The 288,358-nt window shown below is 36.3% G+C and overlaps 9 protein-coding genes and 1 long non-coding RNA gene across 17 annotated transcripts; 6 read left to right on the forward strand and 4 right to left on the reverse strand.

Moving 5' to 3' along the window:
- Positions 1 to 1,715: 1,715 nt before the first annotated feature.
- LOC112051151 (beta-1,3-glucosyltransferase) lies at positions 1,716 to 36,626 on the reverse strand. 5 transcript variants are annotated; one of them, XM_024089676.2, is made up of 11 exons: positions 36,451 to 36,626; positions 34,921 to 34,965; positions 9,624 to 9,733; positions 8,986 to 9,177; positions 8,187 to 8,335; positions 7,756 to 7,951; positions 7,128 to 7,263; positions 6,638 to 6,791; positions 6,123 to 6,232; positions 4,694 to 4,863; positions 1,716 to 3,628 (listed from the first exon to the last, which is right to left on the reverse strand). In XM_024089676.2, exons 1-11 carry the CDS (start codon positions 36,461 to 36,463, stop codon positions 3,473 to 3,475), a joined length of 1,431 nt encoding a protein of 476 aa, XP_023945444.2. In that variant the 5' UTR covers positions 36,464 to 36,626; the 3' UTR covers positions 1,716 to 3,472. The 5 variants fall into 5 exon arrangements, with proteins under 5 accessions (XP_023945444.2, XP_023945428.2, XP_023945436.2 ...); XM_024089660.2 differs by having other exon boundaries at positions 34,921 to 34,968; positions 36,451 to 36,625; XM_024089668.2 differs by lacking the exon at positions 36,451 to 36,626 and adding an exon at positions 35,535 to 35,606 and having other exon boundaries at positions 34,921 to 34,968.
- Positions 21,337 to 23,907, forward strand: LOC112044915 (cuticle protein 16.5-like). Its single transcript, XM_024080921.2, has one exon. It carries the CDS (start codon positions 22,086 to 22,088, stop codon positions 22,809 to 22,811), a length of 726 nt encoding a protein of 241 aa, XP_023936689.2. The 5' UTR covers positions 21,337 to 22,085; the 3' UTR covers positions 22,812 to 23,907.
- A 663-nt stretch (positions 36,627 to 37,289) lies between the features above and the next one.
- On the forward strand, positions 37,290 to 56,172 carry LOC112051142 (peroxisomal acyl-coenzyme A oxidase 3). Its single transcript, XM_052881596.1, has 14 exons — positions 37,290 to 37,890; positions 39,033 to 39,170; positions 39,992 to 40,163; positions 40,662 to 40,805; positions 46,162 to 46,333; positions 47,201 to 47,340; positions 48,053 to 48,195; positions 48,743 to 48,845; positions 50,175 to 50,315; positions 51,000 to 51,236; positions 51,725 to 51,879; positions 52,450 to 52,581; positions 54,140 to 54,292; positions 55,028 to 56,172. Exons 1-14 carry the CDS (start codon positions 37,735 to 37,737, stop codon positions 55,136 to 55,138), a joined length of 2,097 nt encoding a protein of 698 aa, XP_052737556.1. The 5' UTR covers positions 37,290 to 37,734; the 3' UTR covers positions 55,139 to 56,172.
- A 1,126-nt stretch (positions 56,173 to 57,298) lies between these two features.
- Positions 57,299 to 60,765, forward strand: LOC112050872 (glutamate receptor ionotropic, kainate glr-3; the record flags this gene model as incomplete). Its single annotated transcript, XM_052881708.1, has 6 exons — positions 57,299 to 57,538; positions 58,004 to 58,152; positions 58,312 to 58,693; positions 58,885 to 59,171; positions 59,516 to 59,646; positions 59,860 to 60,765. Coding segments are annotated over 6 exons (2,067 nt in total), but the record flags the coding sequence as incomplete, so codon positions are not given.
- On the reverse strand, positions 60,735 to 62,744 carry LOC112051175 (aurora kinase C-like). Its single transcript, XM_024089705.2, has one exon. It carries the CDS (start codon positions 62,437 to 62,439, stop codon positions 61,366 to 61,368), a length of 1,074 nt encoding a protein of 357 aa, XP_023945473.1. The 5' UTR covers positions 62,440 to 62,744; the 3' UTR covers positions 60,735 to 61,365.
- Positions 62,745 to 71,823: 9,079 nt separating this feature from the next.
- On the reverse strand, positions 71,824 to 73,881 carry LOC128198109 (uncharacterized). Its single transcript, XR_008250859.1, has 2 exons — positions 73,211 to 73,881; positions 71,824 to 71,966 (listed from the first exon to the last, which is right to left on the reverse strand). It is a non-coding gene; the product is annotated as an uncharacterized LOC128198109 (long non-coding RNA).
- Positions 73,882 to 75,082: 1,201 nt separating this feature from the next.
- Positions 75,083 to 78,322, forward strand: LOC112051391 (RWD domain-containing protein 4). Of its 2 annotated transcripts, none has more exons than XM_024090008.2 (5): positions 75,083 to 75,230; positions 75,458 to 75,592; positions 75,726 to 75,829; positions 76,859 to 77,039; positions 77,997 to 78,322. In XM_024090008.2, the coding sequence occupies exons 2-5, from the start codon at positions 75,485 to 75,487 to the stop codon at positions 78,156 to 78,158; spliced, it is 555 nt and encodes a 184-aa protein (XP_023945776.2). In that variant the 5' UTR covers positions 75,083 to 75,230; positions 75,458 to 75,484; the 3' UTR covers positions 78,159 to 78,322. The 2 variants fall into 2 exon arrangements, with proteins under 2 accessions (XP_023945776.2, XP_052737500.1); XM_052881540.1 differs by having other exon boundaries at positions 75,466 to 75,592.
- Positions 78,323 to 78,480: 158 nt separating this feature from the next.
- On the forward strand, positions 78,481 to 82,715 carry LOC112051379 (cytochrome b5 domain-containing protein 1). The gene is made up of 4 exons (XM_024089995.2): positions 78,481 to 80,354; positions 81,264 to 81,519; positions 81,950 to 82,195; positions 82,523 to 82,715. Exons 1-4 carry the CDS (start codon positions 80,109 to 80,111, stop codon positions 82,606 to 82,608), a joined length of 834 nt encoding a protein of 277 aa, XP_023945763.2. The 5' UTR covers positions 78,481 to 80,108; the 3' UTR covers positions 82,609 to 82,715.
- Positions 82,716 to 85,165: 2,450 nt separating this feature from the next.
- On the forward strand, positions 85,166 to 201,144 carry LOC112051077 (TNF receptor-associated factor 4). 3 transcript variants are annotated; one of them, XM_024089564.2, is made up of 9 exons: positions 85,166 to 85,313; positions 87,787 to 87,835; positions 121,503 to 121,554; positions 195,075 to 195,179; positions 196,079 to 196,240; positions 197,108 to 197,257; positions 198,035 to 198,199; positions 199,415 to 199,675; positions 200,510 to 201,144. In XM_024089564.2, exons 2-9 carry the CDS (start codon positions 87,801 to 87,803, stop codon positions 200,861 to 200,863), a joined length of 1,284 nt encoding a protein of 427 aa, XP_023945332.1. In that variant the 5' UTR covers positions 85,166 to 85,313; positions 87,787 to 87,800; the 3' UTR covers positions 200,864 to 201,144. The 3 variants fall into 3 exon arrangements, with proteins under 3 accessions (XP_023945332.1, XP_023945339.1, XP_023945324.1); XM_024089571.2 differs by lacking the exons at positions 85,166 to 85,313; positions 87,787 to 87,835 and adding an exon at positions 111,879 to 112,422; XM_024089556.2 differs by lacking the exons at positions 85,166 to 85,313; positions 87,787 to 87,835; positions 121,503 to 121,554 and adding an exon at positions 168,795 to 169,087.
- Positions 201,145 to 205,345: 4,201 nt separating this feature from the next.
- LOC112051109 (probable DNA replication complex GINS protein PSF2) lies at positions 205,346 to 208,137 on the reverse strand. Its single transcript, XM_024089600.2, has 3 exons — positions 207,797 to 208,137; positions 206,539 to 206,809; positions 205,346 to 205,879 (listed from the first exon to the last, which is right to left on the reverse strand). Exons 1-3 carry the CDS (start codon positions 208,039 to 208,041, stop codon positions 205,805 to 205,807), a joined length of 591 nt encoding a protein of 196 aa, XP_023945368.2. The 5' UTR covers positions 208,042 to 208,137; the 3' UTR covers positions 205,346 to 205,804.
- Between the last annotated feature and the right edge of the window lie 80,221 nt (positions 208,138 to 288,358).

Raw genomic sequence — 288,358 nt, forward strand, 5'->3', positions numbered from 1 at the left:
ATTAGATAGGCATATTAGGGGTTTTTGAAACTTGACCAGCTACATAATTATACAAGTAGTAGCAGTAGTTTCTTATAGACTCAAGAGTTTTAAAAGCAATTTTGCTAGCAAAATCTTTTAAGCAATAAAAAACAATTTAAAAAAGGTACCTAACAATTTAAAAACAACAGTATATTACCCATAGTAATTTTCCCTCACTTTCGATGTGCTTTTTGAAGTGTGATGGTATGAGTAGGTGAAAGGTTTTTAGGGTTTTATTTATAGTCTCCTATACATGTAAAGTGAAGCTGGTTCTTTGTTTACGTGTCCCATAATGTATCATTCATAATCACTGTATAGGACTTCAAAAATATTTTGGATGTGCGAACACCATTATTAAATTTAGAAATTCATTTGTGCATTATTAAGGTCAAATCTATGTTTGTTAGTAACAAAACCCACCATTCTATGGGTTCTGTCACTAACAATTATGGTCATGGCTCAACAATCAACTCACACTTGGCCGGATTTTTTAGATTTTTTAAGTTATTTGTCTGCAATTAGAAATGGATCGAAGAAAGCCTTACAGTCCAATAATAAATGGATCGTAGACTGTGTACGCCCTTACAGTCGACACCTCATCAAAGGAGAGTTGACAATGTGGTTGCCAGTCACGGCGTCGATTCAATGGGTCCATTAGCGAAGACATTAGATCCACCCGCGCGTAATTATTAATGATCCCTGTAACCTAGGAAGGTAGTAGGTAGGTACTATCTTTAACACAGAAGGAATTTAACGTTGGATGATTTATACTTCGTACTAATATTATAAAGGCAAAATTTTCTATGGATGGCTGTATGTACCACTTTCACGTCGAAACTAAACTGTTTTGGCTGAAATATAAAATGGAGATACATATTATTGCTATACTATCTGATAGTCTTGACAAGTTGTTAGTATGCACCCCCGTGCTTTGGAGAGCACGTACAGCCGTCGAACTCGGTCGTTATCATGAACATCTGATAGTCTTGACAAGTTGTTGGTATTCACCCCGTTGCTTTGGAGAGCACGTAAAGCCGTCGACCTCGGTCATTATCATGAACATCTGATAGTCTTGACAAGTTGTTAGTATGCACCCCCGTGCTTTTGAGAGCACGTAAAGCCATCGATCGAACTCGATCATTATCATGAACATCTGATAGTATTGACAAGTTGTTAGTATGCACCCCCGTGCTTTGGAGAGCATGTAAAGCCGTCGACCTTGGTCATTATCATGAACATCTGATAATCTTAACAAGTTGTTAGTATGCACTCCCGTGCTTTGGAGAGCACGTAAAGCCGTCGACCTCGGTCATTGTAAGTAACATTTTATAGACTTGTCAAGTTGTTTGTATGCACCCCGTTCTTTGAAGAGCACGTAAAGCCGTTGAACTCGGTCATTATCATGAACATCTGATAGTCTTGACAAGTTGTTAGTATGCACCCCCGTGCTTTGGAGAGCACGTACAGCCGTCGACCTCGGTCATTATCATGAACATCTGATAGTCTTGACAAGTAGTTAGTATGCACCCCCGTGCTTTGGAGAGCACGTAAAACCGTTGACCTCGGTCATTATCATGAATATCTGATAATATCATCGTTACAAAGTCTAACATTATCACCAAGCCCTAAGCTTGTAATGTCACAGTATAATCTGGATGATGGAAACTTCAGGAGTACAATGATAAAACAAAAAATACGAAAATAGTAAACTTTATTTCAATTAACACATTAATTGATATGTATATTATTTACATTCAGCGTTATACAGTGATAGTATAGTTTGTCTACTTTCGGAAGACGATTTTCCTTTACATCTAGCAGAAGATCCGTATTAGAAACGACCTTCACTCATCTGTTAATTGGATAAGTGTATATAAAATTTTAGTAGGTTAAAAAATATATTGCAAGCAAATTGCCTAAAAATTTTTTGGCTTAACTATTACTAACCATTCTCTTTGAGGCAGACCACTTGTAACATATTTTTTAACATCCTAATTTAGATATCAAACACTTTTCATCCATTAAACAGATGGGTGAAGATTTAATACAGATCTTAGACTAGTAGAAAGCATTTAACAGCTGCTTTGGTGTGCAAAAGTAAAAAACCACGACCTTTCGATGGTTTACTTTAAGTCTGCTTTGGTGGTTGGTACTGGCTGTAGCTAGTTACCCTACCAGCAAAGAGGTATCGCTGGCAACCCGCATGCTGCCACGTCCAGCGCTAGGCGTCCGGGTCCTGGCGACCCCCAGGCGGCCCTATTCGCACTCTTTGTCTGTCCTTGATCATAAAGTTGGTGTTGGGGGTGAATGGTGGTTACATCACCCGGGGTTTACTCAGGTCCCCGAGGAGGCTGTTTTTGAAGCCAGCTGGGTTTCGGAGAACCAAAAGATGTTGAACGGTTCTCCGATGTGCCTTATTCGCCTGGGTCGAGGGTGTCGTAAGAGCAACATTCTACAGTGCGGAAACCGTCTTCCAAGTATAGAAAAAATATACCGAAGCCAACATTAACATTGTTAACTACCGTTTTTTACTTAAAATTAACAATTTTTTTAAGTTCTCGTATATATACAACAACACAAATATACCTACAATACAATACAATAGAATTTAAAGAGAGACAAAGCTTAACAAAATTCATGATATTAAAACTTTTGATAGATACATTATTCTTTTAGAATTCTTAAAATAAAGTAAATGCATTTATTTATTGTTCCTATAAAATAAACATACAAAATGGACGAATATGTCTTGGTTAACAACTACCAAATTAACAATATTCAAAGACTTACACAGGGCCGTCTTGGTAAATGTGCAACCTCCTAGTGTGGATAGGTGGGGAAAGGGGTAAGGGGTAGTACCCCATCCTTAAGTGCGAAAAAACACTTTAAAGGATCTTCGTGGTCTTCGTATTATCATAGCTTCAGACATGGGCAAAGGCATATATTAAGTAAAAATACATATCTGACAATTATTGTAATATCTTCAAAAACGAAATGACAGGCCCGAAACGTGATTGTCCGATATTGGGAGAGCTGCCCAATAAAATTAATAATATGGGTATTACCCAAAAAACTAAATAACACACCGGCACACTGCCCAGTCCACAATTCATCCTTTTATTTGTCTTTGTATAAAGAAACAAAAAACACTGCTCTGGCAGCGCCATAGTAGATGATAAATTAACGAATGAAGCAAATGGAAGAAATGGAAGAAATTGACATATTTTGACGACCCCGAAGTGGGATAAGCTAAAGGAGATGAGTATGGATGTTATCAGTACCATCCTCATAACCAATTTCCCTTACTTCGTGCTGACTATCCTTAAGTTATTACCAAAGTCTTTTAGCATGTAATCGCGTTTAGACTTCGTGGTGACTATCCTGAACTGAATCAAGGTCGAAGGTCAACAATCTCGTATCGCTTCGTGCTGAAAGTCCAGTACTTGTGAGACTAGAGTTCGTCCCTGTGGTTGCGGCGGCGCACGGCGCGGTCGTCGTGCTGGAACCACGCGGCGTACACGCGCAGCGGCTCGGGCGACGAGTGCCGGTGGAACGACACAGGCCGGTCGCGCGCCAGCGTCTCGCGCGCGTAGTCCTGCGGCCGCGCCTGACAAACGCTTGCTTATATAGCTTGGCAAGTTCGTTGGTGACACTCCCATGATATGCGGGCGAGGGGGAGGGGGACTGCGCGAGTATGATGTCGCGCGCACGGGTCATTGCTACCTGGCCTCCTGGCCCTGGCGGACCATCGGGAGTGTTACGAACGAATTTGCCAAGCTATAGATAACTGCATTGTGGACTGTAGTAACTGTGTGTTGTGTGTAATATGCAACGAGACCTCAGCTGCGTTGTACAGCGGTATGACGTCAGTGGATCGAGATTTTCGGGCGATTAAGCCCATTTCGGACTACTTTGGTATTTTAGTCAAGTACGAACGATTTTTGGACGGTAGCGGATAGTCTAGTATGCCACTCGACTAAAATGCTAAAGTAGTCCGAACTAGGCTTTAGACACGAGTCTCAATAGCTCAACGGTATGTGCGATCGAACCCATCACCGAGGGTTGGTTGTTCGATCCCCGCCCCATTGGTCTATTGTCGTACCCACTCCTAATAGTCTTACCCTACTAGTTTATGTTATTGCATATGGCAAATATTAGTGAATGAAGAATCCGCATGTCGTCTTACATCCGCGTCCTTGTACATGGCGGCGTGAACTCAATTACCTTTACGGTTGTAGATTTGTCCAAGTATATGATAAATCAGAATATTGTTAACATCCCAAGGTGATTGTAAAGAACCGGATAATTATTGGAATGTTCAATAATATGTTTCAGTTTTCGACAATGCTTGTACACAGATGTCATTATCATCACTATTAACCTATATTCAGCTTAGCTCGAGTCTCCTCTCACAATGAGAGGGATTAGGCCAATAGTCCACAATGTTGACCCAATACGGATTGACAGACTTCACAAACGCAGAGAATTAAGAAAATTCTTAAGTATGCAGGTTTCCTAACGATGTTTTCCTTCATCGTTTGATATGTAATTTCTTAAAATGCACACAACTGAAAAGTTAAAACCTAGACCCTCCGGAATCGGAAGGCAGAGGTCACATCCACTGGGCTACCACGGCTCACAACACACGTTACACAGATGTAACCTGACATACCTGGTGGAACAGCGGCGAGTGCGTGAGCGAGATGTTGAGGCGGTGCATGGCGCACGCGCCCAGCGCCATGTCGTCGGGTGCGGAGGGCGCGCCGCACGCGCAGGCCCGCAGCGCGCGCGCCGCGCCCACGCTCAGCGCCGTGCCGCCGCCGCCCGTGATGTAGTCGTAGCCTGACAACAACACACGATTATATCCCTAATAACGATCCATATTAGGGATACGAAAGAGAGATAGAGTACGCCACACGAAAATAAGACAAAGAACAAAACAAATAGATTTCTTACTTCACTTCATGAAACTGAAATAGAAATGGACAGGCCATGTCGTTAGAACGAAGGACGCTCGGTAGACGAAGCGTGTCGTCCTATGGAAGGGCCCTAGGGGTAAAAGGAAAAGAGGCAGGCCTTACAGAAGATGGGTCGACGACATCAAAGATATTGTAGGAGACGAGTGGCAATCAAAAGCAAACCATAGGGAAAAATGGAAGAATCTGGAGGAGGCCTTTACCCTACAGAGGGGTTCTCATTTTAAAAAAATAAGGAAATATATATATAATATATAGAGAAAAAGAAAGGAAAACAAATAGATACACATAACAAAAAAAATGTACTAAGTATAAAAGTGTTACCTACTTTGTAAAAAGTATTAGAATAATTATCTTATGTAAATGGGAAATAATAAAAGGCTATTTTATTTTCATTTTTTTTTATTTTATTTTATTTTATTTATATCCCTAATAAAGATGACTATTGAACTAATGCTGGTTTCAGTCCCGCTGACTACTCGCGCGGGTAGCTCACATCAAATCGATTCTCGTTTGCGCGATGACCTTCCCGAAACGCGCCGGACGTCCGTAAGCGTAAAACGATAAAAGGGACCTAGGCTAAACCGTGACGCTTAGTGACTCGCTAACGGTATCGCGACTATGAAACTTGCCCAATACAAATCACATATCTGAGTTCTCGAATGCATGGTACAGGGGTCACAAAATAGACGACAGAGGGAAGCCAGCGAGATTGAGGTACGGACGCGAGCATTCTTCATTTATTCACTGACAGGCACGCGTATTGCTGCTCGAATCTGTCTTACCACGCAACCTACAGGGTTCGCATGGTCGAGGAGGAGTTTTTATAAAAACTTAATTTATATGACATATGATATAAATTAAATTTGGAAATTATATAAGACGCACTACGTTCACGCATCAATCAGTACCTGAGGGTTAAGAGTTCATAATATATGTATGATCCAAGTGAAAACCAGTAGACGTTCAGAAATCTTTTACTCAACAAATTGAGAAAATGGAAAAAATAAAAATGCACTTACTTACAAAGCACTTTGTCTATCTATTAAAATTGTTAACTACGAACTAGAGAAAACGGTTAAAACCATATGGTAGCAAAGTAACAATTTTATGTCGATCATTTACCTTTAGCAGCAGTTTCCCTTTTGCCGTATCCGTAGCCGTACCTCTCGCCGAGCACTGTGACGTCATCACCGCCGCGGTAGCAACTCAACAGCTCGCAAAGCCTCTGGACACTAAAAACAATAAGTGACGTGAATCCAACTGGACAAATTACTCAACAATAAGACAGAATTGTTTTGATAACGCATTGCGTTGAAGCTCACTTGTCGTAGCATTCTTAGATACATACACCTACCACAACATAGTCGATAAACAGTGCCGGATTTAGGAAATTTCATGCCGTGAACAGTTTTCCCCTATTGGCCCCAGCCCCCCTTCAGTTAACTTACAAAGAGTAAATAAAAAAATACGCCCGGATTTTTAAATTGCTTAACCTGTCCTCGTTTTTTTCTGTGATATCTGGTGCCTTCTTAGACGGGATGACCTAAGCAATTGCTTAAATAGCTTAAAAGCTAATAAATCCAGGACTAGCAATAAAGTAATTTATATAACAGCACTAGAAGATTGCTGATTCATACCCAAATATGGTGTCGTCATCCGCCAAAAATATCCACTTGATATGCGGCATCTCCTCAACCCTTTTCACCACCTCCTTCAGTATGGTCATGGTCTTCAGGCAGTGCCCTGTCTTCGTGTTGGGCACTCCGACGGCTTTGGCTGGGAGCTCGGGATCTAATTTGCAATAACATTTTCCTGTGTTAAAAGTTCTGGAAGATATTTTATAGATACTATCGCGTTGTGCGATTAAATGTTGCGTGGTGCCATCATAATTAATGGATGGTGGTAATGGTGATTCAAGTGAAAACAGTATAGATATAACGTAGGATAAAACAATCTTGGGAATGACAAAATCAAATATTTACGAGTATAAAGCGCTCAGTAGTCGCTGTTAAAGACCTCAACGTTGTATTTCACAATGGCACAGAATAAAACATTTCTCCGTTTATAAATTTAAACTACCTTGATATCTATTTATTAGATATAAGTTACTAAAGTTTTGAAACTTACCGTCTATATCGCTGAAGAACTGCAGATGTGTGACATGCCTGCCCCAGGTCTTCTTGACGGCCCGCGCTCTGGTGGCGTGGAAGCCGCTCCAAGTTTTGACCGCGAAGTATATCGTGTCTTCAGGAATGGGACTGCCCTATCAGATGCAAGGGATTCATACAATTTGCCAAATTGGCTGTAGAACATGCAGTTGAAAGGAAAGAAAGCACAGAAAGTAATTCGAAAGAATTCAACTCCCACGTTTTTTTGCTGTATTACTGTTATGCCGTAATTTAATAAGAAAAAACTTGCTCTTGGTAACAACTTCACCTGATGATAAATGCAGTAATGGACCAAGATAAACCGGAATTTCTTAGAAAATGCCTATCTATTTGTTCTTGTATGAACGATACCCGAATTATGAAAAATCAGGAAACACAGACCTCGGAAGGTCTTTATAATAGTATTAACATTTTCGCTTAGTTGGAAAGGAAAGAGCGTTAATCAAATAATATAAAATACGGCATCAAAAAATAACATTCATCATTTCATACAATTTCCGAAAATTATCGTGGAGTGTGGATCACAATTTTTTGCACAGGTTATGCATGCAATTAGAGGCATTCATTATAGAATCAGATTAACTCACACATATGTCAAACTGGCGCGGATACGTCGCACAGTTGTCCCCGGACACTACGCAGAAGCTCAGGTCCGGCGTCAAGAGCGGTCCGTGTCCGGGGCTGTCTTTCGGACCGTATACGAGCTGCGCCAATTCAAACGCAGGATCTATTGAGAAGTCCGCTTCTAACATGCGTTCGTCGTTTTCTATTTGGTGTAAAAGCCTGCAAATTAAACTTCATATAAATCAAAATAACCCTTGCTTTAGTTTTTCAATAGCAATTTATTTTTAAGCTGATAGTTATAATAGAAAAAATAGGTTCTGTGAATTGAAATTCTGAATAAAAATTACGTCATCTTTACAAGAAAGTTTAGTGACGATCAATCAATGTTTGATGCCCCACCAGACCTTAAGTAGAAAACTATCGCTCAGAAAATTATTTATATATTATAATTTACCTATCCATCAGTTCGATCCTCATGGCGAAGCCGTTAGCGAAGTGCGGGTACACAAATCCCCCGTCCTCTTCTAAATCTTCGTAAAAGGTGAAATGGTGTATGATTGTAGGCTCATCGTCACTGAGTGGATAACCTACCCACATGGTTTCCTGAAAGTGTTTGAATTTTGTAACATAATTTCTAAAAATAATACAACAGCATATAGCCGATGTTTTTGGAAAATAATTACACCCGGCAATTAGGTCCAATTGAACAAAATATTTTCCACCACAGAACAGACAACGCTTCAACAGTAGATACTGTTTAAGCGACAAAAAAGTAGATTTTTAGTTTCACCTGTATGTATGTATTTAATGTACAGAAGAAAAGATATTCTAAATTCTAATGTTTCATAAGTCATAACTCCGTCATTTAATAAAAAAGAAAACATTTTTATTTTTAATTTAAACACAACTTTTAGATGGTTTCCATAGAATTTTCATTAAAATCGGTTCAATAGTGCGATTACCTAAATCAATATAAGTGAAAATATCAAGCCAAATATGCCGTATTTTAATTACACAGCCTTAAGTTTTAATTTAGTTGACCTATGCACAGTAACACATTTTCAGATGTAAGCGGCGTACGGACGAGTAACCATAGCAACACCTTGAAGATTACAATCGCATACGAAATTTTCAATTATTTGTACTAGGAGCACACGACTAACACTTTGGTTTATTGTGTACCTGCGTAGACGACCGCCATTTTGGTTCAATTTACTTTGCGGGGTCTATACTTCTATGCAATAGTGTCATACCTCCTGTTTGTCAGCTGCAGACAAAGCTTCGAAGAGCTTATCACAGCGGACCGCCGTGTGGGGCTCCATGAAGAACATCCACCGCACATCGCTGCCTTTGTACTGCGTCACCAGCGGTCTCAGAAGTGGGATTATAGTCCACGCGCCAGCCACGGGGAACTCCTCGTGAGTAATGTGGACTGTAGGTGCTTGCTATTAATATAAATATAGTTAAGACATTGAATTTAATCATAATATATATCTAAGTTAAATTAATAAATGAAAAATATGTTCCTATTGCAAATAAACTTGTGTTGTAAACCTAAATGTAAATTATTTTTATGTGTACTAGTGAATCAATAAATATTATTATTAATAATAATAATAATAATAATTTGTTTATTCATGAGAAAGTACAGAAGGTTTATTATTATTATTATTATAAACTTGATGCTATCTTACGGAGTTGTGTTTATGGATTAAGAAGAAGAATGAAAAAGAAAAAAGGCGAAGTAGATGTATTATTTATTGTATTTTTTTAAGATTATTATTTTGATCTTGAAAATTCATTACAATTCCATCTATTCTATCTTTAGTTACATCTATCATCTATTTCTATTTTAATAATACCTAAGTAGATTAAAGGACGTATTATGTACCTTATCTATTTGTGACACTTGATTTTGTATGTCTTGCTTGAGACGCCTCGCTACACTGGCGTGGTATGGCTCTGGTTGACTTACTATTACGAATACCACATTTTTAGAACCTGCAACAATTAACAGTCTCATAAAATACTTAACTTAGTTCTTTCTTTATTTAAACAACTCATCAAATCACTGTTTATAGACAAACCTAAAAAAACCAGTGATTAAAGACAAGTTGTTTTTATAAAAACACATTGATAAAATCGACAATAGATTAGGGCTTCTTTTACAAAAAATATGTATTGATTGCTATTATTAGTCAAGGAGAATGACAACAGCCAGAAATACGGAAAATGTATAAGAATGATGGTAAAAATGTAAATTGTTAATTCACGATAGTTACAAAAACAGATTTACGATTTATATGTAAATTCAGAAAGTTACAAAAACTTGTAATTCAAATTTCACAATTTATCCATTGTTACAGCACCTTAATAGGTAATTGTCTTTCATCAGCTACGCGTAAATTCAGATTCACGGCACCATAAACTTATTACGAGTACATTACCGAAGTCTGCCTGGATGTGCTTACCAATATCGAATGACAGCAGCCTTAACATCAAATTATGATATATGGCCCCCGCGTCGCACGGCCGGGACAATCCATCACGGATCGTCAGATTTCACGCGTCATGCAGATTAATCCCATACATTAATTTAGAATCAATGGGGTAGGTGCTCGCACAGACAATATAAATGTGCCTCACGCATGCGAGCCTATTGTAAAGTGAGACAGGAGATACACTAACTGTGATGTATTTGAATAGTTTGCGGAAGTTTATTATGAACAAAATTCTCTTACTTAAAACAAATTAAACGTTGGTACTGTGAGGATAAAATACAATATTTGTGACCCACTCAAATGTGCTGGTAAAACAAACAATATTTATGTCTGTTTTTATAAAAAAAGAATAGTTAATGAAACAAATAGGTATATAATATTTCAATTAACTTGAAAACATAGAACGATTTAAAGAAAACGAGAGAATGAAATGAGACCATTCACAAACTACGCTAACAGTTATTTTTAATTAATTTCACAAATTATTCAGAAAGCTCATAATATTCTCATGATTATCTTTCATTTACATATTTATAAATGAATTTCTTAGCATCATGCTGGAACTTTATCATGCTTTAACTACATACACAGTCACACAATGTATGATATTGTTTTTAACAACATGCACATTACATGTGTAATTTGTCGTCCAAATCCCAAAGGAATGAGATAAAGTATTTATGTTTACCTGCCAAATTCGGGATCGACAAGATAATCATCAAATTATGATAAATAGCGGCACACGTCGTGCCAGGGGGCCATCAATCATTTTCAGCTTTGGCGCGTCATGCAGATTAACTGTATAAAGTTGCACATAGTTTAAGTTATAATCAAGCTTAAAAGCTTAATATTAGATATATTTGACTTTGCAATGGTAATCTAAATATTTGTAAAAGTATAAATGCGAACGGTCACTTATCATGAAATCTCGAAAACCGTCCGACGTACAAAGATGAAATTTGGCAGGGAGGTAGTTTATAGTCAGTAGACGTCATAGAGCTGATTTGGTGAGAAGGCCGGATTAAGGAGGTTTAAGGGCAGACAAAGTTGCAGGTGTCCGCTACTGGTTTTTTATATTTTGGCTGTTTGAATTTATATAATGGCGTATACTTTATCGACCTCTACAATTCTATTGGCTAATAGTTTAAAAGATTCCTCCTTAGTTCTCAATAAGCTAGAGATTTCTAAAAAAAATTGGAATTGGTTTATGAGTCACGAAAATAAACCATTATCCAAATTTCATCTAGCTCGTATCAGGAACTCTACGTCTGGGCGTTTATATGTCAGTCACGCAGTCATTTATCTAAATACAGATATACAACATACTATAGTAAAGAAATAGATCAATAAATAATAATCGAAAATAAATAAAAATTCTATCAGCCACCAAGCAGGTATCCGCCGATAATGCGTCTGAGAACTCGCTGAATAATTCAATAGTTAATAACCTCGCATCGGGTTCGGTGCAATCTGAACTTGGCCAAAAGATTTATGGCGAGCAAACTTTACGTGTGAAACTTTATCGGCGTGTCAATAAAATTTCGCCACTATACAAGCGAAAAGTAAAGTCGTTTTGAAAATTTTGCATGTTTACGATTCGAATTCTAAAGATTTTCGTTAAAAGATGAACTTTATGGCTTGCTAAATTGAGCTGTTTAAATTATATAATTTGGAATAACAATAAAAAACTTTTAATTTATTTTACCCAGTTTAGTAATTAGATAATTTTTGGACAGATTATGGTCATAAATTTTATCTCCATCAATATATAGACATGATTGTGAATAATTCAATAATTCAATACTTTCGCCGCAATAATTTTTAATTATTGCTTTCAAGGCATAACTACTTAAGTATGATCCTATGTATCATTGAGAAAATATGAGGTATCTGGTAACATACAACGTATTGTAAGCCGACAACGTATTGTAGCAACTATTACAGGATACAAGTTTCTGACAAGCAAGATATACATATTTAATGCATCACTTAATAGGTCAGCCGAAAGTACCCCAACGACTCAAGCGCCACCGCTAATTGACTACCTCGACCTCGCATTACCCCGTTTATCAAATTATGAGGGTAGATTGCTTATCACAAATCCGTTAAGCGAAAAGATACGGCACCCTAACGTAATGAAGTATTACTGTCACATTATCGCTTGTCGAATTAGGCAGTTCGACACCTTATCTCGTTTCCATTATTTCATTCAAAGTAACACCCTGAAAATACTGCGATCACATTTTAATGTGTCGCTCTACAGCCCTCCAAAACAGTTTAGCATACTTACAGTACAGAAAATTTCTCAAAATGTGTTACAAAGTTTACGTCGTTGAAGTAGAAATTTTTATGGGGACAACTCGCGACCTTAATAGGAAATAGTAGAAAAAATTAAGGGAATTTTATTTTATCAAGGGAAAATTTTCGGCGATTTTTCAAATGGCTATATCTTTAAAATGGTCGTATTGGAGTAGAATAAAAAGCAATTTAAAGCTTTAAGTTTCTATAGTTTTAGAATCTTGAAAAAGAAAATTCCCAAGTAACACGAACAATAATCCTAATAAAAAGAAATCGATTTATTTTTCGATCTTATTTTTGGTGTACGGACTTTAGATTGGTTGTTTATTAAGCTTCAATTTAATTTTTCTTTGGTCTCGACACGATAATGTAGATGTAAAAAAAAATTCTTTTAACTAAATCCGCCATAATACCTATAGTCCTTTCGTCTCTACTCCTATGAAGAAAGGAAGAACATGCTAATTCCTGAACTGTACACTCGCTACACTGTGCGTCAGGTGATCTTCTGCATTATTCATGGAGCCAAGCACTGGGCGCATCGAGTACGCGAATTTATTTGGCTTGGCTTTCGCTCTCAAGTCGGAGATAGGACACTCGCAGATAAAGAGATTGAACGTAATGCTCCGAAATGGCTCTGAGTAATAGAGTGCCTTTAAGTTTTATTGGTGTTCGATTTTGGATTTGTTTTGCGAATGATGCGAAAATGTTTTACAAATATAAAGTTACCAGCCACTTTTTGTTTGAATTGAATGATGTGATTATAATTAACATATTAATTTAATAACATGAATTTTTACTTAACCTTAGATAGCCTTATTAGCTACCTGACCTTCCAAAAAGTGTTCCTGACATTATTAGAATTATTAATTTCTATAATAACAATTTTATTTGTTACAAGTTCCTCGATTGCGGGTGGTATAAACATTAATTATTTATGTTATTGTGGAGGGGGGTATCAATGTTGGTAGAAATACGAGGGTATTTGACAGTTGTTGGTGAGGCAGCGTAGACACTGTCACGCTGCCAGTCGCGTTAGTGATTTTGTGCAATAACGTTTTGTGTTGTAATTATTGTTTTTGTGTTATAAAAATTGTTTAGTGTGGGCATAAAGGACATGTCGGGCAGGGAATGTGAGTGTTGATGAATTCTAAAGAGATCTCTTAACCTACTCCCAAGGTCACAAGTCCTGGGACCTGCTCGAGGAGTTTCCTCTACCACAAAATGGTACAATCACTGTCGCTGCTACCCGTCACGTTACACAATACCTACTTCCACATGTATCCTTACACTCATCTATATTTTCTACTGCACTCTTTTTACACACACTCAAATCAAACTTTCTTTTAAAGGTTGTTAAAGATTTTATTTTGAGGTCTTCCTCTATTTTTTAGACACTCGTTAACCTCATAATGAACCTCATTGTAACGCAAGAGAATTAAAGTATGAACAAACAAAAAAGTTGAGACGCCGAATTAACTGCATTTATATTCCTACTTTTAAACTTGATGCAAATTCGAAAACAATTCGCTTAAACTTCATAAAGTGTACCCCTTTAGGTACCTCCATCAGGCAAAGCAAATATTTAAATGGGACGGGATGGCGTCCCATTCTTTTATCAGATTTAAGTCCCCGAGTCTCTGGCCCCCTCGCTGAATGCACTCGGTCATGCGGACCGACCTCTCATTCCTGAATGCACAGATACAATCGGTGAAAAACTGGAAAAATATGCATAAAAGTATCTTCTGTTGTTCGGTTTAGAAAAACTGTCGGAATAGGTAAATATTAACTGAAATTGCTTTTTTAAAAAAATATTTTCACAGAGGTTGGCATGAGCTTGTTTGTGCCGGTGCTATCCCCACCTAGTGGAATAACGCTTAGTCGAAGAAGAGCTTTAAAACTGAAATGTATTTATTTTAATAATACATTAAAAAGAAACTGACTTATCGCTGCACTCGGCTGCACTTTTCTGCAGGTTTATTAACTACTAGCGGACGCCCGCTACTTCGTCCGCGTGAAAGTCGTTGTAAACTTTCAACTACCCCTACCCTACCACTACACTACCCCTACCCTACCCTACCCCTGCCCTACCCTACCCCTGCCCTACCCTACCCCTACCCTACACTACCCCTACCCTACCCTACCCTACCTACTACTCATTAAGGCTGCACTTCTTTATTTATTCCCCCCCCCCCGCGGGTCGCGTCGAGCGCGGCAACCGTTACACAAAAATAATCCATATAGCATGAATTAGTATGCACGCGCGATGGCTTAGCGTATTTCTTGTATAACTTTGGTGTTTCTTTACCGATTTTTATGATTCTTTTTTTATTGAATAGTTAATAATGTTATCTTTTTTTAGTTAGGGATGAGTGATGAGTGTTATAAACATAAGAGTAGACAAATTTAATTAGAAAGCTCCGAACTGCTAAGCTATTGGGAGTTACACGTGCTATTGTGAGTCAACCATAAAAGATAGACATATATATGCTGTTGTGTTTTTATACATAATTTTAAGGAGAACATTTCCGTCATACATGATTTCTATGTAGCTTTAACCATTAAGGCTGTACACGCGACGGAAACTTAAAAAATTGAGTAACTTCTCCCGTTTTCTCAACATTTCTCTTCACTGCTCTGCTCCTATTGATCGTAGCGTAATGAAAAGTATACTATAACCTGCCCAGGAGTATGTAAAATAATTGTACCAAGTTTCGTTAAAATCCGTCCAGTAGTTTTTGTTTCTATAAAGAACATACAGACAGACAGACAGACAGACAGACAGACAGACAGACAGACAGACAGACAGACAGACAAAAATTTTACTGATTGCATTTTTGGCATCAGTATCGATCACTAATCACCCCCTGATAGTTATTTTGGAAATATATTTCATGTACAGAATTGACCTCTCTACAGATTTATTATAAGTATAGATCTTTGACGTATGCTAGTTGAAATATACGAAATTGAGATTTCATGTAAGAATGTCATCCGGTGCTTATTGGTGGATATTACACAGTAAGTAAATGACATTTTGACAATTGATTTGATGTTTATTTTTATAGGTAATACGGACTATAATAGTGAATGTAAATGCCAGCTGAATGTAACTATTTGTTTATTATTGTTGAATACTGAATTAAATAAACGCAAAATACTAACGTGAATCAAGAGCGTATGTCACAGTTGATGTTTAGCACTTGGGCTACTATTGATCCCGATATTCCCGAACAAGATCGGTATCTACGCGGGTGAAACCACGGGGCACAGCTAGTACATAAGAAATAAGTTAAGGGTGTTTAGTGGGACTTTGATGCCAACTTTGGGTCCGCCAGTCATAAAATTAAACTAAGAAATTGAAGAAAACTAGATTCAAATTTAGGCTTTTATCACGAGGAAAGTATTTTAAATTCCTATTCTGATCCTTAAAAAACGTCTGACAACTCTCTCCGGGCAGTAGGTATTACACTAAGAAGTTTTTAAGCCGTGCTCGCATCCTGCATAATTTAGCGTGTGTACGCAAGTACTCAGCAAACTTGCTAAGTAGTTGAGATATTGTCTTCTACCTGCTACCTGCATGATGTCGTGAGTAAACACACTCAACGTCCCATTATAGCTGACTAGCTGATACCCGCGACTTTGTCCGCGTAATATTAAGTTTACCATAAATCGTGTTCATTCCAAATTTCAACCAAATCCATTCAGTAGTTTTAACGTGAAACAGTAACAAATGTCCATAACAAACAGCATAACCATCAGCTTTTTACAAATCTCGCGGAAATCATTTTTTTTTTTTTGCGGGATAAAATAATCTATCAGAATTTCCAATTTTAAGGAATTCGGTTCAGTAATAGGGGCATGAACGTGTAACAAACATCCCAAACATCCATACAAACTTTCGCGTTTATAATATTAGTAGGAAGTAGGATTAGATATTTTGTGCACTAATCCTATCCTTCGATCACTTTGGCCAAGTCGAGCAAAGTCTGACTTGGCCAAAAGTGAAAGTGAGTGAGTGATTCTAAATAGGTCAGAAAACCAAACATATGATGTTTGGATATCGTTGTGGTGGTGGTAAGTGGTGTGGATTTTCATCCTTCTCCTACCAAGTTAGCCCGCTTCCATCTTAAATTGCATCTTCACTTACCGTCAGGTGAGATTGTCAAGGGCTAACTTGTAAAAAATCATAAAAAATATATAATAAGTGAGAAAACTATTTATAACATATTTCGTAAGGTTAGGTTCAATGTGTTAGAACGAGAACACATATCTTATAGCGAGATTGGATTTATTAATGACAAAAAATCTTGGAGGTATTTTGATCGGTTTTCATATTCACACAAAATTATGTTATCACAATAAAATGTTGAGTTTATTGCCCGTTCTTCTCAGCAGAACCTGTCTTGCGAGCCAATGATAGAGTATCTAAAAATAGTCATACCTACTTGATGTTTCAAAAGTGCTTGTAAACATCAAGTGAATGAATTTTGATTTGATTTAATACATCCCATGTTTGGCTACGGGTCCCTAAAAATGGCGTCATCAAATATTCCATCGCGCCAGTAAAATCAATTTGACTCAATTTAGCTGAAACTCTTTCAGCTGAATCGGGGATGAAGTGCAAATAGCATTCTGAGGCATTAATAATTCGATGCCACGTAGCGAATGGCTTCCACCTTATCCCCGTGGGGTTTATGCTATTACACTAGGAAAAACTTTGATCTCGCAATGCTTGATACTATTTGTTCAAATAAAACGATGAACTGTCGGTTAACTCGACGAGGACTTCTCTATTAGTATTCCTAATTATTATAAAGAGGAAAGATTTGCTTGTCTGTTTATTTGATTGAATAAGCTCTAAAATTACTAAACCGATTTGAAAACTTCTTACACTGTCGAGAAGCTACATTATCCCCGAGTGTTAAATGCTATATTTTATCCCCGTATTCCTACGGGAACCGGACTTGCACCTACACCCTCCGAATATCCAGGCTCATATCCACTGGCTAAGTATATACAATATGCACAATTACATTTACATTGCAAACAATGCAATATATCCATAATCGAATGCAAACAAAAATTGTCTCCGCAGAACGTAGACTCCGACTATTCCTACTTCTGGTCGGAATACACATCAATAATTCCAGATGGCCGATGCAGCGACAGAGGACTGTGGAGTGCATTTCATACAGAATTTGTAAGACGCGATTCGACAATTTGCGACTCAATTCTGAACACTGCCACGGGACGTATAATAGCAAGGTGCACAAATATAGTTTTCCTTACAAAAAATATATTATAGAGCTTCAGAGCTTTAATACATCAACTATTATAAGTGGAGTTCACCCGACAGGTCTCGAGTTCGATCCCCGCCTGTTAGACTATTGTCGTAACCTATCATCTCTTTGCAAATTAATTTGTGACCAAACTATCATAGTAGAGTCAAATATTATTAACAAACCCACTCTAACCCTCATTGGAACAGCATGTTGGATCTAAGCTCTAAACATCCCTCTTTTATTTATTGTATAACTATTTTTTTATTTTTGGCTGGTGGGAGACTTCGGCCGCGTGGCTAGTTACCACCCTACCGGCAAAAAAAAAACTGCTTATTAAGCGGGCAATAAACTCAACAGTAAAGAAAAAACATTTGGTTAGTAACAACTTTTGATGGTCAATAACGAGCTTATTAAAAATTGTTGCTAACCAGCTGTTTTTTTTACTGTTGCTTAATTAGTAGTTATACAGTTTAACAGCCACAAGGTCCTACAAATTGCGTGGTACGTTATCTCGTTCAGAAGCTTAGAAACTTTCATTTCCGGGTAACTCAGTTAGCTACCAGAATCAAGAATTTTCGTAAATAAAAAAGTTGGTCGTCTCATCGAGATGAAGTTACGTACGAAAAATTAACTTGTTACTAATCAGTTGTACATTCTACGGATCCCTGACTATAATGGTAAAATGGATAACAGATACATAACTTGAATTTCAATAAACATCCCATGAGACGTATACTTTTTATTTACCATTCATTCGTACACATAAACTTCCACTACAGTATAACCTGCTTCTATTCAATATTCAATAACAGTAGTTAACACCATACAAGTATTTTATCAAGAATACAAAGTAATAAAGTAGTTTCAGTTTGACAAAGTAGACTCGCTAAATTACTTACTGTATGGGAGGCTTTACAACTTTTCCCTTCCTGCAAAGTTCTCACATTAAGTCCTGTGACATCGCACCTGCATGTTCCGATATTCTTTTATAACTAACTTAAGCTGTTGCAAAGATCACAAAGTTCAACCGTCCAGTATCTACTTTGCTGCTTAAGGTAGCGCTAGCCAAGAATTTCCCAAGGCTCCTTAGTATATTGAAAATTCTAGTTACATTTTTGTTAAGGCTGCGCTAATCTACAGTCTAATCACTCGGTCAGATAAGGACCTATTCTACATCAATGCACTAGCCCCTACTCCAAATTGGCATACGAATAAACAAAATAATGTTTAAATGACGAATTATTAGCTAATTTTCGTTACATTCCGATAATAATTAATACATTGTAATGGACACAGTTTTGTGAAGTTCTCAAATGTTTATAAAAATTCCTTTTTTTTTTAAGATTTTTATTTAAAGTCAAACTTTTTTTTTCTAGATATGACCAATATTCCATCACTCTCCAACTAGTCGGGAAAGACTGTGTTAGGAGTGGGTACGACAATAGACCAACGGGGCGGGGACCGAACCACCACCCCTCCGTGATGAGTCCGACCGCTCTAACGAGCTATTGAGGCTTTACTTTAGTATAATATTGTATTGCTTTTTAGTATTAATATATTGACTATTGTGAACATTCTCAAATGTTCACAAAAAGTGTACGTTCCTTTAATTTGCTTATAATATTTTAAACTAGGGCTCTACCAAACGCTTTAATGAAAAAAGGTTCTTAACGAGTACTAAGGTCTACCAAACGCTTTAACGAAAAAAGGTTCTTAACGAGTACTAAGATCTACCAAACGCTTTAACGAAAAAAGGTTCTTAACGAGTACTAAGGTCTACCAAAACGCTTTAACGAAAAAAGGTTCTTAACGAGTACTAAGGGTAGGCAGTAAATGTGATTTAGTATATATTACCTATAGTTATTTACAGCCTAATAGTCCAATTTTATTTATTTCAAAGTAATTCTGTGTATGCGCTGAATATTGTTGTGCTGGCTATGAAAATTATTATAACACCAGAGCTCTTCTGGGAAAAATATTTTTAAAGATAATAAACTCATTTAATAGTTGATTTTATAAAGGCTCAATAAAGTCCCTTTTGACGGGCCCAAGTGGACACTTACAATTTCACCAGGGACTCTTCAACTTGTAATTCAAGTTAACGACAAATTGGTTATTTAACGGAATTGTTCTCTACGAATCGTTTCGTTTCTTTGTGGTGTTTACCAAAGATGACGTAAAATATAGAACGAATCGTATCGAAATATCGATCCAATAAAAATATAAAGGCGTTTGAATATTAGCCTTTAACCGACCGTTATTTATGAGTTCTAAAAATATAGTAGGGTTTTTTTATTTTTTTTTTTTATTTTTTTCTCGAATTTTTAGATTGTGATTTAATATTATTCTAACCATTGAAAATCTGTAATTGGCTATAACATATAGGAAATTGTATACTTAATTTTAGTTTTGGTAACGCTGTTGATTTTTCTTCATCTATATCTATACTAATCTATACTTCTATACTAATATTATAAAAAGGTAAAGTTTGTAAGTTTGTCACATTTTTTAAATGGGGTAATCTTCGGATCTACTGGTCCAATTTCAAAAATTCTTTCACCAGTAGAATACTACATTATCGGGGAGTGCTATAGGCTATATTTTATATTAGTATGATATATATTCGCCGAGTTAACACAGTTTTTGTCATACAGGTCGGACCGAAAATCCTCTTAAGCAGACTTATTCGCATGCGCTGCCTTAACCATTGTGTAAAATTGAAATTAATGTATGGAGGCTTTATGTATCTTTAAAAGTTCTACAAAAAAGTCCGCGACACCATATATCTATCTCCTATATATTAGCAGATATAGTACCTTTTGTGTTTTAAAAATTATAAATTTTATATACTTAGGTTTGCGTCATTATTTATGCTACTTAACTTAAATCCTTATCAAAATAAATTATTTAATAATCACAAGGATATTATGGAGATAAGATTTGCCCTTTATAGTATGTTAATTAGCTAAATAGTTTCGGAGATAATACAAAATTTCTAAAAGACGCAGAAATTCCGCTACATGACGCCCCGCGCTTTCAATTACGTAGTTCCCGTTCCTGTGTGAATATGGGAATCAAACATAGCCTATGACACTCGCAAATAACGTAGCTTTCTATTGGTAAAACAATCTTTCAAATCGGTCCAGTAGATCCACAGATTATAATTTTAGCATAGAAGTCTCTATTTTCCTTTGTCATCGCACCACGCTCATAGGGCTGGACCGATTTTGCTAAGGGTAGGGGTAAGGTAGGGATGGTAAAGGGTAGGGTAGGGTAGGCTACAGGTAGGGTAGGGGTTGTGTAAGGGTAGGGTAGGGGTAAAGGTAGGGTAGAGGTAGGGTGGGCAGGGTGGGCAGGGTAGAGGAGTGTACGCCTAGGTTAGGGGTAGGGTAGGGGTAGGGTCTACCCCTATCCTAGGGGTAGGGAAAGGGAAGATTACGGGTAGGGTAGGGGTAGGATACAGTTAGGGTACGGGTAGGGTAGGAGTAGGGTAGAGGTATGTGTGCCTTTTTTTTGACCGGGCATCACGCTGAAACTACAAAATGAATTCAAATGATACTTAAGACGATTTGAGACCATAATACGTAGAAGGATAATAGGATACTTTTTGTCGCGAAAACAAAATCAGAAATGGGTGAAGTAGGGGTAGAAAGTTTGTACGGAAAGTTCTTAATTTTTCTAGGTACATTTGTAAATGTAAAATGATAAGTGGACTATTTATTAGGTATAAGTTATAAAACTTGCAAAATAGAATGTGAAATAGGGGTTGAAAGTTGACATCGATTTTTACGCGGACGAAGTCGCGGGCGTCCGCTAGTATAAGTATAAAAACAAAACATTATTAAAAATTTATAAAAAAATTTATTATTATTATTATTATTATTAATGTTAAGCGATTAATTTAAAATTCAAACAAACATTTCAATCTTAATCATTTTAATAAATTTGGATGTTTGTTTTAATTAACACGTGGGTATAAAATTAGTGATGTGACCTTAAACACTGTCCATAACAATCACACATTGTTATTGCACTCTAATTATAGCGCCCTAAGGTTGATTATACTTGTGGTATTCGAATTATTTGGACTTCGGAGGTACACGCGCTACCCTTGTGGATGTTATTCCGAGTATGATGTTTGATAACGGTCCGATTGCATCACAGAATATAGAAAAATCTACGCTTGGATTGCATAGTACACCGCCCTAAGGCGAAATTTAGTCGGCGCTATAACAAGTTCAAATCATATAAAAGATAGAACCAGCAAGGGACATGCATCAGTTACTTTTGGAACTAACAACAACACAGACCACAATGTTCAAGCTGGTGGTGTTGTCTGCTGCGCTCGCTGTAGCGTCCGCTAGCCCCAGCGGTCTCCTGGGACTGGGAGGCTTGATCTCCCCATGGAACGCCGCCATCGCCGCGCCGCTGGCTGCTCCGATAGCTTCGCCGCTAGCGCTGTCTCTCGTTGCGCCCCTTGCAGCTCTGGCCCCCATTGGCGCGCCCAACTACAGAGGCCCGCTGTCTCTGGCTCCCGGCCAGCCCGCCAACATCTTGGGCGCTGACGGCAGGCCCCTGGACACGCTCAGCGTAAACCTGGACCGTGCGGCTCACCTCACCGCGAAGGCTATTGAAGGCAGCGGTCACTTGCTCAAGAAGAGGTCCATCGGCGCTCCCTTGGCGTTGGCTGCTCCATTAGCCGCCTCTCCTCTGATCGCGTCTCCGTTAGCCGCCTCTCCTTTGATCGCGTCTCCGTTGGCCGCTGCCCGTTTGGCCGCGTCTCCTTTGGCCGCCGCTAACTTGGCTGCAGCCCAGTTGGCCGGTGCTGGTGTGATTGCTGCTCCTGGTCTCGCTCTATCTGCTCCTGGTCTCGCTCTATCTGCCCCTGGACTAGCTCTATCTGCCCCAGGACTTGCTCTGCCTGCTCCTGGACTTGCTCTTTCTGCTCCCCTCGGTATCGCTTCACCTTTGGGTTTGGGTCAAGTGTTGCTGAAATGAAATCTAAGAAATATGTGATAACCTAATTAAAATGACTTACCAATATTTTTTGTTTCACTATCTTCGAATCCCAAATTAATTCTCCGACTGTAGCTCCTTCGTATAACTTTCATCTGTCTACGTCAAACAGTCTAGGTTTCGTGATGAAGAAGATTACGTTATAATTATTATACTTCGTTAATTAAGGGTCTGGACCCTTAAACCTGATTTTGAAACCATTCCAAGGACACCACAGTTCAAACTTAATAGTTGCCTACCTTATTTTAACTTTTATCAAATAACACAGGGTCTGTGTTTATGTGTTTATTAATAACTTTGTGTAACATTAGTGGATATACACTAAAACCTTATATTGTTAGTAATTCTTAAGTCACTGGATTTCATATTCACTATTAATTTATTGTTAAATTATGTTGAAACTATTATTAGGATGAAATCCTATTAATATTTTATTTATTATTATAAACGCGAAAGTTTGTATGGATGTTTGTTACTCTTAAAAGCCGCTGTTACTGAAGCGATTTGGCTGAAATTTGGAATTGAAATAGATTTTACTCTACATTAACACATTGGCTTTTCATTTCGGAAATGATACATGATTACCGCGGGATTTGTGAAAAACTGAATTCCAGGCGTCCGCTAGTAATAAATAAATTAAATTAACACAGATCCATAAAATTTAGCTAGGACAGCCAGTTCTTGAACTTCAGAACATTGTAATACCTTTTTGTGTGACTAATAAACGATTTATTATAAAAAACAAACCGACATTTTACTTTTTTCCGATTCTTTATTTTTAATTGTATATGTATATTTTATTATTTTTTTTTGTTTTCTGTGTATTTTCGTGTGTGTGTGCAATAAAATAATTTTCTTTCTCTAGGTAACACGCATTGGATCAATGAAGTAAGAGGGTCTGAGTCTAAAGCTCAACATTCCTATCCTATTAAAAGAAGACTTGCACTGTTAAATATAATAAGTGCATACATACAGCGCTTAAAAGCAACTAACTACATATAATAATTTAAAGAACGTAGACAATGTTTTAATTTTTTTTCCCAATTTTCCAAGCTTAACCAACGTGGAAAGTTCCTGCCACAGTAGACAGTAGAGCCAGTTCAGTTTTCTTTATGAGAGTGAGCCCGGTAGAGTTTCAAAGCCTCCCGTATCGTGCATAAATTAAAGTGTACTTTGTCAACTTAGCGCTAACTTGGACATTCATGCGAGTACCCCATTGTACCAGGACGTGAGGACTTGCAACGTTTCGCTAAGTTTTTGAACTAAAAGTATATGAGAGAGGAACTTTGCATTCGCATGGCTTAATTTAACAATTGAATCCGTTAGTTTTAGGATTTTTATTTTCATTTATTTATTTTAAACTAGCAGACGCCTCGAGTTTTTATCTGCGTAGTTCCCGTTTTCGTAAGAATACAGAGATAGAATATAGCCTATGACACTCACAAATAATGTGACTTTCTAGTGATAAAATAATTTTCAAAATCGATCCTGAGATCCCTGAGATTTTTCATCTAATTACGTTCTTAATTGATTTTGAATTATAATCTCATTTATAAACATCTAGACAATCTTAGTTTATTATGTATTAATTAGTTAATATTGACCTTATTTACCCGAATGTGTCATAATTTTTTTTTTCTTTACAAGTTAGCCATTGACTACAATCTCACCTAATGGTAAGTGATGATGTAATCTTAGATGGAAGCGGGCTAACTTGTTAGGAGGAGGATGAAAATCCACACTAATTTCGGGTTCTACACGACATCGTACCGGAACGCTAAATCGCTTGGCGGTACGTATTTGTCGGTAGGGTGGTAAAGCCTCCCACCAGCCGAATTTGATATGTATATTTCATATCATCATCATCATCATATCAGCCGATGGACGTCCACTGCAGGACATAGGCCTTTTGTAGGGACTTCCAAACATCACGATACTGAGCCGCCTGCATCCAGCGAATCCCTGCGATTCGCTTGATGTCGTCAGTCCACCTGGTGGGGGGTCGGCCAACACTGCGCTTACTAGTGCGGGGTCGCCATTCCAGCACTTTGGGACCCCAACGTCCATCGGCTCTTCGAACTATGTGCCCCGCCCATTGCCACTTCAGCTTCGCAACTCGTTGAGCTATGTCGGTGACTTTGGTTCTTCTGCGGATCTCCTCATTTCTGATTCGATCACGCAGAGATACTCCTAACATAGCTCGTTCCATCGCCCGCTGTGTGACTCTAAGCCTTCTTATGAGGCCCATAGTTAGCGACCAAGTCTCGGAACCATAGGTCATCACTGGCAACACGCACTGTTCGAAGACTTTTGTCTTCATGCACTGAGGAATTTCGGACGAAAAGATGTCGCGAAGCTTCCCGAATGCAGCCCAGCCGAGTTGGATTCGACGGTTCACCTCTTTCTCGAAATTGGACCTACCTAACTGGATCATATGTCCTAGGTATATGTATTCGTCTACAATTTCGAGTGCAGCGTTCTCAACTATAACTGGGTGGAGCGATACATGAGCATTACACATTATTTTTGTTTTGCCCATGTTCATTTTCAGGCCCACCTGTTGAGAAACGCTGCTGAGGTCATTGAGCATGGTACTAAGGTCATCCAGAGTCTGTGCCATGATGACTACATCATCCGCGAACCGCAGTTGAGTGATGTACTCGCCATTGATGTTGATGCCAAGTCCGCTCCAGTCCAGAAGCTTAAAGACGTCTTCCAGTGCGGCGGTAAATAGCTTCGGAGAGATCACATCTCCCTGACGCACTCCTCGCTGCAACTGGATTGGCCTCGTAGTCTGATCCTGAATACGGACTGACATAGTGGCGTTTTCGTACAAGCACTTCAACGCTTGGATATACCTGTAATCAATTCGGCATCTCTGCAATGACCTTAGCACAGCCCAGGTTTCCACCGAATCGAAGGCTTTCTCATAGTCCACAAACGCTAAGCAAAGTGGCTGGTTATACTCGTGAGTCTTCTGTATAACCTGCCGCAGCGTATGGATGTGGTCTATGGTACTAAAGCCTTTTCGGAAACCGGCTTGTTCGGGAGGCTGGAAGTCGTCAAACCTATTAGCGAGACGATTCGTAATGACTCTCGAGAACAATTTGTAAACATGGCTTAGCAGCGAGATGGGTCTGTAATTCTTCAGCAAGGTGTTGTCACCTTTTTTGAAGAACAGAACCACCACGCTCCTATGCCACGCCTCAGGCGTCGTGCCCTCGTGAATGACGGAATTGAACAATCGCTGAAGGACTTTAAGTATCGGTTTTCCACCCGCTTTCAGGAGTTCTGCTGTGATTCCGTCCTCACCTGGCGCCTTATTGTTCTTCAGGTGTTTGAGAGCCACACTAATCTCGTATAGGCTGACGTCCGGGATATCTTCGGTATAGTGTCGGGTCAACTTGGCTCTGGGGTCTTTAGCCAAATTGGCAACAGGCTGCTGAGTAGTCGTGTATAGCTGTCCATAGAACTTCTCGACCTCACTTAATAATCGGGCTTGGAAGAAATTAGATTACCGTGTTCGGTCTTCAAACGCGTCAGCTGCCTCTGTCCAATAGACAGATCTCTGGCGAAAACTTTCGAGCCTCGATTATTTTCAATCGCATTTTTAATACGCTCGGTATTGAAATTTCGCAAGTCGCTGGTTTGCGACTTAGAGATCTGTCTACTGATTTGTCGGTATTTTGACGCATCTGCTGAAGACTGTAATCTCATTTCTTGCCTCTCTTCCATGAGTTTAAGTGTTTGGTCCGAGAACTTTTTGGTTCTTTTCGCACGGTGGGTCTTATAGAACTTAGACCCAACGGAATGGACAGTTTCCACGAACCTGTTGTTCAGATCGTCCACAGTTTCGCAATTTGCTAGGCAATCAAAGCGGTTCTGCAGTTCTAGTTGAAAGGACTCGGGGTTTTGAATATGGGCACGAGTAGGTCGGAGCGTAGACTTCACCAGTCGATACCGTTCCAGCTGAATGTTGATATTCAACGTGCCTCTAACCATTCGGTGATCGCTACCGGTTTTCACCCTATGGATCACAGAAACATCGTTGAATATTTGCCGTCTGGTAGACAAGATAAAGTCGATCTCGTTTTTCGTGGAACCATCGGGGCTCATCCAGGTCCATTTCCTGTGTGGTGGCTTCTTGAAGAAGGAGTTCATCATAAAGAGGCCCTCCTTCTCCATGAAGTCAGCCAACATTTGGCCCCTATCGTTCCGTTGCCCATATCCAAATCGTCCCACTTTCAACTCTGAACCGCTACGTTCGCCCAGCTTTGCGTTAAAATCCCCCATCACAACATTGTAATAAGAGTTTGAGGCATGTATGGCTTTAGAAATATCCTCATACAATACCTCTACCTCCTCGTCGGGATGTGTCGAGGTCGGTGCGTAAACCTGTATAACCTTCAACGAATACCGTTTGGTAATTCGGAGGACCAGGAACGCTACCCTGCTCGACACACTCTCGACTTTTACAACATTGTTCACGAGGGACTTGTGAACGATAAATCCGACACCACCCTGGGACTGTTGGTCGCCCTCCCGGTAGTAGAGCATGTTGCCGGATTCAAGGATTATCGAGCCCTCCCCCTCTCTTCGGACTTCAGACAATCCTATGATATCCCAGTGCAACTTGCTCATAACTTCTTCCAGCTCGATGACCTTTTCGTCGGACCTCAAAGTGCGTGCGTTGTATGTTGCCAGGTCTAGTCGTCGGGGTTGGCAGCGGAATCTCTGCCGGAGATTCTTAACACCCCTTGCCCCGCCGTTACCATAACCGCTGCCAGAGCCAGGAATAGCGGGGCTGCCGGGGACTAGGGGCTGTGTTTTGTTTTTGCCGTCCATACAAAGTTTTGCCCAGTACTGACCACGCTGGGCATGCGGGTTGGTCAGCGCAGTGCTAGATTACTCGCGCCGGTGTCGCTGCTGCCCGACACCGGCCTGAGGCATTTCGTAATCTAGCCTGTGGGAATGGATATACCGCCATTCGTCGGTCGCCAGAGCCTCGTCGGTCCATCTGCAGGGTGCACCACGAGCAGGTGAGGTTGGCAGTTGGGGAGACTGACTGGTACTAGCCTCCCCCTTACACCCCATATATTTCATATATACATATTAAATTCGGCTATTTAATAGGTTTGAATATACATATCAATTTAATATGTATATTCAAACCTAGTCATCATCCCCATTTCTGAAAGCAGTCTAACAAAATGATCCTATAGGTACAGAATACAGGTTCCATTTCCAAAATAGAAAGAACTAACCTCCGACATCACTCCACCGTTCGTACCGTACTTACGTCCCAACATATTCCCGTAACTTTAAATTTGGTATCGAATGCATTCCCCGGGGACCCAGTCTATCTGCGACATCGAATTATTGATGCATGCCCCGCACTGGAGTAGGTTTGAAATTTTGTATGCAAAGGAAATACAGGTGGATTTTTAGAAGTTCATCTTTACATTCGCTACAATAATAACTGTTGATTTTCTCTTGTAATCTCTATAACTTGAAATATCTTTCAAGTTGAAATATTTATGTATTTATGTTTATTGATTGTAGGTACGAAGGTTGTTTGAAAAAGAAGTCCTGGTCTCGATTTCCAGATGTAGTCAATTTAGGATTTAATATTTTCAAATATTTAAGGTTTTCGTGCGATTACATTTATAATAATATCTACCAACTTGTTGCAAATTATCTATCGAAAAATAATACTTAATATAATATCCACAGTTCTTGACCACGACCAGACAAAGATACAGATACCCAAGCTATAAAAATCCACATCAGACAGACTTTAATGATAAAAATTAAAATAATTAATAACAACAAATATCAGGCACTAGCTAACGCCGCGCAGTTTCACCCGCGTGGTTCCCGTTCCCGTGTAGGAATACGGGGATAATATATTCCCTTCAAAAATTCCTCGATAAATGGACTATCTAACACTGAAAGAATTTTACAAATCGGACCAGTAGTTCCTGAGATTAGCGTGTTCAAGCAAACTCTTCAGCTTTATAATATTAGTATAGACAACGTAATTTCCTAGACACGGGGTGTATTGCAATGAACTACCAATTGTTGGAGAAAAAGGAAAAATCGACTCAGAAACCAAAATATCGTCATCAGTAGCCTGAAAGATAAGGCTACAGAACCCAATTCCGTAGCCTCTAAAGCTGTCTAATGGACTATCAATAGCCACTAACCCGGTGTACTATTGAAATAGGAACAGGAATGCAAATACAAATGGGACGCAATCGATTTCTGTTCCAGCATCATCGGATGCAGCGACCCGCGACAGCGCGTCCCGGTGGATTCGAACAGAATCCGTCCATTTGCCGCGCGCGGGAATTATTGATGCTCCCTATCTCCGCATCATGCAGGCCACTTCGCACCTTATCCCCGATATAGACGGAAGAAAGTTTCGGAGGAAATTGTAACGCTACATACATGTAGCGTTGTAGCGATGTCGGCTTGTAGCCAACGACGTAGGGAATTATTGATGCTCCCTAACCCCGCATCATGCAGGCCACTTCGCACCTTATCCCCGATATAGTCGGAAGAAAGTTCCGGAGGAAATTGTAACGCTACATACATGTAGCGTTGTAGCGATGTGGGCTTGTAGCCAACGACGTAGGGAATTACTGATGCTCCCTATCCCCGCATGATGCAGGCCACTTCGCACCTTCCCCCGATATAGTCGGAGGAAAGTTTCGGAGGAAAGTTTCGGAGGAAAGTTTCGGAGGAAATTGTAACGCTACATCGATGTAGCGTTGTAGCGATGTGGGCTTGTAGCCAACGACGTATGTACTATACAGGTTGCTGGGGAGTATTTCCCATAATCTCAAGGTGTTGACACACGCCTTTATCTATCCTTGCATATTAAAACTTTAAAAGACATGTCCCAAAATGGGCCTTTAGTATTTATAATTTTTAAACAGGTCGACAGTATTTTTTACGGATAGAAGATACAAATTGCTGTTGGGGAAAATAATTTTCAGAATTTTCGGAACCCGCATTAATTAGATAAATATTTTTTTTTGTTTCACTCCCTTGTTTACAAATTAAACATAGACAATACAGTAAGAGTTCAAAACAGCCAATTAAAACACTGGAATTGAATTCATATCCGGTGTAAGATGTCAATGTCATGTAATATTGTCAAATGTCAATAAGACACAAGCTAAAAAGGAACATTACATCGTAGACAGAGAAGCATTAAACAAAAAAAACTTTTATGAAAATATAATCTAGCCTATAGCCTTCCTCGATAAATGGGTTATCTACCACTGAAAGTATTTTCCAAATCGGACCAGTAGTTCCTGAGATTAGCGCGTTCAATCAAACAAGCAAACAAACTCTTCCGCTTTATAATATTAGTATAGAATTATGTACTTAATATTTATAAATATATTCAACTTCCGTGTTCCACTCTCAAAACATGACCCTAAATCCCTAAATCTGTCAGCGGTCCGCCCCGAGAACAAAAGGGAAAGTCAAATAAATGTACACAGCACTCCACCCCGTAAATAATGTAACAGATCAGACGAATGACAAACAAACATTAACCCTCATTGTAGGTTTATCGTTTCCAAAATCTTTCAGATGTTCTATAAGGGCAGGTGTTAGGTACTTTGATTTTTTTTTTTTTTCTGTCTGAGTAGGTGCCGATAGCTCCCTGCGGAACCACTACGGCGTCACCGGGGGAGTCACGGTCACTACTTTGAGGAGTTCTTCGTTAACAGTGAATAATTGGTTTATTTTGCCAGTCTTCATGAAATATCAACAAATGCAAGCGACAACATCGAATGTGGGTTGATAATAACAACCTTGTCGGAAACCTTTCAGGGGTCATATTTGGCATAAAAGCTTGAAGATGGGTTGGAAAACGTCTCATCAGTATGGTTCGTCTCATTCATAGTTTTGTCCGACTCACCATAAATAATCACATACACTAAAGTGTTGTTCAGATAGCATGGGCACGGTGACAGCCGCCTGTACGACGTTCGTACTAATATCGTGAATCGCGGCAAAAATTTCAAGAGTGAAACGAACTGTCACCCGTACCATCGTACATGAAACGAACTGTAAGTTTGAACAGTATGGTCATAAATGAATATTTTAGCTGGTGGGAGGCTTCGGCCGTAGTTACCACCCAACCGACAAAGACGTACTGCCAAGCGTTCCGATATGATATCGTGTAGAAACCGAAAGGGGTGTGGATTTACATCCTCCTCCGCTTCCATCTTAGATTGTATCATCACTTATCATCAGGTGAGATTGTAGTCAAGGGCTAACTTGTAAAGAATAAAAAAAGGCTCAAGGATTATAAAAGAAAAAACATACTCTTGAAAGTACACGTTAACTCAACAAATGTTTTGTTAACCATTCCATCAATAGCGCAAACAAAATTCCAAATTCAAAACGCTAGCAACTAAGTAAAGAGTATAAAAACTTTTGAAAGCAACGTTTTTACAGGGTTCCGAGGGTTAAATGGATTGGTCCACTTACTTGATTAGTTTTGAGTTTAACGCCCACGATTTGGATTGATTCACACAAACCAACGGCGCTGACGAATAGCAGTAAAGGGATGATTGTGCGACATTAATTAATTAGTCATATTAATAACTAGCGGACGCCCGCGACTTCGATCGCGTGAAATTCTGTTTTTCACAAATCCCGCGGGATCAGCTATCAGTTCACAAATCGGTTCAACCGTTCCAGAGATATAGCCCGGACAAACAGAAAGATAGACAGACCAAAATTTTATAAAATATATATATATATGTTTATATATAATAAAACATACCTAATCAAGGATTAGGTATGTTTTATTATAGTCAATAGCTTTAAGCACTTATTGTGCATAGCTTTAAGCACAGTTATTTTGAATATATTGTATATATCTAGCTCATGTTATATGGATTTACAAGACGGAGGTCCTGGTTTCGATTCCCGGCTAGGCCGGTTAAGATTTTCTTAAATAGTCCAGGTCTGGCTTGAGAGGCTTCGGCCGTAGCTAGCTACCACCCTACCGGGAAAGACGTAGCGCCAAGCGATTTAGCGGTCTGGTACGATGTCGTGCAGAAACCGAAATGGGTGTGGTTTTACATCCTCCTCCTAACAAGTTAGCCCACTTCCATCTTAGATTGTGACGATGTGTACGATGTGTACACAGAGCATCATCACTTATCATCAGGTGAGATTGTAGTCAAGGGCTAACTTGTAAAGAATAAAAAAAAAGGCTCAAGGATTATAAAAGAAAAAACATACTCTTGAAAGTACACGTTAACTCAACAAATGTTTTGTTAACAATTTCATCAATAGCGCAAACAAAATTCCAAATTCAAAACGCTAGCAACTAAGTAAAGAGTATAAAAACTTTTGAAAGCAACGTTTTTACAGGGTTCCGAGGGTAAATGGATTGGTCCACTTACTTGATTAGTTTTGAGTTTAACGCCCACGATTTGGATTGATTCACATAAACTAACAGCGCTGACAAATAGCAGTAAAGGGATGATTGTGCAACATCAATTAATTAGTGATATTAATAACTATAGGACGCCCGCGACTTCGAACGCGTGAAATTCTGTTTTTCACAAATCTCCCGGGATAATAAGTAGCCTATATGTTGCTCCATAACCTCCTTTATCTTCCTGTGAAAGTCCCATAAAAATTGGTTCAGCCGTTTTAGAGATTAGCCCGGACAAACAGGCAGACCAAATTTTTAAAAAGCTCGATTATGTTTTATTATCGTATCCATATAAGCACTTATTGTGTAAATACAGTTATTTTGAAATCACAGAGATATACTTTAATTTTATTTATATGTACTAATTAGCTGCAATAGCTATATTATATATCTAGATAATTTTATGTGGATTTACAAGACGGAGGTCCTGGTTTCGATCTGGGCCTATTAAGGTTTTCTTAACTGGTCCAAGACTGGCTCGTGCGAGGCTTCGGCCTTAGCTACCACCACCCTACAACCCTACCGGTAAAGACGTACCGCCAAGCGATTTAGTGTTCCGGTATGATGTCGTGCAGAAACCGATTTTCCTCCTACGCCTAACAAGTTAGCCCGCTTCCATTTTAGATTGCATCACTTATCATGAGGCGAGATTGCAGTCATGAGCTTGTAAAGAATAAAAAAAAACTCCAGTTGAAAACAAAAAACCCATTCAATATAAAATTGTTGCCTGTCTATCTGTTCATGTATCTCCGACAGGTAGTAATCTTCACAGACAATATGAATGAAATCCACAGCACGTATTCGCAGCTCTAGGACGTTCGCACAAAGACAAAATCTATAAACAATTAGCACCATTCAAATTGGATCGTGTGTGAGATCTGAATACTAATCAAGATATCGATAATTCGATACACGAAGCGTGTTCCGTACTACGTTCTGTGAGCGATTTATCTGGTATCGCATGATATAGCTCCCTTCATAGCGAGATCATCTATATTCTATACATTATCATCATTAAAGCCACAGTCAAAATACATTTATTTTATTTAGGCTTACTACATAATCCGTTTTGAAACGTCATGTTATTAGATAATGGTAATAATAAAAGTATAGAAAACTTAAAATTTAAGTTACGAGGATTACAAACGCGCCTTGGTCCGAGAAAGAAGATATTAAAAAACATCATTCATCATTTATCATTATTAGCACATATTTGGCTCACTGCTGAGCTCGAATCTCCTCTCAGAATGAGAGAGGTTAGGCCACCACGCTGGCCCAATGCGGATTGGCAGACTTCAGAATTAAAAAAGTTGTCAGGTATGCAGGTTTCCTCACGATGTTTTTCTTTCACCTTTTGAGACACGTGAATCGGAGGCAGAGGTATCCACTGAGCTATCACGGCTCTCTATTAAATAACACATGCTTTTAATTTACTCGAAAAGAACCTTAATAGACGATAGGAAATCCGCGGTGAAAGCTATATAATAATATAGCTTCGCATTAGTTGTATGTTGCGTGAATGCGAATCAGTATTCCATGTGTAATCCCTTCAAAGGGCATTATAATACGTTATATTAGCAGTGCCGTGTTAATTTGAGTTTACGATCATTGAAATATATTACCGAATGTTATTATGATGAGCTTATAAAACAGAGAGGTGCAGGTTCGATATCTAGCTATTTTATGATATTTTATATTATTTTATGAATTGAATATTAAATGTAACACTAATGTAAACTACAAAATAATATAACTGCTTTTATTACACAATTTGAATAAAAGCAGTTACATTAATAAATAGAACTAAAATGGGGCAAAATAAATTTAATTTAATCTACTTATTTATAATTTGTTTGTACACCACAATAACGAACAAAAGAAATGTTGTTATCAATACCGCAATTTTTTCAAAAACTTCATTAATCAGACATGAAAGACGTTTTCGTTGTTTAAATGAATATTTTTCAGGAGAGGTTTTAAACTTTAAGGCTGTCTGTTTTAAATTTAAAAAATGTAGTAAGCAGGTTTATTTGGTTTTCAATTTACATTCGAATATACATAAAAACACAGTTTTATTATAAATTAAATGAAAATAATACATGCTAGGGTTAAGTAAGTTAAGTAAAGAGTCATGGAAAAAAAATATAGAAACATAGAAGGAGTCAATGATTAAAAAATAAAAAACCCGACTGCCTAACCTGGTCGCACCTAGTTATCCGCCTCGCGTATTTTGTATAGCGATTATTAGATAACGTTTTTCTTATTGTAGGTTTTTTTAATATGGTCGAGATATACCATTTTGAAATTCTCTGGATAAGCCCTTGAATTTGGTGGGTATCAAATTATAATAATATATAATAATTATATATATCAATATTCGAAAAAAACAATATTCACCTCGAGTCTATACATCTACGTCTCACAATCGTCGTGTAGGATTTTTTATAATTTCGCCTATGTAAGTACACTTGGGTTATTAAAATAAAGACTATTACAATACATACATACTTACATACATACAAGATACGCGCGAAAAACTTCCCTTCTTGCAGCCGGGTAAAAAGTTTAAAGAAGCATCGTTATATTAATTAATGAAGCATAAATATTGACTAAACTCACCTAAACTGACTGCTGTTTGAACACAAGCAATTAACATCAAGACAGCTACTGTAACAAAAAATAAAAATAATGAAGTTGCACTTTCTATTGATGCAGTTACTTAACTGCAGAAAGTATTGCGTAATTAACTAAATGTGTAATGAGACTTCAGAAAAAAATAATATTTAAAATATTTTTTCAAATAACAAGATTCAGAAAATGTAAAAATATTTACTTTTGTTAAAAAAGTTATATTTTTTTGTTATTTACAAGTCTCTTTGACTTCAATATTTATTATATTCAAACTTAAAAAAAACCAGGTCCAGTAAACCTATATAAATAATTTTAAAATTTATATTTTATTTAAATTCGTTGTTTAAAAGAATATGCCAGGAAATATTTTACATATTACTAAACTTTACGAATTATTAATTTAGTGTAACAATTTGAATATCTTTTTAAATAATTTTGTATTTAAATTTTTTTTTTCTCACAAAATATAGAATTTCAAGTTACTGGTAATTGCATATAAAAATAGTTACTAAACTCTATACACTATTTAAAATAATTTTACCTATAAATAATTGAAAAGAAATGAATTAAAAACAAATTGCGTAAAAAAGAACAAATAATACCTCGCGCGATCATTTTGGCGGGAAATTCCGCAACGAGCGTGCGTCTCCCCCTACGTTCGGAGGAAAACTGCCGCGGAAATCGGAAGACCTTCCCTTAGACGCATGAATATTTACTTAGTACAGTTGAACTTTGAATATTAAATCTTCTGAACTTTATGCATGATACCTTTATAAATTCAGTTAGTATAAAAAATTGCCTTTTGCTCTAACATCCATTTCATCTCTTACCAAATTTCATCAATCAAAAGTTTTGCCATGAAAAAGAAAAACAGCGATACTTTTGCGGTTCTAATATGAGTAAGGATAAATTGTGACATTTATTTTAAACTAGCGGACGCCCGCGACTTCGTCTGCGTGAAACCCTACTACTACGCCTACCCCTACCCTATCCTACCCCTACCATACCCCTACCCTACCCCTATATTTTATACCCTAACCTGTTTTTGTCTGGAAGTGTCATGGTTTAATGAAATATTAAAATAATTGTGTTTGACAGTGAAAATTATTAATTTCTTGATGACAAGCTGAATAAGGAAGTTTGTAAATACAAGTAGCATTTATAATTTAGATAAGATATCTTACAGGTTGTAAAATTGATTGTCTGAAATATTAGGTATGTGTATTTCTTTCTTTGCTAGTCTACCTTCAATAACTAACGGCGAAAAAATTCCCGGTTATCGTATATATAGGGTATAAATATAGGATATTTTCGAGGTTATATTGATAAAACTTCAAGTTATGATTATATCTACTCGTGCGAAAATAAATTACTTATATTTTGATCTAACTAATGAATAAAATAGTCATACTTTAACTACACAAATACAATTAAAATTAGAAAGTAATCATCTGTAAACCATTCTAGCTTTATCGAACTCCAAAAACTTAATAGAAATATAAAGAAATTACCACTTACCGGCAGTTTTCATATTTACTCAACAACTTTAGAACATGTTGTAATAAAATTAACTATGAACAAATTTAAGGAAATCATACAGCGAAAGTTTGTTTGTTTTGTTTTCATTCTATGATTTATTTTGTTTTGAAAACTTTTTTGACATTCCGAAAACAAGTTCTCAACTTGTCAAGTTAATTTTTTTTCTATATTCTTTCCCGTAGGGAAAAGGCAAAGGTATTACCTTGTCAAGTTAAAATAATCTTCTTTAATCTATGAGTAAAAAGTGTATTCGTAGTTGTCAGCTTTGACCTTCGACCATTAAAAACAGGACCTGCCTCTCTAACTATTACCCCTCTGGCAAAGATCAAAAATCAATGATCTAACGCGCTTATAAAAACTAATTCGATTACTTGATTGATTTTTGCTGTTCCGTCAAAAGAATCGATTCTTTTTAGAAATTGTTTTTATTACAAATTTGATAAAATTAAGGTAGAAATAAAACGTTACTCAATTTTTTACTGAACTACAAGATTTGGCCGTTTTTTATGCCATTTAACTTCACAAACCGGCATTTTTAGGGAGCTTTTTACACGTCAAAAACAATTACAACAATGAAACATTGATTCTATAGCAACTGTTTTTATAAACGCTTTAGATCATGGATTTTTGATCTTTGCCAGAGGGGTAACGGTTAGCGAGGCAGTTCCTGTTTTTAATGGTCGAAGACCGCCAGCGTTGATGGAAAAATTCATTAGTCTGTGTCTGTCATTATCACTGATTGTCATTTGTCTGTTTCGGCGTGCGTCACTTACTGTCAGCATGACACTGACAGTAATTGCGAACTTCATTCGATTCGTTTCGATTAATGTTGCGTACTTCAATTCAATTAATTAGGAAATTAATTAATGCTTATTTGTTTAGTTTAACGGCGCGCGTTTACGTAACGTAAACGTAGACGTACTACGTTTGCTGTTTGTCGTATTCTTGCAACCAAATTGCGTTTGCATTTACGATGTATTAAGGGTTACGCGCTTTAATTTGAATTTTCTGTTAACATTAAGAATTATTGTAATCAAATAATCGATAAATAAAATAAGATTTCAGTGACATGCTAATAAATATGATACAAATATTTTAATCATTGCGATATCTCGTATAGCAGGTCCAAAGGTGTTTATGTACGTAATAAATTGCCACTAATCGAGATAATTGACAACTATTATCATAAATTCATAAGATAAATGATAAGGTAAACAACCAGTGCGATATTTTACATTTTTTTAACTTAATAATCTTATTACGATGGAGACTTCTAAGAAGATGGTTTCTGAAGAGGAATTAAAGAAATATTTTCCGGATCTACCATCTGGCCCTCTGGATGGATATAGAAAAAAAAGCTCGTTTAGTTGGCGCCGTATGAAGCTTGCTTGTGACAACTCGACTACTTTAAAATTAAAAGTAAGTTCTGTTTTCAAGTTACTGTAGCCCCTTAGTCGCGAATTACAATATACAAAGAAGCTGATTTAGTATCAGTACAAATTAATATAAATAAGCAATGAAAAAGTGGTCTTACATGCAAAGAGAAAGTTGGTTTGTTAGTTTAGTAAGACTGCTTTTCAATCTTAAAAGTTGATTTTAGTATCATTCAAAAAGTTTATGGAGAAGATAATATGATGTAAAAATAAGGATCTGGTTAAATAATTGGCTCAATATAAGCATGTTTCTTAAAGAAAAATACATTTTTTATCATTCTTCTAGGGCAAAATGTTCACTTGCTTACCGAAGCGGCAAAGTAACATTTGAAATTATTGATATAAAAATATCGTAAAACTCAGGTTATATTTGATTATTGAATTAAAAGTGTTGTAAAACGATGTAGCAAACTTTTTTTGATAAAGTAATGATTTCATTATTATAGTAGAATTATCAAGATTTATTATGATATAAGTAAATTGCAGGGTTTGGTCAGGCCTGGGTCGGGGATGGGCATTCCCTTTTAAACTATTGTTTTAACTTTTAAGTTAATGATAATGATAGGATCAACTTAACATGCTCTCATAGGCATATATAGAAGGACGGCCGTGCGTACCATATTTGAGATGAACATCTTAGCATTCCATGGATTCACTGTGCAGGTGCCAGGTCCATCACATGGTAGAGAGAAAAACACCAAGCAAAGTCCAAGACTTGTGACTACTGGATGTAGGTTTAAGCAATTCCTTGACGATTGATCAACACTCCCCTTCTCTGCTCGCGTTGTTCTCCCTCCCTATCCAAATTTGGTAAGATCCTATTAGAGCAGCTTTGGATACTCGTTCTAATATAGAACTAGCTGCACTTCTAGAGGCCAAGGTCTTTAAGCAAGTTATGGAGAGATTTTGCTGGTAATCCTCGCACACCTACTTCTATGGCATACAGACTAACTACATAGCCATTTTTAGTTAGTTCAAGTTCAATTAAATATAAATGAAAATAAAACGAGATTTGTAGTAGATATAATTTAATCTTGTTTTTGTTGGTAAATTTTACAGTTTGTGTGTTCAAGAACAATTCAACATTAATTGTGGAAGTATATTTGTTTGAACTATGAATATTTTCAGCACGATATCTGGACCTTTATGGAGACACATCCATTGTTCCAACACTCTGATGTATCAATACCTTTGGACGAAGAAAGGCACATAGCTGTGAAAAGAATGTACGCTGTTCACAATGAAAATTTCACACCATTTGAAAAGGTACTACAGTTACTTAAAAGGTAGTACATTTCAGGTTGGTACCTGCACCATCCTACGCAAAATGAACAGTTTGTTTTACTCTTAAATGTTTGCCAAGATTCACGATAATAGTATGTATGTATCATACAGGCGATTGTCATTATACCCATGCTATCTGAAAAACACTTTATTTGCTGTTTTTGCATAAATTAGTTATAAGTATATACTTAATAGTAATTATATAATGAGTACTAAAATTATTAAAGTTACTTAATTTTTTTTTTTATTAAAATAATAATTAAATATGAGTAGGTTACAAATATACTTAGCCACAACGATTTTTTGTGTTCACCTGAATCTAACATTCAGATCAGTTGCTCAACTACAAACTGATGTTTTGATAGCAGAGGATGTTTTAAATTGAATAATTATCACTCTACTAACGGACCCATCACGGAATTCAGTTTTTCACAAATCCCGCGGGAACCATGGATTTTTCCGGGATGAAAAGTAGCGTGTTACTCCAGAGTAAAATCTATTTCCATTCCAAATTTCAGCCAAATCGCTTCAATAGCCGCAGCGTAAAAGAGGAACAAACATACTTACACACAACCTTTCGCCTTTATAATATTAGAGTGATATTAGAGTGATTAAGCGTCTCTTTGAGTTGTGGTCATTTTTGGATATTACTACCACATAACTCTTCTAACATACCACCAGGAGTAATTAACAATTAGCTACTACAGACAATTATTAACTATTTAATTTATTTATTTCGCAAGACTATTTGTGTGCTGTTGTTTAATTGGTGAATATGTCAAATGACCCCCATTCACATTCAGATCATCGAAGAACCAAGAGTTATTCAAGCAGAGGCTGAAGCAATCTTCATGTTCGACAGTTCTCTCGCAGTGAAGAAATCCCTCACCTTTGGCATGTTTGCTAACACGATACGCGGCAGTGGGAGACCACATCAGTACCATTTTGCGGAAGCTGTTGAAGAGGGTAAAATAGGTAAGACAGAGGAAAATCTTCAAAGTAAAATAAAGTTATGAATAATCCTATTAAAATGATATAATATTATGAACTAAAATGCCCATGTGGTGAGTTTATGTGCTGTATGCTGCTGTGGGCACAAGACGCATACAGGCTCAATATCTGTAAAACCAGCTTAGACCTGCCAAAGGTATGGCGAGGAAAGGCTAGAGACTGAGCAGAGTGGTAAAGTCTGGAGGAGGCATATATCGAAGGACAACCTGGTCTAATAGAATTTTCAAAATTGGTTCACTAGACCCAAAAATTACTGCCTACAATAGCATAAACTTTACCTGTTTATAAAATTAGTACAGATAAGCAGTCAGTCAATTAAAGCTATTTTTTTTTATTAGACCTTAACCTCACCAGAACTGCAGCATTAGAATGGGTATACAAAGTTCTTTTATTATAAGAGGTCAATGACTTCTCACCTCTAGGGTAAATCCATGGAATGCTAAGATATTCGTCTCATTATAGGTGGATGTTTCGCACTCACGGAAGTAGCACACGGCTCCAACGCCAAAGGCATGAGGACCACGGCGACTTATAACCCAGAGAAGAAACAGTTCATAATGCATTCAGCTGACTTTGAGGCGGCCAAATTTTGGGTTGGATGTTTGGGTAAGTTTATTTACAGTCCGCAGTTTTCTATAAAATATAGCCCATATTACTGGGTGATACGTATGTAGCTATCTATAGGCGAAAGATATTTAGGGTGTATTCACGAAGAAAGCAGGTTGATGGCGCCGATCAACCAACGCTTTTCGCTTACGTGTGAAAGCGTCCGCTTTTGTAATATATTGTATTTTGTTCTGAATGTCCAGTCTGCATTGTTCTACAACTACAAATCCTATATCTACAATTACATCTTCCAGAGTAACTATAGCTCATATGAAATGTACACAAAAAGAGCCATATTTACGGCAGAGCAACATACCATACGATATCTTCTTTAATGATAACGGTAGTTCCATTGAATGTACAATCATCATCATCATCTTATCAGCTGATGGACCTCCACTGCAGGGCCCTAGGACCTTTTTAGGCCTTTTGTAGGACTTCCAAACATCATGATCCTGAGCCGCCTGTATCCAGCGAATTCTTGCGACTCGCTTGATGTCGTCAGTCCACTTGGTGGGGGTCGACCAACACTGCGATTTCTAGTGTGGGGTCGCTTTTTCAACACTAGGGACCTCAACATACATCGGCTCTTCGAACTATGTGCCCCGCCCATTACCACTTAAGCTTTCCGATTCGTTGAGATATCAGTGATTTTGGCTCTTCTGCGGATCTCCTCATTGCTGATTCAATCAGACATTAATGTGGCAATTGTACAGTACTCTTTTATATTACTGTAAATATAGATTATATTTGTTAATTTATCTTGAATTGTTAATGGTTAATATATTAACATAATTTTCTAGTCACTGTACCTTTGACCCGGTTAGTATTTCGAAACCATTGTATGCTTCTACTGTATATTACGTGATACGTATGTATTACGCTACGTGAACTCGAATAACTCATAAATATAATATATATTAGTCCAATCAATAGAGCATATTTCATCGAACTCCTCAGAAACAGCTCCGATTTTGATGATTTATTTTTTAAAAGTCATGTTTTGGTGCGGGGACGAAATGATTTATATTGTTAAAAAAATATGTATGGTATTTATATAATAGATAAATAAAAAATACAAACATATGCAGTTTTTATGTATTCTTTGACTCCATTATATACAATGTATATTTACATGATAACTAGCCGACGGGCTTTGTTTCACCTAGAATTGCTGTGAATAGAAAAAGTGGAAATTCCAATGCAAAAAATACTAATTTACGAGTTATGTTTCTCTCACGTATCTTGTATGTTACAATATTTTTTGTTACTTCATATCTTCCAAACCGCTGAACGGATTTACATAATTAAGATATGGTTAGATTCTTGTTGATAACTCAAGTGTTCTTAATTATGTGAAATTAAAAAAAAACCAACACGACGACTGTGAGACGCTATAGACTCGAGGTGAAAAAATAAAAAAATCAAATATGGGTATCAAATTCATTATGAGGATTTCAAAATGATATACCATATTAAAAAACTATTACTAAAATTTAGCCTATGACACTTACAAATAACTTTTTAGTTTACAAAATCGGTTAAGTAGATTTAGAGCCAGCGATTAACCCTCTATTATACCATGAATATTATCTCTTTATAATATTAGTATAGATAGGTAAATAATATATGTTTGGAGAGGTAAATAATCAACACCAGTTGGGCTACTCGTATTACCGTGGCGTGCACTAGGTTCGTGATTAGTTCTCGAGTAGGCCTATCATGCGACATTTTCGGGTCAAGACAAAGACATGTCTATAGTCGACGCATGTCTAAAAGTAGGCATTTGTAAATCTATGAAATGTACGCACGTATTAAAAATGATCATAAAACTGCTGCCGATTTAAATTTAAAAATACATAGATATTATGTATGGATAGGTAGGTATGTCAAAGGTCCATAGACTACTTTTGAATAACACTAATATTATACGAGTAAGTTCACGTGTAAACACACGTGAACTTACTCGTGTTTGTGTGAACAGGTCGTAAGTACATAAATGATTTAACTGTAATTGGGATTTGATTATACTCTGAATTAACATAGGTATAGGCCATTTATATCCCGGAAAAATCCACGTATCCAGCGGGATTTGGGCGATAATATTTTGAGTTTCGATACGCTAAATATGATCAAGCAAACATAGACTATAAGTAGCTGATAGCCTTCACTAGCAATATTTAGACCTAAAAATTAAACGAACAAACATACTCGTAATGTGCAATTTTATATTGACAGTAGTTAGAACAGTTGCAAGCTGATGTCAATCTCGTAGGTACCTCTCAAAGTGATGTTATATACTCAGGGAACTAAAGCCGGTTTTTGGCTAATTGAGTATAATCCTTTTTGTGTTGTTTTTCTGGTGTGCAGTTTAATTAGTTTGCTTCCGTGTTTATCAACTCATCAAGTTCTTACCGTAGATAGAGAAAGAAATAGACAACTTAATTGCGTGCCGTTGTAAGTCAAAGATATTTGATATTTTGACATAATCACAACACACTAAACTAACTTTTTTTACTAATATATTGTAAGCCAACTAAGGTTACTTACTTACAATTTAGCAAGTTTAGGCAGTTATTTTGTGCTTACACTATTATTTTACATATTTTTTAATAAAAACACAAAAATATATTGGTAAACTTGTTTGATCCATCTGAATTATGGCCGTGCCTGAAAAAATGCATACGTTTTTTTAAACTAACACATGTAAATGGCCTTTTACATTTGTCGGACGATTTCAGTCTCTACTTTCAATAGCCAAATCTATCTATTCGTCTATTTACTATTCTGTCTACGGTTATTACAAATGAAAATGAAAAAAAATGTTTGTTCGTTTGTATTATTCCAGCGAAAACCGCGAACAGACGGCATCTAAACAACCTTGAAACAGAATTTCAAAAAATTTCGTTTTCATTTTGTTGTTCAATTCATATCTGATAATAGTTTTATTCAGACATTCTATTTTTACTTTCTTATACGTACTAAAGTTATAATAACGGCTATTATAATAATGATAAGGGCAGGGTCGACGGAGTAACGTACTCTTTCTGCTCACTAGGCGATAGTGAATATTCATATTTTGCACTATAGAAATATTTTATATGCATATTGCCAACGGTATTATATTATAAAGTCTTTGCATATCGCTCCGTTTGCTCCACTTGCAAATTAACCATTTCGTCAGTCTAACGTTTAACGGTTGATCGGGTATGGATTATATAGTCCTAGGTTCAAATCTTAGGATCATCATTATAAGCCTCCTTTGACGGCCTGTTACAGGGCTAGGTGATAGATCTCCCTCCTCATTAGAGAGGGGAATGGGGATATGGAGTGATTGACTGAGGGCATTGTAGCCCTGGTGAGAACATCTGATAATGATTCACTATACTGCCGTGCTAATTTCGAGATAATTGAAGTTATATAAAAGTAGTTCTAAGGTAAAAGTGAGGTAGAAAAATTTTGTTCACGCGTTTTCTATACTTTAATACTAAAATACCACTATGTGGTTCAGTTCATTAGACGCATATTTTCCCAAGCTATCTGCGATGGCACAAAACTCAAATAAATGTTTTTTTTTGAGATACCGCTTTTGCGGTAGTCTACCAATCCGCATTGGGGCAGCGTGGTGGACTATTGGTCTAACCAGTGAGCCGAATATGGGTTGATAATGTACCTGGCAGATGAAGTAGCCGTTAAAAGTTGTATAACCAATAACCATATCATATCTCTGTATCATATTTTGCAAGATATAACGAAAAAATAATAGTAATTTAGATTATTTACGTTCTCGTGACTTTAATCGTAGAACTATCTGGAATATCATTACTTGTGGTCGTAATAAACTCGATAAAACTATCGTAATATTATAGATACCAACATTGATAACAACAATCGTGCCGTGGTGCGAATTAATTTGTACACGAGTTCGTAATTAATTAACTCATTTGACCGTGACACTTCGTGCTAATATTAATCGATTGACTCCTCATTTATCAAAATCGGCTCAGTAGATAGTTAGTCGCTATCGCTACGGTAGAACAAAGATTGAAGTATTAAATATAAATTACAGTACTTATTTAAATTTTAGTACAAAAAATTTATGGTCATTAAATTATTATAAATGTCATAAAAATAAAACATGAATATGTTAGTCATTGTTATTGAAAAACGGGTTAGACGACCTTAGCATTGAATATCTTATCTTAGATATGTGTTAAGATATCATAATTGTTTGACTTTGATGTGTTTTTTGTAAATATGTACCTACTTCTCGAAGAGCTCAAGGTGCTAGTGAGTAAAGCAAACAAGCGATGATACGTACCTATACTAACGTCAATACATCAATTCATACGATGTCTTCTCAAGTGCATATACTAGTTACTTATGGGTTTAAAATATTTATTATTTCACTAAGAATTCACTCATTCACTTATGTGAAACTTACAGGCTAGTACATTTCAGTTTGAGCGTACAAGAATAGTAATTTTTTTTGAAGTCGATTAAAAAGTAGTCATAATACTAGTGCTAACAAATAAACTATAAACAACAACAACAATACTACTATAAACAACAATAATATAATAACAAATAATAAAAATATAAGAATTATAACGTGATAAACACAAATACATAATATTTCAATATTTCAATAACTGTAGGTAGTCATTGAAAAAAAAATACCAACAGCGGCCGGTCGACATTACATTTATTCGAGCCGCTGCTGTAGGTAGTACTTAGGTAAATGATACTAAAATACAAACGAACTTTTTTGAAATTTTTCTCTTTCTGTCTGTTTGCTCAGGTCGATATCTGGAACGGCTAAACGATTGTAATCGGATTTTCATTAGTTATTGATTTGCAACAAATAGGCTACTTTTTATTGAGGAAATGTCCATATTTCTCGCGGGAATTGTGGAAACCGAATCACACACACACACACACACTCAGATAAAGTCGTGGGTATAGTGATAAATAAAATAGCGGTAATTAACTTAACTGAAATTAAAACAAAAGAACTAAAATCTTTAATCTTTATTAACCACAAGAGCACAACCAATCATTTAGTGCTTTTAAAGTAGTATCACAGAAAACATATGGTAGTATAGAGTAGCTTTCGACGAAAAGGGCAGGAGGGATTAGGAGACATTGAGTAGAATATGTAAGGGTTTTCGTGTATATTTTTTTTTTACACGAAAAAATTTGTTGAGAGTGGCAAACTCAAGAGACATTCGGGTAGCAAATAATATACTAAAAAATCAGAGATTTTATGGAATATTTATGATACAATTTGACTGGTTTGTTCCATCAACTTATTACCTACTATAAAAAACAACTATACATTTTTTTGTTCCTTCAGGAAAATGTGCAACGCACGCCATAGTGTATGCCATGCTGGTCTCGAAGGGCACCAACCACGGGTTGCACTCCTTCATTGTGCCCATCAGGGACCCTAAGACCTTGAAACCGTTTCCCGGAGTCATCGTTGGCGATATCGGAGAAAAGATCGGCCTCAATGGTATTGATAATGGGTAGGTGTTAGTGTTGCATGAACCGGTACTTTTATACTGTGCATCCATGACCCATACAGTGTTTTGTAAACTTCTAATATGGCTTGAAATCTAGAGCCACCTTATTTTAGCAAGTTGGCGGGCTTACAGTCAAATATATATTACTAGCTTTTGCCCGCGCTAAATTCGGAGTAACACGGTGTAGAACACAGAAGAGAATTCGGAACAGAATGTTATTTTAATACTCTAATGTAGACAATATTATGTCTTTCGATTTGGGGATAGAATGTAAAGATTCTGGGTATTAGACATATGAGAACATGCTACATATTATTTTGTTTACATTAAATTATTTTATTATTCATTTGTATCATAGAACCTGTACCAATTTTGCGGAGGGTCTCATATAAATTTCCATCCCGTATTTTAGGGACTGGGGGGAAGATTTCCAAATAGTAAAACTGTTATTTATTGTTGTTAACAAAGAGTCTGTGTACCCATTTTTAGCTTCCTACCAACCTACCTTTCTTTCTTAAAAAGTCCCATAAAAAATTTGACCCCCTCTTTTAAAGGGTTGGAGGTCGATTTAAAAAAAAATGATGCACGGTTTTATTGTCACAAATAGTCTGCATACCAATTTACCGCGAAAGACGGACAAACAAACAGACAGACACATATCGCAACGAAAGAGTCAAACGTAAAATTCACACTAAGGGCTCACCCTTAGTGTTAATTTTACGAATCATACAGTTTTTTAGTCTTCTGTGAGTGTTCTTTTAATAAATATATTTTATTCTATGATCAGGTAGCGTTTGTGTAACCCTAAAATGCATATTATCTATGTTTTTCTGAAAAAGGGTTTTCAATTTGACGCGTATGCTTTTGCAGATTTGTGATGTTCAATAACTACGCAATACCGAAGGAGCTGGCGCTGGACAAGTTCGGTGGGGTGGACGACAGCGGCGACTACCAGTCGCCCTTCAGGGACCCTAGCAAGCGGTTCGGCGCTTCTTTGGGCATTCTGTCTGGTAACTACTTTTTATAGAAAAACTTAAGAACAAGTTAATTAAAATGATTATTGAGTGGAAAATGACTAGCGATTTATTATCTCATTTTTAATTTATGTGTTGTTAAACATAATAGCAAAGTATAAGTAAGTCAGTTTACATGAACACTGAGAAGATACCTTTAGAAGCATATTGCCATTATTAGCCAAACTATCATTTGATGTCCGAAAACCCGTCAGCGATGCCATTTTTAGACCACCACACACACCATAGGTATTAGATGCCACTACGCTCTCTATAAGATGATCCCTCATAATATTGATACCGCGTTCAAATAAACTCTACGAGTATCTACGACAAGATCAAACATTGTTTCTACCGCAGAACAACAAGAGGCCGCGAACGATGGCACCCTTACGTTGTGGATATCCAGGAATATCATACTAAATGATTTGTACATCTCTAATTCGCACAGCAAAATTTTGGAATTCCCTACTGGCGTTTGTGTTTCCTGGCTCATACAATTATAAACACCTTTATAACAAGAGTGAAAAGACATTTACTGGGTAACCGTGCTCTAACTTAGACCGCATAACTGCTTTCCAGCAGGCATAATTTGTAGTTAAGCGTGAGCTTGTCTTTCTCATTTAAAAAAAAACTATCCATCGACGGTTAGTTAAACGTCAAAAAGGCCTCTTTTGTCTCTGGGATTAATCAAGAAACCCGTCCACAGGTGGTCGCGTGATGATAACCTCTATATCGACCAACTACCTGCAGAAGGCGATAGTGATCGCGGTGCGCTACTCGGCGGTGAGGAAGCAGTTCGCAGCGGAGAACGCAGTGGAGGAGACGCCGGTACTGGAGTACCAGCAACAGGTAACGACTCGTTAAAGTAACCTTGTTATAGTCTGGCAAGTTCGTTGATAACATTCCCATGATATGCGGGCGACAGAGGGAAACACTGCGCGGGTGTGAAATTGTGCGTGCGGGAAAGAGACGTGCATTAGTCATGGGTGTTTCATTCATCGCTACACGCCCCCCGGCCCGCGCGGGACATCAGAAGTGTTACAAACGAAGTTGCCAAAACGAAGTTGCATACCATTTTTGTGCAGTACACCACCATTATACACGGTGCAGGAGCGGCTTCGACTGCTTTTTGAACTCAATGAAAAGCGAAAAAAAGCAGTTGTTAAAAATGCTGATTTTGCCTTTTGGATAGATTTGGATTTCATTTCGGAGCCCGAAAAGTAGTGGAAAATAAATTGCCCAAAAAAACAAATAACACGGTTTTTAGAGCAGTTGTGATAATCTATAAATTTTTTACTACCTTATTACATGTCTCGCTGACTTGATTCGCCCTCGAGCGGCCTGGAAAAAATCTACAGAACATTTATTTTTACTGACTTATAACATTGCCTTACAGCAAATCCGCCTGCTGCCGTACCTAGCGGGCACGTTCGCGCTGCGCATATTCTGCACGTGGTTCGGCAGCGTGCACATCAACATGACCATCGACAACTACGCCGGTAAGTGGCCATCAGTTTCGGCAGCAGTGTAACGCAGCTATAGCATGCGTCAACGACAGATCTCGTGCAGAGAAATGCATGCGTGTTGGCTATTTCGCCCCAGTACAACGAAACGAAAGAGAGAGTTGACTTTTCTGCTATTGGTCAACATTTGTCTATATCTAGTCTTGAGATATGCTGTGGTGTGCCTTGGTCTGGAAGGTCTCTTGTTTTAGGCTGACACTTTTGCGTCATTTGAAACTTTTCCTGAAAGTGTACTTCGATTTAAACACAATATAACACTATATTTTCTGTAATACTGGGTTACAATTCGTAACGCTGCTTACATATAGACTGTTGTAACGATGCGCGGAGGTGGCAATATAGTTACCCCCACAGACCGGGGAAAGGGGTGAATATGCCGGAGCACTGGAAGTAACAGTAGGGACGTTATTAACAAAGTGGTTAAGCCTGGGTTCATCACCATATGAATTCCCATGCTAGAGAGAGTGAAGCTCTGGCTTATATTGCTATAAATGCGTCCTAATAGAATGAACGCACGAGGTAGTCTGTAATGATAGCTGGGCCTTCCGGAATGAAGTGTGGCGGAGTCAGCGCTAAAAGTTTTCATTTGCTCAAAAGCTTTGCTGTTACCTATTGTATCAGATTGAATAACTTTACTTCATTTAATTCGTAAACTGCACTTATAGTAGGGGAGCCCGGGATGCTAAATTTGCAGTTACTCGAGCGTCATTGAGACCGATTACATTTGGTAGATTAAATTATAGGAAGAATAAATGATTATTTACTTTTTCCGCTTTTAGGGTGGAAAAAAAAACTACAGACTTTAAAAACAATTTTTATTACTTTGGCTTACTGAAATTGTAAGAAAATTTTAGCGATTAATTAGGAGATTATTTCCTTAAAAATAAGTAGAAAATTAATCGCACTCGTACCTCGAGCACTAAAATATAAGGGTTTAATTTTGTAACTTTGAAACCCTCCCCATTCCATTACGTTACGCTCAAATCGTCAGATTTTCGAAATGTGCAGTTTTTAGCTATCAACTCACCTACCTTATCTTAATCTGACGTGCTGGTTGAGTATTTATGAAGTTAGTTTTTTTTTTGGTTGCCCTAAACGTACCCACCAATATTAAGGGCTCATACTCGGTGGAGGTACTCGACAAAGTGTATTAGGTCCCTTATGTTTATCTGCCGCGCTCGAGTAACTGCAAAAATCCCCTCTTCGGCTCCTCTACTATTATGTTTTAATAACCCTATTATTCTATCTAATTTTGACCCTCTTTGTGAGTCGAAATAAAAGATTATTGTTTTTTTTTTATTGTAGGTAAACAGGACGAGTTGTCCGCGGCTCGCGGCATAGAGTTGCACGCGCTGTCGTCCGCCGTGAAGCCGGTGTGCGGCTGGCTGGCGCGCGACGGCATACAGAACTGCCGGGAGGCGTGCGGGGGACACGGCTACTTGAAAGGTATCGCTAATGTTATCACCATCGCAGACATCAAACAAATCTATCTATCTATCTATGTGTATGATAGAAAGTCGTGTTCGTATGCGAAAGGTCATTTATCACGTAATCTCGAAAACCACTTGACGTACAAAGATGAAATTTAGCAGGGAGGTAGTTTATAGTTAGTAGGGATTCTCTGAAAACGGATTATGCGATAGGGCTGGGAATAAGGAGGTCTAAGGGCGGACGAAGTCGCGGACGTCCGTTAGTAGTAGTAATAGTAGTTATTTATATTTCAAGAATGGCTGAACTGATTTGGCTGAAATTAGTGGGGGGGACATGGGTTACTTAGGGATGGGTAGGGAAGAAGTGCACATATATCAAAACGAAGCTTGACTGGGTCCTCTAGTTACTAGAGAACCCAGTACAAGCTCTTTATAGAAGTATTATAGAACTATTAGCGAACGCCCGCGACTTTGATCGCCCCTAGACCTCCTTAATCCGGCCCTGTCGCATATTTGTACGTCAATTTTTAATATTTCGTGTTTAATGACCTTTCGCTTTTATATATGATAGATGACGCGGCGCGTTTCACCCGCGTGGTTCATAATATTGTTAGCTTTAAGATTAGCGCGTTCAAAATATATATATTAGTATAGATTAGTATAGATAGATAAATAGAAAACTTTGAATGATCTTGTACAGCGGCAGGTATAGGCGACTTGCGCAATGAGAACGACGCCAACTGCACCTACGAGGGGGAGAACAGCCTCCTGCTGCAGCAGAACAGCAACTGGCTGCTCAGCGTCTGGCCCAAGCGGCGCGAGCTCAACGTGGCGCAGGAGTCCCCGCTCGGCTCCTTGGAGTTCTTGCTCAATGTGGACGACGTCCTGAAGAAGACCTGCCCGTGGAAGACTGTGGAGGAACTTACTGATCCATACAGTGAGTGTGGGACTTTTTTTCCGTTTTGTGTTGAAATAGTAATTACTTTTAGGGAGTTCTTTGCATTTGATTTTGTTGGTTTATTTTTCAAATAAATATAAAAACTAATCTTAATTTATAAATATATTTCAGAAGATATTTGATTGTATCGAGTAATATGCCAGCGCCATCTTTAATTATTCCAAATATAATGTAATCTCTATATTTTCGTTCTGTTCCTCAGTTCCTCATTTCTTGTGACATAGTGCTAGTGGAGTTAGATATAGTTAGTTTTTAGAAACTTATCTAAAAAAATCGAACTGCAATCAAGAGATGAAATTTACAAGAAGTTATTTTAAATATTAGTCGTAATGAAAAATGTACATCACTAACCTATCTAGTAGCTTTAAGTCCAAATTCCAAAAAATGGAAGCTATGATTGAGCTTCATTTCTTGGACTTTAGAAATGTAATATCCAATATCTTCTTGAGTTTTAATATTTTTTTCAGATCTAACCCAGATGTACAAATGGCTGACAGCGTACATGCTAAAGACGACGTACGAAAAAGTGTCCAAATTGAAGAGCGATGGCGCGGACAATCTGCAGGCCAAGAACGACTCGCAGTCCTACAACGCTGTGGCACTATCGGTCATATACGGAGAGGCTAGTATTACAGATATTTACCAATATTAAAATGAAATTAAATAAAAAAATACTACGCTTTAGAACACACGACTGAAGTAAAACTTCTTTGAAAAAGAAAAACTAAAGCGCCATCTATGAGCCTCAGGCATAACATAACAAGGGTTTGTTTCAAAGTTTTCTAAGAACGCCATCTACTGGTAGTTTAAGATAACAAATACTGTCTCACTATGCCTGTAGATGGCAGCACGCATCTTAGAAGCCCGATTACACTTTTCGTAACGCATTCAGCCGGTTGCTCCCCAAAAAAGCTTTACTTCAAAAATATATGAAATACATTTCAAAATACGCATTTTCGAATTGAGAATTTCATTTAAAAAATGTCTATAGCTTTTAGAATTTTACTCGGACCAAAATGGTTAAACAAATTCGGATGGATTTTGGGTTTTATTTGGTGTCATACTTGGATATTACTGTAAAAGCCAAATTCATATAACCATCTTTGCCTGATTGAATAAAAATATTTTTCTTTTGGGACACTAGTTACTTCAATGTTAGTTTCCTATAATAAAGTTGCCTTTCTTTTTTCAGAATTACATTTTAAACCATTTCTACAAGACTGCGATATCTTTCGAAGATGAAGCTTGCAAGAAGGTTCTACTTAAATTGGTCTCCTTGTACGGAGCGTTCCTTTTAGAGAAACACATGGCTACTTTGTATATAGTAAGTAATTTAATAGTAATTAATAGCACTTAATAGTTTAATGCTTCATCATAAAAGCCGGTTTTATGGCCCTGCCTCAGATAAATTATAGAGGGACCTGCCTCGCTCTTACGTCTCTGTCATAGTATAATATCAACAATATAACGCGTTTGTAAAAACTATCGTTTCTATAGGATCGATGTTTTATTGTCCAAAGAGCTCACTTTGAATGCTGAAAATGCTGAAAAATGCCTGTTTGCGTAGTTGAATGGCATAATAAGAAGGGTTATGTTACAATTTGCATTGTATTTGAATCAAACTTTTATCATCATCATCATCATCATTATCAACCGATGGACGTCCACTTGTGGGCATAGGCCCAGTGCAGCATTAAGGAGGAATCTTAATGCCCTAAACAAGCTTCCCCTATGGGCCACTGATTGCTCCACACTAGATTGATCTATATCGTGGAGACCAGGTAGGATTTTCTTATGTTTTCTGTTGGGCTTGCCTTATGCAGTTGCTTAAATAGCTTATAGGCTAATCCAAGACTGCATAGGCCTCTTTAAGACTTCTAAACGTTTCGAGCCGCCTGCATCCAGCAAATCCCTGAGACTTGTAGTCAGTTCACCTGGTGGACCAACACTGCGCTTTCTAGTGCGGGTCGCCATTTCAGCACTTTGGGACCCCAACATATATCGGCTCTTCGCACTATGCCCACTTCCCACTGCAGCTTCGCGACTCGTTGAGCTATGTCGGTGACTTTGATTCTTCTGCGGATCTCCTCATTTCTGATTTGATCACGCAGAGATACACCGAGCATAGCTCGTTCCATCACTTCCTTTGTGATTCTGAGCCAAATATAATATCATCATCCTCATATCAGCCGATGGACGTCCACTGCAGGACATAGGCCTTTGTAGGGACTTCCAAACATTACGATACTGCACCTGCATCCAGCGAATCCCTGCGACTCGCTTGATGTCGTCAGCCCACCTGGTGAGGGGTCGACCAACACCGCTTTCTAGTGCGGAGTCGCCATTCCAGCACATTGTGAACCCATGTACGGTCTTAGCAGTGTAATATATCTATCTATATTAAGCTCAGACCAATGATAGAAGGACCTGATCGCACTCATAGTCACGAACAAAATTGTCTGTCATTTTCTGAGGAAAACGAGCTTAGATTTGGTATATATCGTAAACTAAACTAGAAGTTTTTGCCCGTTTTTTACACAATTCAATTACACAAAAAGGTATTTTTACGGAGCTCTTTAACCGACGAACACGATTGAAACTACTTAACATCGATTCTATAGATTCAGTTTTTATAATCGCATTAGATCGTTGATCATATACTTTGACAGAAAATTAACGTCTAGCGAGGCAGGTCCTATACAATAATTGGTCTGAGATATTAAGCAAAGGAATATACTTCAAACTTTTAGGATAAAACCAGATACGATTGATGTCGTTAGTCCACCTAGTCGATCGATGGGGGTTCGATTCTGATCTTTATTGTGTGGGGTCGCCATTCCAGCATCACCAGCAGCAATATTAGTAATGGTATAATTTTCCAGGGAGGATACTTCACCCTGGACCAAGGGCTGCACCTGCGGGAGGGCGTGCTGCGGCTGTGCGCGCAGGTCGCGCCAGAGGCCGTCGCCCTCAGCGACACGCTGGCGCCGCCCGACTTCTGCATCAAGTCGGTGCTGGGCATGTCGGACGGAGAGGTGAGGAAACGGAAACCTACTTTGATTTTCAAACGACATTACCCAAATTCACCTAAATATAGATTTATATTTATCTGACATGTCGTATCGTGACGCAACAGAACATAATCGTTTTCATATATATAGTATGTAAGCGTTCACACTTGTTTTGCGCGACGTGTTGTTGATCGATATATTTCGGACTCTTATTCCATATACTATGCGAAATTAATATTGTTAATATTAAAATTGATATGAGTCAACTACCCTATTACTATCAGTCCATTATCGTCGTTATGGATAAAATGTGATCAACGGCATATCTCATGCAGAGAAATAGACAATTTTCAACCAATAGCGGCGCAACCGGAAATACCGCTACCGCTATACGTTGGTACGAAAGACATGGAACTGGGGTAACTCCGCGGCCGTTGGTCGACATTTTGTCCCCTCACGAGATAAGTCGTTAGTGGCATGTTATGGCTATTGGAGTATAGGTGATTTAGAGCTTAGACCTAACACGCTGCTGCAATGTGGGTTACAGTATTTGATTCTACAACGATCAATATCAGATATTAATGATAATGTCCAGAACAGACGCCTTTACACGCTTCTATGACTATTTATGACTATATTTAAATGGCGGGCAATTCCAGAATATACACCAATATTAACTACGCCAAAGAGGATGTCATAGTGATGACGATAATAATGATATATGATGATATTATAACTTCTATATAATTTACCTTACAGGCATACAAGCACCTCCAGAACAGAGTTATGACATACCCCGGAGCCATGACACGACCAGAATGGTGGAGGGACGTAGTCTACTGGGATTCGTACATTCCCTCCAAGTTGTAAGATATATCATTACATCTATAGGATTTAAGCTGGAGACATATTTGTGACATCCCACTCGAAGCCATAACTTTAATAATATATTGCAATTCATCACGAAGTTTTCACAGTAAGATGTTTCATACACAAAATAATTTACCAACAGTGCCCTGTGCCTTTATTTGCCTTGAAAAATAATTAATAAGTCTAATTATTATAGACCCGCGCTATAAATGTGAAGCTTCATGCTCTTGAATAAAATTCACATTTTTCTTATCTTTTAAATTATTGTGAACTGAATGCCTCCCCCTTAAGCAATGGGCTGGCAACACCCTTGTTCAATATCGCCGTAGTCTGTATTAGTAAGGCAACTTTTGTAATATTACTATAACTGTGATAATATTCAAATGTTGAATAAACGCTTCATATCTACAGTTCGTTTCATATAGGATGGTGCTGGTGACAGTTCGTTTCACTCTTGAAAGTTTTCGCGATTTACGATAATAGTACGTATTATGAACGTCATATAGGCGACTGTCACCACACCATGTTATCTGAAAAACACTTACCTAATAGTTACTTACCTAATACTTACCTAAAACACTTACCTAATACTTACCTAATAGTTAAAGTTCGTGATATAAAATGATTTTGCAATATTTCCGAAAAAACTGACAAATCTGTGTGATAATCATACAGTAAGTAATATCACAAATTTTCAAATTTTGTTTCACTCTGATATGAGTGAATTTTCAGATGTTACATTGCAAACATGGCGTCGCAATGTAACATCATTTAGGAATTTAGGATACGTATCTTCGTACTAAAACACAAACTTGTGAGGTTTCCACAGAAAAAAAAAACTTGTATTATCTAATTTAGAAAATAAGTTGTAATTATTATCAATCACAAATATTTTATTTACTCATAGGAGTATGTACATTGTTATATTTACATTTATTATGAATGGTTTTATATAGGTTTAAAGGGATCAAATGTATTTTTATATTCTTATACACTATTTTCAAAATATATAAATGTTATTTTTTTAAATTGAACTTTTGTTTTATTTTTACATATTGAATACAAATTAAAATAATTACCGAAAAGTTACATGACCTCATACCATGAAGAGCACTGATGGTCGACCCCTCACTTGGTTGACTCGCAACATACAACTTCTCTTTCTATAAGTGTGGGTTAGTGATAGTTGATTTGTTTATGTTGATTAAAAACCTCGAAAACATGGTTTTTTATAGACAAGTAAAAATCTTCAGCCTTGTGCTAATTGGCCTTTGAATAATTAACTAAACTACAGGCAGCAAATTGCTTTGCATATTGAATAAAGTATGTCAATCAACCTGTCTTTGGGTAGATTTGGTTTACCCCTCAGTCAGTAAAAAGCTTTTTGCCTTACATTTATTCCATTTACAATATGGGAGGAACTATTAACAAGATGTTTTTTGTTATTACAACTATTTTCTTAACCTTGTAAGTATTAATAATGTACTTATTTCTTATTCAACTAGTTTTGTTTAAGTAGGAAGAAGTTTGTATGATAACTTGTGCCATACTTTGAAGGTCCAAGTTTCCAAGGTGGTCCTTGTTTAAGAGACTCGTTTTTTTATAAAACTAACCTCACCTAGAGCCAACTCAAGGACTATATTATTTTTATACTAAACAATACAATAGAATGCTTACTCATGTAAGTCTATGAAAATACCTCAACCTTATTCATTGATTTAAGTTTCCGAATGTGTCTCACTCCTCTCTGCTTGAATACTCCGCATTCCTGTACTGCATAGATGAAGGCTAACCTTGGGCTTCTTAAGTAGGTTTAGAGTCACTTAGCGGGCGATGGGACGAGCTATGCTTGGAGTTTCTCTGCATAAACGAATCAGAAATGAGATCTGCAGAAGAACCATAGTTAACAATATACTTAACGAGTCGCGAAGCTGAAGTGGCAAAGGGCGATACATAGTTTGAAGAGCCTATGGACGTTGGGGTGTCAAGGAACGGCGTCCACAGAAGCCGGAAAACGTTGCTCAACTTCCCACCAGGTGGAATGACAACATCAAGCGAGTCGCAGGGAGATGCTGAATGCAGGCGGTTCAGAATTGTGGTGTTTAGAAGTCCATGCAACTGGACTTCCATCGGCTGATGTGTGAAGTACATATTGGTTAATTGAAGTCTTTGGTAAAGATTTTTATCGTTTACAGTAATAGCAATGTCAACGCAGATCGATCACTCATAGTCAAAGAGCTGCAGGTGCGGAAGGAGTTAGAGTTTGCTCTCATAGATTTGTTGAACGGAATAATGCGCACAGACGCTGTAACTTGCGTGACTGTTGTATGCGACACGGTTTACTTGAGCGTCTTCGAGGGGACGCTGTTTAGAAGAACGATCACAGTACCTTTTGTCATGGTAAGTTTAGGTAAATAAAACAGTTAAACTCGATTCTAAGAGAATCTTTAAAACAGAAAAAATTAACGTATTTGTCTCTTTTCCACTGCTATTACTGGTACTGTTAAATCTTCCGCCGTTTCTTTTTACCAAATGAGTACTATGCAACGTATCCCTAGTAAAATATTGTTGCACTTGGGACGGTATATCTATATTATCCAGGAAATAAGTGTGCTCCTATATATACCTAGGTTTATATAGGAATGAATGAAATGCTAGATGTTGAAGGATTTACGAGTGCCTACCTAAATGGATTTTAAAAGTGTATGCCTTTCTAGATTCGGAGAAAGGCAAGGTTTAAGAGACCACAGATATAAGGCTTGTTAACAGATATATCTTACTGGCACACCTACCATCTAGGGTTTAGTTTAGGTATACGGATTAGAAAGTGAAACGTATGGATTCTACTTGATTTCTATCATGCAGATAGTGGTGGAGGAATCTGAGGACTTGCTCTCACCAAACTTCGATACCCTTGAATCATTGCGAGAATCCAGGAAAGATGGTTGTAATGTCTACGTGATTATATTAGCAAATGGACTCCAAGTAACCAGACTTTTAAGGTTCGGAGACAGGTAAACATTTTTTTAAATTTGTTAATTGTCTCCTTCTTTTGAAAGTCCCTCAAAACCTAGTGAGTTTCAAAGAAGTTTTATTCAGCTGCATCTATCCCAGGCTGCAGACTTGAGCGTGATTCAGGTCAGTTTTTAAAGCTAAATAAATTTCTGTTATAGATATCGCATATTGGACACCAGAGCAAAATACATAATGCTTCACGATGTCAGACTTTTCCATAGCAGACTACACTATATCTGGAAAAGAATTGTCAACGTTGTCTTTTTAAAGTACCACAAAACTATCGTTGGTAACGCCAGAGGCAAAGCGTGGTTCGATCTGTCCACGGTACCATTCCCTAATCCCATAAAAGGTATCTTCATATCCCGCCGTGTTGATATATGGCGAAACGGCAAATTTCATTACGGTAGAGATCTATTCGCCGACAAAACAAGAAATCTTAACAAGGAAGTGTTGAATGTAGTTTATTACGATCATGTACCCTCGGTTATTGTAATGAAGTCTAATGAATCTACTAAGGTTGGAGGTGTTGAAATTGAAGTAAGTATCTGCACTGTGAATGTAAAAAGAACCATCTCTTGGTGGTTTAACATTTGAGTGTTATGAGTGAAAATTTAACTGTGAGATATTTGTAGCACAGTAGCACAGTGTAGTCAGAAAAGTCTAATAAAATCATTGTTATGCTAATTTTGAAATATGAAACCGGTTATTTTGGATTACTACTTTTTTAGATCCTCAATACGTTAGCCCAGAAAATGAATTTTGCACCCAAATTGTATCAATCATTTAACGCGGAAGCTCACAAATGGGGTCAAAAGCAATCAAACGGCTCTTTCTCTGGCCTTCTCGGGGAAATGGTCAATGGCAAAGCGGACTTGGCGCTTGGCAACTTGCAGTACACGCCCTATCACTTGGAACTGACCGACCTAAGCATTCCGTATACGTCGCAATGTTGGACTTTCCTCACTCCGGAGGCTCTCACTGATAACTCATGGAAAACGCTTGTTTTACCCTTCAAGTAAGTTCCAATAGAAAATACCATTTCACCTGTGAGGTCTACTTTAACTGCCACATAACTTTCGCTATTACAAATTACAACGACGTTAAAAGCCTTTCTCTGATATTTTGAAAATAACCTGTGAGCTTTCAAATAGAACTAATTTCTACGAGGATTTACCGTGAAGTGGGAATAAATAAAATAAATATTTCATTTTGTTTAATGAATGTCATAAATCTACTAGCCTTGGATCGTACCACTATTGCACTTAGATTATCGAAAAATTGGACATCACATTGGGTCTTTAATTTTGTAATATCGTTAGCATATCGTTAGAGTTATTCATTATGTATGGTTTTTTACAGGCTTTACATGTGGATAGCTGTGTTATTAGTTTTGTTGGTCACTGGCTCTATATTTTATGGACTAGCAGTGTATTACGTGAACCTCTTGGATTGCACCAATACTTTGCCAATTACGGAAAAGCCTACCGCCGGTTAGTATACCTATCTTGGTACCTAATAATTTTATCTCCATAAATCTTAAATATAAAATTAAATAGGTAGGTAAAGGTAGGTTTTAGGTTTTATGAGACCTGAATTGTGACCTGATCTTTGAAACTTGAAAAGGTACCTACCTACCTACCTATTGAGTCATTGACTTCTGAGGTCAATAACTTTTGTTCAACAAACTAATATTTGTTTTGCAGGCGCAAAACCAGTTGGCCTGTATTTGTTCGGTGAAATAACGAACAGTATACTCTACACGTATGGAATGTTACTGGTAGTTTCTTTACCCAAGCTGCCGTCTGGATGGTGTATTCGAGTACTGACAGGATGCTACTGGCTGTACTGTATATTGCTTGTAGTATCTTACAAAGCGAGTATGACAGCTATACTTGCAAACCCGGCGCCTAGAGTTACTATCGACACGTTAAAAGAATTGGTGGACAGCAAAATCACTTGTGGCGCCTGGGGTGGCGAATCTAAGAAATTTTTCCTGGAGTCACTCGATGAAATAGGCCAAAAAATCAGCGATAGATTAGTAAACGTCGACAATCCCGAAGAAGCTGCCAGTAGGATCGCTGATGGAGTGTTCGCATATTACGATAGCTCCGATTTCCTCAAATATTTAAGCGTCAAGCGGAAAAATTCACGCATGGAGTTTGAAAATTCGACTGCAAATAACATTGAAGTTTCCAAAACAGAAAGGGACCTCCACATCATGACAGACTGTGTCGTAAACATACCCATCTCTATAGGTTTTCATAAAAATTCTCCATTGAAACCTCTAGCTGATGTTTATATACGGAGAATTGTTGAAGTTGGTCTTGTAGAGAAATGGTTAAATGATGCCATGTATAGAATAATAACGATGGACACCTCTGAGGAAGAAGTCAAAGCTTTGATCAATTTGAAAAAGCTTTATTGTGCTTTCATAGCTTTAGCGATTGGCTATACTCTGAGTTTCTTATGCTTGCTGGGAGAGTTCATTCATTGGCATTTTATAGTCAAAAAGGATCCTAACTTTGATAAATATGCCATGGATATTTATTATATAAAAAAAAATAAAAAGCATAAAATTTAGAACTAAATTATTTATTAAGGAAAAGTATTTCGAAACTAACATGATCATGAATAAATAGTATATTTTCAGTCAATTTGAATCACAATTAATCCCAAATTCTGAAAACTTAATCAATTTCTAATTAACTAAAATAGATTCCAAGCTGTGAGATAGGTCAAGATATTTTTAAAATAAGATATTTTTAAGAAACTGAGACATTGTTATGCGGTTTGTGACTGATGTGTCCATTATTTATTTTTAGCATTAAATAGTGTTTCAGAAAATGGGATTCAGTATTCAATTAAAATTACATTTAAACATTTTAAGATATGCATTACAAGTCACTATAAAAGAACTAGTTTAAAATTAACAAATTAATTGTTATATAAAATTCTAAAACAATCAACCTAGCATTTTTTTTCTAAGAATCCTCAATAAATTTGAATGACACATTATATCTTAAGGTCATTTGATTCTTTATTTAACTTATTTAACCTAACTACATTATCATATTAAGATTGACAATAAAGATAGACCCACAAAAAGTATAGCTGTATTTTTTCCTAATCATAATTTTGAGAAATTTCATAACAGGTCCTTCTATTATTTAAGTGGAATAAATTTCAATAATTTTAATACTAGATTCAAATCATTTTGCAGTTGACTCAGAGTTAAGAAGTGGTGGTGGGACGCCTTCTGGGGCATTTTGTTTAATCCACGGATGTTGTAGTACACTTGTTAATGGTAATCTGTTCTCTGGTTCAATGACTAATAGCTTTCCCATCAAATCCCTCGCCAGAGCAGAAACATAATCTGGATATTTCACTATTACATATTTTATCTTTCTATAAGTTTGATGTGAATCTTTTGCTTCAAATGGAGGGAGTCCTACTAGCAGTTCGTAACAAAGGACGCCAAGACTCCAAATATCAATGGCATAGCTATGGGGTTTGCCTTCAATCATCTCCGGAGATAAGTAATCTAGGGTTCCACACAATGTCATGCGTCTTGAAGACGGTGAATGTACAGACCAACCGAAATCTGCTATTTTAAGCTCATAGTTATGGCCGATGAGTAAATTTTCAGGCTTTATGTCTCTATGAATAACTTTCTTCGAGTGACAGTATATTAACGCTTTGCTCAAGTCTCGAATGTATATAGCTGCAGTTTTTTCGTCCAAACGCCCGCGTTCCTTTAGCAACATATACAGAGCACCGTGCTTTGCGTACTCAAGAATTAAATAAATCCGTTTTTCGTCGTGAAAGTACCCGTACATCCGTAATATGTTCGGATGTCGCAGTCTGCACTGGATTTCGACTTCGCGTCTAACTTGGTGCTCAATATCAGAATCCAGTATCTGGCTTTTAAATAGAACCTTCAATGCAACAACATAGTGAGATTTTTTTTCACGCGCCAAATAAACATTGCCAAATTTACCTTTTCCGAGTGGTCGTCCCAAGTCGAAATCGGAGAGAGCCCATTCTTGTTTTTTATTTTCTGTTGTTGTTGCCGCGCCTTGTGCTGCAGCAGCAGCACCAGTTTCATCTTTGTCGTTCACTTTGTTGTTCGTTTGGAGAGGTCGAGGTGGCGGTAAAGGCACTTTGAAGTTATTAGGATGTGTACTCGTGCTATCAGCTGGCATTTTTTTTATATTAGAGTGGCACATGTCGGATCTTTCCGAAGTGTTCGGTCTGTTTTCCTTGTCATATTTTGGGATATTCATTTTAAACTTGCGGGCAAAGAACAGTTGATTTATGTTCTGAAATCTGAACCAACAAAGATCCACTTTATTCTATTCCAAAATTATACAAAATTAGTGTTGAGTAGGACATACAAGAGGCAGGACATTTGTCCCGTACATGACGTCACAATGTAAGAGCGGCTCAACATTTAAAAATGTACTACTTCACATTTTCTGTCGCGGTAGTTGCTTTACTCGTACGCGAGAGAAAGCGAGACACTAGTACAAAAGTCGAATGGGACGTCATTCTGTGGTCCTGTCATATAATTTTGTACTATATCCCTTAACGCGACGGAAATAGTATACGATGCGTTTAGAAATATTATTTTTTGAATTTGGATCTGTTCAATTGACATTTTATAAAAATAAAAATTACTTAATAATTTAAAAACTGAAATATAATAACCAAGGTGAATCGATCTATTTTATAGGTTAAAAATAGGTTTGTCATTTAATATCAGTATGTAAGACAAAATATTACTAACATAGAATACTTGTACCGAATCGTAAATCTATGATTACAAAGCTATATAATTGTACTAGTACAAACATGACATTTGTACACGTTGCTTCAAACAAAGTTCAAATATGACATTTGTATTCGTTACTTCAAAATTCAAATGTAGTGCCAAGCTTCAGTACACAGACCACAAATGAAGCAGACCTCTGACTCAGAACAAAGCTTTGTGCTGGTTAGAAATTTTGTATGTGTGTATAAAAATGTCATTCATAAATTTCTCGGACCTCTCTTTTACACTTGGGAAAAAATTAAATGTGGGGGGAAAGTCCTATCTCTTTCTAATTTAACACATGCATATAAATCGTAGTAAAATTAGGGATGTGCAAAAATCGTAATTAGAGAAATTAGTGCTGAACACACACACTTGTTGAAGATTTTTTAATGTACCGATTTTAGAAATTTCCGGTTTTCTCTTACACTACTAGTGCACCTAAATTTATATTTACTTGTTAGATTTTAAGGAAAAGAAAAGCCTTTAATATATTTAAATCTATTTATTTTGTTAATTGTGTAGTGACTCTACCACCGGTTCGGAAGGCAGAAGAGCCGGCAAGAAACTCAGTGGTTGCTCTTTAAAAAAAAACATTATTTACAATTGTAATTATCATTCACAATCCCCAAAATTACAAATATTGTGTACATACAAATTTTAGGCTGGTGGAAAATCAATTACATATTGTTTTTCTATAACATTATGAGGATTCAATAAACAAATAAATATAGGGTATATATTTCTAATGCCGGATCAGAGACCATTATAATAAAAATAAGTAAGTGTAAGTAAGGTTACCTAAAAACCTAATTAAAATTATGTAATTTATTGTCATACAAAACAAAGATTGTGAGTTTTGCAAAATTATAGTTTTAAAAACAATAAAAACACAAAGCACGTACAATACTGTGAAATCCCACATTGTTTCAGTATTAAACATTTTTTTTACAAATTTAGCAATTTTTTTACAATATACATTAGAATGTAATACAAAGGGCAAGATTTCTAATTAAAAGTACAACAAGGACAGGATATCACAGGAGGCACAGATTTGTTAGGACTTATACTTAATTATATTACTAGCAGACTTGACCATGGTTTTACCGGAATAGTAGTTTTGATTATAATGGGTGCTTGGCAGTATTTCCTATAACTCTGGGGTTACTCTTTAACGAAAATTAATACATAATAATAAATTTATATAATGACGTACATTAATACATATTTATAATTATGACGTAGCCAAGTTTTACGTATTTTAATGTTTGAAGACATAAAAAGATTTTATTTATTAGTTAAAAAAAATATTAGTTATGCAGTTCGGTTCCTTTATGTGGACTCGTCGACACCTTGAAGTTATGGGAAATACTCCCGAGCACCCTGTATATGTTACAGATGTAGCTTTCTAGTAAAGAGTGGATTTCTAAAATCAGTAGTGTAAGTTTTTGAGTTAACTCTTAACAAACAAAAATCTATAATAATAGTCTATCAAAAAATAAATATAATAATAGAATACAAATACCTAATAACTTACTCTTACAAAAGTAATAGTTTGAAAGAATTCAAAATGGAAATTTGAAAGACTGATAAATAGCATGAAAAATAATCTTTAATTTAAATTCCAAGTTAAGAAAATATGAATATAAACGGTATGAAAAAATTACTGACTTTGGTGGTGTGTAGATCTATAGCTAGCACCTTTACTTACTTTATTTTTAAGCATATCTTCCATTTCCTTTCCTTTCTTTCTAGTATCTACATTGTGCATCTTCCTATTAAAATTAATACACCATTGTCTGACTTGCATTCTAATGACAAACAACCAAAAAGCGTTAAAAAAATCCAATTTATGCTTGTCACAAGATAAGAAAGAAGTATCGAGCCGACTTTTAAATACGTTAATTAAATCTGTGTAAATGTAAACGTTACAAATTTTTGGCTATATTTCTTCAATTAAATAAATACATTGTCATACAAGACTCAAAAGATTACGAGACGGATGATAAAAAATTCTGGTACTTGCATTATATTCTCTGGATTCAATTAAAGAGTGAAATGGTTCATTTACATCAGACAATAGTGCATTTTTACAACTTTGGCAGTCTGCACTATCTAGTTTTGAAAATAAATATCTGCAAATTGCACCTGCAAAAACACAGCTTGAATTTGAAAAACGTTTTCAGAAGGAATACAAGTATCTATGAAATCTAAATTTTGATGTTGAGATGTGTAATCAATACATTGAATATCTATTTTTGGTCTATTAATTAAACTCCTGAGAGAACCAAGCATTTTATCTTTATCGCGAGAACAATTTGCATATATAGAACTATCAGATGTCATATCATTAATTAACAATGTCTTAAATGACGAAATAAAATTGTGACAATCTTGGTGTGTATTAGAGCCACCATGACCTCTGATTTGTGAAAAAAATTCCAGGGGATCCTGGTTTAATTGCTGAAGACTCAAGAAGTTAACGCCTGAAATGTTTTTAAAATCTTTACGGTTTTTATATCGTGACAAAAGTTACGTAATGAAATTGGCCTCATTTTTCTTGAGTCTGTAGCATCAAATTTCATTGATTGTAGTTTTTTCACTGCTTCATTCCAAAACTGAAAGTGATCTGATTCTAAAGATAAAGCATTACGTAAACTGGTACTTTTATGACCACCACCATTAAGGCTATCAAACAAATTGTTCATGAATAATATTATTTCAGCAGTGAAAAACCCATTATCAATGTTAATAGGTGGGACACTATAATTATGGTCCATTCTAAATCGTTCGCATGTCTTCAAATACATCGATAGAGAGATGTAGACTGTGTTGCTCAATACTTCTGCATGGTTGACCTGTAATGTAAAATGAAATTTGGTTAAAAATTGAACATTTAACACTGTACAATAGTATGAATAACATAATAGTTATTGTCTCGTTGGTCCAGTGCTTAGCCCGTGCGGATCACGAGGTACTAGGTTCAAGTTCTGCCTCATTGCCAAGCCAAAATCTTGGAATTACCTAAATGGCCAACATTAATAAAATCTTTTTAACAAAACGACTTCAAAATAACAAAAAAAAACTTAAAAGCGAAAAATAACATAGTATGTGCTACCTTCAGATTACTTTGAAGGCGGTGGCAAGTGAGTGACATAATAATCAAAGCCGTTTTTTTGAAATCCTAAAACTTGATTGATATGATTTAATCGGCTTACGTTACTGAATTACTGTGTTGGTACTGCCTTCAAAATGATAACGTAAATGCTAATTTATATGGAATTGAAACAGTGCAGTAGTACCTATAGATGGCGCTGTTTCAATTCCTCATAAATTCGCATTTACGCTAACGCGACCGTCACAGTATCAAACTGCCACTGGTCCCTCTGAAGGTAGCACATACGATGTTATTTTTCCCTTTTTATTTTTAGTCGGTTAAAGTTTTTTGTTACAAAGATTTTATTTTTCTGTCTTTAGTGTGTCTTAGCATAGTGAACGAAAGCGCCACAGTACGGGAAAATTCGTTATTTTCATTTCAACACAAAATTACTGAACCGATTGTCATAAAAATTTAATGGAACCAATCTGGAACTATAATCTTTTAACAAAAAAAGAATTTTTAAAATTGGTTAAGAAAAAACAAGTGTCGAATTGAGAACCTCCTCCTTTTTTTTAAGTTGCTTAAAAAGCCGTTAATTTGCATTTTTTTGTTCTAATAATACTTTTATATTGAATCTTCGGTAAAATAATACATAAGGTTATACATTTTTAAATATATATTCATCACGCGAAGACGCGTGATTCGTGTTTTTAACGTATTGCCACATTACTATTAGTAAAAAATAAACTTTAATAAAGTATTTTTCACTACTCTTGCTCAAAAACACTGTCATATTACCACTCCACAGCGGGGCTAAACAAGCATATTAGCCTCTAGGGGCTAAAGTAATTTTGTTTTTTTAATTCTTGTCTGTTACGAGTACTAGCTAAGTACTAGCCTACTATAAAACGGAGGAGGTTTTATTCGAAAATAGAATCATTATAGGTAAGGCCCCGATTGTTTTGAAAAATAAATAAAAAACTTTAAATTGGAATAAAATGCACCGTTCTTGTCTGTGGAATGCGTTTATTTTTTTATTTCATTTTTATTGAGTTGCGAATATAGCGAGATTTGAAGACATGGGACATCCTTTACGGTGTAATACCTTTGCCTTTTTCTCATGTGAAAAAAATAAAATTAAAAAGCGGGAATTTAAAAAACAATTGGCGTGAATAATACACACTTGATTTTTTACAGAAATTCATTGTAAATTTGTGACCGTAACTTACATATTTTTCAACAATAATTGTTATTGTTGTTTTCATCTAGTGAGAATGGTGATCTTAATTTGGAGATGGATGAAATCTTCAATCTGTTACCATCAAAGTCGAAACGCATTTACTTAAATACTTTCCTACGATACCTACGAATACCTACGAAAAATTTAATAAGTGGAGAAAACAACAACGAATGGATTCACTTACGAAAGGAGTTTTTTAAACTATTATCTCCCACGTTTACCTCACATACTCATTATTCATCTTCACAGTAGTCGGAAATTATGTTACCGGGTAAAAGCATTGTCCTTAATATCCAAAATTGTAGACTTTGTACATTTAATTTTCAATTAAAATAAATCATTGAACATGTACTAAACTATTTTATTTTCTCGCAATCGTAGTGAAAAGCAGAGTGTAACACATGGGGCTAAACCCATTATAAACTCGGTTTCTATTTAGGCGGCCCTCGCCTTACGTCTCGGGCCCTAAAAATACCTCGTATATAATGGGTCTTTTTAGCCCCTTGTATAACAATCTACTATTTTAGAAGACTAGCGGATGGCCGCGACTTCGTCCGCCCTTAAACCTCTTCTTACGAAAAAGGGAGTAACATCTCCCGTTTTCCCTACATACGTTTACCCTTCACTACTCTGCTCCTATTGATCGTAGTGTGATGAAAAGTATACTATATCCAGGAGTATGAAGAATAATTGTACCAAGTTTCGTTAAAATCCGTTGAGCAGTTTTTGTTCCTATAACGAACATACACACAGACAGACAGACAGACCGACATTTGATGTTTTATTGTGATCAGAACGCGTTGTGAGCTATTTTTCCGCTCCGGTCCCGCTTTTGCTTTGAGCTATTCGGTGCGCGGCTGGATTTTGCGCTTTTTATGTGCTTGGGTATAATGCGGCGGCCACGGTCGGAGGCCCTACCACAAACCCCCGGCCGAAGGCCGGGGTATAATTAGGCGCGTGGGCCAAGGCAGCGCGTTTTATGTGCTTGGGTGAAATGCCTAGCCAAATCAAAAATCAAAATCTACTTCACTATAAGAAAGTTCTGCGTAGTTTTACTTTACAATTAATGGGTATACACTCAATCATCCCCTGTTTTCCTAACCATAGAGTTGGATTTTTTTCCAAATTTATCATCATCATCATCATCATATCAGCCGATGGACGTCCACTGTAGGACATAGGCCTTTTGTAGGGACTTCCAAACATCACAATCCTGAGCAGTCCGTTTTGATAATTTTGTTTTGTTAGAAAGGAAATATAATGAAAAAAAATATATTTCGAATTAGGTCCCATATAAATTTCAAATACGAAAAAAAATCTAACCCTAATTGAATGTATACCTACCCATTAATTGTAAAGTAAACCCACGAATAACTTTTTATATTATAGTCAGATTTTAATAATTTTTCTTTTATAAGATATGACTTCAAAATTAGTCTCATATTAGTTTAAAAAAAAAGTTACTACCCTAAGGGTGAGAAAATAGGGGTGATATATTCATCATTAGCCGACGTCTCGCAGGTTCACCCGCGTAATTCTCTTTTCCGTGGGAATATGAAGCCTGTAAAACTAACAAATAATGGAGCTTTCTAGTATGTTAAAATAATTTTCATAATCGGTGTAGTAGATCAAGCGATTACCCCCTACAATACCCAAAACTTTACCTTTTTACAGTATTTTAGTAGAGGCCCCGCGGTTTCAGTCATGTAATGCCCGTTTCCTTAAGAGTATGAGGAGAATATATAGTTTAAGGCACTCACAGATAACGTGGCTTTCTAGTGGTATAAAAATTTTTCAAAATCGGTGCTGTACATCCAGAGATTACCCCTACAATACCTTTACCTCATTATAATATTTTAAAAGACGCCCCGCGGTTTTACTCGCGTAGTTCCCGTTTCCGAGAGAATATGTGGATAGAATAGCCTACGACACTCGCAAATGACGTAGCTTTTTATTGGTAAAAAAATATTCAAAATCGGTTTAGTAGATCCAGAGATAACCCCTTACAATTCCTCAAACATTTTTTAGCAGACGCTCTGCGGTTTTCTCCTCGGAGTATGGGGATAAAATATAGCTTATAATACTAATAAATAATGTAGTTTTCTATTATTAACAGAATATTTAAATTCAGTTCAGTAGATCCAGAGTCTACCCTCTTAAACCTCACAAATTTTACCTTTTTACAATATTAGTATAGACTAGCCCCGCGGTTTCACCCGCGTAATTCCCGTTCCCGTGAGAATACGGAGATAAATTATAGCATTAACCACTCACAAATAACGAGGCTTTATAGTGTTAAAAGAATTTTGAATATCGGTTAAGTAGATCCAGAGATTAACCCTTACAATCCCACAAACTTTACCTGTATAATATTAGTATGTTTAGAAAGTAAAGATTCACAGAGTATTTATTGATAACTCGTAGATTTTAATTCTAATGCTGAGTGGATTCGACTTCAAAACTTTAACGTTTCCACGAAACTGAAAAATAACATTATAATATTTTCTACCTATGAATCACTTTGTTCGTTTTTTTCGTTTATGAAAAAACCACATGAATGACAAAAAGAATGTCTGAGACAAAAATCTTTACGATACGCCTTGAATTAATAGATCACAGGCTTGACATCGACTTCAAAGTGATCAATAGGTAGAAATTATTATAATGTTATTTTTCCCTTTTTAGTTGCGTGGGTACGTTAAAGTTTTAAAGTCGGTTGTATTTAAAAACAAATTATGTGTAGGTATCAAGGAGGGATAGTACATTAAGGCAAAAATAGGAATAGCGCAATAGATTATTTTCCTTTACACCCAATGCAGTATATCACATAAACGCTAAATACAATAGTTTGATTGTGAATTATATAACCATCTGATTAGATTGCAATAATGTACCAATGTAACCAAAATATGAACAAGTATAGATGACAATATTATTATAATAATACGGTGGTGTTCTTTATGAAATTTTGAACTAAACTGCATTCAAAGTTCAATTTCACACATTTTGTGGCTTGATACATAACAGCTTAACACCGTCCAAATAAAATGACGTACTTCAACATGTTTTCTGGTGAACTGACAATTTTAGTAGGTGTAGAAACACGAATATCAAGTTTGACACGCGACGTCGCGTTACCGGCCTCAGCGTAAAAGGCCGTTTCATAACAGCTTAACACCGTCCAAATAAAATGACGTACTTCAACATGTTTTCTGGTGAACTGACAATTTTAGTAGGTGTAGAAACACGAATATCAAGTTTGACACGCGACGTCGCGTTACCGGCCTCAGCGTAAAAGGCCGTTTCATAACAGCTTAACACCGTCCAAATAAAATGACGTACTTCAACATGTTTTCTGGTGAACTGACAATTTTAGTAGGTGTAGAAACACGAATATCAAGTTTGACACGCGACGTCGCGTTACCGGCCTCAGCGTAAAAGGCCGTTTCACGCGACGTCGTGTGATGTGGCACTGAACTTGTTAAGAGAAATTTTAGTAGCAGGAGACACTTGGTGGTGTCAGACTCAGACCTGCGTGCCCCAGAGAGAAATCCTGGTCATTACCTAATGGTGATGTTATTATATCTAATATAAATATTGTTATAAAATAAATAAATAAAAATAAAAAGAGATGACATGATTACACAACTTAAATTCCTAACAAAAGGTAGCTACTGTAAATCGTTGAAGAGTTCTGTTAAGTGTCTTTCGTATTCCTAACCAGACCCCTAATGACAGTCACAACCCATCTAGGTGAAAACTCCTTATCAATACAAATTAATCAAACCCAATCACAAAGTAGCTACTTAAAACTGTTGAGGAATTCCATTAACTGTCCTTAATCTTCATCATCATACAACAACATACTTACACACTTACACACAAAATCTTCGTGAAGTTTGATGGTGTGATATAAAACATATGAAAATATACATAGAAGTGGCGAAAGGGTTGAAAGTGTGTTTCGATTTTCACACGGACGAAGTTGCGGGTGTCCGCTAGTAATAATTATAATTAACTTGCTCTTAAATTAATGAAAATAAATTTGATTAATTACCATAGAACAATCAGATATGGTAAATATATTTTATATAACATTTTATAAACAAACCATACATAATTTAAAATAAATAAGTTATAAAAAGACAAGTGTTATCTACCTTCATTTCTAATTTATTTGTTGGTAAACAGTACTCATTAAGAAAGGCTGTAGTATAACAAATGAATTGACTAAAAATGGCTATGTAGTTAGTCTGTATCTGTACACCATAGAAGGTGCGAGAGGATCACCATGAATCCATGGAATGCTAAAATATTTGTCTCATACTTGTGCATTATATGAATATCTCTGTGAGCTTTGTTCAAATTTTTTTTGGCGCACCTACTAACAGTAAACCTCCGAAACCCCTGCATATTAAATTTCATTTAAATTGTTGGAACTTTTTCAGAGATTCAGCTTGTATATACACAAGGAATGCTTGTTTAAAGGTATTAAAAAGGAATTAAAACAACTTGCCTTCATCTTGTCATAAGAAGTTGGTCTAATGTGTTTATCCGTCAGGGTTGTGGTTCTTGCACGTCCGGCTTCACCATCTGTAGCATAGAGCTCCTCAATGATGGACCACTGTGCACGTTGATTACCAATAAGTAGGTCTTTTTTCTGAAAATTGTTTCGAAAACATTTTAATAAATGTGGTACTTTCTTTTTCTTTCTTTTCTTCCTGGGCCTTATCCGCACTTGGCCACTAAGGTTTGGCGGTTGTACGTACGGTGGTACATCATACATGTGATATATTTTATTATTATTATATATATAATAAAAGACATTATCAGGATCATTACTATTATTACGGTTAATAAGTAAATCTCAGATATTAATGAATTTATTGCTGCAACATTAGCAGACCCTTGATTTGAGACAGTACATCTCACTCCATATCCTGATTTAAATATGGCATCAAGAAGTTCTTTAAGAATATTTTAAATTTAAAGTTTTAATTCCATCTCGGACAAAATAAAAAGCTAAAGGTAGTTTCCAAGAATAAAATATCCCACACAGCATAAAAACTAAAACTTAATCAGCAACATTATTTGTTCTGACACCACCTCCTATATCCTCAAAACCTTGAATAACACCTGTATGAAAGTATAACATTTTGGACTAATTTTAGATAAGGAAAGTGCAATTTTTTCATCATTGGTAGATATATCTAGCACCTCTGAATTTAACACCAGATAATCTTAATTGTGAGTCTACTAATACCTTTTCAAAATGACTTGACAGGGGATACTTTGATACAAAAAGTTTTAATTTAGTTAAAGATTGATATTTAGCCTTTAATCTGTTAAGTTGAGTTTTATTTTTTAGTTGTTTCTTTAATGATTATTATTAGCTTGACGTGAATTTTTCTTACGAAGAGTTTCAAACTTATCTTCCGGAACTCTATGAACAAAATCTAGCTTTCTACATGACTTGAGTCTGTTATATGACCTAACGTGCACTGGTATGTTTTCTAAAGCAGACTCACAATTAGCAGGTATGGAATCAGCTTGACTCGCAGTTGAAGTCTGTAAAGTAGACTCAACATCAGTTTGTAAATTGGAATTTTCAATAACATTGACCGGAGACAAAATTGAAAACTGTTCTTTACCACTGTCAGACTGACTCTCTGAAATTTAATGGGTTTGAAGATGTCTGTCTGTATGTAATGTAAAAGTAGATGGAATATGGTCAACTATTGTACAGGAATTCATTACAATGATTGGAAAAAAATCTAGAAATTTTAAAATTACAGATGGTGGTGAAATAGTATTTGGATCAGATTGAAGGGGTTGATTAGGAGTAGATAGTGTAATTTCAGTAGTAGGAATAGAATCCTTTGTCAATCTATAATAATTACATACCTGGGTAGAAAGTGGTTTTCACAAATTTTAACGTTTTCTAACTGCCTACGAGTATATTTCCGTAATATTGGACAATTGATGAACCATGCCTCCCATCTAGTGTTATCACTATCAGTAAAAGGTACAGCACGTAATTTGATCGCGTTTTACACTTGGGAATAACACATTTAAAACAAAATTACTTTTATCAATAACCAAGCACGAATCGAACTACATTGTATATCTTTTTATAAATCAAAATTTATTTAAATAGTGAAGATAATTAATTAACAAGAAAGATTTATCCTTATTATTAGTAATTCCAGCGGCGCTCATGCGAATTTCAATGATTTCAATTATTGAAAAGTCAAAACCAATCTTTCGCAGTAAAATTACAATGGCGGCGCAGGCACGAGGCAACAAATTAAAAACAATCTTACACACGTGGTATAAACACATTTCTCTTTCATTCATAAAAGCTATTATTTTTCTTTGTGTAAATTTGACCAATCACATCAGTTCTTCGATACTTAGAATTGTAACAGTGTGCAAGTTTATTTAAGTGTACAGGTGAAAGAGATAGGCATGGCCACCACCTACTACAGCCCATAACAAGGAGAAGGATGGAGATATCTCTCTCTTTTGTTAGTAAAGGATGGAGGATTCTCATTTTTTATTCTACGGTTGGGAGGGCCTGCTTCAGTACGCCTCGCCTCATTTGAAGTGGGACATTGTACTGCCCCGGTACAAAAAAGAGGCAACACTTACAAACTCTTTTTCAAGTCATGTCCTACCCAACACTATACAAAATGTCGAATGTCGATTATTTGAAATCGACAACGAATAACGAATTTTCATGACATCACATCCATCACATCACAGTCACAGATTACTCATACGTGTGTTATCTATAATCTATGGTTCTGACTGAACACAGATATTGATATAGGTTACGTTCCACTTGGCAATCGTACGTCCAAAATACTCTTAGGCCATTCGTCATGACGTCCAAGGTCGTACTCATCTAGGTCGGGGTGAGAACGTTACTGGTGACGTCATTAATTTTCTCACATAAGGTGAGTCGGCGTGTCGTTTAATGAAATCTTACCTTGATACAATCTGTGGACGTTCAGAATTTTCAGGTTCAACTAGGAGATCCTAAGGCTCGCCATGCACGAGCAGCTATAACAGTTAGCATTGAAACTGCCAATGTTAACTACTCGAGTAGTTTGCAATTTCAATTATAATTCCTAAATGTTCTTATATTTTTATTGCACATAACAGCGCGACACGCATGACATTGTCGTCCATTCTTTTCAATAAACTAATAGGCAGGAAGCGTGCGTGACGCGGGGCTAATAGTGTGAGAGCAGTCGACAACTTGAGCAGTCAGCCTGACGAACTCTTAACCGCACTATGAAATAATATCATTGTTCTGCCAACCAACTGTAGCACTCGCTGTTACTCAAGCGTGTCGTGTATTTATGTATGTAGTTCATGTAGTCGCAGCTCGATGCAGTCGACCCCTGATTGCTTCAAGCTGTTCGTGTATGCTTAGCATTGCATAATGCTTGCATTATTAGGCATGCATGCGTGCATGCATGCCTAATCACGTTAAATAGTTTGAAATTAAATAAAAAGTTACATTTTTAATTCTCCTTTTTTATTTTAAGCATCAACACTCAAAACGCTCTATAATTCATTCCACTAGACTGTATGATTGCAACGCAATCGCAAGCAAGTAGAAAGGAAAAACTGCGGTAATTTGCGCGACTGTTAGGCTCACTGTGTGGAGCATAACTCTTTAAATTTGACATTGACATTTGATGTTTTGACTGTTAGTCTATGGTTGTGACAATTGACAACTCCACAGCTGTTAGATCAGAGATGAATAAAAAGTCAAATAAAAATTAGTTTCTCAAGAAAGTAGAAACTTATTTTATTGTAGATAATTTTTATAAATGATTAGCCAATGCAATTAATATCTTAAAATAATTTTCGTTCTTTAATTTAATTGTACTTAATAGATATTATTTAAAAGGTAAGTGAGGGCCTGTGAGGGCAAATGAAAGTTAATATTTCTCGGATATTTTATTTCATCCGTAATTCATAGATTTAAAGGTAATTTAAATCTGCGCAGCTAAAGCCACTTAATTAATTTTTCTTAATCCCACCATATCCCTGTCGTAAAATTATTTTACGTTTTTGGTAAAACAGTATTATAGGTTATGACAAAAACTTTAAATATATTACCAGTGAAAGATTTAGTATTTCAGGATCTCGTTATAGTCAACAATGTCAGACGACGCAGAACAGCAGGCTGACGAAATAGAAGTCCTCAAATCAATTTATGAGGGTGATGACAATTTCAAACAAGTAGATGCAACCACATACCAATATAAGGTGCTTCATACATTACATTTTCCATTTTAAATGTATGTCAAATACACAGTGTCATTACTGTAAATACTAAATTTTTGATATCATCATTGTAGTTTGGTGTCTGTGTTAAAAATATATTTTTTGTCAATTTCAGTATATTGATGGAGAGAAATCATTTATATTAGAAATAACATGGGGACCTACTTACCCTACGGAAAAGCCTGGTTTCAATTTAGAAATATTTTATAATCAAAATCTGTGAGTATTCAAAACTCCAATTAAAAAAACACCATTTGACTTGATTGTAAGGAAAAGGTTGTACTCCCTCCTTAATGATGCTCAATGAGTATCAATCATGACTTGAATTTACCTAGAAAATGTCTATTTACTGTTGCATAGAAGGTATTTATTTAAATTATCTATTATCTACTTATTTATTTATTTATTTATTTACTTATATTATAAATGCAAAAGTTTGTATGGATGTTTGTTACTTTTTAACGCTGCAACTACTGAATCAATTTGGTTGGAATTTAAAGTAAAGTTAGATAATACCCTTAATTAACACAGAGGCTACTTTTAATCCCAGACAATTCATGATTCCCAGGATATTTGAAAGCTTAATTTCTCGCTGACAAAGTCACAGGCATCAGGCTAGTATAAAAACCAAATGAGCATTCCAAACTTTAGTTGAAGAATAGTAAGCACCAGAGCTACAAATTCAGCTGTCTCTTGTTTTTTCCCTTTATCCTTTTGGCAGGACATCTTTAATATCTTTTGCGTGGCATCCTCTTTGTCTTTCCCATCTCTGGGGTATCAATGAATGATCTCATTAAACCACTTCTCTTTAGATGACCTGACCACAATAGTCGAACATCACATCAGCCTTTTTACCTTTTTCGGGACATCTGCTACTGCTGTTATCACATTCCTTTGTTTATACTCCACTTGTCTTTTAGCTTGACACGCAACATGCGTCATCATCATTATCAACCCATATTTGGCTCACTGCTGTGGTCGAGTCTCTTCTGAAAATGAGAGGGGTTAGACCAAAAATCCACCACGCTGACCCAATGCGGATTGGCAGGCTTCACACACGCGGAGAATTAAGAAAATTCTCTGGTATGCAGGTTTCCTCACAAATTTTTCCTTCACCATTTGAGACACATGATAGTTAATTTCTTAAAATGCATAAAACTGAACCCACACCCGCCGAAATCAGAGGCAGAGGTCATATCTAATGGGCTATCACGGCTCCTACTAAATATTACATTTTGTTTATTCCAGATTGCCGTCAGTGAAAGAGAAAATCCTGTCCATACTAAATACAGAGGCCGACCAGTGGGTGGGGTGTGCTATGACATACACACTGTTTGAGTGCCTCAAGGAGAAGGTGTCGGAGATATTGGCCGAGCAAACCGAGGAGGCGATAGTAGCACGGATTGAGAAGATTGCAGTTACTGAACAGGTATTTTGTCTGAAAAACTGCCTATATGAAAATATGTTGAGTTGTTCCTTAGATCAGCAAATCTTTGTTTTGTATTTCCTTACTCCATTTTTATTACCTCAATCTCTGTAATTTTATAAGACACTCTAATTTGTTGATAAAGTATATTTATTTGTCAGGAAAGGTACAAGTCCAGATTTTCGAAAAGCTAGGTCATGGCTTTTTTAAATCAGGACTATACATAATATTTAGAGCTAAATGATCTGTAGCCCTTGAGCCACTTCATAAATTATTACAAACTTTTTGAAAAGTGTCTCAACTTATCCCTAAATAAATAAACAATGTTCTACAAAATTTCGTTAAATTGATTAATGCCATTAATTAAAAATGCATTTTAAATTTTTTGAGAAAACTACAATTTGTATATGATTCTATATTGTAGGAAATAGTAGTCTGAGACGGATATGACGTAAGGTGGCGCGACTTTTTTTGTAAAGAGTGGGGAGTTAGAGAGGGGTACCGATCGGATGGCGGGAACGACTTGCGATACAAGGCGCTAGACATACAGTCGGCTTCAGTATGCTCGAGGCGTTCGAGCCGTCCACATTTCTTCTTGTGTAATTCTTTATGGGTTACATGGGATAGGCGGGGAGAGTGACTTGAGTAGAAAAGGGGAGTGTTGGTTAACTATTAAAGACGTCTTTCACCCTACACACAACATTCACAAGTGCGTGTCTTCACTTAAGTTTTGACTTTTGACTCTCTGCCATTCTAGGGTCTTATTTTGGTTACAGTTTGATTTGTTAATTAAGTTGTCCTGACAAATTTTATGAATTATTTATTTTAACCTTTGTTCGACATTGGTTTTCTTATTTTTGTAATTCACTTCTGAGTCTGCTAAAAATATGATTTCTATGTTTAGATATTTTTTAGTACCTGTTACCTGTGTATGAAAACATCATTTTCTTGCAATTACAGACTGAATCGAAGAAACCAGAGAAGAAGGAGCAGTTAAGCAAATCGCAGAAGAGAAGAGCATGGGACCGCGCGGAGGTGGGGCGAGCAGGAGAGAAGCCGCGCGGCTGGGACTGGGTGGACATTGTGAAGCATCTCTCGCAGGCGCCGCACGTGCCCGCGTGACACGAACTCGCACAGTAGACCATAGACAATTTATATCAATCATAGACATCTTAAGGCTGGCCGCACACGAGCAATATTGTTGGCAATACATGCGTTTACATACTATAAAGCAGGGTAAGGTTTTCTAAACACGTCCCAAATCATTATTAAATTTTAACTGACCGCTACCGGCCTATAGCTTGGAAAGTTCCGTGCGAGCCGGGGGGCGTGTAGCGATGAATGAAAAACGACTGATGGACCTCACTTCCCCGCATGTACGATTTCACAGCCGCGCAGTCTTTCCCCCTGTCGCCCGTATATCATAGGTGTCTCTTCAACTAACTTGCCAGACTATAGTTGGCCTTAGATGCGTGCCATTATATATCTCATGAAGACAAAATTGCATATTGTCGTCCAATAGCGGCAGATCGAATAAAATAATAATTACTATTTAATATAATAATTGTTATTTCCTTAGGGAGGATCTCAAGTAACCTCATCCTTCTCTGTTTACAATATTATTGCGTAGTGTGTGGGGGACCTATTAACAAGTCAGCAGTAATGGCGTCTACGCATGAGTTTATCGCGTCGTGTTGTGTTATGGTGTGAATATTCAAGGAAATCATAATCCCTGTAGCCAACTGTATTGTAACTTTCAAATACATTGCTCCTTACGTGCGATAACAACCAGTAGGTTGCGTGTACAACTACATATATAACAAAATATACATGTATACAAAATGTACTTTTAAATGTAGCGAAACACGGCAAACTTTCAAGAGCGAAACTAACTGTCACCCGCACAATGCTATACGAAACAAACTGTAAGATACATATTGTTGCCTGAGATGTATTCAAGATTCTAAATCCAATGTATCCACCGGGAAAACCTTGTTAGTATGTTTTGTTGGGTCACGTCATTTCTTTTGCCTTGTATTGAGACTTCTATGATAACCATAGATTATTTAAATATGTTCATAATAAAGCACATAAATAAATCTCAAATGCAACTGTTTCTAAATATCTATAAATAACTTATATGTTAGCCTCGGTAAAATTATTATTTTCGTTCATATCTCTGAGATTTTAATTCTTTTTGTGACAGATTGTACCTTATATCTTTGTCAATTTTACCAAACAACCGCAGTAATAATTTTTAATTAGTATTTCATGACGTGTTTGCAAAGTTTCATATTTATCGGTTGATTAGTTAAAGTGTGAAAGCGTAACAAAAAATTTATACAAAGATATTAAATTGATTTATAATCGGGTAAATCTAACTTCAACTTATACCTAAGTCAGATTATTAGAGAATTTATTATAATAAACTGCCTTAGCCTTATTAGAACTGCAGCACCAACACATTCTATATTGTAGGAAATAGTATTCTGGGACGATATGACGTCGCTCGATCTCATGTTGGCTCGTGCCTCAGACCAATTATAAAAGGACCTGTATCGCACTCCTAGTCAGGAACAAAATTGTCTGTCATTTTCTGAAGAAAACGAGCTTAGATTTGGTATATATCTTATACTAAACTAGAAGTTTTTGTCCGTTTTTTACACAATTCAATTACACAAAAAGGTATTTTTACGGAGCTCTTTAACCGACGAACACGATTACAACTATTTAACATCGATTTTATAGAGACAGTTTTTATAATCGCTATTGGATCGTTGATCATATACTTTGACAGAAAAGTAACGTCTAGCGAGACAGGCCCTATACAATAATTGGTTTGAGTCTCGTGCCGATACTAGGTGGCGGTGTTTATAAAAATATTGTTTCCTGGCAACTCGAAACTTTACATAGACAACAAAATGACAAAACTGTCAAAAGCTTTTATACCTAAAATATACATATAATAAATAATATAAAACACATATTATTTTTGCAATATTCAACGACTGAAAATAAACGAAATAACAAATTTTACAAAGTGTTTCAATTAGATACCTTTAAATATAGATAATGAAATACACAAAACAAGAATGGTTTACCCCAGCTGAAGTGGTAATACACAATACAGCGACTGACTGTTGGGTCTCTCTGGACGGTAAAGTACGGGATCTGACCTCTTGGCTGCAAGACCAGTTGAAACTTTGCAAGTGCAAGAAGTCGTGTTCTTGCACAGTCAAGAATTGGTACTGCGATAACAGTTGCGTGGAGTACTGTAACTGTTTTAAAAGGGGCTTCTCTTACTGCGATGCTAAACGAGTAAGTTGTTTTCTACTACTGAAAGAGTGGTTGAGCTGTGATAGCCAGTGGGCATGACCTCTGCCTTCGATTCAGAGGGCGTAGGTTCGAATACGGTCGGGGGCATACACCTTCATCTTTTCAGTTATGTTCTTTCTAAGAAATTTAATATCAACGTGTCTCAGACGGTGAAGGAAATACATCGTAAGGAAACATGCATACCTACCTGAGAATTTTTAATTCTTTGCGTGTGTGAAGTCTGCTGCCAATCCGCATCCGCAGGTGAATTCTCTCATCATCATCTCATCTCTTATTCTGAGAGGAGACTCGTGCTTGCCGAATATTGGTTGTTAACTCAGACGAATGTTAATGTTGACAAAAAGAGGAGGACACATTTTCCTATGGAATCCACGCCGCGTTCGCGCTTTGAAAAATTCAAGGTGTAGATCGCATGTTAGGTATTTGAACTATGTGGTCATCTCTTCCCAAGAATATCGGGTATGGGGTATGGGACTCGAGGGATTGCCTCCTTGCCCGGATAAGACGCGGGGGATCTTTCTCCTCCGGCGATTTCTTCCAGACCCCACTGTAAGTACTCGGACTGGTACTCACATACTGGTAGCTATAGGCACTTAAAACTTTACCTACCTACAAGACGTCGTTGTAACATCACGTCAATGTATCTATCTATTTAAGGTAGTGCTTTTCAAGTTTAAATGAACTTAGGTACCTACTTATTTCTATTAGACTCTTAAATCTATGTGTGCTAATGAGACAATGCTTTAATTCTTTCACGATTCTATAGAAGTAGTACCTACCCTTTACGTTTTCATTCTTCTGCGTGTGGGTATAAAACTGTGACCGAAACATCGGTCGTCGTATCCTTTGACCTCTAAACCCTCAACCTCTCTAAATAAAAATCTCTTACAGCCTGCAATGACTATCCTGGCTTACGCCGGCAAGGATGTCAGCCACTGGTTCAAAGGAGACGAGTGGGTGCACTACATTCATCCCGTCGTAGCTTCTAGAACAGAGCACCATCAACATGGTCACGGCTACAGACGGCCTGTGGTGCCCTCGACTTTGTGGAGACCTTTCACTAACCCTTGGTGGCTGGACGAGAGCAATGTCGTGGGGAAACTGACTCAGAGAACCAGACCCATTCAGATTACTAATACCTTGACGAGTAAGGATATTTTGTTCTCTGTTCTTTCGTTCATTCCTGACCTACAAAATACAATGATGTAAGGTAATAGGTTCAGTCGTTATAAGTCTGAATTATATGTTCGCTTTCCCATGTCAAATTAAGAAGTCCATGAGAATATCTCTACGTAAAAAGGCACATCCTTAGATACCTAATTAACTACCTAACCTTACTATCCTGCTAATAATATAAAGGCAAAAGTAAGTATTGTCTGTCTGTTATTTTTCACGGCTAAACTAAGCTGATTTAGATGTATTTTGGTACAATGATAAGTCTGACCTTGGAGCAGAACATAGACTACTTTTAATATCGGAAAATTGATGATAACTGCGGGATTTGCTATAGCTGTATACCTTTACGATGTTTTGCTTACCAGTAATTATTCATTTAGCAGTTTTTTGTTTTTAATTAGGTTCCAGCGTAACACTTGAAGTGTGCTCCGAAGAGACGATATACCAGATTATGATGCGTTACCTTCCTCACAATTCACACATGTTGTCATACACCTGGCGATACCTCGGTCGCGGGCTCAAGTACGACAAAACCCTGGCCGAGAACGGTATACCTGATGAGAGGGATCGCTTCAATGAACTTGCCTTGCCTGAGAACCTGCACATACCTGATCTGTTGCTGTATTATAATGATGATTTGACTGAAGGTAAGATAGAGGTTTTCATCGGGAAACTCAGGTTCTGTATTGTGGTTAATGTATCTATCAAATCTTATATGAATGCGAAAGGTTCTCATCATGAAATCTCTGAAACTACTTGTTATACACAGATGAAATTTGGCTTGGAGGTAGTTTACAGTCCGTAGACGTTCGCTAAGAATTGATCGGTCGATTAAGAGTGTCGGATTAAGGAGGTCTAGAAAGATTTATTAGAAAGCTAAGTAAATAATCAAAGAAAATTATTAATCGAATAACACGTGACACATTTTCTATTAATTTTAGGAAAGTATTACAATTCAGATTGCTTACTTTCAGATCCTCCCAAAGATGATTGCTTATGCCATGACATGAATTGTGTACTGGATCGTCCTGAAAAATGCTATGAAGATGTGCAGTTTTAGATAAACTTACTTACATTTCTTAACTTCCTATACATTTAACATTTTTATTATAGCTTTTTCGATGTGTTACATTGAACGTTTTCTTAAATAATTCGTCACAAATTTTACTACTTCCAAAAGAATTAATAATAAATAAGTAATGATTAATGTTTAAACGAGCTGTGGTAGCCCGGTGGATATGACCTCTGCCTCGATTCGGAGGGCGTAGGTTTAAATTCGGTCCGGGTCATGCACCTCCAACTTTTCAGTTATGTGCATTTTAAGAAATTAATTATCACGTGTCTCAAACGCTGAAGGAAAAACATCATGAAGAATGAAGTCTCTGAGGTCTGCCAATTTGCATTGGGCCAGCGTGGTGGATTATTAGGCCTACCCTAACCCCTCTCATTCTGAGAGCAGACTCGAGTTCAGCATTCAGCTTATATGGGTTGATTATGTTGATGATGATTCGTTAAACATTTTTTTTTTGTTGAATCCACTGCCTTGGATGCAAAGGACACACTGCGCCACACGTCCGCCTAATAAGTAGGTGTACAATAAATACATTTCTTATTATGTGGCATAATTGCTAGCAATCTAGGATTAAGAGGCATTTCGTTCCGCTCTTCGGTTCAGAGGGAGCTTTTTCTGGTCACGTAAGCACTGATATTTTACACCACAATTAATATTTATAAAGAAAAAAAATCTACTGTTTATGGTATAACCTTTGGCACGTGGGCATATAATTTTAATGTCTATGAGGTTTATACCCGAGCATTTCCAAGAAAGCAATACCACCATGCATTTTTTTGTCGTCACCATAGAATTATATTGTTATTGACTCTTAAATTTACGCGTTTCGTAGGTTTCTGGTAAAAAAAAAACAGCTACGGGAGGCTTAATATCCCATTCATTACAGACTCATTAAAGCGCTAGAACCATAGAACGCATAAAGCGGTTTTGGATAAAGGCAATGGCAATCAAATTCATGAAAAGGTGTTCAAAAAATACATAAGTAGGTACAGCCACAGAAAACATATGTACAAGTATAAGCTAAGCTTAAAATCTCATCGTTTTTGAAAGTCGTTTAAAAATAGAAGGCTTCGTACTGCAATTTGTCATGTCTATGGTAGATATACCTACCTTAAAATTGTTACAAATCCGTAGACAGAGATTTAAATGGATTGTAATAGGTTAAAAATCACATAAAACATATGGATTACACCGAAGCATCAAGTGAATATGATTAATATTCATTATTTCTCCATTCCGGCTTAGTTTTTGTGAGTAAGGAAAACACCGCGCGTCGGCCACAGGAACCGCGCTCGGTTGAGCGTGGCGTGGCACAGGCCGGTGGCCTTAGGATAGGTACCTACCTACGTATGTTTTAAGGTATACCTTTGAACAGTGGCACTTCATAGATGCAAAAATGTACTAACTACCCTGGGGACTTATTTACAATGCCGTTTTAAAGAATAAAAAATCAGTTCATGTAGTTTGTATGTTTAATGCTTACCCAAAAATTCGTTTCATGCTTAGAATGGTGACATTTTGAGATGTTATTTTTGCTTTTTAGTTTAGTTGGCACGTCTTACGTTTTTGAAATCGGTTGTATTTTCAAGAAAAATTTTGCCAAACGTACCTATGTTGATATGAGTAGTGTTAAAATATTGGATGGAATAGCCTTGTTTGACTAAAATTAAAACAAATGAGTAGGCCACACGATAAAAAAGCAATGCTAGAAATGACTCGATTACGCAACTTCAATTCCATCTCAAAGCCCAAGTACAAGGTAGCTACTCTAAGCCGTTGAGGAATTTCATTAACTTTCCTTCGTCTTCTTTATCACTAGATCTCTAATGATAGTCACAACCCATCTAGGTGAAAACCTCTTATCAATACAAATTAATCAAGCCCAATCACAAGGTAGTTACTATGAACCGTTAAGAAGTTCTTTTAACTGTCCTCTTAACTCTGTGTGACTAACTATTAACTTCATCATTAGACTACTACACCGGCGAACATTTTGCCCTAGAAGAGTGATAAAAAATGCATTTTTCTTCAAAAAACCACTTGATATGCCAATTATTTAACCATATCCATATCCATATCTATACATCATATTATAATCTTCAAATAGTCTAGGAGGGTAAACCTAGGTTCACTGGGCCGATGTTGCATAAACCGGTGGGCAATCCCCACCAACTATTAATCTATTTGGATAATAATGTGATTACGGTAAAGCGAATAATACGTAATTAATCTGCGTAATTTATAGTGGATATTCAAATACTTCTATTGACCGACCCCACGCGAAATTATATTTATAATCGTAATTCTGAGCATCTATCCGTTTATTTGCGTACCGAGCGGCGCGATCACCACGCATGCGCGGATCCTATAATTCACTTGTTACCCCAAATTATAGCGAGCACCCCATGCAAAGCGCCAGTAAAAATAAACGAGCGTCAGAAACGGCCATTTTTGTCCATAGACAATTGAGTGACGGGACGCGTTTGACGTAGAAAAGCGCGGCAAGGATATTGTTTTTTTTTTATTTTCGTCTATCTGCTATCATCGTTCGTGTGTCAGTGACCTCTATTGATAAAGTGATCGATGTTTTGTGATTCAAATGTAAACAATGTGTTTCGTAAATAGTTAAGTGATAAGTGGTTTTCTATGGGCACTATTTACCATTTTCTGATTGGTTTTCTTCTATAAATTAGGTGAGTTTCGTTTAATCAGTAAATTTAGTTGTTTACCTACCTACCCACAATAATTTCAATAACCTAATAGATCGAAATTAATTTGTAGGTGCATAGTGGTTTTATAATACTATTGTTTTAAATAAATACGTTACACATATAGTAGCCAAAAATTGCCAAAATATCTAATCTAATAGATAAGGTAGGTGAAAATGGAATGTTTTACTAACTATAAGGGTTTTTTGACCTACCCTCTCCATTATTGTTAGAACATTATTTATGTCTTTTAGTAGGCAAATACCAATAAGTATTAACTTTGCCTCTTTATTAAGTTCTCTTCCTGCATTGAGTGGTTGCCTTTATTGCAACTTCTATAATTTTTTTTCTTTATTTGGTGATGCTTTTATTTTTACCGACTTTATGAAGTGTAATACACGAGTATGTATGTATGATTTTCGTAAAACCTGGCAGGTATTGATACAATTTGGATAAGGTTTTCGATATTTAAGTTTATATTTTTGTTTGACGGTTTGGAAAAACGATTTTAACGTTAGTTTATTTTCGTTTACATATAATTTAATTATTTTTTATGTTTTCTTTAATAACATTTGTTTATTAGGTTGTCCGTCTCGGTCATTAGCATTAAATGATGTTAATAGATAACTAGTCAAACATTACCCGCCAACCCCCATAGGAACATCGTGGTGGGTCTAAGCTTTGTTTATAAGTATGATGATGATAATAATCAGTAGCGTGCACAAGAAAAACTTTATGTACATAAATATATAATGTAAGTTAACACAAAATTGTGCATGTGTGCGCTCAGTGGAGTAGCTAATTTCGGATCACTTAACATATGCAATTCAATTATGCATCTTTGAAGTGTACGTGACAGATGATAATGATTTGCTTTTACTTGATTTTTTTCAAAAACACTAAACTTTATTAATTAGGTACATAGTAGGTACATACCAAAATTATTCCGACTTCCAATTTTCATGTAATAACCAACCAATTGTCAATATAATAAAAGCGATCGCTGAGTCATAGTCTCAAGGGGAGAGTAGAGTAAACAGTTTGCAGATGAAATTGATTTTCACCCCATATTGATTTTAGCTCCCCCTGTGAAACCCTAACGTTTATCTCCAAAGAGACCATAGTTTGACTGGCACCCTAAAACACAATGCTAGCTTGTATAGATTTTAGGATGTCTGTTCCTTGATTCTGGATTAAATTTAGGGCACGCGACCTATTATGGTTAAGTGTCATTGTCATACAAAACTATTAAAGCTAGATTGTGTCTGTAATTGCCAGACCTTCGTGATTTTGTAAAAGCTGAAGGTTTATCAGCCCATGCTCCTATATTAGGTAAACTAAGCAAATATCAAGTTTGGACTATGGTGGTTATGAAAGATAGATTTCAATGTATAACTGAACTCTGTACCTATAACTCAATACTGTAACCGTTCAAGTATTTTTTTATTAAAGCATCAAATGAATTTTTTAATTTTTGTAGCTGTAGCCATTATGATAAATTTTCTTTTATAGATTTCTTTTCTTTTTCGATTTAAAACATACGACGATATTTTTACTAGAAACAGGGCACTAGCGCGTCGATACTGAGGCGGACCAATGTCTAATTATACATTGTCGTGTTGTATTCAGTAAGTGTAAAAATTATAAATACATAAATATACAATGTAACACAAAATTGTGGATGTGTGCGCTCAATAGAGTAGCTGAATTTGGGTCGTTTTTTGCGGTGATTATGTAGGCACGTGACTTATATACTCGTTCCATGTTAGCTTAATCATTTTACGCCTGTTTCACACAAAGCAAGTGATATTTTGAGCTCGGAGTTTTGACAATAACAATATAACCATGTCCGCTTATGTATTTAAATAATCAACAGAGCTATTTAAAATATTTTTTAAAAAAAGGAATATAGCGTTAATGACCCCAATTCAAATTACAAGAACGTCAGCACCCATTGTGCTATGGTGTTATCGAACCTGAAACAATAGATAAAGCTTATCGAATGACTCTATTGTCTATGAGCCACTTCCGGTCAAAGTTGAATTTAGATTTATTTAACTTAAAATACCGTTCTGCTAAGTTATAAAAAGTCTTATTGTCTAAACAATATTAAACAAAACTCTCGGCAGTCTGTGATGTCTATGACATTCGTCATTTTTAACCGACTTCCAAAAAGGCGGAGGTTCTACGTTCGGCTGTATATGTATGTTTTATATTCTCTCCCAAAAAACACTCTTGACAAAATGATACTCTTGCAATAATTGGTTATTATTTCTTACGCTACATACAGAAAAGTGACGGTTACCAGTAAATTTCTCAACACAGGAGAGTTCTCGAATGCATCTAGATTTGTCGATTACTACCTGAACAAAGTCTTGTGAAATTGTTTATTATTTAAATTAATAGATATTATAGATTATACTTACCTACTCTAAACAACTTTATTTAAAATTTTCAGATAAAGGAAACAACATGGCGACATTACCAATCTACGTGTCACTAAGCAGGTAAGCTTAAGTTAAGGTCTTAGTAATTAATATGGTTAAGGGGTCGGACTTAATATGGGTTCGATTCCCGCCTAGTAGCCTAGTGTGTGTTATCTACTCCTAATCCACTCTTTACAGCTCAAGCCTAACTAACGGGGATATTATTCGTCATATTAAAAAAAATAGATGACAATAAATTCTATACAAAAAAAAAATATCAAAAAAGCGAATTTTTGTAGTTTTTAGTTTGTTTGTTTTTTTACCATGTAAAAAATTAAGAAAGTTTTATAGTGACGGGTTTTAATAAAATACAAACTTTATTCGGCCCATAAAACTTGGCTTCGGTAAAAATAGTTTTTTATCTGTCTACCTTCACTAAAACCATCTGAAACTATGCGCCACCGATCCTCATTTAGCCCGACTGTCTACTGATAATTTTATAGCATTTTAACGATCTGTTTCTTTGCGCCGGGAGGGATTTGAGACCGGTCCCACAGGAGTCAGGAAGCGATTTGTAAATATACAAAACACGTGTCTCTTGTTGATAATAGTCACTTAATTAGCCGGTAGGCGGCGCTGAATTTGTTGTCTATTTTAAATAAAATAAGTGTCATTATTATCAGTCTTTTTCAACACCCCCTAAAAGGTAATACCCCTCCTTGTATAAGAGGGGTAATGGACTTAAAACCCACTGCTCCAATGCATATGGTCATAATTTTAAATTCTTTAATGGCCACTATTAGATATTTGATAATGATGACCGGCTGACCTATTCACTATTTTGGTCTTTATTATGAAACTATTAAAATAAATATCAAATCAATTGAGAAATGTCATCTACCTACTGTATGATGTTCACCAGTAGGCATCTGATAGCATTTATTAAAGTTTTTTTTATAATTAAACTGATGACATAACAAGGCACTCTTTAGGCACTCTGGGTTGGGTGACTACACAACTTCCCAACTCCGGGCTGACGATTTCTACTGAAAATATTTTACAAAAAAAGAAAAGCTCACTATTTCATGGATTATAATATTATCGTACCTTCCCTAACCTTTTCGACTATTTGGAAGGAAATGGGAACATTTTATTTATATTTAAAAAAAGGTTTGGCTAAAATACTTACTCAAAAATATCATTCATTACAAACACGGGCTTTTCATTTATTCATGGAAAAGGGTAATATGTTTTTTTTTAATTTGATTAAGTAGGTTCAACTACTAAAGGTGTATAATTTCCGGAAGTTGGTCAAATACCTTCTCGTACTAATGACATATAGCAGCTAATAATAACAGTATACAAGTGCAATAAAACACCGATAGTCATACGCGGAGGGACTGAGCTTTCGACGCTTCCTGTCCGAGTAAGGAAGTGGACGCAAGACGTGCTTTGACTCAGGGCTGCCACTAGCGAGCTTATTTATTTAAATTTAGAAAAAAAAACAGTTTTATCTTTTAATTTACGAATCGTATAATGTTTGCTTTGTTTATTTTAACATAATCAATATTTTATTTTTTATCGTATTATAGAAAATCCCTCGGGCAAGCATCAAACTCACCTTTAGGAGGAAAGGATCAAAAATTTTTAGGATTTAGAATTTATATGAATCTCTAGAAAAAAAGGAAAAGATTTTGTTTAAATGTAAATCAACTTGAGTGTTTTCTATAATAATGAAACATATAAATGGGTAATTTCTTCTGAATTTGTTTGAATATGTCTGAAATTTTTTTAAACTATCCGGGCTTCTTAAACATGTGCAAGTTTGTACAACGTGCGTAAACTGCTGTGATCGAACTTTCTGGACAAATTAACCTGAGTTGAGTTGTTTATGTAGAATATGCTTTGATTTTTAATAAAGATAAGATAAGAGTATGTTTTTGGCAGCCCTATTTACTAAACTTGACACTATCTGCATATCATATTGCTTTCACAGAACACATATTGGCACTGCCTTTTTCGTCTTTTGATGAAATACATCTCCCATACAAATCGATGTAACAAACTCATTCTAGTTTTACTGTGAACCCCTATTATGTACGTAAATTATCATTATTACAGGTACGAAATAACAAAATGAGTCTAAACGTAGTGGAATCAATACATCAAACTTTTGAAAATTTTTGTCTTTCTACTTGTTTCTTCAGGCTTATCTCTAGAATTGTTGAGCCGATTTTAATGGGACTTTTATTGGTAGTTAGAAGAGGTTATTGAAGAATTTAAAGTATTTTTAAATTAATTTATATCTATACTAATACAAAGGTAACGTTTGTGAGGTTGTAGAGGGAATCTCTGGATCTACTGAAGCGATTTAAAAAATTCTTTTACCACTAGAAAGCCCTTTATTTCATCCCCATATTTCCACGGGAAAGGGAACTACGCGAGTAAAACCGCGGGGCATCGGCTTGTGTTTTATAAATTGGCTCAGCTTAGGCTAGCGTAGGCGGGTTAATGCGGCTGCCAATTACGCTACATAAAAAAAAAGATATGGCGTTGTTATGTTGTTGCTTATAGATGTCACGATATTTAGAGTGTGCATAAATGCTCTCTATTTTATGAGTATGTCACCTATGTGTCAAATTTGATAGAGTAACACAAACTTGTTACTCAGGTGTTTTCCTGTGCTGTGTATTGTGTGACCTGTAATAACATAGTGAGAATAGTATGTACTGTCTTACTTTTATTAGGGTTCCGAACCTTAAAAGGAAAAACGGAACCGTTAAAAGATCATTTTGAAGTCCGTCTGTCTGTCTGTCTGTATGTCGAGATCCTTTATTTCATGAATGGAATGAGTGGAGTTCTAAGTGGAAATGTAAGATGTATAATCAGGTTTACAGTTCCATGAAGTTGTGCAAAAATGAAACTTCTAAATTTACGCACGTCCTTTTTTTTAGCAAAAAACGAATATTTTGACACTGAAGGGAATCAAAACTCAAAGGTTATAGAACACAAGTACCTACAAGAAAAAATCTCCAACTATACGTTTGTAATCAAATCTTGGAAAATAGTTCTCCAATGCGCTACGTTCGTTACCTTTTTAACGCCAAGGTAAAGCCTTCGGTTGTTATATTACAAGAGATGAAAGCTACAAATACTGGTTGAGGCAATTTAATCAGCTTCAGAATCTGCCTTCCAAACCAGTGGAGTCACTTTAAATGACTTGATTTTTCTTATACCCATAAAATGTATCATCATCATCATTATCAACCCATATTCGGCTCACTGCTGAGCTCGAGTCGCCCCTCAGAATGCGAGGGGTTTAGCCAATAGTCCACCACGCTGGCCCAATGCGGATTGGCAGACTTCACATACGCAGAGAATTACTTAAGAAAGTTCTCTAGTATGCAGGTTTCCTCACGATGTTTTTCCTTCACCGTTTGAGACACGTGATATTTAATTTCTTAAAATGAACACAACTGAGAAGTTGGAGGCGCATGCCCCGGACCGGATTCGGACCCACACCCTCCGGAATCGGAGGCATAGGTCATATACTCAGGGCTACCACCTAAGGGTCGGTAAAATGTGTATACATACTGAATTAATATAAATAACCCAATAAATATTTGCGTGTTAGTGTAGAATCAGTCATACAACTGCTGCAGATACAAATCTCTCGTAAACGCTAAGTGATTTAGAAAGATCTATGTCTACAGGAATGTCGATAAGTCGATGGAACGGTGGATTTGTACCAGTTGCTAAACAACCATGACAATCGATTCGTACGTGGAACGCGATATGATTTATTATGAGAACGATTTTTTTTACTGGATCGATTGCAAGATCCTTTGTAAATTTTATATGGTGTCCAGCGCTTTTGATAGAGCTGGTTTGGGTAATGAAAATGTTCATTTCCGCTAGACAGGATGACAATAACTTGTTTTTGTTTGACCTTTTTTCCGACTTTAGTCTTGTACCTAGACAATACTAAAGTCGGAAAAAAGGTCTATATATAACAAGTTATTGTTATATCAATATAACTTAACGGAGGACTTAGATTCGAATCCAGTCCGGTGCATGTACCTCCAAATTTTGAGTTATGTGCATTTTAACCTCTCTCATTCTGTGATGAATATGGGTGTTTAATGATTGAATGATGATGATATTTTTTGGAAGAATCCTAATAGCAGCCTGGAGTTTGGTGGTATCACTACCTACATCTCCTCCTGAGAGCACATAAAGCCATCGGTCCGACATCTGATCATCGATCATCATCATCATCCCTCGTCGATGGTTCAACACACGTCATATATCCGTTATTTTTAGAGTGTAAACTGCAAACTATTTAAAAAAAGTTATACGCAACGCAAGTTAACCGTAAAAATAATACCATACCAATTAACCGCAAGCTTGCCGCTTCCCTTAGCACATCGCGGCGAAAATTAAAATTAAAAAGGCGCTATAATGGCGTTCTAATGTGGTTATAATTAGACCCGTCTCCCATTAGACGATAATTTCACGTTTCATTTGCGCCATCTTGTGTTGTGTCGTTCTCATTTGTTGCATCTTCATAGATAATCTCACTCTACTACGGTTGAGCGCAATTTGTAATAATCATGAGAATATAGTTTAGCTAAATTATAGGAAGTTTTTAAAATATGTATTTTCATTTATAAGAACTATAATTGTTTAACTCTCAATGTTACAAATAAAACAATTAATATAATATACCTATAGTCGTTTCAGTCGATGGTCTAAAAGCTTGGGGTTTTTGCTTGACTGTTGGATGAAGGGTCGGATACAGAAGGTATCCTTGAGATGACAGGTATTCAGAGGAGTTTCCTTACTCTGAAACTCTGACCGCCGGTTGCCTGAGCACTCAACCCCGAAACGAGAGGGCTGGATTAAATTGTAATGGTGTTTTGTTTTATCTATACCTACTAATATTATAAAGCTAAAGAGTTTGTTTGTTTGATTGCGCTAATCTCAGGAACTACTGGTCCGATTTCAAAAACTCTTTCAGTGTTAGATAGCCCATTTATCGAAGAAGGCTATAGGTTATATATTATCCCCGTATTCTTACGGGAACGGGAACCACGCGGGTGAAACCGCGCGGAGTCAGCTAGTATTTAAATAATAATGGAAAAAAAATCTTTATTCATTGTTAACATAACTTTTTGCAAAGTAGCACCTGCTTCTATTTAATAGGTACCTACTTAATAAATGATTTTACCACTTACTGTCAGTATAGTGTAGGACATGGACTCTCAATAGGTTGAGATAACTATAAGTCAATTAGTTAAAATTAAAGCTTACCCGGGAGGGCGCTATGTATAGGGCCACGTGTTTGTCCGTCCGTCACTGTCGGGGGCTATCAGGAGCGATATGAAACGCATTGCTTCTCCACATACCTATCACAAATATTCCAGTGCACGTGTAGGAACTTTATCGCCTGTTGTTTTGCTAATGTATTTTGCCTATCAATTTTTTTATTCAAGGTTGACTAATATATGACTTACCTATGTTAGATTTTTAATTATTTAATAATTATAAATACATATAAAAACATATAAAAACTCCTTCTTCCAGATAAATATTTTAATCTGTACTGTTTATTAATGATGATGGTTTTATTCTGAGGTTTGGTTGAGTAATTGTTGTCTATGAAAAGAATGATGCCATACTATGTGAGGTTAAGTTAAATTTAATTAATGTATTAACCATCTACTAAAGTAACGATTTGTTTAAGAATGATATAAGAAGATATTTGGAATACAGTTTTATCTTTCCAGCTTGTGTTATTTTATTCTTATTTTATCACCTATTACCGCGTATACTTTTTAACCGCGTTACAATTTACTTTATAAATACTGACTGTATTTGGTGCTTGGTGCATTTGCCTAAAAAAACGCTGGCACACTTCGCTATCTGTGAAAAAGTAAAAAAATATTCGAGCGTTTTTCCTCTTCGCTGTATTGTTTTAATTTTAAAATATCAAGTAGTGATGAATTAATTAATTCGACACCGGCAGAAGTCTTTAAGGTTATGCTACCTTACGCTAGCCACAAACGGTCAATTATTCTCACGTTTCTGTAGCACCCACGACTTTAATTGATCGTGTGTTGGTCACTGCGTACATGCCTTTAGTAGTATGCCGCGTGGGTACTGCCGTTTGCTTTTCATCAACGTGAGTCAATGGCGACCATTACTAAAAAGTTACTTTAAGTCTCGTGCCCGTAAAATCGACCGATAGATACTTACAAGCGTATCAAAATTTCATAATATGGAAACAAGCAAAGATGCAAATTCATTTTCAGAAAGAGTGTTCAAAGTGTGTTTCCTCGCAAATATGTTATAAAACGTCGTATGACACACTTTGATAGCCTCTGCTTACTTGTAGCCCTCACCTACGGCTCGGATCAGCAATATCGCCTCGGCTGTAATTTTCAATTTACCGCACTTATATCATAATATACTATTAATGATCTCTCTGGCGACTTTCCAAAATCTGTATTTTAAAGTCAAAATTGAATTATTTCAATTAGACTTAGTTTGCAAGCACTTTTCAACTGAGTTCTTGAGTTAGTCAATGCGCATGAGATATACATACCAATTTTATTATCTTAATAAAAAAAAACTGACACACAAGAGATACTCATCTTGGTGAGGTGGAACCTCGTCTTGTTTAGGCTGAATTTGATTGATAAGGACATCATATTTTGAATAAAATTAATTATATATTAATAAAGTGAGTAAATTATAGTGCAAATACGATGAGGGGGCGTGAGAAATATGAAATATGTAGCCCAATAGTGGGCGAGCGTCGGCGGATATTAATTAAGATAAACAACTGTTGAATATTAAATCAAACAAGAAGTATGATTAAATAAACACAATTATTTACCTTCTACTTAAACGAGTAAAAAGTAAAAATGTTCTTTGGACTTCAATCGTGTTAAATCCTATAAGTATAAAAAGATTCTTATTAAAATTTATCTAAGATTATTAAAAGTTTTTTTAACCGAAAGATTAACGAAAAAATAAAAATTGTCTTTTTTGTATGTCATTATCAGCCTATATTTTTGGCTCACTACGGAGCCAGACTTTATATTCTTGCTCAAGCTCCACTTCACTTGGGCACCTTTACAGAACTATAATGAATAAAAAATAAAAAATTTTTTTTTTTTGCAAAATGCAGCAAATCAATGAAAATAAAACGAGAGCTACATGTGATCTCTACGATTTTCCCGCCCGCATTTAAGATTAACATTAATCCAAGTCAATGTTCTTGATGCCACCAACACCTACGCGGGTATAAAATGTGTTATGCAGCCAATTAGGTGAGGTGATTAAAATCCTCTGTGTTTACGAAATTAAAGATCCCATCCAATGCATCTTGCCTTTTTCGGCGAGACCCTGGCATGACGCACAAAGAACACAAGATTAGAAGGGATTATAAAAAGGTTCTACAGCTTTAAAAGGAAATCGCACTAATGTATACTTGTGTGAAAATAAGAAGTAACTGCATCTCGATATACCTAATGATAAGATCATTAACAGCCGATGGATTTCCACTGCTGGACATATGCATCTTGCATGGACTTACGCAGAAACATAGGCGTATATAGGGGGGCCTAATCTAGAATGGACCTGTGTGATACTATTATGATACTAATAATAGACTTGATGTCTAGCGCATCTTTTGGCTGGTGGGAGGCTTCGACCGTGGCTAGTTACCACCCTACCGACAAAGACGTACCGTCAAGCGATTCAGCGTTCCGGTATGATGTCGTGTAGAAACCGAAATGGGTGTGGATTTTCATCCTCCTCCTAACAAGTTAGCCCGCTTCCATCTTAGATTGCATCATCACTTACCATCAGGTGAGATTCTAGTCAAGGGCTAACTTGTAAAGAATAAAAAAAAATCCTCGCACAACTACATTGCTTTGAACTATTGGTGAAAACGGTCACATAATTTCGTAGCGTAGACTTCACATCTTCGCAGCATAGCTGTATAGCACATCTCTAGTGGAAAAGCAGCCTTAAACATGCGATTCTTATATTTTACAAATCCCATAATTCCTCATGGTTTTTGTGTTTCCTATTGGGTACCTTCTATCTAGTTATTCTATCATCATACTACGAATAGTACTTGAAACAATGATCGAGGTAAAAAAAGTCAATTGTAATACAAACAATGACTTCTTTCCTCGATTGTTTTAGAGGAACAAGTGGGTAATTGTGAATTAGCATGCTTGAATACAGGATGGACTGTGAATATCTTTAATTAACACCATCGGACCCCCCGTGTTTTTACCCGTTCGATTCCCGTTTCCATGGGAATACGGGTATAAAATATAGACTGTTCCGTCTTATATTAGATATCAAAAAGGGAAAGTCATAATCGGTACAACCATTTTAGATTAGTCGGTACAAACAGATTTAGAGCAGTTTAATTACAACTACTGAAACAGCTTCGCATTTCCACTAGACTTTCCACTGTATGTTATCAGAGGATCTTGAGTTACTTTGGCCATATAGCCCGTCGCCTTCCCAAAAACCTGGATAAAGTAATATTGGTGGGCAAGGTGGAAGGGAAACGACCACGCGGCCGATCACTTATCCGCTGGTCTGACCAGGTTAAGTCACTCACTGGACTCCCTGTAACAACAGCCATTAGAAAAGCTGAGGACCGGACTGTGTGGAGGGGAATCGTTAACAACGCATCGAAGGGACTGCAGTGCGGATACGACCTTCAGCAATGAAGAATGCGACCAAGAAGAGAATTACAACAATTTTTCCGCAAAGCTAGATAAGCTTAAATAATACGTTACCCCGTTAGATACCGTTCTATGAAAAATGTGTAATCTAATAATCGCAGACTAATATAATTGTGTAGGTTAAATTATATTACAATTTCCATTCACTACTCAAAGCTACTGTGGCTACAGTTTGAATGAGATGACGCATCGTATTTTATAGCTGTATCATTATTCTGAACTTTATTTCAATCTATATACTCGTACCTAATAATGTATTTAACGATTATTATTTTAACCAGTTAATTAAACTAGAACAGCTGAAAAAAAGTTCTTATAACTCTAATTCCGTAGTTCTTAGTTGCATTATATTTTAAAAGTAAGGTCCGTGGCGCAGTAGTATGCGCGATGGATTTACAAAACGGAGGTCCTGGGTTGGATCCCCGGCTGGGCCTATTGACATTTTCTTAATTGGTCCAGGTCTGGCTGATGGGAGGCTTCGGCCGTGGCTAGTTATCACCCTACCGGCATTACCGTACTGCCAAGCGATTTAGCGTTCCGGCACGATGTCTTGTAGAAACCGAAAAGAAAAAACCTGCATACCAGAGAATTTTCTTAATTATCTGCGTGTGTGAGCCGAATATGTGTTGATAATGATGATGATGATCATTATTCTAAACTTGATTTAAATTTATATACTATTTTATGTATTCCAGTTAATTAAAATAGAACAGCTGAAAAAAAAGTTCTTATAACTCTAATTCCGTAGTTCTTAGTTGCATTATATTTTAAAAGTAAGGTATGGTAAGGTCTTTGTCAGCATATTGGTCCCTCAAAACTCGATCAAAGTACGACGTTTTTACAAAAAATTACACATCGAACAAAGCTCGGTCAATCAGATGTCGAAGTAATCAAATGAGAAGAAAGCTCGCTGCTAAGTAATCTGCTGTCTGATAAAAAATCATGAGAATAAATTGATAACCATCCCACAGACCAAAATGTGCGCCTACGCACGATATCCAGCGATGGTAGGATCGAGAGCCTTATAAAGAAACTTGACTGAATATTGAATTGACTATGTATTGAGAATTTGTAATGAGGTGTAAATAAATTAAGCGTTAGAATAGTCACTACTTACCTAAGTACTGATGATTGGTCCAGTGATCGGATCTTAAAATCCAGCATTCGAATCAGTCGGGTTCGGTTTGAGTCTATAAGATTTCTTTTTACAAATATTTATAAAAAGAAATCTGATAGACTTTTCGAAGCGTTAGCGATCGTAGAAAAAAATTCGACGTGCCACTTGGCATTGGCATTCTAATAGCCCACATGTGGGCTATTACAATAGGCTGATAGTGATGAGAATCCGTGAATCTTCTCTGTTATAAAGCAATGCATTTTCGAGCAAGTAAAAAAAGGAAAAATTATGTAAGATGCAAAAAAAAACAAGCGACTCTATGTATGTCTAGACTCTAGAGTCTAGACATACATAAATATGTGATGACATGTAAACGTAGATAGAAGAACTTGATAAAACATATGATAGCTATGTTTTATCAGGTTATACGAGCTTTTTACACGATACTGAAACACAAACAAGCTTTTCTTTAAATCTTTGCCTGTCTGTTTCTTCGAGCTAATCTCTGGTACGGCTGTACTGAGTTAACGAGACTTTCACTTGCACATATCTGTTAATATAAGAAGAAACAGTCTATATCTTATACCCGTATGTCCAAGGGAACGGGAACCAAGATACTTTTACCCCTGAAAAATCTATGGTTCCCGCAGGATTTATGTAAAATTGTATTTGACGCGGACGAAGTTGCAGGCGTCTGCTGGTCATCAATAAGGATGACCCTTGTACTTCGTCTTAATTAAGCATGTTATATGTACTATATGTATATAGATGTAGTAGAGGCATGCCTGGCGTCCAGCGGAGCGCGAAATGACTCACGTGGGGTGATGGCCCTATAGAAGTATAATTAATTGTCTTACACACAGATCTTATCGGCTTTGATATTGCCGTCGTTTACTTGTTTTTGCCTTTCCTAGCTATAATGTTATACAGGATGTGGAGATGGAGACGTCTTATTGTCGACATGTTTTGTGATACTTAATGATCTCTGTACACTCCATTTTTTATCGACTATAGAGAAAGTGAGATATTACTTAGGTGCTATGCGATATTGTTGGTCTTTTTATTCAATAATCCGGCAAATGTCTATTTTAAACTAAAAAGAAAAATGTTTTAAGCTCAATAAAATAATTTTGATTTTTTTAACTAATATAAATAATACGAAGTATTATTATATTTAACCATTATTATATTTCTGAAGATTATGGCGAACTTATAGGCACATGAAGCTAACGAAGCCTCAAGATGACCAGCACGTGACATGAATCATGACAATATATGACATCACATGACAAAACATGCAAAGAATACGTCTTATAGGACGTAATTGCATGTTTTGCAATGCTCTGCTCTGTTATATTATGCGACATCTTTTTGTCCAAAATTCCTTAGTCCCTGAAGAAAGTCAAAATTCAAAATTCAAAATTCAAAATTCATTTATTTCAAGTAGGCTCAGTTTACAAGCACTTTTGACACGTCAGTTGACTATTTGTAAAGATTCTACCACCGGTTCGGAAGGCAGGTTCTGCTGAGAAGATACCGGCAAGAAACTCAACAGTTGCTCTTTTGAAAAAGTCATACAGTATTACAATTTACATTTGATAACAATTAAATTACAATTTCTTATAGTTTTATTTCCTGTGTGAAGGTGGAAGCTGATCCAATGGCCTCCAAGCACCTTTGTCGTTAAGGAACTCATCAATAGTGTAGTAACCTCGACTAAGTAAATGTTTTTTAACACATTGCTTAAAGTTGTGCATTGGCAAGTCCATCACAGTCTTGGGGATCTTGTTATAGAAGAGTACACCCAAACCCACAAAAGATTTTTTAACTCTTTGGAGACGATATGCAGAAATAACTAACTTATGCCCGTGTCTAGTAAGACGTGGGTTTAGATCTCCTTTTCGTTTGTACAAATTAATATTTTGTCTTACATAAACTATACTGTTATATATATACTGACAGGCTACTGTTAAAATGCCTATTTCTTTAAACTTTTGACGAAGGGACTCGCGTGATTTTAGTTGATATATTGCTCGAATTGCTCTTTTTTGAAGTACAAATATAGAATGTATATCAGCAGCCTTGCCCCACAACAAAATACCGTAAGACATTACGCTGTGAAAGTACGCAAAATAAACAAGTCTAGCTGTATCAACATCAGTAAACTGTCTTATTTTTCTCACTGCAAAAGCAGCTGAGCTGAGTTTACCTGACAGTTTTTCTATATGAGCCTTCTATTTGAGTCTTCGAACAGTGCGTGTTGCCAGTGACCTATGGTTCCGAGAATTGGTCGCTAACTATGGGCCTCATAAGAAGGCTCAGAGTCACACAGCGGGTGATGGAACGAGCTATGTTAGGAGTATCTCTGCGTGGACGAATCAGAAATGTGGAGATCAGCAGAAGAACAAGTCACTGACATAGCTCAACGAGTCGCGAAGCTGAAGTGGCAATGGGCGGGGCAAATAGTTTGAAGAGCCGATGGACGATGGGGTCCCATGGTGGACTGATGACATCAAGCGAGTGGCAGGGATTCGCTGAATGCACGCGGCTACCTACAAATGGCCTATGTCCTGCAGTAGACGTCCATCGGCTGATATGATGACCCGACAATAGAGGATGGGGCAACCGCCCCATAGTGTCTTTACTAATTTGCAATTTAAATACATTTGTATACATATTTATTTTAAAACAAAAGCAAGATATGCCGACATCTAGTATAAGTTGTATTTTCCACATGTTCTAGCAAATAGTTTTGCGCTCGTTTCCTGTTTCTTGTGCTAAAGTTTCCCATGCTTTCCACCATCACAATGTCACCGGTTTCTCTCCTATTATATCTCGCATCGGTTTCTCATATAGCAACCCGAGTGGAATGCGTGAATTGTTTACAGGCTTTTTACAAGAACTGGTAATTCATATCGTGTAAGACGGTGTTATTTCTTCAACAAAGCACTTGACTGAGATTTCACTTGATGTTAAGTGACGGAGTATTATATTATCAACCCATATTCGGATCACTGCTGAGCACGAGTCTCCTCTCAGAATGAGAGTGGTTAGGCCGATAGTCCACCGCTACGAGGACCGACGACATCAAGCGGGTTACAGGGAGCATCTGACAGCTTTGAAAGGCCTGCCCTCCTAGTTATAAAACGATAACTGTACAAAATTGGACTTATGTGCTGCTAAAACTCAAAACTTTGTGTATAGCTAATGCCTCGCGGTTTACCAGTGTAATTCCCGGTCCCGTGAGAATACGACGATAAAATATAGCTTTAGACACTCACACATAACGTGGATTTCTAGTCGCAAAAGAATTTTCAAAATCGGTTAAGTACTTTCAGAGATTACAATACCACCCTACAATACTACAAACTTTACCTCTTTATAATAATAGTATAAGTAGGTATATAGATAACAATAATTTAATTAGCCGAAGTAGGTTTATAGCGATGAGTCCAACACTACAATTATACAAACTCAAAGTGCAGTTAACAAGCGATATAAACGCAGCACAGACGGAGTCGTGTGCTAACGCATTGTATGCAAATGTGTTCCCACGCCTTTTATTGAGAGATAATTTTATATTGTTGACTACCTTTGCCTACCGACTCAGAGATTTAAAACTGTTTATTAATTGTACTTTGAAGTCAGAAGCAATGTATTGTCATGGAATTTGAACACTTTGTTTTAATTTCAATTTCTGAATGAAGAGAGAGTTACGGAGTTAGTTGAATACCATTATTCTGTTAGTTGTGTATGAAGCCCTTTCTGGCACAATCTTTATTAATGTAGTGGTTTTTAATACAGAGTTTCTGGGTTCGGCTCCTAGTTCAGGTCAATCTATACTTCTATACTATAATTATTGTTTGATTGAACGCGCTAATCTCAGGACCTACTGGTCCGATTAGAAAAATTTTCAGTGTTAGATAGCCCATTTATCCAGGAAGGCTATAGGCTATATATTATCCCCGTATTTCTACGGGAACGGGAACTGCGCGGGTGATACCACGTGGCGTCAGCTAGTTTTGGATATATTTTTTTCAAAATTGGCTCATTTTTGGTCAACTCTGGTGGTAGCGATTTGCTGTCATCATCCTAGCAGCAAAGACGTAAGTTGCTGTACGTACGGTATAAACCGTCATAACTATGGGTATAATAAACATGTCCCTGTTCTGAGTAAGCCCGCTTCCATATGTAAATGCCAATTCCCCTCCAACTAGTCGGAAAAGACTATGTTAGTAGTATGTAGTGGATACGAATACGACAATAGTTCAACGGACGGGGATCGAACCACGAACCCCTTTACCGTGGGGCTATGGAGGTTTTATGAACCTGATGAAAAAGTTTCTTTACGAAGAATATCATCATCATAATATCAGCCGATGGACGTCGGCTACAGGACGTAGGCCTTTTGTAGGGACTTCAAACATCACGATACTGAGCCGCCTGCATCTAGCTTTATGTCGTCAGTCCACCACCAAGAGAAGAATATACTAAAATACAGTTGATAGATTACCGATAGATAGGTAGTTCAAAAAGGTGGTTTTTTTAACCGAATTCATAAAGGAGGAGGTTCTCAGGTATGTTTTTTATGTATGTACACCGATTACTTGTTATTATTTTGATTTTCTTTTAATATATAATTAGCTCTTTCTCTATTGTTATTAGATATACAATCACTCGTTTTCTACTGTCGTGTGTACTTGCTGATGGTAATGAAATGACCACATTACAGTATCAAAGTGTATCATTGAGGAGATCTCTAGAGCATGAAGCTCGCGTTTCCCATGTCCAGCACATAATTTTATTAAGTACTGCCTATAGTTAGCTATTATTTGAAAAGTAGACAATAAGCAACAACTATAACGATTATTTAACCATGTATGTATATATAGTATTGTGTATGTAAATACATGGTTAAATATTGCATTATATATTTGCAGAACCATATACCTATGGTATTGTATAATATACATATTATGCAAAATCTATACATATAACATAATAAAGCAGAAAGGATTGTTTGTTTGGTTGATTGCGCTAATCTCAGGAACTAATGGATCGATTAAAAAAATATTTCAGTGGGAGGATATCCAAACTTTCTAGCAAAGGCTATATACAAGATAATTATTCGCGTGAAACCACAACAAATTTAAATAAATGTTTAGCGATATCCTTAGGAAAGGGGATACTGTTTCAATTGGACGTAGGAAAGGCAAGAAAACGAAGGTCATGGCATTTTAAACATTTAAAGATATAACTTTTGCAGCATAAACCTTTTATAAAAATGTCTCATATGAATGCGTTGGCTTAGAAGTACGATTTTTTCACAGCTTTAAATGATAGTAGACCCAGTATTTGACATGAATTTCAGCTACTCCCACGAGTACCTGAGAAAAAGGGTCTTGATTGACAGGCCGACAGACAGACTGACAAACAAGTGATTCTATAACGGTCCGTTTTTTTCATTTGAGTTACGGAACCCAAAAAAAAATAATGTTTGCAGGTCACAATTAGTAAAAAGAGGATAGGAGCTCTGTCAATCAAAATTCTGGTAGGTTCTACTACAAAATCCGTCATAGCTTGGTGGAAAAATCAATGGACAATGAATAACAAAAAAATTTAAATTTTGAAAGACCCCCGGAAGGTCATGAAATCATTAATTGCACACTCGACCAAGTCATCAATATTCTCTTTCGGTGCGCTTTCATTAGAAAGCCCACTTGAGTATATTTGCAGACATTCGGTTATTCTTCCCACTTTCACACCCCACAACTTTTAAACGGCTCAACCGATTTTCATCAAACATATCTAAAAACAATCGCACACAAGTCACCTTTAATATTAAAAAAACTAAATTGAAATGGCTTCATCCGTTTGGGAGCTATGGTGTCACAGACATACTGACAGACAGACATGTCAAACTTATAACAACCATATTTTCGGGTCGGGGTTTAAAAATAGAGCGATTTATATCCTTTTTTGTAAAGTTCGTTTCGTTATTCGTCATCAACCCATATTCGGCTCACTGCTGAGCTCGAGTCTCCTCTCAGAATGAGAGGGGTTATGCCAATAGTCCACCACGCTGGCCCAATGTGGATTGGCAGACTTCACACACGCAGAGAATGAATATAATTCTCTGGTATGCAGGTTTCCTCACGATGTTTTCCTTCACCGATTGAGACACGTGATATTAAATTTCTTAAAAATGCACACAACTGAAAAGTTGGAGGTGCATGCCCTGAACCGGATTCGAACCCACACCCTCATCACATCGGAGGCAGAGGTAATATCCACTGGGCTATCACTGCTCAATTTATTTTGTGTAGTATTTTAAAACAATTAGTAATGATAGGATCACATCACAGACATTTAAGTCCATACAATGTTAAAGTTAATCCCTGCGTAATGGCGGTTAATTGCATTTGTAATTAAGTCCAGTGATTTAAAACAAGTTTCTTTTTCGGACCAGCTAACCACACCGGATATCCGTTTATTAATGTTCACACAAAAATATTTAATTATTAATCTTTAACCCAAACGTTCTGAGAAAGACCGTCGTCAATTTAACGACGGTCTTTTTCACGCATTGGTAGTGTTGTGATTGTGAATAACAGAGGTCAAGGGTACGATTCCCAGCTCGGGTTAGTATAAGATACGATACAGCGTAATATGCAATCACAAACACCAGTTCTGGATTAAAGTATCTTGATGCCCTAAGCCGTGTGAGCCTAACCCAGTGGATATGACCTCTGCCTCCGATTCCGGAGGGTGTAGGTTCAAATCCAGTTCGGGGCATGCACCTCCAACTTTTCAGTTGTGTGCATTTTAAGAAATTAAACATCTCATATCACAAACGGTCAAGGAAAAACATCGTGAGGAAACCTGCACACCAGAGAATTTTCTTAATTCTGTGAAGTCTGCAAATCCGCAGACTGGCCTGGTGGACTGTTGGCCTCACCCCTTACATTCTGAGAGGAGTCTCGAGCTCAGCAATGAGCCGAATTGATAATGATGACGCCCTAAACAATGTTCGTCTATGGACCGCCCTATTCGTAAGACCCTGACCGACTCGAACGTCAAAGTCAATTTAAAAAGCGCGGGTTTTGAAATTGCTTTAATTTTCGTGTGCTCGATTGTTGGCTACAGGACTGCCAAACACCAGATGTACATTGCTTTAACTTTACCCTTGACTCAAAATGAGGAGTATTATAAGTACATGCGTTATACTTAGAACAATCCTTTGTATCTGTTTATGCATAGGTATATCGGTTTGTTTGTGAGATCATAGATCCTAAACGGAAAATATTTAAGACCTAAAAGAAAACTTGGTTTCTTAGCAATGTTTATTGTCGTAGGTTATAAAATTTACATTTAACTCCTCTAATTAGTAAGTTCTGGGTCGTTTTGAAGTAATGACTAAAACGAACAGGAGTTCTAGAAACTTATATACTATTATCTTTATAGGCTATATTAAAGTTGAAATTATAACCAAGAACAAAGTTTACGATTAGTACTTTCTTTTGATCGTTAAATAGTGTTATGGTTTTCTTGCTTACCGTCCCGTTAGTATCTGCGACACATAGATTGTGTGTGATGATGATGGGAAAGGAATTCTCTGTCGCTAATCCTATTGTTTCTTTAGAATTTGTATTTTCGAAATTGGATCAGCTAGCTTATTCACTTACTTAGTCTTTTCATAACAACGTATCAAAATAAACATCCACGAAGGGTTGTCAGTAGGTACGGGATGACATTTGTTAAGTTTTAACGCCCTCCGTGGCGCAGTGGTATACGCGGTTTTACAAGATCGAGGTCCTGGGTTCGATCCCCGTCTGATCCGATTGAGATTTTCTTAATTGGTCCAGGTCTGGCTGGTGGGAGGCTTTGGCTGTGGCTAGTTACCACCCGACCGGCAAAGACGTACCGCTAAGCGATTTAGCGTTTCGGTACGATCCTGTGTAGAAACCGAAAGGAGTGTGGATTTTCATCCTCCTCCTAACAAGTTCCATCTTAGATTGCATCATCACTTACCATCAGTTGAGTCAAGGGCTAACTTGTAGAGATTAAAAAATATCTATTGATAACGAGATCTCATATCTATTGATAACGAGAGGTTGTAAGACCTGTCGTGCTGTATGGATCAGAATGTTGGGCGGTGAAAGGGACGGATAGTAAACGAATGCATGTGAACGAAATGCGTATGTTGAGATGGATGTGTGGTGTGACAAGAAAAGATAAAATAAGGAATGAGTATGTAAGAGGAAGTCTGAAGGTGGCGCCAGTGACAGAAAAATTAAGGAGTAGAAGGTTAGCTTGGTATGGACATGTAATGCGTAGGGAGGAAAATCATATTACTAGAAAAATGTTGAATGTGCAAGTGGAAGGACATAAGAAAGAAGGATCAAAGAAGAGATGGTTGGATTGTGTGAAAGAGGACATGTGTGTAAAAGGAGTGGATGATGAGTTGACGTTGAAAAGATTGACATATTTTTCCGACCCCACTTAAGTGGAATAAGGGTAAGGAGATGATGATGATGATGATGAAGATCTCAGCATACTCATTATCAAAACCATCATATAACTAGTGGACCCGGTCAAGCTTCGCTTTGACTTATGTGCACTTCTTCCCTATCCCTACTCTACACTACTCTACCCCTACCATACCCTACCCCTTGACTCTTAAACGTTTGTATGGGAAATAGAAAAGGGTTGTTTCTATGGTTTTCCCGGCAATTATTCTAATTTTTCTCACCTTTTAAACCTTCCCTATACCTCCACGAACATTTGAAGACCAAGATAAGATAAATCCGTTCAGCCGTTCTCGAGTTTTAGCGAGACTAACGAACAGCAATTCATTTTTATATATATAGATAGGCATTAAAATGTTTTTGGTATAAAGTAGATTAATGTATATTACACGTATAATATCATAAGCTATAGGTTTATTTGTATCACTTCGCTGTTTGACCGTACGTCCGCAGTGTCAAGGACCTTTCACCGGAAACGGCTTGAGCTACCTAATTATTGAGTTGTACCTGTGCTTTAATGCATGCTAAGGTTAATGGCCTATTGTAAGATATTTGTCGTGGTGGAAATTTGACGCCGTATGTGCTATTTCTTATTCTAACGGTTATTATTAGAAGGTAATCATTTTTATATATATAAATTGTGTGTACATGTACGTATGTGTATCAGTCAATGAATATTCCTGATGACTCATCAGGAATATTCATTGACTGATTATTTACTTTTTTTGTTTTTTTTTTTCATTTTATTTATAGGTCATAACTAAAATTAAAAAAATTAAAAAGTAAATAAATACCTACCTATATGAGTAGACTTATATGTGGCGGAAAATTTTAAATAACAGAGCTTTAGTTTGAACGGACGGACTGACGGAATGCGGAACCATAGTAAAAGGGCCCCGTTTTACCCTTTGGATATGGAACCCTACAAAACCATTAGATTTTTTTCCAAATTAAGCTAAATATCACCATCAACAAACCCATATTCGGCGCACTGTTGACCACGAGTCTCCTCTTAGAATGACAGGGTCAGGCTAATAAAAGAAAAGAATAGAATTAAGAATATTCTCAGGTATGCAGGTTTCCTCACGATGTTATTCTTTAATTGACGTTATATTTAATTTCTTAAAATGCACATAACAGTTGGAAGTGCATGCCCCGGGCCGGATTCGAATCTACGCCTTCGAATCGAGAGAAGCGAAGCGAAAGCGACTCTCGAAAGCTAAATATACCTAACATTTAAATCGTGTTAAAAAAAAATAGTTTGTTTTTACAATTTGTTTTCGACTATAATAAATCCCATGTAAAAGATTTATACTGAAATAAAATGCAGGAAATAAGCCATACGTGGCTAGCGGTGTAACGTGCGTACAAACATCCATTGTGTTGCGCTTTACGATCGGGCGCGGAATGCAAACAGGAATCGAACTCCAGTACCGCGATAACGCGGGACAATCACCCGATACACATCGAGTTCCTCGTTACATTTTTTATCTAATAACATTTTATTGTTTTTGTAAAATGCCTAGATTTTATCATAATTAAGTGCCTCTTTATTAGTAAGTAGTGTGCTTAGATATAGATAATGCTTATTGTTTGGTAAAGGAATAGCGATTTTACTTTTAGCTGCTATACAATAGTGGATTGTTAAATACAATAATAATATAATAATAATAATAATAAATATACTTAAACAATACACATCACTATCTAGCCCCAAAGTAAGCATACAGAGCAGCTTGTGTTATGGGTACTAAGATAGTTTATATTATAATATTCATATACATATATATACTACATATAAATACTTATATAATGTATAAATACACACAGACACTGGAAAAAACCCATGTTCATCACGCGAATATTTTCCAGTTGTGGGAATCGAACCCACGGCCGTGGATGCAGAAAGCAGGGTCACTACCCACTGCGCCACGCGGCCGTCTTACAAAGAATATATAGCACTTATGCTGTAAAATGAGCTGTGATAGCCCAGTGGATATGACCTCTGCCTCCAATTCCGGGGCATGCACCTTCAACTTTGCAGTTGTGTGCATTTTAGGAAATTAAATATCACGTGTCTCAAATGGTGAAGGAAAACATCGTTAGAAAACCTGCATACCAGAGAATTTTCTCAATTGCGTGTGTGAAGTCTGCCAATCCGCATTGGGCCAGCGAGGTGGACTATTGGCCTTACCCCTCTCATTCTGAGAGGAGACTCGGGCTCAGCAGTGAGCTGAATATGTGTTGATAATGATGATGATGCTGTTAAATACTATACAGGGTGCTCAAGAGTATTTCCCATAACATCAAGGTGTTAAACCAACAAATAAAAACTTTTAATGTAAATGTTAAAATAATTCAAATAATTCCGACTATCCATGTAACAAACGCCTTTATCTATCCTAGCATTTTAATATACGTTAAACTTGGCTACGTCATAATTATAAGGATGCGTATATGGGATTCATTTTAAAATCTATTTACAAAAAAGATATTATTTACCTCCGAAAATATTAATTTTAGAACACATTTTCCTTGAACATTTTCAATTAGATTTTGCTAAAAAATATAACCCCAGAGTTATGGGAAATACTCCCGAGGAAGATATAACATCCTACGTTTCACTACTCAACAGTAGCTCTTTTTAAAAAATTATATGCTTTGATATATTATATTTAAAAAGCATAAAATAGCAATCTAGCTAAAAATATCAATTCAGAAATTAGTTTTTCTGAAAAAAGGTATTCAATGATAAATTATTTAGCTTGATTTTTCGATTCATTTCGTCATCTTACGACTTTCCACGTGTTCCGGCATGCAAGTAAGCTAATTAATTGTTTTCATCATTTTGTGTGTTCTAGCTGATGCTCTAGAGTCTATAGAACTTACCTCGGCAATACTGTTAATCAATTAACTATAAATAAACCAAGCGCGACGGGTCGGACTGGTCTACACCAGTGGACGGACGGACGGACATCTGTCCTCAGTTCTCATAGCGTCGCATGCAAAAACGTTGCATTAAAACATTCCGTGCATGCTATGCAGTGTTTTTGCATGCCACCTTTGGTATTGCACCTTTTTGTTAACCGAAGGTATACTTTAATTAAATATTTGCGAATTAATTATGTTTGTTGTATGTGTAAAGAAACAATATCGCACAGTTTAATCGATGATTGATTGAATTTAAAACTTGTTCTTATTAGTTTTATATTGTTGAGCCAGGGCCGGACTGAATACATACATGTCTACAGGATAATGGATTTATTTTTCATTACATTTTTTTTTAATAAAAAAAAACAATTTGCAGTTGTCTAAATTTTGTCATGATCTTTCGACATATAAAAATTATAATTTAAAAAAGAACAATGATTGCAGTGGTCTAAATTTTGTCATGATCTTACGACGCTCTTTATTAAAAAAATGCTACTTAAAATCAAATATGAAAAATAGATCCATTCTCCTATACAATTAGTCAGATAGATATGAAAATTGATAATTTTCATATACATAATTTTGTTTTATAATGCTTTTTGTCCATGACCAATATTTCCCTCCAACTTTGCAGAGAGTCTTCGCGATTTAACCCAAAACAACTGTTCGATTTTTTTAACAGTTGAGTTATTGAAACTAAAGTTTGATTATGGAATACTACTTTCCACCAACTAATTTTATCACCATCACCTTGCTTGTCACCACGCAATATGATCGTGTTGTTTTGCAATTCGTCATAATATTGGTTATAAGTCGAAGTGATTATGGTCATCAATAACCATTGTTGATCAAATATAAAGAAAACAATGAACCTCAGACGACAACAAGGCGACAGCGTTATTTTTGTTGACGGGGAGGTAATATCTCCTGGAACATTAATTAGGGTACCCAAGGACACCCTGGATAAAGGGGTGTGAGTGCTATATGGTATTTCTTCTAATTGTTAGGCAGGATTCGGTTTAATGCCTGGCATGACACGTTTTCAGCCCAGGACAGTCATGACATCCCAGTCCGCTCGGGGCACTCCACCGTATATTAACATCATGGGTTGACGCCACGCCAGCCCTGAAAGGGGCTGCAATAACATGACCAGAGGAGCAAGATCCCCAGGGCCAGGTGCGTAGCTACCGTCGCATCAACCGTATCAATGATACGCCCCCAGGACTTTAAGGGCCCCTTATTTGTGAGAGCAAAAATTTGTAAAATGTAATCCACAATCTCTCTGAATCATGTGCTTCCCGAAAAAAAAACAATTATAAAAAAACTACCTATAGGTATCACTTCAGAAATGACATAATTATGTAAAAAAAAGAAATCTCTTTTTTTCCTGGGTGATTTAACATATGTAGGATGTTTTCAATTTTTGGCGCACTTGAAAAACAAAACTTGAAAACATCCTACATAGGTTAAATCACTTCCATATTTATTTTAAGCATATTTGTGTATTTTTTGAGAAATTTGGTTCTTTTGGGCCCTCAACTAATTTTGATACAGCTAGACCATCCGGTAGGAGATGACCCACAATGATTAAGTCAGAAAACAAAACATTATATGGATTTTGATTAAAGAAAAATGCCTTCCTCCGGATGAGGGCGTATGTGATCACCAAAGTGCCTTTTTTGACAACTTTACTCTAGTAACTGAATAACGAATAATAAACTTTATTTATAAGGTGGTAAAGACAAAGTGACAGGTCAACATTTTTACTCAAAAAGCTACATGGGCAGTTGGCTGAAGGAAAATGACGTTTATTTGCATGGCATTAAGGAGTTTAGGGTGGAAGGCTTTAGTTGGTTTCGAACAACATCCTGTGGTAAGCGCGTGCGCGGATGCGGTGGTCGTAATAAAACCATCGATGGGAAGTAGCTTCGTAGAAAGTTTTTGATTTTGTTACTACTGTTCGAACTCTTAGTATAAAAAAATTTAATATTTAGATGCAAAAATTAATAAATGTACCTATATCTATACTTCTATACTAATATTTTAAAAAGGAAAGGTTTTTTTTGTATGTAACAAATAAACTCAGAACTACTGAATCAATTTAAAAAAATCATTCACCAATATAAAGCTACGTTACCAGGGATTAACTATATTTTATACCTTTATTCCCACGGGAATGGGAACAACGCGTTTGAAAGCGTGAGGTATTGCTAGTATCTATAGTCGGCCTATAACTGGAAGTCCAAAAAAGAACGGTTTGGTAGAATCCTACACCAGTACGGTAGAACATGACTGATAAAAAGAAGATATACGTAGTAAACGAGATCTTTAGTTTCCCTTTTGCTTTTAGAAGTAAATCATGATAGAGTAATGCCAAATTGCATCTATACATAAGCTGCTGTCCATAACAGCATAAGAATACTGTACTGCAAGTAATAACTTGCCTTACTAAAGAAGTCACAAACATAATTTCGATTTCAAGAATCTTGGGTTTTCCATTTTTATAGACGTCAATTCGGAAATCGTCAGAGCTTGGTCTCATAATATCTATCAATGTCATGTATATTGTCCCTGAAAACGGTCGAAAAAAAGGTTATCTCAAGCAAGCGGCAAAAATAATGTATTCCTATCCATAAATGCACCGATACTCGTTCGGAATGTTTGGAATAACACCAGTTGCTCCAACATTGTTAAAATAAAGGGTTCCCACCTGTAAACGAAGAGAACTTGTATAATTAGTGCTCAAACCATTGTTTGAGTGTTTGTCACCGCCACAGAACACTCGCGATCGCCGCCCGGCCTCCACGCGTACATCGATCAGACCCTCTGATACGCAGAGTGACTCGATACGATTACAGAAATAATATTCATAATATTACACGCAAAATATTGTAATATTACAACAATAATATTCAAATTAAATAGAATTTGAATATTCTGCTCACTGCATTCTTTTTCTAATTACAATCGAACACGATTATTCTTAATTTAAATTGTTGCACTTGTTCTTAATTTAAATTTAATGTAAATAACCTCTTGATTCTAATTGGAACTTTTTTGTGACTTTATGATTTCTGAATTTGAATTTGGAAGCAATTAGTGATTCTTGTGAATATTTTAAAATTATTGAACGAACTTTTTAATTTCGAATTTGGAACTTTATTGTTTTTGAACTTTGTAATTAATTTAGGAACATTGTTGTGATTGTTTTTTGTTTAATTGCAACTGTTTGGTGAAGAATTGTAGTGTTTTAGTGTGGAAGAGATTCGAGTAAACTGAGATGACCCCGATGGGCCTTCTGTTTAAAGTGAACAGGTGAGTTAGAGAGCGCCTGTGATATGTGGAGTGTTTGCGTTTTATGTTTGTTACGAGTATATTGTAGCTTGCGTTGGGGCTGGGTTGATGATATCGTTTATTTTGTGCTTTTTTATAGAGGATAAATAAGCTATATCTATTACAAATTTCAGACAAATTGGTACAATAGTTGCGGCGTGAATAATAACAAACAAACACACACACAAACTTTACCTGTAATATTAATGTATGACAAGCTCTTATAATAAATACCTCTTATAATAAATTTAAATTCCTTTTAATAGGAGATCGGTGAAGACAAGTTAGAAATTTTTTTCATTTAATTTTTTTTTAACGAATAAAATATTTTTATTTATTTATTTAATTTATTATTTAGAACTTTAATTTCAATTTCAATTTGAAATATTTGCGGAATACTTTTTCAATGAGTGTAACTTATATAACAAGTTTGGTTTGGTTCTGGCTATATTGGAATCCGATCCCTTTAAAACAAATATAATACTCTTTTTTTATTCTTTACAAGTTTGCCCTTGACTACAATCTCACCTGATGGTAAGTGATGATGCAATCTAAGATGGAAGCGGGCTAACTTGTTAGGAGGAGGATGAAAATCCACACCCGTTTCGGTTTCTACTCGACATCATGTCGGAACGCTAAATCGCTTGGCGGTGCGTCTTTGTCGGTAGGGTGGTAACTAGCCAAGGCCGAGCCTCCAACCAGCCAGACCTGGACCAATTAAGAAAATCTCAATCGGTCCAGCCGGTGAACCCAGGACCTCCGTCTTGTAAATCCACCGCGCATACCACTGCGCCACGGAGGCCGTCAAAACTCACAGACGAACGACTACGTCCGCGTGAAGTGCAAGTTTTTCACAAATCCCGTGGGAACCATGGACTTTTCCAAGATAAAAAAGTAGCATGTATGTATGTAGGTATGTATTTGCAGCTCTAGGGTCCAATTAATCTTTATATCAAAATGGTTTCAATGGTAAAGTTAACAGAAAGACAGACAGACTTACTTTCGCAAAATTAGCTTCTCTTCGTAAAATTAGGAATGTCCTATGTCCTAATCCTAATGTCCTATCGATTTATTATCTAAGAAATTTTAACATTACAGTCACCTTATGACGCTCATAATACGTACCTACTATTATCGCAGAACGCACTGTCACCCGCACCATGCTATACGAAACGAACTGTAGAGCTTATTAACTACTTTAACCCCATGCAAGGAATGTATTTTATCCAGACATCCTGTATATTTTCTCTCTATTATTTTCTTCATATCTTCTACATAGATTCACCGTCATTTCCTGTTGGAAGTAGGTACATAGGCGATGATATTCAATCACAATAATTAAAAGCAAATGACATGTTTACATCTCAACGGTATCAGCATGAGAGCGCGGGTCGACGCGGAAGCGCGACTGGTTTGCGCGGAAGATCCTATTACGCGGGCTAACGGTCTGCTGATACGGGCAGAGTCGGGTTACAGCGCTTGTACGAGATGAGACGTGGATGTATGCTAATTGTTCCTTTTATTACTATACTAGCTTTGCTTCGCCCGCGTTGAACTTTCCTGTAAAAGCGGAATTAAGATGCATTGTCTTGTTATTCGTCGTCATCAACCCATATTCGGCTCACTGCTGAGCCCATGTCTCCTCTCAGAATGAGAGGGGTTAGGCCAATAGTCCACCACGCTGGCCCAATGCGGATTGGCCGACTTCACACACGCAGAGAATTAAGATAATTCTTTGGTATGCAGGTTTCCTCACGATGTTTTCCTTCACCGATTGAGACACGTGGTATTTAATTTCTTAAAATGCACACAACTGAAAAGTTGGAGGTGCATGGCCCGGACCGGCTTCGAACCCACACCTTCCGGAATCGGAGGCAGAGGTCATATCCACTGAGCTATCACGGCTTATTGTTGTTATTCATCTCATTGATATTAAGCAACGATTTTCGTGAAAATCTCCCGGGTGGCTTGGCTTCTTTGAAGTGATAACTTCTTAGGGGAGGATAACTTCTTAGGGGAGGATAACGCGTTACGGCGCTACTTTGTCTAACTTCCTTTTCTCTTACGCATACAGAAGCAGGTTTAAGTTACTTCTGTCGAGCGTCCAGAGACATATTTTTTGAATTTACAACAGATATAGTTCAACCAATTTATATAAATCTATCGGACGCCCGCGACTTCGCCCGCGTTATACTTAATGTAAACTTTCAACTACCTCTACCCTACCCCTACCTTACCCTACCCCTACCCTACCCCTACCCTACCCCTACCCTACCCCTACCCTACCCCTACCCTACCCCTACCCTACCCCTACCCTACCCCTACCCTACCCCTACCCTACCCCTACCCTACCCCTACCCTACCCCTACCCTACCCCTACCCTACCCCTACCCTACCCCTACCCTACCCCTACCCTACCCCTACCCTACCCCTACCCTACCCCTACCCTACCCCTACCCTACCCCTACCCTACCCCTACCCTACCCCTACCCTACCCCTACCCTACCCCTACCCTACCTCACCCCTACCCTACCCCTACCCTACCCCTACCCTATCTATAAATGGTGATGAGGGATGGTAATGAGGGTGTGGGTTCGAATCCGGTACGGGGCATGCACCTCCAACTTTTCAGTTGTGTGCATTTTAAGAAATTAAATATCACGTGTCTCAATCGGTGAAGGAAAACATCGTGAGGAAACCTGCATACCAGAGAATTTCTTAATTTTCTGCGTATGTGAAGTCTGCCAATCCGCATTGGGCCAGCGTGGTGGACTATTGGCCTATTCCTTCACCGGCATTTCCATTAGGCTACAAGTCACTTATACAATACATACTCTCATATAATCGTAGCTGGAAATGTGTATAGTTTTCTAGCAAATATCAATTTCTATCGTCAAGATAGCTAGCATTCCAATTAGCTGGAGCCACACATGCAAGTGTGTCAATGAGATGCGCCGAGCGGTGCGCGGGTACAATCGTTTGCGACACGATCCGCGTTACGTAAACTTTGCTAAACCGGGATAGCTACTGACCGTTTACGGTCGGTGCTGTCATATTTGCATTCTAATTTCAATTTCTTTTATTAGCACGCTTTTTCGTCGTCGTCGTTATCAACCCATATTCGGCTCACTGCTAAGCTCGAGTATCCTCATAGAATGAGAGGGGTTAGGCCAATAGTCCACCACGCTGGCCCAATGCGGATTGGCAGACTTCACACATGCAGAGAATTAAGAAAATTCTCTGGTGTACAGGTTTCCTCACGATGTTTTCCTTCACCGTTTGAGACACGTTATATTTAATTTCAGAGACAATAGACAGAGAAAATCGCAGCCGTCTGCTTATCTTAACTATCTCCACTACTACCTACTCTATTACCTCAAAACTACTATTTCCTAATAGTGTAAGAAGTTTACTTGTTTATTTTCTTCTGGCCTATGTTACGTTACGTTACGACACTGCATAGTGACAAGTTCTTTACAAAAGTCCGCCGAACTCGCCGCTATCTCGTTTCCAAACAAAACCATCGTATCAAGTGTACAATAGAGAGCCATGTATGCAATGTGTTCCATCTCAGGTGCTATCAGATAGCTTTGACGTAACGCGAGCCGCCTGTTGACTGTTGACTGTTACTGTTGACTCAACAGTTTTGGGGACACCGCAAAGCTTCTTATACGTTGACAGTGGTGAATGTTCTTTAATGCCTATTTGATACACGGTCTAATGTACTATTTTATAACTGAACTATCTTACGACCGCGACTTCATTCGCGTGACATTTAGTTTTTGACAAATCCTTCAGGAACTATGGGTTTTTAAGGGATGAAAAGCCTATGTGTTAATCCAGAGTAAACTCTATTTTCATTCCAAATTTAAGCCAAATCGCTTCTGTACATAAGTTAGGTTACTTTGTAAAATTGTACCTTTTTTGACGACCCCTGGCTCTGTAGTGCTGCGGTCCACTAACAGAGTGTGTAATTAATTCCTGGATAGTGTTTATGTTTACATACGTAATCCCTTTTCATGTTACTTCAAGTCATTACCCTAACTTTACTTTTAATATGTAAATGTTAATAATTAAAATAATTGTTAAATGTTTTGGCTGGTAGGAGGCTTCGGCCGTGGTTACCACCCTATCGGCAAAGCAAATTAGCGTTCCGGTACGATGTCGTGTAGAAACCGAAAGGGGTGTGGATTTTCATCCTCCTACTAACAAGTTAGCCCGCTTCCATCTTAGACTGCATCATCACTTACCATCAGGTGAGATTGTAGTCAAGGGCTAACTTGTAAAGAATAAAAAATAATTCCTGGATAGTGTTTTTGTTTACATACGTAATCCCTTTTCATGTTACTTCAAGTCATTACCCTAACTTTTAATATGTAAATGTTTTCCGTTGCAATTTAATATATATATATATATAATAATATAGTTACTAGGCAGTTACTTAACCCAATAAAATGTGTAAAAGCGGCTGAACGCGGCGGTGGTTGCGGTTTCCCATAGGTTTCGGTTACAACTGGTTGCTTTGTTTTGAACTAGATACGGGCTTGCATGTTGTAACACTGATCACTGATGGTGGGTTGTAGATCCTATCAGAAGATACGAGTAGAAAGGCTATATTATATTATGGGGTTTTCATTGGCATTTGACTGTATTTCGAAGCCTATATAGTTTAACAGCTAGGAGGCTGGGCTCAACATGTAGAGGACCTTTTTAGGGTTCCGTAGTCAGCAAGGAAACCTTAAAGGTTTGCCATGCCCGTCTGTCGGTTTAGGTCAGAGACTATTACACTTATGATTTTTGCACCTTCTAGACAAGAGTGAATAGGTATTTTCTAGGCAAGCGCACTCCAACCTAGACCTCATCATTGCTTTCCACCAGGCATGATTGTAGTCAAGCGTAAGTCTATTATGAATAAAAAAAAAACTATTACTATTATTTGACTATGACTGTTACTAAGAAAGCTGTAATTAATTATGAGACCAAAACCTAAGTAGTAGAAGCATCCCAAAAGAAACACCTCACCAACTACTACATTGATGAAACAACAACATATCCAAGTTGATATGGAAAACATAATAAACAATATCGTGTGATAAACAAGAACTACCCGTAAGATAAATCGCAATCAATCTCAGACTAAATACATAAGGACTAGTATCGCACCCAAATTCACGAACAAAATTTTCTGCCATTTTCTAAGGAAAACTAGCTTAGAGTTCATACATATTTTATACTAAACTAGCAGTTTTTGTTCGTTTTTTACACCATATAACTACACAAAAAGGTATTTTTACGGAGGTTTTTAACCGACGGACACGATTGTAAACTACGAAACATCGATTCTTTAGAGACAGTGTTTATAATCGCATAAGATCGTTGATCATATACGTTGACAGAAAAATAATGTCTTGCGAGGCAGGTCTTTATCTAATTAGTCTGAGCAAGCAATTAGTTATGTATCGCATAGAATAATTAGAAAGTAAAGTAAAACTAATGAAGCGTTTAAATAACAGCGAGTAGAACAAGCCATAACGAGTGCTAACCCGCCACTTACGGACCACTTACAAGACCAATTTATAACTATCTTACACGAAGTTTTTCTGTAGGTGTTGGTAATTCGACAACAGCTAAAATTTATTAGCTAGATTGAATAACTACTCCAAAGCTAGCAATGTATAAAAAGTTAAAATTAAATGTTTAGCCTTCGGCTGCATAATTAATGTAATGATAACTTTTTTTAACAGAACATTTTAACATTATGGAAAGTAATAAGATCCTGGGGTCTTATTAAATTTTCTTCGTGCATAGGCTACTAAGTAACTTCTTCCTAAAATCAAAAAAAAAAATTTTATTTAAGAAACGCATGCGAATCTTTTTAGTTCTGAAAGTAAAGAATTCTGAGAAATAAAACAGCCGTGGCCTGCCTGCAGTGTTAAAATAATGACGATGAACTTCCTTATCAAATCAAATCAGATTTTCTAAATGCACACACACTTCATAACTTTTACTTAGTGCTGTTTAATTCTGATGTTTATTTTTTTTTTGATGCAAAAGGTAGTCAGTCACGTTTAGGAGTACCGAAACCGAGTACACGCTTTCTTTTCAAAGAAATTGCAAAGCATTTAATCGACGCCTCCCGTGACCAGAAGGCTGGCCTATATTTAGGCCAAAGAATTAGTATTGCCATACAACGTGGCAATACTGCCAGCCTTCTGGGCACTTTACCAATGATCGTCGATTCCGACGAATTCTACGGCGCCTGAGTCTTTAGATATAATTTAAATTTAGTATATTTCCTATTTAGTATTTTTCGAATTCGTCCCGTTTGGCGTCGAGACACTAGGCCCGTGGGGCAGGAGCGCTCAGACTCTCCACAAGGAGATCAGCAAACGCCTCAGAGAGGCAACAGGCGACCCTCGGGCGGGCAGCTTTCTCGCGCAAAGAATTTCAATCGCAATTCAGCGCGGGAATGCTACCTGCGTGATGGGCACCCTACCAAGGGCGGCAAATTTTGATAAATATTTCTAGGTATTAGTTTTAATTTTAATTTATTTTAATTTTGTAGTTGTAGTTATAATGATATTTCCCTATATTTTATTTTATAATAAGTTTAGCCTATTTAAGTATTATCTTCATTGATAAAATTAATTATTATATTTCCTTTTTAATTTTTATAATATGTAGTTATAGATAGGTACGTAGTTTTAATATTAATACATCCTCATATTCCTATTTTGCTGCACTCGAATAACTCCAAAAATCCCCTCGGCTGTTAGGGGTATATACAATAGGGGTATTTTAGTTTAGTAGTTACTTTCATTTTGAACTAGTGCAATAAAATCTGTGTTTCCAATTTTCTACAACATCTCCTTGTAGTCGTACATATCTCTCTGTCATTTGTAATTAGCAGGCAATGTGAGGAAAATTGCACACATCTCTGCATCTTCAGATGCAGCCGATTTCGCGTGACGGTCCCCGGCGATTTCCGGACGAGCGTTTTGCTTAATAATCGGTTTAAGTGGGCATAATGTACGCGATGGACCGTGCGATAAGATTTATTGATCTCGCTATGGATTTTGCATGTAGTTTTAATTCTATTAATATTAATTGAATGTGCATGCTCGCTTGTAAACTTACTATACATTTTACTTTTTTTTACGAGAATTGCGCTTTTTTAACATAGTAATTAAGAGAGTAAGTAAGAGATTTATTTCTATGCTAAATAAGAAATTACTTATTTACATACATAGCATAACGATTACATTATAAAAAATAAACAATAATTTGCACATACTGGGAATAAATTTTAATTGAAATTTAATTGGTTTGAAAGAATATTTCTTCAGACAAAACTTAACTTGAAAGTTCGTAATTAATTTCGTGAAGATCATAAAATTATCTGCAAACTTAACAATATTTATTTCTAAAAATCACCATTTCTGAAATTGCGCGATTCTGAACGGGAAGAAATAAATGTAACTTCTTCTGCCTACTATCATGCTGGACAAAAGCTGCAAGTGACACGAGCTTTTTTCAAAGAATGAACATTTTTGTTAGTATACCGAGTTAGTTAGTAGATGTAGTCATTACGACGGCATTAAATCACGCTATCACCACCACACTATCAGTTAAGATCGCAGCGAAGCGTGAACCGGTAAACAAATTAAAAAATGAACTTAGCATAAAATCGCAATTAATAACATCATCAGGCATCATAACACATTTCGTCAGGCGATGGCATTAAAATGAGCACTTTATGGCAGATATTCACGTAACGTTATTTAATTAATGTTGAATAACTTGTGCTATTCTATGTTAATGAAATGAAGGAAAAAACAAAAGTGCATTAAACCGATTATATGTCGGACCTTGCACTGCTTCATGCAAAACTAATATAGGAAGAACTGTAATAAGTCTTAATGATTGATTCGCAATTTGATGTCGTATTAAAATACTATGCGAATATTTCTCATGTGGGAATATATACCTGGTATATTCAAGTGTATTATAATATATCAGCTATGCACTGCATCCTGAGAACCTATTACCTAATGTTACACGAATGCTTTATTAAGAAGGACTGTAATAATTTCCAATAATTTTGGTCGCACATCATATACATAGAAACACTTAAATAAAATATGTAGCTAATGTATTTTCCACTTTTCTATTATCCTGACATGGAAGAAGTCTCACACAAACTACTTATATCATCTGACACGAGTAGTTTTTGTGCGATTTCTTCCTTAGTTAGTTTACCCAATATTTTTATCCTAATTCGGATATAATCAGTGAATATTCGTTGTATTTGTGACGCACTACCATCAAAAGTAAGAAAATATAGGGTTAGCCGTCCAAGACAGTTTCTATTCCAAGGAGAATTTATTGAAAATGGTTAGGCATGTAAAATCAACATACAGTTAGAGTTTAATTTTAGATTAATAATACATAATCCAATATTTCTGCATTACACGAATTTCGTTTTCAAAACATCCTATAATATTAGTTCAGTAATTAAGGTCGTCTTCTAGACATTATTAAAATCTGTTAATTGAAAAATTAACAAGCTTCAGATAATTTGAAGCACGATTCAGTTCGCTCTAGGCATTGCACGTAGTCATGGCATCCCAGTGTTCGCAATTAAATTAATGAATAAATATTTAAGATACGTCATTAGTCAGTATCCATAATTGCCTTGTTCCGCTCCACGGGCGCGTTAATTGATTTCTGAAAACTGGTATATTCCATGTGATGTTCTTAAATATCCACACAAATATGTAAGCTCCATAAGAAATATGTAAGCTGCAACATCTGCTGTTGTTGATGTATCTTAAAAATAACCAAGGTCATAAAATGGCACCTTGCGCTACACCGCTATTTTTTTAAGGAAGGAAGGAAGGAACTTTTAGGAATGAGATTTTTTAGTCTAATGTAATAAGATGTAAAACGGACTTTTTTGTGATTATATTGTAGAGTCATCATTAACTGATTTTTATGAAAAATTTGTTAGTTAACAAAATGTCTGATGTATCTCTTTGATTCATGTTATGTTTTTGTTTCAGCGAGGGATTGTTCACAAGTCCAGTGAATGCTACGCCAGTCGACTACGCCAAGGTATGTTTATGTTATTTACTTACTTGTTGTAAGTAAATACGTACACAATAAATATATGACAGGAATATATACTTACAGGAAACTTAAATTAAATAAACCATAACACTCTTGTTCTTTTATGAGTTCAGAGTCGTTAATAAGATTTTTTTTAATTAAAAATAAAGCTGGTAGATCTTAAGATCAATGTTACCCTACCGACCTCTGTGTTTTTATAACGTATTCACGTTGGGTGGTCGCAAGACCACAAAGCGGTTCGACCAGTTGTCGCTAGATGGCGTTGTTACAAGTTCTCGGTAAATGGGCAGACGCTGCGGTCAAGAGACGATTCCGATCTACTTTTACGATCTCTTAACGAGCCCTAAATGCCTTTGATAAACAAAGAGTTAAGTTTCTTGTTATTTTGTATCAGAGGAATGTTTACTTTACTTTACATTAAGTAAAGTTGTTCAGTAGGAAAATATTGTTGTGGACCATGTTTTGTTCTTTTAATATTCCAATTTATTCGTGGAACTCGTTGAGTTTTGTTGTTATTTTTCAAAATTCGTTTTTCCATAGGTCCGATTTAAATGAAAAGGCATTAATATTTTTATCTTTATTAGTCGAAATTTAACTAAAATATTTCCATTTGTTCATTAAAGATACATTGCCTACATTTAGAATCTGCTAAGTGTCACTATTATACTTAGTACTAGTAGGTACCTTTGGTACATACATAGGTAGGTAACTACAATGTCTGTTTCAAAAATGTTTAGTGTAGATTTGATTTCCTTGCGATTTTATTATTCGTGTCGAAATACCTTTTGTAATGTGAACTATAATTCTCTATTCAGACTTTTAGATTGTAAATACGTAAGTAATTGAATTCGAGATTGCTTCGTGTGAACATAAGGCGCGTGCAAGGAATCTATCGTCTTGAATTACGAATTGTGCGAAACTCGGCGGAATTGTGATTTGATGAACGCGATCGATCAATGCAGGTCATCGGTTTTCCTAGAAATTCTGTAGTATGTAAGTTTTTTCTAGAATTAAATTAGTGTTTTAAATTGTTGGTATCATCATTATCAGCCACTACAAGGCCAAGCTTTTTTGTTGGAGAGGGGATATGGAGCTTAGACCCACCAAGACTCCAATACGGTTTGGTGGGCAAAAATATTGGTATACAAATTGTAAGTTATAATATAACTACGCGATTCAGTAAATTGCGATAAAAGAGGAACTGAGGAATCTGAGTGAAAAGTAGCACTTAAAAAATATGAAAAAATCATGCAAAAACTTTTTTGGTCGGAATTTTCTTTTTTTTTTGTATTAGGAAACGGTTTGTTAATGGAAGCCGAGAGTTTGTTTGTCAAGGTGATTTATAACAGACACGAGAGTTTTAAAGCCATGTTATGTTCCTACTTTATCTTATTTTAAAATAAAATTATTAAGTATTAAAAATCACTACAAATACGTAAATAACAACAAAATAAGTTAAATATACCGTTCAGTTTTTCAGTCGCGCGTATGTGTGCAAATAATATAAAGCTACTATGTGCGACACAATAAATAAATTGTAAAACTTCTTTATAAAACTAAAAGAAATGAAATAAATAAAAATAATAATAATGCACTGTAGAAACTATTGTTAAAACAGATGCCATCGATAACGATTTTTCACATCAAATCGATTGAATCGCAATCGCCTTGTTGCTCGGTTTATGTGAAAACTTTCTCGCGTCCATGGGAATTGGTTACTGGATAATAGGTGTAAGCACGAAACGTTTTATAAGCTTTACTGTTACTTATGTTTTTATATCCACGACTTGGCTTGATTGATTTTTATGACCTCAAACGTCTTTCATAGTTCAACTTTTATTGTCAAACGGTGCTATATTACCAACAAAATCAATAAAATCCGTTAATATTAACAGATGAATATAAAACACTCATGTGTAACATTAATAACCCTAACTATTATTTCTGAAAACATAGTTTTAGTATTAACTGTTTTAGGAAGATACATAGAGATGTGTGCAATAAGTCGAATTAATAAAATCTAAATATCATTTTTCCTAGCGATAATTTTGGCATAGTTGGCAATGCTTTAGGGCTGAGAGATCCTTATTTGATTATGATGATGATGATGATATGATTAAGCGAATTCTAATTATGAATTGTGCTTAATCAGAGTCTATACATTTAATACCAATAGAATTCCAAGGCGTAATAAACAATGTTTTTCTCACAAAATCGTGACTAACAGAAAATGCAGACAACAAGCGTTAAACATGGAAATGATTCACATTTTTTCAAAGGTCATTAGAAAAAATGCAACACCGCCTCTGTTAATTCTTATGCCAACATACTTAGGCTCAGTTTGGTCCTTCGAGCCGGATACATGAATCAAAGGAACTGATTCGCAACGGTGGCCATAAAACGGAATTTGCACGCTTTTTGTATATATTCATTCGTAGGCTTTTTGCTAAGACTGTGTGGTAATTATTAGTCGTAATGATGTAACAAATTATGGTAACTGAAAAACGTGTATAGGTTTTAGTAGACATTTTTATTTATTAAAAAAGATATCTATACCTTTAATTGTAGCCAATATTCCTCTTCAATTCTAAATAGACAGAAATAACATGTCGTAGGAGTTCGACAATAATCCGATAGGCGCAGATTGCATTGCATCCCATAACCGTGGCGCTATTTGGTTAAATGACTCGTATTGCCGGGCAATTCTGTCGCGGTATATTAGCTGGTCGGGTTCGTACTTAATTTATTGAAAAAGAATTACACTAAGCAAAGATTTTTTTATTCTTTACAAGTTAGCCCTTGATTACAATCTTACCTGATGGTAAGTGACGATGCAATCTAAGATGGAAGCGGGCTAACTTGATAGGAGGAGGATGAAAGTCCACATCCCTTTCGGTTTCTACACAACATCGTACCGGAGCGCTAAATCGCCTGGCGGTCTTTGTCGGTAGGGTGGTAACTAGCCACGGCCAAAGCTTCCCACCAGCCAGACCTGGACCAATCAAGAAAATCTTAATCGGCCCAGCTGGGGATCGAACCCAGGACCTCCGTCTTGTAAATCCAACGCGCATACCACTGCGCCACGGAGGCCGTCAAAAATGAAGACATAAGTGTGTAAAGCCGACCTGATTGTTAAAGCAGTCTCTACTAGGCATTTAATGTTAACGTTGGACAAACTAAGGACCTTTCTCAGTAGGTAAACTACCTAGCTACTAGCGAAGCAGTATCGTGGCTATCCAGGATTTTGAGCATACAAGAATTGGGTTCGAAATTCCGAAAGTAAAAAAGAATGGGGTAAAAATATCATTTTTATAGAATATATTACAAGTATGTGTATTTTAGAAACTAAACGTTTTTTATATCGGCCTTCCGGTGCCGTCGTTGGTGGTGGTAGAACCACAGGCTGAATTAATTTATATTAATAAAATCAAATTGGCTAGGCAGTGCCTTTATATATGCATATCGTTATAAGTTATGGATAAAAGATAAAAAATGGCATTGAGACGAACTCCGTGGTACAGTGGCATGCGCGACAATTTTACAAGACGGAAGTCTTGGGTTCAATCCCCAGCAAGGGCTGATTGAGGTATTCTTAATTGGTCTAGGTCTAGCTCGTGGGAGGCTTCGGCCGTGGCTAGTTACCACCCTACCGGCAAAGAAAAAAGCGATTGGCTTCTGGTACGATGTCGTGTAGAAACCGATAAGGGTGTGAATTTTCATCCTCCTACTAACAAGTCTGCCCGCTTCCATCTTACATTCATCATCACTTCCCATCAGATGAGATAGCAGTCAAGAGCTAACTTGTAAAGAAGAAAAAGAGATCTAATTTGTTTATTAGTTAATTATTTAATACTTTTGTCCAGTTTACATTTAGTATTGACTACATACTGTATATCTCAGGAAGATTAGTCTATGATATTGGTTCCACCATTACTTATTTTTAATTCATCAATTAATGATTAATAGTCGGCGTATTAAAATATATGGTGTTTTGGCACGAACGGCGGCGCATAGCGGGGTCGCTCACCCCGCGGAACGACCTTGCAATGCTAACCGGTCACCTGTGGCGCAGTCTAACAAGCGTACAGTTATGAAACTTGCAGAACATTACGAATTTTATTTTAAGTTTTTTTATTAATTAACAAGAATATTTACCATTTATTTTTAATGACTAATATTCCCGACCCCTTTTATTATAATTAGTCGGAAATAATGTTTTAACACAAATTGTGTAATAATGTCTGATGAAAATCAATCATAAGGTCTAATTAAGGTGGAATGGATGGATGGGCAAACGTTTTAGAAAATGCCGATTTACCTTGAAGGTGTTAAAATTGAAGGTGTCTATCTCAAAACTTTTACACATTGTGCTAGTGTAGTACCTATCTATGATGCTGAAGCCTTTGACTTCACACTGTATAGTGACTGAAAATGACATCTTTAGTTTGCTTCGGCATACTTTGTAGATACAATTTAACATGCATGCTGTTTTGCTTCGGCATACTTTGTAGATACAATTTAACGTTATGCATTTTCGAATACCCTGCGAATGCTTTGTGTGAAACGACTTAAACGCTTTATGTGAAACGACTTATAATGGACGTTTCTTCCTAAAAAAAAACGTTCAAAAACTTTATGTTACTAACTATTGTAAATTCTTACTCACTTCTAAAATCTAAAAGATAAATTACGTTTTTCTATGCGTCGTTTTTAAATAATATTTATGTATATATTTTTTCGGAGCATACATAATCTTAGTTTACTGGGCAAACGTATTATAATATCGTTGCCCAACTGTAAGATTATTAAACCGTGTCCGTTCTCTTGTTCTCGCGGCCGTAGGTCTATCAACAGTGTTCCTGTCTTTGTCTAATTAGACAGGTTATACCTTACCTATACCTTTCTTGCTTATTTGACCTGTGCAGCGAAACAGACATTAATAAATAAATAAATATTATTTGCTTTGAACACTAGATGTCTATTTTATTTATAATCATTGCCATCATTATTATTTTTTAACCGACTTCAAAAAAAGAGGAGGTTATCAATTCGTCGGAATATAATGTATCTGTTTATTAATTAATTATTAATATTATGAATAAATTAGTTGGAAATAAAGTTCTTGAGATTATTTGAAAACGAAATCCTAAATAGTTTGTGGGTCTGGAGGATGTTTTTGTAGCGCAGATATTGACTTACTCGAAGATGTAATGTATGCCTGTATGTTTGTTTAATTGGAAGAATTTTAAAAATAATTTCATCCATGTCTTGACGTAGGGCTTATGATATTTATTATTTATATGTATATGTATAAAAGTGTGAAGTGACAATAGAGCATAGTTACAGCTAGCTTATCTATACTAACATTATAAAGCTGAAGAGTTTGTTTGATTGTACGCGCTAATCTCAGGAACTACTGGTCCGATGTGAAAAAATATTTCAGTGTTAGATAGCCCATTTATCGAGGAAGGCTATAGGCTATATATTATCCCCATATTCCTACGGGAACGGGAACCACGCGGGTGAAACCGCGCGGCGTCAGCTAGTCATAGTTAAAGCGCTTTCTTTATATCCGTGGAGGTGACATATTTCCTAGATCTCACACCGAGGTTTTAGGCATTCGGACTTTGTGATTGTATCAATTATTTTAATTTGTAATTGTTAAGAAATGTACACATACTCGTATCACATAAAGTCAACACGTTTTCTGTAGCGCAAGTAACACGTGCAAATAATGCAAGTGTGCGAGAGACGGGTCGTGAGAACTGGCTCTACAGGAACTGAATCGTTAGTCGCTCATGTTCTTAAGTGTTACTTGTTTTATGCCAACTGCGAGCTAAATCCTCCGCCGCGTAGGTAAATGTTTGTCTGTTAGTTCGTGATAAAAAGGACTGGACGGTTTTTCATGAAGTTTTTACCAATATGTAAAGTAACTTAAGGTTAGAAAATAAAGGTTTAAGTTAGGTTAGGTTTAGTCACTATTCGAGTTGTTAACGCTCTCAGTGTTCAATGCGCGCTATCAGCAATATCAAAGAAGAGCCTGATGTTCGGGCTGGCTGGGTTGCGGTCGCTTAAGATAGATAGCCCAGTCATCAGGTGACAGGTTCCCCACGTAAACAAAGGTTTAGTTACTATTAGAGCTTGCTCCTGAACTATGTAACTTTTTGACGGCCTACAGGGCCAGACCTCTCTGCTTACGAGGCGGAATACGTAGCTTAAACGCACTACGCTACTCCAAAGCGGTTTGGTGGGCTTTAGATGTATGTATGTCTCTTGTAGCCACTATTAGATCTTATAGTGCTTTTTGAGGTACGGGGACTTAAACACAAACATGTTTTCAATTTTACTCAGAATTTCTTGGAAAAAAAAAATCTCAATACATTATAGCCCTCCTCAGGACTCGTACTCCAAGGCCTCGTGATTCTATTTTATTATTCTTATTCTTTTGAACACACTAATATTTTCTATTGCTTACTATTCAAACGGAAGTTGAACTCGACACCTTTTGATTGTGATTTTAAAACCGCACCAGTACGTTAAAGTTGTTCGAGGGACTATATACTCGTAGATCTGTTCCATTTTTATGCATCATTGAAATTGTACAGAGGTATCGGGTTCGAATCCGGTTGTTCCGAACAATATCAACATTGAAAGGGTGAAATAGACAAGAATGTCGGTTGCCTATTATTTTATCTATACACCACCGTTTGGATCGGGGTTCTATTATTCTAAGGCGGGTTTAACGTGTATAGAATCTATTGTTATTTGTACTATTAACTTACCTATTCATTTGTTGGTGCTGTTTTTTAGTGAAACCTAATCTGATACCTATAAAATTTATAACGCATTTTATAGTTGAGTAGATAGTTATAATGATTATGATAATTTTGGTTTCTCTATTTCTCTGCGTCATCGAATCAGAAATGAGGAGATCCGCAGACTCTGACAGCTCAGCGAGTCGCGGAGCTGAAGTGGCAATGGGCAGGCCACATAGTTCGAAGAGACGATGGACGTTGGGGCCCAAGGTGCTAGAATGGCGACCCCGCCCCGGTAAAGCGCAGTGTCGACCTCCCACTAAGTGGTCCGAAGACATCAAACGGGTTGCAGGAAGCCGCTGGATGCTGGCGGCTCGAGACCGATGTGCTTGGTAGTCCATGAAGAGGCCTATGTCCTGCAGTGGACTTCCATCGGCTGTTAATGATAATGATGATGATGATGATGAATTTTGGTAATCTAGCTCTAACTACACGACTAAGCGCTTTGCCAACAACTTCGGCTCTGGCGTCGGTATTTTTGGCTTGGACCATCAAATAACTTGTTAGGTTTGTTAAATATATTCATTGCGTAACAGATTTATTAATACAGTGAAATTTCCAACACCGGTGTGAGAGAATTTTTACTGAAAATTTCAAGTCCAACCTAGGACTCGAACCCATCGATTACGATAAGAAGGGCTCTTCTTATCGTAATCGTTATGATTCGAAGCCAGATTTTAACCACTGGACCACCGAGGTAGATGTATATAGTCTATTCGTACATAATATGTTCCCAATCTTCATCGGATAAGTATCAAACAATACGCGCCACCATTGAGCCGAAGTTTTTCAATATCTAAACAAAAACAACATGGACATAGAGCCTGCAATAGCCAGACATACTTATTACGTACCTCATTTAAAGGCTGAATATTTGTCAGTCTATGCTTCTAATAGGTTACCTTACCTATGGTAAAGTTGGCTACTGACCAATTGTGGGGTTTGGAAGGTAACAGGTCCCAAGAGTCCAGACTCTCAGTTGTCCAGGAGTTAGGCGAAAAGTTTTATTTAAGTTTCCTCGGCATAATATGCATAATCACGTCCCCGTTTAGATTCGCGGCAACCCTTCGTAAAACATAAGTTGCATTACATATATGAAGATACTAGCTGACACCGCGCGATTTTACCCGCGTGGTTCCCGTTCCCGTAGGAATACGGGGATAATATATAGCCAATAGCCTTCCTCGATAAATGGGCTAACTAACACTGAAAGAATTTTCCAAATTGCACCAGTAGTTTCTGAGATTAGCGCGTTCAAACAAACAAACTCTTCAGATTTATAATATTAGTATAGAAGAGTCTGCCGACTAGAGACAACATTGCTCTTGATATCCCGTACAAAATATGAAAAAGTTACGTTTTATATTTGGAAAGTTGAAGTTCTGCTGGCCTATTCACTAATTTGTCTTTATTAAAAACCTAATCTAGAACCTACAATTGTTCCACAAATTCAGCCATCATAAAATGCGATAACTCATAAAATGAGGTAAGTCTAGCTATCGCATGCTCTTTGTCTAACATCAAAAACTAGTTAAGCAGCTAATCCTACGAATAATGAAAAGGTATTCCATTCCAATTTCAACAAAAGCATTATTCCGAGATGTCTTTAATTTGAATAGGGCGACGTCAAACGGTCGGACGTTCCCTCACGTCCCCTGAACAATTGTTTTCGAGTGTTTTACATCAAAATGGGCCGAATAAAGCGCTCGGCTTAATATTATTGTGCCTTATGAATATAGTCAAATTGGGTTCTTTTCAGATCAGGTCGGTGAACTCTATCATCCCATATTATATTGAGAATTTAGGCTGAATACAAACTACGTATTTTCATGGTCCTTTAATTTTCGAACAAATTAAATGGACTAATGTAATAGATAAGGCATTGATGTAATCAAAAGTATTATTGTTTTCATGTAAAGTGATAATTTTACTTACATAATGGACATTCGTTTAAGTAAATAAAATATTATCATTTTCGTATTTTTTTTATCATTTTACACTAATTTCTATTTCTTGGAATAATTATTTCGTGTCTCCAACAAATATAGACCTAGCTCTGAGCTGAGCTTAACGAAAACTGTATGAAAATTCATTCAATTTCATTTTTTAGGTGGTTACTAGTCTTTTAGTCTACCGTTAGATGTAAATTATCTGCTAATCTTCAATCAATCTTGTTTGTGCACATCCTTAATTATAGAACTGAGTTAGAATAAAACGTACGCATGCGTTGGTGTTAAATAGTTTGTAGTCGCCCTAACGCTTCCTTACAAATATCTCGAAGAATTTATTAATGTCCGAATACATTACCCACCAGATATTATCTTTGTTTGATTTGAATCATATCTGTTATGGCCACTCCTATTCGGATTGAAGAACTTATGGGACTCATATTTGTCTTATTTCTATGGTGATTTATGTTTGTAAATACTTTACACTGATGTTATGTTGTTTGTGCTTAGACGTGTTTTATCGATGACAGTAGGTCCTTGATCATGATTTGTGTTTGGTCCTTGTTGAGAAATGGTTTCCCATGCGACTTATTGATAGGTATTATCATCTTGAGCCTATTTTGAATGAATCAGGGCATAGATCTACTTGAGAAAGAATAAAAATTTAAAGGACCTCTCAAACCTAGGATTTTTGTAATTAAACAGATACAGACAGGTAGGTTAGGTTAGGACATTGAACTAATCAACTAATGACACAATTCATTGATAGAACTATTTCAGTAATTACCTAATTATGTTGATACTTACAAAAAAACTCGTGTATTGATGAGGATGATATTGGTTGAAGTATCATTAGGTACTCTTATCATCAAAATGTAACGTAGGATAGATACATACATTATACATAATGTAACATAGGAATGTTACATTGATGATGTGAGATGTATCATGTATGTTTTTAGTGTTCTCCTGAAATAAAAAGTTGCATAGCGGTTTTGGCGGTTTAGCGGTAATAAACGAATCCATTTTCGCATTTATGTTTAATTTCCCAGGTAGGATTTTTCCATCATCTCTAAATAATTATATGAATAGGATTTATCCATTATCCCTAAACAATTTACAACATTTGGAACTTTCACCAAACTCCGCCTGAGCAGAGTTAAGTCCGCGTGAGAAAGGGCGAGCAAGGGCGACAAATGACCGGTAACGGGGCGAGATAAGCGCACGGCGCGGTCTTCTGTGAAGTGGAGATGTGGCTTAACTGATTTCTTGTTCATGTTAATTGTTCAACTTCTTTTTTATACAGTTATGTTTGCAACTAACATCTTGGAGTGTGTGACTTTGCTTAAGTAGAGATACCAAGTTTTTTCTATATTTCATAATGAAAGCTGGTGACTAATATTACGCCTCAATAGCCCCACGATTAAGGAGTCAGACTCAACACCGAAAAGTTGTAGATACAAACCTCTCACTATTAGGACTATTGTCATACCGACTCTTAACATAGACTTTACGACCGTTTACTCAAACCTATCCGACCCGATCAGGGAGTCGCTTTTTTTGAAATTTTGTTCTTTACAAGTTAGTAACCCTTGACTGCAATCTCACCAGATGGTAAGTGATGATGTCATCTAAGATTGAAACGGGCTAACTTGTTAGGTGTCGGATGAAAATTCACACACCGTGTCTACACGACATCGTACCAGAGCGCTAAATCGCTTGGTGGTAACTAGCCACGGTCAAAGCCTACCAGCCAGACTTGGACCAATTATGAATACCTCAATCGGCCCAGCCGCGGATCGAACCCAGGACTTTCGTCTTGCAAATCAACTGCACATTGTTACCTAATATTTTTGTTAACACCTAAGCTTCAGGTAGGTAAACATCGCATATTAGGAAGTGTCGTTTGTATTATACAGGAATGAATCTGGTACAGGCATTTCCACTTATCATCAGGTAGGCCATCTGTCGTTCCGTCAACTACTGCTATCTATAAAAATGTACGAAGATCAGAGATGGTGATAAATTGATCATTAAACAATGCGCCGCGCATACATACCAGTGTCAGCTTAGCGCGGACGCATGCAGCTGAATCACCGGCCAGGGGTCACACATCGCTTTACTTTGTGACGCAACTGTGTTGTAACATGGGCCATTCTATGCAGAGATCGATAACATTTTTTATTTCTTTCTTTCATCTTTTATTTTTCTTATGAATATTTTCTTCTTATTTACGAACATGAAAGTAACTAATACTGATTTGTGAATAGAGAATCAGATTTTAGGATGAGGACTTTGTTGTAACAAAAATAATATCAAAGTTCTAAAATTCGAACATACTTCGATATATTTATTTGAATTGAGTCGATCTAAGATAGTTTTGATTATTTGAATTTTATTACTACTATTATTATTTATTCTCAGTTAGTTTTACAATAAATATGTAGGTATTACGTAAATAATAATGAAAAATTGACGTGGAAGGAAGTGCGTTTAAATTTTATAATAATCCAAGTTAATTGTCTATAACTCAAAACTATTATGGACTAACCCTATTCACCTACTCGAACGGTGCGTATTCTCTAAACGGCCCATTAGATGAGCCTCGAGTACAGCGGAGCGTTGCACCAATAACGTCCAGAAACGTGTGATAGATTATGATTACTATAGATAACTAGCATCAGGGTGACCATGATGTCTATTATCTCCTAGTATTTTCCATGTCATGTGTGATCTGGAGAATGTCTTAACAATTATGTATAGACTACACTACAGGCAGTGCCAGGAATTCCTCCTTATAGGAGATTTTGGGCTCAAACCCACCACGCTGCTTACATGTGGGTTGGCAGGTGATATTGTTAAACTATTTAACTACCACTATCAGATGTAAATTCCAATGACTGAGACTATAAGCTTAACGTACTCTCTGAGATACGAGATAACACTACCAATTCCGAGATGAGAATTTAACTGAAAATTTCTTAGAGGAAAGAAAAGCTCAATATCTCATTGCTCGACCCAAAACCCGGATCACAGACCTCATGATCCGAAGCTACATAGTCTGGACATCACTACATCACCTACGAGACAGTTAATAAATAAAATGCTTCTTCAACTACCGATACTCGGTTCACTGTTGAGCACGAGTCTCTTCTCAGAATGAGATGGGTAAGGCTAATAGTCCACCACGCTGCCCCAAGCAGAGAAATTAAGAAAATTCTCAGGTACGCAGATTTCCTCACGGTGTTTTTCTTCGCTGTTTGAGACACGTGATATTTAATTTCGTAACTGAAAAGTTGGAGACCCCGGGCTGGTTTCAAACATACTCCCTCCGTATCCAAACCAGAGGTCATATCCATTAGGTTACTAGCATAAAAATATTTATAGTCACAATGACAAATGGGCACCCTACTCATAAAGGCATGAAACATTATGTGACAATGTGATAGATTCCCTCGGACACATTCGAGGCGCTTTGTTTGGAAATGTGATTTATTACATCTCATCATTTTCTCTCATTTATTTATTACTTCTTTTTTTTTTTAAATTTTTAACAGTATAAGTATAAAATACAAAACATTATTAAAAATTTATAAAAAAAAAATTCACCCTCCCGCTGCGGGACATTTGAGTGTCCAAACAACCGGTGGTCAGGGCTCCAGAGTGAGGAACCTCCTCACAATACGCGCCGTCTCAAGAATCACTGCCTTTTGTATCCGACTCTTGATCCAACAGTTAAGCGAAAGCTTCTTAAGGTGTTGGTCGAAGCTTTTCGCTATAAGACCATTGACTGAAAAAAAATTTTAATAAAAAAAATTCAACCGACTTCCAACTCAAAAATTAACCTAAACTAAAAAGCAAAAAATAACATCTTACCTATGTGCTACCTTCTGATCAGTTTGAAGGCGGTGCCCAGCCAGTGATGTTTTAATTCAAGCCGTTTAAATTACACAATTTCTGTGGTTCTTTCAGAAACAGCTTTAATTAAAACATGACACTGGATTGGCACCGCCTTCAAACTGATCAGAAGGTAGCACATAGGTAAGATGTTATTTTTTGCTTTTTAGTTTAGGTTAATTTTTGAGTTGGAAGTCGGTTGAATTTTTTTTATTAAAATTTTTATTTTTTAATTTTTAGTGTTAGCACACCTACTGAGTGTGAACTGACTGTCCTCCGTCTTCATCACCAGACCCCCTATCCATATGGGTGGAAAGTTCTCATCAATATAAAATTTATCAAGTCCAAACACAAGGTAGCTACTGTGAACCGTCGAAGAGTTCCCTTAACTCTCCTTCATCTTCATCACCAGACCTCTAATACAGTCATAACCTATCCAGGTGGAAAGTTCTCATCAATACAAAATTATCAAGTCAAAACACAAGGTAGCTACTGTGAACCGTCGAGGAGTTCCCTTAACTATCCTTCGTTTTCTTCACCAGACCCCTAATACAGTCACAACCCATCTAGGTGGAAAGCTCTCATCAATACAAATTTATCAAGTCCAAACACAAGGTAGCTACTGTGAACCGTCGAGGAGTTCTCTTCACTGTCCTTCGTCTTATCATCAGACCCTAAATACAGTCACAACCCATCTAGGTGGAAAGTTCTCATCAATACAAATAAATTAAGCCCAAACAAAAGGTACCTGCTGTAAATCGTTGACGAGTTCCATCGTCTGTGTATCGGCTCCATCATCAGACCAACTCCAGACCTTCATAAAATTGTAGTGGTTTAAAATACCTTATGGAAACACTAACAAACGCACTAGCCGTCTCTACAATTTTCAAAAGTTCCCCTCGATTTCTCCAGGATGCCATCATCAGATCCTGACATGAAAAAAATGGGACCACCCTGGAATCAAACCCTTCACAACAAAAAAAGAATTTTAAAAATCGGTCCACAAATGACGGAATTATCGCTGGACATACATAAAAAAAAAAAAAAAAAAAAAAAAAACATACATACAGCCGAACGTAGAACCTCCTCCTTTTTGGAAGTCGGTTAACAACTATCGGAACAATAATAGTTGACTCAACATTCCACATGGCGGTAATCTCGTGAGCAAGGTCCAAGTATTTTGATACTTTTTCCTTTTCGGCTTTAACCAGATTATCGTCATGTGGAACAGTAATATCAACAATTATTGCACGACGCACTGACCGATCGACTAGCACTATATCAGGTCTATTGGCTACAATATACCTGTCAGTGATAATCGTTCGGTCCCAGTAGAGCAATGCACTGCTATTTTCAAGAACTGACGCTGGGTCGTACCTATAGTAAGGCATCTCAAAATCGATAAGGCCATATTGAAGAGCAAGCTGTTGGTGGATTATCTTGGCTACTTGATTATGTCTGTGCAAGTATTCGCCGTTAGCAAGGTGAGAACACCCGGACACAATATGCCTGAGGGACTCCCCAGGACGATGACACGCTCGACAGATGTCTAGAGTGCCATCTTTCATAATGTGTTTCCGGTAGTTTCTCGTCTTTATAACTTCGTCCATAATTGCACAGACAAAACCCTCGGTTTCCCCAAAGAGGTCACCGAATTGCAACCAAGACACAGATGTTATTTGATCTACATCCGGCCCAGTAAGGGCCTTGTAGAATCGTCCATGCAACTCCTTGCTCTTCCATATTGCCACACGATCTGAGTTACTGATTACTATAGGCTTGCGCCAGTTCTCTTTGCCTAGGGATAGCGGGGTAAGTCCCTTATCCACTGCAACGACATCCTGATACATACTCACATTCATCTTATTAATACGACGGTTCGAAATAAAAATGTGAATGTAATAATACATTTCAGGCATAACTTAACTTAATATAAAATGGTTTATGACTTTCGTATTCTTTTTATTGTCTATGTTTGTATTGTTGTTGTAGTTAGATTGATACTTGTACTTAATTTAAACCGTTTTATTATAAACAGAAATTCCAATTCAGAATAATTTATCGCCAGAATGTGGTAAAGTACAAATATTAAATTATCAAAATCTGCCTAATTGGCGCGCAAGAAAGATAAATGAATAAAGAAAAATAATAATCAAATGAAAAAATGTTAGAATTATTAATATTTTACATTTTCTTTGTCAAAAAATATAATCGAATCTATTACATGATTTTTGGAACTAACTATTTAGAAATCACAATTGGTTATCTTCCATATTTAGAAATTACCATCATCAGTCATTTATGCACATATTAGTTTTTAGTTTATATAAAAATTTGTAAACAAAATAAATAACTTCGAGAAGCTTGAAATGTCCGAAAGAATATTTTTAAAATATGTAACACACATACTCTTATTTGATTCCTTCGTACAAAAGACATCAACGCGATACCTACAATTTAAATGAATCACGAGTATTGTGTCTGTAGTTTCTAATTTGGAGGATTTTGATGTAATACATATTTCCATTTGTAAAAAAAGGTATATTTTGAAATTTTCTCACCAGATCTGAATTTAATGTTGTATTATGTTACAAAAATTAACTTATTTCAAATTCTAAGACAATTTGCACAAAAAATTAACAAAAACAATAATAATTAAACTTGTTTTAAAGTTTTAAATTTTTTAAATAAAAATAAAAAATATTTGTTTACATTGTTTCTCTAATTTGTCCGTAGCATAGCCCGCGTTGGCGGGACATTAAAACAAAGATATGTACATGTATCTATACGCTTCTAATCCCCCTTCGGTAACCGGAAAAAGTTTAAACTCTTTGGCATTTATACGATTGGCAATAGCAAGACAAAGTTAGCAAGTTTGGCAATAGACTGATGAGGAGGATAGATGGGAAAAGTATTAGAAGTAGACTGTGCGACTTCAACCTACGTCCTTTCTGATAGCATTCCATCTGCTGTGATGCTGAGGCTTTTCATAGATCAAGTCTAAAGATAACATCATAAGCAGCAACTTGTATTCGACACGGCACTAACAAATGAGTCTAACTCAAAATTCATCTGAATTATTCATCACTTACGGGCATTGTGGCTCGCGCACAAAAACTGGGGTCACTTGATGTCGTTACATTACGTGGAGACAGCTGTTCCTAAGGCTCTTAACTACATTTTTTCCGCTTTCCCAGCTTGCGTGCTATTTATAACATACTGGTTCTAATAGCTCTTGTCCAGGTCTTTGACTGTGTGGAATTAGGTATTTTGTAATACACAATTTATTATTTATGTTAGTGATCTTTTAAATATGTTCATAACACGTGTAAGTAGTTATTTTTAAAGTAACTAACTCTTTGCACATTTCAGTTAAAATTATAATAAAACAGAACAAGGTATAAAATTAATATTGTAGTTATAATAATAATAAATTATATTTTAACAGAACAAGGTAAAAATTAATATTGTAGTTATTTAATAAAAATATAATTCGCTTTTATTAGCCGACTACAAAAAAAGGCAGAGGTTCTCAATTCTTCTTTTTATTTTAGTATATCTATATATCTATAAATATAAAAGAAAAAATGGGACAACCTTGGAATCAAACCTCTCAAAACAAAAAAAGAATTTTCAAAATCAGTCCCTAAATGACGGAATTATTGCAGGACATACATGAAAAAAAACATACAGCCGAACGTAAAACCTCCTCCTTTTTGGAAGTCGGTTAAAAAGGTCACTCAAGTTGAAAATTGGCAAGCAGGTGGGTAATTTATGTCGTTTGCTAAGACCGGGTTTTGGCAGAGGGAAGGATCAAGGAGGCCTAAAGGGTGGATGAAGTCGTGGGCAACCGCTAGAATTTAATTTTTTAAAATGAAACTAAAAAAAATCAACGCTCCGCTTCTTTCGGATTCCTCCAAATCACTGGTTTGAAAAAATCACTCCACGATTATTTGAGATTAATATTTGTAAGGTTCACCGAACTGAAAACTATTTTGCATAACTGCATCATAATGATGAATTAGCATGAACATTTTGCTCATTATGAACAGGCGATGAAACTGATAGATCGGTGTGGAGTTCCTGTAAATCATCACAGGAATCTACATCTATTCTATGTTACCTACTTAAAATAAATAAAACCTCACTACTAAATGGGCCAAAAAAACTACAAATTAACGGATTTATCAACATGTTTAAAACTACAAAAAAAAGTTGAAACGTTATTTAAATTAGACAATAATACATTGTAATCTCATAATGAGTAGGTAAACTGTGCATCATCATCATATCAGCCGATGGACGTCCACTGCAGGACATAGGCCTTTTGGAGGGACTGTCAAACATTACGATCCTGAGCCGCCTGCATCCAGCAAATCCTTGCGACTCGCTTGATGTCGTCAGGCCACCTGGTGGCGGGTCACCTAGGTACAGTTAGTTGGTAAAGTGCATGCAGCGGATTGTAGGAAACTTTCCCAAACGCGGGTTCCGCTCAGTGATGATCTGTTATAGGTGATAGTTTTTCAATGAAAACAGCTGGCATATTCACTATTTAAACATCAAATCAACTGAGTCTCTATTATCTATCTACTGTATGATATGTATCATTAGGCACCGGATGACATTTGTTACATAGAATCTCAATTTCGTATATGTCAACTAACATACGTCAAAGTTAGTGGATTCGACTGCAGGTATCTGCTTGTCCCGTTAGTAGTATAAAATCTGACATCATCAGATTGAAAGCTATGACAAATAAATTGTTCATTATGGTTACCGGTTCTCAGGACATTTTATAAATACGTCATACCTACTTAATACTCTATTAGATATATAGGTATTATCTGATGTCATCCGATTAAAAAGCTATGACAAATAATTTATTCCGTATACTTAGTACTTATCCGCTACCTCGTTGGTCGAGTGGTTAGCCCAGGTGGTTTCGAATCACGAGATCCTGGTTTCAAACATAGAATACTGAGCTTTTGTTTTTCCTAAAATATTTTCAGTTAAAATTCTCAGCCCGGAGTTGGTTCACTCAAAAATAGGTAGTGTCACACCCCCGTGCCTCTGAATGCACGTTAAGCCTATAAGTACTATCATCTGATAGTGGCCGATCATTTAACATTATCACATTTATCCCGCTAATCCGCATTGAAACAGCCTGTTTGTAAGCTTTATTTCCCCTTTCTTACAAGGAAGGAGGCGGTAATATTTTTTACTGGATAAAATCTAATCAGTGTAAATAGTAATGGGGCCTCATTTTTTGTTTACACCAGGGCCCTCGTTTATCTAGCTACGCCACTGGCAGTGGGCCGTGAAAATAGGCTGTAATGGTGACTGTCCTCTCTTGTTCTGTTCCGCATCTAACATACATGTACATACATACATAGTTACGTTAGCGAAGTGAAAAGTCAAAAGGCACACGTGCACGTCGCACACCTTGCGCCGGCTGTGGGCGCAGCTGCCGCAATCATTACCAGCTCAATCTCGCGCAGGCACCTTGTGGAGCCGAGCCGAGCGACGGGGATTTGTTTATTGGTTTTGTTTTTTGAAAAAGTATAACCATGCCTTAAATATAACCAATATATTATCTTTTTAACTGATTTCAAAAAAAGGACGAGGTTCTCAATTCGACGCGTATGTCCTTTCTTAATGTTTGTTACCTCATAACTTACTAACAAATTTTGAAAATCATTTTTTCGTTTGATAGACTATACTTCCAGATTGGTCCTATTTCATTTTTATGAAAATAGGTTAAGTAATTTTGTGTTAAAATGAAAATAACTGAAATACGTCTTTGAAGTCAATTCTATTCTTATGTTAAAAAGTTTATCTACTAAACTAATTTATGCTAAGAGGGTGTATATTAGACCTAAAGTATCATAGGATGATATAGTTCTAAAAGCAGGAGGTGTATGTTATGTTTAAACTAGCAAACACAAAAGTTCTGTAAACATAAGTACCTACTAATATCTACAGTATTATACAATTAATGAAATTATTAAATGATTGATTAATTTGGTCGGCACCCGTCTTTACAGGGCGAAGCGTTATAGAGAGCGTTCTACCTGAATAAAAACCAACGGGTTGACTTCTCCTGTGAGACTCGAACTTCAACTTACAGGAAAAAAAGGGTATTTATTGTAAAAAGGAGTATTTATTGTTACCGGAAAATATTTACGCGCAATCACATAAATAAATATGCATTTTATTTTTGTTTTTATTCTTTTTTTTTTGTTTTTATTCTTTACAAGTTAGCCCTTCACTGCAATCAATTCTGATGGTAAGTGATAATGCAATATAAGATGGAAGCGGGCTAACTTGTTAGGGGGAAGACGAAAGTCTAAACCCCTTTCGGTTTCTAATCGGCCCAGCCGGGGATCGAACCCAGGACCTCCGTCTTGTAAATCCACCGCACATACCACTGCGCCACGGAGGCCGTCAAAGAAATCAAATCAGAAAAATAGCGTAATTTAATCTGATCACATTGAAGTAGTCCAAGAATAATCTCGCTGATATTCTCATTCGAAACAGCAACACAAATAGAACAGTAAAACTTATAAGAACTTCAAAAATCAAAAAAAGTCAAAATTCATTTATTTCAATTAGGCTTAGTTTACAAGCACTTTTGAAAGGTCAAGGTTATGTCATAATTTAATTTAATTTAATGGTGGTAATAATAGTCGAAAACTTAAAGCTAAAGTTACGAGGGTTCAAACGCGCCTTGGTCCGAGAAGAGCCCACAACAAACTCAGCCAAGGTTCATTCTTCATTGAACATGTTGTGACATGCCGTGTGCCGAGCGACCTTGCCACGTCCTAGCCGCCTTACCTGTCGTTGATACACTTTGTGAATGAAACTTAAAACAATGACTGAAATAAACTCAATTACAAAAACATAGCTACTTTAAAGGGCATGTGTTTTTAAGTTGACGTGAAACATTTATGCGTCTACATTTTTGAAATGTTTTAGAAGCCTTCGTCACACCTGCCTTTCAAGGCTGGTCGTTTGCTGTAATAAAAGTTTTCATGTCTTACTCGTAAGTCGAGTTAGAATATTACTAGAATAATGGTCCGCTATTAACTTGCATTAAAAGTTAATAGTTGAATCAACCTTTTTAATTTCGTTTTTAATTTCCACAAATAAAACCTTTGTTGTGGTTTCTTACGATACGAAATATTTTGCTTCTATATATATATATATATATATATACTATACTTTACCGAAAATACCTTCAGTAGGAATATAAAGTAATTTTTGCGCTATTTAGAATGTCGTTCAATGTGCCTAGTGGCAGTTTTTAATGTTTTCATACTGTGACTATCGCGTGACCGTGACGTAAAACATTAAGAACTGCCCCTAGGCACACAGGTGACAATTAGTAATATGTAAGTATCCATCCAAACTTTTGTAACGTCAGTTAGTTTACAACAAATACTAACACAGTTTATGGAGTCATATTATATTTTCATCTATATATGTATATGTATATGTGTGTGTATATGAATATACATATACATATATAGATGAAAATATAATATGACTCTATAAACTGTGTGACTCCATAACGAGAAATACGCGGGACGTCGGCTAGTAAAACAAAATTAACCACCCAAGGGACCACCCTATTTTAATTTTATTAACCGACTTCCAAAAAGGAGGAGGTTCTACGTTCGGCTGTATGTGTGTTTTTTTTTATGTATGTCGAGCGATGATTACGTCATTTATGGACCGATTTTGAAAATTCTTTTTTTATTTTGAAGGGTTTGATTCCAGGGTGGTCCCATTTTTTTCATGTCAGGATCTTATGATGGCATCCTGGATATTTTATTTTTGTGACATTGAAAATTTTTGACCCTACGGCCATTAACCCCTATTTTGAAATTAGATGACTAGAAACAATTTATAAGGCAAAACAACGTTTGCAAGATAGTTCAGATAGTTTTCTTTAAGAATCAGAAATTTTCTAGACAAAAATGGAAAGTAAAATGGAATATGCGATGGATGAAAAACAATAAAGAATTAATTTATTATAAAACACGGCTAAACTCACGTAATGCAACGTCGGAGTATGCCCGACTCTACCAACGCGCGATGCGAGCTGCTGCGCGCCGCGCCACCGCTAATATTATAATTCGCTAATATTTTCGCAATGTACGATAGTAGAATAACTTTTATTACGCTAAGTAAATGAGTGGTGTGTTTCTTATTTCAACACAGAGACAGAGGGACGGAACACAAAAATAACAAAACCCCAAATTCAAAACCCGAAAACAAACAATAGAAAACAAACGCAATCCCTTATCGCACATAATGCAAGTTTCTGATACAATAGAACTTTATGACTGTTTAGCAGATAATGCAGGTGTACCAAATCGACCGTTAAGACATTAACAACCGCTTTCTTGTTCAGGAATTGACAACTCCTGTCCTGCATTGTTTACCTTCGGGTTTTAACTGTGCTTTTCTTTTGAAAGTAAAAGGTGGATTCTCTCGTCAGTCACTGTGAGCGTGATGTATTTGTCGTAACTAATTCGGTTATTACATCTCTTTCTCTAAGCTTTTAAGTATGAGTAAATTCACGAGAACTAGTAACTTTGATACACAAAATACATCGACCACAAGGGTAGAGTGCGTTGTTCAAGGGGTCTTTATTGATACTAAGCAGTAATACTGTATTTGTGAAGGATATCGTTATCCAAGAAAACACAGGCGAGGTGAGGCGTAGAAGAAACGCAGAGTTGGAAATTGTAGGATATTTTTATGCCCTGCACGACCCTGATGTAGATCTAATTTAGGTTCTGATTATATTACTTATCATCTAGCGTATCTGTCCTTCCTATTAGTATAAAACTAGCGGACGCCCGCGACTTCGTTTGCGTGGAATTTACTTTTTCACAAATCCCTCTGGATCCATGAATTCGGGATAAAAAGTAGCCTATGTGTTAATCCAGACTATAATCTATCTCTACTTCAAATTTCAGGCAATTCAGTAGCCGAGGCGTGAAAGAGTAACAAATACTCATATCATCAAAACCATAAGGTTTTCGTAAATCTCGTGAATCCAAGGATTTTTCGGTATATAAAGTAGCCTACGTGTAGGCAGGCAACAAGGAATTCCTTAACCCTATATTCTGTAGTCATAAGTTCAGGACTCTGCTCGGAGTTTTTTTCTCTACCACGCGATGGACCCGGCACCCGCACGGTGAATCCATGGAATGCTAAGATATTTGTCTCATATTCCAGAGTAAAATCTATTTCCATTCCAAATTTCAGCCAAATCAATTCAGTTGTTGCGACGTTAAAGAGTAACAAACATCCAAACATCCATACAAACTTTTGCGTTTATAATTTTTAGTAGGATATAGTAATATAACGCACATTTACATAGTAAGCTTTAATAGCAGTAAAGTTCTTTGTGCCTGTCCGGAGAAGTTGCATTGCAGTGTTCCGGTTTAAAAGGAATGGTTACCGGTGTGATTACAGGCACATAAGGCTAAATAACGTAATAAAATAAGTAAGATGTGTTGCTAGTTCCTGCCCAGCAGTCCTCTGTTATAACTTATAAAGGATTGCCGCTCAACATCAGCTGGTTATTCACTAACTTTTCTATTACCACTTCATCACTACATCAGCTTGCTATTCACTAACTTTGATCTATTCTCAAAATCTCAAAATTAGTGAATAGGAATCATCATCATCATCATCATTATCAGCCGATGGACGTTCACTGCTGGTCATAGGCCTCTTGCATGGACTTCCAAACAAAACGGTCTCGAGCCGCCAGCGGCTTCCTGCAACCCGCTTGACGTCTTCGGTCCACTTAGTGGGGGGTCGACCGACACTGCGCTTTCCGGTGCGGGGTCGCCATTCCAGCACCTTGGGACCCCAACGTCCATCGGCTCTTCGAACTATGTGGCCTGCCCATTGCCACTTCAGCTGCGCGATTCGCGGAGCTATATCAGTGACTTTAGTTCGTCTGCGGATCTCCTCAATCAACTATTACTAAAAAAAAAATTATATAATTTTATATTAGTACTAGGAAATCGAAGAAAAATGAAGTAGGAATAGGAATCAACTATTACTAAAAAAAATATATAAATGTATAAAATAATATATTACTATTTAAAGTAATTCTAAATCTTCTATTTACAAAAACATCTTTTCATCCATTAGCGTGAAAAGGTGTCGTTAAGTTTACCGACACACAACGTAATCTTTTTAATTTATAATCTAAAGGTACGTTAGCACGACACCGACGCGACGGTCCGATCACCCACTTACAAATTCATTACAAAGAATCGGACCCCCAACAGTTTCGGCAGATCGGCAAAACATACAGACAGACATTACCTACTGCATCTTCTGTGGAAGAGCATCAATCGGGCCGCTTAGCACCCGCTGATATGGGGCGGCTTGGTGGTACAACAATATCATCCCTTAGCTACAAACAAAAATCTATCTTAAGACAAGAGTATTAGAAATGAAATTTCTTTGGAAGATGTAATCAATGATTTATTTTTTAATACAAGCAAAATGAATCTTTGTGCCACTAAACTTAAGGTTTAAAGTTTCTTGTTGGACAGATTTAGTGACAAACAAGGTGTCAAACTACGATTTACAGGTTAATTGCTGCACCACCGGCGTTGAAAAAACAAAATAAACTGAAACCGAGATTCTAATATGTATTCTGTGGCAATAGAGATCAAGTTAGAGTGGTCTGTGATGGTCGTTGAAGTATTTTTGCCGAAAGAGATAAAGTATCAATTGGATGATGACAAGACGAAATATGGTAGAATTGGCGGCGCGGGTGGACCAAAATAATTCGTTGTAAGTGATCGTAAATCTCTTCTTGTATCAGAAAACAAATAACGGGCAAGTAGCGTGTTAGAATATTATTAGAGGTAGGTATATTTTAGTAGAAAATTTGTTTTTTATATTAAGTTACTTGGTCAGCGTGGTGGACTATTGGCCTAACCCCTCTCATTCTGAGAGGAGACTCGCTCAGCACTGAGCCGAATATGGGTTGATAAAGACGGCGAAGACGATAATGCCTATGTTCTGCTTTAAGGACCAATTTATCTATTAATCAAAAATCGTCATAATTTGCTCAGCGGTTTAGCCGAGAAAACTTAACAGAGACTAACTTAAGAGAGCCGTAATAGCTTTTTTATTCTTTTACAAGTTAGCCCTTGGCTGCAATCTCACGTGATGGCAAGTGATGATGCAATCTAAGATGGATGCGGGTTAACTTGTTAGGAGTAGGATGGAAATCCACAGACATTTCGGTTTTTACACGACATCGTACCGGAACGCTTAATCGCTTGGGGGTACGGCTTTGCCGGTAGGCTACCAGCCACGGCCGAAGCCTCCCACCAGCCAGACCTGGACCAATTAAGAAATCCTCATCCGCCCAGCCGGGGATCGAACCGAGGATCTCCGACTTGTAATTCCACCGCGCACTCCACTGCGCCACGAATGCCGTCAAAAAAGCCCCAGTATGTGATATGACCTCTGCAAAAGATGACTTCTATTCGGAGGGCGTAGGTTCGAATCAGTCCGCGACATGTACCTCCAACTTTTCAGTTCTGTGTTTTTTAAGAAATTAAATCACGTGTCTCAAACGGTAAAGGAAACGTGTGAGACATACCCTGCATACCTGAAAATTTTGCTTCACGTAGAGAACTACGTGTGACGTCTGCCAGATCGCATTGCGCTAGCTTGTTGGACTACCCCTCTCATTCTGAGAGGAGACTCGATCCCAACAGTGAGCCGTATGGGTGGTTTAATGATAATGAATATCACCTTGCAAGCATGGATTGCATCCCAAGTGATTCATAAGCACACATCTTGCTTGCTCTGGGTTGCATCCACATAAAAAGAATAGATAATGTTAGAAAGCCGGTTAGGAGTAATAAAATTTAATTTGAAGAATTATTTACAATCCACTTTAACCAGAACTCAGAGCGTCCATATTTGGAAATTAGTTGACAAATAAAACCAACTGTTTGTTCGACCATAAACATTTTATAGATACCAATAAAGTGCACTCCACGTCTAATATTTCAAATTTATGGAAAGACATTTTTTGATTTGAGACTCGTTTGTGACGTATTTGAAATAGGTATTACTTTACGATTGTTTAATATGCTAAATATTATGTTTTAGCTAAAAGCAGAATAGAGCTTTGATAGCCCAGAGGATATGGCCATCGATTTTCAATATTGGATAGAAGCAGGCGTTACTTTGCGGAAGTTCATCATGATTATATAATGATTTATTTATTTTGCTATAATCCGCGAAAAGTCGACGAACCCATGCGACAACGTCACCCAGGTCCGGCAAAATACTCTCTACGTACGTTTCACCTCTCTCTACTGTTGACTCTCTAATGTTGACTCTACAACGTGCATTGCACGTTGTAGAGTCAACATCTCCTGAGGATGCTCCGGTTTCGGGGTGAAACGTACGTAGAGAGTATTTTGCCGGACCTGGGTGACGTTGTCGCATGGGTTCGTCGACTTTTCGCGGATTATAGCAAAATAAATAAATCATTATATAATCATCGATTTTCAGTTGTGTGCATTTTAAGAAATTAAATATCACGTGTCTCAAAACGGTGAAAGAAAAACATCGTGAGGAAACCTGCATACCAAAGAATTTTCATAATTCTCTGCGTGTGTGAAATCTGCCAATCCACATTGGGCCAGCGTGGTGGACTATTGGCCTAACCCCTCTCATTCTGAGAGGAGACACGAGCTCAGCAGTGAGCCGAATATGGGTTGATAATGATGAAAAGCAGAATCTCTGAGTCCAAGCACAGTCCAGGTTAGGTTTCAGAGCATTCATGGTTCCGCAATGATATTTGGTTTACTTCTGAAACAAGTGCGATTCGTCAGAACATACTGCACAAATATTGCCTGTTGCGGTCATGGAGTCACTTTTAGATCGCCACTGAATGCTTCGGTTGTAAGGAGAAAATATTTTTGCGGTTGTGGAATACACTGCAGTCAGATGAAAGTAGTTGTTCATTTAATAGCACTATCATTGAAATTTGCAATAAGACTCAATAGGTTTGCTGGATTTTCTAGGTAAAAGGTGCCTTGGCAGTGTCACTACAAACGGTTGAAGATGTTTCATGTTTCAAAAATGCATGTAAACCAAGCCTACTTAAAATAAACAATTTGGAAGAGATCAAACTGTAGTTAAATTTGAGAGGTCTAGTATTGATTCTCGCCTATAAATTGGACTAGTGTCGTCTACACACTCATATCAGAAGATATTCGCTTGGTTAGAGGGAAGAGAAGAATATTGATCATATAGATTTTATTTTTTCTTTTTCATTTATTTCACAAAAAAAGAACTTCAGTATTTAATCACAGATTTATCGTGTGTGTAACAGTGGAATCCATTTTTTTTATAAATTATTCAAAGATATACTTTAAAGTCAATGGTATCGATCGATCACTCAGTGTCACTTTAATTTTACGAGTATGGTTGATACAGCAGCACTGGCAGTACCTAATCCTGCTTCCTCAAAGTTCGTTAGAAGTTTCTTCACTATTTTCTAGGCTTGCATACTAAATTCTAAGCTCCTATAAAAAGCTTTTTTTACGTCGGAACCAGTAAAGATCGTATGTTTACATCAGTTTCGACTTGTTTGCACACCCATCGGCCATCGCGCATTCCGGCGTGATCGAATAATGACTCATAAAGGAGACCGCTTCAAAAATTTACTGTCCATATAATTGAATGCTTTCTACTGAGAACTGGGTGGTACGTAGTGTTGCCAGATACGTCCTTCTAAATACCAGGACTTTGGAGCAGGCATAGAGAATAACAGATATTATGCTGATGGAAACTTGGATTTTGAAGAGTTACAGTATATCTTAAAGATCAGTATTTGATTGACTAAGTCAGGACTAAGTTATAACTTTTGACAAGATAAGAAAAGCTAAGTTACTACACAGAAAAAAAATTGTAGGCAGGTGAATTTGGAAGCATTTTTATGTAGTTTTTTTTAAGCTATATCCATGACTGATTTGTGCATATCATTTGCATACAACACACAACAAAAAAAAAACATTTTACAAAAATAAAACTGTGTTAGTTAATTAGTTAAGTTAATAGTAGTAGTTACTTTTAGTTAATTAATTACTGCTGTAATTGGTTCCACCAGGTTTGGACAAATTAAGGAAATATACCTTCCAAAATTAACTTAAACCCTAGATTTTTTGTTAAGTAATGTCACAGCATTTTCTTTTTAAAAAAATCAAGACAAGATGTCCTACTAAAAGAAAAAATCTGGTAACTTTAGTAGTAAGAGTAACATGTTTGAGTATTTGTGTTTGTTTGCATTTGATGGCTTTTTTATTATATTGGTTGCGCTTCTCCACGACGACAATCATTACATGTGGTAGGAGTGGTGGTCTAGGACATAATGGAGTCTGTTGTAGCTACCAATGAACTTAAGTATACAAAGTACGGTATGTCAATAGCTTTTGCTACTTGTAGATGTCCCTTAAAATAAAATTTTCATTTTATTGTCAAAGACAAGGTTTTTTTTAAGTTAGAGTCTCACGCTTCACTACATTATTTGATGGTGTAAATGTGATATAAGATGATGCTTTTATAGTATACTTACTTTTGAAACTATTTTTTTTATTATTTTCTACAAGTTAGTCCTTGACTACAATCTCACCTGATGGTAAGCGATGATGCAGTCTCAGATGGAAGCGGGCTAACTAGTTAGAAGGAGGAGGAGGATGAAAATCCACGCCCAATTTCTACACGACATCATACCGGAACGCTAAATCGCTTGGCGGTACGTCTTTGCCGGTAGGGTGGTAACTAGCCACGGCCAAAGCCTCCCACCAGTCAACAACCTACGAGTACACTTTACATGCTCCTGAAAATTTCAAATATAAATAATCATATTCTATCAAAAATGATTCAGTTAAGATATCTTATAACTGATGATATCATGATTGTTTTTTTACCAGTAAAAAAGTTATTACAATGCCGTCTTGAAGGTGAAACTAGTTCCTATAACGTATATCAAGTTATTTAGGCACAAAGAAATAACTTGCATTTTTCACCGACGGTTATGCCGAGCCTACACGTGTTCGAAATAGATGAATGATCAATATTATAAAGGTGCACGTAGACTAACCTGCCTATTTAATTTATTTTACCTAATAACTTATTTTACCTGGTAACTTATTAGGTAAAATAAAGGGATTTTTGAAACAGTTTTAGTACAATAAATAGTTGATATTACTCCGTTTAAAGTGTAGGTACCGGCTGCCAAAAAAGTTATAGGACTAGTAATGTTAGGCTGATGGAAATGAAGAGAAATTAAATGTACTTGATTTTAGCCATGACTGGTAATGTTCCGTTAAAGACGATGGTTATAATTTACTAGCTCACGCCACGTGGTTTCACCCGCGTGGTTTCCGTTCCCGTAGGAATATGGGTATAATATATAGCCTATAGCTTTCCTCGATAAATGGGCTATCTAACACTGAAATACTTTTTCAAATCGGACCAGTAGTTCCTGAGATTAGCGCGTTCAATCAAACAAACATGCAATCTCTTCAGCTTTAATAATAGTATACCTACCTCCTCTCCTGCCTCTCTTTAATATTAGTATACCTACTTAATACCAGGTATGTAATGAACCATTTCTATGAAAAAAATCGGATATTCAAGGTCTCTGCCATCTTTTTTTAAGGAAGTCGGATCCAATTAATTGTATTATTCATTATTCCCTTATTTCATGTGTTATTGGCAGAATCGTGCAGTTAACACAAAACACATTGCCAATACGTGTGTGACCGTGAAAGTTTGGCTGGAATTTATTAATTGATTAATTGTTTTTTTAATAAATGTCTGTTATTTAAGAGCAATTACACACGTAAGCAATAGAGGTCAAGTTTGAATGCGTGAACTTAACTGTTAACTTATTTGTAATTATGTTCTATTTGAGGCAGTTGAAACTTTTTGCACTAATGATGGGAAGACATCGGCTATAACAGAACTTCACCTTGCAGGGCATACTTACTAGAACACTAGTGGTGTGCATAAGACTTTAAACTTGGGTATGCACTTTACGTATAAATTGTACAATACAGTTTCATATAGTTTTCAGGGTAGATACAGCATTTTAGCATCTGTGAAGTGCACCCAACTGGAAAAATATACTTATGTTTCCATTTGGATGTGTGTTTCCAAGTAAAGCTATCTCAGAAAAAGCTCTATTACTTAAAAAAATTCTATATTCGCAATATCTCGAAAATCAAAAAATATACTGAATGCATAGTTTTATTTTACGAGGTGTTTAGACGTCCTTAATCCGATCATGTCGCAAAATTTGTTTCTAGCGGTACTAGCTCCATGCCAAATATTATCTTTGTAAGTCAAAATGTTTTCTATATTTCGTGACGAGTGATCTTTCGCTTTCATATAGATTGATAGATGAATGCATTTGTTTAAGTGTGTGAATGTCAAAGATGTGCTAAAAATAGGGCGTATTTATGCTTTCTTACAAGTACAGGTGCGAAGCTACTTCACGTCCATAGTATCATAATAACATGATTCTGTCTACAAGTCTGCGCTCGCCCTAATGAAGAGACCACAGAACTAGTATGATGGGATCGCCCAGTCCAGCTGATTTTAATTGCGCGACCAGTTTCCGTGTTTAACGGACGAACGGCTGTTTTTATAGCCTGTAGCCACCGGTTCATGGTGACCTTAAGGATTAATTTGTATGATGAGCTCATCTAAAGAAAGTTGAAATATATAACGGATGAATGAACAGTCCGTGTGAAAAGGCTTTTTATATAGGTAGGTTAAAAATTAACTAGTCCTTCTATCACCAGTTGAGGCAATTAGCAACGGTTTAAGAAAATCATTAAGTAATTTTAAAATGGTATTCATACTCTTAAGAGAATAGAAAATATTCTTCTTTCTAATGGTGTAGTTAACTCCTAAATCTGTGTGATACAACCACACATGCCTAATATTACATTAAGTAAGCCAAGATTAAGCATCACTCTATTACACCTAGGTACAATGATATTAAATACTGTTAGATGTGTTACTAGCGCATGAAAAATTAGGCGCTCAAAAGAGGAAATTTACTGTCTACTCAATGTTAGTTGTGGTCAACAATGAACGTTATTTAAACAAATAATACCTAAATATCGTCTACAATGTCAAGTTATGTGTTCAGGATGTGTAAAAACTATATATACATAAATATATGATGGAATTAAAGGCCAAATTGTGCATGGATGCGCTCAGTGTTGTAGCCTATTATTCGGATCACTTTTTGCGGTGATTTTGTAGGGACGTAACCGATCTATACCTAGTATAAAATTATCATTGCCTAGGTACTAGTACAATAATCGTCAGGTTTGTTTGTTAAGTGGTCAAGCAGATTGTTTAAAGAATTTTGAATACATTTCGGTACATATCATATATAGTTATATTTTGGCGTTTGGAGACTGAGACCTTTGGTTTTTGTTGCAAAAAACAATTTTCTTCTAAGGACTTCTATATCTAATAATAATAAGTCAAAGGAGAGAGACTAAGACCAAAAAATACCGAATTCCACGTGAACGAAATGGTGGGGAACTTTAATTATACATAAGTACCTTAAATGGCTCATTTTATGCATTGTAAGTAAAATGCTTTCTCACATTTCACATAATTTGAAGTTGTAACACAGCTGTAAAGAGCGATACAATGGCAGTCCCATGCCGAGTGCAATTTACAATAAACAGTTACATAACGCTCCATACACGATGCATCTTTGGAATTTTTTCCCATCCAATGTTGCGATGTTACAGTTTTTATCGAATTTAAATTTTTTTTTAAAGATTATCATCGTGTGCTATCATCATCATCACCAGCTGATGAACGTCCACTGCTGGACATAGGTCTCTTGTATAGAATTTCAAAGACCACAGTCTCTAGCCGCCAGCATCCATCGGCCTGATGCTTTAATATCATTTAATTACCTCAGTATAGTCCAAATGGCTAGCCTGTTGTATATTTGATGAATCAGAAGATGTCTCACCCGATGGTATAATGGAAAACGATAGAATATGTCCTACATTTATCAAGCCTCACGTGCATGTTAGACTGGTAACCAAGTTATCCTGACCGGGACACAGTGAGACGGTAGAAATTATATATAGTGCCTACTTCTCCAAATTCTGACTACCTCCGTGGCGCAGTGGTATGTGCGGTGGATTGGCCGTGGCTAGTTACCACCCTACCGACAAAGACGTACCGCCAAGCGATATAGCGTTCCAGTACGATGTCGTGTAGAAACCGAAAGGGGTGTAGATTTCACTCTACTCCTAACAAATTAGCCCGCTTCCATTTTAGATTGCATCATCACTTACCATCAGGTGAGATTGTAGTCAAGGGCTAACTTGTAAAGAATAAAAAAAAGTCTCTGTCACGAAGAGCTCTACCTGTACCAATTACATAATCTACTCTCAATTATATCGGCGGTGCATTGATGGGGCGGTGATAAATCATAACGAAAAGACCGTAAAAGTGACCAAATTAGGTGAAATGAGTACGATATAATTTAAGCTTGTCATGGCTATGGCACAAACTTGAAAAGAAATGATTATGGCCCATAATATGACATGCCTGTCACATTCGTTGGAGAGAAAATGATATCGCATACGTCAACAAAGACGCATTAAGCGTAGAATTTTATCGCTACTTAATCTGAGGTCCAATTAGGGGTATTTATTTAAGCCGGGGTGGTCCAACAAAGGTCGAAATTATTTGTAAGCGGGCGTTTGGACCTCCGTCAATTAAACGAGATGTCAGTTACCGCTTTCTGTCGCCGCAGCGAGTGGTAGAGATGCGCGCGCGTTGATGTCAGAACTTTAGATACTTTTAAACAATGCACGGGGATGTAAAATATCTAACATATAGTTTCATAATAAAACAGTGAAGAAAATACAGTTCATGAACAGTATTGGACACAAGGGCCTACGAGTATGTACCTTTATAGGAGTAGGATGGCGTTTTTATAACGTTTTCCTTGCATGCCTTGCTTGATGCCATACTATGCATGTCTGATAGTGTCACACTGAACATCAGTAGACATAATTCGTGAAAAGAAAAAGATATAGTCGATCAATAGCGGCCGAATCGATATGGCTCACCGAGAGGCGTTGCGCTAGGCCGAAAAATCCACCGTTGTTGGTCGACAATATATCATTTTATTAATCTATATTTAGAGATATATAGTGGCGCGCATATATAGGCCTACATTAGGTCCATTTTATTCTTCCGTTAACAATAACTTTAAAAATTGTTCTAATTAAAGTAGTAACAATAGAAAACATTGCATCCAAAGCCAAATCGTCTAACGAAAGTAGAATAAATAATATTATGTACATAATACTATTATGTATACTGTAGTATCAAACTTAGTGACAGTAATGAGTGGTCCGCATTTTTTCCCAGGCGTTCGTCATACGGGCCGCATTCCGCCTCGAGACCTTTGCTATTGTCATACGGTCTTTACACGAGTTCTCTTTTTTTTAACTATTTCAGTACGTATCGCTATTGATGGAGCTTATCAATAAACATGTTATAATTAATTTCTATGGCTATTTGTAGTAAGACTTTTTAGTAGAGTCACTGTAAACAGAGTTAGTTTTTGATGCGTGTAAACTAAGCTAACTTGAAATATTTATACCAAGTTTTTTGAATTTGAATATTATGTACGAGTTTCAAGTTGGGCAATATTACTTAAGTAAGTCATACTTACTTAAACTGTAATGTTTTCTTTAACACCTACAAAATACGATTAAGATTGATTGTAAAGTAGCGGACCCGGACAAGCTTCTCTTTGAGTTTTGTGCAGTTCTTCCCTACCCCTACCTTACCCCTATTCTAGCCCTACCCTACCTCTACCCTACCCCTACCCTACCCTAACCTACCCCTACCCTAAAAAAACTCCGTAAGAAGCATCTTATCATCATCATCATCAGTACTTCAAGGAGTATTCTATTTAACAATTAAAAAAACTTACATACCGCCGAACGTAGAACCTCCTCCTTTTTGGAAGTCGGTTAAAAAAATAATAATGATCATCATCATTGTCATCATCAGCTTCTTACAAGATTTGGTAAGATTCCGTTCTTTGTTCCAATAGAGTTGGCAGGCTATTAGCTAATATATTTAGTTATCACTTGGTAATTTTTTTTTTCACTTGCGTGTAATAGTTTTTTTCCCATCCTTCGGTGATAGTATTTCTTTCTGGATAAAAGGTACTTTGTACGTAGGTACCAAAATATAAAGACTCGGTTGAGTAGGTACAAGGTGTGAAAGCGTAACAAAGTAACAAACTTACATTTATAATAGTAGGGTTCAGAACACGACAAAATTGTGACATACATATAAATAAAGGAGCGAACAAATGCTATTCTAAATTCAAAAATGTCCAAACCACGATTGCCTACAAACAAATGAATCGTTGAAAATCCACATCTGTCGTATGAACAGCTGACGGTGCATTGTGTTTTGCTTTTGACATTATTTAGGTATTCCCGTACAAAAGTATTGGAAAGATATTGATACGTGGATATTTTCGTCGAAATATTTATGGGCATGGATTCTTGTTTGCCGTTGGAATGCTCTAATTGTCTATGGTAGTGTTGATGAATTAATATTGTGTTTGTACTTACCGGATGTCCGAAATATGTGTGGATGTTTAAAATGAAGATGTTTAAATTACTTTGTTAAAACTTTACGATTATTTTTTAAATGAACCAACACTTATATGTGTTAATTGTTGGAAAGAAAAAAATATTTTCTTTACTTTTGAGTTAAAATTATTGACTATGTGACATTTGTTGTACATCAAAAAAACAATAACTTTTTAGTAATATATATCAAATCCTGAGTCTTTACGATAAAAAACGAGGAGCAATAAATAAAAGTAAAAGTAAAAAAAGCCATATCAGCCGTAAAATTTTCAGCTGTCGGTTTTGGTTTCTAAACGAGTTTGGTTTACTGTATTTAAATCTGTTTTTTTTTATTAAAATGGAGTTAGCGGGTGTTAGAACTCTTCTCAAATATAAAGTAGTTCGGAAGTACCGATAATATTTGTTTTATTTAAACTATTAAAAAAGAAGTGAAACGATTTTCGTAATAAGCAATTCTATGAGTACGATTTTCTAGCTTCGCTTACCTAGTAACTATTCAGTGTACAGACTCTCGTTTCATACTATTTTTATACGTACTCGTATAAAAATTAATAACTCTTACACAGGGCCGGCTCGTCCATACGGCGAACGGAGCAGTCGCTCCAGGCGCTAAATCCTAGAGAGCGCCTAAATGATAACCCTAGTCAACCGTATACGGTACTGCGCCTGATTTTAAATTAGTCACCGCAGAGTATGGTTGAGATCTTCGCGTTCCATTCTTAATTTACACTCATAATTTGGTATAGGTATCTGCATATTATTAGAAGCAAACAGGAAAGGCGCCGCAATTGGATCTCGCTCCATTTTAAAATTTACTTCGTGCCGGCGCCGCTCTTACAACAGGGTGGGGCAAGTCATCAGGCGGTGACTACTGAATACCAATCGTCTGTCAAATGAATTAGCCCACTAATGTCCCTAACCTTATCGTCAGCGCTCGTAATTGTGGCTAGGGGGAGGGGTACGTAATTGTAGGTGAAATAAAATTACTGATTGACATGACATTTCTAATTTGTTGAAATTACTGATAAGGGTTTTGAATAACAGTAAGATTAAGAGCTTACCATTATGAATAGACAAAAAATAATATGAATGTACCTAATAATTTGAAAGTTGAAAGCGTTCACATAATTCTTATATTTTTCGACTTTACGTGTTTAGCAGTACCTGTAAAAATCTATAGGTTTAAAAAAAAAAGGTTTTTCTGTTCGTATCGCCTTATTTCTGACGCCATATTGCATAAATATTACAAGTGGGATTAGGTTTGTCTTAGTATTTCTTATTATATTTTATTCATCAGATATTTAATTTTACATAGCCAGAGAGATTATTACATTTGAAAAAAAATTAAGAGTACGCAATTCAAATATAACTTCCTTGTTCCCGATTAAACAAGTCCTTGGTAAAAGAAGCCATTAATCGTTCAAATAAAATATCCTTTATTACGTAGCTTCACCACAGATAAGTAAATTATTACGATAATGGAACTCCTTTCAAATGAAAACCTCTTTCTTTGTCTATAACGACCCATTTAAAGGTCATTTTATAGGACGTGAAAGCTTAAATCCGGTAGCCCATACGTCCACGCCATCAACACACGCATTAGACTTATCACAAATTAAAGTTTTTAACTTATGAGCTGTCAAATGCAAGTGACAGTCCTAATAAATGTGTCATTGGTTGTATTTTTTTTTCTACGCGCCATCAAAGTCACCTCAATAGACAATGATTTAAAAGTTCTCTGCCCTTCCTTTGTTTCGGATTTTCAAATTAAGAACATTTATGACACAACGGTTTTGGCGTTCGTTATTTGAAAATAGAACTTGTCTATGAACTGTTTGTGGGATCTCCATTCGTCTTAAAGTTAACGGACATACTTATTACGAAAACCTTCAACACAGCATTGCATTGGCGATGTCTTTACATATTTCTGTTTGTATCCAAAACATTACGATGATTTCCTTCCTTTTCCTTTAGACAATTTCTTTTTCATATTAACACCTATTATTATGTACCTATTGCCTATAATCAAACGACATAGTTTTTAGCAAAGTGGTGAGAGATACTTACCTGGTTGAACGCGATGATGTCAGGAACTACTGATTCGAATTGATAAATTAATTTGTATTGAATGTTCTGTATATGGAGAGAGGCTATAAGCTACGAGTATATAAAATCATTCCATAACCAATAAGGGTGTAACACTTACGAAAAATGGGACATAAACGGAAAGATTTTTTTCCTTTTGAGAGCTGCCTTTGCGTGCACTGCGTAAACGGTCAGAGATACACAAAAATCGTATAAGACGCGTTCGTTTAAATAGTTAAGGATGAATTTTGTGGAGTTACGAAGTCGCAAGGGTCCGCTAGTAATATAGTATAATGCTTGCAATGATAACATTTTTTCTCAGGTTTATCCTGTAGATACCATATTCGTGGTGACCCTATTAGTACTTTAGGGGTAACATAACAAATCGTCATAACGGCCGATAATGTGTTACGGGAGTGACAGTGGAGTTATAAATCGATGCTGCTTCACGTTTGATTGTTGTTGCATCGTGGCGCATTAAGATGAACGTTAACGTAAATATGGGATGGGATATGGGAATACCTACATTCCCACTAATTGCCACACCGCGCTTTGTGTGAGGCTGTAAAATGCTAATAAAAAGTATCTTTATTGTTTTTAGTTCAGTATAGATACACAGTTTATATTAATTATATTAATATCTTTTTATATTACTTAATTAATTTTATTTTAAATATTTGTGTAATAATTAATCTGCAATTAAATAACACTGTAGTGATAAAAATATTTGCTTAAAATCTGGAACGTTCCATAATTTGCAAGATTAGGATAAGGTTGCACTTTCTGTGGTAGGACCTTATTAGTCCTCTAAGTATACCACATAATATAGGTACCTATTTATTAAAGAGTTTCCCGTTACTAGAGTATAACTCAGATAAGTAAAGTCAGTTAAACAAAAGTCAATCGTATTTTATAAAAAAGACATACGTGCAAATTAAACTATCGTGTGTGTTATTCATATTAATTGATTATGGGACGCAGCTAAAACTCACGTGATACAACGTCGGAGTATACCCGACTAGTTTTACGGGGCCCTTAGTCATGAGTTGATTCTTGTAACGCGGCGCGATCCAAACTGCGCCGTTGCGGCGAGCGTTGGGAGACTCCGACGTTGTACCACGTGAATTTTTGCCATGTTTCATAATCAATAAGACATCTGTGTCCTATTTATGTAGTGGATTATTGAAAACAACATTTTACAACATAAAATACACAGATATACGTGGTTAAGTCTTTTGCTCATAATATCCAGGTAGTTCTAATACCGACACATTTATTAATTTATTTCACGTAACATATGCCGTGACACCGTACGCCATTATACCAGAGACAATACAAAAAAATAAAATGGCGCCAATGAGGTCACTTCATTGTTAAATTACCTATTCCTATACATTCGTATCACGCGCACACGATGTTTCCTATTATCTAATTGTTCATTCATATAAGTAACTCACACTAAATTAATAATAATTAATTAAATATGTATTCAGAGTTATTCAGCATTATGTACTAACCTTTTATTAAAAAAAATATATTTTAGATTATTTTTTTAATAAAAAGTTAGTACTTATGCTAATGCTAAATCTAATAAAACTTTATTACTGTATGTAGTCCTAGTAAAATATTAAACAACGTTAAAACACTAAATATGAGAAACAATTTAATTAAAAGTTAAAAAGTAGGTACACCGAGAGAGAGCAGTTTGGCTGGTGGGAGGCTTCGAGCCGTGGCTAGTTACCACCCTACAAAGACGTTAGCGTTCCGGTACGATGCTGTGTAGAAACTGAAAGGTGTGTGGATTTTCATCCTTCTCCTAACAAGTTAGTCCGCTGCCATCTTAGACTGCATCATCACTTACCATCAGGTGAGATTCTAGTCAAGGGCTAACTTGTTAAGAATAAAAAAAGAACAACATGTTTAGTTGTTAGCAGCAATGGATACAGGCCACTGACCAAATAGACCACCGCAAGCACTTCCGGTCACCTGTGGTTTTAAAATTACTAGAAAAATAATGAATTTACCATAATATTTTTTATTGAGTAATGTTGAATCTTTTAAATTTAGAATTCATATGCACAATGCACACCACGATTTACAACTTGAGGTTTTAGCAGTGGCTTTGACTCATATTAAAAAAACACTTAAGAATTGAACATTATCATGAACAAACAGGCTGCACGATCAAAGATCTTTGCCTTTCTTGGGGACATAAACAAAAAGTATAATATAACTATATCATACATTACATTTAATTAAATCATTCGAATTTCAAAAGTATTCTGTTTTTTTTTTAAGATATTTATGCCAAGTAAGCAACCCCTTTCAGTTTAAACTTTGAAGCGTCTGTGAAACCGCTAAGAAACTCGCACCATAAAGTAAAAACTGAGAAACAATACTTAAAATATTTATTCACGTGTCGTAAAACCCTCAGGATTGATGGGCGCGCCATGTGTAGGCGGGGTCACTCGGCAAATCTATTTTTACTTTTTTTTCTCCGTGACACATATGGCGTTGCTCGCCATTGTTTAGCTAATGGCATGGGGTTCGCACATGGTTATAGAATTTGAAATTGGGAATCGACACGTTCATCCGTACACTTAAGAAATAATAAGAGTTTATAAGCACTCGTAATTCGTTTAGATTCGACTTTTCAGTCGTGAATTTTCTACTAAAAATATTAGAAGCGAGTATGAAGAGAATTATTGGTAGATATGAACGTATATTTTTTAAAATTGTGATGTATCCAAAAGTTGGACTCGATGGTCCAGTACCCATATGGTACGAGGTCCTGGGTTCTAGTCCTGGTTCGAAATAATTTAATATTATAGCCCGCCAACCCGTATTGGAGCAGCGTGGTGAGACTATGCTTCATATCCCCTCTCATGAGGAAGTAGATCCTTGTAGTGGGCTGTTAATAAAGGCTGATAATGATAAATGAAGAATTTGACTTTATAATAATCTATAAGAAATATTTAAAATGCTCAGCATTCCAAAACGGCTAAATCTTTCTTTTTGTTATCTCTAAAAAAATGGGTAATTTTAGTTATATAAGAATTGCCTTTGGGGATTCCATGTTCATTATTAAGGCCCGTAAATTCACATTATAATAGCCATGAAAAACTCAATGACGTCACTGAGGTCAACCATTTCCTATCCATAACATGCGAAGTATCAATAAGACAACAATAGGAAACCATTTATTTAGTTTTTTTAATAAAGATCATAAAAGTAATAACTGCTATACACGTTTCTTTAATTAGATATTTGGATATAGCACGTGTAAAAATTCACATATTATTCAATAAACATGGTTTTGGAGGGTAGTAATTACTTGTTTTATGCTAATTTATGTCTTAAAACAGTTGTAATAACGCCCATTTTTCTTTAGGCTGTTTTAATGTTTCTATTACCATTTTGCTATTATTTAATGTTTTGTGGGAAAACAGAAGATAATGCGATTGCTGTAGAAGCGATTTTTCTATGAATTCATTGCTAATGATATCGAAGGGTGCGGTAGAAATCAGCTAATAAATTTGGGAAAACAATAAACTGTTTGCCCAAAATTCACTTTTATGGGAACTCCCAAATTAATGGTGGGAATTGTTTGCTTTTTAAAAAGCTTTTGATGAAATTGTGGCTTCATTAAGTAACGCACTTAGATGCGTTTATCTTTGCGTTGAAGGTTGTTTCTCTTTGACAAAACTTTTATGAATTTCCATTCCACACGCCCTTGTTTTGGTAGATATAGATAGTAGAAAACAGACTAGCTATGCTAACACAAATACTAATGCGTTAACGTTTGTAGTAAATGTTTCTACAAGCGATTTCTCGTTCGGATAGGATGCCGCAAAGAAACCATCAAAGGTATGTGTAGAATTAAGCTACCTCTTTTAAGTTGGCCCGCTACCATCTCAGACTGCATCGTCATTTAACATCTGTTGGGGACGCAATCAATGGTTAACTTGTCGTTAAATTTTAAAAGTTACACCTTTTTGTATCAGTAATAGAAAAACTAACGCCTTGGCTATTAATCTGCTAACAAACAGCATGGCTATTTTAGTTTAAAGCTCGAGTGTATTCGGTCAAAGGCGATGGTTATTACTTATCAATTTGTCATCTAATGCCATGTGTTTATTTCAAAAGTTGACAAAAAGAATATCCGAAGAAATACCTACTACAGAAATCAGAAGATTTTTAATATTTTTTCAATAATTTGCACAGTTAGAAAATAAATAAAATGGCGGATCCGAGAGTCGGTATCTCAATAATTATTTTAAACATTTTAAAGTCTTCGCAGGATGCCGGACATGTTTTGAACGACCTGCTTGTCTTTTTTCCTTTGAAACAGGTTTTGCTTCCTCTTACTTCTACCTAATTTATCTACCTACCAATGTATTTATATAATAAAATCGTAAAATCTTATCTGTATATTGCTATATCTGTACTTATATACTATATATCTCTCTATATCTGTATATATGATGTATATCTGTATATACTTCCCAACTCTGGATTGCTATTGAGATATTTCATTAATGTAAGAAAAAAATCAATATTTCAAAGCTGGTCTCAGGGCTCAAACCATCATGATTCGTAACAGGCTATTTTTTTGTTTTATAGTAAGTTTTTTTTTTGTTTTACTGTAAGTTTACGTAACAGGCTAAACACTAAAGCAACGCAGATTTCCCACCTCCATAACATAGTGTAGGTACTTGGTACTATTCTTTCGGGCACGCTTAGATGGATGGCTTGCGGCTTCTACTACGATTTGACCTCAATTACTATAAGCCTTAATTGAAATTGAAATGAAATGAAATTTATTGCTAAAATAAATCATTTTACAATGGTGCTGAGGACCCTGATTTAAGTTTGATAAACCTGTATCTCAGGATCCTCGCTCTTCCTACTTATAATAAAAATAATTTTAACAATTATGAAGGATATGGATTAACAGAAATTAAAACTAACATGCAAAATAATTGTGTGTGTGTGTGTATGGGTGCGTGTGTCTGTTTGTGTGTGTGTGTGTGTGTGTGTGTGTTTTATTGTGATTCTAATTAGCTTTGTACCAGATAATCTCTAAAAAAATTGAGTTTTATTAGTAATTAATTACTGTCTACAGTAGCTACCCTTTGACAGTAATTACTAATTACCCAGTTTAAAATAGGTACCTTTTGTTCTTCCGAAAAAAAGCCCCAATATTTAACACGCTTTAACAAAGCTTACAGTGTAATTAGCTTTTAACGTCGTAACTTTAACATGTTAATTTTAACATAACAAACGGCAGCGTTTTATGGCGCGAGGAAATTATTTATGGCGTCCCGAAATAGTGCGAAGTCAGCGAGATTGACGGGAGACTAATTTCATACAAGTATTACAGCCATTTTAAATAATACACCCCATGTTTGTGGCTTGCTAGATTATGGTGGCTAAGTGTGGGGAAAATGTAGGATAGTCTTATCGGCGCAATGACATTTTGTGCGTTATTATGGTTTGTATTTCGTTACGAAAATTTGTTATAAATTCTACCGCCTTTGTCTTTTTTAATCAAATAATGTAGCCAAATATGTAAACGACTGATGGTTAGATTAATTATAAAAAAAACCGATTATTGATTTTTGCGCAAAAAATGAGCACCCCTGTGTCACGAGTCGAGGCAAATATCCTAGCCTTGCTAACGATGAAATAATTCGGAGGAATATTTTGGCACTCCTAAGGGTCTCCACGGCAAAAGGGACAAATATGTAACTCTCGGTCAGAGGGGCTTTTTTGTGCAGTTTTCAGCTTTTTCAGTTTCTGTGATACATACTGAATTAATCAAATAATGACGATGAATAATATAATAATCTTACCATTCTAATATTTATTAATATTGACTAAACCCTTCATAACATGTTTGACAACTGTCTAGATGTCAAACATGTTATGAAGGATGATGTCTGGAAGTCCTGGTTTTTCAGTATGAAATGGTAACCCCATTACCGCAAATAGTGGGTATCTATCAATGTGACATTTACATGATCCTAAACTTTTACTTTGTTACTTCAGAATTACACACATAAGAATGAATTTTTTCGGTAAGTAACGTTAAAATTAGAAATTCCTTAAAAGTTATAAAGCTTAATTTTCTTACTTTTACCTAAATATACACCAAATTAGTAACAATCAAAGAGGAATGCCCACCGGCCAATACAACGTCCGCCCCGAGAACCCAGGTATCATCATCATCATCATCATCATGTCAGACGATGGACGTCCACTGCAGGACATGGACCTTTTGTAGGGACTTCCAAACGTCACGATACTGAGCCATCTGCATCCAGCGAATACCTGCGACTCGTTTGATGTCATCAGTCCACCTGGTGGGGGGTCGACCAACACTGCGCTTTCTAGTGCGGGGTTGCCATTCCAGCACCTTGGGACCCCAATGGCCATCGGCTCTTCGAACTATGAACTATGTACTATGTGTCCAGGTACCCCCGTGAACCCGTGGTGTGAAAGTAAAAAGATGATATTATGATGTAAGTATTTAACATTTGACATTGTGACATATAAAGCTGTATTATTTTTTCTGTTATCAACTAACTTAACAACCAAGAAAACGAACAATCAAACCGATCATAAGTCTTCAAAAATGTCGTAAAACTCAGGCTCTATGGTCGACGATCTTTGCTTGTCCCCGTTGGGATTAAATTAAAGATGAATAAAAAATGTCGTGAAACGTAGCAAACTTTTAATAAAGTAATAAATTTACCCCTCTAGTAGGCTGATAATGATGATGGCATAGAAAATATATAGGTCCTGATGATTATGAAATAATGAAAATTACTTGAACATTTTTTCTTGTGCAGTTTGAAACCAACACATATTTTTCAATTTAATATTAATTGTTAAAATTTAAATTTTATAATGACGCCACCCGCATATTGTCTTCAATGAATATGTATGAAGGTCATTTAATTAAATACATACCCACCCCAACGCGATAACCGTAGGGTGCTGTCAATCAAACACTTCAACCCCTATATTCATTAATGAATACGTATTACGTACCCAATACCCATTGAGAGTCTTCCGTTCTTCCCTACTTTTATAAAGTTGGCAAAAATAATGCATGGTAGTAAAGCGTTACTGTTTAGAAAGCATACAGTTCGGGAAACTTCCTTACTATTCGTAGACATAGTGGACATTCGCATGATTACTAAAACTGCGCCTATGGTTAAACAAGTAAAGCCTCAATAGCTCAACGGTAAGAGCGGTTTGACTCATCACCGAGGGGTGGTGGTTCAATCCTCACCCCGTTGGCCTATTGTCGTACCCACTCCTAGCACAGTCTTTCCCGACTAGTTGGAAGAGAATGGGAATTTTGGTCATATTATAAAAAATATGGTAAACATCCTTTGTTTTTTTTTTTAAGTAGCGTTTGAACATGACTGCTCACTAAGAATTAGGTGACGATAAAAAATTCTTACGTGGATTTTGAGTGAAAAGTTTAGTTATTTTTATTGCAATTGATAATGCTGTACTGTAAAAATTAATAATATAGTGTTTTAGCAGACATCTTATAATCCACAGATTTAATTTGCAAAAATAAATTTACAATAAATTAAAACAAAAAAAAAAAAATTGTTTACTTCTTAGCTGTATTAAGATAAATCATACTAATCGTTATTACTGTTATATAGCCAAAATATATACCGAACTGTACATAAAACTGTGGTAAACCATGAAGACTCGTAGTACATTCATGAAGACAAGGGCTGTCCGCTAGCTGCGCCCGCGCACGGGGTATTAATGACCCTCTTTATGTCGATGGCTCGCCGGAGGGCAGGATGTTAGGATACTTCGGTTTTTATGCCTTCCAACTATTTGGAGTGTGTTTGAGTTCTTTGTTTTCTTTGAGTTTGTGTTGGCATAAATGTACTTACCTAACTTTTTTTTTTCATTTTGGCATTTATGATTAGTTTGTGTTTTTTTTTATTTTAAAAATATTGAGGTGGATCGCTTTAATTAATAGTAAGTATGTTAATATAACAATATGTTATATTATCATCCTTACTAATCCTAATCCTGTTAATATAACAATTTGACATGATGACAAATAGGAATATATTTTAATCGACTTCAAAAAAGAGGTTGTTCTCAATTTGATCGGTATGTTTTTAAATATCATCTGTCACACAATGAGTAATTAAAAACAATTGGGAATAAATGAAACATTATATTAAAAAGCAATACTTATAATAAATTAATAAATGAAGAACAACAAATGTTTCTAGCATGTTTGCTCCGTGAGGTTAATGGTGATACATCAGATAAAGTCATTTAAAAAAAAAAGAACGGATAACGATTGCATATAACAAGAGTAAACTTAAGTATGAGCAGTCTGTCAAGCTCGAAGTACTTCGCATGCGCTGCGGGCGGTGCGGCCGCTGCAGGCAGCTGCGCGCGCACGTGGCGTCGGAAGTGAGCACGCAAGTCCTGACCATTGTTCACTGCGCCCTCCGCCGGATATATGCGAATACTATCGATCGATAGCATATCATATCGATCGATAGATCATATTGTAATCTATGGAGCGCGCGTTTGGAACCCTCGTAACTTTAGTTTTAAGTTTTCGACTATTATTACCAATTAAGTTAAATTATGACATAATCTTGACCTTTCAAAAGTGCTTGTAAACTAAGCCTAATTGAAATAAATGAATTTTGAATTTTTTTTTATGATTTGCTAAAGTATTATTTATTGAAGTAACAAGCCAAAATCAAAATCATAAATCATTTATTTCAAGTAGGCTCACTTTACAAGCACTTTTGACACGTCAGTTGACTATTTGTAAAGATTCTACCACCGGTTCGGAAGGCAGGTTTTGCTGAGAAGAAACCGGCAAGAAACTCAACAGTTGCTCTTTTTAAAAAAAATCATACAGTATTATAATTTAAAAAAACACAGTACTATAATTTAAAACAGTATTATAATTTAAAAGCCATCCATGCTTGATATTATAAATGCGAAAGTAAGTCTGCCTGTCTGTTCTTTTCACGAGTTAACCGCTGATATGATTTGGTTGAAGGTTTTAGATGCTTTGGACCTTGGAGAACAATATAGCACACAACATACTTTTCTCGGAAAATCCTGATAAATTCCATAGGTTCTTTAGGAAATACATACTGTAGGCGAACAGAGCCCCGGGGTTTTCTAGTATAAAATAATTAATACATATTACAATTTATATGTTCATAATACCTAGTCTGTCTGTAATTTTAAAATAACTTTGTTTCTCAAGTGTTTATAGCTATTATTTATACGATAGCAAATCGCAAACAAGCTTTTTAAAATTTAGCCTGTCTTTTGTTTATCCGGGCTAATCTTTGGAACGGTTGGACCGATTTTAATGTGAATTTCATTGAAAGATAGAGGGTGTTATTGAGCAACACATAGGCTACTTTTAATTCCGGAAAAATCAAAAGTTCCCGTTGGATTTGTGCAAAACTGTATTTTACACGAATGTTAGAGGTGTATTTCCAACTTCCACGCTAACCCGCTTCTACCTTTATAGACAGTAATTAGTAAATTATATTTATCACACACAGTGTTACAGTGTTCACAATATACTTAACCGATCCTTTTAAATTTTTAGACATGTTCGAACAAGATTAAGGTTTGTACCGACCGGCGACAGGTCTTTGTTTAAAAAACCAGTTTGTCGATGTATTTTTTATACTAATGGGCTTTTTTTAATTTTCTTCGCTACATTAATTCCACTAGCCGAAGATTAATAGTCATCCTTGTGTCCTTGTCGATATTATTTAAAACGGTAGGTAGGTCGGTGATCATTAATTGTTTAAGTTTTTTATATAACATTTAGATTGCTAAATTAATATTTATGCAATAATTTGCAATACGTTTATTTTTTATTTTGTAATAGCATCAAAGTATTGCAATTATAAAAACAAATTACATACATAGGTACTCTGACTTAAGGGAGCTTTAGATAAAGTTTCGGCATGTCTGACCGTCCGTCCTGTATTAATTCTAAGTTCTAAAAGTGACAGCCTTTTAGAACTTAGAATTACTACTATACTTTGGCATAGTTATTTCTAAAATAAACATAAAATAAAGTTTTTCTGTTTGTTACCTGCCTACTAATTACTTAATTACCTTCTTAATTAATACAAAATATTGATCTCTAAAAGCTAACATTTGCTTTGCTTAACGTTTTTTTTCTATTTTTTAATTATTTATTAATTAACTATTAGTCACTACTTTATGTACCTTCCTACCTAAAACTAAATAACACTCAGTGTACCATTGAATTATCAATGTGGAATCAAGCTTTTTTACGTTAACGTAAGCTTTTAGGAAGGAAAATTAATTGCTTTCTGAGTTTTAAAAAAAACAAATGTAAAATGTCAGCTTCCATTTATGACGTGAAGCACTTTTTGCGTCTTTGCCACGTCAAAGTCTGGTTAAATCGAAGGGTGCCACCCTTCGGAATGCCACGTGCAGTTATTTTCTGCATTTATGTACCGTTGCTAATTCTTGAATCATTGCATATAAGGCCGAGGGGGCCCTATAATAGAACCCCTGGATATGAGAGAACTTTATAATAACAGCACTTTTTATGGCACTCATTCATATTCTTAGATGTCTATGAATTACTTAAATTCAATAAATTCAAAAAATCTTTAAAAGTTTAGGAAAACTCCAAATATTCCACAATTTTTCCACAAAATTCGTACCAATATCAAATATCCGAAAATTCGTTACTTTAAACGCAAAATCGGTTTCACAGTTTTCAAATTTGATTTTCACAGTTAGCTTGAATCATACAAAATATTCGTTATTCTGGTATTAAGGATAAGATTGGAAGAAGGGGAAAACGTACATTTCCTCGATTTTAGTTATTTCCTATTTAGTTTTTCCTACGTTAGAACAAGATATATTAAAGTACATAGTGAAAAAAGTTATTATGTAATGATGAGGGATATGCGGGCAATACGATTCAATTTTTAATCGACTTTGAAAGAAGAAGAATGTTAAGTATCTAGGATTTATCGAAAGCTTTATATATTTTTTTTGGACATGACCTAATTGAAGACTAACTAGGAATAATCGTGAAATTTGTTTGTTAAAAGTAAAATTTGTTTGAAAGGACCTAAGGACCAAGTCAAATAGGTAGTGTTCTATAAATATTGCTTTGTTTTTGTCACCACTTTCAAATCAACCAGTAGATACATAGAACAAAAGTACCTTTGATGACATTTTTCGGTTTTTAGTGTACCTACTTAATATGTAAGTACATCGCTTTATTTTCTGAATTCAATTGAATTAAAAAAATATGCATCAAAATTATTTCTCATAGTTAAGTAGACAGATAGCACTGCTACAGTTTATTTTAAGAGTTAGTAGGTAGGTAAGTAGATTATAACTTCACGGTACTTTAATTAGCAGATCTCAAAAGATATTTCACTCAGTTCAAATGGCGCGCGAATGCAATTAAAACCAATATTCTGCAGTCCATCGACCGAAGGACTTATTTTGTGCAAAACTTTTACAAAAGCGGTCAATTTAGAAGCGGTAAGGTGACCGCCCCGACGATAAACAAAAGCATCGGACCCACAAGCTCCCAATACCAGTCTGTGCAACACGCACACGCAAGCAACCCTACGCACACACGCGCGTGCCGTACACGTCGCAACTTGCACAGGCTGTAAGTTTTGATGGCATCGCAATCGCATTCGTCCGCCGGTCGTCGTGTGGAGCGCACGTGTCGCTCGCGTCGAGTTTAGTGAACGTGTAGTGCTTATGGACAGTCAAAATGGTGCGAAGCCTGTCGCAGTGGACGAAGACCCTCAGCTTCCCGGCTAGGTTATCTCCTAATCGCACATCGAAGGAGAGCGTGGTCAATGTCCAGCCGGGCTCCCCCGGGGTGTCTCCGACCCCCAGCGCTTCATCTCTCCCGCAAGGCTCTGACAAAACAATATCGCCGATCCCTATCACGGAAATCAGCCAAATAGTAAGTCTCCCTTTAATTTAGGGAAGGACCCTTTAGCTTCTATCGGAAAAGGGTCTGGAACGTGTTGTGCATGCTAAAACTAACTCAATCGTGTGTAACTTAAGTTTTTGGAATAAATGAAATAGCATTTAAGATTTCCTTACGCGTATTGAAATTCCAGAAAGCATTCATGAGTAACGCCAGCGCATTTGTTAGTTGAATGTCACCAATTTATTCTAAAGTCCAATAAGTTACTTGAACAGTTAACCGGTTTTTAGGATATCTAAACTTAGCTTGCTAATGAAGTCTGCGAGTGTTTCGTATGAGATCTAAAATATATAACTACCCACTTAATAATGTTACACCATAACAACAATAGGAGCATCAATATAATTTGTTCCAATTACGTAAGGACCAAGAATCTTATGAAATGGGCACAATAAACATCTCGATTCAGGTGGACCATTGTTTTCGTTCTAAATTAACAATGAATGGCGGTGTTTACAAATATTTGAAAGTACTCCTTTATCCCTACAAGATGGCACAGTTAGATGTAACTGGTTTCCCATAAGAGACACTATAATACGTGTCCGAAATGCCAAAAGGCTACCGCCATATTAGCCAGCTATTAAGCTGTAGGTTTCTGAAAGGAAATGAACGATACGTGTCTCGGTTCCCACGTAGAAAGCACTTAACGGCACTAACGAGTTGTATCAAGTGTATTGACGCTTTTGTTTGGGCGGTCCGAGCTACGTATCGGTCAGTGTTGTCGCTGTACGTTGTTTGGTCGGTGCTGTAACACTGTTTGGTCTGGTCACAGTAGATATATATCTACTGTGGTCTGGTGGTGCGGGGAGCCGCCGCTGCGCTGCGCCGCGCACCGTTATGTCCCCCTTGCACTCACCTTGACAAGGCCGCACAGAGATGCGAGTTTTTGCAAAGCCCGATAGCACATGACTTTCACCATTGAGATGCCTTTCTAAATGCTGAAGTGTTTCGAACTTATTTAGGCCCCGTATTGGTTATTAATTGAAGTTTCCTTTTTGAAATATCTGTATAAAACAAGTAGGTGTTGAGACTGTTGCGTTTGCGCAATCAGTTTGTGTAATTTAAATACCTACTCCTAATGCTGTTAGCAAAGGCTTACCTTAGACATTTTAAACGAAAACTTTGTCTCAATGCATTTGCAGAGTCAACTAGAATAGTTGTCTCGCACTTAGCACTTTAACTAAGCAGGTAAATTGACCTCTTTATTTGACCTTCCTAATGTGCAAACGCATTTGTTGTGCAATTCGTTTGCATATAAACTGTATATACCTAAACCTCTGGCTAAGCAAAAGTAGACCAATGTGTTTATCCAGGGAAAACATAAGTTTCTTAAAGTCTTCAAATATTTAATTTAGGTTTATTGATTGATCCTTCATTGATTTAATTATTCTGTCTCTATTGTGCGTTGCTTCCTTACTGTAAGATCTTGGTTAGCATTAGTTAGGTTAGGAATAGGTCTATTCTGGTTTTGCTAATCTCACACAATTGGCAGACGGGAAATTGCAGAGGTCAACACAATGATGTATAGAAACCAAATATTGTATATTGTTGAAAAATCTATGAAATTTATTTCATGTTAGCGTTACCATCTTAGATTACATCGTCACCTTTAAGTTCCTACTAATATGTCTTTAAAACAATAAAAATGTTCACAAGTCTATTTTTACTACATCTGTAATCATGTAAGAATTCATTAACGCATTCACAACAAAAAATGACAAATTATATGTATTTTGTGCCATTAAAAGCATTAGGTAGGTACGTAGGTTCCTTACTAGGTAGTGCCGCTTTTTTAGCTAATCCTAAGATGTAAACGCAAATTAAACCATTTTGAAATGTGCCAACATTCCTTGTTAGATAAGGCTAGCAGATAAGGTTAATTAATTTATATTGCCTAAAATTACACTCAGTTATTTGATCTTGATTCCTGACTACAAGATTTTTCTATGATGTTTCTCTTTAGAAATATTTTGAGTTCTACAAAGAAAATGAAAGTTCCACAACCACCATTTAACTGCGTACAGTTTAAACTATTGTTGTAGCATTAAATTACAACTCGGTACTTATTATTGTGCCATCTTACTCAGAAAGTTCAATGTCAAGAGTTATTACTTAATTGTTCTCTACAATGTAACACAACAAATGATTCTGCCACTTCCCACGAAAATAACAGCAACAACATGGTTACATGATACAGATCCGATAATAAATTCAAAGCCAACGTTTCACTTTGACATCCTCTATTGTAAATTCGAAATTCAGCTGCAAAGTAAAACTTAAAAATAAAAAAAGATGTGCATAAAATATATGTATAGCCAAAGCGCAAAGTAGGTGGGTAATATCTAATCACCAATAGTCCTTTAGATATGATTGGAATTATAAAATTCTATAGCCTTTTATATACTAGTTTGGCTACCAAGCAATCTATCAAAATAAATATAAGTCGAGATCACTAAAATGCTATTTATAAATTACTTAATAACAAGGATGTTGATTGTTTGTTGGAGGCAATTGACTTGACTTCTATCTTTACAGGAGAATCTTCTATCTTTTGTAAATGATTATTATTTTAAAAGAACAACTACTACCAATCTTGTCAGAACTAACTGCAAAACTGGTAGTAGAATCAATACAAATAGACAAACTTGACGTTTCAAAAGTCAAGATTGTAAACTAAGCCTAAGTACTTTAAATTAATGAATTTGAATAAACTCTTCCTCGTATTGATGAGCGTGCAGTTTAATATTATATTTGTGATTCAAAATTAACTTCACTGTACGAGTATTTACGAGCATGTAAGAAATGTTCGCAGTAAACAATAAAACATGTTGATCGTCCAAAGTTTATGCGTCACAACGAAGTTACGAGATGTCAAAGTGTGCCAAGCTCCCACAGGCGGTAAAATTAAGAAACGTGCAATAAAAATTCATTTGTAATCGTAAAAGTATAAGAACGCCATCAATTTCTAAATGACTTCTTCGATTTTATAGCGCACGACCAACGATGGCATTTTTAAATCTTCCATTGTGATAAGTTATAAAACTAAAGAGCGGTCGTTCTGTTCTTATTACAGTTTTGGGAGCAAATAACTAATATATCGAGGCTAAGAAACAAACTAAATTCTTAGTCAATATATCAAGCTCAATGTTAGTATATTGGCTAAGAAATTAGTCTTAGAAATTAGTAGACTAGACCTTTTTTGGTTTTTGCAACCTGTTTTAGGTACACCGACCAAAAGGCTCTAAATATAAATGTTGTTGTTGTTGTTGAGCCTATTGCAATACACATGGAAGCAAAACATGGAGGATAGAACTGCTAAGATAAAATAAGAACTACTCTCTGTAAGCCATAGAAGTCAACAAATTGGTACAAACATCATTAATTAAAGTCTTAAGGCATGTCACCATGCTTGTGTAGGCACGGAATGCGGATTTCCATACATTAATTGCAAATAATGGGCAATACTAACTGAACAGTTAATGCTGACGAGAAAGTTATAAAAGATACCGTTTTTAGTAATATAACCGATGCTTTTAAAATGTGCACGTAAAAAGGCATTCACTTTCAATAGCAGTCTTTTAATTTTGAACTTTTTTCATACGACAAATCATTGCTCGTTAGGTGATAAAATATATATACTTAATTAATATATACTTAATTGCCAAGTAACATGAGATAAAGGATTTCAAGCAATATAGTTTATTAAATTCTTGTGAAAATTGGTTGATTAGACAATAGCTATAAAAATTAAGAATACTTGAAATCTGGGTTGTATGCTAGAATGAAGTGCACCTTGATTCCAGGATATGTCTTTTTTATAGCAACGCATACGCAAGTCGTCAACGGAATGACATTTAGAAATGGCTCATATGATCTCGCTATGAAACTTAACTCACGGTAGCTTGCTAATGGATGCCCCAGTCACAGCTTTCTCGATTTGTTGTCACTTTTTAATCCATTTAACGGAAACAACGATCAAACGTCGTTTTTCTTTCTTAAAATCTTACAGACCTTAATCCACTTATAATTATTTTTTGTGTTAAATATAGTATATGTTCGTTTTGTTGCTGTCACATAGACATACTTACTAAAAAATCTATTGAAATCTTATTCATTGAAAATCGGTTCAGGACTTACGCTGCTAATGCTGACATTGCCTTTATACATGTACGTATTTAAGTATTTGTATGACACGTATTTTCAACCGAAAGAATTTAAGTACAAAGAGTACCTAACGTAAATTTAAAGTAAGATGAAATTTAAAAGGAAGCAGAAACTACAAGTTATGTCAAGGGTTTTTTATGTCTTCGAAAGTGCTGGTCGGCCATTTTTATTAGGTATTTTATTGTGTCTGTAGCGGAACGAACATCTGCGTGTCAAATTCCTCGATGCCATGTGCAGGCTACTGGTGGGAAGCGAACCGTGCCCCATGTGTTGAAAAAAACCTCATGTTGATTTGAAAAATGGAATAGTTGTGCGTAATGGTGTTAGAATTATAGTCATAGGAAAATAAACTCTATTAATATAGTAATATAAGTTGATTGAGATTGGAGTTTTGTTGATCCGGAAAAAAAAACAATTCCGATAATGACATCAAATAAATCAGAACAACTATGAATGTAGGCATAGAAATGTGTATAAATGCATTAGCACGTTAGCCAAGACAAACGAGTACAAACTCGATAGGTTTACCTTGTTTTGTTTAGAAGTCCCTGCTTATAGTATCATAAATAATTGAATTTGTGACCCAACATAAACTAAATCTAAACCTTAAGTTAAAGCTAATGAAGGTTATAAACACGCCTATATCGGCTAACAATGTATCTACGAAACATTAATGTAAAATTTTATTTAAAAAACTTTGAACGTGTTAATAAGAAATGTTTTAATTGCAAATACTTGCGTACTAGAAACGCTTATTTAGAAGAATGTGCAAAACCTACGATTAGCATTTCTGAGTATTTACTTGCTTACCTAGATAATATTTACTAGTGCCTAGACAAATTAATACATCAACTAATATTCTAAGTAATTCACATTCAAATTCCCTCTTATTATATTTAGCCTCAAAAATGTCCAAGAAAATAATTAATGGATATTGTTGTAGTTTTATTTTAAAAGCATTTGTTGGTATGTTTTGTATATACATTTAATGCATAACAATAATAGAAAGACAACAAATTTGGAATCAAAAAAGCTCAAATTATGAGTACAATCAAAAACAAGAGAAATAAATATGTTCTTAAAGTGAGGATAAAAAAATTACCAATCAAGTTGAGAACATCCTTTTTAGTTGGTTAAAATGAAATAGGACAAAGAAACTCTCAAACAGATTTAAATAGATGGAGAATTAACAGAAAGGAAGGAACAGTTTGCGGTATGAAATCTCTATTATTTACCGGTATTGAATGGGTTCCCCGATAAGGAGTTTTTCGACATGCCATTCGCCAGGGACCCAAACAGCTGACGGGGCAAAAAACCACCCCATCTATTGCTGCTCGTGTTATGGGGAACTTGTAAATATCATTGCACCCATACAGTTTATAATGGAAATGGATGGCGATGCATAAACAAAGATATTCGTATGTTATAAAATATATGATATTTTTATTATTCTATCGTAAATTCTTGCATTTAAAATGACTGATTACTCTATGTTATGCCTCTACATATACGTCTATATTATCTAAAAATTTTCTTTTATTAACATCTTCAACACTAGAGGATCAAAGTGTATTTTTATGACAAACGCCAAAATTAAGCAGCTAACTTTAGAAAAGATTTAGCATACATAATGTTAATTTAATAATCACGCAATTAAAAAAAATGCGTAATGATAATTTTATACCCACTATTCAACTATTTGTACAAGCAACATTGAGTTAGCGAGAAATAAAATATGATACATGATATCCCAACGGATATACCCGACGATACTGCACAATATCAATGAGAGATATCGAAATATAACACCCGTATGGGTGCGGATGCGAAAAAAAGGTTTCTGAATGATAAAATGACGTTTCCTGGATGATAAATGAACGGGAGAAAGGATGTAGATTGCAGATCATCACATACATACACGTGCATCGCGCCACTCTAACAAAGTAATGTCATAGTTACTGTATGTACGACAGAACCTAGAGTACCAAAAATTTGCCTCAAAGTGGGCCCTTTTTAACATAGTTACAGTTTTGTGCCAAAAATTTCCAAGTTAATTTAGAAAAGCCAAAAAGTATTTGGATCTAGAAGTAACTAAAACTATATTACAAACGTATTTACATTGCCTAAAATTATTATGAATCCATGGTCAGATGGTGGATTTCATCATTTCTCTTAGGCTTTTCAGACATGTATAATTTGAATATAAAAACTTGTAAAACAAATTCCTTACAGTTTTAAGTAAAATTAAAATACCTACAAGATACTTTGCGATGTGCAATGTAGTAATTTCAAAAATTCTTGAAAAATAGCTGTTTTTAATAAAAACTTCAGATGGCCTTTTATCTTCCTTTATTATTCCGTCATTCCATCACAAAATGTTGACTGCTGCTGTTTTCATAACCAGATAATTTAAAATATCCTTATTAGATCGTGGAATGTACTTACAATGACTTCAGTATAAATACCGATAGTAATGTTGTTGGAAACTGTTCTTCGTCAACTTAGGAGCAGATGTGCCAAATGTGGCAATCCAAAACTGACTTGAAAGGTCGAGTCTTTAAAAATTCGTGAATTCCACGCGGCACCTGCCGGGCAGCAGATGTTTGGTACCAATCGGAAACTTTTGAAGATTTAAAGTATGCGCACGCACCAAACAGCTGACGGTTCGATGAAAAAAGCCTACCTGAGTGGGTGTATAGAATGGAATGGGCCGACATGATTTTTAATATCGATCAGCTGATTTGAAGAGCAGCTGCTACTGCTACCTTTTCTCTAATATTATTTACTTTATGTATATTGTATTTCTTTTATTTGGTATGCTTGTAAAAAATACCAATATTCTTTATTCCTACCCAATCAAGAAAAAAGCCTGTGCCATAAGTGGGCCCCAAAATAGTCCAATGCATGACCTCTCAGTGTTTATTAAAATAGTATCCTTTGTGTTAATGTATAATTTTATTAGCGCTTCTAAAATAATCAATTTAGATTTACTATTTAATTTCATAAATGGATTATCTCTTACATAATACGAATTTTCAATAAATGCGAGACAAAACACCCATTTATCAATTACCATAATGTGTGTATTTATCTTATTTATTACTTATTGTCAAACATTTAATTTAGCGCCAATTATGATAACACAAATCAGTACTACTTTCTGCTTTAAATTGAACATTCTTATTATTTTGAAAACTAAATTCCTTCTAATGGTATATCAACAAAATGTCAGTTTGAAAAGTAGAGTGGGTTAGCTCAACATAATAAAAATTGTAATGTATGTTTTTTGTTCATGTTAATGTAACGGCTATTGATAATGTAGCTGAAAAAATTACATCTGAAGTGGTTCAAAGGGCAGTACTTGAGAATTTATTTATAAAACGCCCAAACAAAGCGCGTCCCCTTTTCTTTGCGTCTGTTTTGTGTCGAACTCATGTTTATTGGTATATGTCTACCGTCGGGGCCCTTACTACTGAAAGTGCCTAACCTTTTGATATTTTATGCAGACCTATTTTTGTTTGCTTCCTTTAAAACCTATTGATCTAGTCATTAATCCTATAATACAAGATGTTGAGCAAATATTTGTAAATTAATGGTAATATAGAAATTTATCGGAAAAATATTTGATCAATTTACAAGTATCTAACTACTAATCAAATATCGATTATGATCCTAGCAATTTTACTTAAGTTGGTCTATTTAAAAGGTGACAGATACTGTATAAAATGTGATGATGAACTTCACTGAAATTTAAGGATTACTAGCATAGCAGTATTCTTTTTTAAATTCAAAGTACTTTAAGTACCTAAGTACGATTATTTTTCAAACGTTTTCAAACAGTCATATGTGAATAAAATCACACCAAAAGTTTTGAAAGCAATTGAATTTAAACAACAAAAAATGTAAATTATTATAGAAGCAACATAATACATAATGGGTCATAAGTCAGCCAAGTCCAGTGAGCGTAACTTTTTGAAATACTCGTACCTACTATTAAATGTAATGGGACTTCAGCTCAAATTTTCAATCCAAATAAAACGGATAGATTCAGATTTTTTTTATTAAATCACTTTGATCACACGAGATAAACGTAAAACGCAGTTAATACCGGCGAAGGGATAATACCTTTATTCGATCCATCACAAATCCATAATTACGACACAATAAATTACTGACAGCGTATCATTTCGTATCCATCGTCTTCAACGACTCTTTGTATAAATCATTTAATAATAAACTCGGCTTGGTTATTAACTTAATACCAAAGGTATAAAAGAATTATTTGGTAATAACTAAACGACTCCTAAATCTTTAAATTCCTTTGTTACTTCTGTCTTAAATGGTTCATGTAATTTTGATGGTATGGCATCCGTAATTGATCATATCATGATTACTTTTCGATCGACGCTAATAAGATCGCTTCTCACAAGAAGATATCATTTAGCTGTTAGCCGATTAATATGTCTGTTGCCTGTTCACTACCTACTTGACATACTTAGATAACTCGTTAGCCAGAGCGAAAGATCCGTATGTGTGGTTTCTTTATAAGTATATATGGATGAAATATATTTTTCATTGCTCTTGCTTAAAATTTCAATATAGCGAACAAATGCGGAGGTTGAATAGCATTATTTTTTTCTATAGCCGTAACGCAATACAGCATTCTACCAAAAAGATAGCTCCTTTATTCTTACTCGTTTAACTTAAGTCGAGTTTTATTCATGGTTATTCTTCTTCTGAAGAAAACGTTTTTATTTTTTATAGGCTCGATGATAACATGCAGTAATATTCAGTTTCTGTTTAGCTTCAAACTAAACCACCATATTTACCTTGTGTGTAATGGGTAATTGTTATTTATTTAATCTATCTCACAACTACGAACTTACTGTGCTTTATCTATTTTTTTCACGTTCATCTTTGTTATCTTATATTATACCTACTGTACGTATATAAATGAAAACTGTTATGATCATCGTTTCTAGATTAATATACATCCAAACATACGAAAAACTGGTCTAATTAATGACCGAACGGTTCCCAACAATTTATTACCCTCGACCCTTGGTTCCTTAATTAGTAATTTTGATGCTCAATTGACCGGATGCTCCACCATTTTGAGCCTCTATCGCGAACCGAATAATTCTACCGCACTGGACATCCGGTGTCCTTCGCAACAAGATATTCAATCTAGGCAAGCAAAATAATACCATAAGAATCGAAACCAAAGACTCAAGTTACCCTGTGGTCACTAGAAGTAAACAACTGTACATTTGACAGCATATAATCGCCTCAACAATGAATGAAACAGCGTTCAAATTTAAATGCATGTCACGATCCAAACATGTATAATTTAGCGTGGTTAGGTTTTCTGAATCTGTGAGAAAGATTTTTTGTACCGTACACCAATTATTCAATTCCATTTACTTAGTACAGCGGCATAGATGTTTCTTGATTAAGTAATGTTAGTTGCTGGAAATCTTCATTTTGTTGATGGCTATTGTCACTGTCAAGGCAATTCGGTGCAATTTCACGGACAATGTAGTTCTCAGCGGGTACCTACTCATTATATTGTCGAAATGACTCAGTCGTTTAAGTCTTAAGTGCCGATTTGGAGACGCTATCATGATTAATGATGAGAATATTATTGTAGACGAATAGATACGCAACAAAAAAAGAAACGTTTATTACTAGCTAAACATTTTTGAAGTTAATCACAACTCCAAATTATAAATGTCAAAGTTGGTATTTATCTTGCATTCAGTTAAGAGTCGATTTTCAAGTTAGACCTGATGGTTTTATAAGAACCTTGTAAGTAACCTTCTAATCTCTCTAACGATGCTTTTCATAATCTTCTTAGCACTATACATCATGATTGTTTCTAAAGGAATCTATTTTAAAATACACTTATTCAGTGTTAAAAGGGATTAAACATCAGCATGATTATGGTTTGGTTATCGGGATTTATTGAAATTGCCGTCGATAGTATCAAAGTAGCTTGGCCCACAGGAACGCGCACCGAATATTTCACGTCAAGCCCAGTTTCGCGTTAGTCATTAACGATACGCAGGTTGTGAGAGAATACGCCGGGTTTAGTCACCGTTTTGTAATGCGTACGCGATTCGCCTCTCAAAATTTATCTTGCAAACCTGAATGCTAATTTGTCCAAAACAAGCTTGAACTCGCCAATAGTGACGAAAGGTGCGTTTATTTTGATTATTTTAATAAAATTTGATGGTTAAAGTAATTTAAATAACAAGAAAAATCTAAATAACAGAAATCAAATGAAACTGAGATACTATAAATAACAGAAATAAATAATGTTCAAACTTTTATGCCTATTCCTTTACTATAATCTCTAGAAGCATTAAAATGTTGTTCATGCGATTTCCACAGACTGTTTAAACTAAGTCTTGACACATTCATAGGTGCCATAAGTAACACAATACACTCAAATTGCCTATGCACCATACGTAAGTTACTACTTAATTATTCAAGCATAAGCGTATACTTTTAGTATGAACCCATTACAGCTCAAACTCAATAGTTTCCTACCGTCCTTACTAACGACCGAAGCATGATCTGACAAACTTTCAGCTTAAAGTAAATGACGGCCTAGCAATCACATGTTCTTCATAAACCACATTTTAATTAGAATTGAAATTAATTTCTATAATATTTTTTTGATTTGCAAACATTTATTAAGAAAGTCATCAATAACTTACTACCGGCATTTATTATAATATCTATGCATCTTTAAGTTTTAGATTGTTTTGTTTAGCTATCATTTATTTCGCCATCATTATCTTACGTATACGTAAATAAATCATAAAATCCATCTTTAACACAATAAGCGGTTGTAAGCTGCATAATAACATCCGACATCCGTTGTTCAACCTTAATCGCTAAAAAAGTTGTCATTCGCGACGCCATTGTAATCAGCTATATCTGCATGCCCTTGACTTGATTTTGACGACCTCTCTAACAATGTTATGCCGTCTCCGAGCTAAAGGTCACCAGTTCGATATCTGGTTTAGAAAGTGGGATCATAATGAGCTTTTTAAACTTAGAAATCATGTCTGTGGCATTATTTTAATCTGCCAATTTTGCATTAAACTGTCAAATCATGTTATTACATTTTTTAAAACGCATTTTCCAATGACATACGTGATCAATAAATATATGTTGTTAGTGAGTGAAGTCTGAAAATTTATATTTGAGTAGCTAGCCTCTCTAAGCCTCTCTTTCTATTTAAAAAAGAGAGGAAACCTGTGCTGTGGAGGGTGATCATGGTTGAGTTTTTATTGCAAATGGCTGTAAGGGAATTGAGTTTCCAGTTTGATTGACAGAGAAACATTTTCAAAAAATATAAATAATATTTATATTTCATTCATATCATTACATCAAAACTAGGTTTGATTAAGTTTCACATCATATTTAGCCAAAAAAGGTTAAGTAAGAAATATTGCCTCAGGGATATTTATATTGAATTTCGCAATAGCTGGCATCCCTCTAATAAGTGGTCAGATACTGTATTGTTATATTCCCACGGAGATTTGGAAGCGGAGGCCATTCCAAATTTAAAAATAAAAACGTAAGACGCATCCGTGCCTCAGGCGTAAAAGAACGGGCCGCATTAAAACCTCTTTCGCCAGATAGTCATTTGATTGCTGGTTACTGTATCATTACTCTACATTATCTGTTATTCTACCAAATCGTAAGTACACTACGACGTGTTTGAGTAGCATGATTTATTATCATGTTTAGAGTTAGATGTTCATCTCTAAATTGTACCTGCCCACATGGTGTACTTCTGTTTTGAATAAGTGCAGTCATTTTATTCCTGCTTCTATTTTTAAAATTGGTGTGCTTTATTTTTTGTATAGACATTATTCGGATTATCTTGGCAAAGATCGTTAGCTATACAGCCTTAATGTACTTTCTGTTTTTAAGCGATCTTGTTATTCCAATAATAATTTTTAAAAAGTCATGAATAAACTGAACTGAGACTGCAGCATCATTTGAAATCTGCAGGCTATCCATGCGTTTAATTAATGAAAAAGCTTTCGTGTTTAGGCTTAATGAATTCATGTCCATGGTTTAGAATTTTTAGAACTATTTCATCTGCTTTTCAAGTAAAATTCTTTTCGAGTTGTTATTGTCTTTGTTGATGATTATTGACTTTTAGTCCTTATTGTTTATTATGCTATAATCGATAGTGTACAAGTATTGTATAATTTTACATCACTATTATAAACCTAGAGAGTATCATTCACAAAAACTATTACTGAGTATCTTGGACCTATTTATGGTATGTACCTACTAAAGTTACTAATTTCCTCTTATTTAACACTCCTTAAATATTTATGAACCGAACTACCTTCAGTGGCACGAAAAACTTAATTAGCGACTGGAAACGGTAAAAACTTCAAATGTACGACAAACCTGTTGATTGGTTACCATATTAAGTAAAGTCAGGTCATCAAGGGGCTATGTAGGCGGCGGGTGCGGCATAACCTCGCATAGACAATGTTGGCTAATCCACCACACGGGGGCAGTATTGTATACGACTTCAGACTTTGTGACTGTGTGAGAAATTAAAAAAAAAATGAATTATGTGGACTTTTTGTACGAGCTTCTTGAGGTTTGTAAATATTAACTTTTTGTTTTTATTTTGCATGACTATCTCAATTTATAAATATTTTCATTTTTTTTTTAATTTTTAATGATGCATATTAATTTTTAAGGGTCATTAGTATATGTACCGATTATGATATTTATAATTTTATTTCATTTGTCTTACAAATTTTTTACATGTTTCATTATTTTAAGTTTACTTACAATATGTTATCAAAATCCGAATCTGTTTTTTTTAAATTTTAAAACAAATTTTATCTGGTTCTATTACGTTATGAGTAAAAGTTACTTTAGTTAGTTATGTAATTACCATTCGTTGTTTCCCCCTTTAAAAACAACGTCAACGGGCTACCCCATTAAAAGCTGTCTAATTACTTATGAGCGAGTTCTGTTGTGGGGTTCCTAGAAGGCGTTAGATGTCAAAGGCCGTGGGAACTTGGCTGCAACCATGTTCTTCGTGGTCGCATCAACTTTTTAAAATTAAATTGTATTTGCTTTTCATTTATCATTTTCCTTATCATTTTCATTAGTGTCAACACGCCTCTAGATGTTTTCTCTTCCTTTTCTCTTTCCTCTCTTGGCATAGTTATTTTCCGGAGCATTTACATTGACCCAACATAGATCTATAATTTGCTTATCTAACGTGCTTAGCAATAGGACAAACAGTAGCTAAAGCCATAACCAAATTCTATCATCTAGCAGGATTTTATCTTTATAGTTAGATACCTTATAAAGAAACTTGGTTTGTAAAAAACATGGTTTATCGTTAATTAATATTAATGTATGTCGTGTGTATGACATACAAAAATTTACTTATTTAGTAATTTTGTAGAAAGCACATTCGAAAAAGGGTTAATGTTATCGATTTTGTTGGAACACAATGGGGCATGTTTAGACATGTCAGAATAAAACCTGTCCTTATGGGCTACTTACCGGTCGCGTCCTAGAAACAGGTTACGTAGTGGTTGGGCTAAATTCATTATTGATTTTTTATTTATTAATAAATGAGATTTGCGAACATCTCCTGGGTATGCTCCAGGTTTGAAGTGAAACCGGCGTCGCAATGTTATTCATCTTGTTGGTTTTCAATGGAGAATAGCAAAATTGAATATGAAGCTTAGACCTGTTACGCTGCTTAAATGCGGATTGGCGGGTGATGATTCTGTAACGATTTCTGATTGTAATGATAAAATCCGGGGCCAATGGGAACGTGCTCTCCAATGCACGAAGGTGTCACTTTGTCACTCAGAATTTATTTTAAAATAAGCGCAACATTTTGTAACCAAACTTAGGACTTGAACCTAAGAACTGGTGATCAGAATCTACAGTTTAACCACAGAACCAACAGCTGTTATGAAACACAAATGATATTAAAGTAAATATAGTAAAGATAAAAGAATAGTTTATAAGATAACCGTTGAATGTATGTGGGTCAGGTAGGTATCGCAACATCTCTCAGCGACTGTTAGGATGTCTTACGCAAATCCAAGCAAAACCTATATGGTAAATGGTTATGTGGTTACTATTTTTTATTGAGTATTTAGTAAATGCGGCTTTCTAAAGTAGCTGCCTTATTTTTAGTTAACACTTTTTGATCTTAATCTTCATGAATAACAGGATCTACGAGTAGGTACCTACTTAAAACTATTAAATAACATTTTAGTTAGGTTAGGTTAGTTAGACAACCTTAATTGAGTTAATTGAATAAAGTAGGTAGGTAATTCTCGTTATAAATTACAGATTTATCATAACCGGATGGTTTACGTAATTTAATTGTTCACTTGTTTTATTTCAATTGAAATATAAAATAGAATTACTAAAAACCAGTCTGTTTTTTGATATCAGACTCAGAGCTTTTTTTTATTTTTTTATTACAAGTTAGCCCTTGACTACAATCTCACCTATGATGGTAAGTGATGATGCAATCTAACCGTGAAATTCATAGTCGTTCACAGGGAATCATTTAGCTGCTGAGTGTCGAATTTAACCTCTATTTGTTTGACAATTTGATACTCAGCGGGTGAATGATCCCCTGGGGGTGCCCCTACAACGTCTATGAATTTCCACTATTAGATGGAAGCGGGCTAACTTGTTAGAAGGAAGATGAAGATCCACAACCATTTTTTGGTTTTTACACCACATCGTACCGGAACGCTAAATTGCTTAATGACTGCGTTAACTTTTGAAGTAGATACGAGTATATGTAATTTTGGGGTTTCAGTCAGCCTGTGAGACACACCATACTCTTCAGTATTTTTAACCTTTGCACCATCAAACGTTAAACGATGACATTTTAGTGCCTAATTACTAGCAATCGGCTTAGAATTTATTGTTAAAACTTTTCTCCGATTTCTGAACGGTTAAGGCTGTAAACAAATTCGAAATTTCTAGGGTTCCATCTTTTACTATGTAATAAAGAAGATTATTTGTCGTTCTGAAGACGTGGTTGAATTTTTGTTAAAGAAAAATCTCGACGTGAATGCAAAGGGAGATGCAGTGTAAATAATCTTTGACGTTGTAATCGCACTTGAAATCTAGAATGATTTATAAGTTTTTGCTCAGTGATAAGATGGCGCCACTTCCGTTCAACGGCGACTGCGATATCCGGTCAATAACAGAACTTCTTATTTGCTAATAGTACTTTTTTAGGTTGTTTTGCGATGGAGTGATTTTATTAAGCTTTAATAAAAATGCAATTTGCAATACTTGTTCTGTTGATTAGATTGTAACACCTAAGGCGACTTTCTGGTTTACGTATGTATGCGCTGTTTTGTCATCTACAGCTTTATAGGTCCTGGGTATGCTTCCAGAAATTTATGTTAGGTTTTAATTTAAGAACCGTTTCTAACTCGTAATATTTACCAACTCTTTCAACCGGATTTGCAAAAATACTCAAGTATAATCACAGTTTTAAACACCTACATTCCTAAGTTATGAGTACATTATAAGAAGGAAAGACTGTATTACTGAAAAAGCCCGGTGCATCAAATAAACACTTTACTTGGTTATTCTAACTAGGTTACAATAGGGAATGTCACGAACGCAAATTAATGTTTTTAAAATATTCCAAAGACGTAAACGACAGGAAAGGCATTTCATTTTACAAACAAACAAATAGTCTACAAATTGAATGACTCACAAGTCACTGTGTATTATGTTAGTCATTGACCCAATGATAAAGCTTACGGTGGTCACTTCATGGAATAGGATTTAGTCATTTTAGTACGTACATGTTCTTGGCCCTATTCGATGGGAATAGGGACACGGATTCGCCTGTATGCCTCACTTTTTGCGTATAGGAGAAACAGAACTTATGAGTCTAGAATCTAAATTATAATAAATCGACTTTTTGTATATTCAATTAAGATTTTAAGGCTCCAAAAGCGATTGTTATTATTAATGTGATTGTAACTTGAATTATTGAATGTGAAGTGTTAATAAAAGATAATTTTAAGTTTGAGTTCGAGTGTTGAGTGAGATCCCTAACTTGTTATTATGGAGGTAGGTATTGTATTATACTTAACTAGGAAATTCAAAACTTATAATATATGTCATATACTATGAAGTTTTTGATGATAAAATGGGTTTAGGACTACGCAGGATATTAAATTGATGGCAAGCTCATAATTAGAGACACATAAAATTTAGACCAAACACATTCCGTGGAAAAATAAATATAGAAGAGTAGATATAATTAATGTAAGTGAATAACTTACAACATCTGTTGGCAATTTAGTAATTTCGCATAATATTCGCGTTATGCAAACATTCATATTGCAACATTGAAACGATGTAGAAGCAAACAGAACGTGTCTCCGGTGGTTTACTCTAGCCATTTTTTTACTGTTTACATTTTTGTATTTATAAATCTGTCATCATGGCGACATTTTTATAATTACTTATTGTGTCTTTGACAAACTATTATTTAATTTTATTTATAATTAATGTTTATGTATAAATTTAAAACAGTTATCGATAAATAGGAACGAGGTATTTACGACAATACTTGCAATGTGTGACGTCAATCTAAATGTAGTATGGTGGACAAATAGTTGCGTGTATGAAATTAAAAAAAAAAACAGTAAGTAGGTACTCTTAAATAGAGTGGTCAGTGGTGATTCTACCACCTATACTTAACAGAGCAAGTAAAGTGTGGTCATGATACCAGTTGTCATTGTTTTCTCGTGTGTGAGTATCTTTCCATGGACGTGTGTAACCGCACACACACTTGTCCACTATTAGATCTCTGTGTAGATATAGGTATATATATACTATAGATTGCGGTTGTTTCAAAATAAATGTATCTAGATTCAAGATGGCGCCGATTCTACTTATTCATATAAATGGAGCTATTACAATCTCTCACTGAACCTCAATTGATAAAACACCGTTCAATCACACAATCCACTCAACAAGTGTGACCTCTGTACGCGAGTCACTAACCGCTTAACTCCAATTGGATAATGGTTCAAAAACAAATCCACAGTGACAAGCTTTTATAACCTTTAATCCTTTGGTATTTATGGTCAAATTTCCTTAAAGACATTTCGGTGTAAGGACTATGGGGGTACTTCGTGATATTGTCAATCAAAATGAAATTCTGTTGTGATTGAATTACGAACGGTTGTCGAGTGACAACGGTTTGGTCAGTTAAACTGCGGGTTCGCAGATTGATCGATCACCGGATATCGCCATTATTGTCGTGCGATTCGCGATTTCCTTTGGATTTCGGACATTGATCCTGATGGCTTGTGGGACTGTAAATAGTCATTACTAATAACTGTAAGTGTAATGATAATTAGCTACTTATGATTATGACAAATGCATTAAATTTGATTTTGCTATCATATCTATTTATTTATTTTACTGTTCTAATCTATACTTAAGTGAAAATGTATCTCGTTCCCAAGTGTCACTACAATCCATTCAATTAAAAAATGCATTTTTCCAGAAGTCATCTCTGTTATAGTGGTGAGGTCTTGTAACATATTCCATTAGTGCAATTGTGGCATTACTTAGTTCCACTCGTTCTTATGCAATCAAATCACTATATTACCATTACAGATTTTTTAATAATTAATTTTAGGTATAGTATTTTTAATATACATCCAATATTTACTATCCTCTACAACAAACGAAAAGCCTTTATTAGAACCCAGAATCTTTTGGCGTCCATTTCATCCACGTATATCTGATACTTCAGATATACCCAATAAAGATAGTGGACTGTAAGGTTTCCATCTACTATCGGTAATAGAAGAGTTGGAACAAAAATATAGTTCACAACGTGGGAGATATAACAATTCATTGATGCCACGCAGCAATTAGTGATGTAAATAAAAGCATACGATACAGATACGCTCTTCCGGTCCACTTGCCGACTGGCGGGATTGATTTACAGCTGCCGATGACTACGCGGAATCGACCGTACCAGCCGATAAGGCTGATAGATAACTAGCTATAGCTCTGGGTTGCGTCAATACATCAAGGTTTGGTTTGTGGCCAGTTGTCATGTATGTGGGGGGAAGCTAGTAAAAATCACAACCTGGTTGATAGGAATTGGACAATGATACCACAGAGTTGCGAGATAAAGGCTATAGGAACAGAAACACACAGAAAGCTAGTAACACAAGTATAAATAAATACGACGATGTGACTAATGATCAAAAATCTCAATTTAAGAAAATCGATATAAACAATTTATGGAAACATTTGAATTGCTCGATTTACACTTGGCCACCCAAAAGATATAATTCTTTTTCCCTACTGACCTCTAAAATTTAGAAACTGTTCACAATAACATTAATTCCTTTATTTAAGGAATAATCTGCTTTCTAGATTATGTTTATAAATTTTGGGGTATATTTTTTGCTAAGAAAAGGAAAGCTTGTTTTTAACCGACTTCCAAAAAGGAGGAGGTTCTACGGCTGTATGTATGTTTTTACTGCACAACTTTTAAGTATCCAATACTGCTATCACAGCAGTTTTTCCGCCAAAAGCTACAGCTATTTCAGATGTAAATCCGACACTGCTTACTCAACATTGACATGCATTTTGAAATGGGCGAGAGACAAGAAACGTAAAATATTGATATTGAAAAACGTTGATTACATTAGCCCTGATTTCTCTCGTTTAAGATAAAATGTATAGCAGCACATAGCTGGCATACCGCGCCGCTCCGAACATTCCTCTGTGACCGCGGGTATTTGGTGGCGACCACGTTTGAGCACGTTCTGACAGTTTCTGAGATTGATGGAACGCGGTTTGTTGCCTCTGACTGTTGCTACTTGCTCTTGTATATCATTTTTTAGTATTAATTAGGAAATCACTGTAAGTTGTTGCTTTTTAACTATGAGGATCTGTGTACTTAAGTAATTTTTAAGTATCTGTGAAAATGTAGGTATATGATTTTTTTTCATTTTCTTTTTTTTTGATTAATGAAAGCTTTGCTTAAACTCAGACTACTTAACTAATTTATACGTAAGATACAATAGTTTCGCCAATTATCCTTAAGAACACAATATTAAAGAAAGTTACAAACAGGCACATTAGCAAAAAGGGCAAGTTATGTAATAACAAACTTGATCTTTGCTAGGTCAGTCATATCATCTGGCAATATCTTATAATCAAAGATACAAATGAAAGAAAGGTAGGCTTTCTTTTAACTACAGTCGTTCATGCTTGAAAGGCAGACAACGCAAATTGCTGCTTTGAACAAGCTAATTTAGCTTCTAATGTTATTATTAACAGGCGACCTACTTCGTAGAATTTTCAAAATCACCACAATATTTGACCCAGCGTTGCTTTAATCTGCTAAAAGCTAAAGATATGCAGTCCATTTCAAAGAACAACTAAACGTTCCATCAGAAAGCTAACGTAGGCGGTAAATGCACTATTGACATCTTTTATTCATAAACACTGACCCGTTATACACCGGAATATCTTCAATGAACTGACGGACAGACAATTAATCACCGTTCAGGCTAATGCATGGCCTTTGTTTTTGTTTACCTTACGTCAATCGATCTGGTAGAAGTACGATTATCCGAACGCAAACTACTTTGATGAAAAAAAAAGATATTGTTTTTGGTCGAATAATAGGTCGGAATAGAGCACTTTATTTGAATTTGGAACGTGATATCAATTAGGTTGCTGTCAACGCGTTGAGCGGGTGTCGGGTTCCTCTGTTTGAGGGCGCACTTTGTTTCGTTATAAAAACATAAAATTAATTGAATTATCCTGGAATTGGTCTATTTTGGGCGTCCTTTCGGCTAGATTGGATTACATATTGCTCACCATCACCAGTTTAATAATTATCATTATCAGTATATTTTAAAAGCCAGGGACAGCCCTTCCTACTTATAGGAAAAGGTTATTATTAGTTGGTATAATAAGAAATGGTTTAATTTTCTTGAACAGCGTTATTGTGGTATTTGTTGTTTTGGAACTGCTCATGCATTCTGTAATGTAACAGCGCTGTGACATCGTTCGTTTCCATGGCAACTGCGTTGTTAGTGACATTTTAATTTTGGCATCCCATAGAAATAAAGTATAGGTGATTGTTTCATCGACGAATGTAATATAGCGGAATCACACCCCAGAACTCGAGTCAGTTTAGTTTTTGTCTAGTTCAAAATTATGATGTAGACGGGGTAAAGTAAAATAGTTATACTTACTCGTAGTCTTATGATTAAAAAAGACTGTTAACTTTATGGGTGTGTCGTCTCGGTGGGAAGCCAGTTTTGAATTAAAAAACCTACTTTGAGTCCATTTAATCTGTTGACTTACATTAACGTGGTAACAGTATTGTTAAACACAATCAAAATTATATAAGACAGCTATTACATATTCCACGGTAAGGTGCCGCTCGCCCTCGTGCGCCGGGCATCGAACCCACTTCCGTTTGCCGTTCGCCTTCCATAATGATTATTACCTTTTCTTTTGAAAAAAAAAACACAGAAGAAACGGTTTTAATTATGATAATAGATCAAAGAGTAACGTGATTTTCTAGGTGTTTTTGCATAGTATTGTTACGGTTTTTATACAGAGGGTATTCTACGGTAATGGTTTTATAAATATAATACTGTTTGCCCTTTACTTACTTTTCTCCTTCTGCTCTCAGTTAAACTTAATCCCCTTGTGCAAATCACTCACATGGATTGAATTTGTTATTCTGTTTCTGTTTTATTTATCTTCAGATATTATGTAGGTAATGTTAATAAAGTAAAAGTATATGAAAAGAGCTTGATGGATGAGATCCATCCTTATTCATTTTCACGTTTGATTTCAGCACTTTCAAATAGAGTAAATACTAAATTGGCGTCTCCAGCAAGCCGTCCTAAATTTAGATATTATCTTTGCCATTTATTCAGATGATTTGTATTCAGACTCGTGATATAGTGGAATGCGAGTCTAGCTTTCCTGTTTCCTGTCACATTTGAGCTTCAACCGAAACATCGTTTACGATCTTATGTAGTATTTACTCGCAACCATATGTACTTCGTGTAAAAAAAGAAATGACGTTATTGGTGTAGAAGCAACTTTACCGGTGGAATGCCCAATCTGTCATCGCGGGGCAAGTTCAGGTAAACTGTTACCTCGGCTTGTTAGTTTACCTGTTCCCTAATTAGAATAGGCCCTTGCCCTACACCGTAAGCTTATCAAAGCAAACCATTTCTAATTTATTTCAAGTTCAGTTTACCTGTTTACAATAGTTTATTGTAAACTTCTTTACTAATGAGGGCGTGTGCAGCTTTCCTATCTACGGCACAGTCAGAGTTAATCTAATGTTGATGCATCTCTACATAAGATTTAGTAATAAATTGAATGTTCATTACCTTCTGCCGATTAAAGGCTAGATGTTGAGGAATTGTCTAATCTTTTTTATATGAGAAGGGATTATGAAGCTTAAAAAGGTACACCGTGTTACTGAGGGTGATGGTTTTAATTATATTATGATAATAATTATTATCCTCTTAGGGATTACTAAAACAGAGAACAGGAACTAGTAACAAGCTCTTATGTGCCTTAGAGTTGCTTATTTCCAAACTTTGTTAATTAAAGTTTTTACAATAATAAGGAATGAAAACTTTTTGTTTGGCCTGGAATTCGTGCTTGAGATATTATGATCTACAACTGAACTGAAATGTCAAGACGGTAGCACGATAAATTGTAAAGTTAACTGATTTCCACGGAGTATCATACGGAAACGCCAAATTCAATGGGAGTAAAAAAAACTTAAATTCTTTGCGGCCGTGACTAATTCTACAATGTCAAACTTAACAAACGTTTTTTTGTTATACTTCAAAGTTTTAATAATCACCAAAACATGATATTTTTCGTGAAGAAATATAAAACGAGCCCATCGCCCTTTTATCTATGGTTATCAATGTATCCAGATAGCACGGTACGAGTATCTGATCGTATCTGCCCTCCAGTGTACTTCCTATTTGGGATTTGTTTACGTTCCCACGTGGCGTCGATAGCTCGACAAACAATGTTTAGATTGCAGGTGTTAATGAAATCTCCTCATCGAAAGGAGACTACATTTTGGTTGTCAAGCGAGAGATATTTGGTGCTGACTTCTGTTGTCAATCATTAAGGATAATGTTTGTGTAGCTTAAGTGCTATATTGAGCTTTATAAACATTTATTTGAGTACAGTAATTATAATTAGTACTGTAGTGTTTTATAAATACTCATCCTAATTACATCAAATGACTTAGTAAACAATGTTATTTTTCATGCTTTAACAAATTAACAGTTGGAACAAAGAGGCCATTTATAAAATTATAGTAGTCGAAATGACGTGCACCGGACATAACTGGCCAATAAATTGCGGCGAACAATTGCCTCGCCCGAAATAACACCGCCGCGGCTTTCTAAGCGAAATTAACTCAATTGTGCACGTGGTGACTTTTGCTAACTACCCACTTTTGCTTTACTATTTTTTTGGACTCATAAACGTTGGTTTGGCTCGTTTACAGCTTTTCCTTTTTTCAATTTCGCGTAGGTACTTTCAATTTTGTGTAGACTGTTTCATTGGAATATGTCAATTAGATAATAAGACCAATATAGTTAATAAATTACTTAACTTTAATTACTGTTGTACAATAAGGACGAAATTCAAAATTAAATTAAACAAAAACATGTTGATGAGTTTTGCTAGCAAGCGCAAAAAAACTGTGAATAATCTGAAATGTAGGAACTGTTTTTGAAAGGCAATTGAAAGTAATTGAATATATTATAAAGTAGACACAGATGAAAATGTCATTATAGTTAAATTTGAAAAAAATATGTCATAAAATATTTTTTAAACATTCATTTAACAGAACTTGGAACTAAAATCGTTGACTTGTAAATTTCCATCCAAATAAAAGAACTGGTTTGCACGTAAAAGGAATAAAATTCTCACCGACAAAGTTAGTAAGCAATAACAACCGCCTACAGGGTGCCCATGGTAATTACCAGGCGCCCACGCTGGTTGCCAGCCTTCCTTTATAGCTATTTCACAGACCTTGATTAAATATTTCAAGTAATCAATATTTCGGTTTAAATATTGTCCTTTAATTTAAACCAGTGCATCAGAACGGTTTATGGGAGATTAAGGGGGAATTAACCTAACCTAAGTTTTAAAAGTGGAAGGAATTTTTAGACGCATGGATTTTTTTGACAATAATTTTAAAAATAATTGTTTCTATTTTTAATTTAAGAAAATAAATCAACTTCAAAAAGATGCCTTCTGGACTCCGCTGAGACTGATCTGTATTAAAGGAATTTAATTTTAAATTAAGTGTTAAGTTAATTAATTAAAATGTAAGGAATATTTTGCTGCAAATAAAACTTAGGCATTTGTCAAAGAATTCAAATATGATCTTCCTACTGGGTTTCTGTTTTATCTTCAAAAATTTCTCATTTTAAAAATTATACTTTTGTTTCCAAAATGATTTAAATGTCCGTCATCAATAACGCAATGTCACAGTTATTTCTTAAAATATATTCAATTTACGTCCGTGTAGGTGTATATCGTCATTTGGTGGCATTCTTTTGCCAAACATTTATATTATGCTTGATTGATTGAGTGACTTTCAATTAAGCTTATCTGAGAGATTTTATCAGATTTATAAACTTGCAAATTGTTATTATGATGCAAAATATTTTATTTTTGATGGTTTTTTATATTTTAATACTATGTTTATCGACATTCTACCATAAAATAATGTTCTGTTATTAAATACAAAATCCAAAATTAAACAGTCTTTTTAGAAATAAATATTAAAAATAGGTTATTTTTTATTTCCTTATCTGAATATTTTAAAACTTTACACAGATTTTGACAACATTATCTATTTCCGCAGTGATTAGATTATTTCTTATGAATAATTAGCAACGTAAATATTAGACAAAGATTAACGAGGCATTTGTCATTATACATATACTAAACTTCGGTAATACTTTAATTAACCAACACGACATTTGGACTTCTGAGAACTAACAAACGATTATTTACAAATGGCATAGTAACATAACCATTTCCATCTATCTTTTCACTTGACTCTTTCAGTTTTAAAAGATCGTAACAGCCATTAGTGTTGTTAAGTCTTACGGCATTCCGTTTCTGTTGTATTTACGCTACAACGCGTTCTATAATTGAGCGATGCGGGAGAGTTCAACACATCGCGGTCCATCTTTTTAGAATACGACACAAATAACATTCTATATTTGTAAATTTATACACTGCTGACTCTGAGAGCATCTATTTCTTGCGAACTAGCCACAGGAACATCACATCTATTACCACAACTTAAGATGCGATCTCGTTTGTGATGGATAGGATTAAGTGTTCAATCTAAATCAGCGTGAAGATGCTAAGGTGGTACGGTTATGCAGCAGCCATGCCGATGACCACATGTATCAGTGTTTGTAAATAGACAACAGCGTCGCAACTATGAGTTTTGAAGCTGCGTTTTTATGAATGGTTCCGTGTTTAATACATAATCGACGCTACTAATTACTATACCTACTCATCATTATCGAGCATTGATATATTCTACACATAATTACTGTGTTTATCTACGCGTTTATTTTTCAATATTGTAATTTCTCTACCAAAAATTTACTTTTTCTAAAACTTGCGCTTTTAATTCTTTTACTCTGCATTTAAACAATATTTTTTTTGCATTTGAATCTATAGCTTAAACTTAATCGTCAAATTTCATGATTACAAACCTTTAACTTCCCAATTTGATAAAGGACAGTTGATGTATGTTTACAAAGATTGCATTTCATTGTCTTATAATTAGCATTTAGCACAACTGCATTGCATAATACGAATAAAAATAAAACTGATAAAACCAAGAAGCGTGTATGAGCTTTGACATCGAGAAGTTTGTAATAGTGAAAGATGTTTTGGATGGCACACATCGTCGGCCTAGCGTTGTTTACAAACAAGATTTGCTGTTTCATCTGTTCGTCATGTTTGTTTACGCTGTTCGGGTCTACGGATGCGTTGGTATGGTTCTAGAGCACCGCGGTTCGGTTTCGTAGAAAAATTAACTGTTCTGTGTGAAAGGGAGCGTTCGAGTGATTCTAACAAGTTTGTTTGCTCGCCTCATTACCCAGCTGGTTTGGGAAGTGAAAAATCACGCTTATCTCGACACAAACAAGGGAACGGTGGTCCAGAGTCAGCCATCTGTTCGTTGCACCCATAAAGATAACGACAATGTACGAACAGGGACGCAAACCATTTAGTGGCGAGCCCTTGCGGTGAGCGCTCCTGTCCAGTGAATTTTATTACGCGCGAAAATCCAAACGGCCATCTTGCCGTTTGCATATTTCCGAACGATGTGCTCCATATTCGAACGCACGGTACGCGTACGCCTGTTTGATATTCTCTTTGAGTTTTGGTTTATTTTTGATCGCGTTGTCCTATTTAATCCGTTATGCCAGCCGCTTGCGTTTCCATCAGTCTTTGCGGCAACCGTTGCTATTGACGTCGTGTTTTATTCAAACTCTTTCAAAATGTTCAAATATCTAGTTAATAAGTTGAAATTGTCAACTAATCATATTTTTAACAGAAACAACGTAAATTTCTTTCGCTATTTACTCGTAGTATGCGTTGTAATATTTATTACATTTTTAACAATTTACGTATTTTGTTCCAGATATATCCAGACCCGGAGTCTGAAAAGGCGATCATGGGTTCTGTGGTGTACTGCATCCACCACAAGGAAGGATGCCAGTGGTCGGATGAGCTCCGTAAACTGAAGGTGCGTTGGAAAATATTTGTATTGGATTTAGTTAAAGCATTAGAGAGGGCGTATCATGAAGATCTATCGATCATTTTTATGCGCTTACGTCGAAATCGACACATTTCTTTTATCTTTATTGCTCTTGGCACGTGTTGCTCTAAATTGGTATCTCATAAGATGTTTTTTTCGTTTGAATTGTATTAGGAACATACTCGTAAATGTTGATAGTCTGGCATCCAATGAAATTTTGTTATCATTAAACAATTATGAGTAGTTGTTGCGTGTATGAAATAGGTAAATGAATGCGTTTTATTTATCTTCACCGTTTTAATTAGGTCAACACAATTAGGGACTTTGTTGTTTTAGGATGAAATTTCGATTCGTCGGTACTCTCTATTAGGTTCAAATAAAAATAAATTCTTCTACATAACACAGAAGTCTGAAATGATGACGAAGATTTGAGATGTGCAGACAATGTTACTGTAAGCTGCTCAGACCAATTATTGTATAGGACCTGCCTCGCTTGACGTTACTTTTCTGTCAAAGTATATGATCAACGATCTAATGCGATCATAAAAACTGTCTCTATAGTATCGATTTTAAATAGTTGCAATCGTGTTCGTCGGTTAAAGAGCTCCGTAAAAATACCTTTCTGTGTAGTTGAATGGTGTAAAATACGGGCAAAAACTTCTAGTTTAGTATAAGATATATACCAAATCTAAGCTCGTTTTCCTCAGAAAATGACAGACAATTTTGTTCGTGACTATGAGTGCGATATAGGTCCTTCTATAATTGGTCTGAGGTAAGCTGTAATACCTCTGGTAAACAATTTGTCGGGATGGAACGTCCATCGGCTGATAATGATGATGACGACGATGATGTCTCTTTAGTCTAATACTCCTGTGTTCGGTCGGCAGGCACATCTTAACACGTGCAAGCACGACGCGGTGCTGTGCGCGGCGCAGTGCGGCGCCATGATCCCGCGGGTGCTGATGCAGGACCACCTGCGGTACACGTGTCCGCGCCGCCGCGCCAACTGCGAGCACTGCGGGAAGGAGTTCTCCGGGAGTGCTTTAGAGGTACGGATATACATATCAACATACACAAATATTTGGAATTATCAGGCTATAATGCCAAAGGAGTAATTACCGGTATTGCTCCCTTATAAATAAATAAATAAGCCGTTTATTCCATATTTACATTTACGTTTCTAAAGTTGTTAGTAGTTTGTTAGCAAGTTTTCTTAAATTATGTTAGTAAGTTCTTATTAAATATGGACCTCTGAAAGGGCAAAGGCCTCCTCCATCTTCTTCCACAACTCCCTGTCTTTGCCAGATTTCATCCATTCGTTTCCGGCTATCTGAATGATATCATCAGCCCACCGTCTGATTGGTCTTCCTACATTTCTTTTTCCAATTGCTCCCTTAACGACACAATAAAAATAGCTCTTGCCACCATAAATATTCCTGTGGCCAATAGTGTTTGTAGCCAATAAGTCGTGTGATGGCTAGAAACCAGATGGATTGGTCCTAGGAAATGGAACGAACCCTAATGTGGGCGCGTAGACACAATGACTTCGTAGCATATCAGGGAGACAATCTTGACCGGGAGTCACAGCAGAAAAGCTGAAACCGGCACAAGTATGCCGCTCTGACCAAAAGTTACATATTAGGTACTTTTGAGAACCCTTGGGCTCTCGTAACAGATTAGCCGTGGCTCCATGAGTCGCCGCGGCTAATCTGTAATCTGAATCTGCAAATCCTAATTTATAATCTACATTCTGGTCCTGTCTTACATAAAAGAGGTTTACTTACCTGTACTGACTGTTGGATTACTGAAGGACGCCCAGTTATTTCTAGGGAGAAAAGGCCTACGGTTATACGAGTGATTTCACTTTACTAGCTTCTTAGATTCAATGACTTATCGGGGTATTTCCAACTTTGCAGGAGCACCAAGGGAACTGCGGCCACGAACCGGTGTACTGCGAGAACAAGTGCGGCGCGAAGGTGCAGCGCCGACACACGCAGCAGCATGTGCAGCAGCACTGCAGCAAACGGCTCGTGCCCTGCAGACACTGCGGTCAGAGGTATACGCAGGTAAGCGATCATGTGACAGTTTACTTACATGATATCACTAAATAAGAGCGTTTCAGAATTTGTTGATCATTAATTAAAGCGCTTCAGATTTTGTTGATCTTTAACTAAGAGCGTTTCGGAACTAAGTAGTTGATCACTAAAAATTAATCAGAATTTGTTACTCCCTTCCTAAAAGCTACTCGGAATTTGTTGATCACTAACTAAGAGCTAATCAGAATTTGTTGATCATTAATTGAAACGTTTTAGAATTTGTTAATCTTTAACTAAGAGCGTTTAGAACTAGTTGATCACTGACTAAGAGCTAGGTACCTACCTACCTACCTACCTTATATGCCGATAGATGTCCACTGCTGGACATAGGCCTCTTGCATGGACCTCCAAGCACAACGATCTTGAGCCGCCAGCATCCAGCGGCTCCTTAACTCGACGGCGGCTCGACTAAGAGCTAATCAGAATTTAATAATCACTGGTTGAGAGCTAATAAGAAGTTGTTGATCACTAACCAAGAGCTGATCAGAATTTGTTGATCACTAACTAAGAGCTTTTCAGAACTAGTTGAAGTGCCAATCAAGGCTAATCAGAATTTGTTGATCACTAACCAAGAGCTGATCAGAATTTGTTGATTACTAAATAAAAGCGTATTCAGAATATTTTGTTGATCACTAAGAGAGTTTCAGAGCTAGTTTATCACTGATTAATTGCTAATCAGAATTTGTTAATCCCTAACTAAGAGCTAATCAGAATATGTTGATCGCTAAGAGCAATTTGTTGTCCCAGGACACAGTGTCGGCGCACGGGGCGATGTGCTCGCGCGCGCCCGTGCCGTGCCCGCAGCGCTGTCTGGCGGCGCCCGCGCGGGACGAGCTGGACGCGCACCTGCGCGACCACTGCCCGTCCGGCTCCGTGCTGTGCACCTACAAAGACGCTGGATGTCGTTTTAAGGTATGGACTAGAAGAAAATGTTAACGGTTGATCTTCGGTTCCATCCCGTTTCCGATCGATACCAATATCAAAGTCTGTTTCTGTTTAAACTGTCAGTTACCTTTTTTTTATGGCGGAACCGATTTAGCTGAATTTTGGTATACCTACCAGTAAAATGGTTGAGAGCTAATAAGAACCTGGACCTCGGATGGGCTGAGATTGTTAAAAACAGAATTTAACTGGTTAAGTAAGTAACTGGTAACGAAGTTGCAGAGATCCGTTAGTGAATAAAAATTTACGGTAATTGCTCGATCTGTGTACCATGCATGGTTTCGCGGGTAGGTAATAGGTAGACAGCCGGCCGCGGTCAAAAAGTTGCCCAATAGGTCCATACAGAATGATAAACATACCCACGATTTAGGTACTAATTATCTTGTAAATGCGCTAAAAGATGCAGAAGATATTAAAATGGTTGGCTGATAGATGACGTCATAAAATATACAACTTGAATCGTAATATGTGTATCGTATTAATTAATTATTTATTAAGATAGGGCAGCGACAGATAAACTATTAACAATTACAGTTATTATACGAGGAATGTAGATACATAATAAGCGGATAATGTACTCGTAATTACGATTAGAGTAAACGGAGTCGTTGACATCAATCTGTGTTATGTACTATTATGCAATACTCTCAGTAAGTATATATTAAAATGGGGACGCGATTACTATAAATTATGTATTTCACTTACGATGTAAGATAAATTAAGTGCTTAGGAAATACCTACCGTATCTAAAATTTTATGTTGATTGATTCTGAACTGTTAATAAATTGGTTCTTTATTATTTAAGTTTCGACTTTTAAATGCTTAAATTAAACGTAACGTGCGTCGTTAATTGAAATTGCAACCCAATAGGGATTTATTTTCAAGAGAATAAGACGGTAGTTAACCAACTTGTCTATCCAATAAATACGAGTAGATGTTTTTTATGGATTCAGAAATTGATATACCTACTCGTGGTTAACATTTCAGTTAACCTTATTTTAGAGTACCTATGCTGTTTTTAACCGACTTCCAAAAAGGAGGAGGTTCTACCGTTCTACGTTCGGCTGTATGTATGTTTTTTTTGTATGATTTTCGAATTCCTTTCCAAATCCCTGAAATTGAGATCGAAGACTGAAAATATTTTTAGGGAGTGTTTTCAATTGAGCATTGCATTTTTTATTTCAGGGTACAAGGCAAGCTCTGGAAAGGCATACAGAAGAAAGTTCCCAACAACACTTAGCACTGGTCTCCGCTTTGGCCACCCGTCAGGCGAGGCAACTGGAGTCCCTCCGATCGGCGGTCGCGCGACTGTCGGTCAACTACACCGGCGCGCTGGTGTGGCGCATAAGCGATTGGGCAGCCAAGATGGCCGAGGCCAAGTGCAAAGATGGCGTCGAGCTTGTGTCACCCGCGTTTTATACGAGCCAATATGGATACAAGTTGCAGGTATGTTTTGGTTGATAATAATTAAAATAATCCGGAGGCAAAACCTGCCTATCGAGGACCCTAGCCTACCCTAGGACGCACCTTTACAGGGTTATATGCATTTTAAGCCATAAAATATCAGATTCGAATACTTTACCGTTCAAGAAAATCATCGTTACGATATGTATTTGCATTCCTGGGGATTCTCCATAATGCCCTCAAGATGTGTGAAGTCGGCAAACCAGAATGACGAAACGATTTCAATCTGAGAGAGTCTAAATCTAAGTATTGAGAAATTAGTTGATAAAATATTCTTTCTTATAATTTAGCAAAAAGTATTCGCAACAAATCACAAATATGACACGCGGTACTTTTGTTTGTAAACAAAGCACGGTTTATTTATGCCCGTGAACAACGTCGTGACTAATCCTCTAGCACTGCTTCTGAATTAGTATCGCTTAGTCACATCGCAGCACCGCGCGCCCCCATACCCCATAAATATACTTTCACGTCTCTATTTTTGAATATAAAGCCATCAAGGTTAGATATGTTTTGTTTGAAGATGTTATTGAAGGTGCTTATTTATGTAATTTTAGGGAGAGGAATCGGTTGTTCGCTGTCGATAAAACACGTTGGTTGGTTTAGTTACATATTATTAGTTAATTGACTAAAGAAGCTATAATCTATACAATTTTTTCCCGAAACTATTGTGGAAGGATTATACATTTTAAAGTTCCTCATTCGTTTATGCCGCTACCAGAGCTAAGTGTTGTTGGGAACTTTCTCCTGTATGCCTTTCCAGAGCTTGCCTTGTCATTTTCCTCTATTTCAATGGCGTTTTTCTTTTATTTCCAGGCGTCACTATTCCTAAACGGCAACGGAGCAGGCGAAGCTAGCCACATGTCAGTATACATCAAGATCTTACCCGGCGAGTACGACGCTCTTCTGCGTTGGCCCTTCGCTCACACCGTGTCCTTCACACTGTTCGACCAAAGCTCCAGTCCAGACAGAGCCTGCAATATAGTCGAGAGCTTCGTCCCCGACCCCACATGGAAGAACTTCCAAAGGCCATCGAAAGAGCCAGACGCGTTAGGATTCGGCTTCCCGAGGTTCGTGTCACACGAAATGCTCAAAAAACGCAACTTTGTCAAAGATGACGTCATGTTCCTCAGGGTCAAAGTGGATCCGAGCAAAATAGTAGCCGTCTAATCGTGCTAATACAACCGGGTGCATTATACGCACAATAAAAAGTCACTGTTATTTAGTATTAGATAATTTAAAAGTCATAGTTTTTTAAGTTTTTGTAAATATTTTTTTTTAGAATAGGTACTATTTTTTTGAGTTGTCGCGGGCATTTTTGATTTGTGAACGTCGAGTGGTGAGATCGTATGATGGCCTTTACAAGAGACTGATAATTATGATATTATGGTGTTAGTGGAGTCTTGCTGCCAAAAATTATAATTGTTTGATTACAATATTTGACTAACTTTTTAAAATAAATAAATGCATCATCTTTCCTACATATTACAGAGGAACAATATGTTTAGAAATTATTCCGAAAACTCTACTTTGATTGCATATTTCTGGATTTCCAACATTTTGTTTTTCGAGATATACCTACTTATTCTAAAAATTTCAACCATCATCATAGTTTCGATTGGGTTTAAAATTTGTAAATATTTAGTTTATAAGAAGTTGCAAACGCTGCATTGTTGTTATCCTTTCACTGAAGATCTCTTGAGTTTCATTGCCGTTTGAAGTAAATAACGAATTAAACACATTCAAAATACTTTTCTTTTCCGCAAAATAATGTGTAATATTAATAACTAATATAATATTTAATAGCAACTAAAGTCATGTTATTGAATAACAAAAACTTTTTGTTTGCTTTATTAAAATATTTCAGATTTCAGATAATTTTGTATATATAATAAGTAGGTAGATATACCTAAGTATAAGATAATCATACTTTTAGTGCCATATTCAATACACCACTTAGTTCTCTATACAATAACTCTGTATTATATTCAAACATACACACATTTTTATAGGGACACTGCAAAAATTGTGTGTTACAAACACTGTGTTCTGGTGCATTTTTGTTGGCCTTCAGAGAATAAATAAAGGCGCTTTGAAAAATGCACGAACTTCCAAATGTTAACTTTCTAATACTTGTTAAAAAGTCATTGTTTAAGAAAAATATTTTTATAGCTATATACCTATACCAAAACACATTACTACAACATATTGAAGGAAAAAAACCTTTTTCAGTTTCGGCAATCAACAAACATTATTATCCAAACTAAAATAATATAGCTAATTTTGCAGATAAATCACAAAAATGATTGGGGTATAAAGTTTACTTGAAATAAACGTTTTTCTCAATTGGTTTGCATTACTGCTTAAGTACATTTGGAAAATAAATGTTGAGTGAATATATTCGGGGTAAGAAACGAAAAAAGACAAGCTTTTGAGAAAATATTTTGATATGTGTTTAGTTTTGTTTTATCGGCAGATCTTTGTATATATTTTCTAAACTTAACAAAATAATTTATCCAAAATATTGTATATATTCTAATGAAAAATTCTCAAAGAAACATTAAGGTACACAGAGTTTTATACAAATTTAATTTTACGTAATTATTGTTATTGATATAATTTGGTTAATCAAATTAATTTAAAATTTATTTTTTCATATATTTTCCATTATTCGAAGGACCAAAAGTGTAACTCAGTGTATGGCAGTTTTATTAATTCAAATAATAAGAATTTGATTGATAAAATTGAGAAATTCTTATATTACTTTACTCTCAGCTACACTTATACATTTCTTAAATTCCAGACTAGATAAAAATTATTTGCTGTATCCTTTTGCAATTTGCTTACAATTAAATTTGTATAAAACATGTAGTTCTTTAAGGCATTGTTGTAAATAGAGAAAAATAATAATCTTACTACTTGTATTTCTGTGTGTTTACAAGCTGGAGTTAGACCAAAGTGTTTTTTTTGATTACTTTGCGGAAGCAATAACTATTATTATTATTTTTGTACATTTTGTAGGCAAAGTTGATCAACGTGAAACAAATGAACACGGCCAAGCTGTTTATTATTTAGATTTTGTTTATTTATAAGAATATATATTCTGTGTATGGAATAGACAAGAAAACAAGGACATCATAATACATAGAGAGAGATTTTTTGTGTGTCACATATCTTATAATCTCTCATACACATATAAATAAATATTATAAGATACTGTTATTTATTATTCAGGTACCTTACAAATATGAGTAAATACTGTTTAAAAAAATTATAAACCTGTGAAAAGGATAAATAGGTTAGCTATAATAGTTCTCTTTTCTATTCCATGTACTAATATAAAAAGCCTTCATGAATAGTTTTTTGTAAGTTGATATTATTATTTCAAAAGTATATTCTCGGTTTATTATTTTTATAATACTAAACTACTTTACTGTTACTTTTTATAATGTATGATTTTCGGTGTGTCCAAAATTAAAAACTTTTTTTTTCTTTTTTTGTATTAAAAACTTCTATTTGTCTATTCTTGGATCTCTCAAAAACGCTTGCTTTCGATTATAATTATCTCAACTGTAATGTTACATTCCAGAAAAAATTATAACTTTAAATCCGGTTTTGTTCAGTGTTTAAGTTGATTATTAACAAATAATAATACAAATATTTAATTAATGATGATTGGAAACTATTGTTTAGGTTAGGGAAATTATTCCATCTTAATGATAATAATAATTATTATTTCAATACTAATTGAAATAGAAGGGAAATACTACACTGCCCTGTAATCAAATTTTAAAAAAACTTTGAATGAGATTGGTTGTTTGATTGATGAAAAACTTTTTTAAATGCTCTTGTTAAAGTTACATACAAATTGCTATATTAGATTTTTTTTGTTCTGGCCCTCTAAAAGTCCGGATTAGTATCTACTTGCAACAGCGAGAATAATATATTAGAGACAACATTTTCCTTCTATTTTTTCTTTCTATTAATGCAGGATAATTCATATAGGTAATTAAAACAAAGTTATTATTGTTCTTTACGATGTTGCCTAGAGGTCGCTTTAAGTTTCAGTTTTTTTATGCCAAGTAATCTAGAGACTAGTTAAGCTAGGCTAGGTTAGTGGTATTGCGATTTTCTCTATATAAGTACCTTGTCGAGACTTGCTCTGAGATTTGCGGTGTTTTCCAAAGCGTCTAATATTTGTATGGTAAATATTGGTGGTTGAATCAAATAGTTACCATCTCTTGAAAAATGCCAAAAGATATATTTTTTTATATTTGATTGGCTTTTTAATGCACTTCATGGTTACTTTTCATATAAACCTTTTACTTTTTTTTAAATTTATATAAATATGGTAAGTATATATAATAAATATAAAGAAAAATATATGTCCATAATTTGGATCAGTCATGCATATTCTCTTTTTGATTTTGCATGACATTTATTGTATAATTGTAAATGTATAAAATTTGTATACTTAACCAGACATTTTGTGAAGATAAAATATTTAAACATTCTCGACTACCTGTTGCTTAGCCTATTGCAATACAAATTATTAAATATTTTCGCTAACATTAGTTGCCGTTAACTTAATTATTTAGGATTTCAACTTAATTATTTAGGAATATTGTAAAATAATAATATTTCTATGCAACTCAACGTACATTACTAATAGATTAGTGTTAACGGCGATAAGTGGAATTAACGTTAGCAAATCTCAAGGAAGTCTAGTAACAGAAATGAGACTAACAAATATAATTAAGAATAGCATTTAAGATAATTCTGCGTCTACGCGTTAATCATTAAGGGAAACAATGTACATGATTTTGATATTAAAATGAAAAATATATATTTTTCTTTTGAAAAAACTTCTTTTATTAAAAATATCCTTAAAATAAATTCAGCTCGAAAACCGAATACACCGCAATTATCAATTTATCAAGTTAGAACCCATTTTCTCATGATTCAAAGCCTCACTAAAATAGGCTAACAACTGGAGCAAAAAAGCTGTAAGACTTCATGGCACAGTAGTATGCGTCGTGGATTTACAAGACAGAGGTCTTGGGTTCGATCAATGGCTGCGTCGATTGAAGTTTTCTTAATTGGTCTAGTTCTAGATGGTTGCTAAGTTACCAATCTACTGTTAAAGTCGTATCGCCAAGCGATTTAAGGTTCTTACCGGAACCTTAAATCGCTTGTCGTGTAGAATCCTACTCCTAACAAGTCAGCCTTCTCAGTCAAGTCAGTGCTTCCATCTTAAATTGTAACATCGGGTTAGCATTAGGTGAGAAGTCGAGGGCTAACACGAAAATTTCAAAGCTGGATCTAGAAAGGAATAAGATTTGGCAATGTTTTAAACTGGCTATATTTACAAGTATTAGGTATCAAAAATATTGTGATTTGTAAGATATACATATTTCAATAGATCACCCTGTGTTCATCACAATTATAATGCAATTGTCTGATTTGTGCTATCAAACTAGGGAAAACATAGACAGAGAAGTAAATAAACAGCATCCATTGCATTGCAACTTTTTTTAAAATCCTCCAAGGATTTGGAAATTGATTGATTCCTTTAACATTAAGTGCACTTGTGTAGACTCTGTAAAGAAATTATACAGGTCGCCAGACTTGTCTCATTTCACTTGTTTCTTTTCAGTCACAAAGGCCTGGCCAAAGAAGTTTTACAGTTATTAGTAGCTATTATTAGATTTCAATGTTTTATTAAAAAGAAAAATTGTGTGAGCATCAAAAACAGCATCACTTTGTTGCAAATGATTATTTCTGTTTAATATTGGTAAAAAATGGTCCAATTCAGTGTCGTGAATTTAAAATGACGTCAAAATCTAATATCTTTTGACATACAACACTAATCAGTAGTCTATTTATTTCTCTGTCACCGCCTTCTAACATTTACAGAAATTCATATTATGTACAACCATTTACATTTCAAATATTTACAACATGAACTCTCTTTGTGAGTAAAATGTAAGTTGTTGCAAGAAGTCGCCTTTGAACATCAAAAACATCGAAATTCTTTGTATAATACTGGTAACACAAGTTATTGCAATATAGGTCACCGTTGATCTGACTCACTGTTTTTAAAGTCCAGAGTCAAATGTTCTGTGAGCTTCCCGATTGGCTGAAGGTGGAAGTATTCAAAGTTGCAGGTGTTGATTTTCTGGTCATCTGAAATTCATAGTGTTGAAAATTAATTAAGATACCTTTTTATCTTCCTGCTTGTAATAATAAAAAGGCAAGCTATTGGTTTCAAAATCTCAAAGTTAAGAGGCCTTAAATATCCTAATAATGGATGGAAGTCTGGAAGTCAATGGAGTCTGTGTAGAGTGTTTGTAATATAAGTTTTTGGAGTAAATTGGAAGGCTGTACTAATATATTTAAAAAAAACTAATCAGCTTTTCTTGCTTTCACTCTCAGAAAATCATTTGTTCATAATATGATAGTGCAGTAGAAAAATTTTTCAATTTCATTTTCACTTAACATCAGATGAAATCAAAGTTATTCTCTGTCAATCAAAGTTATTGTCTGTCTGGGCTCTTGTCAGTGAAAATAAAAAAAATCACTCAAAAGTATCCAATTAAAGAAATAATACTTGTTATAAAGAATATTAGAATATATCACGAGTAGATACTCCACCAGGCACTTTGTTAGTTGACATATACCAAATTGAGATTCTATGTAACAAATGTCATCCAATGCCTATTGACAACCCTTTGTGGATATCATACAGTAGGTACTTAGATGACATTTCTCAGTTGAATTGATGTTTATGTTAATTGGTTGTAAATAAAGACCAAACTAGTGAATAAGTCAGCTAGTAAAATTACCATTTTAATTCTGTAAAGCTCATCCATAGCAGCAGGCAGTAATGGCTTAACCGAGTTAATCTCCATCATGGTCAGGTGATCCAGTCTACCATAGGAACCCCCAGATTTCATCAAAGCGTCCATGGAGGTCCTCAGTTTTGACATCCGAATATCCCATATATCTTTAATGATAGTTTTGATTTCTGCAGCACGAGGAATGTCTTCGGAAGCTGCTCCTAATATTAGCTTTGCTTCAACCATGTAGTGCTCATTAGGCATTTTTGTAAAGAACCTGCAATATTATTGTATTTTTTAATTTTAAAAAAAATTATAAATAGTCACCAACTGATTTCATTACTTGTTTCATAATAAAAATAATAATAATAATAAAAGCTTTTTTTTCCCATTTAGGTAGTACACAGTATCTTAAAACTATTCTAACTAATCTATATGTATATTCCCCCTTCGGGTGTAAGCCTCCTCCATATTACTTCATATTACTTGTTTTGTTACTTAAAAAATATTCTACATATCTATACTAATAATAAATCTGTAGGAAGTCAATTCTGTACATGAAATATATTTCCAAAATAACTATCAGGGGGTGATTATTGAGATATTGATGCCAAAAATGCAATCAGTAAATTTTTGTCTGTCTGTATGTTCAATAAAGAAACTACTCCACGGATTTTAAGGAAACTTGGTACAATTATTCTTCACACTCCTACTGATCGTAGTGTGATTAAACTGTCAGTTTAATCACACTATCAATCAATAGGAGCAGAGCATTGATGGGAAATGTTGGGAAAAACGGTAGAAGTTCCACTCCATTTTTACAGCGATACTACTGTTGGGGCTGGATTAAAGAGGTCTGCTAGTCTTTAATGGTTCTGTTCATAGGAGTAGGTACAACAATAGTGCAGTGCATGCCCATGACCTCTAGGTATTCAGTACAGCTACATAAGTTCAAATTAATTTTAATCAAGATTTTCATAAACCATGCACATAGTAAAGCACAGAACATAGTGTTAATGAAGCAAAATATCTCAGCTGGGTTATTTTTTAACAACAAACAAAAATTTGTTTACTAACAATTTTTATTTGTTGGTAAACAGTAGTATTGTTGACTTATGCGTAGATGCATCCAACTCAAATTAAAACGTAGGCTTAGTTTACAATCACTTTTGAAACATCAAGTTGTAACTATTGATAGTCTCTACCACTGGTTTGGAAGGCAGGTCATGTCGAGAAGAACCGTCATATCGATATATAGACTAACCTCGATCGCTTTTCTTCCTCTTTGATATTCTCCAAAACATCCAAATCCATCCAATCTGGCGGGACCAAGCGACATTTCTGTTTCTGCTTCAGCATCACAGCTAACCAGAGGGGCACATTCATCGGTAAACCAGCTCGAAACGGCCCGAATTCACCGCATATCAAATATATCTTGTCGTATGAAAAATTTGGTATTATGCTCACGATCCTGTTCTCTCCTATGAACTCGATTTCGTATGGATCCATTATCGTTAGTTTATACACAAAATAAATAAAAGCAAAAAGTTCTTTTTTCTAAAATCAATTAACAACAAGTTGTCAAAACAAAAAACCGCGGGAATTAGTGCACACTGCACTGTGCAGTGCTAACTGTCAAATGTCAAAGTCAAAGTCAAAGAATATATTACTACTCTGTGGTGAGGTCATTACAAAATTGTAAATAATTAACTTTTTCAATCATTAATCCATTTATTTTTATTATGATAATAAAATTGCTGTTTTTTTTAGATTACGTACGTTATTATTATTGTTAGAAACAATCAAACAAAACGTTTTAGAACTGCCATCTAGTATGAGTTATTAAAACTACATTAAAATTGACGCTTGAGTCTTTATACTTATTTTACACACTATATGCTAGATGGCTCTTTCTAAAATACAAATAAAAAAATTCAATCATAGTTCAAAGGTACCTAATCGGAAAAAACAATAAAAGTATCATAATCTCGTTTATTTAATGTATATGTAACTGTGTAAACATATATCTTAATACTGTGTTGGCTAATACTTTTTTATAGCATGCAATTCAGCATAAAAAAGTTTAATAGGTAAATTATAAAACGTCCTGAGTTAGACGTACGAGTTTTAAAATTATTCGATAGATGGCAGTTATTAATGAAAAATTAAGTTTCGAGTAAGAGAAAAGAAAAGTTCCGATCTAATTAATAACTTTTAACTGTTTTACCCATAGATGTACAAAAATAAATACAGCTTAGTTAACAGCAAATAAAAGTCAAGTATAACATTATTGCCCGCGTTATAAAATAGGCATACTCTTAAGTCACAGACTTTGGAGTAGCAACTTCCAATCAACAGTAGCATAATTAGGTATTAAGACTAACTTAAGTAATTTGACCGATAAAAAATTGAAGAAAATACATGGACATCAATTAAAATGAGCGATGGGCACATACAAATGTCAGTATAAGAAGGTCGAAACTTGAGGCGATCGATGCAAATCGTTTTGGCAAAGTGCAAACTCCTAATTACTAGCAGTAAATTAGGGTGGCTGGTTGACAAGTCAGACGGGTGTTATTTATTGTGTCCGCCGTCAGAGAGGGTCTGGAGATCTCAGCATGAGACTTATTTTTATTGTAGGATAGCTACAGTTGTATCAATTTCATTAACTTGGGTTAAGAACCAAAAGCGACAATAATGTCCTCTTGACTGAATTTCAGCCAGGACTGCTAATATCAAGTTGACAGAAATGCAGAGAATAATAATACCATAAGAAAAAAAGACAGGTAGGTATTTCTATACTTTTGACCTTCGCCGCGCTGTTTAAACGCTTTCACTGTATATTTTTGTGTTTTAGTTCTAAAGGAGTTTCTTAGTTGATTCATTAAGTAAGTAACTCTTGTAATGACCACTTTTAACGGCCCACTACCTATAGTGGGCCTTTAAAAGAGAGATATATGGCCTCCCTCCAAATAATAGAATGGATAATTAGCCTCTCTCATAAATGAATGAGTCTACGCACCATATTAGATAGGAGATCAGATTCATCACACTTCTCCAATGCTGAATGTTCCTGAAAAAATAGTCTTGATAAATTGACACAATTTCTTTATAAAAATAAATATTTTAAAAATACGATCAATACCTACTAGCGGACGCCCTCAACTTCGTCCGCGTGAAATTCAGTTTTTCGCAAATCCCATGGGAACCATTAATTTTTCCGGGATGAAAAATGATGATGCCTATGTTAATCCAAATCCAGCCAAATCTATTCAGTAGTTGCGGTTTTAAAGAATAACAAACATCCATATTAACTTTCGCGTTTATAATATTAGAAGAATTTCCCATCCTAATCCTAACTCCTAGTCCTAACACTATCTTAGGACTATCGCACTCATGACATCTCGATGAAAAGCTCGAGCCTTTTCACATAAGTATAACCATCGATGTATAAAACTAAAATAGGAATAAATATTAAAATACGAATAGTAAACCGCGTGCCCTGTAAAACCTTATATTAAGATAGGAGTTTTTAAACTGCATGCCCTGTACTACAGTACTGATAAAACTATTACATGTAATATCTCGCTAACGACGGCAGTTAGCCCAAGTGAGTGGAACTTGTTATCAGCGGGCCCATGGAGCTAATTACTGCGCTAAGTGAATGCTTAAGTGCGGCCAAATTACAGAAATTACAGATTTGGATACTTGAAGATACCGTGCGGCCGGCTAACTTTGCCACCTTATTCCAGTGGTTGTAAACCTTTTATTCAAAAGGTAAATCTCAAAAATCTTAAAAAATTTAAAACCTTTTAAAATCTCTTAATCTTGGATCGGGAATCGGATTCGTCTTCCTAGTAAAGGAGTGAAAAAGGATCTGCAAAATATTGTAAATTATAATTATCATTTAAAAAAAAAAAGCGCAACTGCCGTGAGCTTTGGCGATTCTACTCATCAGATTATGCTTGTAAGTCATAGTCATTACAAAAATAACAGATAAACTTGACTTATCAAAAGACGTGCTTGTAATATGGTATTTTGCTATTGATGGAAACTCAATTTACGAGTACAATAAAACAAACATTAGATAGATAATTAGATTAACAATGAAATTTTTTCACAAATACTTTACCTATTAGAGCAAGAGCCCACGACAGCCAGACCTTCGTTATTTTATAAAAGTTGAAAGTTTCTCTGTAGATGTCTCCTATACAGGTAAGAACGACCAGCGACTATAAAGTTTGGGTTGTGGTTACCTGGGCAGGTAACAGGTAGTAAAGGTGTATAAAATAGTACTTGAAATTCGTTAAAGTATAAATCTCAATTTTTTAATATTTCCTTCAGGATAACTTTAAAAATCTCGTCATCCATTGCCGGACACTTATGACAGTTGCTACCCCCTGCCAGACACCCCTAAACTTTAATAAATTATAATTATACTTTCGTTATAGTATAAAAGCTAAATTTTATATATGTTACTTGGGGACTTATAAAAAGATGTTACCTCAATAGCCGGACAGTTTTCGTGGTTTTTACATCTTGCCAGACACATCAAAAGTCCACTATAGGTGCGAGCGCGGGGTAACATTTGGATGGCGCTATTTGTAAGACAGATAAATCTGCTCTGATGAAATGTCTAGAGAAAGAGGTCCAGCATGAGCAACCACATCATATAGATGTTATAATAATTGACGGTTTCTTCCTACTGCATACAATGAAAAATGTTCCATAAACATTTGGAAATATTTAAAAAAAATTGTTGCAAATGGCTACTCAATTTCAAGCTTCGAGAATTGATGTGATTTTTGATCAATATTTTACTCCATCGATCAAAGATTATGTGCATTCCCAACGGTTAGAATCTGCGCTATTGGAATACTCTATAACTGGGCCCGAACAAATTCGACCAAGTGATTTCGCAAAAGAGTTGAAAAATTTAAATTTCAAAGAAGCTTTAGTTGATTTTTTTATTTCACATTGGGCTACTGATGAAGTGGTGCCATTTATTGGCAACAAACAATATACATCAATTTCAGAAAGTGTCATTCTTTTACTGTTGATAATTGCAACAAAGTTGTCTCAAGGATTGATGAAGAGTTGTCATGCCCAGCACACGAGGAAGCAGATACAAAGAGAGTATATCATGCATGTAACATCAACTATCCAGCAGAAATAGTAATAAGAAGTGCTGATACCGATATTGCGGCTATAATGCTTGGTAACATGCATCACCTTAAAAGTGATTCGGTTGTTTGGATGCTTACAGGCACTGGAATTAATTTAAGGTTTGTGGACCTAACCAAAATACATGCAGAGTTGTGACTGTTAACTTGTCAGAGCTTACCTGGATTTCATGCCATCACAGGTTGTGATTTTAATCCTGCGCTCTTCAGAAAAGGAAAATTAAAACCGTATAAGATATTAAAAAAAGATCCAGAGTACCAGGAAGCTTTCAAGAACTTCGGCAACAACGAATTAATTAAAAATTTAAATCATCAACAAAATATCTTTTATATTATTCAAAGATTTATATGCAATGTCTATAATGTCCCTAATGTAATTGATGTTGATGCCGCTAGACTTCAAATATTCATCGACTCGTACACAGTCTCCGATGTAATGATGTTGACGCTAGCAACCTACCACCTTGCAAAAGCGAACTACTGCAGCAATTTCTGCGAGCAAATTATATATGTACAATTTGGAATAATGCTCATTTAAAAAATCCAACCACATATCAACCAGAAAATAATGGCTGGGTATTAAAAGATGACAAATACCAGTTCAAATGGTTTGAAAGGGAACTGCCGAGTATAAATGAACGTAATAAAATTATTTTTTATTAGATATCTTAAAAAATAGTAATTGACTAAGCATTCGCGCTCGCACCTTTAGTGGACTTTCGATGTGTCTGGCAAGATGTAAAAACCACGAAAACTGTCCGGCTATTGAGGTAACATCTTTTTATAAGTCCCCAAGTAACATACATAAAATTTAGCTTTTATACTATAACGAAAGTATAATTATAATTTATTAAAATTTAGGGGTGTCTGGCAGTGGGTAGCAACTGTCATAAGTGTCCGGCAATGGATGACGAGATTTTTAAAGTTATTCCGAAGGAAATATTAAAAAATTGAGCTTTATACTTTAACGAATTTCAAGTACTATTTTATACACCTTTACTACCTGTTACCTGCCCAGGTAACCACAACCCAAACTTTATAGTCGCTGGTCGTTATTACCTGTATAGGAGACATCTACAGAGAAACTTTCAACTTTTATAAAATAACGAAGGTCTGGCTGTCGTGGGCTCTTGGGCTATATTAGATAAACAACGAAATTTTTTCACAAATACCTATTTGGAACAAATAGACAAGTTGTGTATTGAACAATTGTTTTAAAAGTTTCCTTTTTCGGTTTTTACACCAATAATGATTCCTTTAATTATTAGTTCGGCACGTGTGTGTGAGTTACATAGTTATTAGGCTCATATTTCGATTGCATAGTTCTTTTAATGATAAAAATAATCTAAATTCTACATTTCGTAAGCTTGTCGCCAGTAGAAATCTGGTTCAAAACCCGAGACAAACAATTTCTCAATTACAAAGTGAAATAACCCGAACTGGAAATAATATTCACAAACGTAGCGTGCATTTGAACCAAATGTTTACGATCCAAGTTGGTAGATAGTGCGGCGCGCAACTTGTGTGGCCGCAATCAACATTATTCATTTAATAATGAGCCGGCGAATAAAGATTACAGAACTTTTTTTATAGAATAATAGTTTTTTTTAAGCTATCACTTGACTGCTAGCAATGATGCAGCCTATAGTGAAATGCGCTTGCCTAGAAGATGCCCATTCACCAGTAGCGTAGCGGTGCCTATGAGGGGTCATGTACCAAAATTAGTTGGGGGACTCAGGATAAAGATTTCTCACAAAAGAAACAAAAATGCTTGCTTAAAAAACATACTTGTTTGACAGTGACGATGTTTCCATTTTTTGGCTGCACGGGGAAAAATATTGCTTTTTTGAATTTTGTCATTTCTGTAGTGAAACTCTTTAGGCAGTTTTTAATATGATTTTTTCCACGAAACACCACATAATGTGACATTGCGAATTACATTTAACCAGTTTTGCTTTCACACGTAAGGGCCCCTGTAGTTCGAAGGCCCCGTATTATTGATACCTACGGCTGATACGGCGGTAGCTAAGTCCCTGATTCACTTTTGACTAGAGCAATGCCTCAGTAACGCGTTGCGTTACGATGCGATGTTACGACGTAACGCAACGTTCGTTTTATAAAATGTGTGCCGTTGACCGTCCGTCTGTCCGGCTGTAACCAGGTTGTATCACATGAACCGTGGTAGTAAACACTTGACATTTTCACATAATGCATTTCTGTTGCCGCTATAACCGGTTTTTTGGAGTTTACGTCTTAAGAATCGGTATTTCATATAGTCCCCCGGTAATGAAAAAAATATGGGTAATAAAATTCGATGAACGAATGACAGCGTTACTTTTTGTGCGCAACCTATCCTGCGCACCTTTCACCGGGCGCTGCCGCAAAACTGTTGGCAGGCGCGCACGCCGCGGCCTGATGCTCCTCGGTTTCCTTTTCTGGCGTGAGTATTGAGACGTACAGAGTATGCTGCGGTGCAACATACACCTATTTACGGCCGCGTGGCGCAGTGGGTAGTGACCCTGCTTTCTGCATCTACGGCCGTGGGTTCGATTCCCACAACTGGAAAATATTTGTGTGATGAGCATGAGTGTTTTCCAGTGTCTGTGTGTATTTATACATTATATAAGTATTTATATGTAGTATAAAATTGTATATTAATATTATATTAAAAACTATCTTAGCACTTATAACAATGTGTATGGTTTAAGTATATTTATTTATTTATTATTTAGACAGTCGATCTGAAACAGTAAACTCCATTCGTGCGTCGGAGCTGACACACACTTTTTTTTTTATAATAGGTTAAACCAGTTCTAGTATGCGTAATCAGACGGATAAACAGCGGCGCGGTACGCAGCGGGCTGTGAACGTAGCCGTATGGTGCCATAACCGTAAACAAACCGATCGCGTAGAGATTTAACGACTATTGTTACGTTCCGACGTGTGTTCGGAATTTAGGATTTTAGATATGAAATGTCGTACAAATGGGTGACGCTTTTTTCTCATATACCTACATGACATGTTTTTAGTTTTTATACATTCATACTTATATGTCTCATTCTCGTAGATAAGCGGTAGGCAGAGTCGGAATATGTTCTTCCAATTGTTCAATTCAATTTCAATTTATTTATTTGCAATTTTACAGTTACATTAGCTGGTATACAATAAATGTTGAAGTAGGTACATTATACAATTCGCCATATACTGGCATGCAAATTTCTTAAAACACTATCTAAAAATCACTAGTCAAAATAGATACAAAACTAAATTCGTTTTTTACAACATCATATGCGCACTATATTTATTTATATAATTTCAAATGTCTTATTCTCTAAAGTGTCAATCAATTACGTCAAAGTTTATTAGAAAATGCCAAATAAATAATCTTTAATAGAATAATAACATTTCTTGTTTCATTGTTGCCCTTGCATATCTCTCTTGCTTCTTCAATTCTCATCAATCCTTTCATACAAGTCCATCGGCTTAGAGTACTTTTGACCTGCTCCTTAAAAGATAATTAAAATTATATTTAGTGAATGTAGATGCTTTTACTTGTAAATATCATGTAAATATAATATAAAATATTATGACTTGGTGTTTTTACCTAATATTAGTAATTGATTATTATTGTATACATGGCTGATCGACTCAGATATGGAGATACCCGTAGACGAAACAAAACTACCGACATAGCTCAATGAGTCGCAAAGTTGAAGTGGCAATGGTTCCAAGAGCCGATGGACGTTGGGGTCCGAAGGTGCTGGAAGGACCCTACACCGGAAAGCACAGTGTTGGTCGACCGACGATATGAAGCGGGTTGAAGGGAGCCGCTGGATGCAGGCTGCTCAAAATCGTGTTGTTTAGAAATCCTTAAAAGAGACCGGCTAATGATGATAGTTAATATTTATTATTTTATATGTATATATCTATCATCATCATTATCATCATTATCAACCCATATTCGGTCGGCTGAGCTCGAGTCTCTTCTCACAGTGAGAGGGGTTAGGCCAAGTAATCCACCACGCTGGTCCAATGTGGATTGGCAGACTTCACACACGCATTTTAAGAAAATTCTTAGGTATGCCGGTTTCTTCACGATGTTTTTCCTTTTTTTACGTTTTATATATACCTATAATACATATAAAATATGAATCAGTGTTCCGTTGAAGTCAGAGACGTAATTTTCTCTAATTGCCGAACTTGCGATTCACGGCCGATCGGCGTGATATAAAGTTATGAGTGTCGAATATGAGTCGTGAGTCAGTCAGTGAGTAATGGACACGAACTCCGCTCGTTCGCTCTGCTCCGTTGGCTTTTAATGGCTAATTTTATTACGAATGTACCTACTCGGGCGTGTAAGAGTTATAATAATACTTAGCTCCGGCCTGTGGTATTATGACTTGTGTAATTGTAACAAAACTTGTAATTTGCACTAGTGACTCATTTGTCCGAACTAGTAATTTGTCACCTAATTTTTTTTAAATATTCTAAAATTGTATGCTTAATTTTTAATTTACGAGCAGCCTATTCGATAAGCATTTTAGAATTCAAAGGTTGTTATTTATGTCGGGCATACTTCAGTAATAAAAATGATATAAAAATAGAATGCATATGTCAGGTAGATTGGTTAGTGACCCTGTTGTCAGCATCCACGGCCGTGGATTCAAAAGAACTGGTTAGTTTCTTGCCGGCTCTCCTCAGCAGAACCTGCCTTCCAAACCGGTGGAAGAGTATTTACAAATGGTCAAAATACGATTTTAAACTAAATCTACTTGAAATAAATGAATTTTGTATGATTTAACTAGTGCTTTTTGTTTTTTCGTTTTGTTCAATAGAAACTTAGCCGTGTTTTATTATTAATAATATTTAACCCAGTTTGATTAGAAAATGTCTTTAAGAGCATCGATGAAAGAATTACTTTAAAAATGCACCCAGAATCAAACTGAATGAGAAAATCTAGCGCAAAATACTTGTGCTTGTGTGACAAACTGGCATTATTTTAGCAACGAGGCAAGCTTTTATGTTTCGGCAGGATTGTATCAAAGCCTTCATAGTTTCACTTTAATTCAACCGACTTCAAAACCTAAAAACGTATACTAATTAAACTAAAAAGCGTAAAATAAATAACAAAAATAACAACATAATAATATTATGTTCTACCTGCTGATAGTTTGAAGACGGTGCTAGTAACTTTAGGACCTCCTCCTTTTGGAAGTCGGTTAAAAATAGGCTCTTATTGAATCGTAGGCAGACGCGGATCGATCCAAGGCGAATTAGATAATAATAAACGGTTAGCGCGGACGCGTGACGGGTCCAAATCATCCCATGAGAGGGACAGCTCTACGTGACCCCGCAGCGGACCTATCACTAACTATAAATCCACAACAATGCGGCAATGACCAGGTATCCAGACCCCCTATTGTAGTCTAAGAGATTATCGCAAACATTATGTCGATGGAATTGCGACAAAGCTTGGGAAAAGCAGACTATTTATAAAATATAGTGAAGTTATTTAAATTATGTTTATGTATTGTAATCAATTCAAGTAGCCATATTGTGTCTTTGATCTTTGACGGCCGCGTGGTGCAGTGGGTAGTGACCATGCTTTCTGCATCTACGGCCGTGGGTTCGATTCCCACAACTGGAAAATATTTGTGTGATGAGCATGAGTATTTTCCAGTGTCTGTGTGTATTTATACATTATATAAGTATTTATATGTAGTATATAATTGTATATTAATATTATAATATCAACTATCTCAGCACCCATAACACAAGCTACTCTGTATGCTTACTTTGGGGCTAGATAGTGATGTGTATTGTTTAAGTATATTTATAAAAAAACAAACAAACAAACATATATAAAAATAGTAATCATAATGACAAGATATCTAAAAAATTTACCCTAAAATTAGTGCCAAAGGTCTATCGATTACAACATCTAACGTTAGACTATCTTTATCATAAAAATCTGGCGATGATAAAAACATGAATAAATATGTAATTTAATTTTTACAACCTTTTTTAGACTACAGTTTAGGAGAACTAAATTAAATAAATAGTTCTTTAAAACGATTTATGGAATAAAACGGAAAATTAAAATCGTACAAAACTTAAAGTTAGGTCTGTTTTTAATCTTTCACTAATATATATCATTGTTTAAATTAATGTGACTTATTTTTACAAATTAACCATATTCTAGATATTTCTAGAGTATCTAGAAATATCAAGAATATGTCACTTATTTTTTTTCTGTGCTGTATATCCGAAATAAACATTTTTACTTTCAATACGTATTTCTAGAAATAGTGGTGATACTCACATAAGACAAATCCACAGCTAGGCACAGACTTCTTGTAGGCTTTCAAACGCAATTTTCTTGAGCCGCCAGCATCCAGCGACTCCCTCTACTTAGACCTGTAAAATTCATGTCTAGTGATCTTAAATACACGTGTACCTCTTCGCCTATCTCACATACCAGAGGCTCGCGGTACACTGGTCCGATATATGACTACGTCATTATTGAGGAGTGTTATTGCTATTATAAACAAGGATCTCATGTTATTGAGCGGATATTAAAATGATTCCCCTTTTGTTTCGTATTTTTCGGACGCCTCTACGAAATTGGGTTGTGATGTAGCACGTCTACGCGGCTACGCGCTACGCGTCTACGGAGGACGATCAAATTATGATGTAATCATGTATCTACATGTGTTAGGTTAGGAAATATCTTTTTGTATAAATAAGTAAGTAGTTTTACAAGAAAATACTAATTTAACATATTTTTTGTATGAAATCCTTTTACGAGTGCTTTTTCGCGGACATTCAAAGAGCGGACGGAACCATTTACTAATATTGAATTTTCCGGACATTTATTCTTAACTAAAATTTATTTAAAAAAAATATTGTTGAGAGGATGAATACATACCAGGAATACATAGGTAAATATCTGTCCTGAATTCAAATCACAACTATTTTCCTGCAACATCGACAACCACCTTTCAGACTGGATCACACGTGGCCCATCTGATGGTAAGTGTAAATTCAACAATAGCTCACAGGATATGCAAGGAAAACGTCCCATAAAGCGCCCTCCTGAGGCGCAGATGGAAAGCTTCATGTGCCTCTAAAGATAAAAAATACGATATTTCTAACTGGCCTTGTAAAATACAAGTATATTATAAACCACGATTTAGAAGTACCCTTAATAGTCCAACCTGTACTTTGTCCAACTTCGCGTGACCCTGAAATATGTACAGAAAACGACCAACTGTTAAATATACATTACCGGGTCTAACATACCCCGGCGGGGTAACAAAATGCGTAATTAAACATGAAGCGCTGGGCTCTTCCCACTAAATCTCGGTTTATCCAAATGTATGAATGTCTCCCCGCCAAGCTTTTAAGCCGCTCTTTTTCCTTGACGATATCCCCCGACGTGATAATTAACTAAATGTCTGTGGTGTGCTTGCCTACTTAAGTTAATAAATTACTTGTACTATTTTTTTATTCACTTGAATTAAAAAAATATATTTCATTTTGTCTTCTTAGATCATCCCAAAAAGTAAAAATTAATTTTTGCTACAAAAGATACATTTGGGAAATAAAAAGTTTAAATGTAAAATTTAAAAACTAAAATGCAAATAATAACGGCAATTAATAATAATTACAAATCTTAATTAAATTAAAAAGAATTAAAAAGGTGAGTTACAACGAAATACAGGGGGCGTACTGCTTTAGGATGGCAAATCTTATTCATGAGTACATACTAATGCATAATTTTTGATAATAGTATTAATTTTTTTTTACAAAACTAGCTGTATGGAAACACTGAAACTTAACTAAATTATAATAAAATAGAATTTTTAAATTCAAATTCACCTAGAAATATTATACCGAACCATTTTTGATGGAGCTATCCAAAATTTAACTTTATAAATGATAAAATTAATCTCTTTACTTGGTAGTTGATGCATTTTTGTTCATTTTATTAACTACATTAGGAAAACATTGAAGAAAAACTAAACAGAAGCGTTTCGACATCCGTCGAGGAGGCCGGGGTGGTTTCTACGAAAGGGGGAAGCGGGCAAAACTATAAATTGTCCTTTAATTACCCCGGGGCAGCGTCACATCATGGATCCAGACAGTTTTATGACGATTTACGGCACATTTCGACGCGGGGACCGGCCCGCTTTGGGAATCCAACCGCCCTATCTTTCTTGATCTTCCCCGCCCGTCTTTTACAGCTAATTTCAGGAGGGAAGCGGGGCAACTTGAGGCAACTCGAGGGTCTTGATACGATGGTCGGTATACGTCACCTTTTACACTGCTGGGGGGTTTTAAGGCTTCCAGTTCTTTATGGTAATGAAATCTGAGCAGGGTGACGTGCCGAGGTGATGCTTCTGAGAGTTTTTGTTGTGCCCCCCTTATTTATCGCACGTTTGAGGGCGGGGGGCTGCGGGGGGTTGCGGGGGGTTGGCGGGCTTGCACAAAGTTCGAATGTAATGTGTTCCGCGCCGTGCCATGTTGATGAGGACCGGAGTTGTTTTTGTTAGTTTTCGATTATTGGAATTCGTGGGAAGCATGTTTTGTTAGTCACATCGTGTTTATTGGAAAGCTCTTTATCACGTCAAAATCCAAATTAATTATTAAAATTAAAACTTCGTATCTAAAGTTGAATGTCATGTCACTACAGAGCACCATGATTTCGCTAATATAAAACGTGATTTCATACATAATCACTATTTTTTAATAAGTTTATAAAATTAAAAGACAAACGCGTCACACTTCTTTTAATTTGACGCGTTTGTTTTTCATATATTCTGGGTAAAAAAGAGTAAACTCACTCGACTTCCACATAGGAATACAAACAAAATTAACTTTTTACTTCATAGTTGGGTAACGTGATACACTTTTACTTTATCTACAAATAAATAAAGTGATTAATTTTATGCACAAAATCTTTTTGTACATAACTCACTCACTCACAATTAATGAAGGATACAATTTAAGTAGGCCTCGGTATCTGCATACTACTCCATTACTCCACAAAGTGCTTAAACGGCTTAAAAACGATCAAACGATCTCCTAACACCGCAGTAAGCATCGGCATACCAATACACAGTCATAATCGTTTAACAGCCAATTTTATTTGTCGATACAGTTCGATTCGAACGAGAGTTTATAAGCTATAAACGCGCTAACAGACGTTTCGGCGTAACATAAAATCAAATCAACAGTTATCCCGTGAGCCTACATCACAATCAGGTTTAATCGTGTATGTGACAAGTTAGCCCGTTCAATTCAGCGGCAAAATATGCGTGACCTCCAACGAGGGTATGACGTACCCCGAGCGGGCGTTACTCCGGTTTGCAACACAGGGGTGAGGAAGCTCAATGGTGACTGGACGGTCGGCAAAGCTCTTTGAGTTCGCTCTCTCCTGATACGGTTCTGACTGACGGACAGGCATGCATTCAAATGGGTTACTTTACTTTCCTTCCCCTTAGAATAAACATCGGGTCTGTTACACCATCCTCCGCCAATTTACTGCGGAATTTGTTGTGGAATACCGGTATGCTTTTTGAGGGTTGTATTGCATTTAATTTGCACTAAACAACATTGGTTTTGATGTAACTGCCACTGTGTTTAATGAAATTTCGTTTGCGAAATTTACTGCGTTCTGATTATGTTGTTGGTTGGTTGAGGTATAGGTATTGTAAAAAGAGAAACTTCATAGCATTATAATGCTAAATTGCAAAAATACTTCAACGAACTGACTCAAAAAAAAGATGTTTAGAAAATTAATTAACTACCTTCAGTGATTAATTTTGTTTATTTATTTATTTTTATTTAATTTTTTTATTTGGATCACCAACATTATCATCGTAAATAGTACTAAATTGGGTAAGACAAAACATACAATTTTACTTAAAGGTATCCACATTATGCAGAAAGGATAGGTAAAAAACTAACATTTAAAATTAGTAGTTGAAAAAATTACACAAATTTGACTTAATTAAATGAATAAAAACATGAAAACAAACAGAAAAATAAATAAAAAATATATAAATTAAAAACCCAATTACACCTTTCCTCCATTCCTTCCTTCATTCTCTTATGCGAGCGCGGTTTGGAGTTTAGACCCACCGCGTTGCTGCAATGTGGATTGGTGAGCTTAAAGTGTCAATGTTGAGCTATTGTAATGATTACTGTCAATGTTATTCTAATAACGAAGTACGACGGCTTATTTTTCGAGGTACCTACGTGATTTTGGAATGATTTTCCGATTCCGGGCTGCTACTGAAATTTCCCGAAAAATAAAATAAACTCAGTAAAAAATTTCGAAAAAATATTTTACAATACCGCGATTTACCTATAGATAAGTCATATTTATCCGGACAAAGTAGCGAGCTAAAATAACACACACACACCGAAATAATAAATCACATGTTAGCTGCAAACTCTCCGCCTCCCTTAAATGCACTCGCGAGGTTTGGCGGCGAACATGTCAAATAATAAAACATAGTTTCAATAACCATAAAAATATAATAATTTCGTCCGCCATCTTTGTATCCGAGGGTAGTGCGAAGTAAACCAGATGCGTGCTTCGCTCCCCGTCTACATCACTCGCGCAGTATAAGGGCCGCTATAAAAACAAATAAACAGCAATATCCATTGATAGATGGCGCGCGCCCGCTTTAATGACTAGATCTACAATAAAAACAGTAACTCGTCAGTTTTGCGATGTTAGTTGCTCGTCTGGTGTTATACAGAACATAGTAACTGCCTTTTTCGAATCTATTGATATAAAGACAGAGGGCTATAATCGTTACAGCTAATATTCTTATCTTTACGATTTGGACGATGTGGAACAACAAGCAAGAAAAATTAATTAAAATATGACGAAGGTGAAAATAATGATGCAGTCAACTAGCATTTGGTGTATTTTTTTCCAAAAATACTCCACTAAACACGTAGAATGTCAGAATTTAATACAATTTCATAACTAACATTGCCTTTGATTTTATGTTATTTAAATACATACACCATATTTACTAGTAACCACGTTTTTACGTAGTCAATCAATTGCCTGATTGTACGTACGTTGTACGTAGTCAATACGTACAACGTATTCAAAGTCTAGAACAAATCCACGTATGATGTAATTTATAATTTTTTTTAGAAAACGCATTTGCAACCTTTTGATTTCTCGCCGTAACATTGAAATACCGATATGCCGGTACCCATCTAATGTTTTAATGCATATTATTTGGTGGTTTATGGGACATTCTATGGGGCTAATGGCGACTTGCTTGTAATTTAGAGGCATAATGGTGGGGGAAGAGTAATCTGATTTAACCAGTGCTCTTATTTCTGTCATAAATTTGTCAAAAAGTGTTATAAAGAGGAGAATGTTAGGAACTTTAGAACATCAAAAGTTCATTCTAAAATGAGCAGGAAATATTATTAATCTTAAAAATAAGCAGTAGAATATTTTTAAGCTAAGAGTAAAAAGGTTTTCTACAGGCTTCTCATGTAATGGTAAAACCAATACATATGAAGATAATATATTTTTTATTTTTAAAAATTATAAGTAACCGAAATATGGATCTAATCTTACATCAATATTTCAGTTTTAGATAAGATTAAAATAGAATTTCTTATACTAAAACGTTACAACGAAACATTTCAAACTTTATTCCACCATCAAAAGATAGATGACGTCATAACCGTTTCTAAACAGTAAAACTTGACGTGAATATCCCAGTATACCGTTGTTTTAAGCATATTCCCAGCTTTTAGCGTTAATATTAACCATATTAAGTGCATACGCGTCGGCAATACCCGTGCGAAGCAATTAGATATATAAATAAATTCGTTTTACAACCGACAGATGGCGGTAACACGGCGGCCATCTTGCACGCCATATTCATAGGTGATCTAATTAGCACTCAACGCTGTTTATTCGTTTAGCGTTGTTGATTTTGTATTAAATGTTTGTTATTCGGTACAATGTAATATACAGGCGAGTACTATTGAAATTAAAACTAGAAATAAGTCCAACAATAAGTCTACACTTATTTTTCTTGTGAATTAATTTTAATCTCAAATTTTTAGTTTTGAAAATTTTCTCTAAAAACTACACAATATCAGGCATACAATAGTTTAAAAATTATAAATGTGTTATCGCCGTTTAGTGTTAGAAATAGTAGTCTGTGACGGATATGACGCCGCTCGATCTCGTGTTGGCTTCAGTGTGCTTGTGGCGTTCGAGGCGTCCACATTTCTTGTTGTGTAATTCTTTAAGGGTTACCTTAGGATAGGCGGGGAGAGTGACTTGAGTGGAAAAGGGGAGTGTTAGTCGACTGTCAAAGGATCCTTTAACCCTACAAACATCGTTCACAAGTACGTGACTCCACTCAAGGTCATTCTCTGCCATTCTAGGATCTTATTTGGGTTACACATTGATTTGTTAATTAAGTTGTTCTGACAAGTGTTGTGAATCATAACCTTTGTTCGACAATAGTTTTCTTATATTTGTAATCACCTTTTGAGCCCTATAACATCAGAAGTGCGATAAAGAACTTGTGCCCACAAAGTAAACAAAGTAAACAACGATAACGACGAAGTTTTAAACTACCCTAAATCAGGCCAATCGTTTTTCATTTAATTGTTAAATCTGGTATGAGAGATAATTTTTCATAAAAGAGGGTAACAAATTAAGTGAGTTTAGTGCACCGATGAGTTTTACATTACGGTATTGTTAAATTTGAAAGTTAATATTGTGTGAATCGTGATTTCAAGTTTTAAGTATTGACGGTATAAATTTAGTATTGACGGTATAGACAGAAATTATTTAGAAATTATGTTTCACGGTGTTCTCGATAGAATTTCGCGTTTTAATATTATGACAAGACGCGAAATGTTGCCGTATAGATTTTGTGTTAATAATTCAACTTATAACTGTTTGAAATTTGTGAATTTTGGTTACCGGATTAAGTAACCCTTGCCATTTTTCGATAAATATGAGTCATATACGACGTTACATACAATGGTGACTTGAACTATAGGTACATAACCCTAGATACACGGGGTCCATACACACTCATTCGATTAAAAATGAGTCATACACGACCTTCAATAGTGGTTTGTACACGCTCAAGTTGTCAGTGTAAACGCAACTGCACCAGACGCGGACGCGATCCAGGGACGGATGCGCCACCAGGATGGCCGAATGTTATCGCCGTTTAGTGTTAGAAATAGTAGTCTGTGACGGATATGACGCCGCTCGATCTCGTGTTGGCTTCAGTGTGCTTGTGGCGTTCGAGGCGTCCACATTTCTTGTTGTGTAATTCTTTAAGGGTTACCTTAGGATAGGCGGGGAGAGTGACTTGAGTGGAAAAGGGGAGTGTTAGTCGACTGTCAAAGGATCCTTTAACCCTACAAACATCGTTCACAAGTACGTGACTCCACTCAAGGTCATTCTCTGCCATTCTAGGATCTTATTTGGGTTACACATTGATTTGTTAATTAAGTTGTCCTGACAAGTGTTGTGAATCATAACCTTTGTTCGACAATAGTTTTCTTATATTTGTAATCACCTTTTGAGCCCTATAACAAATGTATGAATTTTATGTTATGGATATATTGAACAATGTCGGTAAAGTAAAACAAACAAAACAGTAAGAGCTAATTAAAAAAAACAAACAAAAATACGTAAATCGGGAAAAGCAATAACAGTTCAAGCAAACATTAAGCCCTACACATTAGGCTCCTAATTTCCAATTAGCAAGCAGGTAGCGTAAAAAGACGCCATTACCGTTAGACAAGCGATTCCCGCCAAAAGGTCGGTGGCCATCTTGTCCGGCCACGTGGCTGCTACGTTCGGAAACGCGCGCGTGCGAATTATTGTCTATTGCTGCATATGTGATGTTGTTTATGGAATTAATTTCGGTCATTGTGCTTTTGCTCGCATTTTCCATTTTACCAGCTTATTTATGACGTAATTTCCTTTTGTTCTCTTTAAGAGTTGCCTTTTCGTTATTTTCGAGTAGATTTGTACGTATAATTTATTTCGAAAGAGATTATAACTCACCTTTTTACTATATTCCTTTACGTAAGAGTTGTTAAACATTGTTAGATTTTAATATCATATTTTCGTTTACTTATTTGTTGATAAAACTTTTATGTAGTAGGACGAATAGAAGCTGCCAAATATTCCACGTTTATCTTTGCAGTACGTGCGAAATATTGTTTATTTCTATGGAATGACGAATTAAACCATTTAGTACAATATCCAAAGGACATCCACATACCTACACCAGCCTCCAAAAGTCACAAAAAATAAAAATCTCAATACCATAAAGGCCTTACCACTGGCTCGGTAGACAAATACTATTATAGAATTTCGAAAGAAAATTAGCAGTTGGTAATAATGTAATAAGAGAATAATAACCGTCGCTATTCAGTAACCAGTTAGACAATATTAGAATGAAGGGCGGGGAGTCACATTTGCAGTAATTAGAAAAGTTGGATACGTTTCGTAAAACGGAAAATTAGTATTTTGTGGCGTGACTCGGCGTGGACCTGCCATTAACTCCGCTAAATGGTGCCATAACACCGACTTCTCGTAGACTACGATTTTGAATCTATTTCAAAGAATAAAACTTTTATTTATTCAACATTATCAGCTCATTTCAACGGCCTACTAGAGGGCCAGCTGGCCTATTTACTAATTTGGTCTTTATTGCCATCTATTAAAATAAACATCGAATCAACTGAGAAATGTCATGTTATCAGAAGGCAACGGATGACATTTGTTACTCAGAATCTCAATTTCGTATATGTCAACTAACATACGTCAAAGTTAGTGAATTAGCCTGCTGGTCTCTCTCTTTATAGGAGAGGTGATATGGAGCTTAGACCCACCACGCTGATTCAATGGGGGTTGACAGGCTTAGAGTGATAATGTTAAACCTTGGCCATTGGATTAAAGAGACAGTTATTTATTTAAATAATCTTTGCATTAAAGGGTTGTTGCCCGAAAACGACTACTGCAGCAGCTGACACTAAAATTAAAATTCAACATTAGATAATGATAATGGGTAATAATGAATTCATTTTAAATTATAGCATTAATTACATATTATTTATTATAAATACAATTATTAAAAAATAAACTTTCACTCATATAGATTTATTAATAAAATTCTAATTTTAAACCTAGTTGTATTTTTCGTATCTTTAAGAGGTGGTCCACCCGTTTCAGGTTCAGCTAGTAATTTAATTAAATATTTTGCATAACTTACTATTAAATCAGAACTATAAAAAGTTACAGTATAGTTGGACCCTGACAACGTCCGCGGGTCCAGACCGACCGAATCCGAACACTTTATTCTTCGGACACTAACTTAATTGCGTAAACCCTCGTCCGACCCCTGCTTTAATGACAATTTATTTCAGACGTAACTAAATGGAGGTACAAGACGCTAAGTCATATGGTGAGGCAATGTTAAATAATTTAAAATGTTTGATTAATGACATAAACATAACAAATATTAAAAGCAAGTTGTAAAATAACAACTTATCTATACACTAGCTGACGCCGCGCGGTTTCACCCGCTTGGTTCCCGTTCCCGTAGGAATACGGGGATAATATATAGCCTATGAACCGTGATAGCCCAGTGGATATGACCTCTGCCTCCGATTCCGGAGAGTGTGGGCTCCGGAATCCGGTCCGGGGCATGCACCTCCAACTTTTCAGTTGTGTGCATTTTAAGAAATTAAATATCACGTGTCACAAACGGTGAAGGAAAACATCGTGAGGAAACCTGCATACCAGAGAATTAACTTAATTCTCTGCGTGTGTGAAGTCTGCCAATCCGCATTGGGCCAGTGTGGTGGATTATTGGCCTAACCCCTCTCATTCTGAGAGGAGACGATGGATATAGCCTATAGTCTTCCTTGAAATAATTTAATTAACACTGAAATAATTTTTCAAATCGGACCAGTAGTTCCTGGGATTAGCGCTTTCAACTAAACAAACAAACTCTTCAACTTTATAATAGAAACTTTTTTTTTACATATTGCGTATAAAAAGTCTGTATGTCTGGTTTTTCACCGATATGTAGTAGTGATTCATGATTTAGGTTTAAATAAATGTAAGTACCAAGAAATTAAATAAAACCAAGGTTTTATTTAATTTCTTGGTACTTAATTTTTTCGGTTGAAATATAATATGATGTCATTAACATCATCATAACAGCCGATGGACGTCCACTGCAGGACCTTTGTATAGTGACTTCCAAACATCACGATCCTGAGCCGCCTGCATCGAGCGAATCCCTGCGACTTGCTGGATGTCGTCAGACATATATGTATGTGTATGTGTTTGCCGTGATAGCCCAGTGGAAATGACATCTGCCTCCGATTCCGGAGGGTGTGGGTTCGAATCCGGTCCGGGGCATGCACCTCCAACTTTGCAGTTGTGTGCATTTTAAAAAATTAAATATCACGTGTCTCAAACGGTGAAGGAAAACATCGTGAGGAAACCTGCCAATCAGCATTGCTCAAGCGTGGTGGACTACTACTGGCCTAACCCCTCTCATTCTGAGAGACTCTGGGAGACTCGAGCTCAGCAGTGAGCCCAATATGGGTTGATAATGATGATGATGATGATATGTTTATAAAGTATTACAATGTAAAGGATAATTATTGTTGGAAGTTTGTGAATAAATAAATCCACGTGGGAACTTTAATAAATTATTATTAAACCTACTATGCCACCATGCCACCGTGGCTACCATGTGTCATGGCTACCAAGTCAGGAAAGATTATTGAAAAAAAAAATTAAACAGGCAAAGCTTTTAAAATAGAATTGTTCTGTACAGAACCCTCACTAAATATTCTCTCCATCACAGGGTTGAGGTCCCCAAAACCCTCCCAAAACTGTCCATAACTACCCTACTCCACAAATTACAAACATTGGGACATAAAATTAAATTTATATGACAAACTATAGTTTAAAATTCAAATTGTACGTGTGAAATCTTGCTGAGCCTTAATTGTCCTGACCAAACCCCCTTAGTTACGGGGGCAGAGGTCACTTCGTGTGAGGAAACAATAATATTGTGACGTAGGTAGGGGGGTCGGACCCTCCTAATGGCTTTAATAAAGGTACGTCGCTTTGTATTTATGATTTTATTCGAATATATTTAATTAAAATTTTTAGTGAGATCGTTTGTGGGAAGGCACCGCCTCTGATGGCTTTCGGTTTCTGATTCGGTTTATTCATAAACTTTGTTACCTTCATTATTAACCCATTTGAACATCACATTACACCATTTCTTCTTCTTTATAAACCTTGGCATGTGCAAGGTTTTTGTCTAGGGTAAGCACTATAGTATTAAGTCATCAAGACAGGTCAGGTTTGTAATAAGTCATCAGGATAGGCAACTGTTACGAGGCGGGACGGCGAACTTCAGAGTCTCAGAGAAGACGCCCTTAGAGAGTCATTCCGCCCATCGACTGTGCTTCTGCCTTCGGGCCCCATCAGATGCTTCTGCGCTCGCCCAAACCCCCTGGTAACGCCGCTGAGGTCCAATAAGGAGCCTACGGCACTTACACAATCAGAAAAAAAATAACTTACAGTTATCGAACGGCTAAAACATTTTTTTTTAATTCATAATAGACTTGCGCTTGACTACAATCATGCCTGGTGGAAAGCAATGATGAGGTCTAGGTTGGAGCGCGCTTGCCTAGAAAATGCCTATTCACTCTTGTCTTGAAGGTGCACAAATCATAAGTGTTAGGAAACACAGAAGCTGGAAGGGCATTCCACATCTTCGCTGTTCTTATTAGAAAACTACATACTGATAATGTTATCACAATGCGTTTAACACGACTTATAAGCCCTGGCATGTACAAGGTTTTTAACTAGGGTAAGCACTATAGTTAAGTCATCAGGTCAGGTCAGGTTTTTAATAAGTCATCAGGATAGACAACTGCTTCAAGGCAGGACGGCGAACTTTTACAATGCGTTTAACATTTGTACATATGTTTTCTGCGACACAACGCAGGCCTCGAACTCTGGACCTTGGATTCGTAGGTAAAAACATAGACAATTTTTTTTTAAATACAAGTTAGACCTTGACTACAATCTCACCTGATGGTAAGTGATGATGCAGTCTAAGATGGAAGCGGGCTAACTTGTTAGGAGGAGGATGAAAATCCACACCCCTTTCGGTTTCTACACGGCATCGTACCGGAACGCTAAATCTAACTAACGTAACTAGCCACGGCCGAAGCCTCCCACCAGCCAGACCTGGACAAATTAGGAAAATCTCAATCTGCCCAGCCGGGGATCGAACCCAGGACCTCCGTCTTGTAAATCCACCGCGCATACCACTGCGCCACGGAGGCCGTCAAAAAATGATGCTATCACTGTCACTTAAGTGTTCAATGTAAGCTAAAACTATTAAAATATATAATATATGAATATTCATAGAACGTGTTATTCACGTTTAGCCGATAAATAACGGCAGAGGGCGGGCGGCGACAAAAGCGATGCACCAGTTCTTGAGTTACGGGCGAACGTACACACCGACATAAATATAACCGTAACTCACGCTCGTTCGCTCCACCTGTTACGGTAATCGATGCCTGGACATCATCATACGTGCATGCACTATTTGTTGTATAGTGTACTAACTGATATGCTACCTATACATAGACTGCCTCTAGTTCCAGTGGTTAGCGGTGACATGCACTTTATATATGCAAAAACGTACTGCTTGCCCTGAAAACTCATCTAGAACTTGTATTAGAGAACGCCCGCGACTTCGTCTGCGTAGAAATCGATGTAAATTTTCAACCGCTTTAGGGAGTGAAAGATTACATTCACATACACGTACATGAGTTAAATTTAAAATTAAATCACATTATATTTCGTAATTTTTTCATGATGAACAAATCTTTAAAAACTGTAACTCTAAAAATGAAGGACTTACATACAAACTTTCAACCCCTATTTCACGCCCTTCTATTTTTATTTTAGGATCAAAAAGTATCCTAAGTTTTGATTCAAGATCCCATTTACTATTATACCAAAATTCATCTTGATCGGTTAAGTCGTGAAAAGGTAACAGTTAGACAGACTTACGTCGCATTTACGAGCATAATAATAATTAGTATAGACTACAGATGAATATTCCATTTCACACAATTTGTGCGTTACCTATAACCTACTTAAGATTCTTATGAACGTCACTGGTTGCTAGACTATGTGGTTTTGAATCACGAGGTCCTGGGTCAATAATGAGCCTTTCTTTCTTCTAAGAAATTTTCAGTAGGAATTTTTCGGACCGAAGTTGGTAAACTATTGGTGTTATACCCTCGAAGAGCACGTTAAGCCGTCGGTACTAGACTTGGTTAGTATCAGCAACATATAATAGTGATAGCCTATCACTAAGCCAGCCAACTGGCATTCGGGCAGCATGGTGGGTATGAGCTTAAGAAGATAAGTGTGGCCCTATATTGGGCGTCAAAAAGGCTGTTAATGATACTTATATCACTTAATATATTAAAAAGTTCTTTATTTATTTCTTTCTTTTTTCTGTTGTTAACATGCTCGAATACGAAAACTATGACTAAACAATTTTAATCTACTATAAATTTTTAGTTGCTCTGTGAAAGTGCGAGCCGTTCACATTGTATTCAAGCATTTCTTCTAATTTAGAAATGCAATTTATTTCTAATTATTAGGTGCCTCATCAAGAATTTTGTCATCCAGAGAAACTCCCAGCATAGCCCATATTAACAACAATACATGGTGTTTAACAAAATGCCGAATCCGGATTAAAGCACACATTCAAAATTAGAATACAGGTGTTGAGCGAGAAGCGGGCAGCGCAATAAACAATCAGCACAATGGTCCCCGAAAACAACAGAACGCGACGGGCCGGGCGACCAGATCAAACAAATTTTCAATTCTCATCAAAAAACTGGGCACCGTTATGACGTCCCTAATAAAAACCGTTCGCAATATTCGCCATAGTCGCAGCAATATCGTAATGAACACCCTGTATACACGGCGGCCATTTAATCTCACACCTGTATCACGCTGTATACTAGTTGGAGCAAATGATAAGCGGTAGCGATTACTTGACGTTACTTAGAACTGAAGAGCGATTTGAATATCTATACTAATATTATAAAGCAGAAGAGTTTGTTTGCTTGAACGCGCTAATCTCAGGAACTGCTGGTCCGATTTGAAAAATTCTTTCAGTCTGTGATAGTCCATTTATTGAGGAAGGCTATAGGCTATATATTATTCCCGTAATCCTACGGGAACGGGAACCACGCGGGTGAAACCGCGCGGCGTCAGCTAGTGATATAATAATATTTGTCATCTTCATCATTGACAGCCGATGGACGTCCAAACAAAACAGTCTCTAACCTCCAGCATCCAGCGGCTTCCTGCAACCCGCTTGATGTCCTCGGTTCACCTAATGGAGGACACAAAATAGTACGTATTAGTAACAACTGGGAGTTGTCACACTAGCCTCCAAAACAAAATAGCTGAATCACAGCGGCTAGCCATGAGAAATACTATTGAATCAGGAAAAAGTACACTGCGACATTCTACATGAAAAAAACAAATAGAAAATAATCTTTTTTGATTGGTTGTTTGGAAGAAATCGCTGATTAGCGGTAAGGCCACCAATTGTACAATAGTTTTTTAAGTTATTTTCCTATTTATTATTATTTTATTTTTGGTGTATAATAATGTAATAATTTCGCTCATTCTCTCAATACCTGTGGGCTCACATATAGTGGTTTATCATGTAAAGTGAAAATTCTACTCAAAAGGAGTGAGTGAGTTGTGATTTATGAGCTTATGCCTTTACAGGAATCCTTACTAGCATTTTAGTTTTCTGTAGTAAATTATTTTGTATAGCTTGCAAGTTCGTTGGTGAATGGTGACAGTCCTATGATATGCGGGCGAAGGGTATGAAAACACGGTTATAAATCAAGTGCATCAGGCAGCGTTTTTATAATTGTAGCACAGAATATGACGTAAGTTAGGTCTAGGATATAACCTGCTTATCCAATAAATATACTGGAATGCTTTGTTAAAGCCAAAGATTAATTTACAACGTAAAAGTCGCCAATACAGTGCAATTTTCTTTTCCGCTTAAGTATTTTACTTGCGCCACCAACGTAGGGTCGCTTGCTAAACGGCCGGCTGTTAGCTTGTCCTAAACAAATACGTCCACCCATCCACGTAAGGGAGTTTCGGCCGCATTAAAACATTGTTTAGGCGTCTAACACGAGTCATTAGCTCGATACGCTGACTCCGGGACGGGAGGCTTTTTTCGGGATCACGATTATTGGCTCCAACGTTGATTGCGTTAGTATTGACGGGGATATCCTCTTTTAGATTACTATGCTGTTTTGTTTACGTCTTTCGTTTGTTTTTTTTTAATTTAATAGTAATGCTTGGTTCTGGGTTCCAGGTAGATGTTACAAAGTATTGGTTACTAGATGGCGCCACTTGCACACTAAACTTAAGTTGGTGATTTTAATATAGTTTACTGGTTTTTACGCAGATATTTATTTTTTATGTGATTGTACATAAAGGACGTTACGAAGCGGTTTACCCTTCCATAAGAAGTTATCACTACAAAGAGTCAATTATACAGCCAATCAATGTTTTACATCAAAAAGATTTGGGTTAAATTCCTGTGTACGGTAGGTGGGTTTTACTTCTAACATAGTTTACTGGTTTTACGCAGATATTTATATTTTATGTGATTGTACATAAAGGACTTTTATAAGCGTATTTGTAGAATATTATGATTTAAGTTATAGAAATTATTATAAATATTATGTTTCATTTATATTTTTTTAATATTATTCTTAAATTAAAAAGTTTTGAAAAACAGTTTTTCATCCCATCTTATTTTTTAGCCGGCTCGAATTCAAGGATGTTTTTTTTAATATGTATCTAGCAATGACACGATAGGAAAAATGACAATAAATTCATTAAAAAAACACTTTACATTTGTATAAAAAAAATACGATACTTGAGAAGAAATAACAAACACATATTATTTAAAATATTTATCCGATATGTGATCTCACGAAAGTTTTACTCCATTCGCAATTTTAATAAATCCCAAAGAAAAGCGGAGTATTTTCTTTGTCGAACCGTCGCATCTAGTCAGTTTCGAGAGTTAAACGACCTTTTAGTCCAACAGCGGCCATTACACATTTCTACATTCAAAAACTTGCCTTTATCTGTGAGATGTAACTTTCCCGCCAATTGCAATCGTCTGACATCAATGTCTGCGGTGAAGGAATTAAAAGTTATTCAGTCAGTGCGCCTCGAGCGCTCGCCGCCGCCGGTCCGCTGGGAACGCTGTAATGACACCGCTGCATAATTGACTTTATCAAATATAATTGATAAAATAAATAATATCTTTATATTTATACTTGTGTTCATTACATTGCCCCATATTTAAAAGTCAGTCTACACAACTAGACTACTCGTATCTTATTTATTTTCCCTTGATAACCATCGCCATAGCTTGCCGTAAAAAAATTTGGCCATTTTTATGATTATTGAATAATAAATGTTTCTAATAGCAACCGAGTGAGATAAAATTCCGAGATAATCAGGAAAAACTTATTTTTATGATTAAACCTTAAATAGACGAGATTTTATGAAAATTTTGAGAAACTTTTGCAGCACTAAAAATAAAACGCGTAGGCAGTATTGTCAATATCTGGTGGGGCCTACTTGAGAGACGTTATAGCCCAGTGGATATGACCTCTGCCTCCAATTCCGGAGGGTGTGGGTTCGAATCCGGTCTGGGGCATGCACCTCCAACTTTTCAGTTGTGTGCATTTTAAGAAATTAAATGTCACGTGTCTCAACCGGTCAAGAAAAAACATCGGGAAACCTGGATACCAGTGAATTTTCTTTATTCTCTGCGTGTGTGAAGTCTGCCAATCCGCATTTCACCAGCGTGGTGGACTATTGGCCTAACCCCTCTCATTCTGCGAGGAGACTCGAGCTCAGCAGTGAGCCGAATATGGGTTGATAATGATGAGATAAAATCCGAGATAATCAGGAAAAACTGATTTTTATGATTTAACCTTGAATAGACGAGATTTTATGAGACTTTTGAGAAACTTTTGCAGCACTAAAAAGAAAACGCGTTGACAGCACTGTCAATATCTGGTGAAATCCCAAATAAGGGTCTACTTATAACTGATGACCTGTGTTATTTTTTATGTTTAAAGAACTATACTATCACTATTTACAATTATGTACATTAATACAAGAACTTTTGTCCTTTTAAGTGTACCTTCTACATCGATTGAACAACTGGATAGCGTTAACGTGGTCGTGTCAACCGCTTAGCATATTGATGGCATCACTTTCGTTTTAATAAAAGCCTATAACGGGCGTTACATCTCAATAAGTACCCAAACTTGAGCGAAGCTGATAACTGGCGTAACTTGTAATTTGATGAGTTCAAACAGTACCGGCAACTTTTTACGGTGTATGAATATTTAATAGATGTTTTGGCCCCTTTATATTTTGGGCTTATTTTCCTCCGCGGGCTTTAGCGCAGTGATTTGAGGAGATAAAGAGCGTAATTTAATCAATGTTTGCGTGGATTTTTCTTTTTGCTCTCCCTCTATTTTTTTTTATTTCGCTTCTGTACCATTGGTCTTAATGGCGACATCTTTGTATTTGTTTCTGTTGAAATTAAATGACCTAGTAAGTTTGTAATGCAATATTTTAGTTATTTGTTACTTTAAGAAAATGAAATTACTTGTAAATTCACATGTTTGCGTGGTTGTGTGGAGATTGAAAATTTAAGTAAATGGTCGAAGTGAAATTTTGTTTTTTTTTTATTCAAAGAAAAGTTTGTCCTTGACAGCGATTTCACGTGACATTAAATAACGATGTTTATATGATAGTCTAACGTGGTCTAACCTGATTTGTAAGTGGCATCATACCGTTATGTTAAACCTAGGAACATCTTTAATTGGATACGAATAGTATCCTAGTTATTACGGCCGAAGCCAATTAAAAAAAATGGAAAGGAAACCTGGTACTTTTCACCAGTTTCAACCAGAGATAAGGATCGAAACAATTCATCATCAGCCGATGGACGTCTACTGCATTGTAGAGACTTCCATACATCACGATACTGAGTCTCCTGCATCCAGCGAATCCCTGAGACTCGCTTGATGTCGTCAGTCCACCTGGTGGGGGGTCGACCAACACTGCGCTTACTAGTGCGGGGTCGCCATTCCAGCACTTTTAATATTATCTAATAGATAAATGTTATCTAAAATAGAAATCATAGCTTGTTTACGTTGGATACGCATGGCATTTCGAGTGAGAGAAGTACTACATAAATCTACGTAATACGTACGTAATAATAGATTCATTAATAGTAATCGTGTACATAATCATGTACATATACTCGAAAATTAAGAAAATATTTATGATAATTTTAGGTCAAAGATATAAATCCTTAGATTTCCAAATAGATGTATCCCTCTATTTATCCCAATGCGAATGTCTTGTTTCTCAAACCCAAAATTTTTCCAAGAAAATATATTCGATTGCGTGATCTTTTAAAATAAACATTTTTTGTGCAAAATGAAGATAAGTGCAAACCTTCGTTTGAATAGGCACATCGAAAAGGTTGAGAGTGTGGCCACTAAAAGTGCGTATTTGTTATATTTAAATAAAAAAGGGCAGTAAGTATATATCAGTGTTGTTGCCTCAATATCACCTTTAATAGAATAATTTTTTATCCAAAAGATCTTAGTTAGATACCCGTCCGACCGTTTATACAAAAAAAAATTGGCAGGCTTAGGGTGATAATGTTAAATTCACTATCAAATGTTAATGATAATTACCGAAACCGATGGCTTAACGTGCTCCCCGAGGCAAGGTCACCATCATCTTTTCAACTCTGAAGCTGGAAATTTTAATTGAAAATCTCTTAGAAAACAGAAAAACAGAATCTCAGGATTCGAAAACGTGATCCAAAACCACATAGGCTAAGCAATAGACCAACGAGTAACTTAATTCTACTTGAAATTAAAAAAAAATTAAACAGAAACTTACGCAAAATAGCTGGTTTAGTGGCATCGTCTTAATAAAAGCCGGCGGGCGTCGGGCTTCATCAAAGTGTAGAGGCGCCTGGAGAAATCAGCCGCGTCGATGTGTGCCAGCTAATGACTAGCACAGCCTTCATATTCATATACAACCTGCGAGACAATGGCTTTTAATTAGTTTTGTATTGCCATGTTTTCCTAAATTATTTTAAATTTGGAATCGCGTAAATACCAATCGTAAGCATGTTAGAACACTCCATTAAAGCGGCTGTATGGTAAAGATCTTTGCCTGTCTCGTGTCATATTAAAAAGTTTAAAGCTTTCTTAATTTTTACCACCGGACAGGCAAAGATCGGTGAATATCAGATTAAGTTAAGAGGTTTTGGAGAAATCAGCTCCGTCAATGTGTTGTGATAGCACAGCCTTCATATTCATATAAAACCTGCGAGACAATGGCTTTTAATTAGTTTTGTATTGCCATGTTTTCCTAAATCATTTTGAATTTGGAATCACGTAAATAGCAGTTCTGTTAAAAAAGTCGGTGACTTTTTTTTTATTCTTCACAAGTTAACCCTTGACTCAACAATCTCACCTGATGGTAAGTGATGCAATCTGAGATGGTAGCGGGCTAACTTGTTAGGAGGAGGATGAAAATCAACACCCGTTTCGGTTACTAAACGACATTTTACCGGAACGTTTAATCGCTGGGCGGTACGTCTTTGTCGGTGGGGTGCCACCTGCCAGACCTGGACCAATTGAGAAAACCTCAATCGGCCCAGCCGGGGATCGCATACCACTGCGCCACGGAGACCGTCAAGTTTGCGAGTTTTCCTAAATAATTTTGCGTAAACACATGCCTGATCGTATAACTCTAAATCCATCGCAATTTATCATAAAAAAAGTATGCTCGCAGCGGACCGAAAAAAAAACAGAAAAACATACTGAATAGGCTGCCGATCTTTACCTGTTCGGAAGTGAATATAACGAAAAAAGAAAAATAACGGCTTACTTCCATCAAACGCGGAGCGCAACCGTTATTAAAGCGAAGCTTCGCGATTGGTTGCGCAACTCTCGCACATACGCTCTGAAGGAGGGTGCATTTGCACAAAGGTACAGAATATGTGGCCGGTGCTAAACATTAACGATTATAGTCGCCAAGTCACGTCTAATTGCGAGTGCGAACGGTTTTAACCAGAAGTGAACAAGCAGGTTTAAATTTTGCTTGACGCAGGAGGTTTTGTATGACTTTAACTAAGTCTCTTGTCCACTCTCCTCAGTAAATTTTATCTTAATTGGTAGTTGAGTTATTACATACAAACTTTACGTGTCAAAATTGCTTGAAAATAACTTAAAATGAAAAAAAAAAATGCTTAGACGAAATAAATTCGTTTGATTTGTTTTGTTTATCTTGCTTGGACTTGTGTACTTCTGGTTGAGATTCCACGCTTGTCCGACTGGTTACCCTGCAACGATAATAATAAATGTACTAAATATAAACACAATCATGGGTAACAAATAGTTAACTCGTGTCATCCAAAATATTTGGTTTAGTCCAGGATTTTTTCCAGGATCTTTACAGTTCTAGAACCCGGAAACCGTGTAAGTCATGAAACCAAGACGTGTTCGTCAATCTAACACAATAGGATGTTAGAAGAAGTAACGCAATTATACTTGGTGGCGAAAAATAAATTGGTACCTACAGCAGTAGTAGGCTATGGACGAGCTCTAGCGATAAGAGCTATGCTACAACTAAATAAATATTAAATTTCAAATTAAAGAAACATTTTTTCGTTTGTCTTCCCTTATTGCTCTCTCCGCATAACGCCGTCCGAACTAATTGTAAGCGCGCGTTATCGCGAGACAAACGCGTTGGTGCTGCAACGCATAACCATTACCACTTTTTGGTTTCGAGAAATTAGCGCCTTTTTGCATTGCGCCGTCCCGCGGCGATAGTGTAGCGAGTGTTGCACGCTCTTTTGTTCTTTAATTCTTTTACATATTGTATTGAGCTTTTTCCGCACGGTTTTATCATCGATTCCACTTCAAAGTTTCCTTTTAGGACTCTCACTATAATATTATCTAACGTAATATATTTAAACGAGCTGTTCTTATGTGTTTTTTTTTATAATTACCATTGCCTGTAGACCGACAGAGTAGAGCCATGATAGCCCAGTCTCTGCCTTCGATTAGGAAGGCGGTTGTTCGAATACTGTTCGGGGAATGCCCTCCAACTTTTCAGTAATACACATTTTAAGAAATTAAATATTACATGTCTCAAACGGTGAAGAAAAAAAACGTCGTGAGTAAATCTGCACTTAATTCTAAACGTGTGTGATGTTTTCCAATCCACATTGGGCCAGGCTGGTGGGTTATTAGCATAGCCCCTCTCATTCTGATTATGGGTTGCTAATGACAGACAGAGTTATACTTCGCTGGGAATGTAAAAAACAAAATGGTAAGGCCACCTAAGGTATTAATGCGGCTTGGTGGCAGAAATAAGCAATAGCATAGATGAGTACTTCCGGAATAGCTTTAACACAAAAAGCACAACTACTATTGTCAAATTAAGATGTTTACAAATATATTTTATGTTCATTCATAGATAATACACATAAGCTATAAAAATTTTAATAAAAAAAATTCAACCGACTTCCAACTCAAAAAATAACTTTAACTAAAAAGCAAAAAATAACATCCTACCTATGTGCTACCTTCTGATCAGTTTGAAGGCGGTGCCAAGCCAGCGATGTTTTAATTAAATACGTTTAAACTACAAAATTTCTGTGGTTATTCCAGAAACAGCTTTAATTAAAACACGACACTGGCTTGGCACCGCCTTCAAACTGATCAGAAGGTAGCACATAGGTAGGATGTTATTTTTTGCTTTTTAGTTAAAGTTATTTTTTGAGTTGGAAGTCGGTTGAATTTTTTTTATTAAAATTTTTATTTTTTTATTTTTAGTGTTAGCATACCCACTGCGTGTCACAACCTATCTAAGTGGAAAGTTCTTATCAATACAAAATTATCAAGTCCAAACACAAGGTAGCTACTGTGAGCCGTCGAGGAGTTCTCTTCAGTGTGCTTCGTCTTCATCACCAGACCCTTAATACAGTCGCAATCCATCTAGGTGGAAAGTTCTCATCAATACAAATTTATCAAGTCCAAACACAAGGTAGCTACTGTGAACCGTCGAGGAGTTCTCTTCACTGTCCCTCGTCTTCATCATCAGACCCTTAATACAGTCACAATCCATCTAGGTGGAAAGTTCTCATCAATACAAATTTATCAAGTCCAAAAACAAGGTAGCTACTGTGAACCGTCGAGGAGTTCACTTCACTGTCCCTCGTCTTCATCATCAGACCCTTAATACAGTCACAATCCACCTAGGTGGTAAGTTCTTATCAATACAAATTTATCAATTCCAAACACAAGGTAGCTACTGTGAACCGTCGAGGAGTTCTCTTCACTGTCCCTCGTCTTCATCACCAGACCCTTAATACAGTCACAACCCATATAGGTGGAAAGTACTCATCAATACAAATTAATCAAGCCCAAACAAAAGGTGACTGCTGTAAATCCTTGACGAGTTCCATCGTCTGTGTTTCGGCTCCATCATCAGACCAACTCCAAACCTTCCTAAAGTTGTAGTGGTTTAAAATACCTTATGGAAACACTAACAAACGTACTAGCCGTCTCTACAACTTTCGAAAGTTCCCCTCAATTTCTCCAGGATGCCATCATCAGATCCTGACATGAAAAAAATGGGACCACCCTGGAAGTAAACCCTACAAAACAAAAAAAGAATTTTCAAAATCGGTCCACAATTGACGGAATTATCGCTGGACATACATAAAAAAAAAAAAAAAAAAAAAAAAAAAAAAAAAAAAAAAAAAAACATACATACAGCCGAACGTAGAACCTCCTCCTTTTTGTTGGAAGTCGGTTAAAAAAGTGTGAATACCAGTAGACATTTGTACTTATATCGTAAATTAAACGAATTTATTTTGTCGTTTAAAAAGTCTCAATAATTTTATCTTCTCGTAAAATAATAATTAACGGAACCCAGAAAAGGTGATCCAACTAAAATTCAATCGGCAATTAGTTTCTTTTGACGTGGATTAACTGAAGAACAAAATGGCGGGCGATCGGTCGTCAGTCGCTTAATTAACATTCCGCGCCGTGTCAAGACGCGAATTAAACTGGTATCACTCCGCACTTATTGACAGCTGGCTCCCGGACTCGTCGGCTGTCGGAGCAGGGGTTCGCAACCTTTTCTAAAAACTTGGAGCAGGGGTTCACAACCTTTGCCAAGATAGAAGCCTTTTACATGTTCGTTTAAAATATCATGTCCAGTCATTCACACAAAGAGTCTTGCTGTTTGCTTTCACGGCAAGTCTTTTTTACTCCTTCATTCCTTCCTTCTTCTAAAATAAAGAAATGTTTGCGTCTCGGTACACTCGACAGGATAACTTAAACCTGCTGCCATATGCGTGAGAGAAAGGGAAGCTAGTGAGTGGTGCCGTAACGCGTTACGTTACGAAGCGGTTTACCCTTCCATAAGAAGTTATCACTACAAAGAGTCAATTATACAGCCAATAAATGTTTAACATCAAAAAGATTTTAGTTAAATTCTTGTGTCCGCTAGGTAAGGGTTTTACTTCTACCTTGGCATCATGAGATTTGGGTGATAAAAAATACTGCAGTAACTCGTGTACAATATTTTCATTAGGAAGCGAAAGTTAGCTATCTTCGACTATTAGCAGTTAGTAAAGCTGACAAAACGAGACGTGATAGCCTAGTGGATATGACTTCTGCCTTAAATTCGGAGGGCGTAGTTTCGAATCCGATCTGGGAAATGCACCTCCAACTTTTCAGTTGTGTGCATTTTAAGAAATTAAATATCACGTATCTCAAACGGTGAAGAAAACATCATGAGGAAACCTGCATATCTCAGAATTTTCAATTCTCTAGGTGTGCGAAGTCTACCAATCCGCATTGGGTCAGTGGACTAAGCCTGAGAGGAAACTCGTGCTCAACAGTGAGCCGAATATAGGTTGTTAATTATGATGATGATGAAGAAAACAGTTTTAAAAAAGGTTATTTTAAAACTGCTTTAATAAACGAATCGAAATAAATCACAGCCATCACAAATAAATAAATGTCAAAAAAATGTCCACGCTTTCCTTGGCTAGATAGGTTTTATTATTTTTAATGGTTTAACAAAAAGCGAATTTTGTTAGGCCTTTGGAATTAAATAATTGTGGAATTCACTTGACTACACTGCGAGCCGCCCCCAGTGCTCGCCCGCGAGACGAGCATTCGACAGCCTCCGTTACCGAATCGACACCGGAATCTACTACATTAAAGCCCAACTAACCAATTTCAGTGAGACTTTTTACTCTCATACTACGAGTACAACTTTATACTAATTATCCAGATTATTTAACTTACAACGTCGAAAGATGTCATTTCCAGTACGACGTCTAGACCAGCCCCTCTAGTCAAGTGGCACGTCAATTCTCTTTCTACGATCGCTAACGCTTCGAAAATTGTATGAGAATGACAAATCTTGATCACGTGACCTGTCAATAGCAAAATATGTCATTACCTTACATCTATCTAGTTTTCGAAGTATCAAATACATCATACAAATTGGACAATATTATTAAAAATATGCGTCATAAGTAATATACCCATGCGTCGAATTATTGAAAACCTTTCTTTTGTCGGTTAAAAAATACTCATTGTGCAGTTTTAGAATTTTCTATATTTTTACATATTACAACCCGATCCACTCCTAAAGTGTTTATTACAAGTGTTTATTACAATAAACTAAATAATACAAATTACTTAAAGTAAACCGAAGAAATAATCAATCCCAAAACCTGTGCAAGGCATTAGTTACTGCACCAAAGATATCGTCAGTTAAAAAAGAAATCGCACTGTTATTAGTCGAACGGTACCACCCTCTTGGCTGTATTAATGTGCCCAATTTGTAAGAGGGCGCGATAGTCTTCCACCGACGAACGGCAAACGAACGGTGCACTCAATTTTGAACCCAATTGTTAATTACACAGAGTCGAGAATGCAACAAATCGTCGGAGGTGATGCGTACACGTCCGCGTTAATTCGCAACACTAATTTGTGTTTAATTAAACGACCGATCGAGTGCTCCGTTAAAGATGTCTGCTTAATGATAGCCGGGTACATAATATGTCTTGAGATGTTTTTGTTTTGGACCTTTTAAAACAAAAACGAGAAACATTTAGGTAAACAAAAAATTAATTGATTATGAAACACGGCTAAAACTCACGTGATATTACGTCGGAGTATGCCCGACTAGTTTCGAACCCATACGGGGCCCTTAGTCATGAGCTGGTTCTTGCATCGCGGCACGATCCAAACTGTGTTTCATAATCAATTAATATGAATAGCACTCACGATAGTTTAAATTCTAAAATAGCCAAACAAAAAATTATTGCGAATTCATATTCATATGAATTTGTATTCTCGCTTTTACAAAATTTAATACGTCGGTAACATTATCCAAAAAATCACGTTAACATCGAGGCAATCCATTCTCGATGTTACGAATAGAGTGAGATTAAAAGGACAAACATATTTAAGTTTTTAAATTAACAAGAGTAATTAAAGCGTTAAATGCCATACATCACTTAAACATAGAAAAAAAAACTAGTAGTTAGTTAAAGCCGAAGATTAAGTTATTGAACTAAAAGTTAGGATAAAAAAAAAGGTTTGCGTTAATGTCAAATTACTACTTAGTCACTTAAGTAGGCTAGATCGTAATATTGGTACTTTATAACAGAAAAAAAACGGCCCGGCAAATGGTTCCTAAGATGGTAAGTAAAACCATACTGATCATAACTGAAGACACTGAACACAGAAGTTTTGATTGGAGGAAGAAATTAACATGGAGGTATGTAGTATTTCTCCGGAAAGTTCTACTACTAAATACTACTCAACAAATGTTTCTATAGTGTCTTGTATATTTTAATACTATTTAATTCCAGAGTTAAACGAATTATAAGCACTTTAATATTTACTGGAAAAGTCGAAGAAAAAATCATAAAATCGTTTTAATCCCAAGTAAATACGTTCCCGAATCCTGAGCCTAAATAAGTTTCCAGTTATTTAAATCCGAAGCAGTAACGGAGACAAAGCTATCTGATGCAAGAACTTTAGAACAAGGCGAAACTCATTTATACACCTCAATACAAGGCGGCGATACCATCTTAATGCCATCAGTAATCGCGTAATAAAAGGCCCAAAATGACAATTAAACAGGGATATAATACTGCTGAATAGGACATGGAAACATATACTAATATTATAAAGAGGGAATGTTTTGTTTGCACTGAATACGCGCTGAAACTACTGGATGGATTTGATTCTTTCATCAATGAAAAGCGTCATTATCAGAGAGTAACATAGGCTATATTTTATCTTCAATATGTCATGGTTCAATGAGAACTGTGGGTGTGGGTGTCACCGTGTGAAGTCTGCTGACGAATGTAAAAGCACTTTATGTGTTGTGAGTGTGTTAGTCTGAAATCTAGTAAAGCAACAAAGGTTCAGTGGTTAAGTGCGTTGCCTTCACGTATTAATTACTATCGCCATAAGACTGCGTTTTCCAGTGCGCGGTCGCCATTCCACCTTGGGATCCCACGTCCATCGGGTTCTCAATTAGTGAACTCAATACTCAATATAAATTAGTAATCTTCATTATAATGAAATTGTTATTATAGGACTCAAAAGGTGATTACAAATATAAGAAAACTAATGTCGAACAAAGGTTATGATTCACAACACTTGTCAGGACAACTTAATTAACAAATCAAACTGTAACCAAAATAAGACCCTAGAATGGCAGAGAATGACCTTGAGTGGAGTCACGTACTTGTGAACGATGTGTGTAGGGTTAAAGGATCCTTTGACTGATATCAAACACTCCCCTTTTCCACTCAAGTCACTCTCCCCGACTATCCCAAGTAACCCATAAAGAATTACACAACAAGAGATGTGGACGGCTCGAACGCCACGAGCACACTGAAGCCAACACGAGATCGAGCGACGTCATATCCGTCACAGACTACTATTTCCAACACTAAACGGCGATAACATTGTTTATTATAATCTCTTCCGTTACGTTGTAGTTCTTGGTAGAAGTTATTTTATCAGGTATCGAGCTCGCGATATGAGTCAAACAAAGAGATCGCTGATACAATCCCACGGCTGACACGGTTATTGGACCGAGCTACGAAAATGTGGATGTGGTATAATTTAACTTGCTAACTTATAAATTTTAATTTTCATGATTAATTGTTATTTTAGTAGGTACCTACTTATAATACAAGCTATATTGAGATAAAATATTGAATTTGTGTGAATTGTCTACGAGTATACTAATATTGTAAAGAGGTAAAGTGGGGTTGTAGGGGTGATTTCTGGATCTACTGAACCGATTTTGGAATATTTCATCCCCATATTCCTAACAGCGCGGCGGTTGAAACGCGGGATGTCTGCCATAGTTCATGAGCTATAGGATGGTGCGGGTGTCACCCGCACCTTGCCAATACGCACGAGGTATACTTAGTGGTAAATAGTTTCATCATCATCCATCATCATCATAATTATGTCAGCCGATGGACGTCCACAGCAGGACGCACCTTTTGTAGGGACTTCCAAACATCACGATACTGAGCCGTCTGCATCCAGCGAATACCTGCGACTCGCTTGATGTCGTCAGTCCACCTGGTGGGGGATCGACCAACACTGGGCTTTCTGGTGCGAGATCGCCATTCCAGCACCTTGGGCCAACGGCCAACGGCCATCGGCTCTTCGAACTATGTGTCCCATTGCCACTTCAACTTCGCAGCACGTTGAGCTATGCCAATGATTTTGGTTCTTCTACGGATTTCCTCATTTCTGATTCGATCACGCAGAGATACTCCTAGCATAGCTCGTTTCATCGTCCGCTGTGTGACTCTGAGCCTGCTTATGAGGCCCATAGTTAGCGACCAAGTCTCGGAAACACAGGTCATCACTAGCGACACGAACTTTTCGAAGACTTTTGTCTTCAGGCACTGAGGAATAAGTAAATAGTTTACTTAAAAGAAAAGACTTGTCCAATCCAACGCCAACATCGCGGGCCCAAATCACCGGCCTTACATCCCATTAACTGCGCGAGTTGGGAACAAATTTGAGCCGATGCGCAAAGTTCGCGATACACCTTGTTTGTTAACACAGCGTCGCTATCAGATTGACAAAGTACGATACCATCGTAAACTAGAAGGGCCAGGTAAACGGGCTTTGGGGTAAATTACGAACCGAATGTGTAGGGTAACTTTTCTGTTGATGTACCTAACTTAATAAGTTGAAATTAAAACATCAGTCAATAAAAATTTATATATTTTCATAAATAATGACCTTTAGTAGCTGAAAATCTTTTCATCAAATTGTGTAAAGTGTCATCGGTTTTACTTTTTCACAGAACATAATTAAAAAATCCTACCATCCGTGGACTTTTCCAATCTTCAATGTAAAAAAAAAAACCATACAAAAACCTATTCCTGAAAATCACATTTTTTTGTGCGTTCAAATTGGTACAGCCATCGTAACAGACCACAGAACAGGAAACGCTAAAAGCTAACGCTTTTAAGACAATTAAATTAATAAATACTTAAGTAGGTATATTTTAAGTTAATTTATTAAAATTAGTCTGTGGATATTCATTGCTAGATACTATACTCGAAGGTATAGATTTGATTTTATAACTATTTTTTAATAACTAACTCTTAGGTCTAACTATATTTGGTTTAGTACGATTACTTCTGAGTTCAAGTTTACGAGTACCACCTACCCACAGCATTCTCGAGATAAGTAAAAGAAAAATGTTTGCTTGCTTTGCTAATGAGTTGTTTTACTAATTGGTATGGTAGTTTTATATTGTTAATATTAGTGACACAGGATACTGGCAGCTTGAAGCCATAGTGTTTGGTGGACCTGCCAAGACGTCTATGTCTAGCTGTGGGCATCCATCGACTGATAATTAAATAATGGAAAACACGGATGGCCCACCATTCATAACCTTTCTTGTTCCGCCACTGTCTAAGTTCTATTAATTATTGCTGAACAAATAAATAAAAACAACCCTCTAGTTATCGTCACAGCCAAGAATCCCGTCCTATCCAAATAAGGCTTACGCCTGTAAATAATATTTTAAATTAATGATAATGGCGTCGGTTCGCCTAAACGTTGGGTAGATGTTATAATTCACGGCAAGTTGACGCTTACCTGTTAATATATGAATATTTACCCGAACATTATCCGTTATTTATTGTGATTGCGGATAAACGGGTGATAGATACGCGTTATTGTAGCAACGGCCCTTGGTTATTGTATTTAGGGCGCTCATAATAATAGATCAGCGAGCAATGTTTTGACAACCCCGAGCATGGAGTGTAATTAAAAAAAAAACAAATAAATAGATAAATAGAGAGCCGTGATAGCCTAGTGGATATGAGCTCTGCGTTCGATTTGGAGGGCGTAAGTTCGACCGGTCCGTGGTATGCACTCCAACTTTTCCGTTTTGTGTGTCCCAAACGGTGAAGGAAAAATATCGTGAGGAAACCTGCATACCTGAGAGTTTTCTCAATTCTCTAGGTATGTGAAGTCTGTCAATTCGTATCGGGCTAGCGTGGTAGACTATTAGCCTAGCCCTTTTCTACACCCCCTATCATGTTTTTCCAAGGGCTGAGGCATCTGAAGCAGGGGTCAGTCTAAGATGTCAAACCAGTGAAGTGCCCCGCGTGGACTACGGTGACCTGCGTATTTTTATTAGTTCATGACTTTCTTCTCTAGAGAGCGCCTTACTTTGATGTGCCTTTGGACAAGGACGACGCTTCCAACACCTTAGATGCATATTTCTCAGTTAAAGTAGTATGGAATTCATATACACGCAAATGCACTGTAGCTTGGGGAACATTGAAGAAGAAAGTCAGTATTGAATAATTTGTGTGTGCCTATCCCAGTCAAAAACTTTCTTCACGCTTTCTGTATTCTAAGATGAGTAACAATCGAACACAAACGCAACCCCTCCATCATAGGTGACAATAAACAAAATTCCTCCACCTGGCAGACCAATAAATAGGCGACAAGAAAAGCAAAACGTATGCGCGCCATCGGCGGCAAAGCCCGGTACAAATCTGGGCAGCGGAGAGCCGCCTCATCGACAAATCCGGCAGATTACGCGCTGATACAGGGGCCATGTTTATGAGACAGCGCCGGACTGCGCCGGACTGGGCCCGCACCCGCCCCAGGGCTGTCTCTCACGCCCGGAACACATATCATTGAGGAACTATGCACTACACATCAGCCCTATTTGATGTGTACTGTTTACCAACAAACAAATTAAAAATGACGGTATAAATCACTAGTCATTTCACACCTTATAATAATTATAATTAACTTGTTCCTAAATAAATGAAAATAAATTCGATTAATAAGCTTATAACAATTAGATATAGTATATTTTGAATACTATTTTATGAACACACAATACCATAATTTAAAATAAATAAGTTATGAAATGACATGTGTTTTCTACCTTCATTTCTAATTTGTTTATTAGTAAACTGTACACATCGACTACGGCTGTAGTATACGTATTAAAGAAGGCATCTCTGCAGCATTCCTTTCGACTGCGGCGATATCGCTGCACTCCTTTCTACACGAGTTCCGCTGGAGGCCTATCTTGTTCCATTTGTATTCAAGTATACAAACTGGTCAATAGTTAGAATACTGCAATAAAACTACTAAATCACCACTTTAACTTGGTTTTATTTAACACCATTGTTACCACTTACTATTACAAAATATCAGCTGACATTATTGTTTCAATTTGTTAGCCTACTCTTAGTAAATGAATCAAGCGTAACTTAATATACGCATTATTTTCTTTCTATTATCAAAAGTGCTTCTATAGTAAGCCTACGTTAAATAAATGAATTAGATTTGATATAAGCTATTTTTATCTGACACCTCAATACATTCACACAACCTGCTTATGCAATGTCTATGACGTAACGCAAAATTCTAATTTTAGTCATTTTTCAATTTTCGTCGTCATGTCTTTCGCTTAGTAGTCACTTAGGTGCCAGATAAAACGGGGTTTATATGTATAGGTACTTATACTTTTAGAGAACGCCAAGTATATCTACAGTTACAGCAATAAGTTTAGTTTTTTTGATAATTAACATTCTATTTTCCTGAATTACTACGCTGCCTTTTTAATTTTGTCTGATTTCTTTTGTCTTTTTCTCGACCGGTAATTCAAAAAAGGCTCGTTCATATTTTGCGCAAAGCATCACTGGCAGTTCAACGTGAAAATTCTTATTCTTGCCACCATCCCTGTATTAATTTGTAGGTATATCTATATAAGTTCGCTAAGTTTCTGAAAAAAAAACAAAAACTTCCCATTTAATACAAAAATATTTTCAATCTTATAAATAAAATTTATACACAATTTTGACAACAAAACGAAATTCCAAGCCATATCACGAAAGACATTGTCAATGTAAGTAAAATTAAAACAAAATTTCAGCACAGCATTCGAGTTTCTTTCCCTACGTCGCAAAATAGCGAAACTAGACAATATTAGTGTAACAAATACGTATCTAAATCTCGACCAACTGAGAACAGCACTAGATAACCGTACGGATAACAAAATCGTAAACAGAATGCGGAAAGTTTAAAAACGGAACAAACCGAATCGAACGCGGTAATAAAATAAAATAAAAATGCAAATCGCGCATAGTTGGCAACCCTGGCCGGCCCGGAGATAGAGAGAAGGTAGCGGAATAATATTTCGGCTTACAAAACGAGTCCAAGTTTTAATAGTGTACCGTCATGTTTATGTTATGGGCCGAATCGAAGAGGAGAGAGGACAGACTCTGATATAGGGGCCGCCCGCTAAAAGGTTTGAGTTTCTTTCTACCTTCATTCCTGCTGGGACATCGTGTATGAAGACTGTTCAACTCCGAGGGAAAATAGTGAGATGCTGGGACTCTATGAAAGTATGTAAACTCTGAGAGAGAATTTGTGAGATTTTTAATGAAAGTTCAAAGGTAATTGATCATTTCAATGTAAATATAGTTTCATTTCACTTATTTTTAAAGAATCATAGCTAGAAATGTTCATAGTCTGTCTGAGGTACCTCTGCTTTTCAGGGTTCCGTAGTCCACAAGGAACCTTTATGGTTTCGCTATTTCTGTCTGTCTGTCAGTTCATTCATCTACGGCTTAGCGCAGAAACTATTACTTCTAGAAAGCTGTAATTCACTAGAAAGCTGTATGAACATTAAAAATATAAACGAAAGTCGGAAAATAAAATCTTGAAAAATATTTTTTTATACTACCTACATGTAAAGTGGGGATGAATTTCCACAACCACTATTTTCCATTTAGGGATCCGTTTACAAAATATTAAGATTATCAGAGCTAATTTTCGTTAGTCGATAGTGATAGTGTGTGTCGCTATCGGTATTTTTGCAATAAAAGGGTTTAAAGTTTTATCTAAGTTTTATTTAATAGCACATTTTATCTACGGAATCCTACACTACGCGTGGACCGACACTACATGGCTGGTTTTATAAGCGTTATCTTACTGTGCTTAAAATTAGGTGAGGTAACAGTAAATAATTATTATTTTCTGGGATATTGAAAATTTTATTTTTCAAGAAAATATGACTCAATAGCCTGCTACTTGATGTTGGTGTTGGTACATCCCAAAACAATACTGTAAGCGTAATTAGTCAGGGCAGGCTAACAAAATGGTCTAAGCTTCAAATTCACTCACCCATTAAGAGGTGTTGGCCCTGTAGAGGACAAAAAAAGTTGATGTTGATAAAAGTTCATTAAAAAAAACAATATCATCCAACAGCGTACCTTCAGGTCAAACCTGACCAACAATCGAGTCATTTCGGACTCTTTACCCGTCCCATTCGTATCTAAACGTAAATGGGCAATCAAAACTATACTCTGTACCTTCGCAACGTCCCCCTGAGGTACACCCGTGAACAATATCGGTGTCCCGGGCCGGACATATTTAACCTATTTTATTTATTTTCAGATACAAAACGCCTTATCAGCAGAATAGTTTTGGCTCACAGGTTATTGCACCTGTGATGATATTTCGTAAATATACAGGGTGTTATACAGGGTTATATTCTATAAGGAAAATAAATTAAAAATGTCTAAAGAACATTTACTTTCGGAGTAAATCAATATTTCTTTTGTAAATAGATCTTAAATTGTGTCCCTTATCGCATCCTTATATTATGTCCTAGCCAAACTTATTCATTAATAAATATCATGCAGTAGCTTACTAGTGAAGTGCGGAGTGCCAGTTGCAATATCTCGTCGATATCGACAGTCTTACCACTACGATAACCTATTTTGAAATGCAAGGATGTGTTACATGAATTACTTTGTATGAAAATATAAAAAGTTTTTTATTTTAGTTGTAAAAAAAAATATGCAGTTCGGCTCCTATAATAAGTGGACTTGCCAACACCTTCAAGTTATGGGAAATAGCAACACCGCAACACCCTGTATAGGTAAGAAGGAAACAGTTCAGTAAAATAATTTCACTTTTTCAACATTTAAGTCCAGCAGACTAACGTACGTAACTTTGACGTACGTTAGTTGACATGACCCTTTAAATCCCTTTAGCTCCGAAAGCGATAATCGTTATTAGTTTAGATTATAAGGTTGTGTTGGCTGTGTTCGTGGCGTTACCCAATCTGTGGTTCCAACTGAAAATCAGCGCTACGTGTCCAAATTCAAATGGTCACGTAGCATTATGCTGAGCTGGGCCCATTTTCTGGGTTATGCCACACATCGCAGGGTATTGTCCTGGATGTCATGGTGTACTGGAGATATTGTGATGTGTGGCATAATTTCGAAATAAACGCATTTTTCTTTCTTTTCTTTCTTTTTTTTTAATCGCAGATACCCTGTTACCTCTACAAAATTGCTTTACAACTAGCATACTTTTAATTTTTATACAATTTAGAAAATCCATATTCCAATGTGAACACGTCTTTACATGGTCTTCCATAAACATGGTCATTTATTGCAGGTATCACATGATGACGGTAGTTTTAAATACCCCACTAAAAGTTATGTAGGGGAAGTTGTTTGCGCTGATACGACAATGGTGTTGAATGGAGGTTCGAGCACAGGTAATGTTTACCCTATCCTACCTACATACTTTATATTATTATGTTTTGTATTTAATAGGTAAAAGTATGAGGTGTTTTATATATTTTTTTACCTACCTTTGATTCGGAGGGCATTGATTCGAAGCTGGTCAGGGGCATGCGTCTCCAATTTTTCAGTAAAGTAAATGTATCTCTTGTCTAAAACTGTGAAGAAAAAACATCGGGAAGAAGCTTGCATAGAGTGCGCGCAAGATAAGTCTGCGCGCTTCTGTTGCCAGCTTTAGTGATCTCTATTACCCGCCAAGAGATAATCTGAGATAGACGACAAGATGGACCTTTTTGGACCTTTGATTAGTTCCAATTTTGGCCAAGCGCAAACTTATTTTGTGCGCACTATACTTAAAAATTTTCTTAATTCATTACGTGTGTGGAATCCAATCCGCATTGGGCAATCCCAATATGAGGTTTTTAATGACGATGATGGTGATTAACATCAATTTATTATCATTAAATTAATAAAATTAGCTCGCCAAACCGATTTCTCCCAAGTTGTACAAGCTTTATCTCCTGTTAGAATGCTCCCTCTCCTATAATAAAAGAGATCTGCCTTGTGGGCCTATAAAATCTCCTCCTCCTACGTTTTTGTAAATCTACCAGACATACCACTGCACCACGGATGCCGTCAAAGACGTCGTCAAAATATAATTATTATGGTAACAAAATGTGATATAAACGCAATACGAACAACAAAATAAATTATAGTAGGCTCTCGGAGGATGGAAAATGGAGCAAAGGTTATCATTATTGAATCATGTCTCCGAGCAGAGCCCACCGTCCCGAAGTTGAATTATTTGCTCAAGTTATCGGGCCTCCGTTATCACCGGGGCGGCGCGTTTAATAATAATTAATGATAATTGCCTTTGAGCAAAGCCGATCGGCCGGTACGTAACTTGCTTCAGTTTAACTTGGAATTTGAGAACTGTATCTTGTGTACTTCCCGATTCGGGAATAGGGGAGGGATGGAGGGGTTTTGTTGGGATGAAAATATAAAAAACATCTTTTTGCATTTCGTAATATTTACAAAGACTTAAATTTAGAAAGTAATATTTAGAAAGTTAGTTGATTCGTATTTTTAATTTCAGTATAATAAATTTTTAATTATAATTATAATATTAGTACTACTACTAGTACTTATAGCTGCAATTTTAATAGAGTAAAGTCCTGGTTTCAATTAGTCTATTTAGTTTATTTTCGGTTTCTTTTTCGTTTTTTCCGAAAGTCTGCTTTGTCTGATGTAGGTTAAGGTTTCCCTGAGGTTTTTTTAAATTAAACGAGAAAAGATGCAAATTTTTGTCCAAAACAGCAATAAATTAACTGTGAAAAGGATTTGTTAGGAAAACCGTATACATTTTGAAAACGAATAAAAGAGTTTTCAAACTTATTAAATTGGAATGATCATAATTTGTAAATACTCTTGGTTTTACCGGATGTTAAGTAACAATGCATTCGAAGATCCTTGATCCTTGGTATTTTACCCAGAAGTTCGTTCTTAAAAGGTACATTTAATATAAATAAAATAAAAAATAAAAAAGCTTTTTATTTCTTGTTTTACAAATAATGTGTAGAACTAAAAATACAATTTAAACTAATTATACTTGTTTACTAAAAATACATATAGAATGGTGAAACAGAAACCCCTCTAGGTGAGGGTGAAGGCCTCCTCCACTGCGGACCATATTTGCTGATCTTTGGCTAGTTTAACCCACTTATTGCGATTTTTGCAATGTCATCGGACCACCTACCAAGAGGTCGGCTTTCTCGCCTGTAACCCGGGGGCCTGACCATGATGTCAGTCGTGTTCACATATCTTTGCAACATTTAATAATATTATTTTTAACAGTATCATCTCCATAGCACCTCTGTCCATATAACTGTATTCTTAATCACTTAGCATTGGACAAGGTAAACAATATGAAGACTCCAAGTTGAACTATAACTCACGGTTGCTTTAACTTGCGCGTTACTGCATTGTTTGACTACGACCAATTCTAACTATGACACACGGCTGTATTATTGAAATCCTTTGTCGTATTCCCGAGTGGGGACAATCTTGATACATTGTGTTTGTCGCTACTTTCCATTCCTACTCCTACTCATTATGTAGTTTCCATCTTCTATATTCAATTCCATATTGCCCTTATAGTCACACAAGCGAAATCTATACTTATAATATACTTTACACATAATAATATAAAATAAAAGTTTGTTTGTTTTATTGAATGCGCTCTTTTCACGAATTACTGTTTCGAATTGACAAATTCTTTGTGTTTGATAGTCCACACTATAGTACCTATATTTAATACTGAATAGATTTTAAAAACATTTCTACCAATGTAAAAATACTTTATTACCGCCATATTTTATCTCCTCATTGCCACAAGGACCCTTAATATACGGGGAAAACTATGGGCCTCGGCTCATATGCTAGATCAATCCATGACTTTTGACATGACATAGATGGATTAAAAAAAAAATCATTTGAACATAGTGTTACGTACATATTGGCTCCAATTATACTCAATACTAGCAGACGTCCTACGGCTTCACCCGCGTAGTTCCCGTTCCCGCGGGAATACGGAAATAAAATCGCAAATAATATGGCTTTCTACTAGTAAAAGAATTTTTAAAATCGGTTCAATAGATTCAGAGATCATCCTAAAACAAATCATTCTAAAACTTATCAAACTTTACCTCTTTATAAAAAGAGATACGTGATAGCCCAGTCGATATACCTCTGCCTCCGATTCCGGTGGGTGTGCGTTCGAATCCGGTCAGGGGCATGCACATCCAAACTTTTCAGTGGTATGCATTTTCAGAAATTAAATATCTCGAACAGTGAAGGAAAACAGCGTGAGGCAACCTGCGTACCAGAGAATTTTCTTAATTGCGTGTGTGAAGTCAGCCAATGCGCCCCCAATGGTGGACCCCTTTCATTCTGAGATGAGAGTCGTGCTCAGCAGTGAGCCGAATATGCATTGATAATAATGATGATAAATATTGGATTGCATATTATTATGTAAGCTAGTGCGGTATAAGGCGCCAGTCAATCAGTGAGTCTACGCAGGAGACATCTGCAGTAAGCGATAGTCGTAAATTGAGCGTCTTAATTTACGTGTGAGGCGATTGTCGAAGCTTAGCGGCTTTATTGATAGCCCGTTGTCACCTTGGGCTGAAACCGCGCTGTTTGTAGCACGAATTAGTGCCAATCAGCTATAGTACTAAAGATATGTACTTTTTTTTTAATTTTTTTCTATACGTCTCAATATGTCTGTTTGTATTTGCTTATCTTTGGAACAGCTTAGCCGATTTGAATTTGACATTAATTAGAAGATTTAGATAGAGAAGAGGTTATTGAGATAACAATTATGTTCAGTTGTCAGTGTTTCATAAATCCCGTGGGTACCATGTATTTTTCCGGGATGAAAGTAGCTTGTGTTAATCCAGAGTAAAATATATTTCCATTTCAAATTTCAGTCAAATCGCTTTATTAGCTGCAGTGGAAAGAAGGAACAAATATACAACAAAATTTCGTCTTTGAAATATTAGTGTGATGCACGGGAAACATGGACTTTTCCAAATTATATCGATTGATTTTTGAAAAACTGAAAATCACGCGGACGAAATTTCAATCGAAACAAATTGATATTTAGTACTTCGAACTCTTTAGATCCAGCTTGAGAAAGAATACTATGAGATTCCTATGTTAAATCTAATATATAAAATTCTCATGTCACAGTTTTCGTTGCCATACTCCTCCGAAACGTCTTGACCGATTTTGATGAATTTTTTTGTGCTTATCCGGTATCTATGAGAATAGGCCAACATCTATTTTTCAAACTCCTAAATCCTAGGGGTAGGGTAAAAATAGGGTATGACTAGGGTAGGGTTAGGGTTGAAGCAGGGTAGGGTAGGGATAGGGAAGAAGTGCATCATAAGTCAAAGCGAAGCTTGAGCGGGTTCGCTAGTTATATGTATAATTTTACAAATCATGCCTATCAGTGCAATGGTTGGACTGCCAGGCAAAAATCTTTTGCGCAAAAAATTCGTTAGCCCTTCAGTCACCAGTCGTGGCAAATAGCTTGAATTCTTAATAATGATATTTCCTAAACTTAATCTACACAAATTAATATTTAGTGTGTATTTACACATGCAACGGAACGATCCAAATCATCAATTAACGCAAACAGGATACAGGCAATCCGACTGAAGCGTATGCCCTTAAATCAATAGGTCTTTGTCCAGGTATCCCGAGTGCCATCGAGGCCTGTTTGATTTAATATAATGGGCATATGCGCACATTAGACGATCAATTGGTCATCAATTGTTGGGTTAATTTGCAGTAAATACGCACTAATCCGCCGTGTCCGGTAGATTCAGTGGTTCGTAGACGCTCGCTAAACTAATTTGCCACTGTACTACATTACTGTGGAAAATATTCGTTTGTTGCAGCGACAAATACTGTATACAGACTAACGTCTATACTAATATTGTAAAGCGGAAAAGTTTGTTTGTTTGATTGAACGCGCTAATCTCAGGAACTACTAGTCCGATTTGAAAAATACTTTCAGTGATAGATAGCCCATTTATCGAGGAAAGCTATAGGCTATATTATTTCAATAAATTAGGGAGGGATTCTTCCTGAAACTCCAATAATATAACACAAGGTGTACAAAAGTTTTGTTTACATGGCATGCGCTGAAAAAACTATTGATGTTAGAATAAAATAATGTACTACAACTTTGCAGAACATATAAGTTGCAAGTTTACATCAACTTTAACGCGGACTGTATATTGACTAAAAACTTGTTTCATAAAAACAATACACAATAGTAATTGTTCCCAATGCTTTTAAACATAATTTTGTGAGTTGAGTATTCATTCAACATTGATCATCGAGTCTGTGGGCTGTATGTATAGTATATTTTGTTGGCTGTTGATAAAATAACAATCATTTACGGTGATATTACAGTGAATGTAGGTTTCCACCTCCGATTTCGTTGAATCTCCATCGATTTTAATAAAAATTGGTGGTAGGTGGTAGACACCTTAAGAAACAAAAGTGACTTAGTACCAACTTGCGCTTTTGCTTCGGGGGTGGAAGCCACCCTTTCTCGAGGGCGAAAACTATTTTTTATAAAAATAACAGGAATCAATTTATAAGAATAATTTCTTGTATAAAGTTTTTAGAATAAATCAATACTTTCCGGGTTATGAAAGATGATATTGTGATTTTTCATGATAAAAATACATGTTTTAAAGCGGTTTTTCACAAATAACTTAAACTATGAGTTTTTACAAAAAATATGCAATTATCAAAATCGGACGTTAGAGCTGATTTTGGCCTACATTGACTGTACTATGAATGTAGGTGGGAGGGCCCACATAAAAATAGTCTCATGAGTGTTGACTCTTTTTAACCGACTTCCAAAAAGGAGGAGGTTCTACGTTCGGCTGTATGTATGTTTCTTTTTTTTATTTACTGTGTAGGCTTGCACTGTAATTGTTTATTACATACCTAATACCAGAGGACGCTTTCGAAATCGTTCGCGCGAATTTCAGTTCTTTCACAAATCCCGCGAAAACCATGGATTTGCCGGGTATTAAAAGTAGCCTGAAATCCAACTCTATTATAGCCAAATAGGTTCAGTAGTCACGGCGTAAAGGAGTAACAAGCACACATACATTTTCATTGTAATAGTCAACAGTGTGATCAAGCTATTTCGTTCTGCAAAGAAATTCTTAGTAAAAATTATCAATTAAATGGTTATGTTACAACCCCGTGCCTCGTAGAACACGTAATTGTCGGTCCCGGTCATTATCATCACCAGGTAGTAAACTTACAGAGTCCGAGTGATCCGAATATGAGTTGTCAATGATGATAATGAGCAGCGCCGGACCGAGGTATATTTTAGAATGGAGCGAGATCCAATTATGACGCCTTTCGCGCACGTAAATTCATCACATAAATTTCTTTTCGATCTTGTCTTTACCATTTCGGCGCCCCCTAGGATTTGGCGCCTGGAGCGACCGCTCCGTTCGCCGTATGGACGGTCCGGCCCTGATAATGAGGTATAATGAACCAGCAGACGTCATAGATAGTGAATTAGCCTGCAGTTGTCCGTTTAAATAGGCTAATGTTGATAAGCAAGTTCACGTAGACAACTAGTCTATCTATCTATCTATCTATGGGTAGTATAGCATGGCCCTCAATCCTGCGTGACAGTCGACACGGGCGACATCTTGCGACTGCAGCGCTGCTCGTAAATCGAGCGTCTTAATTTACGCGGCAGGCTATTGGCGAGGCTTAGCGGCTTTATTGATAGCCCGCTGTCGCCTTGAGATATGGCGTGTGCGCCTTCAATTACTGCCTATCAATTAGTGGGGCGAAAGTTGAGTAGGATATCTTCTTGCTGAAATTAACTTATATACATTTGATACCTGATGTCAGGCCTTCCCTAAGCATCCGGCAATTTAATTATATCTAAAAAAATCTACTTTAATAATGAAATCATTACTTTTTCAAAAAAGTTTGCTACAACGTTTTACGACATTTTTAATTCTTTAGTTTGTCCACAACGGGGATAAGTTATTTTATTGTGTTGTTATCTTTATCTATACTAATATTATAAAGAGGTAAAGTTTGTGATGTTTTAGGGGGCATCTCTGGATATACTAAAGCGATTTTGAAAATTATTTTACCAATAGAAACATATCTTACTTGTGAGTCTTACTTGTGAGTTATATTTTTTAACGGAAAGGGGAACTACGCGGGTGAAAACGCGAGGCGTCGGGAAGTATCAAATATAATGAGAACCACTTCCCAAAGGAAAAGTCTCACATGTGGTAGGAGCATGGGCAGCTTAAAAGGAGCCAAACTAACTCAATGTGAGTAATGAGTTTTAACCGGCTAAGTAATAGCAGTAGGAAGTATGAAATAAGCGGCTAATAAACGCCACAGATTAACATCTAGCGGCTAATATTCATACCAGCCGCAATTGCGCGGATAATACCAATAGTAAACCTTACGGAGATCTCACCTGGCTAGGGGTGCCACAAAAACTTAAAAGTAATAAAAATAAACTATTTCAACAACATCTGAGGCGAACTTCATACGTCAGTTTTGTTTATTTTTTAAAGTACGTCCAATCCGTATTTCGTTTACAAGTAAGTCTTTTGCTTTTTTATTTTTGAGTTCTTTAGAAGTAGATAAACTAATATACTTAGCTGATTTCCTTACTAGATGGACTGAAGACGTTAAAATTCAGGATCAGGCTGAGTTTGTCAAAAGTTTGAGCTGTGAACCTATAAAGAGTCGTGAGTTTATTCATTTATTCATTAAACAAAAAAATAAACGGAAGTAGTTAGTAAATAAAATGAGCTTTTATTACTGCTGATTCGTTGCTGATTAATTAGTATTTAATGATCAGCTTGTCCAATCAGAACCGCCAACCTTCTGGAATTTAAGAAATCATTCTCCCAACGTTTTATTTACCTGCCTACCTTTATTCTTTGGTGAAACAGAAAACAGTCAAGTGCGATAGTTTTATTCTAAAAAAGTTTCCCACTATTTAGCAACCCTAAGCTCACGTCTGACTGCCTCTAACCGGTTCAAACTGGTTGGAGCCGCCCCGCGCAGCCGGAGACTGGCGTAATCCGGTGCAATCCAGTTCACAAACTTTGTTCTGTCGTGTTTGCATTGCGGTGCACGCGCTGTGCCTCCGATCGGTTCATCTGACAACCTTTTGTGCGTATCCAGAAACTAATTAGGGTTGAACGGGGCACGTGTTATTACGGTTTGCCGCCGCTAGTTGACGTTCGTAGGAGTGTGTTCACAGGATGATTCGTTTTACTGAAGTGGACCATTGGAGCTTTTGATCAGCCTGAGTCGGTTCTGTTTAGCGTTACTACTCTTTGAGACCAGCTTTCAATCAAGCGAAATTGAATTTTAACGAGACCAACCCGCATTTTATTAATTTTAACATACAATTCAAAATAGTTTCGCAACACCAAAAATTTTCAAACTTAATATTTTTTTCTTGAACCATAAAAGGAAAATACTAAATTGGATCATTTGGGAAATCATCACATCGACACCGCCACCCAACAATAACCCTTTGCGAAAAAAATACAATTAACGTAAAAAATATGACTGTATTTATGTTGAATAATACTTAGCAAAATCGGTTCATAACTTCAGAAGTTAATCGTGAACATACGTGACTCAAAAGGATATGGACAAAGGAGAATAAAGTTTATTACGTAAAAAGATCAACGACACTCAGCGGCGGCGAGGCGAGAAACTAAACCCGGTAAAAACAAAAGAGGCCGACAATTACCGGGTACCCTTTTAGCGGAATGTCACCGCGCCTCCATAGAATCGCAAATGTCCCAAATGCGCCCGTAAAGATTCCGCCACGGTTAATGCAGCGTGATACGTACTCCCTTCTTTTTGGATCACTGCACATGTGCACTAGCTTTGTTTACTGCACGACCTGTGCTCTGGGAATCGGCTTAGACTTTATGTTGTCTAAAATAGTTTTTAAGTAAAAAATATATTTATAGAAATTCAGATGCTAGAATTTTCGGTCAGTTTTTAAAGGCAGTTGTGAAATAGAAGTTGTAAAATTTACTCAAATAATTTAAACATATTTTGAATCGAATAAAAATTTTCGTATTATAAAAATTTTGTACAGACTAAATGAGGAAAGAAGTAATGATAAGGTATCTTACTTAAAAAGTGTTGTGAAAATAGTCTCTTACGTTTTTATTATTGTTTTATGGATATTATAAGAGTATGTAAGTAGGTACCTAATAGCTCAAGTGAAGTTATCTTCTAGGAAAATGTTAAAATATTTTGTTTTAATTAATCTAATTGAAATCATCAATCAAGCACAAGTTTTTACACCCTGTATAAATTACTTTCTGTAATCGTAAGTATATTTGAGTTGTTTAAAAATTAACTCATTTACTTTAGTATAATGTTATTTTAGATCGACTGTACATTTTATAGGTGAAAATTAAATAAATATATTGCCGGGGCAACCTAACACTAAGTCTGGAACTTTATGTAAATCGCGCTAAGCCAGCTCGAACCGATTCACAGCAGGCGTAAACCAGTTTAAGGCGGTTTGAGCCGGTGGGAAGTTTGTTTTGTTACTTGCCGAGGATAGGTGCACGTTTAGTGAGCGTAATTGAAGAGATTCCCGCTCAAGCGTTTATTTACTTAAACTCTTATAGTTAAACCACAAATAAATATGGATACAACCATCGATATAAATCGTTAGATGGGCCCTTCCATATTAAAGAACGCACAATTTAATGTCATAACGCATGCTGTGAGTGGACGTGGACTTAAAAAAATATTTACTGTTTTTTCTCATTTTAATCCCTTAATTATGCCTTCGTGTTCATTTTGGAAGTGTAAAAACACAAGCCACAACATGAATAAAGAGAAATGTGTTACGAGTGATGACATACTCAAAGTGCCAACCAACGACAATTCCGCGACGCTTTGAGGCCCATCTAACGATCTACGATCGATGGATACACATATAGTTAATCTACAAATAAAAATACACATCTCAACTTTTATTAGTGCCTGTTGATGTAGTATTTTTTTTACGATATAAGTACTGTAGAGAACATGTGAGTGACATAAATAAACCGACAACTCCGCTACGTAGAATACCTACATCGCTACACCTTTTCCTTTTTGGCATCCGGCAGCGGATGAAAATTGTAATTTAAAGGTACTTTTGTAGCATTTTGCCGCGTCACCGCTTATCAGACGAATAATCCTTGACACAAACGTCAGCCCAGAGCGGCAGTGACGGCGGATTACGACGTCCACGTCGGCCTCGCAAAAATACAACTACCGCCATTTTTGGGTTTTCAACCAATCGCAGCGGCGCGATGGTGCTGTGGTAAAGAAATATTTTCATAAGAGATATTTTCGATTGTGGTGGTTTATTTCTGGCATGCTTCAAAATTGTAAATTAATTGTAACGTTTTTAATAAAGGAACTTCTACGTTTCTTGTCGGTTATTCTTGGTAAGATGTTTTTCAACTGACTATTAGAAATTAGTGCGAGCAGTATCAGTTATAAGAATAGTATTTGAAAAGAATTTTTTGCCGGTGTAAACTCAAATTGATTATAATTTTTCAAAAACTTTTCATTTAAAAAAAAAACAGGTGGCAGGATTTATTGACGGCTGTAGTATTCCACTGTTCGAAATTGAAATGTTGACTTAAAAAGGTTTTCAGAATCGCCTGGATGTCATCCATGTAAGGTAAAATACTTACGTACACGTGTAACGTTATAGGAAAGGACAGTTTTTTATGCAATATAGGTGCTTGACTACAAATAAGCCGTCTAAGTTGGAGCGATCATACATCATATTCACTCTTGCTTTGAAGGTGTTTAAATTGTAAGTGTCAGGAAACACAAACGCCGAAAGCTGCTGTTCTGTGGTAATTACTTTTTTCAATACGATATTGTGTAAGAAAGATGTTTGGTAGTATCGTGATGTTTGAAAGTCCCTACAAAAGGCCTATGTCCTGCAGTGGACGTCCATCGGCTGATGTAATGATAATGATGATTGTGTTGAGGGTCTGGCCTGACGCTTACCGTGACCGTGCATGGAACCCACATCCGGATGAAGTCGAAAATCAAAGATCTTGTCTTCGCCGACGCTGAGTAACTTGTTGTGTAGTCTGAGAGGCGTAGTCTAATGATAGGCGTCCATATACCTGCATCTTACGTATCGAACGCATCGCATCGAACGGATTTTTAATTTTACGGTAGTTTTTTGCGATCCGTACGACGTGGATCAGTGGACGCACATGTACAACTTTCTATACAAATAATACAATCCGTTTTTGCAATGCGTCCGATACGAAGGTATGAGTTGGATATGTGGTCTAAAATTTGGCGTTGGAATCGGTGTTATAGGAAAATTACATACATACTTAATACTTACTTAAACATTGCTGTAAAGTTGGCAATTTTCAAAAATTATCCAAAAAATATAATTGTTGAATTTCCATTTGATTTGAAACCAAGGACAAAAGCTACCCAACAATACATAGTAAGCAAGTTTATTCAAACAGCCAGTCACCTTTCCCAAACAAATTTGATTTGGAGAGTCGGTCTGGAATTAATCTAACGCCTAACACACTACCAGCGCGGGATGACCATTCTTCATTAGTACAAAGGAGCCCTGCTTTTGTCTCGCGCCCGTTCGTTTGTGATTGTTCACTACACGAGGGACCACACACTTATTCTGGTCAACATCGTACAACTAATGTTTTAGATCGCTAACTAGCGATACTATTTTGTTGGGAGTTTTCGGAACAAGGGTGTACTTTATAGTCGCGAAAATCTTAGATTCTTTTTCTGTATTAATTATTGACTCAAGAAGAATTTGGATAACAAGCATCCTTGAGTCGTATTTCTCATTACTGAGGGTCGCGTGACCCCTAACTTCCTTCTTCCTTCTAGGTGGTCGTCAGGACATAGGCCTTTTGTAAGGACTTCCAGACTACACGATCCTGAGCCGCCTGTATCCAGCGAATCCCAGCGACTCACTTGATGTCGTCAGTCCACCTGATAGGGAGAAACAGTACATGCGTCAGAGTAAAGCCGGCTGTCGGCACTTCCTTGTCAACAAGTCGGTAGCTCGATTGTTCAGATAAGTTTCTATATAAGGACCCCACTGAAGTTTGCAATTTAATTCACTTCCAGGAAAGTTGTGGACTTCTTTATTTTCGGCGTTTCACCATTTATCATTAGAGTTGCCTTATTTCGAATTAACATCGGTAGTACTTACTCAAACTAAATGATGAGCAATATAAATCAGTACAACACTTGCAAACAGTACCCGCGTCAGAGTAAGCCGGCTGTCGGCGCGTGATCCCTGTCAACAAATCCACAATACAGCCTGACTCGCCGTCACCGCGCAACAATCGAATGATTAATGGCGCACTACACTATCCGAGGGGGATTCGATTTGTGTAAGTGGCTTGCATTATTAATTAAGACGTAAAGGTAAACTGTTTGACGTAATAGCTTCGATGGCTCGATTGTTGAGATGGACTCAATCTGACCTTTAGGCTTAAACTCTGAAAAGGAACATTAAGAACAAAGTAGCGTGTTACACGATTTCTCAGCCCGAAGTTCCTGGTTTTGTCAGTCCTGACATCCTATAGTTACGCCGCTGAGTTGTAAGCAAAAGTTCCCAAGGCCCCGTCAAAAAGTATTAAAACATTATGTAGCTTAAGTTGGTAGGAGACCTAGTATAATGAGTAATTAGTTATCTAGAAAAAAAAAGATCATGAGATCATAAAACGTCAATTCAAGTCAATTTATTTTTTATTTATTCTTTACAAGTTAGCCCTTGACTACAATCTCACCCTATGGTAAGTGATGATGCAATCTAAGATGGAAGCGGGCTAACTTGTTAGGAGGAGGATGAAAATCCACACCCCTTTCGGTTTCTACACGGCATCGTACCGGAACGCTAAATCGCTTGGCGGTAACAACTAGTTTGGCGACTAACAACTAGTTTGGAAGGCTAAATCTTGAGAAGAGTCGACAAGAAACTCAACAGTGAAAAATGCAATTTTAAAAACCATACAAGTTATTAAGATTCTGTATACAGTCAAGTATTTTCTTTACTAAAGTTTAAGATTAAGGCTATAAATATTCGGTTAAATGCGTGAGTTGGCCTCGACGTTGGTCCAACCTGCGTCCAACCTGTTAACGCCATACACACACATTACAGATATATACTTGTCTCCCTTCTTCTCCTATCTTTTCCATTTCCTTATTCTCGTGAGAGGGAGACAATTGCAACCCGCAACGCCAGACGCTTCGATCAAATTAGTCAATCAATGTTCGCCGCCTGATAACTACGCATAAATTGGCTCGCGCGCTTTCTAAATCAGTGATTATTAAAAACTATAATATGTGTTGTGTTGTGCATTGGTGGGCTTCTATGAGCTGTCGAAGGCGCCTAGCAGCCCTGTGAGATTTGCTGCTTCACAAGGTCAGTTCACGAGATCCTTTGTCTCCAAAGTTCACCTATTTCCACACCATATTTTTTGGTCCTTCTCCCTGGATATACTTTCTATTCCCGCTATTTATTTATTTCTTTCATTTCTACGCCTAATCTGCTATATTTTACATACTTTTACATACATTTACACGCTACACACACGCCACACGCCGCTAACGCCACGACGCCATTTTCTTTTAAATTCTAACAATGGCCGAGAAAGAAGATTTGCAATTAGAAATACGCTTGCTTCAAGCGAAGCAACAAAGTTTTTATAAGCATATACAAACCCTGTACGATTTGTCGCAAAATTTAAAAGATGACGTAACCATCAAAAACTTTTTAATAAGACTTAAATGTTTAGATAATTTAAGAAATGATTACGTGTCGGTTACAGACCAACTGAATATATCTAACTTAAAAGCCAACCCCAAATCGCTTATTAATTTTGATACTTTAACTTCTTTTGACGAACTATTCTGTCACATTAAAAGTGTTGAATCAGATATATTAGCTAAATTGGCACGAAATAAAACGCACAATTTAGATCTCCTCAAAAAACTGCCTGCTTTGGAGTTAAGGGGTTTTGACGGAAATCCAACGCATTGGTCTGTTTTTTATGAAAACTTTAAAACGCTTATACACAACAACGAAAACTTATGTAACGCCGAAAAAATACAATATTTATTAGGCAAATTATCAGGAAAAGCATTGTTAGTTTGTTCTGGGATACAGCCGGTAGCCAGTAACTATGAATTAATTTGGAATTCGCTTATCGAAAAATATGAAGACAAAAGAACGCTAGGATCAATGTATTTAGAACAGATATTGAATTTTAAAAGTACTCATACGCTAACGCAAAACTCATTAGAATTATTTATTGAGCAATTTTGTTCTGCACAAGCCGCATTATCATTATTAGGTATTTCTGACTTAACGGACTTTATATTTTTACATATAGGTTTGAGTAAGTTAGACAAGGAAACTGTAATGCTATTTGAGCAAACGCATCGTAGTGAGAAAATACCATCTTTCGCGTCTTTAGTAGAATTTGTCAAAGAACAAAACAAAATATACACATTACGCAACTCATCGCCGCAGACTTCGAAACAAAATTGGAAGGTAAACGCAAAACAAATAAACCGAACGCCGCACGCTCGCTCGCTTCACGTAGATTATAATAAACCTAGTACGTCTGATCATAATAGGCAATTTCAAACTCAAAGATGTCCTGACTGCGAACAGGATCATCATCTTTTCAGATGTAATAAATTTAATGAACGCGATCCAAAATCTAAGATACAATTTGTTCGGTGTAACAAATTATGTATTAATTGTTTAAGTGGAATTCATGTACTAGAAAATTGCAGAAGTAAGATAAGATGCTTCTGTGGGGCTGCACACCATTCGAAATTGCATTCGGGTATCGAACCCGTGAAACATAGCCACGCGCAAGTGTCAACGCTCCTCTGTAAAAATGTTGCCCCCCCGCAGCCCGCGCACGCGCAACCGCTGATCGAGTGCGATAGCACTCGACGTGACGTGGGATCGACCGAATCGCCGGCGCTCGCGCGGAATGTGCCTACCAACTTCAGTCGCCCGCCGGCCGCCGCCGGGAGCGACGCGTCACTTCATTCTTTAAAAATACAGACGAAAGATACCACAGTGTTACTTCCGACTGCAGTAGTATATGTTTATAACAATGCTGGTGAACGTTTTAAGATGCGAGTGCTGTTAGACACCGGTAGTTCGTGTCATATAGTAACTAAATCGCTTTGTAATCGATTAAACTTAAAAATTAATAAGTCTAATACGACACTACACGCTTTAGGTGACAATCAAGTGATCGCACAGGGACACGCATTTTTAACGTTTGAATCTCGCTTACAAAATAGATGTAAATATTCTATAAAAGCTTGCGTTATGGACTCAATTTCGCGAAATATTCCAAATGATATTATTGATTTAAATAATTTACATCATATAAAACGATTACCTCTCGCTGATGAGGAATTTTATTCGCCCGCTGATATTGATTGCCTTATCGGAAATGAATTATTTCCATTTATTTTAGAAAATAATAAGGTAGCACACCCTGATTCGTCCGTAGCCGCTATTCAAACTACACTAGGCTACATTTTAATGGGAAAAGCAAGCTACTTAACGCCCTCGCATTCAAAAGAAAAATCTTTTCATATTTTCTCTGAAAATACTGAATCGAATTTAGATAAATTAACGCAACGCTTTTGGGAACTGGACTCAGTACCTACTAAGATACATATAAGTCAGGATGATTCCGCTTGCGAACGCATTTTTTCAGATAATATTTCGCGCGATATATCGTCAGGTCGTTATATTGTCTCCCTTCCTTTCAAATATGATACCAAATTACTTGGTGATTCATTTGCAATTGCTAAACGCTGTTTATTACGCTTAGAAAAACAATTTAACAATAATCCATCGCTACGCTCCGATTACAACGCGACCCTTAAATCTTACATAGATGAAGGTTATCTTAATAAAGTTAGCCAATCCTCACGCAATATTAATTCTTATTATATTCCGCATCGTGCTGTCTGTCGGCCTGACAAGCAAACCTCTAAAACGCGTATTGTTTTGAACGCCTCATGTAAAACCACTTCAGGAAAATCGCTTAACGATTTGTTATATACAGGTCCAAATCTACAAAGCAATATTTTTGATCTACTACTTAATCTACGCCTGTATTCTGTCGCTTTAAGTGCTGACGTGGAAAAAATGTATTTTAGAATTAAACTTAAACCAGAAGATCATCGTTATCAGCGTATTCTGTATAGGTTCGATTCAAATGATCCTATTGATACGTATGAATTTAATTGTGTATCTTTCGGTCTGTCAGCGTCACCATACCTCGCGATGCGTGTGATTAAAGAACTAGCTAACGATGAACGCTCACGATATCCAGCAGGCGCTTGGGCAGCTGGACGGCATTTCTATATGGACGATTTCGTCTCCTCCGTCCCTTCTTTAGAAGATGCTACGAACCTTTACTATGAGCTCGTTAATCTGTTCAACGCTGGTGGTTTTAAATTAACAAAATGGATATCAAATAATACTCGCTTACTTCAAGAAATTCCGCCTGAATTACGCTCGCCTAACATCGTTCAGTTTGATGAACACTCAATAACCGCTAGTACAAAAATAGTTGGCTTACAATGGGAGCCTAACGATGATGTTTTTACGTTTAAAGTAAATGTACCTACAGAATATAAGTGCACCAAACGCATTATTCTGTCCGTCACCGCCCGCCTTTTCGATCCGCTTTCTTTATTGGGTCCTGTAACCGCCTTATTAAAATTATTAGTGCAAGAATGCTGGAAACAAAATCTACACTGGGACGAAGAAGTTTCTTCTAGTATAAGCGACCAATGGTTTCAGTTACAACGCGAGCTACATTTGTTAGAAAGGTTGCAGATTCCGCGACATATAGGTATTTTTCAAACCACAAACAATATTTCGCTTATAGGGTTTGCAGATGCTAGTGAAAAGTGTTACGGAGCTGTAATTTACCTGCGCGTAAGCTCTAGTGAATCAGGTGACGGTCAAATCACATTACTCTGTTCGCGGTCTAGAGTAGCTTCCCCTAAAGGCAATGTGTCTTTACCGCGACTCGAACTTTGCGCTAATCTTTTATTATCAAATTTAATTGTCGCTGTAAAAGACTCAATAAGTGAACGCGTAACAATAAATAAAATATACGCTTTTTCTGACTCCACGATCGCACTTTCGTGGGTCCGCTCGCCTGCACATAGGTTTCAAACTTTTGTTGCAAATAGAATCGCCGCTATAAACGCTAATCTTCCAGCTGAAAACTGGTTCCATATTTCTGGTAAAGAAAATCCCGCCGATATAATATCACGCCCTATTTTACCCGCTAAGTTTATAAATAATACGCTTTGGTTTCACGGACCTCCGTGGGCCACGCTTCCTTTCAAAGAATGGCCAATCAATGAATGTCGTTCTCACGCTATCGATGAACTACCTGAACATAAAACGCTTATTTCTTTAACCGCTAAAGTCTGTACAGATAATGAAAGTACCGATTTATATTATAACTCCGCGATGCGCATGTCAAATTGGAATAAATTCATACACTCTTGGGTGTATGTGCTTCGCTTTACTAAAACTTTAAAATCTCAAGGCAATATTACTGTCGCTGATTTAGAAATTGCTGAAAATTACATTTTACGAGCTATACAAAAAAGGCATTGTTTAAATATTAATAGCCCAGCTTTGCGAAAGCTCAATGCGTTCCTAGATTCAAATAAAATTATACGTGTTGGAGGCCGACTGTCTCAGTCACAATTGGGATATTCGCAGATGCACCCAGTCGTCCTTCCGTCTAAAGATCGCATAGTGCACTTGCTCGTAGATTATTTTCATAGGCAGAATACACACGCAGGGCCTGCTCTATTGCTTGCTCTATTACGCCAAAATTATTGGGTTATCGCCGCTCGTAACATGGTACGCCAACGAGTACAAAGCTGTAATCGTTGTTTCAAGCTTAAGCCAAAAAATACCTTCCCTGTAATGGGCGACCTGCCCCCCTATCGCGTAAGCGAAGTAAAAAGCTTCGTTTTCTCGGGCGTTGATTTCGCAGGGCCTCTCTACATAACGCCTTATCGCCGCCGCGGTGTAAAAAGCATAAAAGCTTACCTGTGCCTATTTGTTTGCTTAACTACAAAAGCTCTACATCTAGAGCTAGTGAGCGATTTAAGTACAGAGTCATTTTTAAACGCTTTTAAAAGATTTATTTCTAGAAAGGGCCCTATTTCCTTAATAAGAAGCGACTCGGGAGGCGCTTTTGTTAAAGCGGATAGATGTCTGAAGGAAATTCACGAGCTTTTGTCAAAGGATAAATTTTTAGACCAACATTTAGCAGATTTACGCATACAATTCCAAAGAAACCCACCTTACGCTCCGCATTTCGGTGGAATATGGGAGAGTAACATTAAATCTGTTAAAACCCATCTATTTAGGGTCATTGGAAATCAAATTTTGACATACGAAGAGCTTAACACTGTCCTTATTCAAATTGAAGGAATAATGAACAGTCGCCCGCTCTGTGTATTAAGTTCAGATCCTTCCGATCTCACTGCTCTAACACCATCGCATTTTTTGAATATAACACCACTTAAATACTTACCGGCTGAGGACCTTACGGACGTACCTCAGAACAGGCTTACTCGCTAACAGTTGTTGTCAAAACTGGTCCAATCATATTGGGACAGATGGAACCGTGAATACCTAACTTCGCTTCAAAGTAGACAAAAATGGAACACTCCATCAAATCCGATTAAAGTAGGATGTATTGTCATTATACGAGACGATAACTCACCGCCTCTTAGTTGGCCTCTAGCTATAGTAGAGGAGCTCTATCCCGGTAGAGACGGTATCGTAAGAGCCGCTAGAGTTAAGACCAGAACTGGTTAGTATACGAGAGCTGTAGTAAGGCTTTGCCCTCTACCTCTTCAATAATATTCGCACTTTAATATTAACGCTTTAACCTAATTATTTAATGTTTATTTTTAATTTATAGTTAGTCTTTTCTTACAACTTTATTATATTATTTATACGCTATCGCATCATCGCAAACTTTTATTTTCCTGAAGGCTTTGCCTCAGCCCGGGGGATAAATGTTAACGCCATACACACACATTACAGATATATACTTGTCTCCCTTCTTCTCCTATCTTTTCCATTTCCTTATTCTCGTGAGAGGGAGACAATTGCAACCCGCAACGCCAGACGCTTCGATCAAATTAGTCAATCAATGTTCGCCGCCTGATAACTACGCATAAATTGGCTCGCGCGCTTTCTAAATCAGTGATTATTAAAAACTATAATATGTGTTGTGTTGTGCATTGGTGGGCTTCTATGAGCTGTCGAAGGCGCCTAGCAGCCCTGTGAGATTTGCTGCTTCACAAGGTCAGTTCACGAGATCCTTTGTCTCCAAAGTTCACCTATTTCCACACCATATTTTTTGGTCCTTCGAGCCGGATATACTTTCTATTCCCGCTATTTATTTATTTCTTTCATTTCTACGCCTAATCTGCTATATTTTACATACTTTTACATACATTTACACGCTACACACACGCCACACGCCGCTAACGCCACGACGCCATTTTCTTTTAAATTCTAACAATGGCCGAGAAAGAAGATTTGCAATTAGAAATACGCTTGCTTCAAGCGAAGCAACAAAGTTTTTATAAGCATATACAAACCCTGTACGATTTGTCGCAAAATTTAAAAGATGACGTAACCATCAAAAACTTTTTAATAAGACTTAAATGTTTAGATAATTTAAGAAATGATTACGTGTCGGTTACAGACCAACTGAATATATCTAACTTAAAAGCCAACCCCAAATCGCTTATTAATTTTGATACTTTAACTTCTTTTGACGAACTATTCTGTCACATTAAAAGTGTTGAATCAGATATATTAGCTAAATTGGCACGAAATAAAACGCACAATTTAGATCTCCTCAAAAAACTGCCTGCTTTGGAGTTAAGGGGTTTTGACGGAAATCCAACGCATTGGTCTGTTTTTTATGAAAACTTTAAAACGCTTATACACAACAACGAAAACTTATGTAACGCCGAAAAAATACAATATTTATTAGGCAAATTATCAGGAAAAGCATTGTTAGTTTGTTCTGGGATACAGCCGGTAGCCAGTAACTATGAATTAATTTGGAATTCGCTTATCGAAAAATATGAAGACAAAAGAACGCTAAGATCAATGTATTTAGAACAGATATTGAATTTTAAAAGTACTCATACGCTAACGCAAAACTCATTAGAATTATTTATTGAGCAATTTTGTTCTGCACAAGCCGCATTATCATTATTAGGTATTTCTGACTTAACGGACTTTATATTTTTACATATAGGTTTGAGTAAGTTAGACAAGGAAACTGTAATGCTATTTGAGCAAACGCATCGTAGTGAGAAAATACCATCTTTCGCGTCTTTAGTAGAATTTGTCAAAGAACAAAACAAAATATACACATTACGCAACTCATCGCCGCAGACTTCGAAACAAAATTGGAAGGTAAACGCAAAACAAATAAACCGAACGCCGCACGCTCGCTCGCTTCACGTAGATTATAATAAACCTAGTACGTCTGATCATAATAGGCAATTTCAAACTCAAAGATGTCCTGACTGCGAACAGGATCATCATCTTTTCAGATGTAATAAATTTAATGAACGCGATCCAAAATCTAAGATACAATTTGTTCGGTGTAACAAATTATGTATTAATTGTTTAAGTGGAATTCATGTACTAGAAAATTGCAGAAGTAAGATAAGATGCTTCTGTGGGGCTGCACACCATTCGAAATTGCATTCGGGTATCGAACCCGTGAAACATAGCCACGCGCAAGTGTCAACGCTCCTCTGTAAAAATGTTGCCCCCCCGCAGCCCGCGCACGCGCAACCGCTGATCGAGTGCGATAGCACTCGACGTGACGTGGGATCGACCGAATCGCCGGCGCTCGCGCGGAATGTGCCTACCAACTTCAGTCGCCCGCCGGCCGCCGCCGGGAGCGACGCGTCACTTCATTCTTTAAAAATACAGACGAAAGATACCACAGTGTTACTTCCGACTGCAGTAGTATATGTTTATAACAATGCTGGTGAACGTTTTAAGATGCGAGTGCTGTTAGACACCGGTAGTTCGTGTCATATAGTAACTAAATCGCTTTGTAATCGATTAAACTTAAAAATTAATAAGTCTAATACGACACTACACGCTTTAGGTGACAATCAAGTGATCGCACAGGGACACGCATTTTTAACGTTTGAATCTCGCTTACAAAATAGATGTAAATATTCTATAAAAGCTTGCGTTATGGACTCAATTTCGCGAAATATTCCAAATGATATTATTGATTTAAATAATTTACATCATATAAAACGATTACCTCTCGCTGATGAGGAATTTTATTCGCCCGCTGATATTGATTGCCTTATCGGAAATGAATTATTTCCATTTATTTTAGAAAATAATAAGGTAGCACACCCTGATTCGTCCGTAGCCGCTATTCAAACTACACTAGGCTACATTTTAATGGGAAAAGCAAGCTACTTAACGCCCTCGCATTCAAAAGAAAAATCTTTTCATATTTTCTCTGAAAATACTGAATCGAATTTAGATAAATTAACGCAACGCTTTTGGGAACTGGACTCAGTACCTACTAAGATACATATAAGTCAGGATGATTCCGCTTGCGAACGCATTTTTTCAGATAATATTTCGCGCGATATATCGTCAGGTCGTTATATTGTCTCCCTTCCTTTCAAATATGATACCAAATTACTTGGTGATTCATTTGCAATTGCTAAACGCTGTTTATTACGCTTAGAAAAACAATTTAACAATAATCCATCGCTACGCTCCGATTACAACGCGACCCTTAAATCTTACATAGATGAAGGTTATCTTAATAAAGTTAGCCAATCCTCACGCAATATTAATTCTTATTATATTCCGCATCGTGCTGTCTGTCGGCCTGACAAGCAAACCTCTAAAACGCGTATTGTTTTGAACGCCTCATGTAAAACCACTTCAGGAAAATCGCTTAACGATTTGTTATATACAGGTCCAAATCTACAAAGCAATATTTTTGATCTACTACTTAATCTACGCCTGTATTCTGTCGCTTTAAGTGCTGACGTGGAAAAAATGTATTTTAGAATTAAACTTAAACCAGAAGATCATCGTTATCAGCGTATTCTGTATAGGTTCGATTCAAATGATCCTATTGATACGTATGAATTTAATTGTGTATCTTTCGGTCTGTCAGCGTCACCATACCTCGCGATGCGTGTGATTAAAGAACTAGCTAACGATGAACGCTCACGATATCCAGCAGGCGCTTGGGCAGCTGGACGGCATTTCTATATGGACGATTTCGTCTCCTCCGTCCCTTCTTTAGAAGATGCTACGAACCTTTACTATGAGCTCGTTAATCTGTTCAACGCTGGTGGTTTTAAATTAACAAAATGGATATCAAATAATACTCGCTTACTTCAAGAAATTCCGCCTGAATTACGCTCGCCTAACATCGTTCAGTTTGATGAACACTCAATAACCGCTAGTACAAAAATAGTTGGCTTACAATGGGAGCCTAACGATGATGTTTTTACGTTTAAAGTAAATGTACCTACAGAATATAAGTGCACCAAACGCATTATTCTGTCCGTCACCGCCCGCCTTTTCGATCCGCTTTCTTTATTGGGTCCTGTAACCGCCTTATTAAAATTATTAGTGCAAGAATGCTGGAAACAAAATCTACACTGGGACGAAGAAGTTTCTTCTAGTATAAGCGACCAATGGTTTCAGTTACAACGCGAGCTACATTTGTTAGAAAGGTTGCAGATTCCGCGACATATAGGTATTTTTCAAACCACAAACAATATTTCGCTTATAGGGTTTGCAGATGCTAGTGAAAAGTGTTACGGAGCTGTAATTTACCTGCGCGTAAGCTCTAGTGAATCAGGTGACGGTCAAATCACATTACTCTGTTCGCGGTCTAGAGTAGCTTCCCCTAAAGGCAATGTGTCTTTACCGCGACTCGAACTTTGCGCTAATCTTTTATTATCAAATTTAATTGTCGCTGTAAAAGACTCAATAAGTGAACGCGTAACAATAAATAAAATATACGCTTTTTCTGACTCCACGATCGCACTTTCGTGGGTCCGCTCGCCTGCACATAGGTTTCAAACTTTTGTTGCAAATAGAATCGCCGCTATAAACGCTAATCTTCCAGCTGAAAACTGGTTCCATATTTCTGGTAAAGAAAATCCCGCCGATATAATATCACGCCCTATTTTACCCGCTAAGTTTATAAATAATACGCTTTGGTTTCACGGACCTCCGTGGGCCACGCTTCCTTTCAAAGAATGGCCAATCAATGAATGTCGTTCTCACGCTATCGATGAACTACCTGAACATAAAACGCTTATTTCTTTAACCGCTAAAGTCTGTACAGATAATGAAAGTACCGATTTATATTATAACTCCGCGATGCGCATGTCAAATTGGAATAAATTCATACACTCTTGGGTGTATGTGCTTCGCTTTACTAAAACTTTAAAATCTCAAGGCAATATTACTGTCGCTGATTTAGAAATTGCTGAAAATTACATTTTACGAGCTATACAAAAAAAGGCATTGTTTAAATATTAATAGCCCAGCTTTGCGAAAGCTCAATGCGTTCCTAGATTCAAATAAAATTATACGTGTTGGAGGCCGACTGTCTCAGTCACAATTGGGATATTCGCAGATGCACCCAGTCGTCCTTCCGTCTAAAGATCGCATAGTGCACTTGCTCGTAGATTATTTTCATAGGCAGAATACACACGCAGGGCCTGCTCTATTGCTTGCTCTATTACGCCAAAATTATTGGGTTATCGCCGCTCGTAACATGGTACGCCAACGAGTACAAAGCTGTAATCGTTGTTTCAAGCTTAAGCCAAAAAATACCTTCCCTGTAATGGGCGACCTGCCCCCCTATCGCGTAAGCGAAGTAAAAAGCTTCGTTTTCTCGGGCGTTGATTTCGCAGGGCCTCTCTACATAACGCCTTATCGCCGCCGCGGTGTAAAAAGCATAAAAGCTTACCTGTGCCTATTTGTTTGCTTAACTACAAAAGCTCTACATCTAGAGCTAGTGAGCGATTTAAGTACAGAGTCATTTTTAAACGCTTTTAAAAGATTTATTTCTAGAAAGGGCCCTATTTCCTTAATAAGAAGCGACTCGGGAGGCGCTTTTGTTAAAGCGGATAGATGTCTGAAGGAAATTCACGAGCTTTTGTCAAAGGATAAATTTTTAGACCAACATTTAGCAGATTTACGCATACAATTCCAAAGAAACCCACCTTACGCTCCGCATTTCGGTGGAATATGGGAGAGTAACATTAAATCTGTTAAAACCCATCTATTTAGGGTCATTGGAAATCAAATTTTGACATACGAAGAGCTTAACACTGTCCTTATTCAAATTGAAGGAATAATGAACAGTCGCCCGCTCTGTGTATTAAGTTCAGATCCTTCCGATCTCACTGCTCTAACACCATCGCATTTTTTGAATATAACACCACTTAAATACTTACCGGCTGAGGACCTTACGGACGTACCTCAGAACAGGCTTACTCGCTAACAGTTGTTGTCAAAACTGGTCCAATCATATTGGGACAGATGGAACCGTGAATACCTAACTTCGCTTCAAAGTAGACAAAAATGGAACACTCCATCAAATCCGATTAAAGTAGGATGTATTGTCATTATACGAGACGATAACTCACCGCCTCTTAGTTGGCCTCTAGCTATAGTAGAGGAGCTCTATCCCGGTAGAGACGGTATCGTAAGAGCCGCTAGAGTTAAGACCAGAACTGGTTAGTATACGAGAGCTGTAGTAAGGCTTTGCCCTCTACCTCTTCAATAATATTCGCACTTTAATATTAACGCTTTAACCTAATTATTTAATGTTTATTTTTAATTTATAGTTAGTCTTTTCTTACAACTTTATTATATTATTTATACGCTATCGCATCATCGCAAACTTTTATTTTCCTGAAGGCTTTGCCTCAGCCCGGGGGATAAATGTTAACGCCATACACACACATTACAGATATATACTTGTCTCCCTTCTTCTCCTATCTTTTCCATTTCCTTATTCTCGTGAGAGGGAGACAATTGCAACCCGCAACGCCAGACGCTTCGATCAAATTAGTCAATCAATGTTCGCCGCCTGATAACTACGCATAAATTGGCTCGCGCGCTTTCTAAATCAGTGATTATTAAAAACTATAATATGTGTTGTGTTGTGCATTGGTGGGCTTCTATGAGCTGTCGAAGGCGCCTAGCAGCCCTGTGAGATTTGCTGCTTCACAAGGTCAGTTCACGAGATCCTTTGTCTCCAAAGTTCACCTATTTCCACACCACAACCTTCGTCCAAGGTGACACATGTGGCGCACAAACTCCTCTAATTCGCGGCTGTGTTCACATCGCTTTATTGTCAGCATAAATTGATAGCCCACTGCATAGTGAATAGCTGGAAGAGACTCTAATAATTTATTTTCTCTTTAATAATGTAGCCGTCACCAAGGGGCCACTATACTACTACAATACTTGTAATGGTACTTACAAGTTTCTTGTAGGAGAGGATGAGCTTACTACATTGTCTCAACTTTTTAAAGGTTTTATTTGATTGTCCAAACAGCTGGTCCACAAGATGGTAAGTGGAAAATCATTGTCTATTAAAAGACATTTTGATTGGAGGATTTGTATGATGACTACATGTAAGGTTGACTATTATGTTATTGATAATCTCAGAGACTAAATAATAATTTTACTGGCTTTCCGAGAAACGTGGTGCGATCACCAATTTTCCCAGCTCCAGGTCAAGAATTTTTCTAAAAAGTTTTTAGGAGATAAAAAACATTGGTATTTCATTGCTCGACGCAGGACTAGAACGCTAGAACTTGTGATCTGAAGCCTCATGAAGCCTATTGACTTTGGATTTTAAACCAGTATCCGCTTGCCTATACTAATATTAAAATGAAGTAAAGTTTGTGGTATTGTTTGTGGGAGTAATCTCTGGATGTAGGTACTGAATCGATTTTAAAAATTCTTTTACCAATAGAAAGCTACGGAACTTATGAGTGTGATTAGTTATATTTTACTCCACGGTAACGGGAACTACGCGGATATTCGTAGACGCGTGTTCTGTTATTTTGTAATATTTTTAAGGCCATATCCAGCATTAATCTATATGTGTTAGGGGCAGGTGATGCCCGGTAAGCAAGGTTAAGCGAATTAATTAGAGGGCGGGCGCCGACGTTGGTCGATCGAGCACCTGATTGTTGCTTGTTCCTCAAAATGGAGGGATTTGTCAAACCCTCCGAGCAGCCTCCGAACTAGACGCTCGATAGCTCGCTGATCCATCGACATGAAAATCTAATTAATTAATTTTAAGGGTACCTCTTTGAGGGAGAGGGAGTTTTAAGGTGATAAGTAAACTTGATTGTTTTATATTACACGATCGCCCCTCGGTTTTACCTGCGTAGTTCTTTTCCCGTCGGTATACTGAAATACTACTAATGCTTTTGCTATTATTAATATAGCATTCCATTAGTGAAAGAATTTCAAAATCAGTCCAGTAATTTTGGAGGAGTAAGGAGAGAATGGTTCTTACCATCCTAACTGACCCTACTGTCATCCTCACCTGCACGCGTCTAATGACGACAGTGGACAATTGGAGACTGTGGTGCTCCCTGCTAGACAACAGACGAGGTCCTGGCGACCGATTAATAGCGGTATAGTCATACACCTGATAAGACAATTGATCAGAAGAGGCCGTATTGACTTTGGGTTCCCAAATAAACCCCAAAAAGACCTAGCGCAGAAGGCAACGGGAAACCACTGCGACGTTTTTTTTTACCATGAGAATCGGAAAGAAGGATAAAGCGTCGCTCATCGCTGCAACCACGACCATTCTGCCAAAAGTGAACGATTAAGAAGAAAAGAGTTTTGGAGCAAATTAACAAAAAACAAATCTTACATTTTTGTAGTATTGGTTTAGTGGAGGGATTGGTTATAGTTTCAATATTATAAACAAAAAAAAAATGTCAATTACCCAATTAAATTGTTTAATTATCTGTACTTCTATACTAATAGATATTATAAAGAGGGAAAATTTTGTGGTGTAGGGAGTAACTCTGGATATTTAGAACAGATTTTGATAATTCCTTTACTTTCCTTTAGAAAGCTACGTCTGTTGTGAGTGTATTTTATTCCCGTATTCTTAAGGAAAAAGGTCCATTAGGTCCATTAGGAAAAATAAATGTAGGAAGACCAATCACTCGGTGGGCTGATGATATCATTCAGATAGCCGGAAACGAATGGATGAAATCTGGCAAAGACAGGGAGTTGTGGAAGAAGATGGAGGAGGCCTTTGCCCTTTCAGTGGTCCATATTTAAAAGAACTTACTAACTAATATTACTAACATTATTTAAGAATACTTGCTAACAAACTACTAACAACTTTTGAAATGTAATTTAGAAATGTAAATGTAAATTAGGAATAAGCGGCTTATTTATTATTTATTTTATTATTCTTAAGGAACTACCACTAGGTGGACCGAGGACATCAAGCGGGTTTCAGGGAGCTGCTGGATGCTGGCGGCTGACTGATGTGATTGGAAGTCCTATGTCCAGCAGCAGCACATAGGCCTCTCGCATGATTCTTAAGGAAACGGAACCTACGAGGGTGAAATGAACCTAGAAACTGTTATCAGTCAACCCTCCAACCGTTCAGATATCGGGACTTTTTGTATGGCGCACGTATCTCGCCTCGCCACACTCATTACTGTCCTCATAATAGCGGAGTAACGGGCACATAAACATGTCAGCGCTAATACAGTCCCAGGTGCATCGTACATACCGCGATACCCGAGATAGCGGGTAGCGGTACAGATAGCGAGTCACAGAGGACGGGGTATCCATGGGATACCAGTGTGCATAGTAGGGGAGACTGGGATGCTAAATTCGCAGTTACTAAAGCGTTGAGAACCGATTAGATTTGGTAGATTCGATTTTAGGATGAATAAATGGTTATATACTTTTTTCGGCTACAGCAGTGGGGTTATACAGATTTCAAAGACAATTTTTATTGCTTCGGCCTATTGAAGTCAGAATTCTTTTCATGCGGGGATTTATTTCCTACAATATAAATTAAAAAAAAAACTGCGCTCGTGACTTGCGAACATAAGTACATTTTGTTACTTTCGCCCAAATACTTAGATTTTCGGAATGCACACCTTTTAGTTATTTACCTAACCACGCATAATATAACCACTATAAGGGTAATGTAAACCTTATCTGACGTTCTGGTTAAGTATTTATGAAGTGATTTTATTGCCTTAAACGACGTCCACGATTATTGGTACTTATCCCAAGGTGCTGGAATAGCCTCTCCTCTTCTCTCCTTCTCCTGACCTCTCATTAGACAACGGAATATATTTTGGCAGATCTCTAGATCACAAGGTGGACCGACGCCATCAAACAAGTTGCAAGAAGTTGTTGGTGGCTTAAAATTATGTTCGGTAATCCTTATCATTAGTGTTGATGATGAAAAGGACTCTTTGTTCAAGCCTCGAAATGTGTTTCAACATTATAAGAAAACACTCGATAGTTCGGTCACCCAGATATTAATTAATGAACACAACAAAACGCATTACTCTGTACAAATGCTATTAATTTATCAGTAACGAGATACATGCATGTACTGGCGCGCACAGAGTACAACACAACAGAGCGGTTGGCAGTAAATAGCGCACGTTTTAATTTATTATCAAACTTGCGCAAGATGCACCACGGAGCAAGTTCCGATACAGCGGGACCATAAATTGATAAGCGGACACTTGATATATTGGTATTAGATGTTAATGGCGTCTCTCTCAACCCTTGTTTTCGGAGACTAGGCGGCGCACGCTGCTCTGTCTGTGGAAATTTGAATAAACACTGAATTACCATAAAAATTCAATTAAAAATTACATACAGACATACTACTGACTTTAATGTCATGTATTTAAATTTGTATTTTCCGGAAATCGCAGGGTGACACTAGGTGGACCGAGGACATCAAGCGGGTTGCAGTGAGCCGTTGGATGTTTGTGCACGCCACTTAGCACGCAAGACTCACCAACTATACTAATATTATAAATCTGAAGAGTTTGTTTGTTAGGTCGAACGTACTAATCTCAGGAACTACTGGTCCGATTTGAAAAATTCTTTCAGTGTTAGATAGCCCATTTATTGAGGAATATATTACCCATATTCCTACGGGAACGGGAACCACACAGGTAAAACCGCGTGGCGTCAGCTAGTATCAAATAAAACCCAGCAAACTTGTATACGTCCATTGGTCAACTGTTGCAGTTATATCAAATTACAAAATTACTCTTAATAGCTCACAGCAGTAATCTCGATACGGCGCGCAGTTAGCAAATGGCGAAGTATTAAGCGCAGGTGCAGCGAATGTGCAGGCGCAACTTGTGACGTAACGCCCTCATTGCAAACCTTTGGTGCAATTTCGTTTAAGCCTAAATTGCACTATGGTCGAGGATTTGATGGGTTTTAATCATCATTACCAGTCTAAATTTATTAACTACAAAGCCAGACTCATTACGAGGCGATATGAATCTGAAACCCGCAACGCTGCTCCGATGCGGGTTGGCGGGTGATAATATTAATTTCATTAACGAAAACTAAATATCTTAATAAAACGAAGGTATGGCTGGCACTGGTTTTTAGTCCATCTTTGTCAGCCTATTTTGCGGACTACTACAGGGACACGCCTCCCTCCTTCTAGGACGTGATATGGAGGTTAGATCCACCGCGCTGCTCCAATGTGGTTTGGCGGGCTTAGCGCAGGGTAAATAATGTTCATTTCATGGTAAATAACATTCATCCAAAATGATAAGAACCACTATCAGAATTTAATAGGCTAGTTGACACTTTTTATAAAAGGACGTTGGTCATTAGCGTCCTGCTACATTGAAAAACAAAGATTTTTTTGAGACATAAATAAAATGAAAATTTCAATTTTTAAATATTTTTAGCCAAAACGCAGTCGGCAATGATGGTCTATATTTTAACTGTTTCTTGACATCACATTAATGCTAAACCTTAACCAAACGGTTTTGTGTTTGTCAAAATTATTAGAACTAACTAATTTAATTTGACAAACACTAAACCATTTGGTTAATTACTTTGACGTTTAGGTATTTCTTTAGTAAATCAAGTAACATTGTGATGTCAAAAAATGGACGACAGCGTTTTTGACGTTTGGAAAAATTTATTAAAAATATAATTTTTCAATTAAGTTTTCTATGAAATTCTTAACTTTTATAAATATTGATATCGATATAATATTTCGGACCCTTTTTCAATGTTCTAAAGTTCTAAATGAAATTATTATTGTCTAAACTAATTTTGATATGAGACTGTGGTCCAATCAAGGATTTACCTACCTACGATAGGAACCCAGAACGTCGTGATCCGAAAGCACTAAATATAATATACTAATATAACCGTAAATAATCATTTGGCTGGAGGGAGGCTTCGGCAGTGGCTGGTTACCACCTTCCGACAATGACGTACCGCCAAGCGATTTAGCGGTAAGATATCGTGTAGAAACCGAAAGGGGTGTGAATTTTCATCCTCCTCCTAACAAGTTAGCCCGATTTCATCTTAGATTGCATCATCACTTACTATTAGATTTCAGTCAAGGGCGAACTTGTAAAGAATAGAAATAAAATAATATAAAAAAACACTGGACGCAGTTACTACGGTTTGCTTTTATCCAGGTATTTTTAAGACCTTAAGTGAATAGATTGGCTGTACAAAGTGACCAGCCCACTTGTCACTGTTCATCGCATTACCTCCAGATTGTGGTGTCAATTTGTCGCCGAGTGATGAAATAAACGCTTCCACTATAGACGGGGGCAGGGTATGGAAGAGGCTTTATTATTTGATGCTAGATTGGATAGGCTTCTTTAGAATAATGCCTGCTAAAGCCCGGCCGCCTAGAGATTTCGTTTCTGACACTTGTCAATGTCGTATTCACAAGTTTATTACTTAATATATAATAAATAATAATTTTAACGCAAAATCAATTTTTAATGTTATTACTTTTTATTAAGGTTAATAAAAGATACTTAAATGTCTCATTGACATTTACTTTCACAGGTGTCAAAAACGCAAACTCTGAGCGGCCGGACTTTAGATTTTAGTAATGAACTGTTGAGGTTTAACTGCCTGTTTGATATTTTTTTTCATGGGGTAAAATTACATAAATTGAAGTGAGATTCGTATTTGCAATAATTTAACTTGGTAAGATACGATAAGATTATTTTGTTGAAATAACCATGTTGAAATGACCGCGTAAATTAATAATCACTCATGACTTCCGTTTTGAATCAAACAGCCAGATTCAGCATTACTAAATTAATTATTAAATCAAATTAACTATTTCAGTAGATTTGAGAAAATCAAAATCCTATTGAAATAAAAACATAATATACAGCGGTCAATAAATGACAAAAATATAAGGATTTTCTCTTCCCCAAGTATTTTAAGCCATAGGGCGGCGTACCTCAGTGAGTTGTTAGACAATTAAAAACGCTAAATGTTTTATTAAGCTCTATTCTAACTAGCTTGTTTATAGCAATCTTGAATCTATAGAAAATAGATATAAAAGCCCGTGATCTTCTAAGATGCTAAGATGTGGAATGACGGCTTGTTATTTTTCCAGACACGGATAATTTGAGCACATTCAAGGCAAGAGTAAATAAGGATCTTCTAGGCAAGTGCGCTGCAACCTCATCATCGTTTTCTAGCCGGCAAGATTATAGTCAAGCCCAAGCTTCTAAAGAAAAACTGCGAAGCATATTCCACAGTTGGCTACCTGGTCACCGCTATCAAAAAATCGTAATTGATTTTTTCACGGGCGATGCGTCAAGCGCGAACGCAAATGGCTTACGTCGGCCATATTGAATTAGTGCGTGGACGACAGTGGCATCGCGCGGACAGCGGCTGTATGGAGAAGTCTAGGATTCAAGAGTTTCAATAAACTATAAATTTGCAGTTAAACATAGAAATGTCTCGTTATAGAATGAGCGTAATGTAGTTATGTGGATTCAGATTTCGTGTCGAGGTTCGAGTTTTAGGTCGGCATAAAGCTTTTCTTTCTTTTATACATATATTCAGTAAAATTTTCAAGTCGCGATCTTGGTCGTGTTCCTTCCCTGTGCCATGCCGTGCTGTATAATTATATAAATTATCGTTGTAGTAGGTATATTACGTTTTGCTTCTAAAATTAATTCTAAATTTGTATTGAGTACTGATAAAGCTAAAAAAAAACTAGTGGTTTCATTCATTATAATCATTAAGTAGATAAGTATGTTGAAATAAATGTTAGTCTGTGAACTTGTAACCTAATGAATCAATTCCGAGTATATGTCACTATTTAGGATTGATATTTTATTGATGTCAATGAAAAAATATATAGTTTTCGACTCCATTCATTCCCTGTGCTAGCGTTGTTCACTCATAAAATTAATTAAAAAACACTTCAGTCCGGTGATTTTGTCCAAATTGATTGAGAGCGGCCCCGTGGGCCGTGACGTCACTAATGGAGCGACACTGTTTCGTTTTTTAAGGAAACTTTTCCGAAAACTGACACGATGGCACTTTACTTTCCATAGCCCATTTAACTGCCTCATTGAGCCGTGGTTAACTGGTTCAGCTACGAATAGTGAGGCCCAGGATTCAATATCCGGGTTAATCCAATAAAAAGTTATTGGATTTTTTCCTTCAAGGAAAATCTCAAAGCAGCCTGGAGTCTGTCTTTCTTTAAACAATTTTGCCGCATTTTTCAAGCATGACCAATATCCTCTTTTCAATCCAATTAACCGTAAATACTTTGTTAGGAGTTGGTACGACAATATGAATCTATGGCGTTTCGCTGTCGAGTCCGGTTCGTTAACCGTGGAGCGATTAAGGCTTAAAGGGAGTTTTATTTTCAGATGTCTTAATCCTATCTTTAGTAGAATATAAAATTTCTGTTTATGATTTCAAAATAGATTTTCCCTAGTGCTTATAGTTTTTTACAGGATAAAACAAACAAGCTTCTTTTAAAAAAATTATCTCTCTGTTTGTTCTGGCTAATCTCTGGAACGGCTGAATAGATATTATTAGGATTTTCACTGAAAGATAAATGCGGTTATTTAACAACATAAAAGCTACCTGGAAAAATACATGATTCCTGCGGGATTTGTTGAAAACTGAATTGCACGTGGATGTAGTCGCGATTCTGCTAGCATAGAATATATATACTTTAATATAATATAGTACATAGAAGCTCTAAAACTGATAGTTTTCTTTATATAGATTAGTAGCTTTATACAAGTTATTTCCATCGGGTTAAATTATGATTATATGCGCATATATCTCCCATGATGTAATATTACGACATAAATTCCTCCACAGCCCCCCATAAATAGTATCTAGTAATACGCACTCGTATCAACGGATATATCATCTCGATAACCACTTAAAGAAAAACCGAAAACGGGGCCAACAGTCCGTAACACAGTAAACCAATAAAACACGGGAATAAATAAAAATAACTGCCCCGATATAAATAAGGCGACTCCGCTGTACAGTCTGTATTTCACTGGCTCAGGCGCGTCAACCGTTGAGTTATGGCGTCACACAACATAAAATATACAACAAAAACTGTTGTTCCTCCAACAGTTTTGTCCCATATTAAGAATGAGCGTAAACAGAACTCGGATTTGGAATAAGGTCGGATAGGGTTGTGGAGTCGCGCTTTGCTCCAACTTTTTTTAACCGACTTTTATGCAAAGAGGTTCTAATTTCATCAGAATCTTTTATATTTTGTTTATTATTTATTTATTTATACTTTATTTGTATACCACAACATAAGAAGAAACAAATAATAAGACAGAAAAAAGTACAGCACAGAAGTAGTATACAAAAGTATTATGCAGCGATTTCTTCCAGGCAATCTTGGGTTTAGGAAAACGCAAAACACGAAAATGCAGCATAAACCCGCAGTTTCACCCCTGCACTTCCCATGCTCTTGGGAATACGGAGATAAAATATAGCAAATTTTAGTCACTTTTTAAAGTAAATATCCATTGGTGTAACTTAAACTTGGTCCAGTAGGTACTTCCCGAACCTATTCGAAAGAAACTAATATATATCTTACCTCTTTAATAAATTGGTTTAGATATTGTCAAGTCAACTGCAGTGGAAAATTATGGTAATTATTATAATGTTCAAATTAATCTTCTTCTTCTTCTTAATTTTAAGGTGAAGGTTCTTAATTTTAATTAATTTTAATTTAATTATTAATATATATTTTTTGTAGGCTGAATAAAGAAACTTAACGTGAAGAGAAATGGGACTTAATTATGAATTAAATAGGACCTAATTAAATTAAAAATAGGATTCCTATGATTAGGTTAAAGCTTAAGCTATTGCTGCTTTCTATAGATTTTCTAGTACACTTTTTATATTATTGATAACATTATTAAGGTATTGGTGAATAATAGTTATTTGTTATGCAAATACCATGTCAGGCCAATGTCAACATTGAAGTGAAGGATTAATTGATTCGTTCCAAATAAGAATTCTCTTTTTACACCACAGGTTAAAGTAGAATTTTGCACATCGTTTTCGAGCTACAAAGAACAGTTTTCCGAGCAGCTGACAAGTGAAATGATTAGCAAATGAGCGCATCCACAAACGGTTCTGTTCGCCACGCGTCTCCCGATTCAAGCCCAGTCCGCGGGGTAATTCGTTATTTTTATTGTTTTTTGTTATTATCATCCTGTCCCCCGGATTACTGTGTATGATACACGGCCGGCACTGGATGCGTTTAATTGCCAGACGCTTTGCCGAGCGATAAATAATAAGATTAAGGTATAGTATTTGGATGTTTATGGGAGGACATAAGTTTTTTTCTAGTTTATGCGATGCAATTTCTTCGTGCTTTTTTTTCTTTCGTTTGACTTAGTGAAACGAAAATCTTTAATATGTGTTTACACTCTCCCTACTTCTTAGTGGTATAAAACCTATAATAATGTACTCCTAGCATAGTTAAAAGTTAGATTTAGTTATTGCACTTAGCTTTAACTTGGCGTGGGTATTTTGTAATCACTTCAAAATTGATAAAATTTCATTATACTGAAGTTGTGTTTTTGGGAGTATTTGAGCAGTTAGGTAAAGAGTCCAAACCCTCAGGTCTCAAGCACCCATGTAGTTAGTTAGTAGTTATATATATTTTTATTATTTTTCCCGGCATTACATGAGTAAATATTATACCTAGTCACAAATCACTTAGCTTTAAAATCGAGGATATGGGTCTATATCCTTGATTTTAACAACATGCTAATAATATACTTCAAACTTGTTACATTCCAAGGCGACCACGGTTCAAACTTCATGATTACCTAACGTACTTACCTATGACAGAAGCATAAGTTGACAAACTGTCAACTTCTATAAAATGCCAAAGATCTGGTTATTACAGGTTATTCCAAACTAGAAACTATCATCATCAGCATTTAATCATTTTCAGCCAATGGACGTCCACTGCTAGACTTAGGCCCCTTGCACGGACTTTCAAACACAACGATCTCGAGTCGCCAGCATATAGCGGCTCTCTGCCATCGATCGAACCCGCTCGAAGTCCTCGGTCCATCTATAGGCAGGTCAACCAACACTGCGCCATCCGGTGCGAAGTCGCCATCCCAGCAATGGGACCTCAACGTCCATCGGCTCTTCGAATGTGGCCTGCCCATTACCACAGAAAACATATGTACAAGCCAATACCAGTTAGGTAGGTAGCTTCAGTTATGTCAGTGACTTTGGTTCGTCTCATTTCTGATTCGATCACTCAGAGAAACTCCAAGCATAGCTCGCTCCATCACCGTCTTAGTGATTTTGAGCCTTCTAATAAGGACATAGTCAGCGATCAAGCAATCCAAACTATACTTTATTCAATTATCATCAATAAATAGTTTGAACGTATCACACACAAGAGCAATAATACGTCATAATAGAACATAACGCGTTCACATAATTGAACATAACAATCAAGGCAACGTGTTTAGTTAAAACGAATTTATGATAGTATTTGTTGGTCGTTAGAGTGAAATACTGATTTAATTACAGACCCACCTCCGCTTTTAGCGAGGCATTGTTACAATATATTATTGTTATCGTTTTGTATGTTTAAAGCTACATTTGTAAGTACATGTAGTAAGTTAACTAACTGTAATACCAACTGCTCCAGCCTTTTACCTTTGGACTTGTATTGCACTTAAATTCACCAACGAAATTGTCTGCCTTTTTTGAGTCGGCTGAAGTATAGATCTATAACGCTGCCTTTCTTGCCTTTCAGCCTTTTTATTCTTTACAAGTTAGCCCTTGACCACAACCTCATCTGATGGTAAGTGATGATGCAATCTAGGATAGAAGCGGGCTAACTTGTT

Source organism: Bicyclus anynana, chromosome 5 (genome assembly GCF_947172395.1).
Source record: "Bicyclus anynana chromosome 5, ilBicAnyn1.1, whole genome shotgun sequence".
NCBI classification, from domain to species: domain Eukaryota; kingdom Metazoa; phylum Arthropoda; class Insecta; order Lepidoptera; family Nymphalidae; genus Bicyclus; species Bicyclus anynana.

Bases quoted from the DNA above. Each gene is read 5' to 3' on its own strand.
- LOC112044915 (XM_024080921.2), top strand. From the start codon at position 22,086: ATGCATCAGTTACTTTTGGAACTAACAACAACACAGACCACAATGTTC.
- LOC112051151 (XM_024089660.2), bottom strand. The intron at 7,952-8,186 runs GTAAATTATAAT...TTTAATTTGCAG, and splicing joins AGGATCGAACTGATGGATAG to GCTTTTACACCAAATAGAAA. The intron at 6,233-6,637 runs GTATGAATCAGC...TATTGTTTTTAG, and splicing joins GATGACGACACCATATTTGG to TGTCCAGAGGCTTTGCGAGC.
- LOC112051142 (XM_052881596.1), top strand. From the start codon at position 37,735: ATGGAGACTTCTAAGAAGATGGTTTCTGAAGAGGAATTAAAGAAATAT. The intron at 46,334-47,200 runs GTAGGTGTTAGT...ATGCTTTTGCAG, and splicing joins CTCAATGGTATTGATAATGG to ATTTGTGATGTTCAATAACT. The intron at 51,237-51,724 runs GTGAGTGTGGGA...TATTTTTTTCAG, and splicing joins GGAACTTACTGATCCATACA to ATCTAACCCAGATGTACAAA.
- LOC112051175 (XM_024089705.2), bottom strand. From the start codon at position 62,439: ATGAATATCCCAAAATATGACAAGGAAAACAGACCGAACACTTCGGAA.
- LOC112051391 (XM_024090008.2), top strand. From the start codon at position 75,485: ATGTCAGACGACGCAGAACAGCAGGCTGACGAAATAGAAGTCCTCAAA. The intron at 75,593-75,725 runs GTGCTTCATACA...TGTCAATTTCAG, and splicing joins CAACCACATACCAATATAAG to TATATTGATGGAGAGAAATC. The intron at 75,830-76,858 runs GTGAGTATTCAA...TGTTTATTCCAG, and splicing joins ATATTTTATAATCAAAATCT to ATTGCCGTCAGTGAAAGAGA.
- LOC112051379 (XM_024089995.2), top strand. From the start codon at position 80,109: ATGAAATACACAAAACAAGAATGGTTTACCCCAGCTGAAGTGGTAATA. The intron at 81,520-81,949 runs GTAAGGATATTT...GTTTTTAATTAG, and splicing joins GATTACTAATACCTTGACGA to GTTCCAGCGTAACACTTGAA. The intron at 82,196-82,522 runs GTAAGATAGAGG...GCTTACTTTCAG, and splicing joins TAATGATGATTTGACTGAAG to ATCCTCCCAAAGATGATTGC.
- LOC112051077 (XM_024089556.2), top strand. From the start codon at position 168,890: ATGGTGCGAAGCCTGTCGCAGTGGACGAAGACCCTCAGCTTCCCGGCT. The intron at 169,088-195,074 runs GTAAGTCTCCCT...ATTTTGTTCCAG, and splicing joins TCACGGAAATCAGCCAAATA to ATATATCCAGACCCGGAGTC. The intron at 198,200-199,414 runs GTATGGACTAGA...TTTTTATTTCAG, and splicing joins ACGCTGGATGTCGTTTTAAG to GGTACAAGGCAAGCTCTGGA.
- LOC112051109 (XM_024089600.2), bottom strand. From the start codon at position 208,041: ATGGATCCATACGAAATCGAGTTCATAGGAGAGAACAGGATCGTGAGC. The intron at 206,810-207,796 runs GTTAGTCTATAT...ATAATATTGCAG, and splicing joins GAGGAAGAAAAGCGATCGAG to GTTCTTTACAAAAATGCCTA. The intron at 205,880-206,538 runs GTAATTTTACTA...TATGAATTTCAG, and splicing joins AGCTTTACAGAATTAAAATG to ATGACCAGAAAATCAACACC.